Raw genomic sequence first — 281,430 nt, 5'->3', positions numbered from 1 at the left:
GAATGAGGGTGATAGATAGATAGAGGGAGGGCGATAGATAGAGTGAGGGCGATAGATAGATAGAGTGAGGGCGATAGAGTGAGGGCAATAGATAGATAGAGTGAGGGCGATAGCTAGATAGATAGAATGAGGGCGATAGATAGATAGATAGAGTGAGGGCAATAGATAGAGTGAGGGCGATAGATAGATAGAGTGAGGGCTATAGATAGATAGAGGGAGGGCGATAGATAGAGTGAGGGCGATAGATAGATAGAGTGAGGGCGATAGATAGAGTGAGGGCGATAGATAGATAGAGGGAGGGCGATAGATAGAGTGAGGGCGATAGATAGATAGAGTGAGGGCGATAGCTAGATAGATAGAATGAGGGCGATAGATAGATAGATAGAGTGAGGGCAATAGATAGAGTGAGGGCGATAGATAGATAGAGTGAGGGCGATAGATAGATAGAGTGAGGGCGATAGATAGATAGAGTGAGGGCGATAGATAGATAGAGTGAGGGCGATAGATAGATAGAGTGAGTGCGATAGATAGATAGAGTGAGGGCAATAGATAGAGGGAGGACGATAGATAGAGGGAGGGCGATAGATAGAGGGAGGGAGGGTGATAGATAGATAGATAGAGGGAGGGCGATAGATAGAGTGAGGGCGATAGATAGATAGAGTGAGGGCGATAGATAGAGTGAGGGCAATAGATAGAGTGAGGGCGATAGCTAGATAGATACAATGAGGGCGATAGATAGATAGAGTGAGGGCGATAGATAGAGTGAGGGCGATAGACAGAGGGAGGGTGATAGATAGATAGAGGGCTGTAGATAGATAGATAGAGGGCGATAGATAGAGTGAGGGCAATAGATAGATAGAGGGCTGTAGATAGATAGATAGAGGGCGATAGATAGAGTGAGGGCAATAGATAGAGTGAGGGCGATAGCTAGATAGATAGAATGAGGGCGATAGATAGATAGAGTGAGGGCAATAGATAGAGTGAGGGCGATAGATAGATAGAGTGAGGGCGATAGATAGAGTGAGTGCGATAGATAGATAGAGTGAGGGCAATAGATAGAGTGAGGGCGATAGATAGATAGAGTGAGGGCGATAGATAGATAGAGGGAGGGCGATAGATAGAGTGAGGGCGATAGATAGATAGAGTGAGGGCGATAGATAGATAGAGTGAGGGCGATAGATAGAGTGAGGGCAATAGATAGATAGAGTGAGGGCGATAGCTAGATAGATAGAATGAGGGCGATAGATAGATAGATAAAATGAGGGCAATAGATAGAGTGAGGGCGATAGATAGATAGAGTGAGGGCGATAGATAGATAGAGTGAGTGCGATAGATAGATAGAGTGAGGGCAATAGATAGAGGGAGGACGATAGATAGAGGGAGGGCGATAGATAGAGGGAGGGAGGGTGATTAGATAGATAGATAGAGGGAGGGCGATAGATAGAGTGAGGGCGATAGATAGATAGAGTGAGGGCGATAGATAGAGTGAGGGCAATAGATAGATAGAGTGAGGGCGATAGCTAGATAGATAGAATGAGGGCGATAGATAGATAGAGTGAGGGCGATAGATAGAGTGAGGGCGATAGACAGAGGGAGGGTGCTAGATAGATAGAGGGCTGTAGATAGATAGATAGAGAGCGATAGATAGAGTGAGGGCAATAGATAGATAGAGGGCTGTAGATAGATAGATAGAGGGCGATAGATAGAGTGAGGGCAATAGATAGATAGAGCGAGGGCGATAGCTAGATAGATAGAATGAGGGCGATAGATAGATAGAGGGAGGGCGATACATAGAGTGAGGGTGATAGATAGATAGAGTGAGGGCGATAGATAGAGTGAGGGCAATAGATAGATAGAGTGAGGGCGATAGCTAGATAGATAGAATGAGGGCGATAGATAGATAGATAGAGTGAGGGCAATAGATAGAGTGAGGGCGATAGATAGATAGAGTGAGGGCGATAGATAGATAGAGTGAGGGCGATAGATAGATAGAGTGAGTGCGATAGATAGATAGAGTGAGGGCAATAGATAGAGTGAGGACGATAGATAGATAGAGTGAGGGCGATAGATAGATAGAGGGAGGGCGATAGATAGAGTGAGGGCGATAGATAGAGTGAGGGCGATAGATAGATAGAGTGAGGGCGATAGATAGAGTGAGGGCAATAGATAGATAGAGTGAGGGCGATAGCTAGATAGATAGAATGAGGGCGATAGATATATAGATAAAATGAGGGCAATAGATAGAGTGAGGGCGATAGATAGATAGAGTGAGGGCGATAGATAGATAGATAGAGTGAGGGCGATAGATAGAGTGAGGGCGATAGATAGATAGAGTGAGGGCGATAGATAGAGTGAGGGCGATAGATAGATAGAGTGAGGGCGATAGATAGATAGAGTGAGTGCGAGAGATAGATAGAGTGAGGGCAATAGATAGATAGAGTGAGGGCGATAGCTAGATAGATAGAGTGAGGGCGATAGATAGAGTGAGGGCGATAGATAGATAGAGTGAGGGCGATAGATAGAGTGAGGGCGATAGATAGATAGAGTGAGGGCGATAGATAGATAGAGTGAGTGCGATAGATAGATAGAGTGAGGGCAATAGATAGAGGGAGGACGATAGATAGAGGGAGGGCAATAGATAGAGGGAGGGAGGGTGATAGATAGATACAGGGAGGGCGATAGATAGAGTGAGGGCGATAGATAGATCGAGTGAGGGCGATAGATAGAGTGAGGGCAATAGATAGATAGAGTGAGGGCGATAGCTAGATAGATAGAATGAGGGCGATAGATAGATAGATAGAGTGAGGGCAATAGATAGAGTGAGGGCGATAGATAGGTAGAGTGAGGGCGATAGATAGAGTGAGGGCGATAGATAGATAGAGTGAGTGCGATAGATATATAGAGTGAGGGCAATAGATAGAGGTAGGACGATAGATAGAGGGAGGGCGATAGATAGAGGGAGGGAGGGTGATAGATAGAAGGAGGGAGGGCGATAGATAGATAGATAGAGGGAGGGAGATAGATAGAGTGAGGGCGATAGATAGATAGAGTGAGGGCGATAGATAGAGGGAGGGTGATAGATAGATAGAGGGAGGGCGATAGATAGAGTGAGGGCGATAGATAGATAGAGTGAGGGTGATAGATAGATAGAGTGAGGGCGATAGATAGAGTGAGGGCGATAGATAGATAGAGTGAGGGCGATAGATAAAGTGAGGGCAATAGATAGATAGAGTGAGGGCGATAGCTAGATAGATAGAATGAGGGCGATAGATAGAGTGAGGGCGATAGATAGATTGAGGGCGATAGATAGAGTGAGGGCGATAGATAGAATGAGGGCGATAGATAGAATGAGGGCGATAGATAGAGTGAGGGCGATAGATAGAGGGCGATAGATAGATAGAGTAAGGGGGATAGATAGAGGGCGATAGATAGATAGATAGAGTGAGGGCAATAGATGGATAGATAGAGTGAGGGGGATAGTTAGAGTGAGGGCGATAGATAGATAGAGTGAGGGCGATAAATAGATAGCGTGAGGGGCGATAGATAGATAGATAGATAGAGTGGGGGCGTTCGATGGATAGATAGAGTGAGGGCGATAGATAGATAGAGTGCGGGCGATAGATAGATAGAGTGAGGGCGGTAAATAGATAGATATATAGATAGATAGATATATAGAGTGAGGTTGACCGGTAGATAGAGTGAGGGCGACAGAAAAATAGAGTGAGGGCGACAGATAGAGTTAGGGCGACGGATAGATAGAGTGAGGGTGACAGATAGATAGAGTGAGGGCGACAGATAGAGAGTGAGGGCAATAGATAGAAAGAGTGAGGTGGCCTCGTAGTGGACATGGTGGTGGCGGTGGTGGTGGACACGATGGTGGTGGCCGTGGTGGTGGTGGTGGACATGGTGGATGTGGTGGTGGTGGATGTGGTGGACGTGGTGGTGGACGTGGTGGATGTGGCGGTGATGGACATGGTGGTGGTGGAAGTGGTGGACATGGTGGACATGGTGGTGGTGGACGTGGTGGTGGATGTGGTGGTGGTGGTGAATGTGGTGGTGGTGCTGGTGGTGGTGGACGTGGTGGTGGTGGTAGTGGTGGTGGACGTGGTGGTGGTGGGTGTGGTGGTGGTGGTGGTAGTGGTGGTGGACATGGTGGTGGTGGACGTAGTGGTGGTGGACAAGGTGGTGGTGGACATGGTGGTGGATGTTGTGGTGGTGGATGTGGTGGTGGTGGTGGGTGGTTTACGTGGTGGTGGTGGACATGGTGGTGGTGGATGTGGTGTATGTGGTGGTGGTGGAGGTGGTGGAAGTGGTGATTGTGTACGTGGTGGTGGTGGACGTGGTAGTGGATGTGGTGGTGGAGGTGGGTGTGGTGGTGGTGGATGTGGTGGTGTTGGTGGTGGACATGGTGGTGGTGGACTTGGTGGTGGTAGTGGATGTGGTGGTGGTGGTGGAGGTAGACGTGTTGGTGGTGGACGTGGTAGTGGCCTCATGGTGGTGGTAGTGGACATGGTGGTGGTGGACATGGTGGTGGTGGACTTGGTGGTGGATGTGGTGGTTGTGGACATGATGGTGGAGGACATGGTGGTGGTGGACTTGGTGGTGGACGTGGTGGTTGTGGACATGGTGGTGGATATGGTGGTTGTGGACATGGTGGTTGTGGACATGGGGGTGGAGGACATGGTGGTGGTCGACATGGTGGTGGTGGACAGGGTGGACATGGTGGTGGTAGTAGTGGTGGTGGATGTGGTGGTGGTGGAGGACGGTGTGGTGGTGGTGGACGTGGTGGTGGTGGACATGGTGGTGGTGAAAGCAGTTGTGTTAGAGGTGGTGGTGGTGGGTGTGGTGGTGGTGGACATGGTGGTTGTGGACATGGTGGTGATCGACGTGGTGTTGGATGTGGTGGTGTGGAAGTGGTGGTGGTGGTCGTGGACATGGTGGTGGACGTGGTGGATGTGGTGGTGGATGTGATGGTGGTGGTAGTGTTGGTGGAAATGGTGGTGGTGGAGGTAGATGTGGTGGAAGTGGTGGTGGTGGTCGTGGACGTGGTGGTGGTGGATGTGGTGGTGGATGTGGTGGATGTGGTGGTGGATGTGGTGGTGGTGGTGAGTGGTGGACGTGGAGGTGGTGGAGGTGGGTGTGGTGGCGGTGGACGTGGTGGTGGACATGGTGGTGGTGGATGTAGTGGTGGTAGATGTAGTGGTGGTGGATGTGGTGGTTGTGGATGTGTTGGATGTGGTGGAGGTGGTGATTGTGGACATGGTGGTGGTGGACATGGTGGTGGTGGACGTGGTGGAGGTGGTGGAGGTGGTGGACTTGGTGGACGCAGTGGTGGTGGATGCGGTGGTGGTGGATGTGGTGGTGCCCAATGTTCAGAGGGACTGGCCCCTTCACGCAACAATAGTTATGTTTACACAACAGAGCTGCTGGTTGCTCTGTCAGTTGTTGTCATGGATTGTTTGGATTTAGAAACCGATTCTGCATTGGCATAGCCAATAGGTCTTGCTTTTGGGACCTTATAAGTTTTTAGTTATGCAGCACAATGTCCTTGGTGCAACATCAACCGTTGCATGGCTAAACACTTATAAGGTCTCAAAGTCGAGACGTTTTGGCTATGCCAATGCTTGTTGTGGCTTGGACTAGCTTGGATGCAGTGCGCCTGGTGCACCCCGAGAGCTGGGTAGGGATACACACTGCACTGGCTTGGGTGCTCTGCGTTCTGGTGCTGAAGAGAAACGCGGGGAATATTTATAGGCTCATATTGTGAATGTGGTAGCATGTGTGTGTGTTGACCTGTGTTTTGGTGCTGTTCTGTGTGTGTTTGTGTTGGCCTGAGTCTTGTATGCGTGCTTGTGAGTCCATATAGGTGCTTGTAAGTGTTCTTGCATACTTGTGTTTATTGTCTATATAAATATATTAAGTGCCATTGTGTGCCTGTGTATCTTTAGTGCTTGGGTATGTATGGTGTTTGTGTGTCTTCTATATTTGTTTCCATGAGTGGTTTTATATGTGAGTGTCTGTGCTTTCTGTGTGTTCCTAAGTATGTGTTAATCTGCGCGTCTGTGTTTGGTTACGTTCCTCACATATGTTAACTCCAGCTGTGGTGGACACAGAAACCCCCTTTGTTAGGCAAAATGTAGAAACATATATTAGGTCTCGGACTAGGCAGCGCATGCGCTGTCTCGTCAGAGAGATGCTGTATACACTATAGTGGGGGAAGCTCCACCCACTTTCTACCCATCTTTTTGATTGGCTTTATTCATAAAATCTGCACTCTGATTGGTGTTTGGCTTTTAAGTCCCGCCTCCTGACGCCTACCTCGTCATTGTGCTCCTTCTGAGGCTATTGGCCCCATTACTCAAACACTATTTTCTGTCCTTTGTCCTCCCCACGGCACCCTCGCGCAATTTGTCACTTTTCCGCCACACCCTCACCCCCCCCCACTCACATTCGTGCCTTTTTAAACTACTGCACTCCTATTTTTAATGCAATACGTCTGGCGTAATTGCGAGCCATATTGCATTGCAAATGCTTGTTTGAAAGTAGTGCGCAGTCATTTAGAGGCAGGCCGCAGGACCGGAAAAGAACCCTCGGTTGCTCCCAAAGTGTTTTTTTTACATGGAGCCTGAGGCAGCAATCTAGCGTTTCTTGTTGCCTTCGCCTCGGGCACCCTTCTCCACTCCACCTTTTTGTATTTCAAAGAGGATAGCTTTTCTCTTTTTTCTGGGATGCGCACTCTTTCAAGGCATCAGTGTTTGAATGCTGCAGCACTGAAGCTTTTAAGTTGCCTGTTGAGACTGAAGATGAACCCCAGGCTGAATAATGCCCCCCTTTGTTCGGGCAGCGGCAGCTTTCTGTTGGCCTGACAGATGTTCGGCCCCTGTGCGTGGGCACAGAAAAGCCCCCCTGAGCAGCAGCGCACCGTTCTGATCACAGGGTTATCGATTAGAGCGACGGGCGCTAGAAAATGCACCGCAGCGGGAAAGAAACCAAACCTGTACAAATACAGCACAGAGCCCTCCTGGAAACTGAGGCCAGATGGAGAGGCGGGGAGGTGGATTAGTGGACGTATTTTAATACATTGGTGGATGGCAAGGCTAACGGGTAAGCAAGCAGATGACATAGCTGGGACCGAGGGGCGGGGAAATAGGTTGGACGGACAGATGGTGGTTTGGGGGCATCCAGGCTGGCAACCATCCTGATGGAGGGGCAGGATGTGGGTCGAGGACAGGCGACTGCATAGACAGCGAGAGCGTTGTCTTTATGCATGGGTGGGCACGCGCTCACCCGAAGTCGAACGGCACCACCAAACCCATTTTGCAGAGTACCCCAAAAGCTGCCAGGCGGGCCCATTCAGGTGCCAACAGCCTTGGGCCGGTGACCTCGTGAAGTAAGGCGCTACTCAGCAGAACGCACCTGCCGCGGGTACAACGCATCTACCGGTTTCAAAGCGATTATGGTAGGTATTGTACCTCAGCTCCGGCACGGCGATGTAGGACAGAAAAGGAACAGAATGGTGCCCCCGCCAAGCTCTGGCGGCGTTGAAGGAAGTCTCAGTTACCCTCTGCCTAGGAGCAGGTAAGCAGGAGAGTAGCATTTATTTGGTGTAGTTGTGCGCAGTCATTTAGAGGCAGGCCCCGGCACCGGAAAAGAACCCTCGGTTGCTCCGGAAGTGTTTTTTACATGAAGCCTGGGCCAGCAATCTAACGCTGCTCATAGTTTCTTGTTGCCACCCTCCTCCCGTTGTCCAATAGAGAGTAACAGAACGTTAGCCAAATAGTATACATATTTTTACAGAAAGGTCAATTTATGTTTTACTTAAAAAATGAAAAAGGTTGGAGTACGTTAACATTTCGCATACTCTTCTATATCTTTTCCTCTGCAGTGCAATTGTAAGATGGCTGCTTGGCTAGCGATGGGGCGCAGACTGACTCGTCAACGAGTACATTCCCCCTTTTATGTTGGCAGTGCCCGTGACAGGACCGGCTGACGCTCACTTTTAGACCGCTGCTCGCGCCAACTTCGAATGCATTGTAAATGCTTGTTGTTGTCTGATGCCAGTGCTTTGACGCCATCAGGACATGAAATAGCACTATGCCAATGCTGTACTCTGTGTATCATTCTTTCCAGATTTATGTCACATTGTCAGGTGCGGTAGACTCAGTTTGTTAGTATTTTAACTAGAACTTGGGATAAGTGCAATTGTCCGTTGGGAGATTGAATTACAGAGTTCTGCACATCATTTTAATGAAATACCAATCGAGTGCAGATTCCACCAACTCTCCTCGCGTGCTCCTCTCGACATGCCGGCAGCTGGGTGCTGCACTCACTGCTCGATTATATAGCGGTGGTCCTGACAGTGTAGTTCCTCAAGCAAGTGACATCCACCAGCGCGCACACGAGTGTCTTTCCATGTAAATCCTTATGGGGAATCAAGTGTCGGGGTGATAGGAAGGGATGTATGATGTTACAATGCATACTTTTACAACGCATACTTTTACAACGCATACCTTTACAACGCATTTTTTACAACGCAACATCCATTACAACGCATTCCATTACAACGCATGCCATTACAACAAATTTTTTAAAACTACCTTTACAACGCATTCCATTACAACGCATACTACCTTTACATCGCATACCATTACAACGCATAACATTACATTGCATGTATGGTAAGTATTGGACAGTGTAGGGGTAAAAATTACTATTCTAACTCCACAGGGGTGCAACAGTAGGGTAAGTGTTGGATAGTGTAGGGGTAAAAATTACTATTCTAACTCCAGGGGGTGCAACAGTAGGGTAAGTGTTGGAAAGTGTAAGGGTACTATGCGTTGTAATGTTATGCGTTGTAATGACATGCGTTGTAGTGGTATGCGTTGTAGTGTCATGCGTTGTAATGGTTGCGTTGTAATGGTATGCGATGTAATGGATGTTGCATTGTAAAAGTTTTGTTGTAATGGTAGTGCGTTGTGAAAGTTGCGTTGTAAAGGTTGTTTCCTGATAGGAAGATGGCGGTGAAATGCAGACAAATGCTGTTGCCCTTTCAAAAGGAAAAAAAAACGCGATGACAAAATACTTACTTATTAGTATGTGTTTGTCTTTCTACATTTCCATGTCCCGTCCAAATGGTACTTATTAATTTAATTCCTCTGCTGAAACTGTGTTTAGTGGCTGTATAAATGCGTTTCCAGATTTACAGGGGCTTGTAAATGGGAATGCACTAAACACGCACTCCTTTATTTCTCCTCCTAACGTACTCTTTCTCTGTGTGCTGCTTTCTGTAGCACACATAGATAGAGTTCTATGCCTCCTGGTGACGCTTCCTGTGCAAAAAACATCCTGATTGCAACACAGGAACCCTTGCACCATGGTGAAAGGGTGCCTGAGTTGGCGCGAGCTGCCTACAGTGCACCAGTGCAGAGGAAAAGGCAGGAATGTACCACATTGCCCTAGATTTGACACATTCTTGCCCTTTTCATTCCCCTTTGCTGCAGGCCAGTGCAGCAAGATGATTTTCTGCGCTGCGCCAAAGTTTAATAACTATGCCCCTAAGTAAGAGCCAGCTAATGATGTTTCTAGAAAAGACCCAAGAATGATACTAGACCGCCCTTCTTAGCCACAAAGGTATTTAATCGCTATTTTAGTCCAACTGGATGGCACGTTTTCTTCAGTGCTCTGAGCATTACTCAGGATACAAATTATCCTATCCCAGGAAATCTAGGCTTCTCAAAGACAAAAAAACTGTCTGGTCACTGTAAAAATGTATTCAGGAATTGTTAATACTTCTACTCCAGGACCACCTGCAGTTCATGGCAGCTCATGTAATATGTTGCTCCTTACATGGCTGAGGCAGTCTGTTGGGCACCTGCCTGCAGCAGAAGAACCTCTTGTAGGTCTCGGACTAGGCAGCGCATGCGCTGTCTCGTCAGAGAGATGCTGTATACAGTATGGTGGGGGAAGCTCCGCCCACTTTCCAGCTAACTTTTTAATTCGCCGAAATTGTAAATACTGCATTCTCATTGGTGTTCGGCAAGTTAGTCCCACCTCCTCACGGCCATGACATCATTTGTATCCCTCCCTGGCTATCGGCCCCTTTACTTTCAAAACACTTTTGTCCCCCTGACTCCCCCCCGTTCCCTCCCGCAGTTCCTCGCTTCTCTGCCCACCACAACCCCCACCATCCACTCCCGTTCCTGTCTTCTTGTACAACTGCGGTTTTATTTACAATGCTATAGGACTCGCGTTAATACGAGTCCTATTGCATTTGTAAATGCTTGTCTTCTCTTCTCATTAGCTGACTGGATTTGCACTCTTTTTTGCCTGACCTGTCCCTCGTTCACGCTGCTGCTTGTGGGCCCGGGCGCTAGTGGCCTTCCACCAGGGCCGATACCCGGAGCTCTTCAGCCTGCTGGAGAGCCACCCCTTCCTGACCTATTTCTATTCTTTGTCTTTTTCTCAATGACGCTTTCTTTTACCCTCACTTTCTTTTGCCCTCGCTTTCTCATCTGCCCCACTACTCCCGGTCACATGCCATTATTTCCTAAACTTCTGCTGGAGAGCCACCCCTTCCTGACCGCCAGCCACTCGCCAGGGGCGTCCTTAGGCATGTGCAAGCTGTGCACCTGCACAGGGCCGCCGAACCCCAGGGGCCACCACGCCAATATATATCCTTAATATAATAATCCTCTGAGGATGGATACATATATGCGTGGCGGCCCCTGGCAGTGATTTGGCGGCCTCCTGCTCTGTTCCACTTCCAAACACCCTGACCCCCCCTTCTTCACTGGCCACCGCGCTCCGCCCTGCCCGGACCCCCTCTTACGGGGCCCCCTACCTACGCTCCCTGCCCAGGGCTGCCATGAGCCTAGAGCCGCCCCTGCACTCGTGGTACCCAGCGCGATACAATGAGGCGGAGCGGCGAGGGCAGACGCACACTGAAACTCACATATGTGCTTTCTCTCACACACATGCCTCTCTCTCCCGCACACACAAATACACGCTCCTACCACAAACACACTCCTACCACCACAAACACACTCCTACCACAAACACACTCCTACCACAAACACACTCCTACCACAAACACACTCCTACCACAAATGCAACGAGTTTGACCCAAAAGAGAGGGAACGGGGGCTGCCATTTCAATAGAGAAGAGTGGCGCGTGTGACTGCCTTCACGCCTACCTTTGTGATCAACTGGGCTACGTTTGCGAATTTTGGGCCACCAGTTGCAAATGGCTTTTATTAGGGCCAGATGCAGGAAATATGCTTTTGGACAACAATCTACTTATGTGGGGCAGTAGTAAACGATGTCGAGACTCAGCTTAGTCATTAAAAAAGTTTAGTTCTATCTAGCTGATGCCACCATGGCCCCAAAAAGTCACATTTCTCCATGTTGGTTTAGTAGATGTCAAAAACCGCAAGCAAGGGACTGAAGTCAAAAGAAATAAGTCGCAGGAAAGGCCTGAAATGTGGTGTGGTTTAAGGAAGTAGAAAACTGTAACACGACTCAAATTTATAATTGATTTAGTTATGTAATATCAAGTAGGCAATCTGTCATGGAGGGCAAGAAAAATACTCTTTCGCTCTTTCTTTCACTGTTTATTTCACTTCTTCTTCTTTTCTGTTTAGCTCTGTCTCGCTTTGCTTCCGTCATTGTTATCTCGCATCGTTTTAGATATAAATATATCCGAGTAAACACGTATTTCCATATATTTCTAATAACTCATGGGTGTGCTCCCTGCCAAAACAACCTTAATACAAGTATTGCAGCGCCCCCTAAAGCTCGGAAACGGAAGGGTCACGTATGTTCTACAAGGTAGTCACACAGGTAGCTCCAGGCATCACACTCGCAAATAAAGAACCACCATGCAAACATGCCTTTTTAAGGTTACACCTCTAACAGTTATATGCCGCCTACAAAAGTAACACAACCTGAAAAAAGTAACATAGCCTCCTAGAAAAAGCAAACACTCGAGTGATGCAAGATTAAGTAAAGCATGTGAAAAATAAGCCGGAACAACACATACACACACACTACCCCCACACACATAAATACCCACACACACACATTCACTCACCCCACCACAGACAAACACACCCTACACACACACACACACATTCACCCACACACACCTCACTCCACCACACACACACAAACACACCCTACCCACACACACACATACACTCACCCCACCACAGACAAACACACCCTACACACACACATTCACTCACCCCACTAGAGACAAACACACCCTACACACACACACACATTCACTCACCCCACCACAGACAAACGCACCCTACACACACACACACACACATTCACTCACCCCACTAGAGACAAACACACCCTACACACACACACACACACACACACACACATTCACTCACCCCACCACAGACAAACACACCCTACACACACACACACACACATTCACCCACACACACCTCACTCCACTCCACCACACACACACAAACACACCCTACCCACACATACACTCACCCCACCACAGACAAACACACCCTACACACACACACACACATTCACTCACCCCACCACAGACAAACACACCCTACACACACACATTCACTCACCCCACTAGAGACAAACACACCCTACACACACACACACATTCACTCACCCCACCACAGACAAACACACCCTACACACACACACACACACATTCACTCACCCCACTAGAGACAAACACACCCTACACACACACACACACACACACACACATTCACTCACCCCACCACAGACAAACACACCCTACACACACACACACACACATTCACCCACACACACCTCACTCCACTCCACCACACACACACAAACACACCCTACCCACACATACACTCACCCCACCACAGACAAACACACCCTACACACACACACACACATTCACTCACCCCACCACAGACAAACCCACCCTACTGTCATGGAGCTACTGAATATCTTTATACCGTGTTAAGTTAGCATAGGCTCATTAGAGGTTTAAACGCCATTTTTCCTTTTTGCAACTTCTGCACACGACACTTAATTGTTGATTTAGCTTTCAACCTAGTAGTTCGTTGTGGTTTACATGAGAATAATATGTTATTACTCTGATATCAGCTTTGCTTAATAAACTATGTCTGTACAGAGAGTGCTGAAGTTTCAGGAACAACACGATACAGATTTGTTATGAGGTCTGATCACCACGCCTTCATAGACATAACATAAGTGCAGCTTCTGCCAACTTTGGGCTCGGGGCTGGTTTTATATTGCTTCGTTTGAGGCACAATACACACTTGATGCGGTTCACATGCAGAGAGAGCTGGTGTATGCTGATGTGGTCTCTTCAATCTAGGATCCTGAGGTATGGGCCCGCCCTAATCCAACCCAAAGAGACCTTCTTAGCAAATAATATAATATGTGTGTTAGGGAGGGTGAGATATAAGTGTTGTTAACTCTTATTCATTTACAGCATGTTAACATGCTGTCACCATTCGCTTTTCATGGATTAGTAACTATGCTGGTAATTTTGCTACTGATAATATGTTTGCTTGTATTATCTAAGATACTGCGCCTGAGAAGACTGCATTAGTAAATAAACATTTCAAATGCACATGTGTTCTTCTTTACTCCATGTTCTGGTTTGTAATGATAGTAACGAAAGAGTGTTCATGAGTTCCACGTATCCTGAGGTACTGTAAGTTCATGTTCTGGTTTGTCTAAACATTGGGAGTTTGATATGACCAATGAGACACTGTAGCTAGCTCGGTAAGGGGTTTGTTGGGTACTAAGGTGAGTTTTGGGTCACCCTAATTCGCCGAGGTTCCAATCCTCTGTGCACAGTTCTGTGTGAGAACAGAAACCCTGCGACATGGCGCCCAACGTTTTCGGTGGTCTTATATCATGACACTCGAGTAGTATATCGTTCAAACCTTGACCCCTTCACTACCGTTTCCGGAAAACGTGGTGTCGGTAAAACCTACCTATTTTATGGAATAGGTCTTTTCAAGCTTGAATCTTTCTCAAACATTTTCTTTGAATTTCTACCCAGTTGTGCTACAAAGTTTGCTTTGTTTTTCTGTAGTTCCAGTGGAATCATGGCTGCGGCTGTGGCCATTGCGCAGCATAGTCGCATTGCGGTGCGCACCCATCTACAGACATACCAGGTCCCGTTGGAGGGCATGGCTGTGATTTTAGTGGTGTGTGCGGATCCGGCGTTCCCATTTGAATTGTTTTACTCTTGGGTTACGTTTCCGGCTGTGGACGCAAGTTCTGGTGTGTTCCACACTTACACACCCTCCCCTGTACCGGCTGAGTATACACCGTACAGGGCACTGGAAATACCTATTGATCATTGGCAGCATCGCGTTTGGTTTGATGGCGCCCTTCCCCACTCTTTATCAGCTGCGAGGTTAGGCCCTTTATCCATTCCAGGCACGAATTGGCCTGCATTGGGTGGCTTTACCCCGCACCCGAATCACGGCGCTTGTACCCTTGCAGAAATTCGCAGGCTTCATGTTGTCTCAATTGCCGTGATTCGTGCTTTAGTGCAATACATAGGTCGACATCTCCCGGGAGGTCCCCAGGGGGGTGCGGCCGTTCCTACGGATCGAGGCGGTTTACGGCTTAATCCGGTGATGGTAAATTCGGTTTTTGGTCAACGTCCAGTTGATAACGATGACTTCCCTTTCTGGCTAGCCGAGAAGTTTGACCAACTGGAGGCTGTGTTTCCGAATTCTACTCCTGCTGATAAACATAGGATGTTGACGATAACTTTACCGAAGGATTTAACTCCTGAGCTTGTTGACTGTGAAAGCTGGGGAAAAACTTTTGCGGCCGTTTATACGAGGTGTTTCGGCACCCCGTCTATGAACGCACTGCCTGAGATCGTTAAGCGTGTTCAGGATGATCACGGACCGGAGGCAGCGGTTGAATTGGGTATGCGCCTGTGTGGTTCTTTTGAGATTGTAAGCGATCTCATACTCTCCAATATCAAAGGAGATGCGGTGAACTTTCAGGTGTCGAATGCTTTGGCTGCTCTGCCCGATGCCGAAAAACCCCGACAGTTAGCAAAGATAGTTGTGGCCGCATATAAAACAATTGGCCGCACAAGTAGAGGTCTGAAATATTTTTCAGTCAAGGAGAAAAAACAACCACAAAGACAATCTGCTGTGTCAGATGTCCAGCCCAAGTCCAAAAAACAAAATTGGCCTAAGAAACAGACACAGGGGAAGCAAAATAAGCAGACTCAGGATTCTTATCCTGCATCACAAGTTCCTGCGCCGACTGAAAAAGTTTATGATTTGCGTGATCGCGCGATGATTAAATCACCTGATCGATTTCAGGTTTCTGATCAACGCTCTCCTCGTTCCTTTCAGGACTCATCGGACCCGAAAACCGGTGGAGGAGGAGGCGGTAGGGGACGTGGTGGCCAACAGGGACGTGGCCAGTCCCGCCAGACGGACGGCGCAGCGAAGCAGGAGGATTCTACGCCGAAAAAACCGCAGTTTGCGAAAAAGAAAGTCGCAGCCTTAACAGCGCATAGGTATGCCACAGATAGTGAGAACGCGGCTTCGGAATCTGACGTGGGCTCTGACCTTGCTGGACAGCGCGGCGGAGATTACCATAGTCAGAGAGGCGCTGCGTCCACTACTGAGGGTGACAGCGACTGATGTCTACGTTGTAATAGAAACAGCCGATACAAGACTTGCTCCCCCTGATAGACTTTATGAAATTGTCCTGTTGATTGAAGGTGACATACAGCGTACCATAAAAGGGGTATTTTGGGAGAATCTTTCTTCTACTTATGATATTTTGCTTTCGGAGGCTGACTGGCCCCCACCTTTTGTGCTCGCGGTGCCGCGAGGGGAGGAGGTGATCCTCCTCAGTTTCGCGAAAACTGTCTCGACAGAGCATGCGCAGCATTTTGCAGAAGAGTGGGCTCGGGCTCTTGCGCCCGCTCTGTACCGCAACCAATGTGGTTGGGATAAATTGTCACCCTGCCACGAAATACCGTTGCGGTCTCAGCCGCAGCCTCAACCTCAATATCCCATTCGGCGTGAGGCAAAAGCTTCCGTCGCAGAGATCCTTGAACAATTGGAATATCAGGGAGTTATTGAAACATGTGTGTCACCGATGAATAATCCTCTTTTTACTGTGACCAAGCCTGACGGATCATATCGTTTGGTATTGGATTACCGGCATTTAAACTCGCATTGCCGTAACTGTGCAGTACAGAATACTCACGGCTCTGCCCTAGTGGATAGTCTAGTGCGTAAGCGTTTCAAAACAACGCTTGACATTTCCAACGGTTTCTATGCCCACAGATTGGATAGCTTCAGCTCCCAATGGACAAGTTTTACGAGCGCTGGTGTGCAAAAACATTTCCGGCGTCTTCCGATGGGCGACAAGAATAGTCCTGGTGTTTTCACCTCCCGAATAGTCACTCTATTAGAGAGAGTCGACCCAGATGCTTGTTCGTATGTGGATGACATTTATCTCACAGACGACGAAATTTGGATGCATCTGTATCGAGTGAATTCGATTATTTGTAACTTTGCAGACATGGGTTACAAATTTAATTTTGCAAAATCGCACATTGCAGAACACACAGTGTTGTTCCTCGGCTATGAGCTGAACAATGAAGGTAGAGGTTTGGCTCCTCACTTCTTGGAGAAATGCGCACAGTTGCGCGCTCCTACGACACTGAAAAAATTACAGTCTTTACTGGGCTTATATAAATCAGCATTTCCCTAAATCAGCAGACACACAATTGAGTGGGTGTGTCTGCTGATTTTATATCACTCTGTCCTTTTGGTCACACTAATGAGTTATTGTTGTAAAACTCTTTGTTGAGCACCTTCTACACATATTTAATTTTATGTGTTGTATCAAATTTGTTTTTTTTGGAATTGGAATGGCAACCGATGATGAGAAAGGGGCATTGATTTGGTAACATCTGCCAAGATCCCCGAGGGTTGTTCGCCCGTGAGGTGCCTTCCGTTCCACCACACATTTTTTCTTAAGTTATGTGCACATGCGGTTGAGTGTGGGTGTTTCTACTGCCAGAGAAGAAGGCAGGCATCTTTGGACATTGTTGAGTTGAGAACTTACGTGCCTTTTTTTAGATCGGAACAGTATATTACAGGGGACAATAAGACATTAGAGAACTCACACCCCACTGCGAAATAGGGTAGGGGGTTTACTCTGGTATTTTTGAAAAAATACAACCAGATGTATGTGTACTCATGTCAGTTAAATATACTAACTGTCCCGGGTATAGGGATCTTGTTGTTAATTGCCTGAGCACTCAGCCATCTTGCAGTCCTTGCAGGCTGATCTGCTCGCTTCTAAATACTTACTGACTCGTGATAACCACACCAACCTGGTAATAAGAATCGTTCCTGGGACGGTGGGTTTCACGTACCTCACTTTTAATGAAGGAGACACAGTACCTATTGCTTACAAGTCACACTTGTACACTTCGGCTGAATTGCGGTTTCCCACTGTGGAGAAGGTTTTAACTGCTGTACAGATGGCGATTCCTAAGGAACGAGCTCTGTCACAGGGGAAACGCATGTTAGTGGTAACACCCTGTCCTCATTTGGAGGCAGTCACGAAAGCCAGTGTACCAAATTCAAAAGCTTTGCACCCTCGGTGGATTCAATGGGCTGCGTCCTTGACGTCTACGGATGTCACGTTTATTTTTGACGCCTCATTACGGTCGCAAGAGTACTTGCAGTATGAGTTCGTTCATCCTGCTCCTCTATCTATGCGGCCTTTGGAGGACTTCCATTGCATCATTTACACTGATGGTTCGGCGCAGGTTGCGCATGGCTCTAAACATGCGTAAGTTTCCGCATGCGCCATTGTGGTCGGTGCTATGTTGAACGATGAGTTCGTTTCCAGTGAGGTGCACACCTTGCCTCTGGGCGACTGCACCGCACAATTGGCAGAGCTTCGTGCTCTTTTACTAGCGTTGGAGTACGCTGTTCCAAGTGTTACTACTCTCATTGTGAGTGATTCATACTACTGTGTCCAGTCTTACAATGAAAACTTGTTCTTTTGGATTCAGAATGAATTTCGTGATTCCAAGGGTAGCACAATAAAACATAAGATGATCTGGGTTCGAGTGGCGGAACTTAAGGCTAAGTTGCCACTCGTTTATGTGATTCATACTCTTGGCCATCAGCGCGTGGGAGTTCACGCTGTCGGTAACTCGCTTGCAGATGAAGCGGCGAAATCAGCAGTATCTAAATACTTAGTTGCAGCAGTTACTAGATCCAAAACCAAGATTGATAGCGACATCTTGGCAGCAGTTGCTGCCTCTGAGAAGGGAGGTAAACATCCTTCGGGATTCCCTTCAAAGTACAAATACCACTTAAGTCCCGAAAAGGTTCCTTTTGTGACAATTCCTGATGTTGGGGAACGGCTGATTCCCAACTCGGATCGCAGGGCAGACTTGATTACAGCGGCACATGAAGGTGTGGCGTCTGCGCATGCGGGCGTCTCGGCCACTGTATCTCAATTACAACAACGTTTCTGGTGGCGGGGACTGTACAAACAGACGCGTGATTATGTTCTTCTTTGTGACATTTGCCAGCAGATTAAACCTTCAACTGCTACGTGTCCACCACAGACACAGTTGTACATTTCTAATAAACCACTTGGTTGTGTTTATCTAGATCACTGCGGTCCTTTTTCATCTGATACTGCATATAAGTACATCTTAGTAGCAGTTGACTCATGCACACGCTTTGTGTGGGTATGGCCCCATCGCAGCGCTGATTCACGGACTGTCATTAGAGATTTGCGTGTCTTTATAGGGATTTTTGCCTGTGGTACCTTCCATTCGGATCAGGGTCCTGCTTTCGCCTCTAAGGCGTATAAGGATGCCATGGCTTCGTTGGGGGTCCAAGTCAAGTTTTCGTCTCCCTACAGACCTGAGGGTAACAGTGTAGTGGAGCGAATGAACCGTGATTTAAAGCAATCTTTGACAGCTCGAGTTATAGGCACTGGCAGAAACTGGCTGGCCCACCTCAATGGCGTGCAGCGTGCTCTTAATAATCTCCCTAGAAGGTCTCTCGGTGGGCGGACCCCATACGAAATGCTCTTTGGCATCAAGATGTACGTCCCTGACCTTGACGGTCTAGACTGTGTGGTTCGCGCCACTTCCTTTGACGCAGATGAACATTGCAATGTTTTACAGAATCTACAAAAGACCAGAGACAGTCTTGCAAAGGAACATTTGCCCTCCACATCGGATGATGCGTTGCAGATCCCGGTAGTCGGCTGGCTACCCCAAGTTGGAGAACTGGTTCGAGAGAAGATCGATAACAAGAAAGAATTTGGTCCTTCCTATCGAGCTCCGGTTCCAGTCCTTGGAGTGAAGGGCACAAGAACAGTCATTTTACCACCACTTCCTGGTCGTAAGGAAAACAGGTTTATTTCAATTGACAATGTCAAGATACACAGAGTGGGCGATTCTTCTTAGCATGACTCCGGCTGTTTCCTGTCCTTCCATTGTGAGAAATTCAGTTATGCCCACTAATTCTAATATTGAACCTGAAGTGGCCATCGAATTACCTGCTGTTTCCAGTCCTTTATTAAATACTTTACCAGGGACTAACAATGATGAGTTAGACTATACCTACCCCACTGATTTGTCCATGCCTGACCTGCAAGCACGTTTAGCCACGGAATCCAGATTCTCATTTGACTCTGCTTCCCTTGCCTCGAAGAAACCCTCTCGTATTGCAGTTTGTGCCAGCCTGTTTAAAAAACATTTTCTGATTCCCCCTTGGACATACATTTGGCTGGTCCTTTTTTCAGTTTACCTCTTTATGTCAATTGGTTTTGTGTTTTATTTTTTTCGACTCAATGGACACTATGTCGAGGAAAGAACATGCATTACACATCTAAATGGAACTTTGGCACCGCTTTCCTCGTCACATTCTACACACCGGTTGAAAAGAGACTTGACTCTGGTTAACATCACAGCATGGCCTGTCCTTGATGGAATTGTGTGGGATGCGGTTCGATTTCAAATTCATGGCCCAACGGAAGTCGTTAATGTTCCTAATGTACTTAGAGTGAATATGGGGGATGTGGTGCAACAAAACATTCGTTCTGATGACTGGGATGTTAATGCAGTAGAAAGTTTGTTTTCTGATTTACAATACTATGCTGCCTTTGATGCTGAGGATTTATATTTAGAATCTGCTAATTATGGTGATTTATTTTGCTACCAACATTATGGCAATCACTTCTTACATAAAACTTCATCCCGGAGGGATACTGTTAATTTTACACAGTGGGAACATTGCCCAGCGCCTGCGCAAGGCAGTTCTGAAACATTTCTGAAAAAGTATACTTATTTCACTGACTTTAACCAATCCAATCCCGAGTCCTTTTATTTTAAGTTTATAAAAATGCCAATGTCCAAGGTTAGACTTACCGATACTAAATTGTTGTATTCGAAGGCCTTCCTTGATCAATTAGTTACTGGAGGCTACGAATTATGGAAGGAAACAATAGACCTTAAATCAGTTTGGGGTTCAAGAGCCTGGCAGGTACAAGGCATTGAGGCTTTGCACCGTGCATGTCTCATCCCGAACCACATGTTTTTTTTAAATGAAACAATTTCCCAGACCACATGCTTTGGATTGGCTACTTCTAAAAAATTGAACACCCCTACAATCCCGGATTTGGAGGAATATGATAGTTGGAGTAATTATACTCAGTTGTCCATTAGAGAATTACAGGCCCTACTCCTTAATTCTTCCTTTAACATTTCCAGTTTGGATCCAAAAGGTTGGCTGCTTTGGCACCGTGGTGCTGATTATTGCCAGCATCGATTCTTAGGTTTATCTGAGGGATTTACAAGTGTTAGATCGGATCCCCGTTTTGACTTAGTCCACACTGTCACAACTTATTCTGTGGGTAAATTATGTCAAAATTGGCTGAAACATTCAACTTTACCTGCAGTTAAAAGTCACCTTTCTAAACTGAATGCAGACGTGGATTTAAATGATTTCATTAAAGGCCCGGCTAGTGGTAGGTCAAAAAGGTGGATATATGCAGTTTACAATGAAATTTGGAAAACATCACAGATTGAGGCTGCTACACGCCTTAGGGCTATTGATCAGGCAAATCTTGAGAAAGTGCTTGCTGTGGTTGATAATAGTATTAACGTGCTTTCCTCCCGAATTTACACTTTAGATAATATTGTGTCATCCGTTGTGGATATTGTGCATGATGAAGTGTCAGTATTGTACCATGGTCAAAATCAGTTACGGTCAATCATGCAATTTGCATGGACCCTTCAGACTCTGAAAAATAATAAGGTTCCCTGGACGTACATGAACGTTTCTTCGCTCTTTGCCCCGTTTAATTTGACTGACAAACAACGCTTGCTTTCAATGCGTGATGCTACCTTTAGTATGTTACATATTGAGAGGTTAGAATCTTTGCCTTTTTCCGTGGCAGAGGCCACTGCTGCAACGTGGCTTATCCACGGTTTGATAACGCTGCCTTTTGCTTTATACAAATTTTCAAATTGTATGAGATATGTACCAATTGGTCGTTATGAACCATTGGGTAGTGGTTTTCTTCATGAAGTCTGGTCCCTTCCATACACATACAGGTGTTTCAAAGATGATCAGGAAGTTTATCTGAATGGGGAGGAGTGTACTGAGACACCAGATCATTCATTAATGTGTAGACACATACAATTACACGGTTCATGCAACCAACACCGACCAAATTTGGCTTGTGTTTTGCAAGGCACACCGGTTCCTGCTATCATCCCCACATTTACCTTATTAGGAAATGGTAGTTATTTACTTTTAAATAATGAAGACTGTTGCGGGTTAATAAAAGGGGTACCTTTTATAGTAACAGTAAGTGAACGTGTTGTTTGCTGCAGAAATGTTCTGTATCCTCCCACACATGAACATAGGGAGTATTCCATCTGGCCACAAATACCAACCTTGAGAGCAGAATTCAGCGGCATGGCGAGAATAAGGGCTCTTTTGTCCCAGAAAGAGGTGGCCTTGAGTTCGGCTCGTGAAACTTTCGTTCTTCACATAGCCAACACCCGTACAGAGGCTCGGGCCCTTTTGAATACTGATTTGCCTTTGCATTTCAGCGAGATGGTTCGTACTATCTTTGACGCGTCCTCCACAAAGGGCCTGTCACATTTTTTTAAAACTGTGAGCAGTGGTCTCTTGACTTCCTTTGAAAAGATTTTTGGAGTCGTCCCTGCTTTCTTTCATTCTATTTTTTCAGCTTTGTTTGGTGGATTCCCATTTTTACTTGCATTAGCAGCGGGCGCTCTAGTGGTTTTTTGTATCTTTAAATATGGATGTCCTTCCTGTGCAAGGCCCCGCCCAGCAGCTGCTGACGCTGTTCCGCAACCGCGTGCTTGAATATTATGGCACACTGCCATTAGGGATATTAAGCACGGCATATGGATTATCTTTTCGATTCTCCTACTTCACCTGTGTCCAGCCTGTATTTCACTGCCTGACCTGTGATTTCGATTGGGCCATTGATTTGTGTCTCTGCGGACCGGTTTCTCCTGACGTCGATTTTAATCAGCTGATGGGTCCTATCATTACTCACGAGTTGGTTTGTCCTGGCGAAAGGATTATGGCCTTAGCAGTGATGCATGGACTAATTGGTCCCTGGAATATACTGGCGGCAGCACAGGATTTCTTGGAACTGAGCTTTCTTGAAAACCCACCGAGCTGTCCTCTGATGGTGATAGAGGATCCGGTGCTGGGAGAGCACGTATGTTCTTTTCCGCTTTTAAATTGGATGGCTGAACTGTTTTCGGATGAAGACGGTGATTTCCTGTTGGAGGCTGTTGCTGCTTATTTTGCATACACAGTTCTGTCCTAGACACTTCCGTATACTGACATGCTGAGTACTAGCAGATAATTGACATTTATTGACTTATCTGTCAAGTTTTTTTTATTATTTCCTTGCCTATTGGCTTGAGCCACTATAGACTTTTTGGCTATTTTTTAGCATTATATTGTTTTACAAATTTAGCAATTTTTAAATGTTTAGTTTGAGAACCATGCTCATATAATGTTGCATTCTGCTCTCATGAGATGGCACTTCTGTTATCTTATTTAGTCCGTTCACGGATCATGGGGGGGTGTCATGGAGCTACTGAATATCTTTATACCGTGTTAAGTTAGCATAGGCTCATTAGAGGTTTAAACGCCATTTTTCCTTTTTGCAACTTCTGCACACGACACTTAATTGTTGATTTAGCTTTCAACCTAGTAGTTCGTTGTGGTTTACATGAGAATAATATGTTATTACTCTGATATCAGCTTTGCTTAATAAACTATGTCTGTACAGAGAGTGCTGAAGTTTCAGGAACAACACGATACAGATTTGTTATGAGGTCTGATCTTCACGGCTTCATAGACATAACATAAGTGCAGCTTCTGCCAACTCTGGGCTTGAGGCGGGATTTATATTGCTTCGCTTGGGGCACAAAAAACACACTTGATGCGGTTCGCATGCAGAGAGAGCTGGTGTATGCTGATGTGATTCCTTCATGCTAGGAAACTAAGGTATGGGCCCGCCCTAATCCAACCCAAAGAGACCTTCTTAGCAAATAATATAATATGTGTGTTAGGGAGGGTGAGATATAAGTGTTGTTAACTCTTATTCATTTACAGCATGTTAACATGCTGTCACCATTCGCTTTTTATGGATTAGTAACTATGCTGGTAATTTTGCTACTGATAATATGTTTACTTGTATTATCTAAGATACTGCGCCTGAGAAGACTGCATTAGTAAATAAACATTTCAAATGCACATGTGTTCTTCTTTACTCCATGTTCTGGTTTGTAATGATAGTAACGGAAGAGTGTTCATGAGTTCCACGTATCCTGAGGTACTGTAAGTTCATGTTCTGGTTTGTCTAAACATTGGGAGTTTGATATGACCAATGAGACACTGTAGCTAGCTCGGTAAGGGGTTTGTTGGGTACTAAGGTGAGTTTTGGGTCACCCTAATTCGCCGAGGTTCCAATCCTCTGTGCACAGTTCTGTGTGAGAACAGAAACCCTGCGACACTACACACACACATTCACTCACCCCACCACAGACAAACACACCCTACACACACACACACTCACTCACTCCACTAGAGACAAACACACCCTACACACACACACACACACACACACACACACATTCACTCACCCCACCACAGACAAACACACCCTACACACACACACATTCACTCACCCCACCACAGACAAACTCACCCTAAACACACACACACATTCACTCACCCCACCACAAACACACCCTACACACACACACACATTCACTCACCTCACCACAGACAAACACATCCTACACACACACACACAGTCACTCACCCCACCACAAACACACCCTACACACACACACACATTCACTCACCCCACCACAAACACACCCTACCCACACACACACATTCACTCACCTCACCACAGACAAACACACCCTACACACACACACACATTCACTCACCCCACCACAGACAAACACACCCTACACACACACACACATTCACTCACCCCACCACAGACAAACACACCCTACACACACACACACACATTCACTCACCCCACCACAGACAAACACACCCTACACACACACACACACACACACACACACACACATTCACTCACCTCACCACAGACAAACACACCCTACACACACACACACATTCACTCACCCCACCACAGACAAACACACCCTACACACACACACACACATTCACTCACCCCACCACAGACAAACACACCCTACACACACACACACACACACATTCACTCATCTCACCACAGACAAACACACCCTACACACACACACACATACACTAACCCTACCCCCCCCCACACACACACAAACACACCCTACCCCCCCACACACACACACACTCACATATACTTGCACCCAAATGTAAGCCTTTTCTTCAAAAAAGTACAGCCAAATGTTGGAAGTCGCTATTTTTTTTATTTTGGGAGAGCAAAGCGGTGGCCTTAGATACTTGATAATTGCACACAAACGTCTGCATTCTACTTCCCAATGATATCTTTATATCATACACCCTCTCCTCATGTTCTGTGTTTGGTAAAGTGTAAAATACGTCACAAACTACTTTTTGAGCAGCGTTGAAAGTGCGTTATTGATCGAGGTTATTGATCGAGTTGAACCGCTGCCGATCTTGTGCCTGCTGCTTGGTTTGGAGTTTATCACTGCTATCCTCCGAGCTCTGCAGTCACTGCTGTGATTACTCTGTTGCTTCTCATACTCCTGACATCAATGTTATGTTGCTGCTCTTACTACTTTTTTACAGATTATGCTGTTACTACTAATGTACTAATGCTGCTGTCACAAATCTACTCACGCCCCCATTACGGTTTTCCTGCTGCTATTCTGTTCTTCCCATTTATTACTGTTACCGCTCTCCTGTTAACTGCTAACACTCCTGTGAGTGCCGACTGCTGTCTTTGCTAATCCTGGCACTTCTGTTACTGCCGTCCTACTCACACTTCTGTTACTGCCGTCCTACTCACACTTCTGTTACTGCCGTCCTACTCACACTACTCACACTTCTGTTACTGCCGTCCTACTCACACTACTCACACTTCTGTTACTGCCGTCCTACTCACACTTCTGTTACTGCCGTCCTACTCACGCTTCTGTTACTGCCGTCCTACTCACACTTCTGTTACTGCTGTCCTACTCACACTACTCACACTTCTGTTACTGCCGTCCTACTCACACTTCTGTTACTGCCGTCCTACTCACACTTCTGTTACTGCCGTCCTACTCACACTACTCACACTTCTGTTACTGCCGTCCTACTCACACTACTCACACTTCTGTTACTGCCGTCCTACTCACACTTCTGTTACTGCCGTCCTACTCACGCTTCTGTTACTGCCGTCCTACTCACACTTCTGTTACTGCCGTCCTACTCGCACTTCTGTTACTGCCGTCCTACTCACACTTCTGTTACTGCCGTCCTACTCACGCTTCTGTTACTGCCGTCCTACTCACACTACTCACACTTCTGTTACTGCCGTCTTACTCGCACTTCTGTTACTGCCGTCCTACTCACACTTCTGTTACTGCCGTCCTACTCACACTACTCACACTTCTGTTACTGCCGTCCTACTCACACTTCTGTTACTGCCGTCCTACTCGCACTTCTGTTACTGCCGTCCTACTCACGCTTCTGTTACTGCCGTCCTACTCACACTTCTGTTACTGCCGTCCTACTCACACTTCTGTTACTGCCGTCCTACTCACACTTCTGTTACTGCTGTCCTACTCACGCTTCTGTTACTGCCGTCCTACTCACGCTTCTGTTACTGCCGTCCTACTCACGCTTCTGTTACTGCTGTCCTACTCACGCTTCTGTTACTGCCGTCCTACTCACGCTTCTGTTACTGCCGTCCTACTCACGCTTCTGTTACTGCCGTCCTACTCACACTTCTGTTACTGCCGTCCTACTCACACTTCTGTTACTGCCGTCCTACTCACACTTCTGTTACTGCCGTCCTACTCACGCTTCTTACTGCCGTCCTACTCACGCTTCTGTTGCTGCCGTCCTACTCACGCTTCTGTTACTGCCGTCCTACTCACACTTCTGTTACTGCCGTTCTACTCACACTTCTGTTACTGCCGTCCTACTCACACTTCTGTTACTGCCGTCCTACTCACGCTTCTGTTACTGCCGTCCTACTCACGCTTCTGTTACTGCCGTCCTACTCACGCTTCTGTTACTGCCGTCCTACTCACACTTCTGTTACTGCCGTCCTACTCACGCTTCTGTTACTGCCGTCCTACTCACGCTTCTGTTACTGCCGTCCTACTCACGCTTCTGTTACTGCCGTCCTACTCACGCTTCTGTTACTGCCGTCCTACTCACGCTTCTGTTACTGCCGTCCTACTCACGCTTCTGTTACTGCCGTCCTACTCACGCTTCTGTTACTGCCGTCCTACTCACGCTTCTGTTACTGCCGTCCTACTCACGCTTCTGTTACTGCCGTCCTACTCACACTTCTGTTACTGCTGTCCTACTCACACTTCTGTTACTGCCGTCCTACTCGCGCTTCTGTTACTGCCGTCCTACTCGCGCTTCTGTTACTGCCGTCCTACTCGCGCTTCTGTTACTGCCGTCCTACTCGCGCTTCTGTTACTGCCGTCCTACTCGCGCTTCTGTTACTGCCGTCCTACTCGCGCTTCTGTTACTGCCGTCCTACTCACGCTTCTGTTACAGCCGTCCTACTCACACTTCTGTTACTGCCGTCCTACTCACACTTCTGTTACTGCCGTCCTACTCACACTTCTGTTACTGCCGTCCTACTCACACTTCTGTTACTGCTGTCCTACTCACACTTCTGTTACTGCCGTCCTACTCACGCTTCTGTTACTGCCGTCCTACTCACGCTTCTGTTACTGCTGTCCTACTCACGCTTCTGTTACTGCCGTCCTACTCACGCTTCTGTTACTGCCGTCCTACTCACACTTCTGTTACTGCCGTCCTACTCACACTTCTGTTACTGCCGTCCTACTCACGCTTCTTACTGCCGTCTTACTCACGCTTCTGTTGCTGCTGTCCTACTCACGCTTCTGTTACTGCCGTCCTACTCACACTTCTGTTACTGCCGTTCTACTCACACTTCTGTTACTGCCGTCCTACTCACGCTTCTGTTACTGCCGTCCTACTCACGCTTCTGTTACTGCCGTCCTACTCACGCTTCTGTTACTGCCGTCCTACTCGCACTTCTGTTACTGTCGTCCTACTCACACTTCTGTCACTGTCGTCCTACTCACACTTCTGTCACTGTCGTCCTACTCACACTTCTGTTACTGCCGTCCTACTCACACTTCTGTTACTGTCGTCCTACTCACACTTCTGTTATTGCCGTCCTACTCACGCTTCTGTTGCTGCTGTCCTACTCACACTTCTGTTACTGCCGTCCTACTCACACTTCTGTTACTGCCGTTCTACTCACGCTTCTGTTACTGCCGTCCTACTCACGCTTCTGTTACTGCCGTCCTACTCACGCTTCTGTTACTGCCGTCCTACTCACGCTTCTGTTACTGCCGTCCTACTCACACTTCTGTTACTGTCGTCCTACTCACACTCTGTTACTTCCGTCCTACTCACGCTTCTGTTGCTGCTGTCCTACTCACGCTTCTGTTACTGCCGTCCTACTCACACTTCTGTTACTGCCGTCCTACTCGCACTTCTGTTACTGTCGTCCTACTCACACTTCTGTCACTGTCGTCCTACTCACACTTCTGTCACTGTCGTCCTACTCACACTTCTGTTACTGCCGTCCTACTCACACTTCTGTTACTGCCGTCCTACTCACGCTTCTGTTACTGCCGTCCTACTCACGCTTCTGTTACTGCCGTCCTACTCACGCTTCTGTTACTGCCGTCCTACTCACACTTCTGTTACTGCCGTCCTACTCACACTTCTGTTACTGTCGTCCTACTCACACTTCTGTTACTTCCGTCCTACTCACGCTTCTGTTGCTGCTGTCCTACTCACACTTCTGTTACTGCCGTCCTACTCACACTTCTGTTACTGCCGTTCTACTCACACTTCTGTTACTGCCGTCCTACTCACACTTCTGTTACTGCCGTCCTACTCACACTTCTGTTACTGCCGTCCTACTCACACTTCTGTTACTGCCGTCCTACTCACGCTTCTTACTGCCGTCCTACTCACGCTTCTGTTACTGCCGTCCTACTCACGCTTCTGTTACTGCCGTCCTACTCACGCTTCTGTTACTGCCGTCCTACTCACACTTCTGTTACTGCCGTCCTACTCGCACTTCTGTTACTGTCGTCCTACTCACACTTCTGTCACTGTCGTCCTACTCACACTTCTGTCACTGTCGTCCTACTCACACTTCTGTTACTGCCGTCCTACTCACGCTTCTGTCACTGTCGTCCTACTCACACTTCTGTTACTGCCGTCCTACTCACACTTCTGTTACTGCCGTCCTACTCACGCTTCTGTTACTGCCGTCCTACTCACACTTCTGTTACTGCCGTCCTACTCACACTTCTGTTACTGTCGTCCTACTCACACTTCTGTTACTTCCGTCCTACTCACGCTTCTGTTGCTGCTGTCCTACTCACACTTCTGTTACTGCCGTCCTACTCACACTTCTGTTACTGCCATCCTACTCACACTTCTGTTACTGTCGTCCTACTCACACTTCTGTTACTGCCGTCCTACTCACACTTCTGTTACTCCCATCCTACTCACACTTCTGTTACTGCCGTCCTACTCACACTTCGGTTACTGCCGTCCTACTCACACTTCTGTTACTACCGTCCTACTCACACTTCTGTTACTGCCGTCCTACTAACACTTCTGTTACTGCTGTCCTACTCACACTTCTGTTACTGCCGTCCTACTCACGCTTCTGTTACTGCCGTCCTACTCACGCTTCTGTTACTGCCGTCCTACTCACACTTCTGTTACTGCCGTCCTACTCACGCTTCTGTTACTGCCGTCCTACTCACACTTCTGTTACTGCCGTCCTACTCACACTTCTGTTACTGCCGTCCTACTCACACTTCTGTTACTGCCGTCCTACTCACACTACTCACACTTCTGTTACTGCTGTCCTACTCACACTTCTGTTACTGCCGTCCTACTCACACTTCTGTTACTGCTGTCCTACTCACACTTCTGTTACTGCCGTCCTACTCACGCTTCTGTTACTGCCGTCCTACTCACGCTTCTGTTACTGCCGTCCTACTCACACTTCTGTTACTGCCGTCCTACTCACGCTTCTTACTGCCGTCCTACTCACACTTCTGTTACTGCCGTCCTACTCACACTTCTGTTACTGCCGTCCTACTCACACTTCTGTTATTGTTGTACTCCTCACACTACTATCACTGCTGTTTTACTAACACTACTATTAATGCTCTCTTGCTCACTTTTATCACTGCTCTCCTGGTAACTTAACTGTGATCACTACTCTATTGCTCGTGCTTACTGCTTCACTACTACAACTGCTGCATTACTATTCTGCTACTTCTGAAGTCATTGCTAACCTGCTAACTTATTCATCTGATACTAAACACAGTATATTAATATATTCATAATAGCAACTACACCACTAAGATCATTAATATGCCGAGACCAATTGGCATTGCCAATGCTTGTTTTTTAACTTTCTCAAGCTAAAACAGCCCCATCAGTAGAGAGGTTAATATTATTATTCCTGCAACGACATATTTCTGAAACGTGCCGATAACTAGCACTATACCACAAACACTTAGCGTACCTTTGCCCATAAGAGTTAGGACTCCGTTTACCAGCATTGGAAGGATGAAAGGTCGGTCTACCCATTGGTAGCTAGTAACATAGTATGGAAAAAGAAGTCCTACGACTGTATAGAGTGGTATGTAAATAGGTTTATGTCGTGGATGGACGAAATTGAAACAAGTTTTCAGGATGTATAACAGCCCGGAGAAATGCGATGGGGTGGTGGGGGCTTGGAGGAGAGAAGATGACGGCGTATGCTAACGAGGGAGTGGACTTGAAGAGACGGGAAGATCCCGAGGACTGACTATGCGTTAATGATGGGGAAGGTGAGAGAGCAGAGTAACCGCTATATGTATCAAGCTATTTAGCATTCGCAAAGGCCGAAATTCTGCGAATTTCGGCCTTTGCGAATGCTAAATAGACAAATGGAATGTATCAAACAAGTTTGATGCAAAATAAGGATTAGCAAAATTTGCTAATCCTTATTTTGCGATTGCACTTAAGGAATTGCAAATTTTGCGATTCCTTAAATGCAATGTATCAAACAAATATTATGGAAAAAATGCCATTAAGGATTAGCAAATTACCACCAACTTCTAGTTGGTGGTAATTTGCGAATTCTTATCAAAAAGCTTTTTGGAAAAAATCCAAAGGTGCCATATGACGCCCAAACATGCCCTTAGGGCATGTATGTGCGCCATATGCCCCCAAATGTCTTTTTCAGGGGTGCAGCAGGGTGTTCTTGAGACACCCCTGCACCCTTGGTAAAATTCCTAATTTGCGATTAGCAAATTGCTAATCGCAAATTGCACTTTCATTCCTATGGGCCTCCTGGCCCATGGAAATGAATGGCTAATTTGCGATTAGCAATTTGCTAATCGCAAATTAGGAATGCTAAGGAATCGCTATTGGAAAGCGATTTTGTACATACATACCGTTTTGCATTTCCTAAATAGCGATTCCTTAAAATTCGCTATTTAGGAAATGCAAAATGGTTTGTTGATACATATAGCGGTAAGAGAGGAAACAGACAGAGAAATGAAGCAAGGAAATGTGGAGTGGGAGAGAAAGAGAGAACCGAGAAAAGTACCGAGAAGGGAGGCAGAGATGCGAGGAAAGAGACGGAAGATAGAATAGAGAGGTGAAAAGAAATAATAGATTGAGAGAAAAAGATAGAGAGGAATTTGCATTTGCACCAAATCTGCAATCAGCCGCAGGTTAGTAAGAAGGAAGTATAGCTTGAAAGAGGTGGCAATGCCTGGGAGTCCGGTAATTTCGATCAAAACTATTGATAAACAGAGTGGAACCTTTACCCCTCCTGAACGAGTCTTCCATCATGATCCCTAAACCACCACTGGCAGGCACGCTGGGGCCACTAGTGCCTGGTAAAATGAAGCAGTTTATCAGGGAAACGAATAAAGCTGTGGGAAGTGCCACAAAATGGCTTCTGCACTCAATGTAAATGTAAATGTAGTGTACTTGTATAGTGCACAAATCAACCCCCGCTGGGGTATCTCGGCGCTTGTACGAATACCGCTGTGGAACCCTTCCTGGCTGTTCCCTGTGAGGCGGCCACTCCTGGGCACCCCCAAGGTGAAGTCAGGCATCCTAGCGTTGTTGGGGCCGTTGTGGAGATTAAGCAAGCTCAAGGGAGGACCGCGTCATCTGTCCATTCAGAACAACCGTCGTGTCAAGAATGTCCTGGCAGTATCAATGCAACCCTAAGTGACTCTTTGATGCGCACGTGCCCCAGGAACGGAGACAACAAACGGGCAGCCGTGCGTCACCTACAACGACCCGGTACATGGACCTTATAGCTGTTCTATTACTCGCGCCGTGACACTAACAGAATGAAAACCACATCCATTAATCTTGCATCTCTGCTCGCCTTGAGTCTGCCAGCGACTGCATGGGCCAATCAGTTATGATTAGAGAACATTAATTAGCTTGATGGACATCTGGCATCTCGGCATCTGCTGGGTATGAGGAACACACATATTCAACTTGAAACTGCAGCTGCCAGGGACAGAGTTTGGGCAAACAAGGGAATCCTAAGTGGAAGCTCCTCGGTAACGCCTCCCTGACCGAGCCCACACACAGAACGGGGGCTGCAATAACAGGGCCAACTGGGGTGGGAGGTGGGGGAAGCGAAACCACGACAGCCACAACACACTGAGCAGGAGAGGGCAGGGATGCGAAGTGGCAGAAGGGACACACAGCATAAAAAGAGTCACGGGCTGAGCCGCCTTCGCTTCGACGTGCACACACTGCATGGGGCTGTAATGGCAGAGCCAAGGGCGGGCGTTGTAATTGGCAGAAGTGACACAGCTAGGGAGGAGCAGTGTAGCATGCACAAAAAGTCAGTGAGGGCGGGGCACATCTTTAGAAGTCGTGAAAAGTGCCCGTATGATAAATGGCAGTGCTTGTGAAAATCGCTTATAAAAAAATGCCAAAGTAGTCTCGAACTCTGCCATGGTGCCAGCATCGGCCCATACCCCAGCCCGCTCACAACAATTTCCCATAATAACAGACACCACACAATGTTTTGTTGTAGAAAGTTGTTGCAGGTTTATTTGCATAAACATTATGCCAACATGTTGGGTTATCTTACGGGTCGATCCAGGGTCAGGCAGCCCCTTGCCACCTGCCCACCTGATGAGCCCTGTGCTTGTGAAAATCGCGTATAAACAAATGCCAAAGTAGTCTCGAACTCTGCCAAAGTACTACGACGCCGTTGTCCACTTAAACACGGTGCCGTCTAGCAGAGCACGCTGCTTCTTGGATGCCCGCTTACAACAAAGGGCGTAAAAGTTTTATCAGCCAGTCAGGCAGTGTAATGGTCACGCAACAACCTGCTGACAGAGGCTGGCGACAATTGGGTGCACCATCTCATGGTCGGACGCGGTTCTCCACTTGTTCACACAGCCTTGTGGCAAAGATATGCACACACACCACTCTGCTTGAAGAGGAGGAAACTAACAGAACAAGTCATTCAAGAGCGGTGTCCGCAGCGTCAGGGACTGGGGGCGAGCATCGCGGCTCGGAACCCTGAGGGAGGCGGTATAATAGCAGGCGGGGGTAGGGGCTTCACGGAGGACAGCCGGTGGAGAGAATTCGGGATGGGGTGGGAGCAAAATTATCAGTAAAAGAGGGGAAGAGAAGGGGCAGAGTAAGCCTGATGTGACGAGGGGAGGGCACACGAGTCGGGTGGGGGAAGGGGAAGAGAGGTGAGCAGAAGGAGTGGGGACCGGAGGAGAGACATTGTTGGGTGAAGGAGAGATGGGACTGGCTGCAAAACGGTCTGAGACGGAAGAGACACAGAACGTAGGGGAAGAGTGGAGTGGATAGGAAGAGGAGCGCCCGAACAGGGAGATGACACGAGTGGTGACAGAGAGGACACAGTGATGAAAGGAGGTGGGGTGAAGAGCAAAGAGGGAGGAGGGAGACGGTAACATGAGGGTGCGAAACGGGAGTCAGTGGTGAAGCTGGAGAAAACAACCTCTCGGCATTGCGTGGCGCGGGGGGAGGGGAGCGGATTCCTTTTAAGTCTGATGGCGGGGGCGGGGGAGTAGATTCCTTTTAAGTTCGATGCCGAGGCTCAGACAAATGGTGCGCGATGTGGCTGGCGATGTGCACGCGCCCGGCTCACATGAACTGTACCCGATCCGCAGTTTTGGGTAGACTTTTGAAAGCGTTACTATAATCTCGACAAACAAGCATTGCTAAAGCAATGCTGTAGTCGAGACCTAAAAAGTGCATTTGCGTTTCAAATGTCCCCTCCTGCAGCCGCCACCAAAGCCCCTCCATGCAGTGACCCCACTCAAGGCCACATTCTCACGATGTTTTTTTTTAATCTCCCACTTTGATCTTCTGAAATGTTGACATGTATGCTAGTGAGCTGTGTGTGGTGAGTGTGTCTCGTGAGCTGTGTGTGGTGAGTGTGTCTCGTGAGCTGTGTGTGGTGAGTGTGCCTCGTGAGCTGTGTGTGGTGAGTGTGTCTCGTGAGCTGTGTGTGGTGAGTGTGTCTCGTGAGCTGTGTGTGGTGAGTGTGCCTCGTGAGCAGTGTGTGGTGAGTGTGTCTCGTGAGCTGTGTGTGGTGAGTGTGTCTCGTGAGCTGTGTGTGGTGAGTGTGTCTCATGAGCTGTGTGTGGTGAGTGTGCCTCGTGAGCAGTGTGTGGTGAGTGTGTCTCGTGAGCTGTGTGTGGTGAGTGTGTCTCGTGAGCTGTGTGTGGTGAGTGTGTCTCATGAGCTGTGTGTGGTGAGTGTGCCTCGTGAGCAGTGTGTGATGGGGTGAGCTGTGTGTGGTGAGTGTGTCTCATGAGCTGTGTGTGGTGAGTGTGTCTCATGAGCTGTGTGTGGTGAGTGTGTCTCATGAGCTGTGTGTGGTGAGTGTGTCTCGTGAGCTGTGTGTGGTGAGTGTGTCTCATGAGCTGTGTGTGGTGAGTGTGTCTCATGAGCTGTGTGTGGTGAGTGTGTCTCATGAGCTGTGTGTGGTGAGTGTGTCTCATGAGCTGTGTGTGGTGAGTGTGTCTCATGAGCTGTGTGTGGTGAGTGTGTCTCATGAGCTGTGTGTGGTGAGTGTGTCTCATGAGCTGTGTGTGGTGAGTGTGCCTCGTGAGCAGTGTGTGATGGGGTGAGCTGTGTGTGGTGAGTGTGTCTCATGAGCTGTGTGTGGTGAGTGTGTCTCATGAGCTGTGTGTGGTGAGTGTGTCTCATGAGCTGTGTGTGGTGAGTGTGTCTCATGAGCTGTGTGTGGTGAGTGTGCCTCGTGAGCTGTGTGTGGTGAGCTGTGTGTGGTGAGTGTGTCTCATGAGCTGTGTGTGGTGAGTGTGTCTCATGAGCTGTGTGTGGTGAGTGTGTCTCATGAGCTGTGTGTGGTGAGTGTGTCTCATGAGCTGTGTGTGGTGAGTGTGTCTCATGAGCTGTGTGTGGTGAGTGTGTCTCATGAGCTGTGTGTGGTGAGTGTGTCTCATGAGCTGTGTGTGGTGAGTGTGTCTCATGAGCTGTGTGTGGTGAGTGTGTCTCATGAGCTGTGTGTGGTGAGTGTGCCTCGTGAGCAGTGTGTGATGGGGTGAGCTGTGTGTGGTGAGTGTGTCTCATGAGCTGTGTGTGGTGAGTGTGTCTCATGAGCTGTGTGTGGTGAGTGTGTCTCATGAGCTGTGTGTGGTGAGTGTGTCTCATGAGCTGTGTGTGGTGAGTGTGCCTCGTGAGCTGTGTGTGGTGAGCTGTGTGTGGTGAGTGTGTCTCATGAGCTGTGTGTGGTGAGTGTGTCTCATGAGCTGTGTGTGGTGAGTGTGTCTCATGAGCTGTGTGTGGTGAGTGTGTCTCATGAGCTGTGTGTGGTGAGTGTGTCTCATGAGCTGTGTGTGGTGAGTGTGTCTCATGAGCTGTGTGTGGTGAGTGTGTCTCATGAGCTGTGTGTGGTGAGTGTGTCTCATGAGCTGTGTGTGGTGAGTGTGTCTCATGAGCTGTGTGTGGTGAGTGTGTCTCATGAGCTGTGTGTGGTGAGTGTGTCTCATGAGCTGTGTGTGGTGAGTGTGTCTCGTGAGCTGTGTGTGGTGAGTGTGTCTCATGAGCTGTGTGTGGTGAGTGTGTCTCATGAGCTGTGTGTGGTGAGTGTGCCTCGTGAGCAGTGTGTGATGGGGTGAGCTGTGTGTGGTGAGTGTGTCTCATGAGCTGTGTGTGGTGAGTGTGTCTCATGAGCTGTGTGTGGTGAGTGTGTCTCATGAGCTGTGTGTGGTGAGTGTGTCTCATGAGCTGTGTGTGGTGAGTGTGCCTCGTGAGCTGTGTGTGGTGAGCTGTGTGTGGTGAGTGTGTCTCATGAGCTGTGTGTGGTGAGTGTGTCTCATGAGCTGTGTGTGGTGAGTGTGTCTCATGAGCTGTGTGTGGTGAGTGTGTCTCATGAGCTGTGTGTGGTGAGTGTGTCTCATGAGCTGTGTGTGGTGAGTGTGTCTCATGAGCTGTGTGTGGTGAGTGTGTCTCATGAGCTGTGTGTGGTGAGTGTGTCTCATGAGCTGTGTGTGGTGAGTGTGTCTCATGAGCTGTGTGTGGTGAGTGTGCCTCGTGAGCAGTGTGTGATGGGGTGAGCTGTGTGTGGTGAGTGTGTCTCATGAGCTGTGTGTGGTGAGTGTGTCTCATGAGCTGTGTGTGGTGAGTGTGTCTCATGAGCTGTGTGTGGTGAGTGTGTCTCATGAGCTGTGTGTGGTGAGTGTGCCTCGTGAGCTGTGTGTGGTGAGCTGTGTGTGGTGAGTGTGTCTCATGAGCTGTGTGTGGTGAGTGTGTCTCATGAGCTGTGTGTGGTGAGTGTGTCTCATGAGCTGTGTGTGGTGAGTGTGTCTCATGAGCTGTGTGTGGTGAGTGTGTCTCATGAGCTGTGTGTGGTGAGTGTGTCTCATGAGCTGTGTGTGGTGAGTGTGTCTCATGAGCTGTGTGTGGTGAGTGTGTCTCATGAGCTGTGTGTGGTGAGTGTGCCTCGTGAGCAGTGTGTGATGGGGTGAGCTGTGTGTGGTGAGTGTGTCTCATGAGCTGTGTGTGGTGAGTGTGTCTCATGAGCTGTGTGTGGTGAGTGTGTCTCATGAGCTGTGTGTGGTGAGTGTGTCTCATGAGCTGTGTGTGGTGAGTGTGCCTCGTGAGCTGTGTGTGGTGAGCTGTGTGTGGTGAGTGTGTCTCATGAGCTGTGTGTGGTGAGTGTGTCTCATGAGCTGTGTGTGGTGAGTGTGTCTCATGAGCTGTGTGTGGTGAGTGTGTCTCATGAGCTGTGTGTGGTGAGTGTGTCTCATGAGCTGTGTGTGGTGAGTGTGTCTCATGAGCTGTGTGTGGTGAGTGTGTCTCATGAGCTGTGTGTGGTGAGTGTGTCTCATGAGCTGTGTGTGGTGAGTGTGTCTCATGAGCTGTGTGTGGTGAGCTGTGTGTGGTGAGTGTGTCTCATGAGCTGTGTGTGGTGAGTGTGTCTCATGAGCTGTGTGTGGTGAGTGTGTCTCATGAGCTGTGTGTGGTGAGTGTGTCTCATGAGCTGTGTGTGGTGAGTGTGTCTCGTGAGCTGTGTGTGGTGAGTGTGTCTCATGAGCTGTGTGTGGTGAGTGTGTCTCATGAGCTGTGTGTGGTGAGTGTGTCTCATGAGCTGTGTGTGGTGAGTGTGTCTCATGAGCTGTGTGTGGTGAGTGTGTCTCATGAGCTGTGTGTGGTGAGTGTGTCTCATGAGCTGTGTGTGGTGAGTGTGTCTCATGAGCTGTGTGTGGTGAGTGTGTCTCATGAGCTGTGTGTGGTGAGTGTGTCTCATGAGCTGTGTGTGGTGAGTGTGTCTCATGAGCTGTGTGTGGTGAGTGTGTCTCATGAGCTGTGTGTGGTGAGTGTGTCTCATGAGCTGTGTGTGGTGAGTGTGTCTCGTGAGCTGTGTGTGGTGAGTGTGTCTCGTGAGCTGTGTGTGGTGAGTGTGTCTCATGAGCTGTGTGTGGTGAGTGTGTCTCATGAGCTGTGTGTGGTGAGTGTGTCTCATGAGCTGTGTGTGGTGAGTGTGTCTCATGAGCTGTGTGTGGTGAGTGTGTCTCATGAGCTGTGTGTGGTGAGTGTGTCTCATGAGCTGTGTGTGGTGAGTGTGTCTCATGAGCTGTGTGTGGTGAGTGTGTCTCGTGAGCTGTGTGTGGTGAGTGTGCCTCGTGAGCTGTGTGTGGTGAGTGTGCCTCGTGAGCTGTGTGTGGTGGGTGTGTCTCATGAGCTGTGTGTGGTGAGTGTGTCTCATGAGCTGTGTGTGGTGAGTGTGTCTCATGAGCTGTGTGTGGTGAGTGTGTCTCATGAGCTGTGTGTGGTGAGTGTGTCTCATGAGCTGTGTGTGGTGAGTGTGTCTCATGAGCTGTGTGTGGTGAGTGTGTCTCGTGAGCTGTGTGTGGTGAGTGTGTCTCGTGAGCTGTGTGTGGTGAGTGTGTCTCATGAGCTGTGTGTGGTGAGTGTGTCTCGTGAGCTGTGTGTGGTGAGTGTGCCTCGTGAGCTGTGTGTGGTGAGTGTGCCTCGTGAGCTGTGTGTGGTGGGTGTGTCTCATGAGCTGTGTGTGGTGAGTGTGTCTCATGAGCTGTGTGTGGTGAGTGTGTCTCATGAGCTGTGTGTGGTGAGTGTGTCTCATGAGCTGTGTGTGGTGAGTGTGTCTCATGAGCTGTGTGTGGTGAGTGTGTCTCATGAGCTGTGTGTGGTGAGTGTGTCTCATGAGCTGTGTGTGGTGAGTGTGTCTCATGAGCTGTGTGTGGTGAGTGTGTCTCATGAGCTGTGTGTGGTGAGTGTGTCTCGTGAGCTGTGTGTGGTGAGTGTGCCTCGTGAGCTGTGTGTGGTGAGTGTGCCTCGTGAGCTGTGTGTGGTGGGTGTGTCTCATGAGCTGTGTGTGGTGAGTGTGTCTCATGAGCTGTGTGTGGTGAGTGTGTCTCATGAGCTGTGTGTGGTGAGTGTGTCTCGTGAGCTGTGTGTGGTGAGTGTGCCTCGTGAGCTGTGTGTGGTGATCAGTGTCTGTCCCCCGCGCTGCTCTGGTTTTGCCCCCGGTCGGATCCAGCGTTGTGCGCATGCGCAGTGCCGGCCGCCGCTGCCCCTCGGAGGCTCTTTCATTGTCTCGCATCTCTCCCCGGCTCCCCCTTTCATCCACCGGACCTCAGCCCAGTCACCGGAGACAGCTGGACCGTCATGGCGGGGACGGACCCTGCGGAGGTGAGGCGCCCTCTGCGGCTTTGCCACCCCCACCCCGCACCCCCCCTCCAGGGGCGGCGGGGCTCCTCCTTTCACCCTCAGACCCGCTCTGCCTTTCTGCAGGGCCCGGGGACGGACCCTGTGGAGGTGAGACGCCCTGTGCAGCTCTGCCATCTCCCGGGGCTCCTACTTTCACCCACGGACCCGCTCTGCCTTTCAGCAGGGCCCGGACCCTGCTGGGGTGAGGCGCCCTGTGCGGCTCTGCCATCCCCCGGGGGCGGCTGGGCTCCTCCTTTCACCCACGGACCCGCTCTGCCTTTCAGCAGGGCCCGGGGACGGATCTTGCGGGGGTGAGGGGCCCTGTGCAGCTCTGCCATTCTTCGGGGGCGGCGGGGCTCCTCCTTTCACCCACTGACCCCGCGGACGTGAGGCGCCCTGTGCAGCTCTGCCATTCCCCGGGGGTGTCGGGGCTCCTCTTTTCACCTGCGGACGCGAGGCGACTCTGCCATCCCCCGGGGGCGGCGGGGCTCCTCCTTTCACCCACGGACCCGCTCTGCCTTTCAGCAGGGCCCGGACCCTGCGGAGGTGAGGTGCCCTGTGCAGCTCTGCCATTTCCCGGGGGGAGGGGGGTTGTGCTCCTCCTTTCACCTTAGGACCCGCTCTTCCTTTCAGCCGGGCCCGACGTCACTGCCAACACATGGTGGTTTAAGGCGCTTCCCGCTGTTTCTTGGCAATGATAGTTGTGAACCTCAGCGCTGCCGCTTCTCGGCGCTCCAGAGACTCGTGCACTGACCAGGACCATGTGGAGGCAAGACTGACCCCCGAGGGCCCCGGGCCCCGGGTTCAGCTGTGGACAGCATCCCTCACTCTGCCTCATGGTGCCTCATTCTGCCTCATAGTCCCTCATTCCACCTCATGGTGCCTCATAGTCCCTCATTCCACCTCATAGTCCCTCATTCCACCTCATGGTGCCTCATTCCACCTCATGGTGCCTCATTCCGCCTCATGGTGCCTCATAGTCCCTCATTCCACCTCATAGTCCCTCATTCCGCCTCATGGTGCCTCATAGTCCCTCATTCCGCCTCATGGTGCCTCATTCCACCTCATGGTGCCTCATTCCGCCTCATAGTCCCTCATTCCACCTCATAGTCCCTCATTCCACCTCATGGTGCCTCATTCCGCCTCATAGTCCCTCATTCCACCTCATAGTCCCTCATTCCACCTCATGGTGCCTCATTCCACCTCATGGTGCCTCATTCCGCCTCATGGTGCCTCATTCCGCCTCATGGTGCCTCATTCCGCCTCATAGTCCCTCATTCCACCTCATAGTCCCTCATTCCACCTCATGGTGCCTCATTTATTTATTTATTCATTTTAAAGTTTTATATAGCGCAAACAAGATCCTTGCGGATATCGGAGCGCTTTACACAAACAGAGGTTATACATACAACAGAGATCATGTAACTTAACTTTTTGTGCTTCGTTGAGCAGAACGGTGTAAGACACTGCGGACCCATAGAGTCAAGGCGAAGGCCACAGGAGTTCCTGGTGGTCCGGCTGACCCTGGTCTTAAGAGCAGTGCTGGTGAAGAGGCCGTGACCTCGAGAGTCCCTCGGCTCATATTCATGTGAACTTTGCCAGGAGGATCGATGTGACTTCCTGTTTGAAGGATGCCGTGGATGAGATGAGTCTGGTTTCTGGGGGGGGGGGGGGGGGGGGGGGGGCGTTCCAGATCCGGGGCGCCGTCCCTGAGAAGGAGCGTTTGTGTGTTTTTTTTCTTGTTGAATCTTTGTGGTTTCAGTGGTAGATTTTCTGCGCTTCTTGTGGATCGAGAGCCACAAGAGATGGTCAGTTTCTGAGCGAGGTAACTGGGTGCGTTGTAATGTATAGCCTTATGTGTCTTCGTTTGGCAGCCGGTTCAAGGATTTCAAGTCTGGAGAGATGCGGGAGCTTCTTTTCGAGCCAGTGACGCGTCTCGCGGCTGCATTAACGGAGGCTCGGAGGGGAGCTGTTGTCGCTTTAGGGAGGCCACAGAGAGCGACACTTCCATAATCCACTCGAGGGATCACTAGAGCTTGGACCGCCATCTTGAAGTCATTGGCGGGCAGGAAGGGTTTCAGCTTCCTCACTCTATTAATCTGGAAGTTTGCTCCCTTCGTAGCATCACTGATATGTTTCTGCATATTGAGGTTGCAGTCGAGGGTCATACCCAATGATTTCACGGAGTCCACAATGGTTGGTTGAACGTTGAACGAAGTAAGATGTTTGAGCCAATCCTATACGATGGGGACTTTGGCGGGTGGAGCTATTAGGAGGGATTCTGTTTTTAGAGCGTTCAGTTTGAGATGATTTTCTGCCAGCCATGTCTGGGTGTTCCTAAGCGTTGTGTTGAGCAGTTTGATGTATCTTAAGGTAGAGTTGGGTATCGTCTGCGTACATGTGAAATTGCACGTCAGATGCTTGCAGCAGTGCGGTGAGTGGCTCCATGACTACATTGAAGAGTGTTGGGGACAGGGAGGATCCTTCAGGGACTCCTAGTGTTACTGGGACGGGTGTGGATAGGGTATTGTTGAGCTTGAATTTTTTGCGTCCGGTTATGAAGAAAGGAGGTGAACAACTCAAGCACTGTCCCTGACAGACCCATTCTGTGATTCAACAGATCTAATAAGTTCTCATGTATGACCGTATCAAAGGCTGAAGAGAGGTCAAGTAGGGTGAGGAGGCAGGTACCGTTCTGATCAAGTATTTGAAGCGCTTCATCAATTATGTGTGTCATAGCTGATTCCGTGCTGTGGCCTGCTCGGAAGCCTGATTGGTGCATGTTAAGAAGGTCAAAGTGCTCGATGTGTTTTGTCAATTGGTGGTGTAGACATTTTTCTAACAGTTTGGCCAAGGTAGGAATATTGGAGATAGGGCGATAGTTGTTTAGGTCCCTGGGGTCGGCTGTGGGCTGCTTTAGGATGGGTGATACTTGCCCTACTTTAAGGGAGTCCGGGATGCAGCCTTGTTGAAGTAAACTATCGATGATTTGGTCCAGCGAGGGAGAAGCAAAAGGGTAAAGGCCTTTACAGCGTTTGCGGGGAGAGGGTCAGTGAGGTGATTGGAAGGCTTCAGGGTGCTGAGAGTCTTGCCTATAGCTTCTTCCGTGTAAGTGTCAAAGGAAGACCATGAAGCGTTGTCTTTTAGGTCAAGGGATGTTTTGGTGTGGGGACCCGAGTGTAAGCTTAGGTCAATGAGGAGATCTTTCCTGATGTTGTCAGTCTTTAGATTAAAGAAGGTAGAGAATTCTTCACAAGTCGGTTGTGTACGAGTTGTATCTTGTAGTCGTTGAGGTTCATCCTTGGATTGAGTTTTGATTAACTCAAACAGTTTTTTTGGACGGTTTGTAATTTGGTCTAGCTGGTGGCTGAAGAAGTCTGCTTTTGAGCTCTTGATCTTTCTAAAGTATGCATTTCTTTTTTTCCTCAGAGTTTTGAGGTGCATAGCAGATGGGACTGATCTCCAATTGCGTTCCGTCATTCTCAAAGAACGTCTATCATCGTTAAGTAGCCACTCGTACCAGGGTTTTGAGTCTTTTGAGGAAACTCTCTTTAGTTGAAGGGGAGCAACTTCATTTATTAGGTCTCGGCTAGTAACGCGCAAAGCGCGTTCTCGCCAGAGAACTATAGCTGTCGTCTCTGCCGACAACGAGCTGGATTGTGGCTACAAGACCTGGCCGTGCGCGCAGCATTCTCTATGGCAGCGTCGGATTACGACGCGCGCTTTCGGATTGGGTCGCGCGCGTAAACTTGTAACGTAGACAGCTCACGCGCGCGACCCAATCCCAAGGCGCGCATCGGAATCCGACGAGGCCATGGTTCTGAATGCTGCGTGCCTTGTAGGTTTTGGTTTCTCCCCCATCCTGCCCCGCAGCACACTGTCGCCGTCCTCAGTGCGCAGATGCCTCAGCACATGCACCTCTGACCCGGCTTGCAGATCCCAGGGTTGCCCACAATGGTATTTCAATAAAATCGTTCGTTTTTATTTGCACACAAGACAGCGTTTGATTTCTCGCACTGTGGAACTGTTTCTTAAACGTATTGCTCTTCTTTTTATATTTTCTGCTTTATTGTTGCAATGGTTTAAATTAACTGCGCAAACAAATAAAACGTACTTACTCGCTCTCTGCTATGATGCAGGTTAAAAAAAAAGCTCAGCTGTTCGCGCTCGTCGGACAATCACTGGCTGGGAGGGAGGCTGACAAGGCGGCGCGAGGCTTGAATTAAGAGTGACCCCTCCTACAGTGGCCGAGTGCATTTGGCAGCCGTGGTTTTAGCATAATTACCCGGATTAGGCTCCGACGTTGGATAATAAAGTGCATTATTTTTTTTTGCTCTGTTAATTAGCAGCTGCAGTAGTTCTTCTCTCATTTTGTTGCCCTGGCGGCTTTTTGTGTCGAGGGTGTCGCACCTTCGTCACACTGCAGACGGAACGTTTCCCCTCGTACATCAAACTGGCGTGCATTACCGATGCATACATTAATTTCTGGAGAAAAAAACAATTTACATATTTCCTGCATTCTCTTAATCTCTTCCTGCAGCGCTATGACACTGCCAGCATTGACCGCATCATAGCACTTTTTTTCCTTTTTTTTCTTTTAACTGTGCCAATGCCCGCCCCCTCATGCTCTTCCCAGCACAGGCATCCCTGCCCACCCCGGGCATGCAGACAACAAACCCGTCTCCCAGGACAACAGCACTCTGTCCTCCGTGAATGTGATCTCCGGGAGCCCTGGGGGTCCGACCGGCAGGGTGCGGGGGTGGGGGGAGCCGGGGGTCAGTGACAGCAGGAAGGACAGGGACGGCAGACTAGACTGGAGGGCAGTGCCAGTACACAGAACAGGGAGGGGTGCCAGTGACGACCTGCAGGACAGTGGTAGTGACATCAGACAAGACTGTAACAAAAGGCAGGGTCGGGAGGGGCGCAGATAGGACTGGACGGGAATACAGACAGGAGGGAGGACGGAGGCCAGTGACAGTGGGCATGACTGAGGGGGCAGCGACAGGACCAAAGGCGCCAAGTTGGCGCTTTAAAACCCCCCAATAATTACCCACTCATTCATTTATGCCCCGAAGCGGGATGTCTGTCCACCCCTCTCCATTTCTCTTCCATCCGATAGGGCCATCACTCAGGCCGGGTTACAGACCCACGGGAAGCCCACTCTCCCCCTCCCCCATTAATGGTCACACATGTTATTGCTTCCAAGAACGCCCCCCCTCGCCGCCCCCATGTCTTCACTTCAGCACTACGTGCCTCACGGAGTTGTGGGTTTGTGCTTTTAAAAACTGCTTGAAATTTGTGTTTTTAAACTACATGCTCACCTGCTTTTGGCATCGCGCATTTCATTGGATTCCTGACACCCCTGCACGGCGGATTTAGCGCTGGTGCGGGCGAGGTGTTTGTGTTGACGTTTGCCGCCATTTCCGCACTTTCCTGGACATGCCCACCGGCGCTGGCCACGCCCCTTTCCCAACCTCACCTGTACATAGGATGTGCCCCTACCGGAAGCGCAGCGGACGAGCGCAGCGGGCGCGACGATTGCGCGCCGAAGGCGCGCCTAAGGCAAGCCCGTCTGGAATCCGCCAGCTCCCAAAAATTACAACAGCTTGGCGTCTACCAAGCCCGCACTTCTTTTCCCGAGATCGGGACCCTCCTATCCTCCCTCACCCCTGAACTCACAATCACCCCCCCCCCCCTTTCTAAACCCCTGATCGCTCAAGCACTTGCTAATATGGAACTAGCAATCACGTATCTCAACACCCGGTCGCTAGTCAGGCATCAACATGACATATACCACCTCCTGGACTCAGACCGACCTGATATTCTCCTTTTAACGGAGACTTGGCTGAATGACGACTCCCTCCCCGATATTTTGGCAGCCATTCCATCGGGTTATTACATCCTCCAAGCCAACCGGCCGGCTGGTAAACCTGGAGGCGGCGTAGCCGCCATTATCAAATTTCATCTCAGGTTCAGTTCCCTTTCTCTATTCAGCATCCCCCAGGTCGACTGCCTAGCAATTAGATTTTAATCCTCGGTGTCCTCTTTTATCTGTGTTTTGGTATACCGCCCCCCTCAACCCATGCCCAACTTTCAATCCCTTTTTGGTGATCTACTCTCTCAGCTCACTATTAATAACTCCAAAATCCTGGTCCTAGGTGATTTTAATTACTGGCCATCAGATGCAAATGACAGCCTTCATTCCTTGGCTTTCACTGACCTACTAAGTGGGCTCAATGGCTCTCTACATATTCATACAGCCACGCATTCTAAAGGCCACATCCTAGATCAGGTGTGGACCTATAATCTGGAAATCAAATCGCTCACGATATTACCTTGCCACTGGTCGGACCACTTTTTAATCTCTTTTTGTCTTCTGGTCCCTATATCGCCCCCCCACAGCCGAGGCCCTAGCCTTCTGACTCGTACTAGGTTGTCTTACTTAAAAATCTCTGGCCGGTATCGGCCCTTCCTTCATCTCTTCCCTCCTACATCGCTATGTCCCTTCCAGGCACCTCCGATCCTCTGACCATGCACTCCTCCAGGCACCCAGATTCAGGTGCAAAAAACACGGAGGTCTCAGATTTTCTTTTCTGGCCCCCTCATTTTGGAACTCTCTCCCACTGGAACTCAGGCTCACTTCCTCTTACTCTCAATTTAGGTCTCTCCTTAAAACCCATCTTTTCCGTAGTGTTTATACTTAAGCTCTTCTCCCTTCCCCCTCTGCCTCTCACCAAATAAGTTGAACAGCGCCAAGAAACCGTCCGGTGTATGCCACGCTTTATAAGTAATTTTTACATTACATTACATTACATTACATACCTACTTCTGCCACAGGAGCTGGCAGGGCAGTAACCACTCTCCACATACACAGAATATCACCGACATGTACATTTGCCTAGCGTGCACATGGGCATGATGGCTTGATGGCATGATGGTTTGCTCGAGCACCCCTGCCCTCCTCGGCGCTGCAGGCATGAGTGTTCTCTGCCTGTTGTGTGTACTGTACAGAAAGATGGGGTGCGGGTAGCGTTGGCAACAGACCACTCTCACAGTATATTTGGGGGCTCCATCCCCGTTCTCTCCTCTCCTGCTTGTAGCGAGACCCCCTTAATTTAAGCCTTCCCGGTCTGTTCGATGTTCTAAATATTTTGTCTACTTGGTTACCATCAAACACACAATCGTCATGCTAATCAGGACTAAATTGTTACTCGGGATTATTATTGTTAAATTGTATGTCTCGCCCCATGTACCCCAAATGTTTTGGTATTTATATGCCTAACCCATTATTTTATATCGTTTGTGTTCCACCCCGATGTTTTTATATTTTTTATGGCCTGCTGGGGTTTTCAGTATGGGATCATAGTGGGCAGCTCCATCCCTAGAAGGAGATGGTGAATGGTCTTTTCTTTTTGCACGGTATTTTTGGTCTGGTGGACGTGGTACAGGTAGGGTTTTTTTTAAATTTATTTATTAGTTTTCACTTTAATATGGCGCAAACCTTACCCACAGGTATCAGAGTGCTTTAAATCAGCATGCTTATAACAAGCAAGACTAGCACTCTATATCACTGCCAACTTTGCTTAGCATATGCAACAGCTAACCATTCACAAACAATGTTTATATACCAATTGCAAATTAAAGAAAAACAATTCATGCAGAGCATTGTCATTTACAATGCCAGTAACTCAAACTTTAATGCTGCAAGACCTATTGCATTGCAAATGCTTGTTATCGAGGTCATAGATTTGAGGTAGTGGTTGGTGAGATCCTGTACGTTGGAGGCGCCGGCAGGGGGTAGAAGTAGATTGTAGCTTGGAGAAGGTAATGTGTTGGGATTGAGTTTCTTTTCCAAATCTTTGGTTTGGTGGATTGAGCCGGATTAAGTTTCACTGATACATTGATAAATAAGGTGATAATATGGTGGTCAGACCAATCACAGTGCTGGATCGATTCAAGTTGAATGGAGTCACCTTTGGAGATTATTAGATCCAAGATTGAACCTTTGTTGTGTGTAGGACTGTTGCAGATTTGGGTGAGGTCTAGAACGCCGAGGAAGTTTTAGAGACTATTGACCACTGAGTCGTTGTGATCGTTCCAATGGAGATTGAAGTCGCCAAGAAATATTTGTGTGTTTTGTCGTCCAGTGTTGGTTGTTACCATGTCCATGAGGTGTTCCGTGAAGGTGAGGTTGTCACCTGGTGGGTGATAGATAATGTGTAAAGAGTATACTGGATTGCCGTTGCTGTTAATGTCGAGGCAGATGTGTTCAAAGGAGGGGAATACTGGGGATATGGCTCTATTTACGGAGAGGTTGCTACGGTGTATACATGGGATTCCTCCCCCTGTCTTGCCACTCTTGTCCAGTCTGATGATGTTGTAAGCAGGGGGTACTAGAATGTTGATGAGTGGCGAGGAGGATTCTGTTAACCAGGTTTCGGTGAGCATTATCAGGTCAAAGTCGTGCGCGATAATGAGGTCAGCTATGTCTGCCGCGTGTCTAGAGGCCGATCTACAGTTCAGGAGTGTGCATTTAAGACGGAGAGTGATGAGGGAAGAGATGGGATCCTGAGTGAGTGTGACTTTTCTAGGATTATTGTCGATGATACCTCTATTGTTATGTGTGGAGGACCGGTGAGGGTTGGGGTGGGTAGTGGGGATGGGCAGGTGTGTGGGGGTTATGTGGGTCGTAAGAGCGGGTTCGTAAGAGTGTAGAAGGGAGCATATGTCGTACTCCGAAAGTGGATTGATGCTTCACATTGGGCGGGTGGCAAAATTACAGGAGGGAATAGATTTCCAGTAGTGTAGATTATGTTTGGGGAAGAGTGGAAGGTGGGTAGGGGACTTGCTTGGTATTTAGGTTCTAGAGTGTCTGGAGCGTCTTGGTTGAGTCAAGATCAACTCTTTAAAAGCATGGAGTTCCTCTTTGATTTGGTGAAGTGTGGACATAATCTCATCCAGTCTGGTGTTTGGAACGGTTATGATTGGGGTAGGTGTCTGCGGTATGGGTTGTGGTGTCTTGGCCCGGTTAGATGTGTGAACTGGTGCAGGGGTGGGAAAATTAGGAGGGAGTGTTGCGTATGTGGTTGGGAGAGCCGTTGGTATAGCTGTCTGACTTGTAGGAGTGGTTGGTGGGTAAGGGGGTGTGGGAGGAGCTGTTGGGAGTGGAGGGTGCTCTGAGGGAGGATTTGGGGGAAAAATAGGAGAGGGTGTTGCGTGTGTGGTTGGGAGAATCGTTGAGGAAGCTATCTGAGTTGTAGGTGCGGTTGGTAGGTGAGGGGGTGTGGGAGGTGTAATTGGGAGTGGAATATGCTCTGAGGGTGGATTAGAGGGGGTTGGAATGTTTATTAGGTCTCGCCTGTCAATGCGCTTGCGCATTGAGCTTGCGAGAATATAGGGGTTTAACCAGAGCTTAACCATCGGGGCGATTTGATGCTGTGCCCGTGAAAAGCAAGCTCAATGCGCAAGCGCATTGACCTAAAAAGCACGTGCACATCAAAGCCACCAGCCTTCCTCCCACAGGCATCCCCCAGCGTGTGCTCTGCCTCAGGCATTTCTCCTCCCCTAATTTATTCACTGCCCACGGCCGGCCGTACTTTCACTTTGACGGACGCCAGGCCGTCTCTCGCGTTTCTCCTCCCCCCTCCCAGTGTACTTTTATTTCTTTTAACTTGTTTTTCTTGTTTTTTGGGCCACGTACTGTAACAGACTTGTTTCGTCATCGGTGTCAGTCAACTAGTTTCCAGCGCTTTTTGCAGTAGGGAACCATTTTTTTTCCTTACATTTTGATTTTCACTCTTTCTTTCTAAGCCCCGCGTTTTCTTCTGTCGTTCTATTTTATATGTCTCTTCCGCGTCTCTTTATTTCCCACTTTCCTCTTTCCTCTCTTTCCCCCTTTAATCTCTTTCTTTGCCTCTTTATTCTCTCTTCCCTTTACCTTTCTTTCCCTTTCACACATCGCATTCTCATTGAATTCCACGGCCTCCTCTCCCTCAGGCACATTCCTCTCCTGTTAATGGCGAGAGGGCTGCAGTCGTTGTGTTTTATGTGCATCAAGTGCTTTCAGGCAAGTATTCGGAATCCCCGCCTCTGCAGGCTGTTGTAATTGTTATGTTGTTAGGACAAGTGCTTTGCATACATACTCCGTCAAATCGATGCCTGTTGTCAAGAGTGGCCCACTTTGTGAAGAAAAGGGCCACTTTCTCTCTTCACAAAGCTTTAAGCTTCCTATTCTCCATGTGTCTCTTAGTTTAAAAAAAAAAATTCTACACCGCGAAGTTGCCCCGAGGACATTAGAATGCTTTTACAGGAGAACCTGACAGCGCTACAAATTGGGCCTTTTTGATAGGCGCGGGGAAATTAAGTGATGATTTGAGTCACAGGGCGTGAGCCAAGTGGGGGATTCAATCCGGATTGCCCAGTTGCAAGGTCGGCAGCTCTAGCCTCCAGGCCTCTTCTCCTCTCCCACTTGTTTAATGTTTCACACACAACTGTCTTAACCGTACTTTCACTTTCACGGCCGCCAGGCCGTGCGACAGAGTGCTTTTTACTTCCCACACAATGCACGTGTGCCCAGCCATCTGCAGTTCCTTGTAGCTTGTTGTCTGTAAGTCAATGTATGTTAAAACGTAACACAATCACCACTCGCGTTTATTATACTATTAAAGGCAGCTTCCCACATCAGCGTCTGTTTCGCCTTTCCACTTTACTATCACATTATATGTGGCATTTTATATAGCGCTAACTAGACTCCAATGTATGAGAGCGCTTTACACCAGCACTAGTTACGTTACATACACACGCATTCATTTTTGTTAGGCACAGGGGATATTAAGTGCATTTCTCCTCCCCCCCCCTCCCCACAGCAATGCCAAGAGCTTGTTTCAGCTCGCCTCTGTCCTGTCGTCTCCCAGCACTGCTGGAAGTTACCTCTCTGTGCTGACAAACATCAGTCCCACACTTTCGTTTGCTACACCTCCCCGATACTCAATTGTCACCTTTGCCTCATATAATGTAACGTTTGCTTTTAGAACATGCCCACTTGTAATTTTCCCCTCATGTAACGCTACCGTTCCTATGGTGAAGCGCTCTGACGCCTTCGGGTAAAGTCCGCGCTATATAAAAACGCATATAATAAAAAATAAAATAAACGCGGGACTCCCCGCCTCGCTCCACTTTCGATGCTATCTTCACACCTCTCGGGAACATTCCTCTTGTCACCCCAACCCCGCAGCTTCACTCCCGACAGCCAAGGCGCTAGCATTGACGCTGCTTACTGGTTGGTGTTTGCATTCCTAACAAAGAGGACAGAACCGTTCAATTAGGAAGGGCCTGTTGTTTAAAGGCACAAAAGTGTGGAAAACAGTACTTCCCTTTATATTAATTTTAAAGGCAACTTCCCACACAATGCACGTGTGTAGAGTCAGCTGCAGTTACTTGTTGTTTAGTGGTGACCTTTGTTGCCTTAACAACTTTAGCATTTTGATTTACACTGCACGCGTGTCTGCCGTCTGTGCGTGCGATTTACTCTTCATGAATACCCTTGTTGTGCATTTATATACATTACACAACACATTAGGAAATGTTGGTCTCTATAGGTACCTTATTACTCCTGTCTGTCTTACAACTCATACATCCATTATCTTCTACATGTACCTTTTATGCCCATCCATATGTACCCCCAATGCCCATATGTACTTTGTATATTCTTTTACATTTCCCTCTCAATGAGTGCTTTTTACTTCCCACACAAGGCACGTGTGACCAGCCATCTGCAGTTCCTTGTAGCTTGTTGTCTGTAAGTCAATGTGTTGGACTTGGCCCTTATGGCAGGTTCACCCTAGACTTTTTGCTTGCTATGGTGACCTGGTGATGGTGATTTTTGGGGTTCTGCGCACTTTCACTGTGTCCCAGTGGAAAGTGCGTGCGCACTGAGTGCGTGGAGTGAGGTTGGCCTGCCCTCCCATAGGAATGCATGGGGAATGTATGTGTCCCTGGTAGTTCCTGATGTGTGGGGAGTGCAGGCTCGAGCTTGGTATGTGTGAACTCGTGTGATTGAATGCTGCGAGATGGTGTATGCGGCATGTATATGTCTAGTGGGGAAGTGCCACTTCTAGACATGGCTATGTGTGTGCTGTGAAGGTGCTGCCGTGTGATTGGCTGGAGCTGGCTGGCGTGCCAGGCTCCAGGAAGTCTGGATGGGTCTGCCCGGTGGTGAGTGGGAGATTAGCATGAGTCATGTGTGGGAGGAGTGTACCTGTGTCCTGGATGAGGCTGGGTTTTCCCCCTGACAATGCTGGCTCCGCCCCCCTGTGGTGCGTCTAACGACCCTAGCCCTGCCAGTGAATAGAGAGGGTGGTTGGGCCATCAACAGTGCTCACAAACCAGCTGCAACTGGTTTCCCCCCACCCTGCACCCTGAGACAAAGGATTTACTGTATAAAAATGGGGCTGTGTCCCCACAGAAGTTGTTCTCTTCCAGGATCCTGAGGGGGCTGCTGCTGTTGCTGGGCCAGAGGACCGCCACTTGGGCTGTCTCCCTGCCTGGAGACCCAGTGAGCTGGCTCTGGGCCCAGCCTTGCCCCCCCCTGCCTTGCTGAAGGACTCTGCCTGGACTTTGGGGGCCTGAACCTTCCCCTAGCGCTTGGGAGCGCTTGATTTCGGCCCCCAGCGCTTAATAGCGCTTTATTTGCTACTTTTGCGCAGGAGGCGCTTTAAAAATTCATCTAGCGCTTGGGAGCGCTTTTTGGTCCTCAGCCGGTGCCCTCCTGGCATTTGCGCCGTTCTTTGCCGATATTTTGAAGCCCCTTGGCAGGTGCCCACCCTGCCAGGGACATTGCCTCCACAGCGAGTGCCACCTCGCTTTATTTTAATTATCGGGAGCTCACCCCGTGTTCAAATCACCGCCGCAGCCCAGGAACCCTGCCGGGCCGCCGCGCTGCCTACGGCGACCCGGAAGTCCCGCCTCCACATCTCCAGGGCCGCGCTGCCATTGGCGGCCCCCGAGGTCTGACCCAGAAGTCAGGCAAGCTGTGGAGGGACAACGTGACGCGGCCCCGGGAAGAAGGACCGGAAGTCCCGCCCCCGCAGCCGAGCAGCAAAGCAGAGACTCAGCCGGCCATGTTCGAGGAGCCCCGCGCTGCCCGGAGAGGTGAGCCAGCAGTGTTCCTGCCCCCGCAGCACCAGCGAGGACCCGGTGAGTGCAGGGACAGGGTCTTTTGAATTTAGAGTGGCCCCGGTTGGCAGCGGGCCACTCTGACAACCTGGGGCATTTGAGTTCATGAGTCCCCCGTGAGGGACTCCCACGACGCCCCCAGTTATTCTTCGAGCCCTGAGAGGCTCTTCAAGTGCATTTGAGTCCCCCATGGAGGGACTCCAACGAGACGGCCGCCTTTGGTGCTCGAGCCTGAAAGGCTCAGGGGGCATTTGTTTAGAGCCTGAGAGGCTCTACCTTGTCGGGGCAAATTGTCGGTGCCCGCGCCCCCCCCTCCGGTGTTCAGAGCCTGCGAGGCTCAGGGGCATTTTCTGTTTGCGAGCCACGAGGCTCTTGGGGGCATTGCTTGATGTTCTGAGCCCTGAGAGGCCCCACGTGGCCCATTTCGTGTGTGAGCCTGAAAGGCTCGAGGGGGCATTTATTTGTCGTGAGTCCAGGAGGGACTCCAACGAGGGGCGCATCCTTCCTTGAGCCCTGAGAGGCTCCCCCAAGGCGCCCCAGTGTCGAGAGCCCAGAGAGGCTCACAGCGCCATATTTATTTAAGAGCCCAGAGAGGCTCAGGGGACATTTTGTTTGTTTAGAGCCTGCAAGGCTCTCCCCATCGTGTTGGCCCCACCCTTGCTTGCAACAGCTGCCCAGCACTTTGTGGGCAGCTGCCACGTTTAGGACACTGGGACACAGGGCGTCCTAGCCCTAGAGAGGCCAGTTGGCCTAGGGACAGTCACAGGTGGTGACTTCTGTGAGTTTGGCGCAATTGTACTTTTCCTGCACCTCTGAATGTGTTTTTATGCGTCATGTGCCTTGTTTTTACACCTCTGAATGTATTGTTGATGCATTGCATCATGTGTTATGTTCTTACACCCCTACAGGTATTGTGGTTGTTTTTCTCCTAGTGCAGGTGGTGCTAGTGAGATCCTAATTACCAGTAGTTACTGGTTTTGTGCTACAGTAATTTTATATTCTAACTTCTAAGTGCTATTTCTAAAAAGTGTTACTTCTAAAAGTGCTGATTCCTGACAGTGGTCCAGGTGGCCCTGTCTTGTACATATCCCCTGTAAATTCTGCCCGTGCCTCTGGCACATTGTAAAGTGTGTGTTTTTTATCTAATGTGTTTTGGGTGTAATACAAAGGCTATTTTTATATAACCTTGTGTGGAGTTTCCTTTGTGGTGGGCCTTTGGGTGTTGTTGCTGGGGTGCGTGCGCAAATACTTAACTCACATCGCCTCTGAGTTTAGCCTTGCTGCTCGCGCCACGTTACCTAGAGGGTGAGCAGGGGTTATCTTGGCGTGTAACTCCCTTGCCCTGACTTAGGAGTGGTGGTCTCTGACTGACTTTGGCGAAAGCCCTGGCCAGCCAGGGATCCCATTTCTAACACAATGTATGTTAAAACGTAACACAATTACCCCAAAAACATAATCTTAATAATATTCACAAAATTAAATTACAAACGTTTAATCTAGTGCCATTATAAATTACTATTAGGTAAGTATTATTTACTTTTAACATTTAGGAGCCATTGTGATTATAAAAAACAAAAAAAAAGTAACTACTTTCAAAACGTCAACAAAAGTAAAAAAATTATTACATCTACAAAACAAATAGCTCCAACTTTTCTGATGCGAGACCTACTGCATTTCCAATGCTTGCTAACTGGTAGTGGTGGGGAGTCCTTTTATGTGCCACCAGATGATCAGAGGGGGGTTGGCTGGTATAGGGGGGTTCAATGTTAGAGGTGGAATGGTGGAATAGGGGTGATGCAGGGGGGGAGAATTAAAGTGGGGGTGCTGTCAGAGGGGGAGTGACCTCTGATCGAAGCCGAGGGGGGATCAGCTTCTATCGTTGGTGCGTGGGTTGTTTCAGTACAGGAATGGGGGAGTAAATGTTAGGAGTGTTGTTATGAGGCAAGGCTGAGATAGGGGAGGAATGGTGATGGGGGGAGAGGTTAGAGGAGGGGGGAGCTGTGGTCGTTCCGGGGGCGGGCGTTCAGATTCAGTAGGGGCTGCATTTGTTGTGTCAGTCGAGCAGGCTAGAAGTCTGTGAGGGTTAGGTTAAGTGAGGTGAAGTGCATTGGTGGAAGGGGTGGGAATGGTGGGGGAGCGTTAGGATCTGATATCCGCGGTGGCTGGGGAATGGGGGGGGGTGACAAAAGGGGTTGGGGCTGTGATATCATGAATGAAAGGTGTGGGGGTTGATTGGGTAGTAGTAAGGGGATTAGACACATGCTCTTTAATAATGGGGAAGATGTTATCCAGTAGATTTAAACGACGGTCCGTGGACTGAATGAGAATAGTTCCGTTATTGTAAATGGTGATGGTCGCTGTCGCTTGGAAGAGTTGTGATGGTGTAATAGAAATCACTAGACCATGAGCGGATTTCCTAGTGGAAGAGATCGAGAGTAAGGCTAGGAATGCTTTCCTCCATTGGGCTCTACGCTTGGTGTGGAGAATGATGTCAGCGGTCGCGATCCTGTTGTGTAGTGAGAAATAAGGACCAGCAAAGGGAGTTTCTGGCTGAGATTTAAAAAAATTATGTTTGAAGCGTTTGGCAGATTTTTTTGAGAGTTTGGGGGATACATGATATTGTACGTATGTGTGCCTGTGAGTTCCATGTTGTGCGCTGAGGTGTAGGTGAGGGGAGTAGGGTGTGAGCGTGTGTGCAATAGTGTAGGCTAGAGTGTCATAGCTGGCTGGGGTTAGAGTTAAATCAGGGCTAAAGTGTTATGGTTGTGGTAGTGGTTAAGGCAGTCTAAGATGGCCGACTCCTTAGTCGAGAGCTCACTAGAGAGTTATGAAGTCCTTTGTTTGTGTTCATGGGAGGACTGATAGGGAGAAGTGGTAGAGCAGAATAGTCCTGTTTCACTGACTATCCAACTGTGGTCCTATTTCAGTTGCAGTGAAAGTTGGCCCATAACAAAGAGTTGTAAAAGCCCCCTTGGAGGTGATCAGTGGGTGGGTGAGGGGGCCCCTTGTCCTAATTTTAAAGAAAGACAACCATTTTGGAGAAGATGAGAACCCATTCAGCCATTTTGAGACAAGAAAGAAACCAATGAACCAAGAGCCACTGACCTGCAACAGTATATATAGAGACTTGTCACGAAGAAAAAGTGAATTGAGCAAAGATAAAGTTACCTTGGTAGCGTTGTTGTGGCTGTAGTCTTATCCAAAGAGGATTGATTTACTCATTGTTGCTGGTCGCTTTATATTCCATACGATCGAGTACACTGTAGTAGTAGTGGCCGCTGCACAAGCAGTTTTCAACCTCAAGGGTCTGTTGTTAGACATAAGGTAAACGTGCAGTCAGCGTTGCTGTGTGTGAGTTGTTCAGGTGGGGTAGGGGCTGCACCTCGAGCTCTCTCGGAGGGCCAACAACTAAAGCTCCCAACTCAAGGCGATCGGTAGGGGCCATGCCCCCGCTGCTGTCGGGGATCCAGCTCCGGCGTATAGCGCGCTCTACGGGTATCCGCCGCTGGGGGGCAAGAGGGCAGGCGCGTCAGGACTGCATTGAGCAGGAGCTTGAAGAGCTCGAGGAAATCGGGGAAATTGAAGAGGCCCCGGAGGCTCCACCACAGCGCCGTGGGAGCTGCCACTGCCAGCGGTCCTGATGGTGGCGCCCACTGAGCCCGCTGTGCAGGGTCCGGCAGCCCCGCTCTAGGGGCTGCCGCTGCGGAGGCCGAGGTATCCACGGGCCTGTCTGTGCAGCATAGAAGATTTCACGGAGGGTAGAAGGCCGAGCGAGACCGGGGCTCCGCCGATGCCGCGGAGGAGGGACCACGCGGGTGTCGGTGTTGCTCTGCGGGGTGACAGGGGCCGCAACGGGCCACAGGTTCCTCTGGCGTTTCTCTCACGGTCACTCCAGATCGGCTGTCGGGCTCGGCGTCAGACTCACGCCTGGGTCCTACCGAGTGGGCGGCAGTGAGGGGCGCTGCCCCTAGAAGGATCCGGTCATCTTCAATGATCAGAGATATCCAGACGACATCACGGCGGCGGGCGGTCAGAAGTTCGCCAGACTCTGCTGAAAAAAAGGTATTTGCTGATAGTATGCTCAAGTTGAGGGCGATAGGCATGTAATTGGAACAATCTGATGCTGGCTTTCATCCTGTTACTTGTAAGGATTTGGTTCCGGTCGAATGGCTGACGCTAACAGGGATAATCTCCGGGGAGGGATCCCAAGCGTAGGAGCTTCTTTGAGCAGCTCCTACCTACTCTCGTGCACGGTGCCTCATTCCGCCTCACTCTGCCTCACTCTTCCTCATTCTGCCTCATTCCGCCTCACTCTGCCTCATTTCGCCTCACTCTGCCTCATTCCGCCTCACTCTGGCTCACTCTTCCTCCTTCTGCCTCATTCCGCCTCACTCTGCCTCATTTCGCCTCATTTCGCCTCACTCTGCCTCATTTCACCTCACTCTGCCTCATTTCGCCTCACTCTGCCTCATTCCGCCTCACTCTGCCTCATTTCGCCTCATTCTGCCTCATTCCGCCTCACTCTGCCTCATTTCGCCTCACTCTGCCTCATTGCGCCTCACTCTGCCTCATTGCGCCTCACTCTGCCTCATTTCGCCTCACTCTGCCTCACTCTGCCTCACTCTGCCTCACTCTGCCTCACTCTGCCTCACTCTGCCTCACTCTGCCTCACTCTGCCTCATTCCGCCTCACTCTGCCTCACTCTGCCTCACTCTGCCTCATTCCGCCTCACTCTGCCTCATTCCGCCTCACTCTGCCTCATTTCGCCTCACTCTGCCTCATTTCGCCTCACTCTGCCTCATTCCGCCTCACTCTGCCTCATTTCACCTCACTCTGCCTCATTCCGCCTTTTTGTGACTCACTCTGCCTCATTCCACCTCAGCATTCCTCACTCTGCCTCACTGTGACTCATGGTGCCTCGTTCTGCCTCACTGTACCTCACTGTGACAGCGCTCAGCATCCCTCACTCTGCTTCATGGGGCCTCATTGTGCATCATTCCACCTCACTGCGCCTGACTATGACTGACCCAGGCTCAGCTTTGTAACAGCATTCCTCACTCTGACTCACTGTGCCTCATTCCGCCTCACTCTGCCTCATGGTGCCTCGTTCTGCCTCATTCCGCCTCAATGTGCATCATTCCGCCTCATCGTGCCTCACTATGCCTCAGTCCACCTCGCTGTGCCTCACTATGCCTCATGGTGCCTTACTGTGACCCAGGCTCAGCTTTGTAACTGCATCCCTCACTCTGACTCACTGTCTTCATTGTGGCTCACTTTGCCTTATTCTGCCTCATTCTGCCTCATCTTTCCTCATTCTGCAAGCAGGAACCTGACCTGGGTAAAAGAGAGTCTTCTCTCAACACCCATCTGGCATCGTATCCACACTAATCCCTACACCTCACTGTGGCACCCCTCGCAAGCCTGCTACACCCCGACACCTCTGGGTCGTGTTCTCATAGTGGGCACTCGAAGCCTCAACACTACTCCCAGAGTCGCCCATCGGACATGTGTCCTGCCGGTTTGAGGCATTTCTTTTTTAAGGATCTTTTTATTGATTTTGATCTACTGCCCACCCCTCCGCGAACAGCAGTGTGAGCCGTGCCAACAGGACCACCGCCCCATGCCAGCAGGACCACCGCCCCGTGCCAGCAGGACCACCGTCCCGTGCCAGCAGGACCACCGTCCCGTGCCAGCAGGACCACCGTCCCGTGCCAGCAGGACCACCGTCCCGTGCCAGCAGGACCACCGTCCCGTGGCAGCAGGACCACCGTCCCGTGGCAGCAGGACCACAGCCCCGTGGCAGCAGGACCACCGTCCCGTGGCAGCAGGATCACCGCCCCGTGCCAGCAGGATCACCGCCCCGTGCCAGCAGGACCACCGCCCCGTGGCAGCAGGACCACAGTCCCGTGGCAGCAGGATCACCGCCCCGTGCCAGCAGGACCACCGTCCCGTGGCAGCAGGATCACCGCCCCGTGCCAGCAGGACCACAGGACCACCGTCCCGTGGCAGCAGGACCACCGTCCCATGCCAGCAGGACCACCGTCCCATGCCAGCAGGACCACCGTCCCATGCCAGCAGGACCACCGTCCCGTGCCAGCAGGACCACCGTCCCGTGGCAGCAGGACCACCGTCCCGTGCCAGCAGGACCACCGTCCCGTGCCAGCAGGACCACCGTCCCGTGGCAGCAGGACCACCGTCCCGTGCCAGCAGGACCACCGTCCCGTGCCAGCAGGACCACCGTCCCGTGGCAGCAGGATCACCGCCCCGTGCCAGCAGGACCACCGTCCCGTGGCAGCAGGATCACCGCCCCGTGCCAGCAGGACCACAGGACCACCGTCCCGTGGCAGCAGGACCACTGTCCCATGCCAGCAGGACCACAGGACCACCGTCCCGTGGCAGCAGGGCCACCGTCCCATGCCAGCAGGATCACCGTACCATGCCAGCAGGACCACCGTCCCATGCCAGCAGGACCACCGCCCCGTGCCAGCAGGAGCACCATCCCGTGCCAGCAGGGCCACCGTCCCGTGGCAGCAGGACCACCATCCCGTAGCAGCAGGACCACCATCCCGTGGCAGCAGGACCACCGCCCCATGCCAGCAGGACCACCGCCCCATGCCAGCAGAACCACCGCCCCATGCCAGCAGGACCACCGCCCCGTGCCAGCAGGACCACCGCCCCATGCCAGCAGGAACACTGTCCGATGCCAGCAGGTCCACCGCCCCGTGCCAGCAGGACCACCGTCCGATGCCAGCAGGGCCACCGTCCCGTGGCAGCAGGACCACCGCCCCATGCCAACAGGACCACCGCCCCATGGCAGCAGGAGCACCATCCCGTAGCAGCAGGACCACCGTCCCATGGCAGCAGGACCACCGTCCCGTGGCAGCAGGACCACCGTCCCGTGGCAGCAGTACCACCGTCCCGTGGCAGCAGGACCACCGTCCCCTGCCAGCAGGACCACCGTCCCATGCCAGCAGGACCACCGTCCCATGCCAGCAGGACCACCGTCCCGTGCCAGCAGGACCACCATCCCATGCCGCAGAACCACTGTCCAATGCCAGCAGGACCACCGTCCCGTGCCAGCAGGGCCACCGTCCCGTGCCCAGTAGCACCACCATCCCATGCCAGCAGGACCATAGGATCACTGTCCTTTGCCAGCAGGACCACCGCCCCGTGCCAGCAGGACCACAGTCCGTGCCTCCTAGGGCTAACCACCATCTTACGTATATGTTTAAGCAAACACTGATGTTACCCTCATCCATGATAAAATGCCCCTGTACCACCCGCGCCTTTCTTGGGGCTTTCACTTATGTCATCCATTAGGGGTCAGTTTCATCTACCCTCTTCCACTGTCCGCGGGTCCTAAATTCTCTCAAATTTTAGGCTCCAGTGTGAGAGGAAGGGTTCCATCAAGTTTAGCGCGGTTTCGGTCACTCCATCTCATTCTCGATTGTGTTGGGGTGTCTGGCAGTCCACCCTGCTGAACCCGTGGATTAGGCGGCTGGCAGATTTTCCGCAGATGCCTGTAAGTGCATTTTGATGCCTTGATCTCCAACGCTGATGGTTGATGCCTTGATCTCCAACGCTGATGGCTGATGCCTTCATCTCCAACGCTGATGGTTGATGCCTTCATCTCCAGCGCTGATGGCTGACCTTGGGGTCGGTTGATGTCTTGATTTCTAGCGCTGATGGCTGACCTTGGGATGGGTTCATGACTTGATCTCCAGCATCCAGCGCTGATGGCTGACCTTAGGATGGGTTGATGTCTTGTTCTCCTCTGCTGATGGCTGACCTTGGGTTGATGCCTTGATCTCCAGCGCTGACCTTGGGATCGGTTCATGACTTGATCTCCAGCATCCAGCGCTGATGGATGACCTTGAGATAGATTAATGCCTTGATCTCCAGCGCTGATGGCTGACCTTGTGATGGGTTGATTCCTTGATCTCCAGCAGTTATGATTGACCTTGGGATGGGTTAATCCTTTGATCTGAAAGAGACACGTTAGTGATAGATTCCTTAGCTTAGAATTACCCCCACGCGTCAGACTGGATCCGGAAAGTTTTCGTCAGCAGTATCCCTGCGCATCAGAAGGTGATGCTGTGCGGCTTCGCTTCTGTCGTAGGCATTGTGATTGCCGGGATGATGTTGCGGCAGGTACTTAGGCGCCGCCCTTGCGGCCTGACGTCAGTTCTTCTTGTTTCTCTGCTCTGTCTTTTTTTAGTCTAGCGACTTCTGGTGCTGTAGGGATGCCAGGTTTCAAATCTTGCAAAGTTTGTCCCCGTATGATGTCGGTGACGGACCCGCACCGCGAGTGTCTCTACTGCCTGGGGTGCGACCACGACCCCACGTCGTACCCCGACTACTGGGCCATGGCTCCGAAAACTTTGCGGGAGCGGTCCCGAAAGTTGCTTGAGGCCCGGGAGTCGGCTCCGCGTCGTTCAAGATCCCGGTCCCGTAGGAGGTCGAGGGACCGGTCGTGGAGACACCACCATCGTTAGACAAAGTCTTTGCACTCGGGGTCAGGTAAGCTGAAGCACAAGAAGACGAAGAAGCGCCGTCGCTCTTCGCCTTCCCCTAGCCTGATGCACAACAAGGCTGAGGGTGCGGGTGGTGCTGCCCCACGGCTCCGGAGGAGCCTATGCAGTTGCTGACGGCCTACCCGCCTTTCCCGGGTCAGTCTGCGACTCCGGCCCAGCTGCAGGACTTTCTGTCAGCTATTTCCCGCATATTTGGTCCGTCGGGCCCGGCCGGCGCGTCTTCGGGCCCGTGGGTTTGACTGGGGTCCTCGCCTCTCTTCGTCGATGGCTTAGACCCCGGCATCATCGACGGCTTTGGCCTCAGCGCAATGAGACCCCCATGGATTCATGCATGGATCCCAGCTGACGTTGGTTGACCTTGTATGACCTCCACCGATGTCTACGGCACCGCCACCGGCCGGCCCTCAGGCCGATGTCGTCCTCGGCTTCCACCCCGATGTGGAGACGGTGCCGGACCAGTGTTGATCGATGCCGATTCCGACGCCGATGGGGAATTTCTATCCCTTTCTCCATCCTCTCCTTCTTTCCCGCCTGCCCAGCAGGTTATGCAGGACGGGAGGACTGGGAGGGGTCTGAAGACCATCTAGCAGCCCAATGCGAGTTAGACCCGGACTGGGCAGAGGATTTGGAGGACGCAGGTGGACTGGATTTTTCTCCAGAACCTGGTGCACTGTCTCTACCGTGGATACGTTGGAGGGTGGTACTTATTCAGTGGTGTTGCGTAGGGCAGCCGAGGCTCTCAACCTCGAGCTCCCTATTGAGGCTGTCAAGAGTGAGTAACCTCCTGACAGAAGTGCTTCGGCCGGCGGCTTCCTCTGCGGAGCTGCTGCTGCTCTTTAATGACGCACTTTTGGATGTTCTTTTGGGCACCTGGTACAGGCCCAACACAGGGGCTCCTGTGGATAGGAACGTCGCCCGACCCCAGGTGACCCCATTTTCCTCTCCCAACACCCTACCCCTGAGAGCTTGGTTGTCCAAGCTTCTGCTTCCCGAGCGAATTCCCTTCCGCACCTCTGGACAGGAAATCCAAGAAACTGGAGCAGTTTGGGAAGAAGATTTCTCTTCCGCCAGTTCAGGGTTGCGGTCTGTGAACACCTCATGCCTCTTGAGCTGTTATTCCTACTTTGTGTGGGATACGGTGGCGCAGGTGCTGCCTCAGTGTCCGGAGGATGCCCGGACAGAGCTCTCCTAGGCTAATGCTGAAGGGAGGGATGCAGCCAAGTTCACGATTCGTTTTGGCCTTGACACCGCCCACTCGCTGGGCAGAGCAATTTCGACGACAGTGGCGCTACGCCGTCACGCCTGGCTGAGGACAACTGGCTTTTCAGGGGATGTCCAGAACACTCTGATGGACATGCCTTTTGATGGCACTTTTTATGACTTGCGGGCTACGGCCAAGTCCCTTGTCCTTTCGGCCATGCGCACTCCTTCGGCTTCTGCTTTTCGCTTCTTTCATGGCCATGGAAGGGGCGCCCAGACACGTTCGTTTCAGAGCCACAGGCCTGCACAGCAAGTCTCATCGCAGCCGCGGACGTGGGACCCGCTGAGGTGGGTCAAGGGGCAGCAGGCAGCTCAGTCCACCCCCACCCCTGCCACCACTGCCTCCAAACCTTTCTAGTCCGGTGTTTCAGGCCCATCAATCGCCAGTGGGCGGCAGGATTCGCCATCACCTCCCCCACTGGCGCACCATCACTTCCGACAGGTGGGTTTTACAGATAGTCTACCCCTCCAGCCATGCCACCTCAGTTCCACCGCATGTCGGGAGATCACTTGACACGTCTCCAGCAGGAAGTTGAAGCCCTCTTGGCCAAGGGGGCCATCGACCACGTTCCGACGCCAGAAGTAGGTTGTGGTTGTTATTCCCACAACTTCCTGGTTCCAAAGATGGACGAGGGCCTGCATCCTATCTTAGACCTTCGAAACGTCAATTGCTTCCTCCGGAAGTAGAAATTCAAGATCCCCACACTTGCTCAGGTCTTGTCTGCCCTAGACCCGCAAGACTGGATGGTAGCTTTGAACTTGCAGGATGCTTATTTTCATATCCCCGTCCTGCTGGCCCACCGGCATTACCTTCGGTTCACTGTAGGCCACAACCACTTTCAATTCACCGTGCTCCCTTTTGGCCTTACTAGCGCCCCTCGGGTGTTCACGAAAGTGATGACGGTGGTCGCTGCTCATCTGCCCATGTCAGGGGTTTCAGTCTTCCCCTATCTCGACGACTGGTTGTTGAAGGCGGGCTTGCCCTAGGCAGTCGTCTTCCACCTCTAGACTACGGCCGACCCTCTGCATGTGCTGGAGTTCTCCGTCAACGTGCCAAAGTCGCACCTGATTCCCTCTTAGAAGCTCCTCTTCATTGGAGCGGTTCTGGACATGGCGTAGTTTCAGGTTTATCCTCCTGAACAGCGAGTCCGGGACATTCGGGCTATGATTCCAATCTTTCGGCACTTGTCCTGGGTTTCAGTCAGGATGACCCTGAGCCTGCTGGGCCTCGTGGCGTCCTGCTGGTCGATCATGCCAGGTGGCATATGCGGGCTCTGCAATGGGACCTGAAGTTCCAGTGGGTGCAGCATCAGGGGAATCAGTCAGATTGCTTCCAGATCGCGGAGGGCACTGCATGACAATTGCAGTGGTGTCTAACGAACCAGGATTGGGTCAACGGCAGACCCCTCTCCCTTCCCCAACCAGAACACACAGTGGTGAAAGACGCATCCCTTCTGGGATTGGACGGCCACATGGGAGAGGCAGAGATCAGAGGCCTCTGGTCTCCGGCGGAGTGCGGGCTCCACATCAACCTTCTGGAGCTTCAGGCGATTCGTCTTGCACTCAAAGCATTCCTTCCCTCTGTCCGGGGAAGAGTAGGGTGGGTGTTCACGGACAACACCACTGCCATGTGGGACTGCAACAAACAGGGCGGAGTGGGGTCGTAGACCCTATGTCAAGAGGCCCTCCGCCTCTGAACATGGCTGGAACATCAAGGCATATCCCTGGTGGTTCACCACCTGTCAGGTTCACTGACTGCCAGGGCAGACGAACTCAGCCGCAGGTGCATGATTGATCCCAAAAGGTGGTGCAAGGTCTCTTTCAACATTGGGGAGAGACTTGGTTAGATCTATATGCCACCGAAGAGAACGTGCAATGTCAGTAATTCTGAGCGTTGGAACTTCCAAGGCGGCACTCGTTAGGCAACGCTTTTTGTCACGAGTGGAGTTGCGATCTTCTATATGCCTTTCCACCTATACCACTTCTGCCCAGAGTGCTGAGAACGATCAAGCACGACCAGGGCCAAGTCATTTTTGTGGCTCCGGATAGGGCACAAAGAGTATGGTATCCCGAGCTACTCAACATGGCCATCGAACCTCCGATCCAACTGCCTCTGCAGGAGGATCTTCTGTCGCAGCAGCAGGGGACGATCCTCCACCCAAACCTGTCCTGCCTCCACCTCCTTGCATGGAGACAGTTGACGTAGTTTGACCTGCTTCAGAAGTCTGTGATGTAATCTTGGCAGCCAGGCGCCCCTCCACTAAGATGGTATACGGCTGCAGAGGGGATACATTTGTGGAATGGTGCACAGCAAAGTCTGTGGATCCCCTTTTTGCCCCTATATCTTTAAAAAATATATATTTTTATTTGCATTTTCAACCAACAGTAGCATCACTGACAAGTCACCAGTGGTTAACCCCAAACCCAGGCGCTCCGCCCTCCCCCCACCCACCATCCACAGATGCGATAAAATAAGCATCAATTCCACAAGATCGAGCCATTTCTTACATTTCTGCCCCTATTTCTGAGGTTCCCTTGTTCCTCCTTTCTTTGGCCCAGCAGGGCTCTGCTCTGGGCACTCTTAAGGGCTACCTCTCTTCCATTTCAGCCTTCCTCAGGCTTCCCGATCAACCTTCTCTTTTCAAGTCCCCTGTTGTAAATAGATTCCTGAAGGGCATTACTCATCTGTTTCTTCCTGTTCCCTTAGTAATGCCTCAGTGGGACTTGAACGTGGTACAGACATATCTTATGTGCGCTCCCTTTGAGCCGCTACGTAACTGTGCTCTCAGACTTCCCACTCTGGAAATTGCCTTTCTGGTGGCCAGCACCTCTGCGCGCAGGGTGAGTGAGCTACAAGCTCTTTTTCTAAGCCTTCCTTTCTGGCTGTCCATCCGGACAAGGTCGACCTCAGAACCAGACCTTCCTTACCTCCTAAGGTGGTTACTTCTTTCCACATTGGCCAAACCATCACTTTGCCCACCTTCTTTCCACCTCCGCATCCTTCAAAAGAGGAAGAGAGGATCCACCGTCTGAATCCAAAACGTGCGCTTTCCTTCTACTTGGATTGCACCTAACAATTCCGGGTGGCCGACCAGCTCTTTGTTGTTACGTGGGCGCTAAGAAAGGTCAGACCGTTTACCAATGTACCATCTCCAGGTGGGTCGTTCTGTGCATCAAAGCCAGCTATTCTTTGGCAAAGAAGGAGCTTCCAGTGGGGCTGCGCCCCCATTCCACCAGGGCGACGGCAGTTACTACTGCTTTGGAACGAGGAGTCCCCCTCAATGACATCTGTCAGGCAACTACGTGGGCATCGCTGCACACGTTTGAGACACCACTGCCTGGACAGCCAAGTCCGGAGAGACGGCTACTTTGGCCGTTCTGTTCTCCAGGACTTTCTGGTGTGAACTTGGTTCGCAGACCCACCTCCGGGGTTGGTATTGATGGGCTATCTATTCTAAGGTAAGGAATCTATAACTAGCTGTTTCTTTCAGATGAACAAGTTACTTACCTTCAGTAACCATATATCTGTAAGAAATATAGGTTAGTTATAGATTCCTTACCGCCCCACCCATCCCCCCCATTCTGCGAACTGACTTCTAGGGTTAAGGACCGCCTTTCATGGCCCTAGTTTTGTGCACTAGTGGCCATTGTCTTGCGTGGCTCTGCGCTTCTGGCATGGAAAGTCGTGCACAGAACTGACGTCAGCACGTGAGGGCGGCTTCTATGTAGCTACCGCGAAGTAATACAGGCGACCAAGACGCCAATGACGGACGCGGAGTCGACCAACGCCACCTTCCGACGCGCAGGGGTATTGCTGACGAAAAACTTTCCGGATTCAGTCTGACGCCTGGGGTTAATTCTAAGGTAAGGAATCTATAATTAACCTATTTTTCTTACAGATATATCTTTACCGAAGGTAAGTAACTTGTTCTTTTAAATTGGTTAAACTTACAGAGTCCCAGCAAATGGTATCCAGCAGAAAAGAGCTGAAAGAGGACGGGCCCGGCCTGGCCTCTTGTGGATGATGATGGGCGTGGACGGGCCCGCCCTTGGCCCGGGCTTTGCTCGCCCGTGGCCAGCACATGTCCTGCACCATGGGAGGAGGCGAGGCACTTTGTAGTAAGCGGCAGCGGGATGAACAGTTTTCAGTCCCTCCTCTATGGAGACAATGCCTCCTGGGACCTTGAGTTTCCACCATCAGAACAGCAGCAGCATTTCAATTTTTAGGGCTCGGGCCTAGCCTGCACTGCGTCAGCAGTGGGCGTGGCCCAGAGTCCTTTTCTCAGGGCTCTTCAAAATGTACCTAGGAATTCCACGCATTTGTTGCGTGTTATTTCCTAGTTATATCTTACCTGCTTTTAGAACAAAGTTTTACCATGTACAGTACAAATTCTGTTGAACATACTTCAGTGTATCTTTCTAAGCAACTTAATGTGTAGGAGACTGTAGTCTGTATTTTTCTACTTTATATCCTACTAGTCACAAGAGCATTTGATTACTCTCTTTCAATATTCTATTTGGTATTTCCTTTTGCAAGTGCTTCTGGGAGCTGTGTAACAAGCCCTGCCTGGTGCAAGATCTTGGGTTGAAGGAGTCTCAAGAGAGATCTGTTCCCAGTCCCCGCAGTCCACCTTTATACCGCGTTTTACTAACAGAAGTTTCCCACCCGTCTAATAAACCTTTATTTTGTAGGAACAGGTTACGTTTCGGGATGTCGCCGCCTGTTTCTCTGAAGAGGATTGGAGGATTTTACACGAATGGCAGAAAGATTTCTACAAGAATGTGATGAAGGAGATCCACCAAGCCTTGATTCTGATGGGTAAATATCTCCTGCGTCAGACGCTGAGACGAGGAATGCAGGCCATGGTTTAAGTCTCAGGTTTCTTCAAGTTCATTTATCTCACTTGTGGAGAAGTGTGGCTCAATGGTTAGAGCGGCAGACCTCGATGCCGAGCTCTGGCCAGGGACCAGGGTTCGATTCCTGCCTCGGCGGGTCTCGGGCTCATTAATTGCCCTGACCAGATATTCTCGCCTCGGTGCCTGTTCTGATCATGGGTCCCACGCTGCAACTCTGGGCAATAGCGCGCTTAGTCTCCACAATGGCCCCCACAACGCGAGGGATGCCTGGTCTGCACCATGGGGGTGCCCAGGAGTGGACACTTCACAGGGAAAGCCAGGAAGGGTTCCCTTGCGGTATTCGTACAAGCGCCGGGAAACCCACTGCGGGTAGCTGTGCGCTATACAAGTACAAAAACATTTACATTTACATTTACATTAAGACAACTCATGACCCGCTAAAACAAGCTTGGCTAACTCACCATCGCTGCTGGTCACTCATGGCCGCAGACATTGCATGGGCTCAGCTACGCCCCGCTCCAGAGCTGGAGAAGGTTGGACAAATCACAGCGCAAGATAACAAGCCACATACTAAGCTGTATACAACAAGGGGTCTTGATTTCAGATGTTCTATGAGAGGGTCAGGGCTCCCTTTCTATAGAAGAACTGTTTCTTATTTTAAACCAGACACTGAAGGAAAACCAAACACAAATTGTTATGCACAGCTTAGTGCCAGCTCTCCCACTTCCTCCTCCCAGTTTTTCTGAGTTCTTTCTTCTGCTTTTGCCTCGTTTTTCACTGCTTTCCCCACAAAGCCGCTAGCAACTCCAGCGCCTTGAGACCCTCATGGGTGATTTGCTGTGCTTTATAAATCTTGTTTGATTGATTATGACACAGAAAACCTGTGCCGCGTCACAGCCCCTGCAGTGCGCATGGCATTAATACTTACAAGAGTGTTAAAGGATTGGTATGAGGGTCCCTGTGTGGACCGGGGAGGCCAGAGTGATGCCTGTGGGGTGAGTCCACACCTCTAGAGAGAATATTTGTGTCTTGGAAGAGATCAGCCATGCTTTCAAATCTCACAGCAGAGCATTTAGTGGAGTTTCCCAAAGGGTGGCGACGGCCCCCCCAGGGCCACATTCAGTGTAGTTTCTCTGGGGCAAAACTGGAACAAATTACATAAGCTCCATTTGGCGGGACACAGAATGTAGGGAACGGACGGTGTCCCAAGCTAAGCTGAAAACAGCAACATTCAGGCAAATAAACAAACCCCTCACATATATCCATGGGTGATGTTTCCAGGTTATCTCACAAGCACAGTATTGTCCAGCAATTTTTTGTTTTTCAAGCAGGTCACCTTTGTTATCGACACCTCTCTCACGACCACTAACGTGTCTGTTAAAGCAAATATCTGGGATGGAGACTTCTACCTCACTCTCTCTCTCTTTGTCCCATCCTTTGTTCCCACTTTACGTCATTCCTTTGCTTTATCTCTGTAGATCTTGCTCGCACTAACTTACTCTTACTATTTCAGTCTTTTTTCTTTCTCCCTCTCCCTTTCTTTGTCTTTCTCTCATTCTTCCTCGTGATCTGTCACTTTTCTTTCATTCACACACTCCACTTTCTGCTCTATCACTTTATTCTTCTTTACCAGACTTTTTCTTCTCTTCTCCATATCTTTATCTTCTCTGTCTCGCCCTGTTATCTCCCTCCCTTCTCCCTTTTTAAACCTCCTTGTATACATCACATTTTAACAGACCGCTCGTTTGTCTCTCATCACAGGCTACCAGATTGTAAACCCTGACACTCTGCTCCGGATCTACAAAGGGACAGAGGTGTTCATGCGGGATTGCCAGGCTGCGGAGAAACCAGACATGCACGACCCCTCCCTGTGTAAGTAGGACATTGTTTACATTGTCGTATTGAGGAGACGGTGAATCCGTTTTCAGTTACATTGTAAATGGGTCCATCGTGATGACCTGAACTGATCATTCGCAGAGACACAAAGCGCAGCTCAGATAAGTACCGTGAGTTCATTGCCTTGATTTGCTTTATTGATTTCCTCTAAAGTTCATGTGATTTTTTGTGGTGCGCGTGGATGCAGGACACAGACTTAGCTGCTCACATTCCTTCTTTCCCCTCACCCTACTCCTGCTTCTGTTCACCCTGTGACCTCCCTTCATTCTGGGATCTTATCCCAAGGCCCCTGTGCTCTCCATCCCGAGTCCCCCGTGATGGTGCTGAAGCGAGTCGCATTGCGTTGTCAAATCCAGCTGTTCGTTTGACAAAACTCCATACGGGGTGAAAAGGAAGTGGTTACAGATGCCCTGGATCTCATCCCACAGCCTGCACTCATTCATCTCACTCTCTGTACCTGAAGCTCAAACCCCTGCTTGTAACTCCAACGCTGTCATGGCACTCTCTGTAACTCCGTGCATGTCATGGCACTCTCTGTAACTCTGTGTATATCATGGCACTCTCTGTAACTCCATGACCTTCGTAGCACTCTCTGTCACTCCGTACATGTCGTGGCACTCTCTGTAACTCTGTGTATGTCACGGCACTCTCTGTAACTCTGTGCATGTCATGGCACTCTCTGTAACTCTGTACATGTCATGGCACTCTCTGTAACTCCGTGCATGTCATGGCACTCTCTGTAACTCTGTACATGTCATGGCACTCTCTGTAACTCTGTGCATGTCATGGCACTCTCTGTAACTCTGTGCATGTCATGGCACTCTCTGTAACTCTGTACATGTCATGGCACTCTCTGTAACTCTGTGTATGTCATGGCCCTCTCTGTAACTCAGTGCATGTCATGGCACTCTCTGTAACTCAGTGCATGTCATGGCACTCTCTGTAACTCAGTGCATGTCATGGCACTCTCTGTAACTCCGTACATGCCACGGCACTCTCTGTAACTCTGTGTATGTCATGGCACTCTCTGTAACTCTGTACATGTCATGGCACTCTCTGTAACTCTGTACATGTCATGGCACTCTCTGTAACTCTGTGCATGTCATGGCACTCTCTGTAACTCTGTGCATGTCATGGCACTCTCTGTAACTCTGTACATGTCATGGCACTCTCTGTAACTCTGTGCATGTCATGGCACTCTCTGTAACTCTGTGCATGTCATGGCACTCTCTGTAACTCTGTACATGTCATGGCACTCTCTGTAACTCCGTGCATGTCACGGCACTCTCTGTAACTCTGTACATGTCATGGCACTCTCTGTAACTCTGTGCATGTCATGGCACTCTCTGTCACTCCGTACATGTCGTGGCACTCTCTGTAACTCCATGACCTTCGTAGCACTCTCTGTAACTCAGTGCATGTCATGGCACTCTCTGTAACTCTGTACATGTCATGGCACTCTCTGTAACTCTGTGTATGTCACGGCACTCTCTGTAACTCTGTACATGTCATGGCACTCTCTGTAACTCCATGACCGTCATGGCACTCTCTGTAACTCTGTGCATGTCATGGCACTCTCTGTAACTCCGTGCATGTCATGGCACTCTCTGTAACTCCGTGCATGTCATGGCACTCTCTGTAACTCTGTGCATGTCGTGGCACTCTCTGTAACTCTGTGCATGTCATGGCACTCTCTATAACTCCATGACCGTCATGGCACTCTCTGTAACTCCATGACCGTCATGGCACTCTCTGTAACTCTGTGCATGTTGTGGCACTCTCTGTAACTCTGTGCATGTTGTGGCACTCTCTGTAATTCCATGACCGTCATGGCACTCTCTGTAACTCTGTGCATGTCATGGCACTCTCTGTAACTCTGTACATGTCGTGGCACTCTCTGTAACTCTGTACATGTCATGGCACTCTCTGTAACTCTGTACATGTCATGGCACTCTCTGTAACTCTGTGTATGTCACGGCACTCTCTGTAACTCTGTGCATGTCATGGCACTCTCTGTAACTCCGTGCATGTCACGGCACTCTCTGTAACTCCGTGCATGTCATGGCACTCTCTGTAACTCTGTACATGTCTTGGCACTCTCTGTAACTCCGTGCATGTCACGGCACTCTCTGTAACTCCGTGCATGTCATGGCACTCTCTGTAACTCTGTACATGTCATGGCACTCTCTGTAACTCTGTGCATGTCGTGGCACTCTCTGTAACTCCATGACCGTCATGACACTCTCTATAACTCCATGACCGTCATGGCACTCTCATGGCACTCTCTGTAACTCCATGACTGTCATGGCACTCTCTGTAACTCCATGACCGTCATGGCACTAACTGTAACTCCATGACCGTCATGGCACTCTCTGTAACTCCATGACTGTCATGGCACTAACTGTAACTCCATGACCGTCATGGCACTCTCTGTAACTCTGTGCTTGTCATGGCACTCTCTGTAACTCTGTACATGTCACGGCACTCTCTGTAACTCTGTACATGTCACGGCACTCTCTGTAACTCTGTACATGTCACGGCACTCTCTGTAACTCCGTGCATGTCATGGCACTCTCTGTAACTCTGTGCATGTCATGGCACTCTCTGTCACTCAGTGCATGTCATGGCACTCTCTGTAACTCTGTGCATGTCATGGCACTCTCTGTCACTCAGTGCATGTCATGGCACTCTCTGTAACTCTGTGCATGTCATGGCACTCTCTGTAACTCTGTGCATGTCGTGGCACTCTCTGCATCTCCTTGCCCGTTATGGCACTCTCTGTAACTCAGTGCATGTCATGGCACTCTCTGTAACTCTGTGCTTGTCATGGCACTCTCTGTAACTCTGTGCATGTCGTGGCACTCTCTGTAACTCTGTGCATGTCATGGCACTCTCTATAACTCCATGACCGTCATGGCACTCTCATGGCACTCTCTGTAACTCCATGACCGCCATGGCACTCTCTGTAACTCCATGACCGTCATGGCACTCTCTGTAACTCTGTGCATGTTGTGGCACTCTCTGTAACTCTGTGCATGTCATGGCACTCTCTATAACTCCATGACCGTCATGGCACTCTCTGTAACTCCATGACCGTCATGGCACTCTCTGTAACTCTGTGCATGTCACGGCACTCTCTGTAACTCTGTGCATGTCACGGCACTCTCTGTAACTCCATGACCGTCATGGCACTCTCTGTAACTCTGTGCATGTCATGGCACTCTCGGTAACTCTGTACATGTCATGGCACTCTCTGTAACTCAGTGCATGTCATGGCACTCTCTGTAACTCTGTACATGTCATGGCACTCTCTGTAACTCTGTGCATGTCACGGCACTCTCTGTAACTCCATGACCGTCATGGCACTCTCTGTAACTCTGTGCATGTCATGGCACTCTCGGTAACTCTGTACATGTCATGGCACTCTCTGTAACTCAGTGCATGTCATGGCACTCTCTGTAACTCTGTACATGTCGTGGCACTCTCTGTAACTCTGTGCATGTCATGGCACTCTCTGTAACTCCGTACATGTCATGGCACTCTCTGTAACTCTGTACATGTCACGGCACTCTCTGTAACTCCGTACATGTCACAGCACTCTCTGTAACTCCGTACATGTCATGGCACTCTCAGTAACTCTGTACATGTCATGGCACTCTCTGTAACCCCATGACCGTCATGGCACTCTCTGTAACTCAGTGCATGTCATGGCACTCTCTGTAACTCAGTGCATGTCATGGCACTCTCTGTAACTCCGTACATGTCATGGCACTCTCTGTAACTCCGTACATGTCACGGCACTCTCTGTAACTCTGTGTATGTCATGGCACTCTCTGTAACTCCGTGCATGTCATGGCACTCTCTGTAACTCCGTGCATGTCATGGCACTCTCTGTAACTCCGTGCATGTCATGGCACTCTCTGTAACTCCGTACATGTCATGGCACTCTCTGTAACTCTGTGTATGTCATGGCGCTCTCTGTAACTCCGTGCATGTCATGGCACTCTCTGTAACTCAGTGCATGTCACGGCACTCTCTGTAACTCCGTACATGTCACGGCACTCTCTGTAACTCCGTACATGTCATGGCACTCTCAGTAACTCTGTACATGTCATGGCACTCTCTGTAACCCCATGACCGTCATGGCACTCTCTGTAACTCAGTGCATGTCATGGCACTCTCTGTAACTCAGTGCATGTCATGGCACTCTCTGTAACTCCGTACATGTCATGGCACTCTCTGTAACTCCGTACATGTCACGGCACTCTCTGTAACTCTGTGTATGTCATGGCACTCTCTGTAACTCCGTGCATGTCATGGCACTCTCTGTAACTCAGTGCATGTCATGGCACTCTCTGTAACTCTGTGTATGTCATGGCACTCTCTGTAACTCCGTGCATGTCATGGCACTCTCTGTAACTCCGTGCATGTCATGGCACTCTCTGTAACTCCGTGCATGTCATGGCACTCTCTGTAACTCCGTGCATGTCATGGCACTCTCTGTAACTCTGTACATGTCATGGCACTCTCTGTAACTCCATGACCATCATGGCACTCTCTGTAACTCTGTGCGTGTCATGGCACTCTCTGTAACTCCGTGCATGTCACGGCACTCTCTGTAACTCCGTGCATGTCATGGCACTCTCTGTAACTCTGTACATGTCATGGCACTCTCTGTAACTCTGTACATGTCATGGCACTCTCTGTAACTCAGTGCATGTCATGGCACTCTCTGTAACTCTGTGCATGTCATGGCACTCTCTGTAGCTCCGTGCATGTCATGGCACTCTCTGTAACTCTGTACATGTCATGGCACTCTCTGTAACTCTGTACATGTCATGGCACTCTCTGTAACTCAGTGCATGTCATGGCACTCTCTGTAACTCTGTACATGTCATGGCACTCTCTGTAACTCAGTGCATGTCATGGCACTCTCTGTAACTCCGTGCATGTCATGGCACTCTCTGTAACTCCGTGCATGTCATGGCACTCTCTGTAACTCCGTACATGTCATGGCACTCTCTGTAACTCTGTACATGTCATGGCACTCTCTGTAACTCCATGACCATCATGGCACTCTCTGTAACTCTGTGCGTGTCATGGCACTCTCTGTAACTCCGTGCATGTCACGGCACTCTCTGTAACTCCGTTCATGTCATGGCACTCTCTGTAACTCTGTACATGTCATGGCACTCTCTGTAACTCTGTGCATGTCGTGGCTCTCTCTGTAAGTCCATGACCGTCATGACACTCTCTATAACTCCATGACCGTCATGGCACTCTCATGGCACTCTCTGTAACTCCATGACCGCCATGGCACTCTCTGTAACTCCATGACTGTCATGGCACTCTCTGTAACTCCATGACCGTCATGGCACTCTCTGTAACTCTGTGCATGTCATGGCACTAACTGTAACTCCATGACCGTCATGGCACTCTCTGTAACTCCATGACCGCCATGGCACTCTCTGTAACTCAGTGCATGTCATGGCACTCTCTGTAACTCCGTGCATGTCATGGCACTCTCTGTAACTCTGTGCTTGTCATGGCACTCTCTGTAACTCTGTGTATGTCGTGGCACTCTCTGTAACTCAGTGCATGTCATGGCACTCTCTGTAACTCTGTGCTTGTCATGGCACTCTCTGTAACTCTGTGCATGTCATGGCACTCTCTGTAACTCAGTGCATGTCATGGCACTCTCTGTAACTCTGTGTATGTCATGGCACTCTCTGTCACTCAGTGCATGTCATGGCACTCTCTGTAACTCTGTGTATGTCATGGCACTCTCTGTAACTCTGTGCATGTCATGACACTCTCTGTAACTCTGTACATGTCATGGCACTCTCTGTATCTCCTTGCATGTCATGGCACTCTCTGTAACTCTGTGTATGTCATGGCACTCTCTGTAACTCTGTGCATGTCATGACACTCTCTGTAACTCTGTACATGTCATGGCACTCGCTGTAACTCTGTGTATGTCATGGCACTCTCTGTAACTCTGTACATGTCATGGCACTCTCTGTATCTCCTTGCCCGTCATGGCACTCTCTGCATCTCCTTGCCCGTTATGGCACTCTCTGTAACTCAGTGTATGTCATGGCCCTCTCTGTAACTCTGTGCATGTCGTGGCACTCTCTGTAACTCTGTGCATGTCATGGCACTCTCTATAACTCCATGACCGTCATGGCACTCTCTGTAACTCCATGACCGTCATGGCACTCTCTGTAATTCTGTGCATGTTGTGGCACTCTCTGTAACTCTGTGCATGTTGTGGCACTCTCTGTAACTCCATGACCGTCATGGCACTCTCTGTAACTCTGTGCATGTCATGGCACTCTCTGTAACTCTGTACATGTCATGGCACTCTCTGTAACTCCGTACATGTCATGGCACTCTCTGTAACTCTGTGGATGTCATGGCACTCACTGTAACTCCATGACTGTCATGGCACTCTCTGTAACTCCATGACCGCCATGGCACTCTCTGAAACTCCATGACCGTCATGGCACTCTCTGTAACTCCATGACCGTCATGGCGCTGTTTGTAACTCAGTGCATGTCATGGCACTCTCTGTATCTCCTTGCCCGTCATGGCACTCTGTAACTCTGTGCATGTCATGGCACTCTCTGTAACTCTGTGCATGTCATGGCACTCTCTGTAACTCTGTACATGTCATGGCACTCTCTGTAACTCTGTGCATGTCATGGCACTCTCTGTAACTCTGTGCATGTCATGGCACTCTCTGTAACTCTGTGCATGTCATGGCACTCTCTGTAACTCTGTACATGTCATGGCACTCTCTGTAACTCTGTGCATGTCATGGCACTCTCTGTAACTCTGTGCATGTCATGGCACTCTCTGTAACTCCGTGCATGTCATGGCACTCTCTGTAACTCCGTACATGTCATGGCACTCTCTGTAACTCTGTACATGTCATGGCACTCTCTGTAACTCCATGACCATCATGGCACTCTCTGTAACTCTGTGCGTGTCATGGCACTCTCTGTAACTCCGTGCATGTCACGGCACTCTCTGTAACTCCGTGCATGTCATGGCACTCTCTGTAACTCTGTACATGTCATGGCACTCTCTGTAACTCTGTGCATGTCGTGGCTCTCTCTGTAACTCCATGACCGTCATGACACTCTCTATAACTCCATGACCGTCATGGCACTCTCATGGCACTCTCTGTTACTCCATGACCGCCATGGCACTCTCTGTAACTCCATGACTGTCATGGCACTCTCTGTAACTCCATGACCGTCATGGCACTCTCTGTAACTCTGTGCATGTCATGGCACTAACTGTAACTCCATGACCGTCATGGCACTCTCTGTAACTCCATGACCGCCATGGCACTCTCTGTAACTCAGTGCATGTCATGGCACTCTCTGTAACTCCGTGCATGTCATGGCACTCTCTGTAACTCTGTGCTTGTCATGGCACTCTCTGTAACTCTGTGTATGTCGTGGCACTCTCTGTAACTCAGTGCATGTCATGGCACTCTCTGTAACTCTGTGCTTGTCATGGCACTCTCTGTAACTCTGTGCATGTCATGGCACTCTCTGTAACTCAGTGCATGTCATGGCACTCTCTGTAACTCTGTGTATGTCATGGCACTCTCTGTCACTCAGTGCATGTCATGGCACTCTCTGTAACTCTGTGTATGTCATGGCACTCTCTGTAACTCTGTGCATGTCATGACACTCTCTGTAACCCTGTACATGTCATGGCACTCTCTGTATCTCCTTGCATGTCATGGCACTCTCTGTAACTCTGTGTATGTCATGGCACTCTCTGTAACTCTGTGCATGTCATGACACTCTCTGTAACTCTGTACATGTCATGGCACTCGCTGTAACTCTGTGTATGTCATGGCACTCTCTGTAACTCTGTACATGTCATGGCACTCTCTGTATCTCCTTGCCCGTCATGGCACTCTCTGCATCTCCTTGCCCGTTATGGCACTCTCTGTAACTCAGTGTATGTCATGGCACTCTCTGTAACTCTGTGCATGTCGTGGCACTCTCTGTAACTCTGTGCATGTCATGGCACTCTCTATAACTCCATGACCGTCATGGCACTCTCTGTAACTCCATGACCGTCATGGCACTCTCTGTAACTCTGTGCATGTTGTGGCACTCTCTGTAACTCTGTGCATGTTGTGGCACTCTCTGTAACTCCATGACCGTCATGGCACTCTCTGTAACTCTGTGCATGTCATGGCACTCTCTGTAACTCTGTACATGTCATGGCACTCTCTGTAACTCTGTACATGTCATGGCACTCTCTGTAACTCCGTACATGTCATGGCACTCTCTGTAACTCTGTGGATGTCATGGCACTCACTGTAACTCCATGACTGTCATGGCACTCTCTGTAACTCCATGACCGCCATGGCACTCTCTGTAACTCCATGACCGTCATGGCACTCTCTGTAACTCCATGACCGTCATGGCGCTGTTTGTAACTCAGTGCATGTCATGGCACTCTCTGTATCTCCTTGCCCGTCATGGCACTCTGTAACTCTGTGCATGTCATGGCACTCTCTGTAACTCTGTGCATGTCATGGCACTCTCTGTAACTCTGTACATGTCATGGCACTCTCTGTAACTCTGTGCATGTCATGGCACTCTCTGTAACTCTGTGCATGTCATGGCACTCTCTGTAACTCTGTGCATGTCATGGCACTCTCTGTAACTCTGTACATGTCATGGCACTCTCTGTAACTCCGTGCATGTCACGGCACTCTCTGTAACTCTGTACATGTCATGGCACTCTCTGTAACTCTGTGCATGTCATGGCACTCTCTGTCACTCCGTACATGTCGTGGCACTCTCTGTAACTCCATGACCTTCGTAGCACTCTCTGTAACTCAGTGCATGTCATGGCACTCTCTGTAACTCTGTACATGTCATGGCACTCTCTGTAACTCTGTGTATGTCACGGCACTCTCTGTAACTCTGTACATGTCATGGCACTCTCTGTAACTCCATGACCGTCATGGCACTCTCTGTAACTCTGTGCATGTCATGGCACTCTCTGTAACTCCGTGCATGTCATGGCACTCTCTGTAACTCCGTGCATGTCATGGCACTCTCTGTAACTCTGTGCATGTCGTGGCACTCTCTGTAACTCTGTGCATGTCATGGCACTCTCTATAACTCCATGACCGTCATGGCACTCTCTGTAACTCCATGACCGTCATGGCACTCTCTGTAACTCTGTGCATGTTGTGGCACTCTCTGTAACTCTGTGCATGTTGTGGCACTCTCTGTAATTCCATGACCGTCATGGCACTCTCTGTAACTCTGTGCATGTCATGGCACTCTCTGTAACTCTGTACATGTCGTGGCACTCTCTGTAACTCTGTACATGTCATGGCACTCTCTGTAACTCTGTACATGTCATGGCACTCTCTGTAACTCTGTGTATGTCACGGCACTCTCTGTAACTCTGTGCATGTCATGGCACTCTCTGTAACTCCGTGCATGTCACGGCACTCTCTGTAACTCCGTGCATGTCATGGCACTCTCTGTAACTCTGTACATGTCTTGGCACTCTCTGTAACTCCGTGCATGTCACGGCACTCTCTGTAACTCCGTGCATGTCATGGCACTCTCTGTAACTCTGTACATGTCATGGCACTCTCTGTAACTCTGTGCATGTCGTGGCACTCTCTGTAACTCCATGACCGTCATGACACTCTCTATAACTCCATGACCGTCATGGCACTCTCATGGCACTCTCTGTAACTCCATGACTGTCATGGCACTCTCTGTAACTCCATGACCGTCATGGCACTAACTGTAACTCCATGACCGTCATGGCACTCTCTGTAACTCCATGACTGTCATGGCACTAACTGTAACTCCATGACCGTCATGGCACTCTCTGTAACTCTGTGCTTGTCATGGCACTCTCTGTAACTCTGTACATGTCACGGCACTCTCTGTAACTCTGTACATGTCACGGCACTCTCTGTAACTCTGTACATGTCACGGCACTCTCTGTAACTCCGTGCATGTCATGGCACTCTCTGTAACTCTGTGCATGTCATGGCACTCTCTGTCACTCAGTGCATGTCATGGCACTCTCTGTAACTCTGTGCATGTCATGGCACTCTCTGTCACTCAGTGCATGTCATGGCACTCTCTGTAACTCTGTGCATGTCATGGCACTCTCTGTAACTCTGTGCATGTCGTGGCACTCTCTGCATCTCCTTGCCCGTTATGGCACTCTCTGTAACTCAGTGCATGTCATGGCACTCTCTGTAACTCTGTGCTTGTCATGGCACTCTCTGTAACTCTGTGCATGTCGTGGCACTCTCTGTAACTCTGTGCATGTCATGGCACTCTCTATAACTCCATGACCGTCATGGCACTCTCATGGCACTCTCTGTAACTCCATGACCGCCATGGCACTCTCTGTAACTCCATGACCGTCATGGCACTCTCTGTAACTCTGTGCATGTTGTGGCACTCTCTGTAACTCTGTGCATGTCATGGCACTCTCTATAACTCCATGACCGTCATGGCACTCTCTGTAACTCCATGACCGTCATGGCACTCTCTGTAACTCTGTGCATGTCACGGCACTCTCTGTAACTCTGTGCATGTCACGGCACTCTCTGTAACTCCATGACCGTCATGGCACTCTCTGTAACTCTGTGCATGTCATGGCACTCTCGGTAACTCTGTACATGTCATGGCACTCTCTGTAACTCAGTGCATGTCATGGCACTCTCTGTAACTCTGTACATGTCATGGCACTCTCTGTAACTCTGTGCATGTCACGGCACTCTCTGTAACTCCATGACCGTCATGGCACTCTCTGTAACTCTGTGCATGTCATGGCACTCTCGGTAACTCTGTACATGTCATGGCACTCTCTGTAACTCAGTGCATGTCATGGCACTCTCTGTAACTCTGTACATGTCGTGGCACTCTCTGTAACTCTGTGCATGTCATGGCACTCTCTGTAACTCCGTACATGTCATGGCACTCTCTGTAACTCTGTACATGTCACGGCACTCTCTGTAACTCCGTACATGTCACAGCACTCTCTGTAACTCCGTACATGTCATGGCACTCTCAGTAACTCTGTACATGTCATGGCACTCTCTGTAACCCCATGACCGTCATGGCACTCTCTGTAACTCAGTGCATGTCATGGCACTCTCTGTAACTCAGTGCATGTCATGGCACTCTCTGTAACTCCGTACATGTCATGGCACTCTCTGTAACTCCGTACATGTCACGGCACTCTCTGTAACTCTGTGTATGTCATGGCACTCTCTGTAACTCCGTGCATGTCATGGCACTCTCTGTAACTCCGTGCATGTCATGGCACTCTCTGTAACTCCGTGCATGTCATGGCACTCTCTGTAACTCCGTACATGTCATGGCACTCTCTGTAACTCTGTGTATGTCATGGCGCTCTCTGTAACTCCGTGCATGTCATGGCACTCTCTGTAACTCAGTGCATGTCACGGCACTCTCTGTAACTCCGTACATGTCACGGCACTCTCTGTAACTCCGTACATGTCATGGCACTCTCAGTAACTCTGTACATGTCATGGCACTCTCTGTAACCCCATGACCGTCATGGCACTCTCTGTAACTCAGTGCATGTCATGGCACTCTCTGTAACTCAGTGCATGTCATGGCACTCTCTGTAACTCCGTACATGTCATGGCACTCTCTGTAACTCCGTACATGTCACGGCACTCTCTGTAACTCTGTGTATGTCATGGCACTCTCTGTAACTCCGTGCATGTCATGGCACTCTCTGTAACTCAGTGCATGTCATGGCACTCTCTGTAACTCTGTGTATGTCATGGCACTCTCTGTAACTCCGTGCATGTCATGGCACTCTCTGTAACTCCGTGCATGTCATGGCACTCTCTGTAACTCCGTGCATGTCATGGCACTCTCTGTAACTCCGTGCATGTCATGGCACTCTCTGTAACTCTGTACATGTCATGGCACTCTCTGTAACTCCATGACCATCATGGCACTCTCTGTAACTCTGTGCGTGTCATGGCACTCTCTGTAACTCCGTGCATGTCACGGCACTCTCTGTAACTCCGTGCATGTCATGGCACTCTCTGTAACTCTGTACATGTCATGGCACTCTCTGTAACTCTGTACATGTCATGGCACTCTCTGTAACTCAGTGCATGTCATGGCACTCTCTGTAACTCTGTGCATGTCATGGCACTCTCTGTAGCTCCGTGCATGTCATGGCACTCTCTGTAACTCTGTACATGTCATGGCACTCTCTGTAACTCTGTACATGTCATGGCACTCTCTGTAACTCAGTGCATGTCATGGCACTCTCTGTAACTCTGTACATGTCATGGCACTCTCTGTAACTCAGTGCATGTCATGGCACTCTCTGTAACTCTGTACATGTCATGGCACTCTCTGTAACTCTGTGCATGTCATGGCACTCTCTGTAACTCCGTACATATCATGGCACTCTCTGTAACTCCGTGCATGTCATGGCACTCTCTGTAACTCTGTACATGTCATGGCACTCTCTGTAACTCAGTGCATGTCATGGCACTCTCTGTAACTCCGTGCATGTCATGGCACTCTCTGTAACTCCGTGCATGTCATGGCACTCTCTGTAACTCCGTACATGTCATGGCACTCTCTGTAACTCTGTACATGTCATGGCACTCTCTGTAACTCCATGACCATCATGGCACTCTCTGTAACTCTGTGCGTGTCATGGCACTCTCTGTAACTCCGTGCATGTCACGGCACTCTCTGTAACTCCGTTCATGTCATGGCACTCTCTGTAACTCTGTACATGTCATGGCACTCTCTGTAACTCTGTGCATGTCGTGGCTCTCTCTGTAAGTCCATGACCGTCATGACACTCTCTATAACTCCATGACCGTCATGGCACTCTCATGGCACTCTCTGTAACTCCATGACCGCCATGGCACTCTCTGTAACTCCATGACTGTCATGGCACTCTCTGTAACTCCATGACCGTCATGGCACTCTCTGTAACTCTGTGCATGTCATGGCACTAACTGTAACTCCATGACCGTCATGGCACTCTCTGTAACTCCATGACCGCCATGGCACTCTCTGTAACTCAGTGCATGTCATGGCACTCTCTGTAACTCCGTGCATGTCATGGCACTCTCTGTAACTCTGTGCTTGTCATGGCACTCTCTGTAACTCTGTGTATGTCGTGGCACTCTCTGTAACTCAGTGCATGTCATGGCACTCTCTGTAACTCTGTGCTTGTCATGGCACTCTCTGTAACTCTGTGCATGTCATGGCACTCTCTGTAACTCAGTGCATGTCATGGCACTCTCTGTAACTCTGTGTATGTCATGGCACTCTCTGTCACTCAGTGCATGTCATGGCACTCTCTGTAACTCTGTGTATGTCATGGCACTCTCTGTAACTCTGTGCATGTCATGACACTCTCTGTAACTCTGTACATGTCATGGCACTCTCTGTATCTCCTTGCATGTCATGGCACTCTCTGTAACTCTGTGTATGTCATGGCACTCTCTGTAACTCTGTGCATGTCATGACACTCTCTGTAACTCTGTACATGTCATGGCACTCGCTGTAACTCTGTGTATGTCATGGCACTCTCTGTAACTCTGTACATGTCATGGCACTCTCTGTATCTCCTTGCCCGTCATGGCACTCTCTGCATCTCCTTGCCCGTTATGGCACTCTCTGTAACTCAGTGTATGTCATGGCCCTCTCTGTAACTCTGTGCATGTCGTGGCACTCTCTGTAACTCTGTGCATGTCATGGCACTCTCTATAACTCCATGACCGTCATGGCACTCTCTGTAACTCCATGACCGTCATGGCACTCTCTGTAATTCTGTGCATGTTGTGGCACTCTCTGTAACTCTGTGCATGTTGTGGCACTCTCTGTAACTCCATGACCGTCATGGCACTCTCTGTAACTCTGTGCATGTCATGGCACTCTCTGTAACTCTGTACATGTCATGGCACTCTCTGTAACTCCGTACATGTCATGGCACTCTCTGTAACTCTGTGGATGTCATGGCACTCACTGTAACTCCATGACTGTCATGGCACTCTCTGTAACTCCATGACCGCCATGGCACTCTCTGAAACTCCATGACCGTCATGGCACTCTCTGTAACTCCATGACCGTCATGGCGCTGTTTGTAACTCAGTGCATGTCATGGCACTCTCTGTATCTCCTTGCCCGTCATGGCACTCTGTAACTCTGTGCATGTCATGGCACTCTCTGTAACTCTGTGCATGTCATGGCACTCTCTGTAACTCTGTACATGTCATGGCACTCTCTGTAACTCTGTGCATGTCATGGCACTCTCTGTAACTCTGTGCATGTCATGGCACTCTCTGTAACTCTGTGCATGTCATGGCACTCTCTGTAACTCTGTACATGTCATGGCACTCTCTGTAACTCTGTGCATGTCATGGCACTCTCTGTAACTCTGTGCATGACATGGCACTCTCTGTAACTCCGTGCATGTCATGGCACTCTCTGTAACTCCGTACATGTCATGGCACTCTCTGTAACTCTGTACATGTCATGGCACTCTCTGTAACTCCATGACCATCATGGCACTCTCTGTAACTCTGTGCGTGTCATGGCACTCTCTGTAACTCCGTGCATGTCACGGCACTCTCTGTAACTCCGTGCATGTCATGGCACTCTCTGTAACTCTGTACATGTCATGGCACTCTCTGTAACTCTGTGCATGTCGTGGCTCTCTCTGTAACTCCATGACCGTCATGACACTCTCTATAACTCCATGACCGTCATGGCACTCTCATGGCACTCTCTGTTACTCCATGACCGCCATGGCACTCTCTGTAACTCCATGACTGTCATGGCACTCTCTGTAACTCCATGACCGTCATGGCACTCTCTGTAACTCTGTGCATGTCATGGCACTAACTGTAACTCCATGACCGTCATGGCACTCTCTGTAACTCCATGACCGCCATGGCACTCTCTGTAACTCAGTGCATGTCATGGCACTCTCTGTAACTCCGTGCATGTCATGGCACTCTCTGTAACTCTGTGCTTGTCATGGCACTCTCTGTAACTCTGTGTATGTCGTGGCACTCTCTGTAACTCAGTGCATGTCATGGCACTCTCTGTAACTCTGTGCTTGTCATGGCACTCTCTGTAACTCTGTGCATGTCATGGCACTCTCTGTAACTCAGTGCATGTCATGGCACTCTCTGTAACTCTGTGTATGTCATGGCACTCTCTGTCACTCAGTGCATGTCATGGCACTCTCTGTAACTCTGTGTATGTCATGGCACTCTCTGTAACTCTGTGCATGTCATGACACTCTCTGTAACCCTGTACATGTCATGGCACTCTCTGTATCTCCTTGCATGTCATGGCACTCTCTGTAACTCTGTGTATGTCATGGCACTCTCTGTAACTCTGTGCATGTCATGACACTCTCTGTAACTCTGTACATGTCATGGCACTCGCTGTAACTCTGTGTATGTCATGGCACTCTCTGTAACTCTGTACATGTCATGGCACTCTCTGTATCTCCTTGCCCGTCATGGCACTCTCTGCATCTCCTTGCCCGTTATGGCACTCTCTGTAACTCAGTGTATGTCATGGCACTCTCTGTAACTCTGTGCATGTCGTGGCACTCTCTGTAACTCTGTGCATGTCATGGCACTCTCTATAACTCCATGACCGTCATGGCACTCTCTGTAACTCCATGACCGTCATGGCACTCTCTGTAACTCTGTGCATGTTGTGGCACTCTCTGTAACTCTGTGCATGTTGTGGCACTCTCTGTAACTCCATGACCGTCATGGCACTCTCTGTAACTCTGTGCATGTCATGGCACTCTCTGTAACTCTGTACATGTCATGGCACTCTCTGTAACTCTGTACATGTCATGGCACTCTCTGTAACTCCGTACATGTCATGGCACTCTCTGTAACTCTGTGGATGTCATGGCACTCACTGTAACTCCATGACTGTCATGGCACTCTCTGTAACTCCATGACCGCCATGGCACTCTCTGTAACTCCATGACCGTCATGGCACTCTCTGTAACTCCATGACCGTCATGGCGCTGTTTGTAACTCAGTGCATGTCATGGCACTCTCTGTATCTCCTTGCCCGTCATGGCACTCTGTAACTCTGTGCATGTCATGGCACTCTCTGTAACTCTGTGCATGTCATGGCACTCTCTGTAACTCTGTACATGTCATGGCACTCTCTGTAACTCTGTGCATGTCATGGCACTCTCTGTAACTCTGTGCATGTCATGGCACTCTCTGTAACTCTGTGCATGTCATGGCACTCTCTGTAACTCTGTACATGTCATGGCACTCTCTGTAACTCTGTGCATGTCATGGCACTCTCTGTAACTCTGTGCATGTCATGGCACTCTCTGTAACTCTGTACATGTCATGGCACTCTGTAACTCCGTGCATGTCACGGCACTCTCTGTAACTCTGTACATGTCATGGCACTCTCTGTAACTCTGTGCATGTCATGGCACTCTCTGTCACTCCGTACATGTCGTGGCACTCTCTGTAACTCCATGACCTTCGTAGCACTCTCTGTAACTCAGTGCATGTCATGGCACTCTCTGTAACTCTGTACATGTCATGGCACTCTCTGTAACTCTGTGTATGTCACGGCACTCTCTGTAACTCTGTACATGTCATGGCACTCTCTGTAACTCCATGACCGTCATGGCACTCTCTGTAACTCTGTGCATGTCATGGCACTCTCTGTAACTCCGTGCATGTCATGGCACTCTCTGTAACTCCGTGCATGTCATGGCACTCTCTGTAACTCTGTGCATGTCGTGGCACTCTCTGTAACTCTGTGCATGTCATGGCACTCTCTATAACTCCATGACCGTCATGGCACTCTCTGTAACTCCATGACCGTCATGGCACTCTCTGTAACTCTGTGCATGTTGTGGCACTCTCTGTAACTCTGTGCATGTTGTGGCACTCTCTGTAACTCCATGACCGTCATGGCACTCTCTGTAACTCTGTGCATGTCATGGCACTCTCTGTAACTCTGTACATGTCGTGGCACTCTCTGTAACTCTGTACATGTCATGGCACTCTCTGTAACTCTGTACATGTCATGGCACTCTCTGTAACTCTGTGTATGTCACGGCACTCTCTGTAACTCTGTGCATGTCATGGCACTCTCTGTAACTCCGTGCATGTCACGGCACTCTCTGTAACTCCGTGCATGTCATGGCACTCTCTGTATCTCTGTACATGTCTTGGCACTCTCTGTAACTCCGTGCATGTCACGGCACTCTCTGTAACTCCGTGCATGTCATGGCACTCTCTGTAACTCTGTACATGTCATGGCACTCTCTGTAACTCTGTGCATGTCGTGGCACTCTCTGTAACTCCATGACCGTCATGACACTCTCTATAACTCCATGACTGTCATGGCACTCTCATGGCACTCTCTGTAACTCCATGACTGTCATGGCACTCTCTGTAACTCCATGACCGTCATGGCACTAACTGTAACTCCATGACCGTCATGGCACTCTCTGTAACTCCATGACTGTCATGGCACTAACTGTAACTCCATGACCGTCATGGCACTCTCTGTAACTCTGTGCTTGTCATGGCACTCTCTGTAACTCTGTACATGTCACGGCACTCTCTGTAACTCTGTACATGTCACGGCACTCTCTGTAACTCTGTACATGTCACGGCACTCTCTGTAACTCCGTGCATGTCATGGCACTCTCTGTAACTCTGTGCATGTCATGGCACTCTCTGTCACTCAGTGCATGTCATGGCACTCTCTGTAACTCTGTGCATGTCATGGCACTCTCTGTCACTCAGTGCATGTCATGGCACTCTCTGTAACTCTGTGCATGTCATGGCACTCTCTGTAACTCTGTGCATGTCGTGGCACTCTCTGCATCTCCTTGCCCGTTATGGCACTCTCTGTGACTCAGTGCATGTCATGGCACTCTCTGTAACTCTGTGCTTGTCATGGCACTCTCTGTAACTCTGTGCATGTCGTGGCACTCTCTGTAACTCTGTGCATGTCATGGCACTCTCTATAACTCCATGACCGTCATGGCACTCTCATGGCACTCTCTGTAACTCCATGACCGCCATGGCACTCTCTGTAACTCCATGACCGTCATGGCACTCTCTGTAACTCTGTGCATGTTGTGGCACTCTCTGTAACTCTGTGCATGTCATGGCACTCTCTGTAACTCTGTGCATGTCGTGGCACTCTCTGTAACTCTGTGCATGTCATGGCACTCTCTATAACTCCATGACCGTCATGGCACTCTCTGTAACTCCATGACCGTCATGGCACTCTCTGTAACTCTGTGCATGTCACGGCACTCTCTGTAACTCTGTGCATGTCACGGCACTCTCTGTAACTCCATGACCGTCATGGCACTCTCTGTAACTCTGTGCATGTCATGGCACTCTCTATAACTCCATGACCGTCATGGCACTCTCATGGCACTCTCTGTAACTCCATGACCGCCATGGCACTCTCTGTAACTCCATGACCGTCATGGCACTCTCTGTAACTCTGTGCATGTTGTGGCACTCTCTGTAACTCTGTGCATGTCATGGCACTCTCTGTAACTCTGTGCATGTCGTGGCACTCTCTGTAACTCTGTGCATGTCATGGCACTCTCTATAACTCCATGACCGTCATGGCACTCTTTGTAACTCCATGACCGTCATGGCACTCTCTGTAACTCTGTGCATGTCACGGCACTCTCTGTAACTCTGTGCATGTCACGGCACTCTCTGTAACTCCATGACCGTCATGGCACTCTCTGTAACTCAGTGCATGTCATGGCACTCTCTGTAACTCTGTACATGTCATGGCACTCTCTGTAACTCTGTGCATGTCACGGCACTCTCTGTAACTCCATGACCGTCATGGCACTCTCTGTAACTTTGTGCATGTCATGGCACTCTCGGTAACTCTGTACATGTCATGGCACTCTCTGTAACTCAGTGCATGTCATGGCACTCTCTGTAACTCAGTGCATGTCGTGGCACTCTCTGTAACTCTGTGCATGTCATGGCACTCTCTGTAACTCTGTACATGTCATGGCACTCTCTGTAACTCTGTACATGTCATGGCACTCTCTGTAACTCTGTACATGTCATGGCACTCTCTGTAACTCCGTGCATGTCACGGCACTCTCTGTAACTCCGTACATGTCATGGCACTGTTTGTAACTCCGTGCATGTCATGGCACTCTCAGTAACTCTGTACATGTCATGGCACTCTCTGTAACCCCATGACCGTCATGGCACTCTCTGTAACTCTGTGCTTGTCATGGCACTCTCTGTAACTCTGTGCATGTCATGGCACTCTCTGTAACTCAGTGCATGTCATGGCACTCTCTGTAACTCCGTACATGTCATGGCACTCTCTGTAACTCTGTGCATGTCACGGCACTCTCTGTAACTCCGTACATGTCATGGCACTCTCTGTAACTCTGTACATGTCACGGCACTCTCTGTAACTCCGTACATGTCATGGCACTCTCAGTAACTCTGTACATGTCATGGCACTCTCTGTAACCCCATGACCGTCATGGCACTCTCTGTAACTCAGTGCATGTCATGGCACTCTCTGTAACTCAGTGCATGTCATGGCACTCTCTGTAACTCCGTACATGTCATGGCACTCTCTGTAACTCCGTACATGTCACGGCACTCTCTGTAACTCTGTGTATGTCATGGCACTCTCTGTAACTCCGTGCATGTCATGGCACTCTCTGTAACTCCGTGCATGTCATGGCACTCTCTGTAACTCCGTGCATGTCATGGCACTCTCTGTAACTCCGTACATGTCATGTCACTCTCTGTAACTCTGTGTATGTCATGGCGCTCTCTGTAACTCCGTGCATGTCATGGCACTCTCTGTAACTCAGTGCATGTCATGGCACTCTCTGTAACTCCGTACATGTCACGGCACTCTCTGTAACTCCGTACATGTCATGGCACTCTCAGTAACTCTGTACATGTCATGGCACTCTCTGTAACCCCATGACCGTCATGGCACTCTCTGTAACTCAGTGCATGTCATGGCACTCTCTGTAACTCAGTGCATGTCATGGCACTCTCTGTAACTCCGTACATGTCATGGCACTCTCTGTAACTCCGTACATGTCACGGCACTCTCTGTAACTCTGTGTATGTCATGGCACTCTCTGTAACTCCGTGCATGTCATGGCACTCTCTGTAACTCAGTGCATGTCATGACACTCTCTGTAACTCTGTGTATGTCATGGCACTCTCTGTAACTCCGTGCATGTCATGGCACTCTCTGTAACTCCGTGCATGTCATGGCACTCTCTGTAACTCCGTGCATGTCATGGCACTCTCTGTAACTCCGTGCATGTCATGGCACTCTCTGTAACTCCGTGCATGTCATGGCACTCTCTGTAACTCTGTACATGTCATGGCACTCTCTGTAACTCCATGACCATCATGGCACTCTCTGTAACTCTGTGCGTGTCATGGCACTCTCTGTAACTCCGTGCATGTCACGGCACTCTCTGTAACTCCGTGCATGTCATGGCACTCTCTGTAACTCTGTACATGTCATGGCACTCTCTGTAACTCTGTACATGTCATGGCACTCTCTGTAACTCAGTGCATGTCATGGCACTCTCTGTAACTCTGTGCATGTCATGGCACTCTCTGTAGCTCCGTGCATGTCATGGCACTCTCTGTAACTCTGTACATGTCATGGCACTCTCTGTAACTCTGTACATGTCATGGCACTCTCTGTAACTCAGTGCATGTCATGGCACTCTCTGTAACTCTGTACATGTCATGGCACTCTCTGTAACTCAGTGCATGTGATGGCACTCTCTGTAACTCTGTACATGTCATGGCACTCTCTGTAACTCTGTGCATGTCATGGCACTCTCTGTAACTCCGTACATATCATGGCACTCTCTGTAACTCCGTGCATGTCATGGCACTCTCTGTAACTCTGTACATGTCATGGCACTCTCTGTAACTCAGTGCATGTCATGGCACTCTCTGTAACTCCGTGCATGTCATGGCACTCTCTGTAACTCCGTGCATGTCATGGCACTCTCTGTAACTCCGTACATGTCATGGCACTCTCTGTAACTCTGTACATGTCATGGCACTCTCTGTAACTCCATGACCATCATGGCACTCTCTGTAACTCTGTGCGTGTCATGGCACTCTCTGTAACTCCGTGCATGTCACGGCACTCTCTGTAACTCCGTGCATGTCATGGCACTCTCTGTAACTCTGTACATGTCATGGCACTCTCTGTAACTCTGTGCATGTCGTGGCTCTCTCTGTAACTCCATGACCGTCATGACACTCTCTATAACTCCATGACCGTCATGGCACTCTCATGGCACTCTCTGTAACTCCATGACCGCCATGGCACTCTCTGTAACTCCATGACCGTCATGGCACTCTCTGTAACTCTGTGCATGTCATGGCACTAACTGTAACTCCATGACCGTCATGGCACTCTCTGTAACTCCATGACCGCCATGGCACTCTCTGTAACTCAGTGCATGTCATGGCACTCTCTGTAACTCCGTGCATGTCATGGCACTCTCTGTAACTCTGTGCTTGTCATGGCACTCTCTGTAACTCTGTGTATGTCGTGGCACTCTCTGTAACTCAGTGCATGTCATGGCACTCTCTGTAACTCTGTGCTTGTCATGGCACTCTCTGTAACTCTGTGCATGTCATGGCACTCTCTGTAACTCAGTGCATGTCATGGCACTCTGTAACTCTGTGTATGTCATGGCACTCTCTGTCACTCAGTGCATGTCATGGCACTCTCTGTAACTCTGTGTATGTCATGGCACTCTCTGTAACTCTGTGCATGTCATGACACTCTCTGTAACTCTGTACATGTCATGGCACTCTCTGTATCTCCTTGCATGTCATGGCACTCTCTGTAACTCTGTGTATGTCATGGCACTCTCTGTAACTCTGTGCATGTCATGACACTCTCTGTAACTCTGTACATGTCATGGCACTCGCTGTAACTCTGTGTATGTCATGGCACTCTCTGTAACTCTGTACATGTCATGGCACTCTCTGTATCTCCTTGCCCGTCATGGCACTCGCTGCATCTCCTTGCCCGTTATGGCACTCTCTGTAACTCAGTGTATGTCATGGCACTCTCTGTAACTCTGTGCATGTCGTGGCACTCTCTGTAACTCTGTGCATGTCATGGCACTCTCTATAACTCCATGACCGTCATGGCACTCTCTGTAACTCCATGACCGTCATGGCACTCTCTGTAACTCTGTGCATGTTGTGGCACTCTCTGTAACTCTGTGCATGTTGTGGCACTCTCTGTAACTCCATGACCGTCATGGCACTCTCTGTAACTCTGTGCATGTCATGGCACTCTCTGTAACTCTGTACATGTCATGGCACTCTCTGTAACTCCGTACATGTCATGGCACTCTCTGTAACTCTGTGGATGTCATGGCACTCACTGTAACTCCATGACCGCCATGGCACTCTCTGTAACTCCATGACGGCCATGGCACTCTCTGTAACTCCATGACCGTCATGGCACTCTCTGTAACTCCATGACCGTCATGGCGCTGTTTGTAACTCAGTGCATGTCATGGCACTCTCTGTATCTCCTTGCCCGTCATGGCACTCTGTAACTCTGTGCATGTCATGGCAATCTCTGTAACTCCATGACTGTCATGGCACTCACTGTAACTCCATGACCGTCATGGCACTCACTGTAACTCCATGACCGTCATGGCACTCTCTGTAACTCCATGACCGTCATGGCACTCTCTGTAACTCCATGACTGTCATGGCACTCTCTGTAACTCCATGACCGTCATGGCACTCTCTGTAACTCCTTGCCCGTCATGGCACTCTCTGTAACTCCTTGCCCGTCATGGCACTCTCTGTAACTCCATGACCGTCATGGCACTAACTGTAACTCCATGACTGTCATGGCACTAACTGTAACTCCATGACTGTCATGGCACTCTCTGTAACTCTGTGCATGTCACGGCACTCTCTGTAACTCCGTGCATGTCATGGCACTCTCTGTAGCTCCGTGCATGTCATGGCACTCTCTGTAACTCTGTACATGTCATGGCACTCTCTGTAACTCTGTACATGTCATGGCACTCTCTGTAACTCAGTGCATGTCATGGCACTCTCTGTAACTCTGTACATGTCATGGCACTCTCTGTAACTCTGTACATGTCATGGCACTCTCTGTAACTCAGTGCATGTCATGGCACTCTCTGTAACTCTGTGCATGTCACGGCACTCTCTGTAACTCCGTGCATGTCATGGCACTCTCTGTAACTCTGTGCATGTCATGGCACTCTCTGTCACTCAGTGCATGTCATGGCACTCTCTGTCACTCAGTGCATGTCATGGCACTCTCTGTAACTCTGTGCATGTCATGGCACTCTCTGTCACTCAGTGCATGTCATGGCACTCTCTGTAACTCTGTACATGTCATGGCACTCTCTGTAACTCAGTGCATGTCATGGCACTCTCTGTAACTCTGTACATGTCATGGCACTCTCTGTAACTCTGTACATGTCATGGCACTCTCTGTAACTCAGTGCATGTCATGGCACTCTCTGTAACTCTGTACATGTCATGGCACTCTCTGTAACTCAGTGCATGTCATGGCACTCTCTGTAACTCTGTACATGTCATGGCACTCTCTGTAACTCTGTACATGTCATGGCACTCTCTGTAACTCCGTACATGTCATGGCACTCTCTGTAACTCCATGACCATCATGGCACTAACTGTAACTCCATGACTGTCATGGCACTCTCTATAACTCCATGACCGCCATGGCACTCTCTGTAACCCCATGACCGTCAGGGCACTCTCTGTAACTCTGTGCTTGTCATGGCACTCTCTGTAACGCTGTACATGTTGTGGCACTCTCTGTAACGCTGTACATGTCATGGCACTCTCTGTAACTCCGTGCATGTCATGGCACTCTCTGTAACTCTGTGCATGTCACGGCACTCTCTGTAACTCCGTGCATGTCATGGCACTCTCTGTAACTCCGTACATGTCATGGCACTCTCTGTAACTCAGTACATGTCATGGCACTCTCTGTAACTCAGTACATGTCATGGCACTCTCTGTAACTCCGTGCATGTCATGGCACTCTCTGTAACTCTGTGCATGTCACGGCACTCTCTGTAACTCTGTGCATGTCATGGCACTCTCTGTAACTCCGTACATGTCATGGCACTCTCTGTAACTCTGTGCATGTCATGGCACTCTCTGTAACTCAGTGCATGTCACGGCACTCTCTGTAACTCTGTGCATGTCATGGCACTCTCTGTAACTCAGTGCATGTCATGGCACTCTCTGTAACTCTGTGTATGTCATGGCACTCTCTGTAACCCCATGACCGTCATGGCACTCTCTGTAACTCTGTGCTTGTCATGGCACTCTCTGTAACTCTGTGCATGTCATGGCACTCTCTGTAACTCTGTGCATGTCATGGGACTCTCTGTAACTCAGTGCATGTCATGGCACTCTCTGTAACTCTGTGCATGTCACGGCACTCTCTGTAACTCTGTGCATGTCACGGCACTCTCTGTAACTCCGTGCATGTCATGGCACTCTCTGTAACTCCGTGCATGTCATGGCACTCTCTGTAACTCCGTGCATGTCATGGCACTCTCTGTAACTCTGTACATGTCATGGCACTCTCTGTAACTCTGTGGATGTCATGGCACTCTCTGTGTCTCCTTGCCCGTCATGGCACTCTCTGTAACTCCATGACCGCCATGGCACTCTCTGTAACCCCATGACCGTCATGGCACTCTCTGTAACTCTGTGCTTGTCATGGCACTCTCTGTAACGCTGTACATGTTGTGGCACTCTCTGTAACTCCGTGCATGTCATGGCACTCTCTGTAACTCTGTACATGTCATGGCACTCTCTGTATCTCCTTGCATGTCATGGCACTCTCTGCAACTCCGTGCATGTCATGGCACTCTCTGTAACTCTGTGCATGTCGTGGCACTCTCTGTAACTCCGTGCATGTCATGGCACTCTCTGTAACTCTGTACATGTCATGGCACTCTCTGTAACTCTGTACATGTCACGGCACTCTCTGTAACTCTATGCTTGTCACGGCACTCTCTGTAACTCTGTGCATGTCATGGCACTCTCTGTAACTCCGTGCATGTCATGGCACTCTCTGTAACTCCATGACCGTCATGGCACTCTCTGTAACTCCATGACCGTCATGGCACTCTCTGTAACTCTGTGCATGTCACGGCACTCTCTGTAACGCTGTACATGTCATGGCACTCTCTGTAACTCCGTGCATGTCATGGCACTCTCTGTAACTCTGTGCATGTCACGGCACTCTCTGTAACTCTGTGCATGTCATGGCACTCTCTGTAACTCCGTACATGTCATGGCACTCTCTGTAACTCTGTGCATATCACGGCACTCTCTGTAACTCTGTGCATGTCGTGGCACTCTCTGTAACTCAGTGCATGTCATGGCACTCTCTGTAACTCCATGACCGTCATGGCACTCTCCGTAACTCTGTGCATGTTGTGGCACTCTCTGTAACTCTGTGCATGTTGTGGCACTCTCTGTAACTCCATGACCGTCATGGCACTCTCTGTAACTCTGTGCATGTCATGGCACTCTCTGTAACTCTGTACATGTCATGGCACTCTCTGTAACTCCGTACATGTCATGGCACTTTCTGTAACTCTGTGGATGTCATGGCACTCACTGTAACTCCATGACTGTCATGGCACTCTCTGTAACTCCATGACCGCCATGGCACTCTCTGTAACTCCATGACCGTCATGGCACTCTCTGTAACTCCATGACCGTCATGGCGCTGTTTGTAACTCAGTGCATGTCATGGCACTCTCTGTATCTCCTTGCCCGTTATGGCACTCTGTAACTCTGTGCATGTCATGGCAATCTCTGTAACTCCATGACTGTCATGGCACTCACTGTAACTCCATGACCGTCATGGCACTCACTGTAACTCCATGACCGTCATGGCACTCTCTGTAACTCCATGACCGTCATGGCACTCTCTGTAACTCCATGACTGTCATGGCACTCTCTGTAACTCCATGACCGTCATGGCACTCTCTGTAACTCCTTGCCCGTCATGGCACTCTCTGTAACTCCTTGCCCGTCATGGCACTCTCTGTAACTCCATGACCGTCATGGCACTAACTGTAACTCCATGACTGTCATGGCACTAACTGTAACTCCATGACTGTCATGGCACTCTCTGTAACTCCTTGACCGTCATGGCACTCTCTGTAACTCTGTGCATGTCACGGCACTCTCTGTAACTCCGTGCATGTCATGGCACTCTCTGTAGCTCCGTGCATGTCATGGCACTCTCTGTAACTCTGTACATGTCATGGCACTCTCTGTAACTCTGTACATGTCATGGCACTCTCTGTAACTCAGTGCATGTCATGGCACTCTCTGTAACTCTGTACATGTCATGGCACTCTCTGTAACTCAGTGCATGTCATGGCACTCTCTGTAACTCTGTACATGTCATGGCACTCTCTGTAACTCTGTGCATGTCATGGCACTCTCTGTAACTCCGTACATATCATGGCACTCTCTGTAACTCCGTGCATGTCATGGCACTCTCTGTAACTCTGTACATGTCATGGCACTCTCTGTAACTCAGTGCATGTCATGGCACTCTCTGTAACTCTGTACATGTCATGGCACTCTCTGTAACTCAGTGCATGTCATGGCACTCTCTGTAACTCTGTACATGTCATGGCACTCTCTGTAACTCTGTACATGTCATGGCACTCTCTGTAACTCAGTGCATGTCATGGCACTCTCTGTAACTCTGTACATGTCATGGCACTCTCTGTAACTCAGTGCATGTCATGGCACTCTCTGTAACTCTGTACATGTCATGGCACTCTCTGTAACTCTGTACATGTCATGGCACTCTCTGTAACTCCGTACATGTCATGGCACTCTCTGTAACTCCATGACCATCATGGCACTAACTGTAACTCCATGACTGTCATGGCACTCTCTATAACTCCATGACCGCCATGGCACTCTCTGTAACCCCATGACCGTCAGGGCACTCTCTGTAACTCTGTGCTTGTCATGGCACTCTCTGTAACGCTGTACATGTTGTGGCACTCTCTGTAACGCTGTACATGTCATGGCACTCTCTGTAACTCCGTGCATGTCATGGCACTCTCTGTAACTCTGTGTATGTCACGGCACTCTCTGTAACTCCGTGCATGTCATGGCACTCTCTGTACCTCCGTACATGTCATGGCACTCTCTGTAACTCAGTACATGTCATGGCACTCTCTGTAACTCAGTACATGTCATGGCACTCTCTGTAACTCCGTGCATGTCATGGCACTCTCTGTAACTCTGTGCATGTCACGGCACTCTCTGTAACTCTGTGCATGTCATGGCACTCTCTGTAACTCCGTACATGTCATGGCACTCTCTGTAACTCTGTGCATGTCACGGCACTCTCTGTAACTCTGTGCATGTCATGGCACTGTCTGTAACTCAGTGCATGTCATGGCACTCTCTGTAACTCTGTGTATGTCATGGCACTCTCTGTAACCCCATGACCGTCATGGCACTCTCTGTAACTCTGTGCTTGTCATGGCACTCTCTGTAACTCTGTGCATGTCATGGCACTCTCTGTAACTCTGTGCATGTCATGGCACTCTCTGTAACTCAGTGCATGTCATGGCACTCTCTGTAACTCTGTGCATGTCACGGCACTCTCTGTAACTCTGTGCATGTCATGGCACTCTCTGTAACTCCGTGCATGTCATGGCACTCTCTGTAACTCCGTGCATGTCATGGCACTCTCTGTAACTCCGTGCATGTCATGGCACTCTCTGTAACTCCGTGCATGTCATGGCACTCTCTGTAACTCTGTACATGTCATGGCACTCTCTGTAACTCTGTGGATGTCATGGCACTCTCTGTGTCTCCTTGCCCGTCATGGCACTCTCTGTAACTCCATGACCGTCATGGCACTCTCTGTAACTCCATGACCGCCATGGCACTCTCTGTAACCCCATGACCGTCATGGCACTCTCTGTAACTCTGTGCTTGTCATGGCACTCTCTGTAACGCTGTACATGTTGTGGCACTCTCTGTAACTCCGTGCATGTCATGGCACTCTCTGTAACTCTGTACATGTCATGGCACTCTCTGTATCTCCTTGCATGTCATGGCACTCTCTGTAACTCCGTGCATGTCATGGCACTCTCTGTAACTCTGTGCATGTCACGGCACTCTCTGTAACTCTGTGCATGTCATGGCACTCTCTGTAACTCCGTACATGTCATGGCACTCTCTGTAACTCTGTGCATATCACGGCACTCTCTGTAACTCTGTGCATGTCGTGGCACTCTCTGTAACTCAGTGCATGTCATGGCACTCTCTGTAACTCCGTGCATGTCATGGCACTCTCTGTAACTCCGTGCATGTCATGGCACTCTCTGTAACTCTGTGCATGTCGTGGCACTCTCTGTAACTCCGTGCATGTCATGGCACTCTCTGTAACTCTGTACATGTCATGGCACTCTCTGTAACTCTGTACATGTCACGGCACTCTCTGTAACTCTGTGCTTGTCACGGCACTCTCTGTAACTCTGTGCATGTCATGGCACTCTCTGTAACTCCGTGCATGTCATGGCACTCTCTGTAACTCCATGACCGTCATGGCACTCTCTGTAACTCCATGACCGTCATGGCACTCTCTGTAACTCTGTGCATGTCACGGCACTCTCTGTAACGCTGTACATGTCATGGCACTCTCTGTAACTCCGTGCATGTCATGGCACTCTCTGTAACTCTGTGCATGTCACGGCACTCTCTGTAACTCCGTGCATGTCATGGCACTCTCTGTAACTCAGTACATGTCATGGCACTCTCTGTAACTCCGTGCATGTCATGGCACTCTCTGTAACTCTGTGCATGTCACGGCACTCTCTGTAACTCTGAGCATGTCATGGCACTCTCTGTAACTCCGTACATGTCATGGCACTCTCTGTAACTCTGTGCATATCACGGCACTCTCTGTAACTCTGTGCATGTCGTGGCACTCTCTGTAACTCAGTGCATGTCATGGCACTCTCTGTAACTCCGTGCATGTCATGGCACTCTCTGTAACTCTGTGCATGTCATGGCACTCTCTGTAACTCTGTGCATGTCATGGTACTCTCTGTAACTCTGTACATGTCATGGCACTCTCTGTAACTCTGTGTATGTCATGGCACTCTCTGTAACTCTGTGCATGTCATGGCACTCTCTGTAACTCAGTGCATGTCATGGCACTCTCTGTAACTCAGTGCATGTCATGGCACTCTCTGTAACTCCGTGCATGTCATGGCACTCTCTGTAACTCAGTGCATGTCATGGCACTCTCTGTAACGCTGTACATGTCATGGCACTCTCTGTAACTCCGTGCATGTCATGGCACTCTCTGTAACTCTGTGCATGTCACGGCACTCTCTGTAACTCCGTGCATGTCATGGCACTCTCTGTAACTAAGTACATGTCATGGCACTCTCTGTAACTCCGTGCATGTCATGGCACTCTCTGTAACTCTGTGCATGTCACGGCACTCTCTGTAACTCTGTGCATGTCATGGCACTCTCTGTAACTCCGTGCATGTCATGGCACTCTCTGTAACTCTGTGCATATCACGGCACTCTCTGTAACTCTGTGCATGTCGTGGCACTCTCTGTAACTCAGTGCATGTCATGGCACTCTCTGTAACTCTGTGCATGTCATGGCACTCTCTGTAACTCTGTGCATGTCATGGCACTCTCTGTAACTCAGTGCATGTCATGGCACTCTCTGTAACGCTGTACATGTCATGGCACTCTCTGTAACTCCATGCATGTCATGGCACTCTCTGTAACTCTGTGCATGTCACGGCACTCTCTGTAACTCCGTGCATGTCATGGCACTCTCTGTAACTCAGTACATGTCATGGCACTCTCTGTAACTCCGTGCATGTCATGGCACTCTCTGTAACTCTGTGCATGTCACGGCACTCTCTGTAACTCTGTGCATGTCATGGCACTCTCTGTAACTCCGTACATGTCATGGCACTCTCTGTAACTCTGTGCATATCACAGCACTCTCTGTAACTCTGTGCATGTCGTGGCACTCTCTGTAACTCAGTGCATGTCATGGCACTCTCTGTAACTCTGTGCATGTCATGGCACTCTCTGTAACTCTGTGCATGTCATGGTACTCTCTGTAACTCTGTACATGTCATGGCACTCTCTGTAACTCTGTGTATGTCATGGCACTCTCTGTAACTCTGTGCATGTCATGGCACTCTCTGTAACTCAGTGCATGTCATGGCACTCTCTGTAACTCTGTACATGTCATGGCACTCTCTGTAACTCAGTGCATGTCATGGCACTCTCTGTAACTCTGTACATGTCATGGCACTCTCTGTAACTCAGTGGATGTCATGGCACTCTCTGTAACTCTGTACATGTCACGGCACTCTCTGTAACTCCGTACATGTCATGGCACTCTCTGTAACTCTGTGTATGTCATGGCACTCTCTGTAACTCTGTGCATGTCATGGCACTCTCTGTAACTCTGTGTATGTCATGGCACTCTCTGTAACTCTGTGTATGTCATGGCACTCTCTGTAACTCTGTGCATGTCATGGCACTCTCTGTAACTCAGTGCATGTCATGGCACTCTCTGTAACTCTGTGTATGACATGGCACTCTCTGTAACTCTGTACATGTCATGGCACTCTCTGTAACTCAGTGCATGTCATGGCACTCTCTGTAACTCTGTACATGTCACGGCACTCTCTGTAACTCCGTACATGTCATGGCACTCTCTGTAACTCTGTGTATGTCATGGCACTCTCTGTAACTCAGTGCATGTCATGGCACTCTCTGTAACTCTGTACATGTCATGGCACTCTCTGTAACTCAGTGCATGTCATGGCACTCTCTGTAACTCTGTACATGTCATGGCACTCTCTGTAACTCAGTGCATGTCATGGCACTCTCTGTAACTCTGTACATGTCACGGCACTCTCTGTAACTCTGTACATGTCATGGCACTCTCTGTAACTCAGTGCATGTCATGGCACTTTCTGTAACTCTGTGGATGTCATGGCACTCACTGTAACTCCATGACTGTCATGGCACTCTCTGTAACTCCATGACCACCATGGCACTCTCTGTAACTCCATGACCGTCATGGCACTCTCTGTAACTCCATGACCGTCATGGCGCTGTTTGTAACTCAGTGCATGTCATGGCACTCTCTGTATCTCCTTGCCCGTTATGGCACTCTGTAACTCTGTGCATGTCATGGCAATCTCTGTAACTCCATGACTGTCATGGCACTCACTGTAACTCCATGACCGTCATGGCACTCACTGTAACTCCATGACCGTCATGGCACTCTCTGTAACTCCATGACCGTCATGGCACTCTCTGTAACTCCATGACTGTCATGGCACTCTCTGTAACTCCATGACCGTCATGGCACTCTCTGTAACTCCTTGCCCGTCATGGCACTCTCTGTAACTCCTTGCCCGTCATGGCACTCTCTGTAACTCCATGACCGTCATGGCACTAACTGTAACTCCATGACTGTCATGGCACTAACTGTAACTCCATGACTGTCATGGCACTCTCTGTAACTCCTTGACCGTCATGGCACTCTCTGTAACTCTGTGCATGTCACGGCACTCTCTGTAACTCCGTGCATGTCATGGCACTCTCTGTAGCTCCGTGCATGTCATGGCACTCTCTGTAACTCTGTACATGTCATGGCACTCTCTGTAACTCTGTACATGTCATGGCACTCTCTGTAACTCAGTGCATGTCATGGCACTCTCTGTAACTCTGTACATGTCATGGCACTCTCTGTAACTCAGTGCATGTCATGGCACTCTCTGTAACTCTGTACATGTCATGGCACTCTCTGTAACTCTGTGCATGTCATGGCACTCTCTGTAACTCCGTACATATCATGGCACTCTCTGTAACTCCGTGCATGTCATGGCACTCTCTGTAACTCTGTACATGTCATGGCACTCTCTGTAACTCAGTGCATGTCATGGCACTCTCTGTAACTCTGTACATGTCACGGCACTCTCTGTAACTCAGTGCATGTCATGGCACTCTCTGTAACTCAGTGCATGTCATGGCACTCTCTGTAACTCTGTACATGTCACGGCACTCTCTGTAACTCCGTGCATGTCATGGCACTCTCTGTAACTCTGTGCATGTCATGGCACTCTCTGTCACTCAGTGCATGTCATGGCACTCTCTGTCACTCAGTGCATGTCATGGCACTCTCTGTAACTCTGTGCATGTCATGGCACTCTCTGTCACTCAGTGCATGTCATGGCACTCTCTGTAACTCTGTACATGTCATGGCACTCTCTGTAACTCAGTGCATGTCATGGCACTCTCTGTAACTCTGTACATGTCATGGCACTCTCTGTAACTCTGTACATGTCATGGCACTCTCTGTAACTCAGTGCATGTCATGGCACTCTCTGTAACTCTGTACATGTCATGGCACTCTCTGTAACTCAGTGCATGTCATGGCACTCTCTGTAACTCTGTACATGTCATGGCACTCTCTGTAACTCTGTACATGTCATGGCACTCTCTGTAACTCCGTACATGTCATGGCACTCTCTGTAACTCCATGACCATCATGGCACTAACTGTAACTCCATGACTGTCATGGCACTCTCTATAACTCCATGACCGCCATGGCACTCTCTGTAACCCCATGACCGTCAGGGCACTCTCTGTAACTCTGTGCTTGTCATGGCACTCTCTGTAACGCTGTACATGTTGTGGCACTCTCTGTAACGCTGTACATGTCATGGCACTCTCTGTAACTCCGTGCATGTCATGGCACTCTCTGTAACTCTGTGCATGTCACGGCACTCTCTGTAACTCCGTGCATGTCATGGCACTCTCTGTACCTCCGTACATGTCATGGCACTCTCTGTAACTCAGTACATGTCATGGCACTCTCTGTAACTCAGTACATGTCATGGCACTCTCTGTAACTCCGTGCATGTCATGGCACTCTCTGTAACTCTGTGCATGTCACGGCACTCTCTGTAACTCTGTGCATGTCATGGCACTCTCTGTAACTCCGTACATGTCATGGCACTCTCTGTAACTCTGTGCATGTCACGGCACTCTCTGTAACTCTGTGCATGTCATGGCACTCTCTGTAACTCAGTGCATGTCATGGCACTCTCTGTAACTCTGTGTATGTCATGGCACTCTCTGTAACCCCATGACCGTCATGGCACTCTCTGTAACTCTGTGCTTGTCATGGCACTCTCTGTAACTCTGTGCATGTCATGGCACTCTCTGTAACTCTGTGCATGTCATGGCACTCTCTGTAACTCAGTGCATGTCATGGCACTCTCTGTAACTCTGTGCATGTCACGGCACTCTCTGTAACTCTGTGCATGTCATGGCACTCTCTGTAACTCCGTGCATGTCATGGCACTCTCTGTAACTCCGTGCATGTCATGGCACTCTCTGTAACTCCGTGCATGTCATGGCACTCTCTGTAACTCCGTGCATGTCATGGCACTCTCTGTAACTCCGTGCATGTCATGGCACTCTCTGTAACTCTGTACATGTCATGGCACTCTCTGTAACTCTGTGGATGTCATGGCACTCTCTGTGTCTCCTTGCCCGTCATGGCACTCTCTGTAACTCCATGACCGTCATGGCACTCTCTGTAACTCCATGACCGCCATGGCACTCTCTGTAACCCCATGACCGTCATGGCACTCTCTGTAACTCTGTGCTTGTCATGGCACTCTCTGTAACGCTGTACATGTTGTGGCACTCTCTGTAACTCCGTGCATGTCATGGCACTCTCTGTAACTCTGTACATGTCATGGCACTCTCTGTATCTCCTTGCATGTCATGGCACTCTCTGTAACTCCGTGCATGTCATGGCACTCTCTGTAACTCTGTGCATGTCGTGGCACTCTCTGTAACTCCGTGCATGTCATGGCACTCTCTGTAACTCTGTACATGTCATGGCACTCTCTGTAACTCTGTACATGTCACGGCACTCTCTGTAACTCTGTGCTTGTCACGGCACTCTCTGTAACTCTGTGCATGTCATGGCACTCTCTGTAACTCCGTGCATGTCATGGCACTCTCTGTAACTCCATGACCGTCATGGCACTCTCTGTAACTCCATGACCGTCATGGCACTCTCTGTAACTCTGTGCATGTCACGGCACTCTCTGTAACGCTGTACATGTCATGGCACTCTCTGTAACTCCGTGCATGTCATGGCACTCTCTGTAACTCTGTGCATGTCACGGCACTCTCTGTAACTCCGTGCATGTCATGGCACTCTCTGTAACTCAGTACATGTCATGGCACTCTCTGTAACTCCGTGCATGTCATGGCACTCTCTGTAACTCTGTGCATGTCACGGCACTCTCTGTAACTCTGTGCATGTCATGGCACTCTCTGTAACTCTGTGCATGTCATGGCACTCTCTGTAACTCAGTACATGTCATGGCTCTCTCTGTAACTCTGTGCATATCACGGCACTCTCTGTAACTCTGTGCATGTCGTGGCACTCTCTGTAACTCAGTGCATGTCATGGCACTCTCTGTAACTCCGTGCATGTCATGGCACTCTCTGTAACTCTGTGCATGTCATGGCACTCTCTGTAACTCTGTGCATGTCATGGTACTCTCTGTAACTCTGTACATGTCATGGCACTCTCTGTAACTCTGTGTATGTCATGGCACTCTCTGTAACTCTGTGCATGTCATGGCACTCTCTGTAACTCAGTGCATGTCATGGCACTCTCTGTAACTCAGTGCATGTCATGGCACTCTCTGTAACTCAGTGCATGTCATGGCACTCTGTAACGCTGTACATGTCATGGCACTCTCTGTAACTCCGTGCATGTCATGGCACTCTCTGTAACTCTGTGCATGTCACGGCACTCTCTGTAACTCCGTGCATGTCATGGCACTCTCTGTAACTCAGTACATGTCATGGCACTCTCTGTAACTCCGTGCATGTCATGGCACTCTCTGTAACTCTGTGCATGTCACGGCACTCTCTGTAACTCTGTGCATGTCATGGCACTCTCTGTAACTCCGTACATGTCATGGCACTCTCTGTAACTCTGTGCATATCACGGCACTCTCTGTAACTCTGTGCATGTCGTGGCACTCTCTGTAACTCAGTGCATGTCATGGCACTCTCTGTAACTCTGTGCATGTCATGGCACTCTCTGTAACTCAGTGCATGTCATGGCACTCTCTGTAACGCTGTACATGTCATGGCACTCTCTGTAACTCCGTGCATGTCATGGCACTCTCTGTAACTCTGTGCATGTCACGGCACTCTCTGTAACTCCGTGCATGTCATGGCACTCTCTGTAACTCAGTACATGTCATGGCACTCTCTGTAACTCCGTGCATGTCATGGCACTCTCTGTAACTCTGTTCATGTCACGGCACTCTCTGTAACTCTGTGCATGTCATGGCACTCTCTGTAACTCCGTACATGTCATGGCACTCTCTGTAACTCTGTGCATATCACGGCACTCTCTGTAACTCTGTGCATGTCGTGGCACTCTCTGTAACTCAGTGCATGTCATGGCACTCTCTGTAACTCTGTGCATGTCATGGCACTCTCTGTAACTCTGTGCATGTCATGGTACTCTCTGTAACTCTGTACATGTCATGGCACTCTCTGTAACTCTGTGTATGTCATGGCACTCTCTGTAACTCTGTGCATGTCATGGCACTCTCTGTAACTCAGTGCATGTCATGGCACTCTCTGTAACTCTGTACATGTCATGGCACTCTCTGTAACTCAGTGCATGTCATGGCACTCTCTGTAACTCTGTACATGTCATGGCACTCTCTGTAACTCAGTGCATGTCATGGCACTCTCTGTAACTCTGTACATGTCACAGCACTCTCTGTAACTCCGTACATGTCATGGCACTCTCTGTAACTCTGTGTATGTCATGGCACTCTCTGTAACTCTGTGCATGTCATGGCACTCTCTGTACTCAGTGCATGTCATGGCACTCTCTGTAACTCTGTGTATGTCATGGCACTCTCTGTAACTCTGTGCATGTCATGGCACTCTCTGTAACTCAGTGCATGTCATGGCACTCTCTGTAACTCTGTGTATGACATGGCACTCTCTGTAACTCTGTACATGTCATGGCACTCTCTGTAACTCAGTGCATGTCATGGCACTCTCTGTAACTCTGTACATGTCACGGCACTCTCTGTAACTCCGTACATGTCATGGCACTCTCTGTAACTCTGTGTATGTCATGGCACTCTCTGTAACTCTGTGCATGTCATGGCACTCTCTGTAACTCAGTGCATGTCATGGCACTCTCTGTAACTCTGTGTATGTCATGGCACTCTCTGTAACTCTGTGCATGTCATGGCACTCTCTGTAACTCTGTGCATGTCATGGCACTCTCTGTAACTCAGTGCATGTCATGGCACTCTCTGTAACTCTGTGCATGTCATGGCACTCTCTGTAACTCAGTGCATGTCATGGCACTCTCTGTAACTCTGTACATGTCATGGCACTCTCTGTAACTCAGTGCATGTCATGGCACTCTCTGTAACTCTGTACATGTCATGGCACTCTCTGTAACTCAGTGCATGTCATGGCACTCTCTGTAACTCTGTACATGTCACGGCACTCTCTGTAACTCTGTACATGTCATGGCACTCTCTGTAACTCAGTGCATGTCATGGCACTCTCTGTAACTCTGTACATGTCATGGCACTCTCTGTAACTCAGTGCATGTAATGGCACTCTCTGTAACTCCGTGCATGTCATGGCACTCTCTGTAACTCAGTGCATGTCATGGCACTCTCTGTAACTCTGTACATGTCATGGCACTCTCTGTAACTCTGTGCATGTCATGGCACTCTCTGTAACTCTGTGTATGTCATGGCACTCTCTGTAACCCCATGACCGTCATGGCACTCTCTGTAACTCTGTGCTTGTCATGGCACTCTCTGTAACTCTGTGCATGTCACGGCACTCTCTGTAACTCTGTGCATGTCACGGCACTCTCTGTAACTCTGTGCATGTCATGGCACTCTCTGTAACTCCGTGCATGTCATGGCACTCTCTGTAACTCTGTGGATGTCATGGCACTCTCTGTGTCTCCTTGCCCGTCATGGCACTCTCTGTAACTCCATGACCGTCATGGCACTCACTGTAACTCTGTACATGTCATGGCATTCTCTGTAACTCCATGACCGTCATGGCACTCTCTGTAACTCTGTGCATGTCATGGCACTCTCTGTAACTCTGTGCATGTCATGGCACTCTCTGTAACTCTGTGCATATCATGGCACTCTCTGTAACTCTGTGTATGTCATGGCACTCTCTGTAACTCAGTACATGTCATGGCACTCTCTGTAACTCTGTGTATGTCATGGCACTCTCTGTAACTCTGTGCATGTCACGGCACTCTCTGTAACTCCATGACCGTCATGGCACTCTCTGTAAATCTGTGCATGTCATGGCACTCTCTGTAACTCTGTGCATGTCATGACACTCTCTGTAACTCCGTGACCTTCGTGGCACTCTCTGTAACTCCATGACCTTCATGGCACTCTCTGTAACTCCATGACCGTCATGGCACTCTCTGTAACTCTGTGCATGTCATGGCACTCTCTGTAACTCTGTGTATGTCATGGCACTCTCTGTAACTCTGTGCATGTCACGGCACTCTCTGTAACTCTGTGCATGTCATGGCACTCTCTGTAACTCTGTGCATGTCATGGCACTCACTGTAACTCTGTGCATGTCATGGCACTCTCTGTAACTCTGTACATGTCATGGCACTCTCTGTAACTCCGTGCATGTCATGGCACTCTCTGTAACTCCGTGCATGTCACGGCACTCTCTGTAACTCCATGACTGTCATGGCACTCTCTGTAACTCCGTACATGTCATGGCACTCTCTGTAACTCTGTGCATGTCATGGCACTCTCTGTAACTCTGTGCATGTCACAGCACTCTCTGTAACTCCATGACCGTCATGGCACTCTCTGTAACTCTGTACATGTCATGGCACTCTCTGTAACTCTGTTACCTTCGTGGCACTCTCTGTAACTCTGTGTATGTCATGGCACTCTCTGTAACTCTGTGCATGTCACGGCACTCTCTGTAACTCCATGACCGTCATGGCACTCTCTGTAACTCTGTGCATATCATGGCACTCTCTGTAACTCTGTGTATGTCATGGCACTCTCTGTAACTCTGTGCATGTCAAGGCACTCTCTGTAACTCTGTGCATATCATGGCACTCTCTGTCACTCTGTGTATGTCATGGCACTCTCTGTAACTCTGCACATGTCATGGCACTCTCTGTAACTCTGTGTATGTCATGGCACTCTCTGTAACTCTGTGCATGTCACGGCACTCTCTGTAACTCCATGACCGTCATGGCACTCTCTGTAACTCTGTGCATGTCATGGCACTCTCTGTAACTCTGTGCATGTCATGACACTCTCTGTAACTCCGTGACCTTCGTGGCACTCTCTGTAACTCCACCTCTTTCTCTTTGCAGCTCCACGACCCGCAGTGGTTCCTGACGTGTTATTCAGCATTAGATGCAAGGAAGACGTGTATTGCAAAGATCCACAGAGCTCGTTGGAAACAGGAGGTGGGCACAGTTCATTCAGTTCACAACAGGGGAAGTGCTAGGATGACATCTGTTCACACAAGCCCTCCATCCGTCTTATTCCTTGTAGAAGTCCCTGTCATCTTAGCGGCGTCCCGGTGCTGGTAGCAGGCGTTCCTGTGCTCGTAGCAGGCGTCCCTGTCCTCGTAGCAGGCGTCCCTGTCCTTGTAGCAGGCGTCCCTCTCATCGTAGCAGGCATCCCTGTGCTCGTAGCAGGCGCCCCTGTCCTTGTAGCTGGCGTCCCTGTCCTCGTAGCGGGCGTCCCTGTCCTCGTAACCGTTGTCTCTGTCATCGTAGCAGGCATCCCTGTCCTCATAGCGGGCGTCCCTTTCCTCGTAGCAGGCGTTCCTGTCATCATAGCAGGCGTCCCTGTGATCGTAGCTGGCGTCCCTGTCATCATAGCAGGCGTCCCTGTGCTCGTAGCGGGCGTCCCTGTGCTCGTAGCGGGCGTCCCTGTGCTCGTAGCTGGCGTCCCTGTCATCGTAGCAGGCGTCCCTGTGCTTGTAGCAGGCGTCCCTGTGCTCGTACCAGGCCTCCCTGTCCTCGTAGCAGGCGTCCCTGTGCTCGCAGCAGGCGTCCCTGTCCTCGTAGCTGGCGTCCCTGGCGTCCCTGTCATCGTAGCAGGCATCCCTGTGCTCGTAGCGGGCGTCCCTGTGCTCGTAGCAGGCGTCCCTGTCCTCTAGCTGGCGTCCCTGGCGTCCCTGTGCTCATAGCAGGTGTCCCTGTCCTCGTAGCTGGCGTCCCTGGCGTCCCTGTCATCGTAGCAGGCGTCCCTGTGCTCGTAGCGGGCGTCCCTGTGCTCGTAGCGGGCGTCCCTGTGCTCGTAGCTGGCGTCCCTGTCATCGTAGCAGGCGTCCCTGTGCTCGTAGCAGGCGTCCCTGTGCTCGTAGCAGGCGTCCCTGTCATCGTAGCAGGCGTCCCTGTGCTTGTAGCAGGCGTCCCTGTGCTCGTAGCAGGCGTCCCTGTCATCGTAGCAGGCGTCCCTGTGCTTGTAGCAGGCGTCCCTGTGCTCGTAGCTGGCGTCCCTGTCATCGTAGCAGGCGTCCCTGTGCTTGTAGCAGGCGTCCCTGTGCTTGTAGCAGGCGTCCCTGTCATCGTAGCAGGCGTCCCCTGTCATCGTAACAGGCGTCCCTGTGCTTGTAGCAGGCGTCCCTGTGCTCGTAGCTGGCGTCCCTGTCATCGTAGCAGGCGTCCCTGTGCTTGTAGCAGGCGTCCCTGTGCTCGTAGCAGGCGTCCCTGTCATCGTAGCAGGCGTCCCTGTGCTTGTAGCAGGCGTCCCTGTGCTCGTAGCAGGCGTCCCTGTGCTTGTAGCAGGCGTCCCTGTGCTTGTAGCAGGCGTCCCTGTGCTTGTAGCAGGCGTCCCTGTGCTCGTAGCTGGCGTCCCTGTCATCGTAGCAGGCGTCCCTGTGCTTGTAGCAGGCGTCCCTGTGCTCGTAGTAGGCGTCCCTGTCCTCATAGCGGGCGTCCCTGTGCTCGTCGCGGCGTCCCTGTGCTCGTAGCAGTCGTCCCTGTGCTCGTAGCAGTCGTTCCTGTGCTCGTAGAAGGCGTCCCTGTGCTCGTAGAAGGCGTCCCTGTGCTCGTAGAAGGCATCCCTGTGCTCGTAGCAGGCGTCCCTGTGCTCGTAGCAGGCGTCCCTGTGCTCGTAGCAGGCGTCCCTGTGCTTGTAGCAGGCGTCCCTGTGCTCGTAGCAGGCGTCCCTGTCCTCGTAGCTGGCGTCCCTGGCGTCCCTGTGCTCATAGCAGGCGTCCCTGTCCTTGTAGCAGGCGGGGGCCTCACTGCAGCTTAGCTACATTCTCTTGCCCCAGACTCATTCCTTCTGATCCTTATCACTAGTTACTCTTTTTAGGTCTCGCCTGTCGATGCGCATGCGCATCGAGCTTGCGAGACTATTGCGGCTTAACCACTCTTCAACTAACAAGCAAGGAATCGTGGCGATTCCTTGCAGTGCCCGTGACTTTTAAGCTCAATGCGCATGTGCATTGAGCTTAAAAGCGCGTGCACATCAGTTCCCTCAGCCGCAATCGCCGTCTGTTCGCTCAGCCGCATTCCTCCGACACCTTTTGAAGTGAAGCTTAGCTTCACTTCAAAGGCCCCGGCTTCTTCACACCCACATGCCTCTCTCCCCGCTCCGCCCCCTCCCCTGCCCGCCGTGTGCATTTCTCCTCCACCCCCTCCCCACAGCAATGCCCTCCGTCTTGTTTTTTTTTTTTTGCATTACCAGCTTTTCAGTCTTTTTCCTTTGGGGGGCCTGCAGTGTTGTGTTTAAAGGCCTATATGATTAAGGCACACTGGCTTGTCTTCAGTCTGTATGACAGGGCACCCCCTCCCTCCCTTACGTTTGTAGTAATAGACAGCATGTGGTGAAGGTCACACGGAGGTCAGCTAATGGGACGCCTGCCCACTTCTTGCTCTGTGCATGCTCCGGGTGTGTGATAGTAAGCTCGACTCCCCCACCCCTCCCGGCCCCGTGGTTCTCTCTGAATACAGTGGGTGGGATTCTGAAACTGTTTACGGTGTTCCCCACTTACCATAACACACCCCTAACCACAGTCTCTCCTAATGTCAGTTTTCCATGACTGTCTTCTGCCCCTACAAAAATCACTTTCTTTTCGTTAATCAGTACGGCTTTTAAATCAATTACAGCTTAATCTCTGCGCCACCAAACCACATGTAAGTCGTCACAGTAGAATTGAAGCAGTCATTTTCGGTGCTTTGGAGGTGTTGAAGCTGCGCAGCCGCAGTGCAACCTCTGCCAGCAGGGCCCGCGCCTTCCAGGTCTCTCGGCACCATTATATTGCATTAAACGGAGAGTGTGTGTTGGATTGTTGGGACCTGGAGTTCGAGGTCGCCTTTTTCTTACCGCCCCCTGTTAGACGGGGACCTGGAGGGTCGGCCGAGCACAAGGGAGAGGCCTCCAGTGAGGGCCGTCTCTAGCGATCGCACAGACAGGTAACTTCCCCCCCACAGATGGACACCACACGAAGATCAGGGTAACACCTTTTATAGGCAATTCTTTGAGTAGGGTGGTACGATACAAGGCGATCAGGACACGATGATCCTCTCAATTCTAGTCTCTAGTAAGGGAAGGGGGTAGCGGGACAGTCTTGGTACCCACAGGTACTGAGGTGTAACGGTGGTAGCTCACAATCCTCGAGCTTGGTGTTCGGACGGGTCAGACCGCGGCAGCGCCAGCAGGTCCCGAAGAGGTCGTAGGTGGCAACGGGCCGCGGCAGCGCCAGCAGGTCCCAACGAGGATGAAGGTCACGACGGGCCGCGGCAGCGCCAGCAGGTCCCACGAGAATGAGGGTTCCAACGGGCCGCGGCAGCGCCAGCAGGTCCCACGAGGATGAAGGTTGCAGAGGGCCGCGGCAGCGCCAGCAGGTCCCACGAGGTTGAAGGTTGCAGAGGGCCGCAGCAGCGCCAGCAGGTCCCACGAGGAAGGAGGTTGCAGAGGGCCGCGGCAGCGCCAGCAGGTCCCATGAGGAAGGAGGTTGCAGAGGGCCGCGGCAGCGCCAGCAGGCAGGACAATAGTTCACAAGGCAGGGCTGTGGCAGCGCCAGCAGTCCGTCAAGGATGAGTTTGTCGCGGTGTCTCTCGACTCCAGGATACAACTGCCTTCCTGTCCTGGGGCTGCCTCAGTTATAGGTCTGGCGCCCTTTGATGTCCGGACCCTCGCTCTTGGAGGTCGGGAGGTCTGGGATGAGGGAGTCCAGACACCCAGCAGGGGGGTGGAGCCAGCGCCCGAGGAGGCTGGGGGTGATCGGCACCTGGCGGGGGAGAGCCATCGACACTTCTTACTCCCATTGGCCTGCCAAGTGGTCCGTTCACCTCCTGGGTGGATGGTGGTGCCGGGATGTCGGGGCCTGGCCAGGCCCAGGGTCGGGGTCGGGCTGAGGCCGCGCGGCCGCGTGGTGCCGTGTCCAAGATGGCGGCTGGGCCGGGCAATGGTGCTGACGGTGGCCCGGGCCCGTGACACAGGGACATCCAGGAGCAGGCGTCCCATGGGGGACGGGTTGCGGGTTTGTTCTGTGGGTAGTACCTGGAAGGCCGGGACCCGGGCCCTGTCCTGCGGGGAGGGAGCGAGCCCTTCATGGGGCCTGTCCAACATGCGTCCCCCCCAGCTGAAGGCGGGGAGAGTCACCCATCTTCTTGGGGACTTTCCTCGTCGAGGCGGAAAAAGCGGGACAGGCCGTCCGCGTTGGCGTGGTCTTGACCAGGGCGATGCTCCACAGTGAAGTCCATCCCCTGCAGGGAGATGGACCATCGCAATAGTTTGGGGTTCTCCCCCCGCATCTGCATGAGCCATTGCAGGGGCCGATGATCCGTCTGCACCCGGAAATGGGTTCCGAAGAGGTATGGCCGGAGCTTCTTGAGGGCCCATACCACTGCGAAGGCCTCTCGCTCAATGGTGCTCCAGCGCTGTTCTCGGGGCAGTAGGCGTCTGCTGATGAAGGCCACTGGTTGGTCCACTCCTTCGGGGTTCAGTTGGGAGAGGACGGCCCCAATACCATGGTCGGAGGCATCGGTCTGCTCGATGAACTCGCGGCTGTAGTCGGGGGCCTGGAGCACAGGAGCGGTGCACATGGCGGCCTTCAGCGTCTCGAAGGCCGCTTGACAGTCGGGAGTCCAGTTGACTCTTTTTGGGTGGTTCTTAGACGTGAGTTCCGTGAGGGGCCCCACAATGCTGCCATAGTCCCTCACAAACCGCCGGTAGTATCCGGTGAGCCCCAGGAAGGCTCGGACCTCGGTTTGTGTTTCGGGGGGTTGCCAGGACTGGATGGCAGCTACCTTGAGTTGGAGGGGGGCCACCAGACCGCTCCCCACTTGGTGTCCGAGGTAGGTCATGGACCCCTGGCCGATTTGGCACTTGCTGGCCTTTATGGTGAGGCCGGCCTGTTGGAGGGCCTGCAGGACCTCTCTGAGGTGGTGGAGGTGGTCTGTCCAGTGGCGGCTGTATACTGCGATGTCGTCCAGGTAGGCGGCGCTGAATTCTTCGAGGCCCGCCAATACCTGGTTCACCAGTCTTTGAAAAGTGGCTGGAGCGTTCTTCATGCCGAAGGGCATCACTCTGAAATGGTAGTGCCCGTCCGGGGTGGAGAAAGCGGAACGTTCTTGGGCCCTGGGGGTGAGGCCGATCTGCCAGTAGCCCGCTGTCAGGTCGAAGATGCTTAGGTAGCGGGCTGCCCCCATGCGGTCGACTAGTTCATCTGCTCGGGGGATAGGGTGAGCGTCGGTTCGGGTGACCGCGTTCAGACCCCGATAGTCGATGCAGAATCGGAGCTCCGGTGTAGTGCCCGGGGCCGCGGCCTTGGGGACCAGGACGACCGGGCTGGCCCAGGGACTGTCCGAAGGTTCGATGACCCCGAGGGCGAGCATCTTGGAGACTTCTTCTTGGATGCATGTACGTACCCGATCCGGTACTCGGTACGCCCGGTGTCGGACAGGAGGACTGTCCCCCGTGTCCACGTCGTGCAGGCACCAGGAGGTGACTCCGGGTGCGAGGGAGAACAGGTTTGCGAACGGCAGCAGGAGGGCCCGGCAATCTTGACGCTGCTCTGGGGTCAGGGCCTCGGAGAGTCGGACCCCGTCCACCGAACCATCTCTCTCCCGGGTTCTCAGTAGGTCAGGGAGGGGCTCGGAGTCGCCTTCTGTGCCACTGTCGGTAGCCATCAGCAGGCTGAGCTCTGAGCGCACGAAGTGGGGTTTGAGTCTGTTGGCGTGGAGGACCCGGAGGGGGGTCCGGGGGGACTCCAGGTCGATGAGATAGGTGACGGGACTCTTGCGCTCGATCACCTTGAAGGGCCCCGTCCATTTGTCCTGCAAGGCACACGGTTCGATGGGGGACATCACCCATACCTGCTGACCCGGTTCAAACTCGATGGAGGAGGCATGTTGGTCGTACCACTTCTTCATGTCCTCTTGACTGGCCTCCAGATTGGCTTTAGCGATCTCCCTGAATTTCCGGGTCTGATTGCGGAGGGTCAGGAGGTATTTGTAGACGTCTGGAGGGGTCTTTAGGGGGGCCATTTCCCATTTCTCCTTCACTAGGCTGAGAGGCCCGCGAACGGGGTGTCCGTACAGGAGTTCGAAGGGGCTGAAGCCGAGGGACTTCTGGGGGACTTCTCGGTAGGCGAAGAGGAGGCACGGTAGTAGCACGTCCCACTGGCGGCGTAGGGGTTCTTCCAGCCCCATGATCATCCCCTTGAGGGTGCGGTTGAACCGCTCGACCAGTCCGTTCCCCTGGGGGTGATAGGGTGTTGTGAATCGGTAAGTGACTCCGCACTGCTGCCAGAGGGATTTCATATACTTTGAAATAAAGTTCGTACCCCTGTCGCTGACGACTTCCCGGGGGAAGCCCACTCGAGAGAAGATCCCCATTAAGGCTCGACCCACTACTGGGGCTGTTATAGTACGAAGGGGGACCGCCTCAGGATAGCGGGTAGCGTGATCCACCAGGACCAGGATGAAGCGATGCCCCTGTGCTGTTCGGGGGTCCAGGGGCCCCACAATGTCTATTCCCACCCTTTCGAACGGGGTGGTCACCACGGGGAATGGTTGCAGGGGTGCCTTGAGTTTGCGGCCGCTCTTCCCGCTGGCCTGGCAGGTCGGGCAGGACCGGCAGTGGTTGGAGACGTCATTTCTCATTTTGGGCCAAAAAAAGTGAGTCACCAGGCGGTGGTAGGTCTTGTCTTGCCCCAGGTGCCCAGCCAGGGGGACATCATGGGCCAGGTTCAACAGGAAGACTCTGAAGTGGAGGGGCACCACCAGCACTCGCCCGGCCCCCAGTTCTGCGATTCTCTGCTCGCTGTACAAGAGATCATTGTCCCAATAAACCCAGTGGGCCCCGGTGGTGTCTCCTTGGCCCTGGGCGAGCGCTTGCTGTCGCAATCCCTCGAGGGAGGGGCAGGTCTTTTGCTCCTGCCGGAATTGTTCTTGGGTGGGCCCCCCTTCTTGACGCCACTGAGCCAGGTCGGGAAGCTCGGGGGGCTGTGTGGACCCCTCTGTGGTGGGGCCTGGGTGGTCGGTCTGGAGGAAGTCTTCTTCTGGAGCGATCGAGGGCGGAGGTGCTGCCCATTCGGGTTCTTCTGGTCTAGGGATGGTGCGGGTGGCCATGGACCGGGTGGTCACGCACGCCCAGTCCGGGAGACCCAACATCCCCAGATGCTCTCTTCTTTCAACAGCGGCCCACGGGGAGCTCTCGAGATCGTTCCCCAGGAGGCAGTCCACGGGGGCATCGTCGCGGACAGTTACTTTCAGCATGCCGGACACTCCTCCCCATTCGAAGGGGACGCAGGCCATCCGACACAGGCTCTCCGAGTTATCTGCCGATCGGACGGGGCAAAGCACGTTTGGCAGGATTTGTTCTGGGGTCACCAGGTGACAACGGACGGCCGTCACACTGGCCCCGGTGTCACGCAGGGCCTCGGCCTTGCGCCCATTTATGCTCACCCATTGGCTGTACTTCCGAGTGTTGGCGGGCAGGGGAGTCCGCGGGACCAGGTCTCTTCCTCCTAGGCATGCCAGGGTCATGGCGGCGGGTTCCCACTCGAACTGCTCCGACTCGTAGGCCTCAGAGTCTTCGGAGACTTGTTCTTCTCCTAGGGCGGCGGCCGCCACCTGGCGGGGCCCGGGAACCTGGTTCTTCGGGCAGGTCGGGTCACTGGCATAGTGGCCGACTCGCTGTCATCGATGACACGTCACGTTGGCTCGGAACCCCGGGCGCATCGGGGGGTTTCCCCGGCCCGCTGGGGGCGGGGTGGCGTTAGCGGGAGCGGCCGGGACGGCGTCTCTGCCCCGGCCCGGGCCTCCTCCTCCTCCTCGGGGACGATGATGACCTTGGTTGGTTCTGTTCTGCTCATTCGGCCCACTCCGGGCCACTCAGGTGCTCTCCACCGGTCAGCCTCGGTGGCGAGCTGCCGTGGTTCAGTCAATTTACTGTCGAGGAGGTGCTGCCTGAGCTCGACGAAGCAGTTGTTGGAGAGGTGCTCCCACACAATGAGATTGAAGAGTTGTTCGTAAGTGGTTACGTTGTTACCCTTGATCCATCCCTCGAAGGCCCGGCTGAAATAGTTCACGTATTCCAACCACGTTGTACCTGTGATCCGGGTGCAGTTGCGGAACCTCTGGCGGTACATTTCGGGCGTAAGCCCATATCGACTGAGGAGGGCGGCCTTCATGTGGTCATAGGACGTCATTTGATGGTCCGGAAGCTGCAGCAGGGCATCACGGCCCTCGTTGACGAATCTCCCCCATAGACCGGCTCCCCAGTCACTTCGAGCGACCCGGTGGGCAGTCATGGCGATCTCATAGGCCTTGAACCACTGCTGTATGTCGTCGTTTCGGTGATATTCTCGGACCACATCCTTGGGGATGTGGACCTTCTGCTCGGTAGTACCCGGGGAGTGCGGTGGCTCGGGCACCCCTAGGTTTTTGTTCAGTTTGCGTATTTCTATCTCCGCTAGTTTGCACTCGTGCTCGTATGCCAGTCTTTTTTCTTCGAGATCCCTCTGTCTCTGTTTTTCCTCTCGCTCTTCTCTGAGTCGTAAGTGTTCTAAGTTTATTTTTTGTTCCGCCAGCTTCAATTCTCCGTCTAATTTGAGTCGTGCCAAGTCTAACTCGTGTAATCTATTTTTTTCCCGCTCCTGGATCTCTTCTCGGGAGGGGCCTGTTCTCCGTTCTTCCGTCAGGGTGGTGTTGACTTCCGGGGCTACGGGGTCCCGGGGGGTTGCGGTATTCGTCTCTGTCCAGGCCTCTAGGGCGTTTTTGAAGTCTTCTTTTGTGCTTAGCCCGGTGGTAGCAATGCCTAAGTCCATGCAAAATTGTTTGAGCTCTCGGTGGTTGTATTCTTCCAGCCTTTCCATCTGGAACTTCTCTGCCGATCCGCTCTCTTTGGTCGTCATTGTGGTTTTAGTCGTAGGGTGAGTTACTGTCTGTACGGTACGCGTTGGTTCGGATCGCGCCGCTGGCCACCAATGTTAGACGGGGACCTGGAGGGTCGGCCGAGCCCAAGGGAGAGGCCTCCAGTGAGGGCCGTCTCTAGCGATCGCACAGACAGGTAACTTCCCCCCCACAGATGGACACCACACGAAGATCAGGGTAACACCTTTTATAGGCAATTCTTTGAGTAGGGTGGTACGATACAAGGCGATCAGGACACGATGATCCTCTCAATTCTAGTCTCTAGTAAGGGAAGGGGGTAGCGGGACAGTCTTGGTACCCACAGGTACTGAGGTGTAACGGTGGTAGCTCACAATCCTCGAGCTTGGTGTTCGGACGGGTCAGACCGCGGCAGCGCCAGCAGGTCCCGAAGAGGTCGTAGGTGGCAACGGGCCGCGGCAGCGCCAGCAGGTCCCAACGAGGATGAAGGTCACGACGGGCCGCGGCAGCGCCAGCAGGTCCCACGAGGATGGGGGTTACAACGGGCCGCGGCAGCGCCAGCAGGTCCCACGAGGTTGAAGGTTGCAGAGGGCCGCGGCAGCGCCAGCAGGTCCCACGAGGTTGAAGGTTGCAGAGGGCCGCGGCAGCGCCAGCAGGTCCCACGAGGAAGGAGGTTGCAGAGGGCCGCGGCAGCGCCAGCAGGTCCCACGAGGAAGGAGGTTGCAGAGGGCCGCGGCAGCGCCAGCAGGCAGGACAATAGTTCACAAGGCAGGGCTGTGGCAGCGCCAGCAGTCCGTCAAGGATGAGTTTGTCGCGGTGTCTCTCGACTCCAGGATACAACTGCCTTCCTGTCCTGGGGCTGCCTCAGTTATAGGTCTGGCGCCCTTTGATGTCCGGACCCTCGCTCTTGGAGGTCGGGAGGTCTGGGATGAGGGAGTCCAGACACCCAGCAGGGGGGTGGAGCCAGCGCCCGAGGAGGCTGGGGGTGATCGGCACCTGGCGGGGGAGAGCCATCGACACTTCTTACTCCCATTGGCCTGCCAAGTGGTCCGTTCACCTCCTGGGTGGATGGTGGTGCCGGGATGTCGGGGCCTGGCCAGGCCCAGGGTCGGGGTCGGGCTGAGGCCGCGCGGCCGCGTGGTGCCGTGTCCAAGATGGCGGCTGGGCCGGGCAATGGTGCTGACGGTGGCCCGGGCCCGTGACACAGGGACATCCGGGAGCAGGCGTCCCATGGGGGACGGGTTGCGGGTTTGTTCTGTGGGTAGTACCTGGAAGGCCGGGACCCGGGCCCTGTCCTGCGGGGAGGGAGCGAGCCCTTCATGGGGCCTGTCCAACACCCCCCCTCCCCCACTACAACTTCGCAATTTAAGAATGCAAACGGTATTTCCTGCCTCTCGGAAGCCCGGCGAGGACCCACAGGCGGCCGTTGTACATTTGTACCCTAAAAACCATCGTGTGAGGGGCAGGGATCCACTTGTGTTTGCACTTCGGTTGCCTTTGAAAAGAAACGCTGTCACCCTCACTCACCCTCAACACCTCACCCTCACTCACCCTCAACCCCTCACCCTCAACCCCTCACCCTCAACCCCTCACCCTCACTCACCCTCACCCACCCTCACCCACCCTCACCCTCACTCACCCTCAACCCCTCACCCTCACCCACCCTCACCCACCCCCACCCACCCTCACCCTCACTCACCCTCAACCCCTCACCCGCACCCTCACTCACCCTCAACCCCTCACCCACCCTCACCCACCCCCACCCACCCTCACTCACCCTCAACCCCTCACCCTCACCCTCACCCTCACTCACCCTCAACCCCTCACCCTCACTCACCCTCAACCCCTCACCCTCACTCACCCTCACTCACCCTCACTCACCCTCAACCCCTCACCCTCACTCACCCTCACTCACCCTCACTCACCCTCACCCTCACTCACCCTCACTCACCCTCACCCTCACTCACCCTCACCCACACTCACCCTCACCCTCACTCACCCTCAATGCCTCACCCTCACTCACCCTCAACCCCTCAACCCCTCACCCTCACTCACCCTCAACCCCTCACCCTCACCCACCCTCAACCCTTCACCCTCAACCCCTCACTCACCCTCACTCTCACTCACCCTCACTCACCCTCATCCCCTCAGCCTCACCCTCACCCTCACTTACCCTCAACCCCTCACCCACCCTCACCCTCACTCACCCTCAACCCCTCACTCTCACTCACCCTCACCCTCACTCACCCTCAACCCCTCACCCTCACTCACCCTCAACCCCTCACCCTCACTCACCCTCACTCACCCTCACTCACCCTCAACCCCTCACCCTCACTCACCCTCACTCACCCTCACCCTCACTCACCCTCACCCACCCTCACCCTCACCCTCACTCACCCTCAACGCCTCACCCTCACTCACCCTCAACCCCTCACCCTCACTCACCCTCAACCCCTCACCCTCACCCACCCTCAACCCTTCACCCTCAACCCCTCACTCACCCTCACTCTCACTCACCCTCACTCACCCTCAACCCCTCAGCCTCACCCTCACCCTCACTCACCCTCAACCCCTCACCCTCACTCACCCTCACCCTCACTCACCCTCAACCCCTCACACTCACTCACCCTCACTCACCCTCAACCCCTCACCCTCACTCACCCTCAACACCTCACCCTCACTCACCCTCACCCACACTCACCCTCAACCCCTCACCCTCACTCACCCTCAACCCCTCACCCTCACCCACCCTCAACCCTTCACCCTCAACCCCTCACTCACCCTCACTCTCACTCACCCTCACTCACCCTCAACCCCTCAGCCTCACCCTCACACTCACTCACCCTCAACCCCTCACCCTCACTCACCCTCACCCTCACTCACCCTCAACCCCTCACACTCACTCACCCTCACCCTCACTCACCCTCAACCCCTCACCCTCACCCTCACTCACCCTCAACACCTCACCCTCACTCACCCTCAACACCTCACCCTCAACCCCTCACCCTCACTCACCCTCACCCTCACTCACCCTCAACCCCTCACCCTCAACCCCTCACCCTCAACCCCTCACCCTCACTCACCCTCACAACACATATTGTGTTACAATAGGTGTCACATTTGCGAAAGATAAAACTATCTAGAGATGTAGCATAACGACCAGAGCTGCCATATAAGTCACGTAAATACAAAACATGTTGCATTCCAAATGCTATAGGTGTCACTCATCCATTTGCAAAACGAAAAATGTCAAACTCTTCTATTGCGAGACCTATTGCATTTTCAATGCTTGTTTCCATTCCTCTCTCGTGTCCCAGGCTGTAGCCAGCAGTGACCTGCCTCATGTTTATCTGAGTCTATTTATGTCTTAAAGCAGGTTTTCCTGTTGTCCCTGCTGCCTTCACCGTACAACCTGAAGAAGACTCACCGTTGTACCCCGGTGACCAACAGCACTTGGAGCCACGAGCCCGCAGTCCTCAATCCCCAAGTGAGTGGACACAAGATATTCCACCTTTGACAAGTGGGTTGTGTGCTCTGGGGATGTGTCTGTTGTAGAAACACAAACTCAGAAAGGAGATGTGCTTAGGGGCAGACATGCCTATGTTGCAGGAGATGTGGTTGATGCAGACATGCACACGTGAGCAGGGATGTGGTGTGGTGTAGATACGCAGACATAGGCAGAACAAGTGTCCCTCTGTAGACAAGCACATGGGAGGAAATGTGTTCTGATGCAGATACATATGTGAGCAGGACAAATGGTCTGGTGCAGAAGTGCTCATGTGAGCAGGAGATGTATTATCGTGTAAGCAAGCCGATGTGGTCTGGTATAAACAAACACACCTGTGCAGGATATTTGATCTGGGGAAGACAAACACCCATGGGCTGGGAAAGTTGTCTGGTGTAGACACGTATGTGAGCAAGAGATGTGGTTTGGTGTAGATGAACATATGTAGACGGGGGATGTAATCTACAGAGACAAACATGTGGATGGGAGATGTGAGGTGTAGACCAAGGTGGGAGGAAGATGTGCTCAGGTGTAGACAAATGCAGTCAGCAGGAGAGGTGGCCTACAGAAGCCACGCACACTTGAGGAGGAGACGTGGGTTAGTGTTGGCACACGTGAGTAGAAGAGATGGTGTATTGTGAACATGCACAGAAGGGTAGGAGAAACAGTTTGGTATAGATAAGTACAAATTAGCTGTTTTATTTCATCATTAGACTGTCATCCTATATCTGAAAGAAACACGCTAGTTATAGATTCCTTACCTTAGAATTACCCCCAGGCATCAGCCTGGATCCGAAAAGTTTTTTTGTCAGCATTACCTCTGCGCTTCGGAAGGTGGCGTCGGTCGGCTCAGAGTCTGTCGTCGGCGTCGTGATCACCGGGATGACGTTGCGGCAGCTACTTAGACGCCGCCATCACATGCTGTTCTTTCTTTTTCCACGGCGGCCAGCGCAGATCCGGGAAGAGCGTAACTCAGTAATTTTTTGACTGTTTTTCTCGACTTTTGTCAACTTCTTTTTTCGAGTCTTCGACTCCGAGCAGGTGCACAAAGAATGCCCGGTTTTAAGGCCTGCGGTTCCTGTAACCGGCTGATGTCGGTGACGGGTTTGCACAGCGTGTGCTCTTTTGCCTGGAGTGCGACCATGATCCCAAGTCGTGCTCCCGCTGTCGATTGTTGACACCGAAGGCTTTGCGGGAGCGGTCCCGAAAGCTGCTTGAATGCCAACAGTCGACTGCGTGCCGTTTGAGGTCCTGGTCCAGAGGGAGGTCGAGGGACCAGTCGCAGAGCCATCAGAATCCAACAAATCATTGAAGTCTTCAAACTCTGGGTCGGGTAAGTCGAAGCACAAAAAGAAGTCGAGGAAGCACCGACGCTCTTCGACTTCTCCTTGTCGTTGGCTGATCCGACCCCGCCGGCGTGCCTTCCGGCCCGCGGACTTGGTAGGGGGCCTAGGTCTTTGCCACCACCGGCTCCGGCCTCGGTGCCGCAGGCCCCCCTTGGATCTAGGCCTCAATCCCGATTGGCGGCAGTTGACCTTGTTACACCTCCGCCGGCGCCGCTTCCTCTGGCACCACTACTGTGTTCGGCACTGGTTGGCTCCCCGGCCAGCGTCGACTCCAGCCTCCATCCTGACCTCAACACAGATCCGGCACCAATGGGTACTTTTGTCCCTGTTTTCCACCCCGCATGTCGGTGGATCATCTGGCCCTTCTCCAGCAGGAAGTTAGGGCTCTCTTGGCCAAGGGAACCATCGAGCGTGTTCCTGTCTCAGAAGTAGGCCACTACTTTCTGGTTCCCAAGAAGGACAAGGGCCTACGTCCTATCTTGGACCTCAGGGACGTCAATTGCTTCCTCCGGAAGGAGAAGTTCAAGTGTTGGCGCTTGCTCAGGTCTTGTCTGCCCTCGACCCGCAAGACTGGATGGTAGCGTTGGACTTGAAGGACGCTTATTTTCACATCCCCATCCTGCCGGCCCATCGGCGTTACCTGCGGTTCACGGTTGGCCACAAGCACTTTCAGTTCACCATGCTCCCCTTTGGCCTTACAGGTGCCCCTTGGGTGTTCACGAAAGTGATGGCGTAGATCGCAGCTCATCTGCGCAGACCAGGGGGTTTCATTCTTATCCTATCTCGACTACTGGCTGTTGAAGGCAGGCTCGCCCCAGGCAGTCGTCTCCCACCTCCAGACTACGGCCGACCTCCTGCATTTGCTGGGGTTCTCCATCAATGTGCTGAAGTCGCACCTGATTCCCTCTCAGAAGCTCCTCTTCATCTGAGTGGTTCTGGACACGATGTGGTTTTGGGTCTATCCTCCCGAACAGTGAATCCGGGATATTCGGGCTATGATTCCGATCTTTCAGCCTCTGTCCCGGGTTTCGGTCATTCTGACCCTGAGGCTTCTGGGCCTCATGGCCTCCTGCATCCTGCTGATCGATCATGCCAGATGGCATGTGCGGGCTCTGCAGTGGGACCTGAAGTTCCAGTGGGCACAGCATAAGGGGAATCTGTCCGATTGCGTCCAGATCTCGGAGGGCACTGCTCGACAACTGCAGTGGTGGCTTACGAACCAGGATTGGGTCAGTGGCAGATCCCTCTCCCTTCCCCAACCAGACCACACTATGGCAACAGATGCCTCCCTTCTGGGGTGGGGCGGCCACATGGGAGAGGCTGAGATCAGAGGCCTCTGGTCTCCGGCAGAGTACGGGCTTCACATCAACCTTCTGGAGCTCCGGGCGATTCATCTTGCTCTGAAGGCATTCCTTCCCTCTGTCCGGGAAAGAGTAGTGCAGGTGTTCACGGACAACACGACGCCATGTGGTACTGCAACAAACAGGGCGGGGTGGGGTCGTGGACCCTCTGCCAGGAGGCTCTGCGCCTCTGGCAATGGCTGGAACGCCAGGGCGTGACCCTGGTGGTTCAACACCTGGCAGGTTCTCTGAACGCCAGAGTGGACGACTCAGCCGCAGGTGCATGATGGATCATGAATGGCGGCTGCACTCGGAGGTGGTGCAAGGCCTCTTTCAACAGTGGGGAGAGCCTTGGTTAGATCTATTCGCCACCGAAGAGAACGCGCAATGTCAGCAATTCTGCACGTTGGAATTTCCAAGGCGGCACTCGCTCGGCGACGCTTTTCGTTGCGAGTGGAGTTGCGGTCTGTTGTACATCTTTCCGCCTATAACACTTCTGCCAGTACTGAAGAAGATCAGGCTTCATGGAGACGAGGTCAAAAGGCTGCACCGCTTAATGGTATGAAATTCTAAAACATATCAAAGCAGAAAAAACATCAGGAGCAAAAGCATCCTGAAGTTCACCAGAGCGTGCAAATAAAATCACCCACCGCAAGGTATGGGCAGCTGGAAGGACCTCTTGACAAGTAAGGTCAGTATTCTTATAATAGCTTCAAGCAAGAGTTTGGGGAAGAAAAGCAAATATTTCCCAATGATCCGGTGCCGAATGCTGAATTCAGCACATTCAGGTAAAAATGTAATTTCTAGTTTTAGGTGCTTCACACATATTCTGAACCTTGAAGTTGTCTGTCCACAGATAGAGGAGGGTGCGCCTGGTTGATAATTGTAGAGAGTCTTAAGTCTGGTCGCAGCACAGATGAGTCTTACGAAGTGTACGAAGAGACAGGATTGACAGCCATTAAAGCATACGTGCCGTGGAATGGTGCACAGGGGCTTGCCTTTCGCATGGAAAGATCAGCTGTACATAGGAATTTAAAGAAAGGCAAATCACAAGTGACATAAATCTAGGGAATGTATTTGCAAACAAGAAAGCACCCTCAAGGTCAGCAGTATCTAATGTGTCTGCCACAAAGCAAGTAGACCTCTGTTGTAGAACTAAGTGAAAACAATATTTAGCTGTTATCCTCCACCAATAATTTATATTTGAACTTTCTTTGGGCGGAACCATTACAATAGTGACACTTATGTATTGAAAAATTAAATTTCAAAAGGGTATCCCTTATGAGTGGACGAGGGCTTGCTTTGACAATCCCAAGGTGCTCTTTTTGTGGTAGTGTGGTCGAGAAGCCTTTGGCTTATCAGAGGAGGAGTGTTAGCATGTTGTTATATAGGGGGAACATCGTTTACAACTAAACTTTTACCACGCACTACCATTGCAACGCAGGAATTACAACGCAAGCGTTACAACGACTTTCGCTGAAGGGCGCTGTTGGATAGGGAATAATTTAATTTTCTGTCCAACACCTTCCCTACTATCCACGGGGACTGGAGTTGGAATAGAAAATTAAACTATTCCACTATCCAGCGCCCCCAACGCAAGTCGTTGTAACGACTTGCGTTGTAATACTTGCGTTGTAAAGGCATGCTTGGTAAAAGCATGCGTTGAAACGTCATACATCCGTTATATAGACACATAGTCAATAAATGATACACACACTCTCAATAAGGAGATCCACACCAATATAGAAAAATAGCACATATTTTTATAGAATTTTTGACACCAAGAACTTTGTTAACTTTTTAAAATAGCAGTTTTGAAGAAAGCAGGTAAAGACACTTGTACTGTCTCTAATGCGCCAATGATTTCCTGTGGAGAAAAACACACATACTGCATACAGGTACATAGCAGCGACTTACAGGACCAAACTTCTGGAGTTAAGTTAAGTATGGGGCAAGGTCCAAGGTAGCACCAACAAGTCACCTCGGTAGGCGTTGGGGCGTCCGGATGCAGAGGTGCTTTTCAGTGTCTGGTGCCCTGTTGGTTTCAACACATTCCTGGGAAAAAGAGGCAGCAAGCTGTGACGGGGGGCCAGCCCAGTTGAACCCATGGGGGCTCGTTCCTTTAGATGCTCGGGCGCATAGGTACACAGTCGTTCCACTTCACCTCAGGCTGTGGGGCTCAGGTGCAGTGGTGCTTTTAGGCATCCGGAGACACTCACAGTTGAAGCAGCCTGCACAAAGAGGCTGCAGACGACGACTAAGAGTTCAGTCTGGGCAAACCAGAGGTGGGGTTTGACTCTGGAGGGTCTCCTGACCTCATTGGCACCATTGCCCCACTTCGACTCGGGCTGGGAGGCCCTGGTGAAGTGTAGGGTTTTTGGCGGCCCGGAGTCCTCGCGGTTCTTTTTGGGTGCCTGCAGGGAAGCAGCTCTGCTACTTCACAGGGATGCTGGTTGCTCCTTGAAGTGCTGGCAGTCCTATCAGGCTTATGGAGGAAGGGAACCTACAGGACGAGTCGTCTTTGCGTAATTGTCGGGGACAGCAGACAGGCCTGACAGGGTTGGCACCAAGTCAATTGCTGCTCCTAAGTTCTTGCTTTTTGCGGCTGCTCGGTGTCTGCCTTCTTAGGTCAACAGAATCTGCTTTTCAGGTGCCAGGGGCTGCCCTAAGTGCTAGATTCAGGGGCATTAAGCAGAGTGAAGGGTGGTAGCCAATGGCTACTTACCCTTGGGGTCAGCAAACCCCTATATGACCACTTCCTATGGGAAATGGGCATAACCCTGTTCCCAGAGTTCCTGGTTCTGCCATCACCAAGATGGGGAAATTTTCCTAAAGGTGGGCCGCTCATGTTAGAGGCGTAACTGACCTGGTAGTGCCCCATGCCTCCCTGCATATCTAATTTCCCGCCTGCCCTGCTGCCTGCTGCTAAATGGGCACAGGGCAGGAAGTTGGAATTCCCCTAATGGAGAAGCTGTGGTCACATACCGAAGGCGGCCGAGGCCTTTGAAGCCTCCGGCATTGATATGCGGATTACTGAGCCATCCTGCTTGGAGGCGGTGACATGACCTCGGGCTGGAGCAGGCATTGTTTCTGCCCTCAGAGCTTAGGCTCTCCCCTGCAGGGGGTCAGAAACCTGGCTGTGGTGGCAGGCTCGTCAACCCCAGTCAGCCAGCCCACTAGAGGCTGGTAGGTTTCAGGGGGTACCTCTGGTACTCTCTGGGTGCATGTATTAATAAAGCCACCACTGGAGTCAGTGTGGGCTTATTAATTCAATGTGTTTCATACCAAGCACTATAGATTTCCGTGAAGCCGTCCTGTATCTGGGGAACTCGTTATTACCAGTGTCCAGCACATGTACTCGTTATGGCCTCCCTGTTCACTTGTCATATCTAAGAATTGACTCATACCTCACAGGAGCATATTGCCTCATGCAGGTATGCCGACACGGGTAGTATAATGCACCCTGCCCTAGGGCTTTAAGTCCTGCTGTAGGGGTGGGTTACCTACACTGCCTGCAGTGTGTGCAGGCATGGCTCACAGGCATGTGTGCCATGTCATGTCATTTCACATGTTATATGTCATTTTTCTCTGCACCAAGGCACGCAGCTTGCAGTCTGCATGAGTTGGGCGAGGGGTCCCTTAGGTGGGACAATACATGCTGCAGCCCTTAGGGACCCCCTTTAGTACCCATGCCAGGGTACTCGAGGTACCATTCACTAGAGGCGTATCGGGGTGCCAAAGGAATGGCCAATTGGGGACCACTTGTACAGTTTTTAGGGGAAGGGGTCTGGCACTGGGGCCCTGGATAGCAGGAACCCAGTGCACTTGTGTCAAAATTGCATCAGGTACCAGACAAACAGTGGGGGGTGCCCATGTCAACAAGCGGCGCTGTCCTACACTGTGCGATAGTGGTATTATTTCAGTAACAGCTTCACGAAATGTAGGGCGGAAGGGCTGAATGGTAGCAGAAATGGAAGGGGCTCAAAGAGAGCTGCTGTGGCTGATTATAGGGCAAGGAAGGATGCATGAGCAGGGTCTGTACCTTACACCGCGACGCAATCCAGAAATGAGGACCAGATGACCTCGTGAGAGTTACTTGATGCTACACCTTTCTCTTTTCTGCTCTGCACCTTCTGCTGTTAAAAACAAACCCTTGTAAAATGTGACTGACCCGATACATTGCATCCTCCTGTTGTGGAAAAGTAAATTTTGCCATGTTCTGTGTCCCTACGTGTCATCCATCATATGTTATGTGTGCATGATTAAATATGCATATGTATTCCCCATGTTCGATTCAAGACACAATTACAGTTGTGTCCACCTCTAGTATGCCAGTTTCCAGTTCTCGTGAATACTACGAATATCAGGCCTATGTAAAGCTACGTTGCCACGTTTCTCAGTGTGCACGTTATTCCATTGTAAAGTCCCCGTTTCTAGGCCTCAAAAGGGCCCGGACATCAGATTCAGCTCCTGTCTCCTGAAACTTCGCTGAGGAGCGATACAGCCCCCACCTGTATCCTCGACCCTTCACTTACTTCCTGCCTCACAGTGCCCGGTTCAGCCTGGCTCAGCCTCTGAGTCTGCCAAGAGTATGTTATGATTCTAGCTATCAGTCCAGTCCTCCTTCTCTGCATTCCTAAGCTACTGAACTGCATCAATAGTTTCCGTCATTGTCTAGCCTTCACGTCTCCACGTTAGAGAAATACTGCATTTAATGGTCATTTAATATTCTTCATCACGCACTACATGTAGAATAATGCATGGTCCAGTCTTAGAATCAAGTTAGCCTTTCCCCTCCTAACTTCTAGTTTATATCAACATGTTCTCTAAACATCAGATACTAGATACTGCTTAGGTACATGTCGCCCTGACTCTCCAGACTTCAGTCTCTGCTCCTAGCACAGAGTTCATAGCCCCCAGCTTCTCCTAGTGATACGTCATTGCTAGTTTGCGCGCACCATCAGGTTAGAGGTCCCGGCTCCTTAGGTAGCCCCCTCCATGGTTTCCGCCCCATTCATGACATATTCTGTTACGTTTGCATCACATGTCTATGTATACGCCCTGTTACACCCAGTTACACCTACTTTCGCCCTTATCTTTCGCGACTGCTACGCGTCACGCCTATTGCTCCACCCACTGCTACGCCTATTGCAATGTAATGTAATGCTATGTGTTTGCGTTATGTATATATGCTCATGCACTGTTATTACAAAAGCCATCCGTTCCCCTTGTCCCGATCCTGACACCAGCAGCGCTGCTGGGCCCTGCCATCCTATTCCTATGCAGGTTGTCCTGTTCCTGTCCTTTATGCTGTAATAAACCTGCGAAACTCCTACTACCTCGAATCTTGACTCTTATTTATGTGAGCTATCTGTTATTCATTTATTCATTCAAAAATAGGGTATTATTTATTTATTTACCACATAATGGCGCCCGAACAGGGACTTGCCCTTTCCCCACGCGTCGGTGAAGCCACGCCGACCCCCTGACCCTCTGCAGTCGTGACGGAACTCTTCTGCGCACCGGCAGATATTTCTGCTCCAAGTATCCCTCAGGCCCACGGAGGAGACGGAGGAGGCGGTCCAGCATCCAAACGAGACGGTGGAGGAACGCGGCGAGTCCCGACCAGAGCCCAAGCCAAGGGTCCAAGGTCCGAGGTATCCGGAGGCCCACCCGTAACTGAAGTCCGAAGTTCGCCCGTCCGGCGTCCAAGCAGTCCAGTCCAGTCCGAGGCCTTCCGTTCTTGCTGCCCGGTGAGTACCGTTACTGGGGTGGTATCTAGACAGGGTCAATCTAATTGACTCTGGTCCGTGGGTTGGTGGTACACAGACCCACAAACGAAGTGTCCACTTCGGTGGATGCGGGTCCTGACGTGTCTCTTTATGAGACCGGTAAGTTTCGTACTGTTTCAGCAGTGCATCTAGTTCCTGTTCTAGTCAGTTCTGTTCTCGAGAAAATTCATGTATTCTGTGTTCCGTATTCCAGGTAGTACTCTGTTCGAACTGTTATTTTTAAATGTTCTTCATGTATTTTAATGTCGTGGTATGAATGGGGAATAAGTATCGTGTTTATTGTGTATTGTATTGTGTCTAGATTATAGTTCAGTCATGCCGCTCTTTTCGAAATTACGTCAGTTAAAAACCAGAAAGGGTCTGCTGGAAGCAGCAGTTCCAGTTCCGCCTAGGGACAGTCCAGGTCATTTTATGTATCAGAAGCATGGCATAAGCGCCATATTGTATCTAGATTTATGGGTAGAGTATACCAAACAGTTAGAAGAAAAGTATAGATGGCCCGTATCGGGTACATGGGATGCCGAGTGCATCATGCGAGTAGAAGAGGCATTATGGAAAAAGAAAGCCAGACAGTCACAGAAAGATGCCATCGAGTTATGGCGCAAAGAAGCTCATAAAAGAACTGAAAAGGAAATCAGAAAGTCAGAATTAAGTAGAGAATCCTTAGAACGAGCACAAGAAAAAGAACTAATCGAGATAGGTGAACAAGTCAAAGCCGAACAGTCAGACAGACAGAGGCATGCCCTTAATAGGGGTATGTATCCTCTCTTTGCCGAGGGCTTGCCAAAAGCGACCCCAGAGGCATCCAGTAATTTCCCGCCACCATTAGTTCCGACCAAACTACGTCACAAACAGACCGCAGCTGATATTTTTATTTCGTCCTATTTGGACGACACAGTCCCAGAATATGCAAATCCTGTTCGCGCCCCGCCAGTCCCTGTAAATCAGGCACTTCCCGCTCCTCCAGACACCGGAGTACCTGTTACGGTACCCCCGGTCCAGCCCGCCATACAAGTCCAGCCTGCATTTCCATTTCCCACTCTGCCAGGACGAAGAGCCTCAGTAGACGACTCTAGTTTAGGGGCCGCAGGGGGAGGTACTCCTCAAACCCCGCCGCCACACAAGCGTTTAACGACAGCCGAATTACATGCACAAGCGTCCCAGCGTACGCCTAGACATCAGACTGTAGCAGAAATAAGAAAATCCCTTGCCGAATGCGGCTATGATCCAGTCCCAGGCGAGGATAATATGGTTTTATATTCATTCCGCGTAAGAAAGGTGGCCGAGTATCTAGTCACCTTACCGAATATGAAAGAAGATCTAGACAGAATATATCGTTTCATCCGTACAGGGGATGATCCAGAAAGTATTAGTGAGGCCATGTCTCAAAGGAAAGCCGAGATCCAGCTCATGATATTAAAGTTTCTGATCAATTGTCTAATAAGAGAACAAGATTACCCGTCTAAAGATCCGGCCGAAATGAAAACCCTGACAAGGTGGAGTGATAATATAGCCGAGGGTAAGCACAAGACCGTCGGTGCTATGGAGAGTATGTACAAGAAAATCCGTAGAGAAATAATAAAGATACACGAACAACGTAAAGCAGCACAAGTAAGCGAGAAAGAAAGTAACTCTGATACTGAAGAGATAGGCGACGAGAATCCCGCCAGAATAGCGTATGTAGGAAAATCTAGATTTCCAGATCGCCATTTACGCCTAGAACACAAGTCTACTTTTCATTCTCCAGCACCAGAACAAGGTTCACTAGAACAAGTGTTTCAAGCTACCGATCACATTTTGAAATCACGAATCGGTTACAGTGAGTTAAGTACCATGCATGAACAAGAACTAGCCCGATCAGCAGTCCGATGGATTACTGATTCTATCACTTTTCCAGACGAAATAGTGGCACAAATGTTTCTGAAAATGCCCCCAGCCGAACAACGACTGGTGGGTATGTATATGATTCAGCACCTCATTACTTTGTATGAGGGTCAACACTCTGATCCAGGTCCGTTACATGATGTCCTGAACGAGTTACTCCAGTATAGATGGAAAGGTTTAGGTACCGATTTAATTAGTGTCATTCTAGAACAGCGTCACAAATATAGAACGTTTCTGAACCCGCATTTTGTTCATGTCTCACCCCCAGAAAGTAAACCATTTTACATGGAGAGACAGAATCCGTTACGAGAAGTCCACCCAGTTAGAGGAACGGGTAGCGAACTAGAACGAGTGTTTGTTTACACTCCGATTACAAAGATGGAACTCCTTGAGATGAAGAAATTAATTCCCTGTCATGACAAAGATCCAGCAGGGTTCCATAGAGAATTAAAAGACATGCTCCGTATGGGAGAATACACGTATCCAGATATAATTAAAATGTTAAAAGTTCTGCTGCCCGCACGGGTGTATGAAAAGCTCAAGGAAAAAGAATGGGAGGTGGGAGAGAAAAAGATCGATTGGGCAGTCCTAGAAGCTGAAGATAAGATACGAGTACCAGGTACCGGTCTAGGAGATAAATGTAAAGAATTACCGGAATTATTAATACAAGTTTTACCCAGATTATTGACAACTAGAAAAGAAGACTGGGATGCAATCTCAGCCTGTAAACAGAAGCAAGATGAGGATATTAGTGATTTTTATTCTAGATTTGAAAAATGTTTCAGCATCAACAGTGGCCTCAAGACAAGTAGTGAGTCATACCCTCACCTTTTTGTTACTAAATTAGTCGAGAATTCAAGCCCACAAATTAAAAATCGAGTTTTGAAAGTCGAAAGTACCTGGCAAGCTAATACCCCGTCCCAGATGTTGCAGATGCTTCAATACCACCAGAATAGAATCAGGGAAGAACAAGAACACGAAAGAAAACGTATGAAAGACACGAAGATGAAAGTACTAGTTGCACAATCTGTTCCTCAAGACAGTCAGAAGAGGGGTCCGAATCAAGCCAGTCATCCTGCAGCTCCCGTTAAAGGGAATTGCAATTATTGTAAACAGCCAGGTCATTTTATAAATGAGTGTGCAGTTCTGAAACACAACATAGCTACTGGTAAGACTAAAGAAAGACCACGTCCGCCTAGACAAGAACAAGTTTCACAGATTCCTCAGCCACAGAATGCACCACAGACAGTTACAGCTCCGCAGCCTATCGCTGCAACACAGCATGTCACACAGCAGATGTACCAGTATGCACAGTCTGAGTATCCAGAGTACCAACAGTATTCATGAAACAGCCTAGAGAGGGAGGTAGGCTTGCCTCTCATCGAGATACCTGTAGATCAAGAAGGTCCCTATGTTCACAGTCAAGTATTAGGGAAAGACAGAAAGTTTTTGATTGATACAGGGGCAAGTAGGACCACAATTAGTCACGCCGAAGTTCCAGGGGCTCCGCTCTCAGGCTCAAGAAATGTTTCCCTTGGATTTTCAGGAAAACCTATCGTAAATGAGATTTCAAAGCCAGTTACTCTAGAAGTAGGTCCATTGTCCCGCACTACTGATCTGTTACTTACTAAGTCATGTCCAGAAAATCTATTAGGCATTAAGACACTGAAAGAGTTAGGTGCAGTTATATGCTGTTCCCCAGAGGGAATACGATTGTTCCTACGTGACTTTAAGGGTCACTATGTATTACGAGATTTTGATTCAAGACTGTCTAATGTTCCACAGCACTTATGGGCGCAAGGTCCAACTGATGTAGGTTACATGCAAATCACACCCTATCGTGTGACTCTCAAGCCAGGTGTAGTGTTACCACGAATCAGACAGTACAGATTGCCACCTGAGGCTGTAGCAGCCTTATCCAAAATTATTGACGAGCTCATGGCTCAAGGAGTGGTTGTAGAAACTGACTCCAATGTATGTAATTCTCCGATCATTCCAGTCATGAAACGTACTGATCCAAATGCACCCCCAGTATATCGATTAGTGATTGACCTACGAGAGCTTAATAAATGTATTATTCCGCAGTACCCAGTTGTCCCAGACATCTCTTCCCTATTGACAGCCATTGATTCCGAAGCCACGTTCTTCACTGTCATAGACCTCAAGAACGCGTTTTTCAGTGTCCCTATTCATTCAGACAGCCAGTTCCTTTTCGGATTTTGTTTAAATGGAAGGAGCTATATGTTCACACGAGCTCCTCAAGGTTTCACAGAAAGTCCTAGTATTTACAGTCAAGCACTCAAGAGACAACTAGACAACATTCACATGCCAACTGACACTGCTCTGCTCCAGTATGTCGATGATCTACTGATCACAGCCCGTTCTGAACGTGCTTGCGAGCGAGCATCCCTTACAGTCTTGTATTTCCTAGCCGAGATGGGGCACAAGGTGTCCCCTTCTAAGCTTCAATTCTGTGTCCAGCAAGTGGTCTACTTAGGACACTTGCTGTCCAAGAGGGGTAGGCAGTTGACACCAGACCGTATCCAGTTAATAGCGAGTCTTCCTCAGCCCAAGACCCAGAAGGAGGTACGTGCTTTTATTGGCCTTACTTCTTATTGCAGACAATGGATTCCCCAGTATGCATTTCTAGCCAAGCCACTGATACAGTTAACGACACAGGAGGCAGCCGTATCGACTGTCCTCCCTTGGACATCTGAACATACACTTAGTTTCAACGAGTTAAAGAAAGCCCTATGCCAAGCTCCAGTTCTAGCGACACCGAACTACAGTAAGCCTTTTACACTTTTCGTTACTGAACGCGAAGGTACAGCATTATCTGTTCTCACACAAGATCAAGCAGGACAATACAAGCCCTGTGCTTATTTTTCGAGCACATTAGATCCTGTAGCCCAGGCTCTGCCTGCGTGCCTCAAGTCAGTTGCAGCCACAGCACTAGCTATCAGACAAAGTGATTCCATAGTCTTAGGACACTCCTTGACAGTACAAGTTCCACATTCCGTGGAAGTTCTTTTAAACCGAACACAAACTCAGCACTTGACAATTGCACGTTTAACAGGTTATGAATTGACACTGTTCCAGCCACACATAGAAATCAGACGCTGCAACATTTTAAATCCTGCTACATTGTTACCATCAGTTACTTCGAATTCTGCCACACATGACTGTGTGGAAGTAGTTAACATTACGACAAAGCCAAGACAAGATCTGACAGATACTCCGTTACCAGATCCCGACCTGACACTTTATGTGGATGGTTCATGTATGAGAACAAGTACAGGAGAACTAGTCGCCGCGTATGCAGTGACTACTAACACCGAAGTTATTGAAACACACCGTATTGACACCCTGTCCGCTCAAGCAGCAGAGCTAGTTGCTCTGACACAAGCCTGCATACACGCCAAGAACTTGAAAGTTAATGTTTACACAGATTCACGCTACGCATTTGGAGTTGTACACGACTTCGGAGTGCTCTGGCAGGAGAGAGGTTTCATGACTTCTCATGGAACCAAGATTCAGCATGGTCTCCTTATTCAAGCTCTGTTAGATGCCATACATTTACCGACATCTATTGCTATCATGAAATGCAAAGCACATACGAAAGTTACTGACACCATTTCTCAAGGTAACGATCTAGCAGATCGCACAGCCAAGCTTACAGCACAGACTCTAGACATTCCAGTTAACATGACACACACTCCAGATCCGACTACATGTATGACAGTTAAGGACCCTACACAAGATGTCATAGATATCCAGTTACATGCTACTCCCGATGAAATCAAGAAATGGTCCGAACAAGGAGGGGTCCAGACAGATCAAGGATGGTTAACAAAGGGTAGAGCCACATGGTTCCTCCCCGACTCTATGGTTCAAGTCATTATTAATACCGCACATAGTCCAGCACATTTAGGAGAAAAAGCTATGTTAGACAGTATCCAGAACATTTGGTTCAACAAGCATTTACGAGCTGCAGCCAAGCAGAAAGTCCGTACCTGTATGATATGTTGTCAGTTTAATCCAGGTAAAAGTGTCCCGGTGGAACAAGGTGGATTCCAGCCCCCTGACCATCCTTTTGAAGTCCTCCAGATGGATTATATTCAGATGGAGCGATGTCGAGGTTTCAAGTATGTTCTTGTAGTTGTATGCGCTTTGTCCAGGTGGACAGAAGCATATCCAGTCCCAGATTACACAGCCGCGACCACGGCCAAGCAGTTGGTTCGTGAGTTCTTCCCTCGTTATGGACTCCCTAGAGTCGTATATTCTGACAACGGCCAGCCATTCTCATCTGAACTCATGAAGCATGTTTCCCTGTTGTTAGGGTACCAGTGGAAGTTTCATTGTGTACGCCATCCTGAAGCAGCCGGTCTCGTAGAGAGACATAACCAGACTCTGAAAATCCGAATTGCAAAAGTGTGTAAAGAGAAAGGTGTGGACTGGCTGATAGCTCTACCAGTCGCTTTATTTTATATGCGCATGGTCGCACATTCCAGATCAGGTCTGTCCCCGTATGAGGTCGTTTTCGGCCGCCCCCCTAATATGTGGGGTACTCCTAGACCCCGAAGTATTACCGATGTTTCAAGTAATATGCTGACAGATTACCTAGCTTCCTTGATGTCTGCCCTCAACTCATGTCGTTCACAGGTTGCCGCCGCATTTCCAGACAATACCGAGGTGGCACCGCATGAAATCGTTCCAGGATCCATGGTGATGGTGAGGAATTTTGACAGATCAAGTCCGCTGGAGCCTCGCTGGAAAGAGCCCCGACAGGTCCTCCTCACCACCCGTACAGCCGTGAAGTTGGAAGGTCGCAAAGGCTGGGTGCACCTTTCTCATGTAAAACAGTTTAATGGACTGAAACCCGTCTTAAAGAACATTTCCCAGGATTTGAAGGATTGCCAAAATATTGTTCTCAAGGACTGTCCCGCAAAAGACATTGCTACAAACCCTCCCCTGTTAGAGAAAACTCCGCAACAGGAGTACAAGCTAAAACTCCGGTCTAGTAAAATAAGTCAGTCAGTTTGATTGTCTAAGTCCTCCCCTAGGTGAAACGGTTAGACTGTTTCTGACATGTATAAAATAGACCCCCATAGTGAGAGAGTTAGTCAAAACTCAATCCGATGTATCATTTTTCTATGTTTCATATTATTTCTCAGCATTATGATTTCCTGCACCAGTTATGCATTTTTCTTGTATTTCCCAGTTCTTCATGTAAATATGTCTGCTAATGCTACAGTAGAGCATACGTTTAGTGATCTGCCTCCTCATGAACTCTCTTACCGCCTCGCTATGCGAAATAATTCCTTTGTCCGCATGTTACATTACTCACACCAGACCAGCAATGCCACTAATTGTTGGGTGTGTGGTCGACTCCCCCCTTTCCAGACACCGAAGGGAGTTCTGCCACTTTTTCCTTATCCATTCTCACATAATGGTTCGTGTGGAGCATGGTCCACGTTAACGCCATCCTCAACAGATATGTCTTTTCTTAACAGTACATGTTTTCCAGACAAGCAAGGTCTTCCCCACAGAACAGGGTTAGATCTAGAAAATGAAGTGTATAATTTAGGTAATTATTCTTCGAATTTCATGGTCTTGAATGTTCAGTCTGATACTACTCCAGACTTACCTGCTATTTCAGTACTACCAGTCAAAGGCGAATTATGTGTCCGAAATTATGGTTCTGTACATGTAGGACACAGTGATTGTACTACTATTGTCAAGTATAGTGACAGTGGGAAATCTATTTTTAAAGCTTCACGTCATTCTTATTTTATTTGTGGTCAAACCGCATATGTTCGTCTGCCCCTCGATTGGGAGGGAACCTGTTACATTGCCTTCCTACTGCCACCTGTTTTCCTAGCCCCACCTGATTATCATAGAAACACACATCTAGTACACGTTAGACATAGAAGGGAGTCCCCAATTGTCGATTATACTGAAACTGCTCTAGAACAGTATACAGATTTCAATAGAGGTTTCTTTTTCTTTATAGGACCTATCCAGAATAGTAAGCTAATCCGTAGGTTAACCAGAACCCTTGAAGCTGTAGTAAATGAGACTGCCTCTGCTCTAGGTAACTTAACTGAAGAGCAATCTGCTATGAGATTTGTCGTTTTACAGAATCGTCTCGTCCTTGACGTCATACTGGCCGATAGGGGCGGGGCCTGTAGAGTCATCGGATCTAGTTGCTGCATTTTCATTCCAAATAACGCGCCGTCTGTTTATTCAGCTATAACCAGACTCCATAAAATTGCCCATCTGTTACACCAAAATCCAGGCACCTGGACATGGTCCGGTTGGTTCTGGAATATAATTTCCGCCTGGGGATGGAAAGTCTTGTCCTTTCTAGGTATTGCAGTAGCGATCATATTCAGCTGCTGCCTCTGTATACAATGTGGCCCTGCGATTTGCGGCATTTGTGCTACCTCTTGTATTCCTAGTCCCAAGCCCCGTTCTAGATCCCGTTCCAGGATAATTCGAGACGAGCAAATGATACTGTATGAAATGATAGATGGTATCATGAAAATTGATGTTTCCTGATGGAAACGTAGTGACAAGGAGGGAATGTTGAAAAGTAAATTTTGCCATGTTCTGTGTCCCTACGTGTCATCCATCATATGTTATGTGTGCATGATTAAATATGCATATGTATTCCCCATGTTCGATTCAAGACACAATTACAGTTGTGTCCACCTCTAGTATGCCAGTTTCCAGTTCTCGTGAATACTACGAATATCAGGCCTATGTAAAGCTACGTTGCCACGTTTCTCAGTGTGCACGTTATTCCATTGTAAAGTCCCCGTTTCTAGGCCTCAAAAGGGCCCGGACATCAGATTCAGCTCCTGTCTCCTGAAACTTCGCTGAGGAGCGATACAGCCCCCACCTGTATCCTCGACCCTTCACTTACTTCCTGCCTCACAGTGCCCGGTTCAGCCTGGCTCAGCCTCTGAGTCTGCCAAGAGTATGTTATGATTCTAGCTATCAGTCCAGTCCTCCTTCTCTGCATTCCTAAGCTACTGAACTGCATCAATAGTTTCCGTCATTGTCTAGCCTTCACGTCTCCACGTTAGAGAAATACTGCATTTAATGGTCATTTAATATTCTTCATCACGCACTACATGTAGAATAATGCATGGTCCAGTCTTAGAATCAAGTTAGCCTTTCCCCTCCTAACTTCTAGTTTATATCAACATGTTCTCTAAACATCAGATACTAGATACTGCTTAGGTACATGTCGCCCTGACTCTCCAGACTTCAGTCTCTGCTCCTAGCACAGAGTTCATAGCCCCCAGCTTCTCCTAGTGATACGTCATTGCTAGTTTGCGCGCACCATCAGGTTAGAGGTCCCGGCTCCTTAGGTAGCCCCCTCCATGGTTTCCGCCCCATTCATGACATATTCTGTTACGTTTGCATCACATGTCTATGTATACGCCCTGTTACACCCAGTTACACCTACTTTCGCCCTTATCTTTCGCGACTGCTACGCGTCACGCCTATTGCTCCACCCACTGCTACGCCTATTGCAATGTAATGTAATGCTATGTGTTTGCGTTATGTATATATGCTCATGCACTGTTATTACAAAAGCCATCCGTTCCCCTTGTCCCGATCCTGACACCAGCAGCGCTGCTGGGCCCTGCCATCCTATTCCTATGCAGGTTGTCCTGTTCCTGTCCTTTATGCTGTAATAAACCTGCGAAACTCCTACTACCTCGAATCTTGACTCTTATTTATTTGAGCTATCTGTTATTCATTTATTCATTCAAAAATAGGGTATTATTTATTTATTTACCACACTGTCCTTACAGTAATCATCATCTCCTAGTTATTACTATTGTGTATGAAGTAGCTAATAACAGAAAGTATGAAAGCAGCAGGTGAAAGCTGTTCAAATGATAATAATAGGGACGTGAATTGTGATGTTCCAGATCCTCAAAGTCTGGCAAGTGGTCTGGAGGAGTTAGTGGTCCCCGCTTATATCAGCTGAGATCTACAGGTCACAGGCTCTAATCCTGGCAAGGCAGTGTCAGCCATGGAGTCAAAGTTTGGTAAATTGAGGACAATACATTAGTCAATAGCCACACACTTAATTTGAATACTTTGTGTGCTAGTGGTATATAAATCTCTGTAAAGGCAAGTAATTATATTCATATTATTATTAATAACCTCAAAAAATTGATCTGTGCCAGTGTAGGCCTTCACTTGGAAAAATAATAGTGTATTAGGCATGGCAGCAATTTGAAATAAACATTCTTAATACCTGTGCAAGTTCTCTTAAGAAAAATGATGAAAGTTGATCACCGTAAGGGTAGAAAGCCAAGATAGGAATAGTGATGGTATTCACAACCCATCACTTACAGAAACCTGCAACTACAGGGTATTTTGCTTATCAGCGATGGAGTCTGTCATTAAATGCACCTAGTCCCAGGCCACTGTTCTTATAAATGTAAGAAGCCATGGCTACCTTTGATCAGGACCTGCAATGACTTCCTGCAGGTGGTCGTAAACCAGGGATTATATGAAACTTGCTAAACTGAACAAATTCATAAAAGATGAAGATTTGAATGAGAGCAGCTACTGTTGTGACCCAGGCGTGCCCCTCCCTGAGTGATGCCCCTCGTAGGCAAATGTAAAAGACGAAACCAAAGACCAGTCCCATCTAGTTTGCGGCGGCATATTCTGCCTGACTATTGTGGAGGACAGTAGTCAAGTCTTCATCGAGCCTTGGCTGCTCACAGCTGACAGTAATTCTCCGTTATAATTACGTCAACATTGGACATAGAATTGACCGGTCGTTGTAAGTTGTTTGGTGCCTTTGATATTTTGGTGCTGGAAGGAAGGTACATGCTGATCCACTAGAACTAGTTATTTCTGCAATGGGTTTTGTGGTAGCAGGAAAATGGCGCTCATACAGGTAACCTTGCCCGATGTGGGCGTGCGGGGAATAGGAGTATGTAGTGCTGCCAGGTCAGAGGTAGACCCAAAACCCCTGAAACTGGAGAAATAGCAAAAGCTCTTAACTCAATACAAATTAACACAGTCCTGGGCACACATGTATGATCATAAGTTTTTGGTACATTTGTAGATAATGAAGTGGCCGACACCGGTGGTTTCTTATAGGGATGATTTTAATGAGGATTCTCATGTAAAAACAACAACACCAGCCGACACGTGTTTCGTCAGCAGGTCAATACCTGTGACTCTTCAGGGTTAAAGACCGGTGATACTTCCAATCCGGTACGTAGGTTCTCGTGGGCCGGTATGGCCGTCTGGTAGTAAAGTGTAGTAAATAAAATGGAATGTACGGGCGGGTTCATCCGTAGTAGAATGGAGCCTGATGGTTCAGGGTCCAGGTCGTTGCTCGTCTCTCGCAGGAGTAAGTAGGAGCACTAGAACTGATGCTGCAGTCTGCCCCAAGTCTAACATTTGTGAGAGTGTGTGGTAGATCGCTCTTTGTTAAACATTTCGGTCAGATAGTGCATGCAATCTTATTCTGTTTTTAAAGCACTATATTGGAAGACCTCATAAAGAAGGGTTGCTATCCCCTCGGCATAGACTCAGAGCCAGCATTATTGCACCATGTGTTGTAATAGAACATTTCAGTCTGTAAAATCCTAATTGCACATAATGCGGATTTATGTGAATGGAAGCTACGTGGACCGAAATGATGTGTTTGCGGCATGTGTGCTATAGATACACATGCTGTGCATACTCCTACCATCTGGTGTTGGGTCCGGATGTTTGCAAGTTGTTTTTCTTCGAAGAAGTCTTCTCCAGTCACGAGGTAAGGTGACTCCTTCTCTCGGAGATAGTACGCATGGGCATCGACTCGATTGTTAGATTGTTTTTTTCCACCATCGGGTTTGAACGTGTATTGCTGCGCTCCGCTTTGAAACCGTCAATCGGGATCCCTTTGGTTCGCAATTCACTCCACCCTCGTCGGTATTGTTTTTGATTGTGTTACTATCTTCTGCGGAAAGTTTCGCTATCGATAAAAAAACTCTACCCGTGACCTTCGGGCCTAGATCTTCTCCAGTTTTCACTCAAAGATCCTGCATCGAGTCTTCCGCCAATGTAACGGACGCCATTCCAATTCTGTCCTAGGTGCCATTCCAAATACCCGCATACCGATTTTTATAAGGTCTGTAACCTTTGTCTCACCCCTAAGCATAAAGAAGAAAACGGTGACGCGTGTCAGTCGTACCGTTTGAAAAAGACTCTCAGAGACCGTTGTGCTCGACGCAGAGACATGCAGCGACAGTCTATTGCAGAAACTACCGATATATTTGGCGAAGAGGCCGAACAAGAAGCGATGGAGGCGTCGGCGACAGAAGAGGAAGAGGCCTTTTCCTTTCAGGACTCCGATTCAGAGTTGGAGATTGAGCTCCCTCTGGACAGGGTGCTTTGACTAATCCCCCCTTTGCCCACGAAATCCACTCCGGCCAAGCCAAAGGCTACTGGGCCGCCACTGCCATCAGCCCATGGTAGGCACCGAGACTCTGATTCCAACGCCCCACCTTCTGGCTCGACACCGCAACAGAAAGTGAAGTCTTCCCGTCTGGGCTCAAACCGAGGTGAAAAGATAAAAAGGCCAAATCCAGCTCAGCGCCGAAAATGTCAGCACCGAAAGACAAAGATGCTCCTTTGAACCCACTGGACAAATACTGGAGAAAACGCAGCACAAGCTGGATCCTAAACAGAAGATAATCCACATTAATTCTCAAACTGGATACATTACCATTGAAACAGCGATACCACCTCCCAAAGGAAGCTAGTCACGGAGTACAGAATACCTCTGAATAAGAAAAAGACAGAGCCACTAGTCCTATTAATATTCCTCCAACCCCTCCATCCATCTCGCCAGTACCTGTCATACCAGCTTCAGACCCGTCACATATTACCCCTCCAGGGTCTCCAGACATACATCCAGATATAGCTGATAATCAAGACGATGATGATCAGATACCCGACCCGCGGGATCACCATAACATTGATCCACCAGGAGACAGAGATCCTGATCTGTATCCGCCCGAACTTTCCCCTCCTGATGATGATACATATCAAGAGTTCATTGCTAGAGAAGCCACTTATCATGGGTCCATTTTACATAAAGAAGACCTAGAAGAGGATTTCCTTTTCGAAACTTTAGGAAATACACACAGAACATCTCAGTCTTTGCCCATGTTAAAGGCCGTGTGGAGACACGCAGACCGCATTTTTAAATGTCCTGTTGGGTCACGTATCGTTGCACCTAGACTAAATAAAAAATACAAAGCTCCTCCACCTGACCCTATATTTATTAAGGGTCAGCTGCCTTCGGATTCCTTGGTGGTTTCAAACGCACGTAAAAGAGCAATTTCACAAAACTCAAGAGAAAGAGAGTAGCTGCCCAATCAGCCAATCATTGGAGAATAGCCAACACTCCAGGGCTGCTGGACAGGTATGAGAGGTCACTTTGGGATGAGATGGAAGAACTATTACAATACCTTCCTGAAGAACACAAGAAAAAAGGCCAAGAAATAGTAGAGGAAGGCAAGTTTATTTCTAATTCATCCATTAGATATGCTGCAGATACGGCAGCTAGAGAACTCAATACCAGCATTTTTCTAAGGAGGCATGCATGGTTTGGAATTTGTGTTTTTAATCCAGAGGTTCAACAAACTATTCTTAATGTACAATTTGACAAAGAACACCTTTTTGGACATCAGATAGACCAATTGCTAAAGAAGATGAAAAAGGACCCAGAAGTGGTGAAATCAATGGGTGCCCTTCAGTCTCCGTCCAATAGAGGTTACTTTCGTCGTGTCTTCCACAGAGCGGGTTCCAAAAATAATACCACAGATGCCTCCACATCTTCATATAAAGCACAGGCACAGTCTCCCTCCTCTAGAGGATCTTACAGAGGTGGATATAGAGGCAACAACTTCAAAGGAAGAGGTAGAGGTACGCCATCACGTACCCCACCCTCTATTAACAAACAGCGACTTGATATCAATTCCTCCCGAACATTCATCACCTGTCGGGGGAAGACTACATCAGTTTCTACCCATTTGACAGTCAATAACAACAGACACATGGGTGTTGGATAGTATCCAACATAGTTACTGCCTGGAACTCACAAGCAACCCTCCCAACATCCTCCCTCGTGTTCACAAACTGTCTTTAGAACACAAACATCTACTGAAACAAGAAGTACAAGTTCTTCTAACCAAAGGAGCTATAGCACTCGTCCCATTACAACAACACGGAGCAAGAGTATATTCACTATACTTCCTGATTCCCCAAAAAGACGGTTCGTTAAGACCAATATTGGATCTCAGATCTCTAGTCAAAGGCAATGTCCTATGGATGAACTGGTCAGGAATATTTGCCTATGCTTTTCCGCCTCCCCCTCTCCTTCCACTTCTAGTTTGGAAACCCAGGCAGCTTTCTCTCACAATGATTCTCGTAGCTCCCACATGGGCTCGTCAGCCGTGGTTAACCACATGGTTGGAACGGTCAGTGGTTCCACATCAGAAGCTTCACATAACGTCAAATGTTCTCACAGAACTGTGGAGAAATCATCCATTTGAATCCCAAAGTCCTGAATCTTGTGATTTGGCTCCTGAAGTCCAAGAGTTTGGTTATCTAAACCTACCACCAGACTATATGACCATTCTTAACCACTTCGGCGCTGATGACGAGCTCAGCTCATCATCAGTTGCGCCGCTCGCACGCTGATGACGAGCTGAGCTCGTCATGTAACGCGGCTTTTTGAAAAAAGACGCGCAGCACGCATGCGGTTAAAGAAACAGGAAAACCTAGTACTAGAGCACGTTATGCAGCAAAGTGGAAAAGATTTGTCATATATTGCAATAATAAGTCAATTGATCCGCTAGATGCATCTGTACAAAACATTATTTGTTATCTGTTGCATCTACAACACGCAGGTTTGGCCGACACATCTGTTTGACTACACCTTGCAGCAGTAGCTGCATATCTTCAGAACAGGCAACATTTATCTTTATTGAAAGTACCTGTGATTAAAGCTTTTATGGAGGGCCTTAAAAGAATAATACCGCCCAGAGTACCAGCTGCTCCTGTCTGGAACCTTAACATTGTTCTTACAAGACTTATGGGCCCACTGTTTGAACCATGACACAACTGTTCACTACAGTTTCTTTCATGGAAAGTCACCTTCTTAATAGCTATTACTTCACTAAGATGAGTTAGTGAGTTACACGCATTAACCTTAGAAGAACCCTTCTTTTAACTGCTTAAAGATAGGCTTATTCTTCGTACAAACCCAACATTTCTTCCAAAAGTTGTCTCTGCTTTTCGCATTAACAAATCAGTTGTTGCCTGTATTCTTTCCTCAACCTGATTCCGTAGCGGAGAGGGCTCTACACACACTTGATGAGCATTATTGTCCTAGAACGATAAGACAAAGATTTTCGCAAAACATCTTTTTGTTGCTTTTGCTCCACCTCATAAAGGGAAATCCATCTCAAAATCTGGCATTTCGAGATGGATTGTCTAATGTATTCACACTTGCAAGGTTAAAGCTAAAAGAACTTTAACAGTACCTCCTGGAGCACATTCTACTCACAAAATACGAGCATCTATGGCATTTTAGGTAACATTCTCATAGCTGACATACGTAAGGCAGCTACTTGGTCTACACCACACACATTTACAAAACATTGTGTAGATGTGTTAGCACGTCAACAGGCTAATGTCGGACAGGCAGTGCTAAAAACACTGTTTAAAACAACTGCAACACCCACTGGTTAGCCACTGCTTTGGGAGAATACTGCTATACTCTCTATGCAAAGCATGTGTATCTACAGCACACATGCCTCGAACGGATTATGTTACTTAACCAGTAAGCATCTGTTCTTGGAATGTTGAGCTGTAGATTCATATGCGCCCGCCCTCCTCCCTGAACAGCTATGGCTGGTGCAGTTTTTATTATTCACATTATATACGCGTGACATCTCTGTACGGCACTTACTGACTCCATTCTCACCCACTTGCGGGAAAACAATCTAACAATGGAGTCGATGCCCATGCGCACTATCACTGAAAGGACGAGTCACCTTACCTCGTGACTAGGAAAGACTTCTTCAAAGAAAAACAACTTGCAAATATCCGGAGACAGCACTAGATGGCAGGAGTATGCAAAGCATGTGAATCTACAGCTCTGCATGCCAAGTACAGACACTTACAGAGTAAGTTATGTTATGTTATATTGGTATTTATAGCGCGCACAACTACTCATGAGTATCCTGGCGCGAAGCAATAATACACATATGGCGAGAGAAATGCATTAATAGGCCTGGCCGAAGAGGTGGGTTTTGAGAAGTTTTTTAAAACATTTTATCTCCTGAGTGTGGCGTAAGACTGTAGGAAGGGCATTCCAAAGAATGGCTGCTTTTACAGAAAAAGATTGGCCGCCCAACCTGGCGCGACGGAAGTAAGGAATTACCATCAAGTGTTGGGACGCCGATCTTAAAGGACGTCGGGGCATGTAGACGGCCACTCTCTTCCTAATGTAGGAGGGGCCTGAGTCATGCAGGGCTCTGTGAGCTAGGACCAGGGCCTTGAATTGTATCCTCTGTGCCACTGGAAGCCAGTGCAGTGAGGACATTTGCGCTCTTATGCTGGTGCGTTTAGAGATGCCCAGGAGGAGTCTCGCCGCAGCATTCTAGATAAGTTGTAGCTTATTAACCAGGAATGCTGGTATGCCCAAATAGAGTGCGTTGGCATAGTCCAGGCGAGACAAGATGAGTGCTCGGGCAACCATCTCCTTGGCCTGTTGGGGGAGCAGGGGAAAAAAACGACCTAAGGACTTAAGGGTCCCAAAGCAGATGCCCGAGAGTCTTTTTATGTGTTCTGAAAACCTTAGATCTTCCCCAAACCAGATGCCTAGATTCTTGGCTAGTCCACTTTCCGAAAGGGGGCGGGGAAAATCTGAGGGCCACAGTGCTTCTGAGAACTGAGCGGGGAATTGGCCATAGAGGATGATTTCTGACTTTCCCTATTTACATTTTAGTTTGGCCTGGGCAAGCCAGGTAAATACGGTTGCCAGGCATTTTTTTGCTGCATCAACTTCTAAGTTCGAGTTTTCCCAGGTAAACAGCAGCTGGGTGTCGTCGGCATAGGCCATAATCTTAGCGCCCAGTTCTTCGGCCAGGAAGATCAGGGGGGGGTCATATATATGTTAAAATGAAGCGGGCTCAGCGTCGAGCCCTGCGGGACCCCTGTCTGAACTTCTCTGGCCGAGGACGAGTAGGGCGGCATCCAGACTTGCTGGGTGCGGGAGCCAAGAAAGGTTTCCAGCCATGACCACACGGCACCAGAGATGCCAATAGATGATAGGCGCGCTAGAAGAAGCTGGTGGGGTACCGTATCAAAGGCGGCAGAGAGGTCCAATAAAATCAGAGCCGCTCTGCCGCCCCTGTCCAGGCAATCCTTAATTGACTCTGCCACCTCGACCAGAGCCGTCTCAGTGCTAAAAGACGATCGGAAGCCAGACTGTGCTGGGTGGAGGGCCTCCGACTCCTCCACAAAAGCGTTCAGTTGGCGAAAGACAATCTTCTCACAGACTTTAGCCAAAGCCGGTAACAGTGAAATGGGTCGATAGTTAGCTGTTGTGAGTGGGTCAGCCGAGGGTTTCTTTAGTAGTGGAAGGAGCTTAGCTTGCTTTCATTGTCTTGGCACCGTGGCTGATTGCAGCGACCTATTTACCAGGCTTGTGACTCCGGCGCCTATAGTGTCAGCCACTCCAGCCAAAACCCTGGCGGGCAAGGATCAGAGGGTGAACCAGATTTTAAAGATTTAAGGATGGTCAAAATATCAGGTAGTTCTGCCATGTGTAACTGGGAAAGGTGCCTGCTAGGGGGGGGGGCAAAATGTGCAGTCAGGCGACAGGAGAGGTGGGGCGGTGAACAGTGCTTGTCCCTCTTCAATAAGTTTAATCTTATCGTTGAAGAAGGATGAAAGCTCCTCACACCAACCCGCCGAGACGGGGATGATCTTTTGCTCCGCTCGGGGGGACATGAAACTTTGAACAATGGCAAAGATCTCCTTGCTGTTATTATCAGCTTTCATGATTCTGGAAGTATATTACTCACTTTTTGCTTTTTTTACCGCAGTGTAGTATATTCTCTGAGAGGCGCGGAGGTTAGCTTTGGCTAGCGGACTATAGGCCACCCTCCAGAGTCGTTCGAACTTCTTACAGTTCCGCTTCAGGTCATTTAGCAGAGGCGAATACCATGGTTGGGAGGGCACCTAACGTTGATTTATTCTTGACACGGGTTTGCAGATGGCTTTTACCCCATTGCTGATCCAAGTGTTAAATTGGTCAACGTGTCCTTCAAGATCGTGTGCGGGGGCTACCTGCCGGTGAGATAAAGCCTCGGCAAGTCCTGGAATGCTAATTTTCCGGGTAAGGGCCCCAGAGGAGAGAGGAGATTGGCGAAGCGGCTTGGCCATGGCCCAAGAGAACATAATCACGGCATGGTCAGACCAGGATACTGGCCGGGGATCACTTATGTCTAGTGGGAAATTGGAGCACTCCAGATCTAACGTGTGACCTTGCGAGTGGGTGGGTTGAATAACCCACTGGGTCAGCTGGGTTATATTCAAGAGATCTACAAGGGCCAGAGTGTCTGGGTCCATGGGGGAATCTAAATGGATGTTAAAATCTCCAAGAAGGAGAAATTTTGGGAAGCGGAGAACACGTTCTGCCAGTGACTCGCCCAAGGAATTTAAAAATAATCCTGTCGGCCCAGGTGGTCGATAAATCAGTGTTCCCCCTAACGTGAAGTGGGGCGTCAGAATAAAGAAAAAATCCAACGCTTCTCCCTCCTGGATGCTCGTGGATTTTTCGCAGACAAAAACCCAAGATTCCCTGAACACCACAGCAGTGCCTCCACCTCTTGCCGAGCAACGATCAGCTCGCGCTAGGTGATAGCCACGGGGGACTGCCAACTCGACCACCGGAGCACAAGACTCCCTGAGCCAGGTTTCCGTAATAAACAGAATATCGAAATTATGGTCCGTTATAAGCTCATAGATGTTACCGGCATGTTTCATCATTGAGCGTGCATTAATCATGGCAGCCCGGATGGTCGGCGTATGCAGTCCCTTTAAGGGAGGATCCGACTGCAGGGGAGGGATGTGGAAATTACAGTCCGGGCGGGCCCAGACATTATCTGATGCCAAGTTGCAGCGTTTCTGCTCAGTATGCGAGCCCGAGTTTAAAGAAAGTAGGGCAGCTCGACTGTAAGGGCGCAGAGTGGGATGACCCTTAGCGAAACTGGCAGCATAACAGGCCCTTGGCCCGGTCCTGGTGCAGACGGGTTTGCCTTAGGCGCGCCATCGGCGCGCCCGCTGTGCTCGTCCGCTGCGCGTCAAGCCGAGTGTGGCTCTAAATAGTCGCGTCTAGTGCCTGGAGCACTAACCCCGCCGGAACAGGAATACCGGAAGTGGTGCAAGGTGAGGTCTTCCCTCCGCAGCAATCGGCAAAGCAGTGGCGGACCGGGGAAGCCTCGAGCAAGTGAGTGAGACAGATGAGTGCAGCACAAGTTAAAATGTATTCCCTCTTGTTAAAAACCTCAATCGTTTTTTAAAATCAATCGTGTAAATACATTTGTGCAAAATAACAACAGAGCCCACATATTTAAAAACCTATATCGTTTTTAAAACAGGCCTTGAGGAGGGTAGCTACGATAGGAGGTGACTTTTAAATCAGCTATAGCCTCGATTCCAATGCTCGCCAGCAGTGTACAAGTAACACAATCCTTCTGGGTGACATCCCTACACACAAATCCAATGGTTACAATGTATCCCCAGTATCCTGGGAAATAACTGCGAGGGCCCTTTCCTGGGCGATATTCCGCATGGAATATCCTATTCCAGGGGTTTAGCACTTTCTGGGCAGTCAGTAAATTAGATTGCGGGGCTGGTGCTGGTCAAGAGAATTGGGGAGGTGGGGTTTGGAGGGTGACAGAGGGAAGACGAGGATGTTTCAATACACTTTCACCCTATGCATTAGAAAGGGGTCTTGCAGCATTGCCCATTGCAGCCCAATCCCAAAGGTGGATTTTCCAGCCTGTAAAATTACATCCAGTGTTCCCACACCTGTGAAACCCGGGTGCGGGATTACCAGATTAGTTATTGTCCTGGGAGTTGGATCCCTCCTGGAGACACCTCTCCAGTCAATGTACAGTTGTGGCCCAGGTAGTAGAAGTTACTGGTTCTTAACACATTTTGATCTGGACGTTTCGGCGTGGGGCCTCCATGTCACATATTGCATTTTGTGGCTTAGGAACATATAGGCACGGTCGTATAATTTGCACTGTAGTATATATTATAGTGAACTCTACCTTGGTTTTATGTTAGTTGACTGTCTGGTCTATTTTTCAAACTAAGTTGGTTAATTGCAAAGAGAGAGGGGGCTGTGTGAGCCAATCAGAGTTTTATCAACAAGTGTGATATTGTCTGCATACATCAGATATTTGTAATGTAATGCCACAACTTTGGGCAGATGCCTTTTTAACATGAAACTCTTTTGACCAGATGGGCATATAGGAATAAAATAATAACGGGACTACACAGGTCCCTGATTAAAGTAAATATTTTGGAGAGCAATGCCCCCCTGTTGCCAATCTTAACTTTCACCCATGTGCCAACAGTGTCTCGATAAAGAAACGCTATTTCCACCTCAGGTTTGCTCCAAAAGAATATGCAGAGTAATCAAACTCAGCAGAGTTACAGCTTCATAGGGGATTTTTGACCGATATCAACGAAGCCACTTTATCCCCCACAGTGGAACTGCCCCACCTATCACTGTTTATTTTAAAATACTGACGCAATTGTTTTTTCCTCATCTCCATACAAATTTCCAACCAACATTTTCGCAAATGTGTTCACCTCCACACTCAACATGAATTTTTAGTTGGATCTTTGTTTTATTAATCGGTTGAGTGTTCCCTACTGGCACCAACTACTTTTTATTTATGGTTTATTTATTTATTAATCTTAAAAACACAATTGCTAATACTGGCCTTAGTAGAAAAACAACACACTTTACAAATCATGATCACACAACTGAGTTATTGTGATCACCATTTATTTTTTAGCATTATTTGTGCATGAACTTTTCATGTGATTTTTTTAAAAAACATCCATAATCAGTTGAGCGCAGAAAAAACTGAGCTAACATTACATCAGAATATTTATTTGAATGACTATAGCCCACGTATCAAACAATACAACATTGTACCAACACTTTACATTAAAACATGGCAATGAGACATTAGCAATTCATACAATACAACAGATGTTTGTCCCAGTTCTGCAATTTAACACCCAAAGGTGGCCTAGGACACTTCAGTATTATTGAACGCCCTTCTTTGTTGGACAGAAGCCAGAGGGTGCAAGCGTAGTACAAATTGAAAAACAATTCACAGGGATATGAACTCAACAAGCTTTGACTCAATCATTCCCTCTGCACCAATACTGTCTTTTCAAATGCACTCCCTGGCTCCTTTCGAACCCAAAATCAATTAACCAGGTTCTCATCAGGACTGAGAACTAGTGGACAAATCACTTCATGTGGGTTTCGATTGATTTGTCTCCTCATCGATATCGGCGCATTTCATGCAGTTAAGAATAGGAAAAGTTGCAGTTAACTTGTTAGTTGAAGACAAACACTTAATGATCTTTCTTTTCAGAACCTTTGTTTGACTTACCTGTCTGAATACTTTTCTTCTTCACTCCATTGTGCTTTTCCACACTGTGGCGTCGTCTGCGACTTTATGGCGTGCAAAAGCATAATGGAGTGAAGAAGAAAAACCTTTGTCTTCAACTATCGAGTCGACGCAACAGGGAATGTTTGAGTGAAAGTTTGTTGAAGTGTCCCGTTGAACGTTTAATTGCAGAATTGGGATACACATCTGTTGGATTGTTTGAATTGCTAATGTCTCGTAGTCATGTTTTAATGTAATGTGTTAGTGCGATATCATATTGTTTGATATGTGGGCTGTAATCATTCAAAAAAAAAATTCTGATGTAATGTCAGCTCAGTTTGTTCTGTGTACCCCTGTTTATGACTGTTTTTCAAAAAAACACCTGAAAAGGGAAAACATCCTTTACAACGCAACTAACACAATGCACTACCATTACAACAAAACTTTTACAACGCAGGATCCATTACAACGCTTGCCATTATAACGCATTCCATTACAACACAGCTGCTATTGCAACGCATGCCATTACAACGTAAGTATGGGTAAGTATTTAATTTAATTTTAACCCCTACACCATCCAACACTTACCCTACTATTACACCCCCCTGGAGTTAGAATAGTCATTTTAACCCCTACACTATCCAACACTACACTATAAATTACTTACCCATACTTACGTTGTAATGGCATGCGTTGTAATAGCAGCTATGTTGTAATGGCATGCGTTGTAATGGATCCTCCGTTGTAAAAGTTTCATTGTAATGGCATACATTGTGAAAGCATGTGCTGTAATGACATACATCCCCTGAAAAGCACCGACAGTCGAGTCAATGGAGACGTCAAAAGTGTTGATTCCTAAACACGTCACCATGGACCATTTCCCAGGAGTATATGACATCCAAGAAACGGGAGGTAGTAGGAGCGAGGGACGGGAATATTTCCTGTACCTTCTCTTTCTGCTGTTATCGTCCACGAGAAAGCAACTGGTTCTAGTCTTAATTTAAAAGTCTCACTTAGTGAAACACTGGCTTCTGACATCCTCTTGTGCAGCGGAAGAGTAGTCCAGTTATTACATTATTTCGGCTATCGCTGAATAAGATTAGTGGGTATATAGGTCATTACAAGCATTTTTGGAAAAATTCAATTAAAACGCAGATCAGTTAATGGGAAGCATGTTATTAAAGCCTGTTATTAGGGATAGTCATTTCGTATTGGATAATATCCTGTTTGTTAAAGATCAGTCCAACACTTTGATTACGCCATCAGCATAGTTCAATTCATCACGTGGATAGAGGAAGCGCTAGATTGGTCCAGGGATGTCATCATTCAATCCCGTTAGGCGAGTGCCCAGTCTGAAAATCCAACGTTGTTCCCTTACAAACAAGAAGTTTGAAAAATCTTATATGGACGGTGATGGTCTAAGTTTGAATTATTACGTTCTGCTGTGATATTAAAGTACTTTCTTTTATTAAAAGGACAAGCAGTGTCCTGGACAGTGATTTATTATGTCTGATGTGAGTCTGTTTGAAGTTTAAGGGCCAGATGTGGGAAGTCAATTTGTGATCACAAACGCTGAAATTCGCTGAATTTCAGCGTTAGCGATCGCAAATTAGCAGTGTGCAAAGTAGCACACAGAAACCCCCTTGCAAAATAAGGAATCGCAAAATTTACGATTCCCTATTTTGCTATTGCATTTAAGGAATGGCAAATTGCGATTCCTTAAATGCAATGTAAGAAGCACAAAAGAAAGTGTGATTTGGCCTTAAGGAATTGCAAATTACCACCAACTTCAAGTTGGTGGTAATTTGCGAATTCCTTTAAAAAAGCACTTTTTTGCTTTTTAAAAGTGCCATGTCACACATTCATGCCCTTAGGGCATGTATGTGCGCCACATGTGCACACATGCACATTTCAGGGGTGCAACAGGCTGTCCCTCTGGAACCCTTGCACCCTTGAAATTGCGCTCGCGATTTGCGAGTACCTATTGGGTACTCGCAAATTGCGTGCGCAATTCCCATTCATTCCTATGTGCCTCTAGGCCCATAGGAATGAATGGGAAGGAATTCCTTGATTGCGAATCACAATTTGCAATTTGCAATTTGCAATTAAGGAATATTAAAGAATCGCAAAAAATATTGCGATTCCTATCTACATGGCATTTTGCGAGTCCTTAATAGCGATTCCCTAAATATTCTATTAAGGACTCGCAAAACAGCTTTTACCTACATCTGGCCCTAAGTCTCTGCCCCCTCACTAGACGCCGTTGACTGCTCACCTTCGCCTCCATGAGACTCGGGTCCAGAAAGGGCACGCTTGGCCCTGACAACATCCCATGTAAACCGCTGTATTTACTTTCATTTTTCAAGGTCACGTGGGAGCTTAATTTTGCAATATTTGGCAACTTATGAAAAACATCACTAAATAATTACCACTAGTAACCTTTGCTAATCCAATGGAGCAAGCTGGGGAGCTAGTTTCAAATTTAGGACTGAGAAATATTTTTGAGTGGAATATCCACTCTGCTGGCAACAAGCGCAAAACCACAGCAGAATTATTAAAAGATCATTGCATTCATTTGTACAGAGCAGTTGGATCCCCTTCGCTCACAGGCACAATCCTATAGGCGAGCAGTGTGAGGTGTAGGTCTCAAGGTGGTCCCCCCTGTCTGTGATGGCTCCTTGATCCGAAAGCACAGAAGCACCTGGCACGTGCCAGTCCCAGTTGTGACCTTCTGAAGGAACCTGGATGGGTGACGGGGAGTGTCCCTTGTAATACCTTAAATATTGCATGTTGTGCTTTTTAATAATGTAAATTTTTTTCATAAACAGGCCATATAGGTCTCCCTGATGTTATCATAGTCAACGTAAAAGAAGAGGACGAGAACTGTTCCCCAGACCACCCGGACTGTGAAATAATTGAAAGCAGCCTCGACCCAGCAGGTAAAGTATTTATACCCGCCTGTTTACAATTAAATGGATACCCATAGACGTGGCCTCGTGCTTAGATGTGCTCCTGGCAAACTGGGTCCTGATCATGGCTTCGACTCTTGTCCAAAAGTATCATTTAATTCTATCAAGTAGATTTATCTGTCCTTAGAAAGTACCAATAGCAGGCAACAAACGGGATCAGTGTCCGGTTCCAAATCCATAGAATTCACGCCTGTTTATCTTTAATTTAAATATTATTAATGGTTAATTACAAGCGTATCTAAAAATGGTTTAGCAGTGGACAAAATCGTTTAAGGGTTTATGATGAAAGTTATGTGTACAACTCCTATGCCCCGCCCCCTTGATATTTGGCAGCCTTTCAAATCTTATCCGTCGCCCAAGCATCGGTGAGCTCGCAGACTGACCCGCGTCCACTCCGGAGCTGTGATGTGGTATTTGCTGTATTGATAATGTCCTGCATTGTAGGTACTCAGGGAAAATGATGGTGATGGTAATGGTTGACATGTATGAATGTGGCATTTCTGTGTCGACCAGTGCGCGGTCTGTTCAGTAGTTAAATCAGATGGTCCATGAGTCAGTGCCGCAGTAATGCTATCATTTCCTAGTGGTCCCATTAGAGGTCTTCGGTGTTCGCTGTCTTTAACCAATTCACAAATGGGCCCCAGATATCCCTGGGCGGGACCTTCCTGGCATCAATTCCCAGAAACTCTCCAGTTGAGTCTTACATTAACCCCTTGGCCGCGGCGGTAATTCTGCCGCGGCGCTAGGGGGCAGGGGGGCGTGCGGCGCCACCATGCTCGTGACGGAACCTCTCCGTCACGAGCCGCTGTGGCGCTGTGCTTGTGACGGAATGGTTCCATCATGGCCCCGCCTGCTCAATGGAACGCTCAGCGCAGGCGGGGCGGCCGGGCCGTGACGGAACCATTCTGTCACCAGCACAGCCCCACCGTGGCTCGTGACAGAATGGTTCCGTCACAAGCACGCAAGGGGTTAAGTGACACTGATGACCCATTGGAGGGCCCCCTGGCGCTTGGCCATGAGTAACAGCATGGCCGTTCATTTCCTCTTTATGAGTGGAACAACAGCAATGTCACCCAACAACGCCGCCAACGGCATGTAGGGCCGCTCCTGTCCAATTATGTCATGTATGAGTTGTAATGGATGCATCCAGAAGTTGGCTACCGGCCGATAGTGCCATGCTATGTGCAAGAATGTTGCTTCTGTGGCCCCGCATCTCCAGCAGTGGTTGTCAGGCCGTAGGCCCATTCGGTGCAGCTGCACCGGGGTCCAGTAGAGGCGGTGGATGTATTTTAAGTGAATTAATCTACGACAGCATTTGCAGCCGACCGCAGTGAGCTTCCATTGATCGTTCGTTTTGTCCACTCTCATGTCTTCTGCCCGTGCCCCTCGGGCCCCAGGAGTGGTGAGTCGGGCGTCTCGCTGCGTGATATTGTAAATATGGGTCATTAGCTTGCAGCCGTGGTCAATCGCAAGAACGTTTTCGAGTGCTGGTAATGTGGGGGGGGTTCGGGAATGTGTCAAACTTACTTCTACAAGAGGTGCGCAGTTGATAGTAGAGCAGCATGTCTGTGGCCAAAGGAGCTGCTGGGCCGCACATTTGCTTAAGTGCGTTAGCAAGAGGTACAGGTGCCGCTCTGTCTAATTCGATAGCCACATGTGGCTGAAAGGCAGTAGGGTGTACCCAGTTTTGTAGGAACTGCGCCTGCACACTGTAGGCATAAAGGACAAAGTCAGGAGCAGCAAGTCCCCCCTAGGACTGAGGAAGGGTGAGTTCCTCCCAGGATATTCTGGGTTGTCACCCAGCCCACAATCATGAGCGCAGTGTTTTGAAGAAGTGAGAGGGATGGGGGCGTTCATGAAGAGGTACAACAACTTGGGCAGGATAATCATTTTGACCACTGCTATACGTCCAATCAGGGATTGGGAGAGCGACTTCCAGCGGCACACCCTCTCTGTAATCCAGTCCACCACTCTACCATAGTTCTCGGCCCAGAGTTCGTTTATGTCATTGCTTATCCATAGCCCCAAATAGCACGGTGGCCCTGTCGCCCATGCAATAGGATAATCAGTTTCGAACGGCTGGGTGCCGGACATCAGGGGAATGATAAAAGATTTATCCCAGTTAATCCGTACGCCGGAGAGTTCACCATATCATACCAATTCCCTCGTCATGGGTGCCAAGTTTTCTTTAGGGTCTGTCATGTAGAGCGTAATGTCATCCGCATAGAGTGAGATGGTTAGTCCTCTAGTGGTGAACCCAATGTTACGGTGCATGTGGAATTGCCTGATCCGGGCTGCAAGCTGCTCTGTGGCTATAGCGAACAGTAATGGCGACAAGGGGCATCCCTGCCTCGTACCGCTCGTAATAGCGATGGGCTCAGAGATCAAGCTGTTCACCCTCAAGCGCGCTGTTGCATGTTGTAGAGCAGTTTTATCTGTTTAATGAAAACAGGGCTGAGGCCAATACTTTGGAGCAGCGGGAAGAGGAACCCCCACTCCAAGGAATCAAACGCCTTAGTGGCGTCCAGAAGCGCAGCGATCGCTGGGACATGCGGTGCGAGGTAGTGCATCAGGGCAAACAGCGTCCGGAGGTTATGGGACGTGGATCTGCCTGGTATAAAACTGGACTGGAATCGGAAGTATTATTAGGGGGAAGCAGTGGTTGTAATCGGACGGCCAGGAGTTTGGCGAAGATCTTCGCGTCTAAATTGATCAGGGAGGGTGGACGGTAAGAATCGCAGTTTGAGGGGTCCTTATCTGGTTTCAGAACTGTTATGATAATGGCCTCTCGCATTGAGGCAGGTAGGCTGCCCAGTTCCTTGGCCTCCTGGTAGACGGCCAGGAGTCGTGGTGCCAGGAGATCGGCATATTCTTTATAGAATTTGACCATCAGGCCATCAGCACCGGGGGCCTTGTCCACAGGGAGGCCGCCTATGATCTGTTTGATGTCCTCCACCGCAGAAGTGGGCCTCCATGTACTCACAGTGGGCTCTGCGGAACCATATGAGCTCGATGGAGTCAAAGTAATCCCGCAGTATTTCATCAGAAGGGTTTGACGTGGAGGTGTATAATTGTGCGTAAAAACTTCTCATTTTGGTCAGGATGTCTGGTGGGGAGCGGTAATCAGCTCTGTAATAAAGGGGGCCCCCCTAGGCTTCTGCAAGATATTGGCAAGCGCTTTACCCGGTCTGTCGCCCTCCCCGTACCTGCGCCTGAGGCATATTTGTGTAGGAATTTGGCCTCGCGCTCAGCTTCCTCTTGAAATGCTGTGCGTTTTGTGTGCATATTTGCCAAGATAGAGGGTGATGGTGCTGTGCAGTATTGTGCTTCTAGCTCGTGCAATTCCCTTTCTAATCTGCTCAGACTGCCCCGTATATCGCGGAGTACCCCGGACTGGCCAGCTATGCAATGTCCCCTTATTACTACCTTGAACGCCTCCCACAATGCGCACTCCGTTGACACCGACCCGGTGTTGTGCTCAAAATACTCCTGGATGTGCCTTCTGAGGCTTTCGCAGAAGGCGGTGTCCAGTAGGACGTTTTGGGGGAGGCGCCACGAGAACGGTTGTTGGTATGGCTTTGGGATCGAAAGGGTCAGGGCTACCCTACCGGAGCATGGTCCGAGCGTGTCTGTGTGTGATGAGTGACCTCTTGTATTCAAACCCGTAATTCTCTTGTCAGTAACCAGAAGTCGATCCTAGACCATGCTTGGCGGTGGTGTGTGATACAAGTCCCCTCACGGGCCATGGGGTGCGGTGCACTATGCGGCCACCTGGCTGTTCGGCTCGGCCACGCCCCCTTAAATAAAGATTTTTTTTTAAGTTATGTATACAATTTATTTACCTTTAACATAAGCAGCAATCACCTATAGATATTAAAAATAGGCATACCATAATTGAACTAACAATTTAATTTAGTTGCAAGCTTTCATGACCAATGGATTACTTTGTTATCCGGTGAGTGACAAGCCACATCTGTCTTCTAGTGTGAAATGTCTCTGATCTGCTTCTCTGGTCAGCTGTGATTTGTGTTGTTTCTTGGAGACATTCTATCCAGCTAGGCCTGCTCTAAAGCTGGTTTCATAATGTACATTAGTTCCATACATTCCCCATGCACCCTCCCCCCTCCTTTCAAGGGGGGGGGGGGGGTGCAGAGTCCCGATCATATATGCTAAATCCTAAAATAGAACCACCAATGTCGATACCATTAACCAAGTTTCCTTGTTCAGTGCACAGTTTTTCTCAACCCCTCGCAGTGCACAACTTCCAGGGGCTGTGAAAAAAACATCAGAACAGCACCTCAAAAATGTGAGCATATGTGGGTCTGTAGGGAGACCGTTTCTACATCTAACAAGTGCGTCTTGAACTTTGGTGAGGATTGTGTTGCTAGTTCCATCAGACTGGTGTTTCTGGGGCTTGCAGGCCTGGGCCCTCATCCCCTCATTCTGGTCGAATGTCTCTGGACGGTCAGAAGAGTTGGATGGAGTCAGTCACATGGCCAGTCTGTGTCTCTGCAAGACTGGTGGCTCTGGATGAAAGATGGCTGCATCCCATGTTCGTGTCTGTAGATCACCGTCCAGACTGGGGACCCTCTGTTCCCTGTGAGCGCGCTCTCCATGTGCCACACAAGTCTGTTCTCACCCGTTTATGCCCTCATTTCACCCGCCTTGTTGTGCGTCCCTCCCCCACTTTTCATTTCTAATGAGTATTTCCCACACCTCATCCTTCCTTGGATTCATCTGTGTTTCCTGTGTAAAGGAGGCTGCTGCTGGTTTTGGTGCAGTTATGTTATATAAAACTGTTCAAAGCTAGAACGTTGATTATCGCCCCCTGAGGGTCAGTGTGTCTGCAGTGTAACTGGCTCTCAGCCAACCTCTATCACTGACACATATTGGGGCACTGCCTGTGATAGGCTGGAAAGGCTCAAATCCAGTAATTTCTGTTTGACCCTGCTCCTTCTGGTAGGCCAAAGGGGCTGGGACTATTGCGGCATCTGCCCCTGAGGGGAGAGAGTGGAAGTTTATCTGTTGTGATGTGTACTGCAGACGCTGTGATAACTGCTCAGAACAGCTCTCCGCGTGTCATACGTTGCATGCGTATACTCACGAGTGTTCCTGTCTCGAAGGTACCTTTTTAATACTCCAAACTTTCGCTCCTGGAAGCTGTGGCTGGTTCGCGACAAATGTCCAGCTACAGAGCTGACCATGGGCTCCTTGAGGCAGTGGTGGTGATTCATAGGCTCTTGTAATTCCTGCCCATTTCCCCCTACATAATAACCACCCTTTGAGCCTTTCAGATCAGGATTCAGTGGAGCACATTGTTTGAGGCGCGTGTGACCCTCCCCTGTAGGTGTAAATCCCATGGGAAGCGAGATTGGATCTGAAGTGTGAATGCGCTGTCGGGTTAAACACCTCTTGTCTTTGTATGGCATAGGATCCATGATTTATGGCTCGGTTAGGAAATGTAATTACTACCATAAGTCCTTTGAGCTGGGACAGCTGTTGGAAGGCAAGAGGGCCATAGTTGAGAAAGCTTCCTAAAGTTACTTGGACGGCAGGAGAGATCGTAAATCCTTGGTAGGGACTATCTCGTGTCTGTTTGTATTTAACCCCTCCCATGCTGGTGACGGAACCGCTCCGTCAAGCCCCTCGGGTGGGCTGTGCTGGTGACGGAGCGGTTCCGTCACGGCCCGCTCGGCGCGCATGCGCGGTACTGATTTCGCACCTGCGTGGCGCGTTCTATTGAGTAGGCGGGCCGTGACGGAACCACTCCGTCACAAGCACAGCCCACCCAAGGGCCGTGACGGAGCGGTTCCGTCAGCAGCGTCGGAGCGCCGCGCGGCCCCCCGCCCCCTAGCACTCGGCGGAAGGGGTTAAAGACGTTGCTCACAGGACTCTGGTTGTCCTATTGATCTGAATGTCCACAATTCTTTGGGTCTATTCATGATTTTTAAAGCCGAATGCAAGGTTTTTTGTGTTTGTGTCCCACTTTGTTCTGTCTTGAGCATATCCACCTGCTCCATAGATCTTGGCCTAACATAATGGAACGTTCCAGGCATGATTTCTAGTACAGTCTATTTGCTATATACTGTGACTTGGAGCCAGTGTGTGATACTGGTGTCTGGAAAATGTACTCTTCTAGAGAGGAAACAAGTCTTAAGTTGAGGCTGGAACCATGTGAGACCCCTCCCCCAGTGGCACGAATCAAGAGGAAGATATCAGTAACGCGCATGGATCTCAGCTGTCTGTATTCTCAGTTGGCAAGGAACTACATTCCCTGTTATGCTATGAATATGATTGTTTCCTGTGTAACCATCCAGCAAAGTATATCAACAAATAAAAATATTGTGTAAAATGTAACATCATGTTTATGAAATGAAAATTACAAAAATATTTTTTATTGCCAGTTTCTTAGGATTAGAATGCTAATGACTACCTCTCATTTAAATCCAGTAGGTGATGATATTATGAACATTCAAAAGAGGCTTGGAGAGTCGCAAGATTACCCTAGAGAAACAATTATAGACTTATCAGAAGAAGAGAAAACTGCTGCATTCCAGAGCTCTGACGAGGGACCAAACTGCATAATCCAGCTACAGCCAGAAATGTGCCATGAAATGCATGGAGCGAACCACGGCTCTTATGAAAATGATGATTTAAGCAGCTTAAAACATTTAAATGAACATCAAGGAATGGCCGAAGTAAGGATATCACATTATAATGACCATGAGAGTAATTTGAACAATTTGCATTTTATTAATGGTGCTCGAAGGGGACCACCGAAGAAGTTCTCATACTCTTGTCCGGAGTGCGGTCAAAGCTACAGCAATAGGATAGAGCTCATTCGACACATGCCGACACACTCTGAAGCTCAGGCAGAGTTGAAGCCGTTTCCATGTACTGACTGTGAGAAAAGTTTCTTTCAGAAGTCGCGACTTATGGAGCACTATAGGACACATACAGGCGAAAAGCCGTATATATGCACTTTTTGTCGCAAAGGATTCAATAGGAAATATCATCTAAAAGAACACACCCGGATACACACTGGAGAGAAGCCATATAAATGTAGTGATTGTGAAAAAAGCTTTCCTTGTAAAAGTAATCTTAACCAACATCGAAAAAGAAACCATTAACCAGTGATGACACAAATTTAAGGATAAAGTTGAACCAAAGCATCAGCGAGATATCATTCCTGGACTCGCCGTCTAATGGAAGGATGCCCAGTACGAACAGCTACAAGTGATAGATACACATATAAGAGAAGTTTGTATTATGTCAATGAAGACAATGCGATGAAACCACAATTCCAATGATTAGACATCTATGAAGTCACACAAAACAACCAGAACTAGAGATTCAGTTTGCGGCAAGAAGAAGCAATCTTCTGCCTGAAACATCGAGGAAGAACACAGAATATTACTAGATTGCCTGATAATTAGAAACCACCTCAATACAAAAAACACAATTCCTGTGCCGAACTGTTGCTTTATACTCCTGGAACAGCATCTAAGGTAATTAACTTTACAGAATGTAGTACAAAAACTGGATCGGTTAGTACCCGTTAAATCCAAAAGACAAGATTTGTATCCGGGCATACATGTAGGCATTGGTGTCTCAGAAAAAGACCACCCTGTGAAGACTGCCATTATAGGCCTCAGATGACTTGTCAAGAGACCCTAAACACCAAATTCCAAACTAAACATATCATCCCACGGGGGACACCTTTCTTCCCTTACAGGTCTGATAACAAATGCTTAATGAACAAAAAAAGAAATGAAAGAAGCAGTAAAAACAACAATGTGAGACGCTGGACTAACAAAACAAATTAAAGTGAAGAAACTAATTTACAAAACATAAAGAAATGGTTTATACATTTCATACCATTGTGAATAAATTGAAATCTGTGTTCAATAAGAGAATTGAAAATATGTAATGCAAAGTTAATGCCAGTTGACATGAACAGTGGGTTGTGTAAGGAAGGAAACCATAAAGAACTGAGACAGATTCACTGATAATTCTGTAAACACAGATATATCAAAGTTTGGAAGATAATGGACACTGTGATGAGATTAGTTGTAGAAACAATGAACATGCCACATCTAACCGATGACTGATAAGACACAAAACTTTCAAAGAATTAGACTTGGTGGTGCATGAAAAATGCTTGTGGACAGGATGATTGCAGTGTTAGATCACCTTGAGAACTCTGGTTAAAAGTGAGAGAATATGATGAAATATCAGAGATAACACAATGAGCCTGTTAGATGAGCTGCTTGTAATAGTACAGAAAGAATGTTTGTCACACGATTTACTGATTATAAGGTAGAAGTAAGAATGGCACTTGCATCCGTCTCATAGACTTCCCGAACAGATTATCATTTTAACATTCACGTCTCTTTAAAGATGTTTAAATTGTTTAATTTGTTTAATTGCCAACAAGTAAAAAACTTCCACCTTGGATGCATTTACCCCGAGAAAGGAAACCTAGGTGCAGAATTGTCCGTGCTTCAGGGATACCTGGCTTGAATAAAAGAAATCAATATGATTTAAAGCGCCAAACAGAAGAGTTGTCTCTTGAATTCAAGAATATCTGCATCCTTACCCGTCCTGCCCAGCTACGGAAACGCAAGAAAGTACAGTGCAGGTGATCGGTCACAGAAAACAAAACAATGCAATGGTAAGTCAGATGACAGTGCGTCAGTAGGGTGGTTGCCCAGTGCATAAAAAAGAACAAAACATATAGTTTGAGGCATATGAGCCGCAGATTACACACTGTGCATAGATGGCCACCTAGTGTTGGGTCCGGATGTTTGCAATTTGTTTTGTTGTAGAAAAGTCTTTGGAAGTCACAGGATAGGTGACTCCTCCTTTGGGTGATACTTGCTAAGATTTGGGATAGTCCACCTTCTGTGTTTATGGATGGCGTCAGGTGACCAGCCAGGACAGGGATATAGGACAGTCCTACCTTCATGTCTTTGCTTGATATCGATAGTGATTGGGTTCCTGTTTCCCGGTGTTGGTTCCAGTGATTGCTGTTTTCCTTGACTTTTTTGATTCCTCACGGGCTCGTGAGGGAATTCAGGCCCCATTGAGAACTTAATCCTTCCCTTTCTCTGTGTATTCCCGTCACCAGTTGCCCGTTTGTCCAAGGGTCCCCTTCTGCCCCTTCCCTCCTAGCTTGTTTCAAGTACTCGTTTTCTAGAATTAGGGGAATCCCGGAGTCCTGTTTCCCCCTTCCGTCCCGAAAGCCTTTTGGTAGCAAAGCTCACCTTGTTTGTACTGTGGAGCGTGTTAACGCGCTTAGGAAACGAACGTTCGTATCGTTTCCTTTAACGTCTTTCTTTTTTACCTGTCCCTGTCGTTATTCGCGGAAATGACGTTTTGGGTCATTCCGCGAGTCTGCTCCTGAGTACACGGGTGTTGGGGATTCTGGCTTTCCTTGTCCCTTCTGTTTTGCCCCGACTTTCTAGAAACACGAGCAATAGCAGTTTTTTTTTTGGTATTTGCCAAAAGCTAAGGCATCCTTTTTTCCCCTGATAAAGAAAGAGACACCACTGGAAATATTGAGTCAGAGCTTCGTATTTCTCCTGACGCAAGAGGAGTTATCTTGCACTGGAGCAGTGTCTTTGGTTTTATGCTGCCCGAAGATCTCCCGAAGCAAACCCTGCATAGTCGAATGGTGCAGAAGCGTGGAGGAGGGAGCGGTGACCCTATTTCTCTAATTAGGGTGGAAGCTGACTTGGTGTCTCCTGATAGTCTTCCACCCCCTTTTCTGGCTCCTGTGCACACTCATAATTACATCGTGTGAGTGGTGCAGGGGTTGGGGAAGTGGATTGGTTCGTGCTTCGTTCCTGCAGTGTGCGGGCTGAGTGGAATCCAACAGAATATCAAGCCCACGAATTTTCACACTGCCTGGACGAGCATGAGGGATCCCTCAAGTGGGGCGGCTAGCATTCCTACCATGCAGGATGTGATGGGGGCCCTGGCAGCTTTGCAAGCTCAGGTACAGGATTTAAGACAAGAGAATGCGGGTTTAAAACAAGAACTAGGGGCTGTGAGAGCCAGGGAGCAGTCGCAACATAGAGGACAGGGATCTGTGTTACAACCTGCAACATTTCAATATGGAGGTGGGACAGGACCAAGTGCGGGAGGAGGTGGAGCTCCCATTGCAGTGACGGTTACTACCCCTGTTGCTGTGCCGTTGGCTCCCCGTGAAAGGTTCACTGGTGATAGCTAAAAGTTTGGTATGTTTATGAACCAGTGCCAGTTACATTTCATGTGTAAGCCATGTGCTTTTCCCGACGATTCAGCCAAAGTGGCCTTCACTATATCGTACTTGGCTGGCACAGCTGCTCAGTGGGCTATTCCTTTAGTTGATAGTGGTGATCGTGTACTCTATGACTATTCGGCATTTAAGGAGTTGATGCGAGGATTGTTCGCTAAGCATGCTTTTATGCAGGCTAGCGATGCTGAGCTTCTGAAACTCCGGCAGGGCAGGCAGGATTTGTTATCCTATATTGCCACATTTAATCGGTTGGTGTCCGAGACTCATTGGCCGAAGGACAAAAGGACCTCCTTGTTTTACCAGGGCTTATGTGAGGATCTTAAGGACGTGGTATCTCCGGTGGTGGATCCACCAGAGGATTGTGCTGCATTCATAGACCTCGTAGTCAAATTGAACCATTGATTATCGGAGAGGCGTGGGGAGCGTAATCGTTTCCAGACATCCCGGGGGAGTTATGTTAGATCTGATGCCAAACTCGTGGGGGAGAACAGAACAGTGCCTGAACCTATGGAGATAGGAGGGGTAAGAGGGCCTTTGACCGAGGAAGAGAAGAAGAGGAGGAGAGAATTGAAGCTATGTTTGTATTGTGGTCAGGGAGGCCATTTTGCCAGGGAATGTCCAGTGAAGCCTTCAGGAGTTGGGTATGGTAAGAAGGTAGCATTCATCCAAGTGGCTGGATGCTCGCCCATGAAGGAGGAATTGAGGGGACTGTATGATGTCTTAGGGGTGATAGACCAGGTACCTAGGCATTTCATTATTGCTGCCTATCTCTTGCTTTCCGTACATAATCGAGTGTCGGTGTCTGTTCTGCTGGATTCCGGTGCTACTGGAAATTTTATCGATATCTCTATGGCAGATAAGCTATCGATTCCCTGTCAATATAAAGAACAACCGGAACCAGTGAGAGCCATAGATGGGACGGAATTGACATCGGGTTCTATTACCTGTCAGACTGTCCCGTTACGGTTACTGTGTGAGAACGGCCATTCTGAGATGGTGGTTTTTGATTTGATTGATGCTCCTTCCTTCGGTTTGGTGTTGGGGGTTCCTTGGCTGCAGGAACGCAATCCTAAGATCGATTGGGTGCAGCGTTTGGTGACATTGGATTCTACTCATTGTCTTACGCATTGTTACAAGGAGGCCAGTGATGAGACTTCTCCTTTGTCCTGTGCGGTATCTGCGGTGGGCTCGGTTCCACTGCAGTATTCCGCTTACAAGGATGTATTTGACAAGGGTCAAGCCCAGAGTCTTCCTCCGCACCGGTCTTTTGACTGTAAAATCGAGTTGGTGCCCGGTATTCCTTTACCTTGTAGTCGCGTTTATGTGCTGTCAGAACCAGAGGAGTTACATCTTAAGGAATACCTGGATGAGATGTTAAAGTTGGGTTTCATCCGTCCCTCCTTCTCTCCTGTGTCATCGGCGATCTTCTTCATCCCAAAGAAGGAGGGTTCGTTGAGGGCTTGTGTGGACTATAGGGCCTTAAATAAGGCTACGGTGAAGAACAAGTACCCTCTTCCACTCATTCCCGTGTTGCTGGACCAGCTCCGCAAAGCCACTGTGTTTACCAAATTGGATATGCGGGGCGCTTACCATCTTATACGTGTTTGCCCCGGGGATGAGTGGAAGACGGCTTTTAAGACCAAGCACCGTTTATTTGAATACTGTGTGATGCCGTTTGGCTTATGTAATGTGCCAGCGGCATTTCAGTTCTTCATCAATGAGGTCCTTAGTGAGTATCTGGATAGAACTGTCATCGTCTATCTGGACGATATTCTTATCTTTTCTGAGTCAGGTGCCGACCATCATGAACATGTGACACAAGTGCTACAGAGATTACAAGAACATCACCTGTATGCCAAATTAGAAAAGTGTCAGTTCAGTACCTCGGAAGTGGAGTTCTTGGGCTTCATTATTTCGGCAGGAGGTATTCGGATGGACCCAAAAAAGAAACAGGCTATTGTGACCTGGCCCATACCATCTACTGTGAAGCACATTCAGGTGCTTCTAGGGTTTGCCAATTTTTATCGGCGTTTTATTTCTCATTTTTCCGATATAGTGGCGCCTATGACCCGTTTGTTGCGGAAAGGGGTTCCCTTTGTGTGGTCTACTGAGGCTCAGGATGCCTTCCAACTACTGCTCAGGAAATTTACATCTGCGCCTGTGTTGGTGCATCCGGATCCTGCCCTGCCGTATTTTGTGGAGACGGATGCTTCATTGTGTGCGGTGGGTGGAGTGTTATCCCAACGGGAGGAGGGGACTGGCCAAATGCACCCTATTGCCTATTTCTCCAAGACTCTGTTGCCGGCTGAACGTAACTACACTGTGGCAGAGAGGAAATTATTAGCAGTGAAGTTGTCTTTTGAGGAATGGGGCCATTATTTATGGGGCGCCCGTCCCACTATTACGATCTACACCGATCATAAGAACTTGGAGTTCTTTAGATCTGCTCGTGCTTTGACTCCACGGCAAATGCGGTGGGTCTTATCCTTTAATGAATACGACTTTGTCATAACGTATAGACCAGCAGCACAGCAGATCAAGTCTGACGCTCTTTTCCGGATTCATGTAGACCTTAGGGAATCCGGTTCCTTGCAGGAAGACAGGCCTATGATCAATGGTGAGAGGATCATAGGAGTCACAACGGCTGCTGATTTCCCTTTAATGGTAAAGGAGCGGTTACATCAGATGGATTTGGCTCCGTGGTTAGCATTGCCCAAGGTTGTGACTCAGGATGGGTTGCTGTATTATGAGAGTCGGTTGTTTGTTCCCCCAGTCTTGAGAGAGATGGTTCTGCAGTGGTGTCATTCTTCTGCATTAGTGGCACATCCGGGGATTCAGAAGACCAGGGAGTTGTGTTTGAGGTGGTTTTGGTGGGAGTCATTAGCAAGGGACATTCAGAGCTATGTGGCCGCGTGCCCCGTTTGTGCCACCAGTAAGCCCTCTCACTGTAAGCCCTCTGGTCTTTTGCAACCCTTAGAAGTCCCTCCCTCTCCTTGGCATACCATCAGTATGGATTTTGTGACTGACCTTCCGTCTGTGTCTGTTTTTTCCGCCATCCTTGTGGTGGTGGATTTATTTACCAAGATGGCGCATTTCATTCCGCTATCCAAGATCCCTACGGCCAAGGAGATGGCTTTGGTGTTTATGTCCTCGGTTGTGAGGATACATGACTTACCTACGGCAATCATATCCAACAGGGGGGCTCAGTTTGTGTCCCATTTCTGGAAGGAGCTTTGTTTGGTTTTCCAGATGGAAATACGGTTGTCCTCTGCAAATCATCCCCAATCTGATGGACAAACTGAACGCACCAACCAGAGCATGGAACAGTATTTGAGGTGCCTTGTTTCCTCTTTGTCGTGTGATTGGGTAACTGCTCTACCTATAGCGGAATTCGCCTATAACAACAGTCTGCACTCCGCCTTGGGTATGACTCCTTTCTATTGTTCATTGGGATACCACCCTAGGGCGTTAGCTATTCAGCCCACTGGGCATGTGCCAGCCATGGATGAGGTATGTAGGAGGTTGAGTGATATCTGGAGTGTGGCAAGGGAGCGTTTGCACGAAGCTAAGGCTGCTATGAAGTTACAGGCAGATAGGCATCGGGCCCCTGCCCCCTGTTATCGGGTGGGGGATCAAGTTTGGTTGGCGTCCCGCAATTTGAGAATGCAGGGGTCTCGTAAATTGCACCCTAGGTTTGTGGGCCCTTTCCCGGTTGTCCAGGTGATCAATCCGGTGGCTATGAAGCTCCAGCTACCAGAGGAGTATAAGGTCCATCCTGTGTTCCACACGTCTTTGTTGAAACCTTATGTGCCCTCTGATCAGGTGCTGCCCCCTCCTCCACCTTTGATAGTTGATGGGCAGGCTGAGTTCGAGGTCCAGGCTATTTTAGAGTCCAGACGTAGGAGGGGCCGTCTTTTTTTACCTGGTGGATTGGAAGGGATATGCCCCAGAGGAAAGGACATGGGAACCCGCTGGGGGGGTGCATGCCCCTCGTTTGGTCCGGTTGTTTCATAGGCGGCATCCTCTGAAGCCCCGCCCGGTGGGGAGGATTGTTGGGGGAGGGGGTACTGTTAGGTTTTGGGTTAGTCCACCTTCTGTGTTTATGGATGACGTCAGGTGACCAGCCAGGACAGGGATATAGGACAGTCCTACCTTCATGTCTTTGCTTGATATCGATAGTGATTGGGTTCCTGTTTCCTGGTGTTGGTTCCAGTGATTGCTGTTTTCCTTGACTTTTTTGATTCCTCACGGGCTCGTGAGGGAATTCAGGCCCCTTTGAGAACTTAATCCTTCCCTTTCTCTGTGTATTCCCGTCACCAGTTGCCCGTTTGTCCAAGGGTCCCCTTCTGCCCCTTCCCCCCTAGCTTGTTTCAAGTCCTCGTTTTCTAGAATTAGGGGAATCCCGGAGTCCTGTTTTCCCCTTTCGTCCCGAAAGCCTTTTGGTAGCAAAGCTCACCTTGTTTGTACTGTGGAGCTTGTTAACGTGCTTAGGAAACGAACGTTCGTATCGTTTCCTTTCGCGTCTTTCTTTTTTACCTGTCCCTGTCGTTATTCGCGGAAATGACGTTTTTAGTCATTCCGCGAGTCTGCTCCTGAGTACACGGGTGTTGGGGATTCTGGCTTTCCTTGTCCCTTCTGTTTTGCCTCGACTTTCTAGAAACACGAGCAATAGCAGGGTTTTTTTTTGGTATTTGCCAAACGCTAAGGCATCCTTTTTTCCCCTGATAAAGAAAGAGACACCACTGGAAATATTGAGTCAGAGCTTCGTATTTCTCCTGACGCAAGAGGAGTTATCTTGCACTGGAACAGTGTCTTTGGTTTTATGCTGCCCGAAGATCTCCCGAAGCAAACCCTGCATAGTCGAATGGTGCAGAAGCGTGGAGGAGGGAGCGGTGACCCTATTTCTCTAATTAGGGTGGAAGCTGACTTGGTGTCTCCTGATAGGCTTCCACCCCCTTTTCCGGCTCCTGTGCACACTCATAGTTACATTGTGTGAGTGGTGCAGGGGTTGGGGAAGTGGATTGGTTCGTGCTTCGTTCCTGCAGTGTGCGGGCTGAGTGGAATCCAACAATACTGCGCATGGGCATCGGCTCCATCCCCAGATTGTTTTTTTTCCGCCACCGGGCTTGGATGTGGTTCCTATTTTGAGAACTTGAACAACCCCCCAACACCCAGTATGGAGCAGGACAAGTAAGAAACGGGAGCAACTTTGGCAAAAGGAGCCCTGGAAATCAGTCCCTTGCCTGTGTCATTGGAAGACGTCTTTGAAGACCAAAACGTAAATCCTAACCGTAGATTTACAACCGTCCAGGAAGGACCAGCCACGACCTGTTTTGAAAAAACGACAAGCGATGTCTCCAAGAAGAAGCCTGAATATTAGAGACTGTCAATAAAGAGCAATGAAGCAAAGGGAATCTAATCTGAAGTTAAGGCACATTGTGATTTACTACAGAGTTGCAAGTGTTAGACTTGCTCCTGAGAGCCTCACCTGGGGAAAATGCCCCTCAAGCAGCTCAGCCAGCTGTGTCTTTAGGCCCTGGGAACAGCCCCGTATGCTCTAGCAGTACACAACGAAGGCAAGCTGAGAGGCCACCATTGCATGGCAAATACTTGTCTCCATTTTCACAAGAACATCCAGAGTAACTCGTGATTGCTAATGACGTTCAAGCTTGTTCCAGTGTCTTCGGATTGATGCCTGTGATACTGTGGTTAGAGGAGGAGCGCTAGGCTGCTGTTCCTATGGGTTCATCTCCTGCAGGGGATACAGAGGCTAGAACATGTTGAGGGGCCCCTTACAGCACCCAAGATAGAAGCTGAAGCGAGACTACGGAGGAGTATCTGAGGAGTACGTTTCGGGCACTGCGCAGAAATGCTACTCATCCCTCCCTCCCCTCCCACACTGACAGTGGAGACGTCTGTAAATGTGGTAGAGAAGCAAGATGAGCAAGCGTCAGTGAGTGTCCCTCCTGCCAGGACATCATAAATGCTTGTTCCAAAGTTCATAGACCTAAGAAGGTCGACAGACTATGTGACCACAAATTTTCCAAAAAAGTGCCATGTGACTGTCGGAAACAGACATTTGTAGGGTGGTATACAGAAACTCAGGCTGAAAACCAAGCTCAACAAAAGGTGAATGCTCTGAGGAGTCCTCAGCTGGCCCTGGGGAAAAGCAGAAGGTTCCTAGAGGAAACGGATGAAATATTTCCGGAAACCAAGGAGGTGTTGGGATTATCAAAGTGCAGGAAATTACTCCTGGCTCCTCAAATGATAAAGACCCAATGGGAACAGGGAGGCTGGAGTGTCCCTTAGTTCACCCAGTGGTGTATGAATGTTGTATCTGTGTCATCTTTGCCCAGGGAGCAGCAGTTTATTTTCTGTCTCCTCCTTACGTAGAGAGACGAGAAGATGTAAATGTAGCTGATAGAAAATGATTTCTGTTGCGCCGGTCGAGATTGGTTATTGACCATCTATAGAGCTAACCTGACCACAATGACAAGGTATTTATTTTTTTGTGCTTTCTGGTAACTGGATTTACCAAATGAATAAGCTGCAAATAACTAGAGAAGTTGGACACCTTTAGTTGTGCACAGAGAAAAGAACACCCCCGAACGGCACGTCACATGTGTACGTGGACACCGGGGGGATGGGCAGGCAGAACTATTAGGTAGTGTTAAAGCAATATCCCAAAGATGCTGTGTCTTTGCATGAGTCAAGGATAGTCTGATCTAAGATTGCAAGAATTCTGAAAGGTTATCTTCTTGAAAAGTCCTGAACCTTCATTTCCTAAAACATGTAAAACACACCATGTGCACCCACAAATGGAATCCATGGGCCTCTTGTCACCACATTGCCAACAGTCCTTGTCAATCAATCAGGATTTATATGGCACGGCAGACCACGCATGAGGGTCGTAAGGCCCTGGAGTTACTGCTGCTTCGCAGATAAAGCAGTGAAAAGTGAGGCAAAGGCAGGAGAAGGCACTCAGAAAAACGGGGGGAGGAAGGAGAAAGCAATAAAAAGTGAGGGAACAGCAGGAGAAATCATTCAGAAAAACAGGATAGGAAGGGGAAAGCAATAAAAAACGAGGCAAAAGCATGAGAAAGCACTCAGCCTTCCATCCTTTTGTACATCCTGAGGGTATCAGCTTTCCATCCACGTCCGCATTCCAAGGGTATCAGCCTTCCATCCTTGTGCTCATACTAAGGGGATCAGCCTTCCATCCTCATGCACATACAGAAGATATCAACCCTCCATCCTCATATGCGTTCCAAGAATATCAGCCTTCCATCCACGTGCACATTCCAAGGGTATTAGCCTTCCAACCTTGTGTACATAATGAGGGCATCAGCCTTCTATCCTCGTGCGCATACTGAGGGTTATAACTTTCCATCCTCATGTGCATACAGAGGGTATCAGCCTTCCATCGTCGTGTGCCTACAGAGGGTATCAGACTTCAATACACTATCAACCTTCCATCCTCGTGCACATACAGAGGGTATCAGCCTTCCATCCTCATGTGCATACAGAGGATATCAGCCTTCCATTCTCGTGCGCATACAGAGGGTATCACCCTATGTATGCGCATGAGGATAGAAGGCTATCAGCCTTCCAGCGTAGTGTACATACAGAGGGTATCCGCCTTCCTTCCTCGTCCACATACTGAGGGTATCAGCCTTCCATCCTCGTGTGCATACCGAACGTATCAGCCTTCCATCCTCGTGTGCATACCGAACGTATCAGCCTTCCATCCTTGAGCGCATACAGAGGGTATCAGCCTTCCAACCTTGTGCTCATACAGAGGGTATCAGCCTTCCATCCTTGTGCTGTCATACAGAGGGTATCAGCCTTCCATCCTGTAGGAACTGGGGTCACCAGTTCCCCGGGTGTAGCCTGGCACGAGCAGGTAGGCACCCGAAAGCTCTGGTGTTAAGTGACTACACAGCACACGCATCCACTGAGACAATAAGTGCACGCAAGGACTTAGACCACACCAGTGAATTGGATTAAAACATTAGCTTTTATCTAGAATAAAATGCAGGGTATTCAATAATCAAGGCATCAAGAATTCAATAGTGCATTTCATCACGACTTTAGTACATTTCAAGAACCATCTCATTGCAGTAATAAAGAGTGTAAGTCAACAATCAATATAGCATTTCTCCATAAACCTTTTATCAAAAGAGCAGCCTAGTAGAAAACTGGGAGCATTTAGGAAACCTGGCAGTACCACTTTCCATTAGGAAGCAGGCAACCTCTCACTAGGCAGGAATCAAACTTTTTATGCAAGAATAAAGCATTCTCTCCATCGGGATTAAACAGTGCATTAAAGGAAATCAAGGGTCATTACTACAGCATCAACCCTTTATGCGCTTCATGAGAAGGATAAACGCTGTCTTACTCAGCAGTAACATTTCCTAGCTGCTGGAATAACCAGTGCATGTAACATTTCCTAGCTGCTGGAATAACCAGTACATGGAATGAGGGTATCACACTTCTTACAATATCAAACATTTCATTAGATGTAAACCATCCTCTTTTAAATGTAAAAACTTTTCCTTAGCTAGCTGCCGCCCCCTCTGACTAGAAATTACTCAGCCTTCCATCAGGGCCTTGCCCAGTCCACAGTACTCGAATGGGCCTTTTAGGGGCCAACGGGGCCCAACAACAGTTTCCCCGAGGGGAGGGGCGGTTCCGGGGCCTCCTGTTCCCTCCTGGGAGGCCCCGTGTCTACTCGGGTCCTCCGCCCTCCCCCAGGGCTTTACCTTCTCTCTTCGGGCACACGGCCCCTTGTGGTGAGGTGCAGATGGTGAGGAGGCCTCCCGCGGCCTCCCGTTCGATTCCCGGCCCTTCGAGGGCCGGCGCTGACAGGTGGGGCCCTGGCTCTTTCTCCGAGCCCTCCCGGGGTCCCGACAGGCTGTTCCCGGGCCTCCCTTTCCCTCCTCGGGCTGGGGAACCATTCAGAGCCGAGACACAACGAAGGCGCGCCCGCAGCTGCCAATGGCAGCGCGGCCTGCGGGGCACGATGACCGGGACCAATGGGAGCACGGCGGGGGCCGGGTTGGTGACGACGCCCCCGTTACGTGAGCTGGGATGATGCCTTCAGGGCCTAGCGCAGCCTGCGGGGCGCTCGTGGCCTGACAGGAATTCCTGAAGCAGCGGCCCTCTCGTGGTGCCGGGGGTCGCCGGGGGGGACAACCAACAGCAAGACACTCGTGGGGGGAGCGCAGAGGCCCCGGGGATGACAGCGGCCCTTCGTTGGCGTGGCGCCTGGCCACAACGGTGAGTTCCTCGGCGGGGGCTCACTGGGACAGCAGCGCTCCATGAAGACCGGGCATTGTCAGGCGGGGAGGCGCTTGGCGAGGATAGCACCTCGGGTCTCTCCGCAGGCCCAAGGAATGCAGCGCTCAGCAGAGTTAGCGCTCGGGGCCAATGACACGGCGCTATGATGGCCTCACAGCTCTGAGATGGAGAAGGCAAGACCCACACGGTCCAGCACTCAGGACAGCGCTTGGGAGGGATAGCTTAGCAAGCAGTTCAGACAGTTCAGTCAGGAGGATGAGGCAGGACAGCGCTGGGGACACAGGTTGCAGCAAGGGGGCCCAGAGGTGGCACAGCCCAGTACCTGGTTGATCCCCAGTAGTCCTGGTTGTATAAGAAAGGGGTCTTCTTCTTGGCGCTTGATGGTTCCTGCGCCCTTTGTAGATAGCAGGTTCTTGAGGGGGGGATTTGAGTTGAGGGCTTGTCAGCAGGTCACTGTAGATGGTCCCTGGGTTCCCCTCCCGCCGGGCCAGATCAGTGGGCTAGCTCAGGGTTCCTCACTCTACTTGGAAGGCAGCACCTAAGCCCTGTCACTCCCAGTGGCATAGGCCCCTGACTAGGCCCTACCGCCTAAATCTCCTGCATGGGTCCCCCCGGTCAGTGATGCCCCAACTGACTGGAAAGTTTCCCGCCCTTCCTTAATTATGCCCAGGTCACGTGACCACTCTCTAAGGCGGCAAAAATAGGCTCCGCCTTTCTTCTGGAAGGTTCCAGGAGCTTCCCCACTCTATCTATGGGCAGGCGATGGCAGGCTGGCATTGCAACAATGTATGGGGTCCCAGCCAGCTCCTGGCAACTAGGGTGCTACTAGAAAAAGACCACGCTGCAGTAGCAGGGGCCAGTGGCAGCCATGTTTGGAGTAGAGAGCACCTGCACCTTAACATGGATTGGCCATGGAAAGGTGCCCAGAGACCTATGGGCCAACAAAAAAGAAGGTGGGAAAAATGAGGCAAGGGCGAAAAAAAATAGGGAAAGACCACCCTAGGGCTGACAGGTCTAACACATCCTCATGTGCATACTGACTTCCATCCTTTTGTACATCCCGAGGGTATCAGCTTTCCATCCTCGTGAGCATACAGAGGGTATCAGTCTTCGATCCTTGTGCGCATACAGAGGGTATAAGCCTTCCATCCGTATGTGCATGCTGAAGGGATCAGCCTTCCATCCTTGTGCACATACAGAAGGTATCAGCCTTCCATCCTAATGTGCATACTGAGGGTATCAGCCTTCCATCCTTGTGCGCATACTGAGGGTATCAGCCTTCCATCCTTGTGCGCATACTGAGGGTATCAGCCTTCCATCCGTGTGCGCATACAGAGGGTATCAGCCTTCCATCCTCATGTGCATAATGAGGGTATCAGCCTTCCATCCTTGTGCGCATACAGAGGTTATCAGCCTTCCATCCGTGTGCACATACAGAGGGTATCAGCCTTCCATCCTCATGTGCATAATGAGGGTATCAGCCTTCCATCATTGTGCGCATACTGAAGGTATCAGCCTTCCATCCTCATGTGAATACTGAGGGTATCAGCCTTCCATCCATGTGCACATTCCAAGGGTATTAGCCTTCCAACCTCGTGTACATAATGAGGGCATAAGCCTTCTATCCTTGTGTGCATACTGAGGGTAATAGCTTTCCATCCTCATGTGCATACAAAAGGGTATCAGCCTTCCATCTTCATGTGCATACCGAGAGTATCTTCCTTCCATCCTCATGTGCATACAGAAGGTATCAGCCTTCCATCCTCGTGCGCATATAGAGGGTATCAGCCTTCTATCCTTGTCTACATACAGAGGGTATCAGCCTTCCCTCCTTGTGTGCATACAGAGGGTATCAGCCTTACACCCTTGTGTGCATACAGAGGGTATCAGCCTTCCCTCCTTGTGTGCATACAGAGGGTATCAGTCTTCCATCTTTGTGCTCATACAGAGGGTATCAGCCTTCCATCCTTGTGCGCTCATACAGAGGGTATCAGCCTTCCATCCTCGTGCACATACTGAGGGTATCAGCGTTCCATCGTTGTGCACATGCAGTGGGTATCAGCCTTCCATCCTCATGAGCATACAGAGGGTATCAGTCTTCGATCCTTGTGCGCATACAGAGGGTATAACCTTTCCATCCTTGTGCACATAGAGAGGGTATCAGCCTTCCATCCTTGTGCGCATACAGAGGGTATCAGCCTTCCATCCTCATGTACATACTGAGGGTATCAGCCTTCCATCCTTGTGCGCATACAGAGGGTATCAGCCTTCCATCCTTGTGCGCATACTGAGGGTATCAGCCTTCCATCCTTGTGCGCATACAGAGGGTATCAGCCTTCCATCCTCATGTACATACTGAGGGTATCAGCCTTCCATCCTTGTGCGCATACAGAGGGTATCAGCCTTCCATCCTCATGTACATACTGAGGGTATCAGCCTTCCATCCTTGTGCGCATACTGAGGGTATCAGCCTTCCATCCTTGTGCGCATACTGAGGGTATCAGCCTTCCATCCTCATGTACATACTGAGGGTATCAGCCTTCCATCCTTGTGCGCATACAGAGGGTATCAGCCTTTCATCCTCGTGCGCATACTGAGGGTATCAGCCTTCCATCCTCGTGCACATACTGAGGATATCAGCCTTCCATCCTCATGCATATACAGAGGGTATCACCCTTTCATCCTTGTGCGCATCCTGAAGGTATTTGAGGAACTGATATTTGCCTTATTCCCTGTTAGTACCGTATTATTTAGAAATTAGCATGATGCACCTATTTAGTTTTGCATATGTGCTTGTGCGTTAGTAGTTCTAGCATACATAGTAACTTGGCTATCCTTACACATCCTATTCTGTTATGTTTTGATCCTTTGCGGGTATTATAAACTAACCCGACTAGCGCCATCTTTGTGGCCTAGCCTGCTTATAGCATTAACCGACTCCAATCGTTATAGTCAGTGAGGGTCGTTCTCTCGAGAGAAGCATGACAACCGTAGCAAATTGCTGCTCCTGCTTGTTATGCTCGCCAAGGTTATAGGTGGGGGTAGACTGGATAAGCACATTCCAGGAGGCACTGTGCGAACCCTCCTTGGACGGCCAGAAGGGAGTTACCCTCTCCGACCTTGCTATAACGAGCTGAGCTAAACTGAAGATGCTTTGTGTGCCATATATGGTCTTTCCCTTGCACCAACCTGTACCAACTTGTATTTTTCCTTCTTAGTAACGGTTTCGAAATGTAACAGTATATATGCGATCTATTGATAATGTGCCAGCAGTCTTCTCGGTGGACCTCGAGGGGTTAGGTCGCGAGAGGCTCCTCTGGCAGAGTTGTTTGTTTTAATAAACGATTGAACCTTCTTCACTGCCAACTGACTGATTATTGGTAATTGATATTGGGGCTATTAGTAAGTATAGCTCTATTTGGTCTTATTTATTTTTCAGTATTTCAGTTGGCGACTCCGCCGGGACTCCGCATTGGGGTCGTCCCTCTGTAATCGGAAAAGAACGAGACATTGGGAAGGGTAATCTTGGTCGGGGGGGAAGGACCGACCGAACGTAGGGGTTGCTCCGCTCTCCCGATCAGGAGAACCTCAGCTGCTAGTGGCCCCACGCCGGAGTCCTACGGGTGTAATCCAGAAGCAGACAGTGTTGGTCTTCAGGAGTGGGCAGTGGGGAAACTTGCAATCGAACCTGAGTGCGCCAGGTGAGTGATTTGTCTTGTTTTGTGTTGGATATCCTTTTGCTTTTGGTTTTCGGTGTTTGGTGGTTTGGAACCACGGAGAACTTGAAGGGGGTCTGACGGGGCAGTACTGAGACTGCACGGGCAGACGCTCCTGCTTTTGGCCACTTGGTGAATAATAGAGATATGATCCAGATGCCTAGGTGTGACTTGTGATAAGTTTGCACCGGGCCGGACTGCTCTCGGAAATGCTGGCGGTCACGATTGGGTAGCCCCTGGGCAGATCTGGAGCGATGCTTGAAAGCGGGCTAAGCCAGAATAGTCCGGGAGGTGAACCAGGAAGGCTGCCGGATGGTCCGTAGGTCGATCTGTGGTTTTGAGAACCTGTGTGGCCATCTCTAGGTAGTCTAAGGATAAGACTACTTGCTCTTGGATTTTTGTTAAAAGATTTGGAAAGTACATGAGTTCTCCATAGGCAGGAGTCGACGGGCTCAGCCTCTTGATTAGTTTGAATTTGTTTTGTCTTTCATGTCGTCCGAAGGTTGTTGTATGTTTCTTTGTATGTGCACAATTGAAGTTGCTTGAACATGGCCATGTGTATGAGAGTATTGTAAATAACATTTGTTTCCTTTTCAGTCACCAAAATTAGACTAAAGAAAGATAATGCCGTGCTTTAGTAAATTATGTTTCGTCTGTATTTGCCGGAAAGGCACGAGATTAGATGAAAGCCAACCGGCCCCTCCAGAGGGGAGCCCTAGTCATGATATGTATTGTAAACACGGGATTGCGCCACTTTTGTTTAACACCTTATGGAATAAGTATACTAGAGATAATATAGAATTGCAATGGCCGTTAACGGGGTCTTTTGATGAGAAAAAGATCCAATATTTACAAGATCGTCTGTTTGCTAAACGCCTCAGACAGGCTATGTTTGACACCCTTAATAAATGGCAGAAAGAAGCAAAGCGACGGCGCATTTGAGCAGAGAAACTGATAAAGATAAAGCAGGGACAGACGGTTACCCAGAAGGCTATTGCCTATGATAAAAATCAGACTGAACAGAACATCGATTGTTTGAATAGACAGTTTAGATTACAGGTAGATAAAAGTTATGTTACTCGAAATGAAGCTGAAGAGGAAATAGAGGAGTTATTGGATGTTTGACCTCCTCCACCGTATGCACCACAGCGGATATACCCTGCTGAACCCCTTTCGACAGCCACTGCCCCCGTGGCCTCAGCCCCAGAAGAAGCCGCGCCTCTAGCATCCGCGGGTCCATCTAGGGCCGCACCTACCTCATTGAGAGACACGGCTACCCTAATTCCTGATACACAACATCCCCTGGGGAGTTCTCATATAATTTTGGCAACTCCTAGCCCCATATGGACTTCTTAATCGGCTGGTTTAACACCTGAAACCGGGGATCATACTCAGTTAGGGTACGCAGGTGGGTTAAACGCCAGGCGATTATTCACAAGAGCAGCATTGGGATATAGTGAAAAGGAAGCCATAGCAGAACAGGAAAATAAATGGATGCGGAAAAATGTGTATACTGTGACTGACTTATGGAGTACTATAAGTAGGCTGTCCTGTTTTCAGTTTCTATTTTTGGTAAATTCTGGTGGGGTTTTTTCAGTGTTTGCAATATCTTAAAAACCAGTTGTTATCAGTGGTTACACATTTTCACGCCACTAAAAACAACAGAAAAAGTGTTTTTCCGGTGTTTGTGGAACGTTTTGCTTTTATCATTGCTTGCTTTCTGCACTGAAAGAACATGGTATATAGACAGTGTACGTTTAGTGTATATGAGGTCCAAAGAGATTTTTGCAAATTAATCTTATTGTAGTACACCATACAATACTTCTTCAGTGAGTCTTTGGTCATTTGCGCTCGCGCTTTCCTTCCCATGTAAACTTCTGTGAAAAGGCCCTCTCAGCATTCATAGCCCCTTGGGCTAAGAACCATCAGCTAAGGGGCACAGTTTGGATGACTCTTTGATGCCACATCAAGCACGAAATGATAAATATTTGCGTTTTACTTCCTGGGCATAAGAAAACAGTGCACCAGAATGGACTAAAAAGTCAATAGCATCCCTCATTAACTCTGAAGATTGTAAAGATGCTTTCAGCATACCATCTAATAAGTGGCAAGGTTCTCCTACAGGGAATCACTGCAGCTCGGGTATCAATTTTGACAGGTCATCACACACATTTTTTATATTCATAGCTGAATCACTACAAATACAAACAATATCCCTCCAATCTTTGTTGAACTTGGAAAGAACCTTTTTGCAGAGCATAACAAGTGACACTGCGTTCCATGTTTTCCAAAAGTCTGGTGTCACGTTTTCACCAGAGAAGTGTGGCTCAATGGTTAGAGCAGGCATACCTTGGTGAATGGTTAGAACAGGCAGACCTTGATGCAGAGCTCTGGCCAGATACCAGGGTTCGATTCCCGCCTCGGCGGGTCTCCGGCTCATTAATTCCCCTGACTGGATATTCTCGCCTCAGTGCCTGTTCTGATCATGGGTCCCACGCTGCAACTCTGGGCAATAGCTTGCTTAGTCTCCACAACGGCCCCAAAAGCACTGGGATGCCTGGCTGCACCTGGGGGGTGCCCAGGAGTGGACATTTCCCAGGAAAGCCAGGAAGGGTTCCTAAGCGGTATACGGACAGCGCCGGGAGGTAGCTGTGCGCTTTACAAATTCCGACATTTACATTTTACCACTATCCCAGATGCTTGGTGATATATAAACTTGTCACTATAGCTTAGATTTAATGTTTAAAGCCTGAGGTGTTGGCAATTCACCTACTATCAATACTGACCCACTAGAAACTATGTTCTGATGTATTAAGGGTTTTTACCCATTCTCTGTGGGCAAATGTGATGACACATTTTAGGAAAGATTGTTATGAAACTAGCCATTTTACCCATCAGTGAAATAATCAAATGCAGCCAAATTATCAAATGTGAGTTTGATATGTCCTGATTCTCTACACTTTATAAAATAATAAAACTAAACCTAAAACATGAAACTAAACCCTGCATCTTTAGACCAAAGGCCATAAAACTGAAAAAGTAAAAGGAAGAAGAAACAATATTTTAGTGGCATCCCTAAAGAACAAAACACCAAGCAGAATAATGTTAGCCAGTCTTTCTTACTGCTAGCTTGTATAACAAAGTTACATTTTATTGACCCCTTCAGTAAGAACAAAATGACTCTTTCACTTTCTTTTTCCTTTCTTTGAATGGCATTTAGTTTGTGGTTGTGCAGGTGTTTTTTCAGTGTTTATATGTTTTCACCGATGAGGGCTATTTTCTTTCAGTGGGGTTTTATCAGTTATTATAGGTTTAAACCTAAAACCCCACAGCCTAACTATAAGGGACCTTGAACCTGTTATGCAACAGCATGCTTTGCATCAAATGTCTCGTTACCTTATTGACATTTGGGAGAAATGTTTTCAAGATGGTTTGGCTCCTCAGATATTGTATGATATTTTAGATCGCGCTCGCAAGTTTGATTTAAGCCCAGGAGAAGTGTACAAGAACGTGGAGACATTGGTGAAATATCGGGGAAGAATGTTTTTAAAATGTCCTAATTGGGTTTCTCAACATCCCATGAGGGAAGTGCACCCCATTTATCATCCTGAAATACCTGAACTACGCAATGATCAATGTGGTAACGAGAGATAGAGTAGAGGCTCAGTTTCAGGAGCAGTGGGTATATACTCCATGGAAAAGAAGTGAAGTCCTAGCTCTCAAATCACAGCTTCCTTACCTCCGAAAGAACCCCACAGCTTACTATAAAGAATTAACTGAAGCGGCCGCCTCAGCGGTAATGACATTAGCCGATGTTGAATTGTTTTTCGGGCTGTTGGTTCCGGTGGATATATGGCGACAGGTTCATGACACTGATCATGCAGCTGAATTAGGGGGAACATGGGAACAACTGGAAGAATGGGATCAGGACCCTAAACCTGGGGATAAGCCAAGGAACGAAATTGTTGCTCTTCCAGCAAAAATCATTGCTTTCATGCACACCTTGTTTCCCCCTCGCAAGGTCGATTGGGATAAACTGACTGCTTGTAAACAAAAGAAAGATGAAAGTGTTTCTGACTTTTTCACTAGGTTTGAAGGTACCTTTATTGATTTTAGCGGACAGGACCTTGCTACGGAGGGTGGGATCCGGTTGTTTGTAAATCGTTTTGTGACCAACCTACTACCAGAAATATCTACCCGGCTACAAGCCCCCGAAAGCACTTGGACTACCTCCACTCCTTCGGTTATATTGAGTATGGCCCAGTACTATGAGCATAGGGAGAATGAAAGTAAAGATAAAATAGAAAAGAAGGCTAAGGACCTTAAGACTCGGGTGTTATTGCAGCAAGTAGTCGGGGGACGAGGAGGAGGGAGAGGCATCCGAGGGCCCGTGTCTAGAGGGGTGGGGACAGGAAGAGGTGGAGGCCCAGCCCCGTTGTTAGGGATAAATCAGTGTGAGTATTGTAAACAGGAAGGACATTGGAAAGCCCAGTGTCCGTTACTGCTAGCACAGAACGGAGCCGTCCGAGGGCGGGGTAGAGGCGGCCCTCACCGGAGTGATATGCGTAGAGTAGGAGCGGCGCAAGGACAACCCAAACGCAACCCTTTCGATAATCCTCAAGGTAGGCAATACTTTAATGAGGATTATGCGTTCAGAGATCAAGAAGGGTATGTTTATACATAGGACAGCCAAGGACAGAGTGGGGGCCAGGTGTCGATACCAGTCAATCAGCAAGGACCCTATGTGAATGGAGACTTGATGGGGACTTCTGAGAATTTTCTAATTGACACAGGGGCAATGAATAGTTCTGTTGCTCAATCACTGGTCTCAGGGGCTGCTCTGTCCGGGCAAAATATTGTTTCAGTGGGATTTTCAGGAGTTCCGGTGGTAAGCCCCATTGCTAGACCACTCCCATTCACCATCGGTCCAGTTACTATTGATTCCCCCTTTCTGTTGACTTCGCATTGTGGTGAGAATCTATTGGGTCTAGATATGTTGAAGAAGTTGAATGCGAAAATTCATTGCTCCCCGGATGGTGTTTACCTGGCAATACAACCTCTTAATGTAGATACGAAACAGTATTTTGCTAAAAATGAAGCTCTTCCACCCGAATTCGATACCGTCCCTTCTACTCTGTGGGCAAAAGGGGACGCGGATGTCGGTAAGCTAGACATCCCTCCCGTCCATATTACACTGAAACCTGGTGTAAAGCTGCCACGAATACCTCAGTATAAGATCTCACCGGCTGGTGAGCGAGCCTTACTTTCCATTATACAGGACTTGATTGATAAAGGCGTAGTTGAAGAGACAGCTGCAAATCTCTGTAACAGCCCTATTCTTCCGATCTTGAAAAAGGCTTCTGATTCTGGGAATTCCGAAAATGTCGATACGTCTCGTTTTGTAATAGACCAGCGGTAGGTTAACAAGATTGTAGTTCCTCAGTACCCAGTGGTATCGGACATAACTACCATACTTACTAGGATCCCTCCAACTGCAAAGTACTTTTCAGTAATTGATCTGAAGAATGCTTTCTTCAGTATCCCAATACATCCCGACAGCCGGCAGATCTTCGGCTTCTCGTTATCTGGCCAAAGCTTTAGATTTTGCCACGCACCTCAAGGCTATACCGAAAGTCCTTGTATCTATAGTCAAGTCCTTAAAGCAGTTCTAGACGATTTGGTTTTACCTTCAGGTAATGTACTTTTGCAGTATGTAGACGATTTGTTGATTGCGGCAGACACCGAAGAGCATTGTAAATATGCTACAGTCAAACTGTTGCACCATCTGGCGGTGAAAGGTAATAAGGTGTCCTTGTCCAAATTTCAATATTGTCGACAGGAGGTGACCTACTTAGGTCATCTACTATCGAAGGAGCGAAGGCGTTTGACTCCTGAACGTATTACTACTATTTCTAACATGTCTGTGCACCCAGCGTGATGTTCGTGCTTTCCTTGGCATTACTTCTTACTGTCGCCAATGGATACCTAACTTTTCTCTCCTCGCTAAACCTTTGTTACATTTAACCACTAAAGATGTGCATGAACCCCTTCCGTGGACTGATGAATGTCAACATTCCTTTGAATCTTTAAAATCTGCTCTTTGTTCTGCACCCGTCTTGGGTACCCCTGATTACCGTAAACCTTTTGTACTATATGTGCACAAGGTCGGCGGTTGTTCGCTTTCAGTGTTAACGCAAGGATTTGGTGGTAAGCAAAGACCTTGTGCTTACTTCTCGGCCACATTGGATAATGTTGCCAGAGCGCTTCCTAGCTGTCTGAGGGCCACTGCGGCTGTAGCGGTGGCCATCCGACAGTCGGAGGGGCTAGTTCTAAATCCCAGCCTGACTGTAATAGTACCGCACGCTGTGGATGCATTGCTAAATAAGACGAAAACACAGCATCTTACAAGTGCGCGCCTTACTGGTTATGAATTAACTTTGTTTGCCCCACATATTACGATTAAGCGATGTGCCACTTTAAATCTAGCAACATTGCTACCTCTCCCTTCAGGTGAAACTAAAAACGATGTTCATGATTGTATATTTCGGACAGAAGAAGAGACGAAGGGGAGAATTGACCTCACAGACATTCCTCTAGCTGACCCCCAAGGGGAATTGTATGTATATGGTTCTTGTTTCAAGCTAACAGATGGCACAACAACAGCTGCATATGCAATCACAACGCTAAAAACAGTAGTTGAGACTTCTCGAGTTCCCTATCGATCAGCTCAGGCTGCTGAGCTAGTAGCATTATTACGAGCTTGTGAATTAAGTGAGGGGTTAGAGGTTAACATTTATACTGACAGCCAGTAGTACGCCTTTGGCGTGGCCCATAGTTTTGGGCGGCTGTGGAGAGAACGAGGGTTTCTCACCTCTCATGGTCCAAAGATACAGAATGGTCCCTTGGTGTTACGATTGCTCACGGCCCTGACTTTACCCAAGAAAGTAGCAATAATAAAATGCAGTGCTCATAAGGCAGTGGTAAATGAAGTGGGTTGAGGCTTATCCGACTAAGGGGAACACTGCCTTAGCAACAGCAAAGGCTCTTATCAAGGAGTTTATACCTAGGTATGGATTGCCCCGCCTGATCTGGTCTGACAACGGGGGGCATTTCCACAGGGCCCTGGTTAAACATATTTGTAATGGACTGCAAATACAACAGAAATTCCATGCGACTCGACATCCCCAGTCAGCAGGATTAGTCGAGAAATATAATGGGATCTTGAAACTAAAAATGTCAAAAATCCAAAAGAGTACTAGCTTAAAATGGCCTGACACTCTACCCTTAGCCCTAATGTCATTATGAGTTACCCCCCATTCACGCACTGGCCTCTCACCTTATGAAGTAATTTTTGGACGACCCGCTAATGTATGGGGAGTGCCTAGGCCAAAATCATTTATAATATTGAATATCCTATGTTAATAGATTACTTGTACACTTTAACTAAAGACCTCCGTTCTATTCATCAGCAGGTAGCATCTGTGTTGCAGCCACTGCCAGAGGGCCCCGGACATCGATTGGAACCTGGCCAATGGGTATTGGTCAGGAAATACGAGCGAGACACCAGCCTGGCTCCGAGGTGGTCTAAGCCACATCAGATCCTCCTCGCGACACGGACGGCAGTAAAGGTGGACGGGAAGAGTCACTGGATCTATGTGTCTCACCTGAAGAAGCTGCCACTCCCGCTTCCTTATGATCAGCAACATCCCGATGGAATTTTGACACAGGAAAGTGAGAGAGCCACCAGATTTGTTCCTTTTTCCGACGCCTGTGAAATAGAGCAAAGGCAAGAAGAAGGAGTATTGATATCGGGTGAGGCGGCCTCAACGGAATCTGAAATTGCCTCCGATCCGGTCGCTGACACTTCTGTTAGCTGTGGCTCTGATGAAGGGAGCGTTCCTTCTCCTGTGTTATTTCCTGATCAGGAAGTCCCGGGTCATGTGTGCTACAACCTGCGGCCAAGATAACATCACGGCACCTCAGACGAACCAGCCAGGAGATAGGGAAAGACTTGAATAAAAAGGGTTTGCTAGATTCCTGTCTGAGGTGCTGAGCGAGACACTGGACTTAACTCGTTGAGAGCTGGAACTTTGATATTGTGCTCTGTTCAGAAAGAAAGACTCTTTTGCATAACAAAGGCCAGGTTGTACTTTTGATTTCTTCAAGGCATCACGAAGTGGAAGATCAATTAATGGATTGGTTTATTGAGAGGAACAATAGGAGTCTGCCTGTGAGACTCTAGACGGACACAGGGAAGAAGAACCCTCTGGCAGGAAGGTCTGCCTTGGGCCAGTGTAGTTTTGGACATTTAGCTAGGAATGTACTCTTTTGGCCGTATTGTACCTGAAGAAGAACCCCCTTTTGCTCCATGATATATTCCTTTTTATGAACCAATGTTTTCTGCTTGGACCATGCGTGTAAAAATAGCATTTGTAGTAGTGATAACAGTTATATTAGCAATTTTCATGAGTATATTCATATATCTAGAATGTAAGCATCCAATGCAAACTATGATGGGAACTACTGTTGCTCCTCCAGAGCATTTGCTGTTTTCCTTAGCCCCCCATAAGGAAAGACATCGTCAGACCCATGCTAAAAATGTATTTGTGGAAATGCTCCATCAGACACATAGCACCACCAACATAACAGACTGTTGGGTTTGCGGGCTCCTACCATCAGTTATGCATAAACATGATCTATTCCTCTCCTTGCCCCTATCATATCTAGGAAGCTGTGAGGCATGGTTCCAGATGCTGTCTGCCATGTACAACCATTATGTGGAAAACCCCAAGCAGTATACAGAGAAAGATTATAATATGATTTTAGCCTATATAGAGACTCAGCAGGGTTTCGATCCGGCTGGAAATAAGGGGGAGGGATCATTGGATCCAAATGCCTGCATGACCTAACACACTACTTATGAAAATAGTACCTGGTTGCAAAATGAACTTTATGACTTTGCTAAATTCAACCATTCACAGTATTTTCAGCAGTTTATTACCCGAAACGTCACTAGTGAACGAATTGTACCTATCCCTATTTTAAATACCTCCTCTGCTTTCTGTGTACAAGGAATTGGACATGTGCAGGTTGGGAACAGTATTTGTAATTATACATATAGAATTAAAATCTTCAGCAGCCCCCCACTATTAACTCCTCCAAATGTGTATTTTGTAGGTGGGGAGAATGCTTATACCTGGTTGCCACGAGGGTGGGCAGGCCAATGTTATGTGTCTTTTCTATACCCCCCTGTATATATAGCCCCTTCAGACTATCACAAATATCACTCATCAGCTATATGATACAAAGGGGGCTCCCCATAGACAACGGAGACAGCTCGGAATGACTGAGGTTGATCAGACTGATACCTCCTTACAACAGTTTACGGATTTTGCCAAAGGGTTAGTCCCATTCTGGGGCCCCATATTCACAAGTCAAGAAGTTAGACGATTGTCCAGGGTGGTGGAAAATGTCATTAATATCACTACTGATATTATGACAAACATAACAGAAGAGCTTCAGCCACGAGACTCGTTTCTCTCCAGAACAGAATGGTTTTAGACGTTATCTTAGCTGATCGAGGAGTAGCATGCCGTGTGATCGGCAGCTCCTACTGTGTTTACATCCCAGACTCCGCCCCCACGGTTCATTTAGCTATTCAGAAGCTACATCGCATTGCTGCGGAAATGCATGTTGACAATGGGTCTTGGTCACTTTCTAGCTGGTTCTGGGGTCTCCTATCTACATGGGGATGGAAACTATTGATGATAGTGGCTGGAGCTGCAGGCCTTTTCTTCACCTGTTGCCTTTGTGTGCAATGTGGTCCGGCCTGTTGCTCTTATTGTGCTACTAAATTGACATCTTCAATTGTCCCTTCTCCTACCACTTCCAAGACTCAGATGCTCCAACAAGAGTTCCGTGAGTTAATGGCCATCGATGAGGAGGTTTTCCAGGATTAGTTCCTAGATTAGTTAGCTAGATCACGCTAAAAGAAGGGTTTGAGGAACTGAAATTTGCCTTAGGCCCTGTTAGTACCGTATTATTTAGAAATGAGTGTGATGCACCTATTTAGTTTTGCATTTGTGCTTGTGCGTTAGTAGTTCTAGCATACATAGTAACTTGGGTATCCTTACACATCCTATTCTGTTATGTTTTGTTCCTTTGCGGGTATTATAAACTAACCCGACCAGCGCCATCTTTGTGGCCTAGCCTGCTTATAGCATTAACCGACTCCAATCGTTATAGTCAGTGAGGGTCGTTCTCTCGAGAGAAGCATGACAACCGTAGCAAATTGCTGCTCCTGCTTGTTAGGCTCGCCAAGGTTATAGGTGGGGGTAGACTGGATAAGCACATTCCAGGAGGCACTGTGCGAACCCTTCTTGGACGGCCAGAAGGGAGTTACCCTCTCCGACCTTGCTATAACGAGCTGAGCTAAACTGAAGATGCTTTGTGTGCCATATATGGTCTTTCCCTTGCACCAACCTGTACCAACTTGTATTTTCCCTTCTTAGGTAACGGTTTCGAAATGTAACAGTATAAATGTGATCTATTGATAATGTGCCAGCAGTCTTCTCGGTGGACCTCGAGGGGTTAGGTCGCGAGAGACTCCTCTGGCAGAGTTGTTTGTTTTAATAAACGATTGAACCTTCTTCACTGCCAACTGACTGATTATTGGTAATTGGTATTGGGGCTATTAGTAAGTATAGCTCTATATGGTCTTATTTTATTTTTCGGTACTTCAGATTAGCCTTTCATCCTTGTGCACATCCCAAATGTATCAGCTTTCCACGCTCATGCGAATGCAGAGGGTATCAGCCTTCCCATTTCATGCGCATCCAGAGGGTATCAACTTTCCACCCTCATATGCATTCCAAGGGTATCAGCCTTCCAACCTTGAGTGCATAATGAGGGTATCAGCCTTCCATCCTTGTGCACATAGAGAGGGTATCAGCCTTCCATCCTTGTGCGCATACCTAGGGTTTCAGTCTTTCATCCTCGTGAGCATACGGAGGGTATCAGCCTTCCATCCTTATGCGCATACTGAGAGTTTGTGCCTTCCATCCGTGTGTGCATACAGAGGGTATCACTCTTCAATCCTTCTGCTCATACAGAGGGTAACACCCATCTATCCTTGTGTGCATACTGAGGGGATCAGCCTTCCATCCTTGTGCACATAGAGAGGGTTTCAACATTCCATCCTTTTGCTCATACTGAGGGTACCAGCCTTCCATGCTTTTGTGCATACTGAGGTTATCACCCTTCTATCCTTGTGCGCATACAGAGCTTATCAACCTTCCATCTTCATATGCATTTCAAGTTTATCAGCCTTCCATGAAAGTGCGCATGCCAAGGGTATCAGCCTTCCATCCTCATGCGCATACAGAGGGTATCTGCCTTCTATCCACGTGAGCATACAGAGGGTATCAGCCTTACATCCTCGTGAGCATACAGAGGGTATCAGCCTTCCTTCCTTGTGCTCATACACAGGGTATCAGCCTTCCATCCTTGTGCTCATACAGAGGGTATCAGCCTTCCATCCTTGTGAGCTCATACACAGGGTATCAACCTTCCATCCTTGTGTGCATACAGAGGGTATAACCCTTCAATCCTTGTGCTCATACAGAGGGTATCAGCCTTCCATCCTTGTGAGCTCATACACAGGGTATCAACCTTCCATCCTTGTGCTCATACAGAGGGTATAACCCTTCCATCCTCGTGAGCATACAGAGGGTATCAGCCTTACATCCTCGTGAGCATACAGAGGGTATCAGCCTTACATCCTTGTGAGCTCATACACAGGGTATCAGCCTTCCATCCTCGTGAGCATACAGAGGGTATCAGCCTTACATCCTCGTAAGCATACAGAGGGTATCAGCCTTACATCCTTGTGAGCTCATACACAGGGTATCAGCCTTCCATCCTCGTGTGCATACAGAGGGTATAACCCTTCCATCCTTGTGCTCATACACAGGGTATCAGCCTTCCATCCTCGGGTGCATACAGAGGTTATCAACCTTCCATCCTCGTGAGCTCATACACAGGGTATCAACCTTCCATCCTTGTGAGCTCATACACAGGGTATCAACCTTCCATCCTTGTGAGCTCATACACAGGGTATCAACCTTCCATCCTCGGGTGCATACAGAGGGTATAACCCTTCCAACCTTGTGCTCATACAGAGGGTATCAGCCTTCCATCCTCAAGAGCATACAGAGGGTAGCAGCCTTCCATCCTCGTGAGCATACAGAGGGTATCAGCCTTCCATCCTCGGGTGAATACAGAGGCTATCAACCTTCCATCCTCGGGTGAATACAGAGGTTATCAGCCTTCCATCCTCGTGAGCATACAGAGGGTATAACCCTTCCATCCTTGTGAGCTCATACAGAGGGTATCAGCCTTCCATCCTTGTGAGCTCATACACAGGGTATCAGCCTTCCATCCTTGTGAGCTCATACACAGGGTATCAGCCTTCCATCCTTGTGAGCTCATACACAGGGTATCAACCTTCCATCCTCGGGTGCATATAGAGGGTATAACCCTTCCAACCTTGTGCTCATACAGAGGGTATCAGCCTTCCATCCTTGTGAGCTCATACAAAGGGTATCAACCTTCCATCCTCGGGTGCATACAGAGGTTATGAGCCTTCCAACCTTGTGCTCATACAGAGGGTATCAGCCTTCCATCCTCGTGAGCATACAGAGGGTATCACCCTTCCATCCTCGTGAGCATACAGAGGGTATCAGCCTTCCATCCTCGGGTGCATACAGAGGTTATGAGCCTTCCATCCTCGTGAGCATACAGAGGGTATCAGCCTTTTATCCTTGTGAGCTCATACACAGGGTATCAACCTTCCATTCTTGTGAGCTCATACACAGGGTATAACCCTTCCATCCTTGTGCTCATACAGAGGGTATCAGCCTTACATCCTTGTGAGCTCATACACAGGGTATCAGCCTTCCATCCTCGTGTGCATACAGAGGGTATCAGCCTTACATCCTTTGGAGCTCATACACAGGGTATCAGCCTTCCATCCTCGTGTGCATACAGAGGGTATCAGCCTTCCATCCTCGTGAGCATACAGAGGGTATAGCCCTTCCATCCTCGGGTGCATACAGAGGGTATAACCCTTCAATCCTTGTGCTCATACAGAGGGTATCAGCCTTCCATCCTTGTGAGCTCATACACAGGGTATCAACCTTCCATCCTCGGGTGCATACAGAGGTTATCAGCCTTCCATCCTTGTGCTCATACACAGGGTATCAGCCTTCCATCCTCGTGAGCATACAGAGGGTATCAGCCTTCCATCCTCGTGAGCTCATACAGAGGGTATCAGCCTTCCATCCTCGTGAGCTCATACACAGGGTTTCAGCCTTCCATCCTCGGGTGCATACAGAGGGTATCAGCCTTACATCCTTGTGAGCTCATACACAGGGTATCAGCCTTCAATCCTTGTGAGCTCATACACAGGGTATCAGCCTTCCATCCTCGTGAGCTCATACACAGGGTTTCAGCCTTCCATCCTCGGGTGCATACAGAGGGTATCAGCCTTACATCCTTGTGAGCTCATACACAGGGTATCAGCCTTCAATCCTTGTGAGCTCATACACAGGGTATCAGCCTTCCATCCTCGTGAGCATACAGAGGGTATCAGCCTTCCATCCTCGTGAGCTCATACACAGGGTTTCAGCCTTCCATCCTCGGGTGCATACAGAGGGTATCAGCCTTACATCCTTGTGAGCTCATACACAGGGTTTCAGCCTTCCATCCTCGTGAGCATACAGAGGGTGTCAGCCTTACATCCTCGTGAGCTCATACACAGGGTATCAGCCTTCCATCCTCGGGTGCATACAGAGGGTATCAGCCTTACATCCTTGTGAGCTCATACACAGGGTATCAGCCTTCCATCATCGGGTGCATACAGAGGTTATCAGCCTTCCATCCTTGTGAGCTCATACACAGGGTTTCAGCCTTCCATCCTCATGAGCATACAGAGGGTATCAGCCTTACATCCTCGTGAGCTCATACACAGGGTATCAACCTTCTATCCTCGGGTGCATTCAGAGGGTATCAGCCTTACATCCTTGTGAGCTCATACACAGGGTATCAGCCTTCCATCCTCGTGAGCTCATATACAGGGTTTCAGCCTTCCATCCTTGTGAGCATACAGAGGGTATCAGCCTTACATCCTCGTGAACTCATACACGGGGTATCAGCCTTCCATCCTTGTGAGCTCATACACAGGGTATCAACCTTCCATCCTCGGGTGCATACAGAGGCTATAACCCTTCCAACCTTGTGCTCATACAGAGGGTATCAGCCTTTCATCCTCGTGAGCTCATACACAGGCTATCAACCTTCCATCCTCGGGTGCATACAGAGGTTATCAGCCTTCCATCCTCGTGAGCATACAGAGGGTATCAGCCTTACATCCTCGTGAGCATACAGAGGGTATCAGCCTTACATCCTTGTGAGCTCATACACAGGGTATCAGCCTTCCATCCTTGTGAGCTCATACACAGGGTATCAACCTTCCATCCTCGGGTGCATACAGAGGTTATCAGCCTTCCATCCTCGTGAGCATACAGAGGTTATCAGCCTTCCATCCTCGTGAGCATACAGAGGGTATTAGCCTTACATCCTTGTGAGCTCATACACAGGGTTTCAGCCTTCCATCCTCGTGAGCATACAGAGGGTATCAGCCTTACATCCTCGTGAGCTCATACACAGGGTTTCAGCCTTCCATCCTCGGGTGCATACAGAGGGTATCAGCCTTCCATCCTCGTGAGCTCATATACAGGGTATCAGCCTTTTATCCTTGTGAGCTCATACACAGGGTATCAGCCTTCCATCCTCGTGAGCATACAGAGGGTATCAGCCTTCCATCCTCGTGAGCATACAGAGGGTATCAGCCTTCCATCCTCGGGTGCATACAGAGGTTATGAGCCTTCCATCCTCGTGAGCATACAGAGGGTATCAGCCTTACATCCTTGTGAGCTCATACACAGGGTATCAGCCTTCCATCCTCGTGTGCATACACAGGGTATCAGCCTTCCATCCTTGTGAGCTCATACACAGGGTATCAACCTTCCATCCTCGGGTGCATACAGAGGTTATCAGCCTTCCATCCTTGTGAGCATACAGAGGGTATCAGCCTTCCATCCTCGTGAGCATACAGAGGTTATCAGCCTTCCATCCTCGTGAGCATACAGAGGGTATTAGCCTTACATCCTTGTGAGCTCATACACAGGGTTTCAGCCTTCCATCCTCGTGAGCATACAGAGGGTATCAGCGTTACATCCTCGTGAGCTCATATACAGGGTATCAGCCTTTTATCCTTGTGAGCTCATACACAGGGTATCAGCCTTCCATCCTCGTGAGCATACAGAGGGTATCAGCCTTCCATCCTCGTGAGCATACAGAGGGTATCAGCCTTCCATCCTCGGGTGCATACAGAGGTTATGAGCCTTCCATCCTCGTGAGCATACAGAGGGTATCAGCCTTCCATCCTCATGAGCATACAGAGGGTATCAGCCTTACATCCTCGTGAGCTCATACACAGGGTATCAACCTTCTATCCTCGGGTGCATTCAGAGGGTATCAGCCTTACATCCTTGTGAGCTCATACACAGGGTATCAGCCTTCCATCCTCGTGAGCTCATATACAGGGTTTCAGCCTTCCATCCTTGTGAGCATACAGAGGGTATCAGCCTTACATCCTCGTGAACTCATACACGGGGTATCAGCCTTCCATCCTTGTGAGCTCATACACAGGGTATCAACCTTCCATCCTCGGGTGCATACAGAGGCTATAACCCTTCCAACCTTGTGCTCATACAGAGGGTATCAGCCTTCCATCCTCGTGAGCTCATACACAGGCTATCAACCTTCCATCCTCGGGTGCATACAGAGGTTATCAGCCTTCCATCCTCGTGAGCATACAGAGGGTATCAGCCTTACATCCTCGTGAGCATACAGAGGGTATCAGCCTTACATCCTTGTGAGCTCATACACAGGGTATCAGCCTTCCATCCTTGTGAGCTCATACACAGGGTATCAACCTTCCATCCTCGGGTGCATACAGAGGTTATCAGCCTTCCATCCTCGTGAGCATACAGAGGTTATCAGCCTTCCATCCTCGTGAGCATACAGAGGGTATTAGCCTTACATCCTTGTGAGCTCATACACAGGGTTTCAGCCTTCCATCCTCGTGAGCATACAGAGGGTATCAGCCTTACATCCTCGTGAGCTCATACACAGGGTTTCAGCCTTCCATCCTCGGGTGCATACAGAGGGTATCAGCCTTCCATCCTCGTGAGCTCATATACAGGGTATCAGCCTTTTATCCTTGTGAGCTCATACACAGGGTATCAGCCTTCCATCCTCGTGAGCATACAGAGGGTATCAGCCTTCCATCCTCGTGAGCATACAGAGGGTATCAGCCTTCCATCCTCGGGTGCATACAGAGGTTATGAGCCTTCCATCCTCGTGAGCATACAGAGGGTATCAGCCTTACATCCTTGTGAGCTCATACACAGGGTATCAGCCTTCCATCCTCGTGTGCATACACAGGGTATCAGCCTTCCATCCTTGTGAGCTCATACACAGGGTATCAACCTTCCATCCTCGGGTGCATACAGAGGTTATCAGCCTTCCATCCTTGTGAGCATACAGAGGGTATCAGCCTTCCATCCTCGTGAGCATACAGAGGTTATCAGCCTTCCATCCTCGTGAGCATACAGAGGGTATTAGCCTTACATCCTTGTGAGCTCATACACAGGGTTTCAGCCTTCCATCCTCGTGAGCATACAGAGGGTATCAGCCTTACATCCTCGTGAGCTCATATACAGGGTATCAGCCTTTTATCCTTGTGAGCTCATACACAGGGTATCAGCCTTCCATCCTCGTGAGCATACAGAGGGTATCAGCCTTCCATCCTCGTGAGCATACAGAGGGTATCAGCCTTCCATCCTCGGGTGCATACAGAGGTTATGAGCCTTCCATCCTCGTGAGCATACAGAGGGTATCAGCCTTACATCCTCGTGAGCATACAGAGGGTATCAGCCTTACATCCTTGTGAGCTCATACACAGGGTATCAGCCTTCCATCCTCGTGTGCATACAGAGGGTATCAGCCTTACATCCTCGTGAGCTCATACACAGGGTATAACCCTTCCATCCTCGGGTGCATACAGAGGGTATAACCCTTCAATCCTTGTGCTCATACAGAGGGTATCAGCCTTCCATCCTTGTGAGCTCATACACAGGGTATCAACCTTCCATCCTCGGGTGCATACAGAGCTTATCAGCCTTCCATCCTTGTGAGCTCATACACAGGGTATCAGCCTTCCATCCTCGTGAGCATACAGAGGGTATCAGCCTTCCATCCTCGTGAGCTCATACACAGGGTTTCAGCCTTCCATCCTCAGGTGCATACAGAGGGTATCAGCCTTACATCCTTGTGAGCTCATACACAGGGTTTCAGCCTTCCATCCTCGTGAGCATACAGAGGGTATCAGCCTTACATCCTCGTGAGCTCATACACAGGGTATCAGCCTTCCATCCTCGGGTGCATACAGAGGGTATCAGCCTTCCATCCTTGTGAGCTCATACACAGGGTATCAGCCTTCCATCCTCGGGTGCATACAGAGTTTATCAGCCTTCCATCCTTGTGAGCTCATACACAGGGTTTCAGCCTTCCATCCTCGTGAGCATACAGAGGGTATCAGCCTTATATCCTCGTGAGCTCATACACAGGGTATCAACCTTCCATCCTCGGGTGCATACAGAGGGTATCAGCCTTACATCCTTGTGAGCTCATACACAGGGTATCAGCCTTCCATCCTTGTGACCTCATACACAGGGTTTCAGCCTTCCATCCTCGTGAGCATACAGAGGGTATCAGCCTTACATCCTCGTGAGCTCATACACAGGGTATCAGCCTTCCATCCTCGTGAGCATACAGAGGGTATCAGCCTTCCATCCTCGTGAGCTCATACACAGGGTTTCAGCCTTCCATCCTCAGGTGCATACAGAGGGTATCAGCCTTACTTCCTTGTGAGCTCATACACAGGGTTTCAGCCTTCCATCCTCGTGAGCATACAGAGGGTATCAGCCTTACATCCTCGTGAGCTCATACACAGGGTATCAGCCTTCCATCCTCGGGTGCATACAGAGGGTATCAGCCTTCCATCCTTGTGAGCTCATACACAGGGTATCAGCCTTCCATCCTCGGGTGCATACAGAGGTTATCAGCCTTCCATCCTTGTGAGCTCATACACAGGGTTTCAGCCTTCCATCCTCGTGAGCATACAGAGGGTATCAGCCTTATATCCTCGTGAGCTCATACACAGGGTATCAACCTTCCATCCTCGGGTGCATACAGAGGGTATCAGCCTTACATCCTTGTGAGCTCATACACAGGGTATCAGCCTTCCATCCTCGTGAGCTCATACACAGGGTTTCAGCCTTCCATCCTCGTGAGCATACAGAGGGTATCAGCCTTACATCCTCGTGAGCTCATACACAGGGTATCAGCCTTCCATCCTTGTGAGCTCATACACAGGGTATCAACCTTCCATCCTCGGGTGCATACAGAGGCTATAACCCTTCCAACCTTGTGCTCATACAGAGGGTATCAGCCTTCCATCCTCGTGAGCTCATACACAGGCTATCAACCTTCCATCCTCGGGTGAATACAGAGGGTATCAGCCTTACATCCTCGTGAGCATACAGAGGGTATCAGCCTTACATCCTTGTGAGCTCATACACAGGGTATCAGCCTTCCATCCTTGTGAGCTCATACACAGGGTATCAACCTTCCATCCTCGGGTGCATACAGAGGTTATCAGCCTTCCATCCTTGTGCTCATACAGAGGGTTTCAGCATTCCATCCTCGTGAGCATACAGAGGGTATCAGCCTTCCATCCTCGTGAGCATACAGAGGGTATCAGCCTTCCATCCTCGTGAGCATACAGAGGTTATCAGCCTTCCATCCTCGTGAGCATACAGAGGGTATTAGCCTTACATCCTTGTGAGCTCATACACAGGGTTTCAGCCTTCCATCCTCGTGAGCATACAGAGGGTATCAGCCTTACATCCTCGTGAGCTCATACACAGGGTTTCAGCCTTCCATCCTCGGGTGCATACAGAGGGTATCAGCCTTCCATCCTCGGGTGCATACAGAGGTTATCAGCCTTCCATTCTTGTGCTCATACAGAGGGTATCAGCCTTCCATCCTCGTGAGCATACAGAGGGTATCAGCCTTCCATCCTCGTGAGCATACGGAGGTTATCAGCCTTCCATCCTCGTGAGCATACACAGGGTATCAACCTTCCATCCTCATGAGCATACAGAGGGTATAACCCTTCCATCCTTGTGCTCATACAGAGGGTATCAGCCTTCCATCCTCGTGAGCTCATACACAGGGTATCAGCCTTCCATCCTTGTGAGCTCATACACAGGGTATCAGCCTTCCATCCTTGTGAGCTCATACACAGGGTATCAGCCTTCCAACCTTGTGTTCATACACAGGGTATCAACATTCCATCCTCGGGTGCATACAGAGGTTTTCAGCCTTCCAACCTTGTGCTCATACACAGGGTATCAACCTTCCATCCTCGGGTGCATACAGAGGTTATCACCCTTCCATCCTTGTGCTCATACAGAGGGTATCAGCCTTCCATCCTCGTGAGCATACAGAGGGTATCAGCCTTCCATCCTCGTGAGCATACACAGGGTATCAACCTTCCATCCTCGGGTGCATACAGAGGGTATCAGCCTTACATCCTTGTGAGCTCATACACAGGGTTTCAGCCTTCCATCCTCGTGAGCATACAGAGGGTATCAGCCTTACATCCTCGTGAGCTCATACACAGGGTTTCAGCCTTCCATCCTCGGGTGCATACAAAGGTTATCAGCCTTCCATCCTCGTGAGCATACAGAGGGTATAACCCTTCCATCCTTGTGCTCATACAGAGGGTATCAGCCTTCCATCCTCGTGAGCTCATACAGAGGGTATCAGCCTTCCATCCTCGTGAGCCCATACACAGGGTATCAACCTTCCATTCTTGTGAGCTCATACACAGGGTATCAACCTTCCATCCTCGTTAGCATACAGAGGGTATCAGCCTTCCATCCTTGTGAGCTCATACACAGGGTATCAACCTTCCATCCTTGTGATCGCATACAGAGTGTATCAGCCTTCCATCCTTGTGAGCTCATACAGAGGGTATCAGCCTTCCATCCTCGTGAGCTCATACACAGGGTATCAGCCTTCCATCCTCGTGAGCTCATACACAGGGTATCAACCTCCCATTCTTGTGAGCTCATACACAGGGTATCAACCTTCCATCTTCGTGAGCTCATACACAGGGTATCAACCTTCCATCCTCGTGAGCTCATACAGAGGGTATCAACCTTCCATCCTTGTGAGCTCATACAGAGGGTATCAGCCTTCCATCCTCGTGAGCTCATACACAGGGTATCAACCTTCCATCCTTGTGAGCTCATGCAGAGGGTATCAACCTTCCATCCTTGTGAGCTCATACACAGGGTATCAACTTTCCATCCTCGTGAGCTCATACACAGGGTATCAATCTTCCATCCTTGTGAGCTCATACAGAGGGTATCAGCCTTCCATCCTTGTGAGCTCATACACAGGGTATCAACCTTCCATCCTTGTGCTCATACAGAGGGTATCAGCCTTCCATCCTCGTGAGCATACAGAGGGTATCAGCCTTCCATCCTCGTGAGCTCATACACAGGGTATCAACCTTCCATCCTTGAGCTCATACAAAGGGTATCAGCCTTCCATCCTCGTGAGCATACAAAGGGTATCAACCTTCCATCCTTGTGAGCTCATACACAGGGTATCAACCTTCCATCCTTGTGAGCTCATACAGAGGGAAACAACATTCCATCCTTAAGAGCTCATACACAGGGTATCAACCTTCCATCCTCGTGAGCTCATACACAGGGTATCAATCTTCCATCCTTGTGAGCTCATACAGAGGGTATCAACCTTCCATCCTTGTGAGCTCATACAGAGGGTATAACCCTTCCATCCTTGTTCTCATACAGAGGGTATCAGCCTTCCATCCTCGTGAGCATACAGAGGGTATCAGCCTTCCATCCTTGTGAGCTCATACACAGGGTATCAGCCTTCCATCCTCGTGAGCATACAGAGGGTATCAGCCTTCCATCCTTGTGAGCTCATACACAGGGTATCAGCCTTCCATCCTCGGGTGCATACAGAGGTTATCAGCCTTCCATCCTTGTGAGCTCATACACAGGGTTTCAGCCTTCCATCCTCATGAGCATACAGAGGGTATCAGCCTTACATCCTCGTGAGCTCATACACAGGGTATCAACCTTCTATCCTCGGGTGCATTCAGAGGGTATCAGCCTTACATCCTTGTGAGCTCATACACAGGGTATCAGCCTTCCATCCTCGTGAGCTCATATACAGGGTTTCAGCCTTCCATCCTTGTGAACTCATACACAGGGTATCAGCCTTCCATCCTCGGGTGCATACAGAGGTTATCAGCCTTCCATCCTTGTGAGCTCATACACAGGGTTTCAGCCTTCCATCCTCATGAGCATACAGAGGGTATCAGCCTTACATCCTCGTGAGCTCATACACAGGGTATCAGCCTTCCATCCTCGGGTGCATACAGAGGGTATCAGCCTTCCATCCTTGTGAGCTCATACACAGGGTATCAGCCTTCCATCCTCGGGTGCATACAGAGGTTATCAGCCTTCCATCCTTGTGAGCTCATACACAGGGTTTCAGCCTTCCATCCTCGTGAGCATACAGAGGGTATCAGCCTTACATCCTCGTGAGCTCATACACAGGGTATCAACCTTCCATCCTCGGGTGCATACAGAGGGTATCAGCCTTACATCCTTGTGAGCTCATACACAGGGTATCAGCCTTCCATCCTTGTGACCTCATACACAGGGTTTCAGCCTTCCATCCTCGTGAGCATATAGAGGGTATCAGCCTTACATCCTCGTGAGCTCATACACAGGGTATCAGCCTTCCATCCTTGTGAGCTCATACACAGGGTATCAACCTTCCATTCTCGGGTGCATACAGAGGCTATAACCCTTCCAACCTTGTGCTCATACAGAGGGTATCAGCCTTCCATCCTCGTGAGCTCATACACAGGCTATCAACCTTCCATCCTCGGGTGAATACAGAGGGTATCAGCCTTACATCCTCGTGAGCATACAGAGGGTATCAGCCTTACATCCTTGTGAGCTCATACACAGGGTATCAGCCTTCCATCCTTGTGAGCTCATACACAGGGTATCAACCTTCCATCCTCGGGTGCATACAGAGGTTATCAGCCTTCCATCCTTGTGCTCATACAGAGGGTTTCAGCATTCCATCCTCGTGAGCATACAGAGGGTATCAGCCTTCCATCCTCGTGAGCATACAGAGGGTATCAGCCTTCCATCCTCGTGAGCATACCGAGGTTATCAGCCTTCCATCCTCGTGAGCATACAGAGGGTATTAGCCTTACATCCTTGTGAGCTCATACACCGGGTTTCAGCCTTCCATCCTCGTGAGCATACAGAGGGAATCAGCCTTACATCCTCGTGAGCTCATACACAGGGTTTCAGCCTTCCATCCTCGGGTGCATACAGAGGGTATCAGCCTTCCATCCTCGGGTGCATACAGAGGTTATCAGCCTTCCATTCTTGTGCTCATACAGAGGGTATCAGCCTTCCATCCTCGTGAGCATACAGAGGGTATCAGCCTTCCATCCTCGTGAGCATACGGAGGTTATCAGCCTTCCATCCTCGTGAGCATACACAGGGTATCAACCTTCCATCCTCATGAGCATACAGAGGGTATAACCCTTCCATCCTTGTGCTCATACAGAGGGTATCAGCCTTCCATCCTCGTGAGCTCATACACAGGGTATCAGCCTTCCATCCTTGTGAGCTCATACACAGGGTATCAGCCTTCCATCCTTGTGAGCTCATACACAGGGTATCAGCCTTCCAACCTTGTGTTCATACACAGGGTATCAACATTCCATCCTCGGGTGCATACAGAGGTTTTCAGCCTTCCAACCTTGTGCTCATACACAGGGTATCAACCTTCCATCCTCGGGTGCATACAGAGGTTATCAGCCTTCCATCCTTGTGCTCATACAGAGGGTATCAGCCTTCCATCCTCGTGAGCATACAGAGGGTATCAGCCTTCCATCCTCGTGAGCATACACAGGGTATCAACCTTCCATCCTCGGGTGCATACAGAGGGTATCAGCCTTACATCCTTGTGAGCTCATACACAGGGTTTCAGCCTTCCATCCTCGTGAGCATACAGAGGGTATCAGCCTTCCATCCTTGTGAGCTCATACACAGGGTATCAACCTTCCATCCTCGGGTGCATACAGAGGTTATCAGCCTTCCATCCTTGTGAGCATACAGAGGGTATCAGCCTTCCATCCTCGTGAGCATACAGAGGTTATCAGCCTTCCATCCTCGTGAGCATACAGAGGGTATTAGCCTTACATCCTTGTGAGCTCATACACAGGGTTTCAGCCTTCCATCCTCGTGAGCATACAGAGGGTATCAGCCTTACATCCTCGTGAGCTCATATACAGGGTATCAGCCTTTTATCCTTGTGAGCTCATACACAGGGTATCAGCCTTCCATCCTCGTGAGCATACAGAGGGTATCAGCCTTCCATCCTCGTGAGCATACAGAGGGTATCAGCCTTCCATCCTCGGGTGCATACAGAGGTTATGAGCCTTCCATCCTCGTGAGCATACAGAGGGTATCAGCCTTACATCCTCGTGAGCATACAGAGGGTATCAGCCTTACATCCTTGTGAGCTCATACACAGGGTATCAGCCTTCCATCCTCGTGTGCATACAGAGGGTATCAGCCTTACATCCTCGTGAGCTCATACACAGGGTATAACCCTTCCATCCTCGGGTGCATACAGAGGGTATAACCCTTCAATCCTTGTGCTCATACAGAGGGTATCAGCCTTCCATCCTTGTGAGCTCATACACAGGGTATCAACCTTCCATCCTCGGGTGCATACAGAGCTTATCAGCCTTCCATCCTTGTGAGCTCATACACAGGGTATCAGCCTTCCATCCTCGTGAGCATACAGAGGGTATCAGCCTTCCATCCTCGTGAGCTCATACACAGGGTTTCAGCCTTCCATCCTCAGGTGCATACAGAGGGTATCAGCCTTACATCCTTGTGAGCTCATACACAGGGTTTCAGCCTTCCATCCTCGTGAGCATACAGAGGGTATCAGCCTTACATCCTCGTGAGCTCATACACAGGGTATCAGCCTTCCATCCTCGGGTGCATACAGAGGGTATCAGCCTTCCATCCTTGTGAGCTCATACACAGGGTATCAGCCTTCCATCCTCGGGTGCATACAGAGTTTATCAGCCTTCCATCCTTGTGAGCTCATACACAGGGTTTCAGCCTTCCATCCTCGTGAGCATACAGAGGGTATCAGCCTTATATCCTCGTGAGCTCATACACAGGGTATCAACCTTCCATCCTCGGGTGCATACAGAGGGTATCAGCCTTACATCCTTGTGAGCTCATACACAGGGTATCAGCCTTCCATCCTTGTGACCTCATACACAGGGTTTCAGCCTTCCATCCTCGTGAGCATACAGAGGGTATCAGCCTTACATCCTCGTGAGCTCATACACAGGGTATCAGCCTTCCATCCTCGTGAGCATACAGAGGGTATCAGCCTTCCATCCTCGTGAGCTCATACACAGGGTTTCAGCCTTCCATCCTCAGGTGCATACAGAGGGTATCAGCCTTACTTCCTTGTGAGCTCATACACAGGGTTTCAGCCTTCCATCCTCGTGAGCATACAGAGGGTATCAGCCTTACATCCTCGTGAGCTCATACACAGGGTATCAGCCTTCCATCCTCGGGTGCATACAGAGGGTATCAGCCTTCCATCCTTGTGAGCTCATACACAGGGTATCAGCCTTCCATCCTCGGGTGCATACAGAGGTTATCAGCCTTCCATCCTTGTGAGCTCATACACAGGGTTTCAGCCTTCCATCCTCGTGAGCATACAGAGGGTATCAGCCTTATATCCTCGTGAGCTCATACACAGGGTATCAACCTTCCATCCTCGGGTGCATACAGAGGGTATCAGCCTTACATCCTTGTGAGCTCATACACAGGGTATCAGCCTTCCATCCTCGTGAGCTCATACACAGGGTTTCAGCCTTCCATCCTCGTGAGCATACAGAGGGTATCAGCCTTACATCCTCGTGAGCTCATACACAGGGTATCAGCCTTCCATCCTTGTGAGCTCATACACAGGGTATCAACCTTCCATCCTCGGGTGCATACAGAGGCTATAACCCTTCCAACCTTGTGCTCATACAGAGGGTATCAGCCTTCCATCCTCGTGAGCTCATACACAGGCTATCAACCTTCCATCCTCGGGTGAATACAGAGGGTATCAGCCTTACATCCTCGTGAGCATACAGAGGGTATCAGCCTTACATCCTTGTGAGCTCATACACAGGGTATCAGCCTTCCATCCTTGTGAGCTCATACACAGGGTATCAACCTTCCATCCTCGGGTGCATACAGAGGTTATCAGCCTTCCATCCTTGTGCTCATACAGAGGGTTTCAGCATTCCATCCTCGTGAGCATACAGAGGGTATCAGCCTTCCATCCTCGTGAGCATACAGAGGGTATCAGCCTTCCATCCTCGTGAGCATACAGAGGTTATCAGCCTTCCATCCTCGTGAGCATACAGAGGGTATTAGCCTTACATCCTTGTGAGCTCATACACAGGGTTTCAGCCTTCCATCCTCGTGAGCATACAGAGGGTATCAGCCTTACATCCTCGTGAGCTCATACACAGGGTTTCAGCCTTCCATCCTCGGGTGCATACAGAGGGTATCAGCCTTCCATCCTCGGGTGCATACAGAGGTTATCAGCCTTCCATTCTTGTGCTCATACAGAGGGTATCAGCCTTCCATCCTCGTGAGCATACAGAGGGTATCAGCCTTCCATCCTCGTGAGCATACGGAGGTTATCAGCCTTCCATCCTCGTGAGCATACACAGGGTATCAACCTTCCATCCTCATGAGCATACAGAGGGTATAACCCTTCCATCCTTGTGCTCATACAGAGGGTATCAGCCTTCCATCCTCGTGAGCTCATACACAGGGTATCAGCCTTCCATCCTTGTGAGCTCATACACAGGGTATCAGCCTTCCATCCTTGTGAGCTCATACACAGGGTATCAGCCTTCCAACCTTGTGTTCATACACAGGGTATCAACATTCCATCCTCGGGTGCATACAGAGGTTTTCAGCCTTCCAACCTTGTGCTCATACACAGGGTATCAACCTTCCATCCTCGGGTGCATACAGAGGTTATCACCCTTCCATCCTTGTGCTCATACAGAGGGTATCAGCCTTCCATCCTCGTGAGCATACAGAGGGTATCAGCCTTCCATCCTCGTGAGCATACACAGGGTATCAACCTTCCATCCTCGGGTGCATACAGAGGGTATCAGCCTTACATCCTTGTGAGCTCATACACAGGGTTTCAGCCTTCCATCCTCGTGAGCATACAGAGGGTATCAGCCTTACATCCTCGTGAGCTCATACACAGGGTTTCAGCCTTCCATCCTCGGGTGCATACAAAGGTTATCAGCCTTCCATCCTCGTGAGCATACAGAGGGTATAACCCTTCCATCCTTGTGCTCATACAGAGGGTATCAGCCTTCCATCCTCGTGAGCTCATACAGAGGGTATCAGCCTTCCATCCTCGTGAGCCCATACACAGGGTATCAACCTTCCATTCTTGTGAGCTCATACACAGGGTATCAACCTTCCATCCTCGTTAGCATACAGAGGGTATCAGCCTTCCATCCTTGTGAGCTCATACACAGGGTATCAACCTTCCATCCTTGTGATCGCATACAGAGTGTATCAGCCTTCCATCCTTGTGAGCTCATACAGAGGGTATCAGCCTTCCATCCTCGTGAGCTCATACACAGGGTATCAGCCTTCCATCCTCGTGAGCTCATACACAGGGTATCAACCTCCCATTCTTGTGAGCTCATACACAGGGTATCAACCTTCCATCTTCGTGAGCTCATACACAGGGTATCAACCTTCCATCCTCGTGAGCTCATACAGAGGGTATCAACCTTCCATCCTTGTGAGCTCATACAGAGGGTATCAGCCTTCCATCCTCGTGAGCTCATACACAGGGTATCAACCTTCCATCCTTGTGAGCTCATGCAGAGGGTATCAACCTTCCATCCTTGTGAGCTCATACACAGGGTATCAACTTTCCATCCTCGTGAGCTCATACACAGGGTATCAATCTTCCATCCTTGTGAGCTCATACAGAGGGTATCAGCCTTCCATCCTTGTGAGCTCATACACAGGGTATCAACCTTCCATCCTTGTGCTCATACAGAGGGTATCAGCCTTCCATCCTCGTGAGCATACAGAGGGTATCAGCCTTCCATCCTCGTGAGCTCATACACAGGGTATCAACCTTCCATCCTTGAGCTCATACAAAGGGTATCAGCCTTCCATCCTCGTGAGCATACAAAGGGTATCAACCTTCCATCCTTGTGAGCTCATACACAGGGTATCAACCTTCCATCCTTGTGAGCTCATACAGAGGGAAACAACATTCCATCCTTAAGAGCTCATACACAGGGTATCAACCTTCCATCCTCGTGAGCTCATACACAGGGTATCAATCTTCCATCCTTGTGAGCTCATACAGAGGGTATCAACCTTCCATCCTTGTGAGCTCATACAGAGGGTATAACCCTTCCATCCTTGTTCTCATACAGAGGGTATCAGCCTTCCATCCTCGTGAGCATACAGAGGGTATCAGCCTTCCATCCTTGTGAGCTCATACACAGGGTATCAGCCTTCCATCCTCGTGAGCATACAGAGGGTATCAGCCTTCCATCCTTGTGAGCTCATACACAGGGTATCAGCCTTCCATCCTCGGGTGCATACAGAGGTTATCAGCCTTCCATCCTTGTGAGCTCATACACAGGGTTTCAGCCTTCCATCCTCATGAGCATACAGAGGGTATCAGCCTTACATCCTCGTGAGCTCATACACAGGGTATCAACCTTCTATCCTCGGGTGCATTCAGAGGGTATCAGCCTTACATCCTTGTGAGCTCATACACAGGGTATCAGCCTTCCATCCTCGTGAGCTCATATACAGGGTTTCAGCCTTCCATCCTTGTGAACTCATACACAGGGTATCAGCCTTCCATCCTCGGGTGCATACAGAGGTTATCAGCCTTCCATCCTTGTGAGCTCATACACAGGGTTTCAGCCTTCCATCCTCATGAGCATACAGAGGGTATCAGCCTTACATCCTCGTGAGCTCATACACAGGGTATCAGCCTTCCATCCTCGGGTGCATACAGAGGGTATCAGCCTTCCATCCTTGTGAGCTCATACACAGGGTATCAGCCTTCCATCCTCGGGTGCATACAGAGGTTATCAGCCTTCCATCCTTGTGAGCTCATACACAGGGTTTCAGCCTTCCATCCTCGTGAGCATACAGAGGGTATCAGCCTTACATCCTCGTGAGCTCATACACAGGGTATCAACCTTCCATCCTCGGGTGCATACAGAGGGTATCAGCCTTACATCCTTGTGAGCTCATACACAGGGTATCAGCCTTCCATCCTTGTGACCTCATACACAGGGTTTCAGCCTTCCATCCTCGTGAGCATATAGAGGGTATCAGCCTTACATCCTCGTGAGCTCATACACAGGGTATCAGCCTTCCATCCTTGTGAGCTCATACACAGGGTATCAACCTTCCATTCTCGGGTGCATACAGAGGCTATAACCCTTCCAACCTTGTGCTCATACAGAGGGTATCAGCCTTCCATCCTCGTGAGCTCATACACAGGCTATCAACCTTCCATCCTCGGGTGAATACAGAGGGTATCAGCCTTACATCCTCGTGAGCATACAGAGGGTATCAGCCTTACATCCTTGTGAGCTCATACACAGGGTATCAGCCTTCCATCCTTGTGAGCTCATACACAGGGTATCAACCTTCCATCCTCGGGTGCATACAGAGGTTATCAGCCTTCCATCCTTGTGCTCATACAGAGGGTTTCAGCATTCCATCCTCGTGAGCATACAGAGGGTATCAGCCTTCCATCCTCGTGAGCATACAGAGGGTATCAGCCTTCCATCCTCGTGAGCATACCGAGGTTATCAGCCTTCCATCCTCGTGAGCATACAGAGGGTATTAGCCTTACATCCTTGTGAGCTCATACACCGGGTTTCAGCCTTCCATCCTCGTGAGCATACAGAGGGAATCAGCCTTACATCCTCGTGAGCTCATACACAGGGTTTCAGCCTTCCATCCTCGGGTGCATACAGAGGGTATCAGCCTTCCATCCTCGGGTGCATACAGAGGTTATCAGCCTTCCATTCTTGTGCTCATACAGAGGGTATCAGCCTTCCATCCTCGTGAGCATACAGAGGGTATCAGCCTTCCATCCTCGTGAGCATACGGAGGTTATCAGCCTTCCATCCTCGTGAGCATACACAGGGTATCAACCTTCCATCCTCATGAGCATACAGAGGGTATAACCCTTCCATCCTTGTGCTCATACAGAGGGTATCAGCCTTCCATCCTCGTGAGCTCATACACAGGGTATCAGCCTTCCATCCTTGTGAGCTCATACACAGGGTATCAGCCTTCCATCCTTGTGAGCTCATACACAGGGTATCAGCCTTCCAACCTTGTGTTCATACACAGGGTATCAACATTCCATCCTCGGGTGCATACAGAGGTTTTCAGCCTTCCAACCTTGTGCTCATACACAGGGTATCAACCTTCCATCCTCGGGTGCATACAGAGGTTATCAGCCTTCCATCCTTGTGCTCATACAGAGGGTATCAGCCTTCCATCCTCGTGAGCATACAGAGGGTATCAGCCTTCCATCCTCGTGAGCATACACAGGGTATCAACCTTCCATCCTCGGGTGCATACAGAGGGTATCAGCCTTACATCCTTGTGAGCTCATACACAGGGTTTCAGCCTTCCATCCTCGTGAGCATACAGAGGGTATCAGCCTTCCATCCTTGTGAGCTCATACACAGGGTATCAACCTTCCATCCTCGGGTGCATACAGAGGTTATCAGCCTTCCATCCTTGTGAGCATACAGAGGGTATCAGCCTTCCATCCTCGTGAGCATACAGAGGTTATCAGCCTTCCATCCTCGTGAGCATACAGAGGGTATTAGCCTTACATCCTTGTGAGCTCATACACAGGGTTTCAGCCTTCCATCCTCGTGAGCATACAGAGGGTATCAGCCTTACATCCTCGTGAGCTCATATACAGGGTATCAGCCTTTTATCCTTGTGAGCTCATACACAGGGTATCAGCCTTCCATCCTCGTGAGCATACAGAGGGTATCAGCCTTCCATCCTCGTGAGCATACAGAGGGTATCAGCCTTCCATCCTCGGGTGCATACAGAGGTTATGAGCCTTCCATCCTCGTGAGCATACAGAGGGTATCAGCCTTACATCCTCGTGAGCATACAGAGGGTATCAGCCTTACATCCTTGTGAGCTCATACACAGGGTATCAGCCTTCCATCCTCGTGTGCATACAGAGGGTATCAGCCTTACATCCTCGTGAGCTCATACACAGGGTATAACCCTTCCATCCTCGGGTGCATACAGAGGGTATAACCCTTCAATCCTTGTGCTCATACAGAGGGTATCAGCCTTCCATCCTTGTGAGCTCATACACAGGGTATCAACCTTCCATCCTCGGGTGCATACAGAGCTTATCAGCCTTCCATCCTTGTGAGCTCATACACAGGGTATCAGCCTTCCATCCTCGTGAGCATACAGAGGGTATCAGCCTTCCATCCTCGTGAGCTCATACACAGGGTTTCAGCCTTCCATCCTCAGGTGCATACAGAGGGTATCAGCCTTACATCCTTGTGAGCTCATACACAGGGTTTCAGCCTTCCATCCTCGTGAGCATACAGAGGGTATCAGCCTTACATCCTCGTGAGCTCATACACAGGGTATCAGCCTTCCATCCTCGGGTGCATACAGAGGGTATCAGCCTTCCATCCTTGTGAGCTCATACACAGGGTATCAGCCTTCCATCCTCGGGTGCATACAGAGTTTATCAGCCTTCCATCCTTGTGAGCTCATACACAGGGTTTCAGCCTTCCATCCTCGTGAGCATACAGAGGGTATCAGCCTTATATCCTCGTGAGCTCATACACAGGGTATCAACCTTCCATCCTCGGGTGCATACAGAGGGTATCAGCCTTACATCCTTGTGAGCTCATACACAGGGTATCAGCCTTCCATCCTTGTGACCTCATACACAGGGTTTCAGCCTTCCATCCTCGTGAGCATACAGAGGGTATCAGCCTTACATCCTCGTGAGCTCATACACAGGGTATCAGCCTTCCATCCTCGTGAGCATACAGAGGGTATCAGCCTTCCATCCTCGTGAGCTCATACACAGGGTTTCAGCCTTCCATCCTCAGGTGCATACAGAGGGTATCAGCCTTACTTCCTTGTGAGCTCATACACAGGGTTTCAGCCTTCCATCCTCGTGAGCATACAGAGGGTATCAGCCTTACATCCTCGTGAGCTCATACACAGGGTATCAGCCTTCCATCCTCGGGTGCATACAGAGGGTATCAGCCTTCCATCCTTGTGAGCTCATACACAGGGTATCAGCCTTCCATCCTCGGGTGCATACAGAGGTTATCAGCCTTCCATCCTTGTGAGCTCATACACAGGGTTTCAGCCTTCCATCCTCGTGAGCATACAGAGGGTATCAGCCTTATATCCTCGTGAGCTCATACACAGGGTATCAACCTTCCATCCTCGGGTGCATACAGAGGGTATCAGCCTTACATCCTTGTGAGCTCATACACAGGGTATCAGCCTTCCATCCTCGTGAGCTCATACACAGGGTTTCAGCCTTCCATCCTCGTGAGCATACAGAGGGTATCAGCCTTACATCCTCGTGAGCTCATACACAGGGTATCAGCCTTCCATCCTTGTGAGCTCATACACAGGGTATCAACCTTCCATCCTCGGGTGCATACAGAGGCTATAACCCTTCCAACCTTGTGCTCATACAGAGGGTATCAGCCTTCCATCCTCGTGAGCTCATACACAGGCTATCAACCTTCCATCCTCGGGTGAATACAGAGGGTATCAGCCTTACATCCTCGTGAGCATACAGAGGGTATCAGCCTTACATCCTTGTGAGCTCATACACAGGGTATCAGCCTTCCATCCTTGTGAGCTCATACACAGGGTATCAACCTTCCATCCTCGGGTGCATACAGAGGTTATCAGCCTTCCATCCTTGTGCTCATACAGAGGGTTTCAGCATTCCATCCTCGTGAGCATACAGAGGGTATCAGCCTTCCATCCTCGTGAGCATACAGAGGGTATCAGCCTTCCATCCTCGTGAGCATACAGAGGTTATCAGCCTTCCATCCTCGTGAGCATACAGAGGGTATTAGCCTTACATCCTTGTGAGCTCATACACAGGGTTTCAGCCTTCCATCCTCGTGAGCATACAGAGGGTATCAGCCTTACATCCTCGTGAGCTCATACACAGGGTTTCAGCCTTCCATCCTCGGGTGCATACAGAGGGTATCAGCCTTCCATCCTCGGGTGCATACAGAGGTTATCAGCCTTCCATTCTTGTGCTCATACAGAGGGTATCAGCCTTCCATCCTCGTGAGCATAGAGAGGGTATCAGCCTTCCATCCTCGTGAGCATACGGAGGTTATCAGCCTTCCATCCTCGTGAGCATACACAGGGTATCAACCTTCCATCCTCATGAGCATACAGAGGGTATAACCCTTCCATCCTTGTGCTCATACAGAGGGTATCAGCCTTCCATCCTCGTGAGCTCATACACAGGGTATCAGCCTTCCATCCTTGTGAGCTCATACACAGGGTATCAGCCTTCCATCCTTGTGAGCTCATACACAGGGTATCAGCCTTCCAACCTTGTGTTCATACACAGGGTATCAACATTCCATCCTCGGGTGCATACAGAGGTTTTCAGCCTTCCAACCTTGTGCTCATACACAGGGTATCAACCTTCCATCCTCGGGTGCATACAGAGGTTATCACCCTTCCATCCTTGTGCTCATACAGAGGGTATCAGCCTTCCATCCTCGTGAGCATACAGAGGGTATCAGCCTTCCATCCTCGTGAGCATACACAGGGTATCAACCTTCCATCCTCGGGTGCATACAGAGGGTATCAGCCTTACATCCTTGTGAGCTCATACACAGGGTTTCAGCCTTCCATCCTCGTGAGCATACAGAGGGTATCAGCCTTACATCCTCGTGAGCTCATACACAGGGTTTCAGCCTTCCATCCTCGGGTGCATACAAAGGTTATCGGCCTTCCATCCTCGTGAGCATACAGAGGGTATAACCCTTCCATCCTTGTGCTCATACAGAAGGTATCAGCCTTCCATCCTCGTGAGCTCATACAGAGGGTATCAGCCTTCCATCCTCGTGAGCCCATACACAGGGTATCAACCTTCCATTCTTGTGAGCTCATACACAGGGTATCAACCTTCCATCCTCGTTAGCATACAGAGGGTATCAGCCTTCCATCCTTGTGAGCTCATACACAGGGTATCAACCTTCCATCCTTGTGATCGCATACAGAGTGTATCAGCCTTCCATCCTTGTGAGCTCATACAGAGGGTATCAGCCTTCCATCCTCGTGAGCTCATACACAGGGTATCAGCCTTCCATCCTCGTGAGCTCATACACAGGGTATCAACCTCCCATTCTTGTGAGCTCATACACAGGGTATCAACCTTCCATCTTCGTGAGCTCATACACAGGGTATCAACCTTCCATCCTCGTGAGCTCATACAGAGGGTATCAACCTTCCATCCTTGTGAGCTCATACAGAGGGTATCAGCCTTCCATCCTCGTGAGCTCATACACAGGGTATCAACCTTCCATCCTTGTGAGCTCATGCAGAGGGTATCAACCTTCCATCCTTGTGAGCTCATACACAGGGTATCAACTTTCCATCCTCGTGAGCTCATACACAGGGTATCAATCTTCCATCCTTGTGAGCTCATACAGAGGGTATCAGCCTTCCATCCTTGTGAGCTCATACACAGGGTATCAACCTTCCATCCTTGTGCTCATACAGAGGGTATCAGCCTTCCATCCTCGTGAGCATACAGAGGGTATCAGCCTTCCATCCTCGTGAGCTCATACACAGGGTATCAACCTTCCATCCTTGAGCTCATACAAAGGGTATCAGCCTTCCATCCTCGTGAGCATACAAAGGGTATCAACCTTCCATCCTTGTGAGCTCATACACAGGGTATCAACCTTCCATCCTTGTGAGCTCATACAGAGGGAAACAACATTCCATCCTTAAGAGCTCATACACAGGGTATCAACCTTCCATCCTCGTGAGCTCATACACAGGGTATCAATCTTCCATCCTTGTGAGCTCATACAGAGGGTATCAACCTTCCATCCTTGTGAGCTCATACAGAGGGTATAACCCTTCCATCCTTGTTCTCATACAGAGGGTATCAGCCTTCCATCCTCGTGAGCATACAGAGGGTATCAGCCTTCCATCCTTGTGAGCTCATACACAGGGTATCAGCCTTCCATCCTCGTGAGCATACAGAGGGTATCAGCCTTCCATCCTTGTGAGCTCATACACAGGGTATCAGCCTTCCATCCTCGGGTGCATACAGAGGTTATCAGCCTTCCATCCTTGTGAGCTCATACACAGGGTTTCAGCCTTCCATCCTCATGAGCATACAGAGGGTATCAGCCTTACATCCTCGTGAGCTCATACACAGGGTATCAACCTTCTATCCTCGGGTGCATTCAGAGGGTATCAGCCTTACATCCTTGTGAGCTCATACACAGGGTATCAGCCTTCCATCCTCGTGAGCTCATATACAGGGTTTCAGCCTTCCATCCTTGTGAACTCATACACAGGGTATCAGCCTTCCATCCTCGGGTGCATACAGAGGTTATCAGCCTTCCATCCTTGTGAGCTCATACACAGGGTTTCAGCCTTCCATCCTCATGAGCATACAGAGGGTATCAGCCTTACATCCTCGTGAGCTCATACACAGGGTATCAGCCTTCCATCCTCGGGTGCATACAGAGGGTATCAGCCTTCCATCCTTGTGAGCTCATACACAGGGTATCAGCCTTCCATCCTCGGGTGCATACAGAGGTTATCAGCCTTCCATCCTTGTGAGCTCATACACAGGGTTTCAGCCTTCCATCCTCGTGAGCATACAGAGGGTATCAGCCTTACATCCTCGTGAGCTCATACACAGGGTATCAACCTTCCATCCTCGGGTGCATACAGAGGGTATCAGCCTTACATCCTTGTGAGCTCATACACAGGGTATCAGCCTTCCATCCTTGTGACCTCATACACAGGGTTTCAGCCTTCCATCCTCGTGAGCATATAGAGGGTATCAGCCTTACATCCTCGTGAGCTCATACACAGGGTATCAGCCTTCCATCCTTGTGAGCTCATACACAGGGTATCAACCTTCCATTCTCGGGTGCATACAGAGGCTATAACCCTTCCAACCTTGTGCTCATACAGAGGGTATCAGCCTTCCATCCTCGTGAGCTCATACACAGGCTATCAACCTTCCATCCTCGGGTGAATACAGAGGGTATCAGCCTTACATCCTCGTGAGCATACAGAGGGTATCAGCCTTACATCCTTGTGAGCTCATACACAGGGTATCAGCCTTCCATCCTTGTGAGCTCATACACAGGGTATCAACCTTCCATCCTCGGGTGCATACAGAGGTTATCAGCCTTCCATCCTTGTGCTCATACAGAGGGTTTCAGCATTCCATCCTCGTGAGCATACAGAGGGTATCAGCCTTCCATCCTCGTGAGCATACAGAGGGTATCAGCCTTCCATCCTCGTGAGCATACCGAGGTTATCAGCCTTCCATCCTCGTGAGCATACAGAGGGTATTAGCCTTACATCCTTGTGAGCTCATACACCGGGTTTCAGCCTTCCATCCTCGTGAGCATACAGAGGGAATCAGCCTTACATCCTCGTGAGCTCATACACAGGGTTTCAGCCTTCCATCCTCGGGTGCATACAGAGGGTATCAGCCTTCCATCCTCGGGTGCATACAGAGGTTATCAGCCTTCCATTCTTGTGCTCATACAGAGGGTATCAGCCTTCCATCCTCGTGAGCATACAGAGGGTATCAGCCTTCCATCCTCGTGAGCATACGGAGGTTATCAGCCTTCCATCCTCGTGAGCATACACAGGGTATCAACCTTCCATCCTCATGAGCATACAGAGGGTATAACCCTTCCATCCTTGTGCTCATACAGAGGGTATCAGCCTTCCATCCTCGTGAGCTCATACACAGGGTATCAGCCTTCCATCCTTGTGAGCTCATACACAGGGTATCAGCCTTCCATCCTTGTGAGCTCATACACAGGGTATCAGCCTTCCAACCTTGTGTTCATACACAGGGTATCAACATTCCATCCTCGGGTGCATACAGAGGTTTTCAGCCTTCCAACCTTGTGCTCATACACAGGGTATCAACCTTCCATCCTCGGGTGCATACAGAGGTTATCAGCCTTCCATCCTTGTGCTCATACAGAGGGTATCAGCCTTCCATCCTCGTGAGCATACAGAGGGTATCAGCCTTCCATCCTCGTGAGCATACACAGGGTATCAACCTTCCATCCTCGGGTGCATACAGAGGGTATCAGCCTTACATCCTTGTGAGCTCATACACAGGGTTTCAGCCTTCCATCCTCGTGAGCATACAGAGGGTATCAGCCTTACATCCTCGTGAGCTCATACACAGGGTTTCAGCCTTCCATCCTCGGGTGCATACAAAGGTTATCAGCCTTCCATCCTCGTGAGCATACAGAGGGTATAACCCTTCCATCCTTGTGCTCATACAGAGGGTATCAGCCTTCCATCCTCGTGAGCTCATACAGAGGGTATCAGCCTTCCATCCTCGTGAGCCCATACACAGGGTATCAACCTTCCATTCTTGTGAGCTCATACACAGGGTATCAACCTTCCATCCTCGTTAGCATACAGAGGGTATCAGCCTTCCATCCTTGTGAGCTCATACACAGGGTATCAACCTTCCATCCTTGTGATCGCATACAGAGTGTATCAGCCTTCCATCCTTGTGAGCTCATACAGAGGGTATCAGCCTTCCATCCTCGTGAGCTCATACACAGGGTATCAGCCTTCCATCCTCGTGAGCTCATACACAGGGTATCAACCTCCCATTCTTGTGAGCTCATACACAGGGTATCAACCTTCCATCTTCGTGAGCTCATACACAGGGTATCAACCTTCCATCCTCGTGAGCTCATACAGAGGGTATCAACCTTCCATCCTTGTGAGCTCATACAGAGGGTATCAGCCTTCCATCCTCGTGAGCTCATACACAGGGTATCAACCTTCCATCCTTGTGAGCTCATGCAGAGGGTATCAACCTTCCATCCTTGTGAGCTCATACACAGGGTATCAACTTTCCATCCTCGTGAGCTCATACACAGGGTATCAATCTTCCATCCTTGTGAGCTCATACAGAGGGTATCAGCCTTCCATCCTCGTGAGCTCATACACAGGGTATCAACCTTCCATCCTTGTGCTCATACAGAGGGTATCAGCCTTCCATCCTCGTGAGCATACAGAGGGTATCAGCCTTCCATCCTCGTGAGCTCATACACAGGGTATCAACCTTCCATCCTTGAGCTCATACAAAGGGTATCAGCCTTCCATCCTCGTTAGCATACAAAGGGTATCAACCTTCCATCCTTGTGAGCTCATACACAGGGTATCAACCTTCCATCCTTGTGAGCTCATACAGAGGGAAACAACATTCCATCCTTAAGAGCTCATACACAGGGTATCAACCTTCCATCCTCGTGAGCTCATACACAGGGTATCAATCTTCCATCCTTGTGAGCTCATACAGAGGGTATCAACCTTCCATCCTTGTGAGCTCATACAGAGGGTATAACCCTTCCATCCTTGTTCTCATACAGAGGGTATCAGCCTTCCATCCTCGTGAGCATACAGAGGGTATCAGCCTTCCATCCTTGTGAGCTCATATGTCGTGTTTTGGCAGCTCCTGAGTTAGCGTTTAGCACAGCTACACGGTCTTTTCTGTTAACTTGACCAAAATGAACGGGGGCCATTTTGAATCCCTCTGACTTCCGTTTTCCTATGAACACGCTGCCTCGTGGTCAGTGTGCCCTTTTGTCCTTTCTCGATACCCATGGTCACTAGTCTGCTCGGCAACAGGCTATTTTTAGTACTGGTCAAGCGCACATGCGCATTACGCACCAATTGGTCACTCTTTAGGAATGTTCACACTAACTGACCAGTGCTGTTGACACTCCTCCCACATGTTGGCCGTGTTCCAAAAATGACCTTATATGTACCTAAAATGTGTAACTTGTAACCGCCTATCTTTTTATTGCTAATAAACTGTATAAAAGAGGTCGCGCACCGATGTTCGGTGTGCTACTTCTTACATTGCCGAAGGGTGCTGTAGGAATGTATCACCACCCCATGGGGTCCTAATAAACTTGTCTTTTACCTTTTCCAGTGTCCGTGCCAACTTCTATACTAAGGTGTTCGAGAGTTAGCAGAGTATGTAGGCCAGATTTGAACCCAACACCACAATTGGCGACCACGAAGGGACTCATCGGCGACTCGGATGCCCGAAGGAGAGGTCGTGACGAAGGTCAGGAAACTCGCCATGGACGCGTACGCTGCCACTGAGTGACCCGAGTCTCGGCACCCACGGTGTGTTTTCCCGTCCTTCCGATCTGACCTTCCAGGTGGCGCCGGTCTTCGACTGAGATTCTGATCTTGGATTGTCGTGATGTGCCGTTTTGGCTGATTTGACCACAGAACTTAGCAGTTGGACTTTGGACGTTTGAAAAGAAAATTGGTAAGCTTTTGATTGGTGAGGTAGTCTACTGACACTTACTGTGGCTTTTTGAAACTTTGAATTTGAATTTGAATTTGTTAGCTAACGTTTTGAATCTTTGAATTTGAATTTGAATATGTGAAGTGCACCTCACATAGGCAGGCATGTAGGGATATTTCTCTGATTTATTTGATTTGAACAGTGCACCGTGTTAGGTGGCATTTTTGTAGTATCGCGTTTTCGTGGTACTTTTTGAAACATGCCTGTTTTTAGCACACTCCGTAGGATGTGCTGTTCTGAAAATGGTACCAATTATCGGTTAAGTGCAAAACAGCCGGCTCCCCCAGAGGGGACTCCAAATCGTGAAATGTATGTCAAATTCGGTATTCCACCTATAATGTATAGTACATTATGGCATAAGTATACTAAAACTGATCATGAATTACAGTGGCCACTATATGGGTCGTTTGACCTTCGAAAGGTACAGTATGTAGAACAGTGTTTGTTTCAGCGAAGGTCTAGACAAGATATGTTTGATTGTGTGCGTATGTGGGAGAAAGAGGTGCGTGAACGAGCGAAGCGTGAGGAAGCCTTGGCGGAGAAAGTGCAGCGGAAGGCTGCACATGACAAAGCTTTACAGCTACAGGAGAAGGAATTACAGGAAAAGAAAGAGAGGGAGAGACGAGAACGCAATTTACAGGTTAATGGTCAATTCCCTATCAGGCGTCCTCTCTATCCAGTCCTTACTAATGAAACGGATGATTTTTCATTACTAGATCGTTGTCCGCCCCCGTACGTCGCACCAACGGCTCCGAGCGAGGGATCAGACGAGGATAGTGATCGAACACAGCGTACCAGGTTACATGCGGAACGAGCTGCGGAATTACGTTCATTTGCACGAAAACTAAATATTAATACTGTTACTGTTTCTGACGTTACTGAACAAATGAAACAGTGGCCTGATAAGGAACGACTGTATTTTTTAGATCAGTTTGGAGATGAAGTTGTTGAGCGGTATAGAAAATATTCTCTCGAGTTAGAACCAAAGGAGATATCCAAGGGTCGTGAGTATTTTCGTAAAGGTCTTTTTGTTCTTTCAGATGCGGACGACTTCTTCAAGCGTTTGATTGAACTGCGTAATGAGGCGACACGACTACGGGAGTTGGAAAAGTCGAAGAATTCGTCTCCGTCCGGAGCGACGGGGATATCCAAAGAATGCCCTATTTTTGAAACAGATAAGATCGCTGCGATTAATGTTAGACCTATGCGAGAAGCTGCGCCTTTATATGTCCCTCATAAAGGGGATGGCACAGATGATGATAAAAGATCCAAAGACGCGAAAGGGTATTTTGTATATAATTGGGTTTATACGCCTTGGAATAGAGCAGATGTCATGGCGCTTAAGAATGCTTTACCTGATCCCCGTAAAAACCCTGCGGCTTTTTATGAAAATGTTGAAAGTGCAATTTCTTCATGTATCATGACGTTAGTTGATATTGATCTATTTTTCGGGTTGATATTGCCCCCTGATATGTGGAGAGTAATTCGTAGGTTTGATGACCTCACGACTCTCGGGGCCACTTGGAAAGATCTTGTTCAGGCTGATTTAGATAGAGAACCAGCATGTAAGCCGTGTCAATTAATATTAGACCTTCCAGGGGCCATACTAACAAAACTAAAGACTCTTGCTCCCGCTAAAAAGATTGATTGGACTATATTAGCCTCTTGTAAGCAGAAAGCGGAAGAATCAGTTTCCGATTTTTTCTCTCGCTTCGAGGAAGCGTTCCATGATTACAGTGGTCAATTATTGACAGAAGATACTGGCAGGCATCTATTCGTTGATAAGTATGTAGCTAATCTCCTACCGGAGATTGCGAAACGATTAAAAGCGAGTGAAAGTTCATGGACCACAGCAACCCCTGCTTCTTTATTGACTATGGCTCAATATTATGAAAGACAGGAATTGGAGGCGAAAGAAAGTAGTGAAAAGAAGGCGAAGGAATTGAAAACGAAGGTAATGTTAGCTCAGGTTCAGGCTACGAGAGGGAACAATAGAGGGGGGCGAGGATCGTACAGTAATGCTCCTCCCCCTCGTTCTGACATTTCTGTGAATCAATGTGCATACTGCAAACAGTTTGGGCATTGGATTGCAGACTGTCCGGTGTTTCGAGAGCAGCGTAATTTGAGGGGACGAGGAAGTGGAAGGTCTAAGAATTATTATGGAGGGTCAAGAGGAGGTTATGGCACGAATGATCGAGGAGGCTATGGTACGAATGATCGTGGAGGATATGGAGCAAGGGGTCGTGGTCAGTCAGATTATAATACGTTTGATAATCGCAATCAATATCAGATCAATGAGGGTGGTCCTGCTGAACTACGGGATGAGCATTACGCATAGGATTGCGTAGGATGGGGTGTGGAATCGGTTGAGGTACCAGTTGATCAGAGGGGTCCATACATAGAAGCACATGTTCTGGGTTCCACTGATCAATTTCTGGTCGATACAGGAGCTACTCGTAGCGCTTTGTCCAAATACTTGGTTCCAAGGGCTCCCCTGTCTGGCGAGGTAATTACAGCAATAGGGTTCGATGGAACACCTACTTCTAGCCCACTGTCTCAACCAGTTACATTTCATGTTGATAAATTTGCTGCCCCTTGTCCCTTTTTGTTGTCTCCAAATACACCAGATAATATTATAGGACTTGATATGTTAAAACACTTTCGAGCTACTATTCGCTGTGCCCCAGAAGGAGTGCGAGTTGTGTTGAATGAGAATTACCCGGAATTAGAGCGAGTGTGTTTTGTCCATGAATCTGAAGTTCTGGCCTCCTTACCGAAAACGTTGTGGGCCACTTCCGATACGGATGTAGGGCAGATGATAATTCCTCCAGTGCGTATTACTGTAAAGGAGGGAGTATCTCTGCCACGTGTCCCACAATATAAGATTTCCAGAGAAGGTGAACTTGCTTTGATACACATTGTAGATGATTTAATTTCGGCAGGAGTAGTTGAGGAAGTCCCCTACAATGTTTGTAATAGCCCAATTTTACCGATCCTTAAAAGAGATACAGATGCTAAGGTTTACCGTTTCATTATTGATTTGAGGGAAATAAACAAGATAGTGGTGCCTCAGTACCCGGTGGTGTCTGACATCACCACATTGCTTACGTTGGTTCCACCGACGGCAACTACTTTTACAGTCATTGATTTGAAGAATGCCTTCTTTTCGATCCCTGTACATCCTGACAGTCGATATCTATTCGGCTTTACATTAAATAATAAATCGTACAGATTCTGTCGAGTTCCTCAAGGCTATACTGAAAGTCCTAGCATTTATAGTCAGGCATTAAAAAGACAGCTTGATTCCTTTGAATTACAAGATGGAGTGGTTCTCATTCAATATGTAGATGATATCTTACTTGCTGCAGACACGCCAGAACAATGTGAGAAGAGTACCTTTTCCTTGCTTTCCTTCCTGGCCAAACATAATCATAAAGTTTCGAAGAAAAAGCTGCAATATTGTAGACCAAAGGTGACCTACCTCGGTCATCTTTTGTCTAAGGAGGGCCGTGCATTGACACCAGATCGAATTCAAGCAATTCTAGATACTCCAGTTCCTCGCACTCAGAAGAATGTTCGCGCCTTTATAGGTTTGACGTCTTTTTGTAGGCAATGGATATTGGGTTTTTCGCATATTGTTAAACCATTGTTAGCATTGTTGTCTAAAGAGATACCGACTCCCATTGAATGGACGGATGAATGTCAGAATGCTTTTGAACAATTGAGACAAGCTCTTTGTTCTGCACCAGTGTTAGGTACACCTGACTACACGAAGGTTTTCACATTATATGTACACGAGAAGGATGGGTGTGCATTGTCAGTGTTAGTGCAGACACACGGAGACAAACAGAGGCCTTGTGCATACTTCTCGGCGGTACTCGACCCTGTGGCTCGAGGATTGCCTGGATGTTTTCGAGCAGTTGCAGCAATAGCAGTTGCGATACGACAAAGTGAGGGAATAGTTTTGTCACACAAATTGTTGGTGCTAGTTCCCCATGCGGTAGATGCGTTACTGAATCAAACGAAAACACAGCATCTAACCAGTGCCCGACTTACAGGATATGAGCTAACGTTGTTGGCGCCTCACATCACACTAAAGCGATGTGCGACACTGAATCCTGCTACTTTACTGCCGGATCCTGTTGCTGAGACCCAGAAGGAAGAACAACATGATTGTGTTTTTCTGACTGAGGAACAGACAAAGGGTCGTATCGACTTACAGGATACGCCATTTCCAGATGTAGATGGGGAACTGTGGGTTGATGGATCGTGCGTGAGGTTACCAGATGGTACGACTTCCGCAGCTTATGCGATCACGACACTTAAGACTGTGGTAGAAACAGCACGGATACCCCAAAAATCGGCTCAAGCGGCTGAGTTAATAGCCTTAACGAAGGCATGTGAGTTAAGTGCTGGACTATGTGTGAACATTTACACGGATAGTCGTTACGCTTTTGGAGTAGTGCATGATTTTGGCCTACTTTGGAAGGAACGAGGATTCCTGACTTCACACGGAGTACACATCATGCATGGAGAATTGGTACGCGATCTCCTGAATGCACTGTTATGCCCAAAGAAAGTTGCAATAGTCAAGTGCAGTGCACACAAAAAGGTGACGGACAAAATAGGACAAGGCAATGCTTTTGCAGACCGTATTGCAAGAGAGACCGCTATGCTGCAAAATAATTTCCCCATGTATGTGGTGAAGTCACAAGCTGAGCGGTGGCATGATGCTAGAGAAGAAATACTAGATATACAGAAGTCAGCATCTGAGGCAGAACTTGTGAAATGGGCCACTGAAGGAGTATTAGATGATGAGGGTTGCTGGCGTAGTAAAGATATGGAGAGATGGAAACTACCCATGGCCTATTTACAAACAATGGTGCAAATGACACACGGGCTGGCACACATTGGAGCTCTCGCAATTACTAAATTGCTTACACGAGTTTGGGAAAATGCTGACATTGCTAGCACGGCTAAGAGAGTAGTGCAGACCTGTCTGATATGTTTGCAGCACAATCCTGGACAAGGGACTCATACTCCTAAAGGTGGGTTTGTTCCACCTACTGCACCATTTGAAGTACTACAAATGGATTACATCCAGCTGGAGCGCTGTAATAATCTCAAGTATGTCCTAGTAGTGGTGTGTGCCTTTAGCAAATGGATTGAGGCTTACCCTACGAAAGACAATACAGCATTGACAACAGCTAAGGTGTTACTGAAAGAGTACTTCCCGCGCTACGGTGTTTGTAAACTTATGTGGAGTGATAATGGCCCTCATTTCATTGGAAAAGTAGTGGAATATGTCCTGAAAGGATTGGGAATCAAACAACGATTCCATGCTGTCTTTCATCCGCAATCCGCAGGTTTAGTAGAACGATACAATGCAACTCTGAAGCTGAAACTAGCAAAGATAGTGGCATCTACATCTCTGAAATGGCCGGATGCTTTGCCTTTGGCATTGCTGTCCATTCGATCAGTGCCACATTCTCGATCTGGCCTCACACCCTACGAAGTGGTGTTTGGAAGGCCTATGAATATTTGGGGAGTTCCAAAACCTCGTTTGATACATGATATGCCTTGTATAATGATGAACGATTATCTGGCACGATTAACAAATGATTTGCTTTCTATTCATCAACAGGTTCGAGAGGCGCTCCCTGATAACTCCACTGGTGAGGCTCACGATCTCCGCCCTGGGGACCACGTGATGGTCAAAGTCTTTGAGCGATCCAGCAGTTTGGAACCGAGATGGCATGGCCCTGAGCAAGTGCTGCTGGCTACGCGAACTGCTGTGAGAGTCACCAACAAGAAGCGGTGGATACATTCAACGCACTGCCGACGTGTCTCTCCGGATCTGGTGAGCCCTGTGGTGCTATCCGACTACAGAAAGATTTTGGATACAGAAAAGAGCCCAGCTGTCACGCCTGATGAATTGGAGGGAGCCTTCCCGGACCACGTTGTTTCTGATAAAGTGAAGTATAATCTACGCCCCAGGAAATAAGATTCTTTTTGTGTTTTTGAAACTGGTTGGTAACCGCTCTGAGGTTTGTGAAACGGAAGCCGGGAATATCAAGGGGGGGGGATCAGTTCTGCCCAGTGTAGCGACACCCGTCTTGAATTCCGGAGAACAAATCAACGGCAGCCTCGGTTCAGAACCATCGTTTTATTTTTCCCGCTTAGTGTTGTTTTTGAAGAGTATTGTTTTGTGAACTATGGCATCTCCTTTGACACGAAGAGGGAGAATTCTTGGTGCTGTTTTGTTTGTCTCGACCGTAGTGGTGATCGCAGTATTAGCCTGGACTATAGAACTGTTGTTTCCTGTACGAGAACATTTGCTGCCCACTACTCCAAGTCCATCTGAACATTTTCATTTCACTCTGCCTTTTCATGAAGAAAGACATAGGCAGACTTATTTGAACAACAGCTTTATTAAGATTCTGCATCATACTCATAATATGACCAACACGTCCAATTGTTGGGTATGTGGAATGTTGCCCGGACACCAGAAGAAGGGAGGAACACCACTCATTCCTCTCCCGTTTTCTCATAATGGTTCTTGTCATGCTTGGTACACTCTTCTTTTTACTCTGCGATGGCCAACGAAAGGTGGACTACTTTTTCGGTTGAATAAAATATGCTATAACGATAAAGATGGCTATCCACACGCTGAAGGAACTAAATTCGAATGGGAAGAGTACCGTCCGGACAATGTTTCTACACCTCGTGTATATACGAATCAAAGACTTATAAATGTGACGAGCATGCATATAATAACAGTCATTGATACAAAAGCAGATTTGTGTATTAGAAATAAAGGTACAATCCCTGTAGGCCGCAGTGAATGTAATATTACACTTACCTTTGATACACCAACTGGAATTGCATTTGTAGCTTCACGCAACACATATTTCATTTGTGGAAATAAGGGATACCACCGTCTACCATTGGGATGGTTAGGAACGTGTTATATAGCTTTTGTATTACCACCTGTATTTATTGCTCCTCCCATGTATCACAATGATTATGTTTTGTACCATGATTTCATATTGAATAGAGTGAAACGAACAATAGATCTTGATGAAATAGACCAGACTGATACCACATTACAACAATATGTAGATTTCAATTTGGGGTTATTTTCATTCGTAGGAGCTGCACTGAATAGCAGGAAGATAAGGCGGCTTACACGTGTGGTGGAAGCCGTCGCTAATGAAACTGCCTCTGCTTTAGGGAATATTACTGAGGAATTACAAATTACCAGAATTGTAGCGCTACAGAATCGAATGGTTCTAGATGTGATACTAGCTGATAGAGGTGGAGCATGCCGCGTCATCGGAAGTAGTTGTTGCGTGTACGTACCAGATAACTCACCTTCTGTATATGATTCGATTACAAAATTACACAAGATAGCTGCTGAGATCCACCCAGAAAATGGAACATGGACCTTTTCTGGTTGGTTCTGGACCCTGCTTAGTACTTGGGGTTGGAAATTATTAACGATTCTCTGTGTTTTTATTGGAGTACTATTTTTTCTTTGTCTATGTATTCAATGTGGCCCTACATTATGTTCTGTATGTATCACAGCCTGTATTCCGTCCAAACGAGCTATTGTCAAGCAAGAGAAACTGATCAATGATGAAGTATTGAAAATAATGGCTATTAACATTGAGGATGAACATTCTGACTACGTCCACTATGAGGTAGCTTTTGCTAAACGCTAAAAGGGCCGTCTGTCGTGTTTTGGCAGCTCCTGAGTTAGCGTTTAGCACAGCTACACGGTCTTTTCTGTTAACTTGACCAAAACGAACGGGGGCCATTTTGAATCCCTCTGACTTCCGTTTTCCTATGAACACGCTGCCTCGTGGTCAGTGTGCCCTTTTGTCCTTTCTCGATACCCATGGTCACTAGTCTGCTCGGCAACAGGCTATTTTTAGTACTGGTCAAGCGCACATGCGCATTACGCACCAATTGGTCACTCTTTAGGAATGTTCACACTAACTGACCAGTGCTGTTGACACTCCTCCCACATGTTGGCCGTGTTCCAAAAATGACCTTATATGTACCTAAAATGTGTAACTTGTAACCGCCTATCTTTTTATTGCTAATAAACTGTATAAAAGAGGTCGCGCACCGATGTTCGGTGTGCTACTTCTTACATTGCCGAAGGGTGCTGTAGGAATGTATCACCACCCCATGGGGTCCTAATAAACTTGTCTTTTACCTTTTCCAGTGTCCGTGCCAACTTCTATACTAAGGTGTTCGAGAGTTAGCAGAGTATGTAGGCCAGATTTGAACCCAACACCACACATACACAGGGTATCAGCCTTCCATCCTCGTGAGCATACAGAGGGTATCAGCCTTCCATCCTTGTGAGCTCATACACAGGGTATCAGCCTTCCATCCTCGTGAGCATACAGAGGGTATCAGCCTTCCATCCTCGTGAGAATACAGAGGGTATCAGCCTTCCATCCTTGTGAGCTCATACACAGGGTATCAGCCTTCCATCCTCGTGAGCATACAGAGGGTATCAGCCTTCCATCCTCGTGAGCATACAGAGGGTATCAGCCTTACATCCTTGTGAGCTCATACACAGGGTATCAGCCTTCCATCCTTGTGAGCTCATACACAGGGTATCAACCTTCCATCCTCGGGTGCATACAGAGGTTATCAGCCTTCCATCCTTGTGCTCATACAGAGGGTTTCAGCCTTCCATCCTCATGAGCATACAGAGGGTATCAGCCTTCCATCCTCGTGAGCATACAGAGGTTATCAGCCTTCCATCCTCGTGAGCATACAGAGGGTATTAGCCTTACATCCTTGTGAGCTCATACACAGGGTTTCAGCCTTCCATCCTCGTGAGCATACAGAGGGTATCAGCCTTACATCCTCGTGAGCTCATACACAGGGTTTCAGCCTTCCATCCTCGGGTGCATGCATACAGAGGGTATCAGCCTTCCATCCTCGGGTGCATACAGAGGTTTTCAGCCTTCCATTCTTGTGCTCATACAGAGGGTATCAGCCTTCCATCCTCGTGAGCATACGGAGGTTATCAGCCTTCCATCCTCGTGAGCATACACAGGGTATCAACCTTCCATCCTCATGAGCATACAGAGGGTATAACCCTTCCATCCTTGTGCTCATACAGAGGGTATCAGCCTTCCATCCTCGTGAGCTCATACACAGGGTATCAGCCTTCCATCCTTGTGAGCTCATACACAGGGTATCAGCCTTCCATCCTTGTGAGCTCATACACAGGGTATCAGCCTTCCAACCTTGTGCTCATACACAGGGTATCAACCTTCCATCCTCGGGTGCATACAGAGGTTATCAGCCTTCCAACCTTGTGCTCATACACAGGGTATCAACCTTCCATCCTCGGGTGCATACAGAGGTTATCAGCCTTCCATCCTTGTGCTCATACAGAGGGTATCAGCCTTCCATCCTCGTGAGCATACAGAGGGTATCAGCCTTCCATCCTCGTGAGCATACACAGGGTATCAACCTTCCAACCTCGGGTGCATACAGAGGGTATCAGCCTTACATCCTTGTGAGCTCATACACAGGGTTTCAGCCTTCCATCCTCGGGTGCATACAAAGGTTATCAGCCTTCCATCCTCGTGAGCTCATACACAGGGTATCAACCTTCCATTCTTGTGAGCTCATACACAGGGTATCAACCTTCCATCCTCGTTAGCATACAGAGGGTATCAGCCTTCCATCCTTGTGAGCTCATACACAGGGTATCAACCTTCCATCCTTGTGATCGCATACAGAGTGTATCAGCCTTCCATCCTTGTGAGCTCATACACAGGGTATCAACCTTCCATCCTTGTGATCGCATACAGAGTGTATCAACCTTCCATCCTCGTTAGCAAACAGAGGGTATCAGCCTTCCATCCTTGTGAGCTCATCCAGAGGGTATCAGCCATCCATCCTCGTGAGCTCATACACAGGGTATCTGCCTTCCATCCTCGTGAGCTCATACACAGGGTATCAACCTCCCATTCTTGTGAGCTCATACACAGGGTATCAACCTTCCATCTTCGTGAGCTCATACACAGGGTATCAACCTTCCATCCTCGTGAGCTCATACCGAGGGTATCAACCTTCCATCCTTGTGAGCTCATACAGAGGGTATCAGCCTTCCATCTGAGTGAGCTCATACACAGGGTATCAACCTTCCATCCTTGTGAGCTCATGCAGAGGGTATCAACCCTCCATCCTTGTGAGCTCATACACAGGGTATCAACTTTCCATCCTCGTGAGCTCATACACAGGGTATCAATCTTCCATCCTTGTGAGCTCATACAGAGGGTATCAGCCTTCCATCCTCGTGAGCATACAGAGGTTATCAGCCTTCCATCCTCGTGAGCATACAGAGGGTATTAGCCTTACATCCTTGTGAGCTCATACACAGGGTTTCAGCCTTCCATCCTCGTGAGCATACAGAGGGTATCAGCCTTACATCCTCGTGAGCTCATATACAGGGTATCAGCCTTTTATCCTTGTGAGCTCATACACTGGGTATCAGCCTTCCATCCTCGTGAGCATACAGAGGGTATCAGCCTTCCATCCTCGTGAGCATACAGAGGGTATCAGCCTTCCATCCTCGGGTGCATACAGAGGTTATGAGCCTTCCATCCTCGTGAGCATACAGAGGGTATCAGCCTTACATCCTCGTGAGCATACAGAGGGTATCAGCCTTACATCCTTGTGAGCTCATACACAGGGTATCAGCCTTCCATCCTCGTGAGCATACAGAGGGTATAACCCTTCCATCCTCGGGTGCATACAGAGGGTATAACCCTTCAATCCTTGTGCTCATACAGAGGGTATCAGCCTTCCATCCTTGTGAGCTCATACACAGGGTATCAACCTTCCATCCTCAGGTGCATACAGAGCTTATCAGCCTTCCATCCTTGTGCTCATACACAGGGTATCAGCCTTCCATCCTCGTGAGCATACACAGGGTTTCAGCCTTCCATCCTCGGGTGCATACAGAGGGTATCAGCCTTACATCCTTGTGAGCTCATACACAGGGTATCAGCCTTCCATCCTTGTGAGCTCATACACAGGGTATCAGCCTTCCATCCTCGTGAGCATACAGAGGGTATCAGCCTTCCATCCTCGTGAGCTCATACACAGGGTTTCAGCCTTCCATCCTCAGGTGCATACAGAGGGTATCAGCCTTACATCCTTGTGAGCTCATGCACAGGGTTTCAGCCTTCCATCCTCGTGAGCATACAGAGGGTATCAGCCTTACATCCTCGTGAGCTCATACACAGGGTATCAGCCTTCCATCCTCGGGGGCATACAGAGGGTATCAGCCTTCCATCCTTGTGAGCTCATACACAGGGTATCAGCCTTCCATCCTCGGGTGCATACAGAGGTTATCAGCCTTCCATCCTTGTGAGCTCATACACAGGGTTTCAGCCTTCCATCCTCGTGAGCATACAGAGGGTATCAGCCTTACATCCTCGTGAGCTCATACACAGGGTATCAACCTTCCATCCTCGGGTGCATACAGAGGGTATCAGCCTTACATCCTTGTGAGCTCATACACAGGGTATCAGCCTTCCATCCTTGTGACCTCATACACAGGGTTTCAGCCTTCCATCCTCGTGAGCATACAGAGGGTATCAGCCTTACATCCTCGTGAGCTCATACACAGGGTATCAGCCTTCCATCCTTGTGAGCTCATACACAGGGTATCAACCTTCCATCCTCGGGTGCATACAGAGGCTATAACCCTTCCAACCTTGTGCTCATACAGAGGGTATCAGCCTTCCATCCTCGTGAGCTCATACACAGGCTATCAACCTTCCATCCTCGGGTGAATACAGAGGGTATCAGCCTTACATCCTCGTGAGCATACAGAGGGTATCAGCCTTCCATCCTTGTGAGCTCATACACAGGGTATCAGCCTTCCATCCTTGTGAGCTCATACACAGGGTATCAACCTTCCATCCTCGGGTGCATACAGAGGGTATCAGCCTTCCATCCTTGTGCTCATACAGAGGGTTTCAGCATTCCATCCTCGTGAGCATACAGAGGGTATCAGCCTTCCATCCTCGTGAGCATACAGAGGGTATCAGCCTTCCATCCTCGTGAGCATACCGAGGTTATCAGCCTTCCATCCTCGTGAGCATACAGAGGGTATTAGCCTTACATCCTTGTGAGCTCATACACCGGGTTTCAGCCTTCCATCCTCGTGAGCATACAGAGGGTATCAGCCTTACATCCTCGTGAGCTCATACACAGGGTTTCAGCCTTCCATCCTCGGGTGCATACAGAGGGTATCAGCCTTCCATCCTCGGGTGCATACAGAGGTTATCAGCCTTCCATTCTTGTGCTCATACAGAGGGTATCAGCCTTCCATCCTCGTGAGCATACAGAGGGTATCAGCCTTCCATCCTCGTGAGCATACGGAGGTTATCAGCCTTCCATCCTCATGAGCATACACAGGGTATCAACCTTCCATCCTCATGAGCATACAGAGGGTATAACCCTTCCATCCTTGTGCTCATACAGAGGGTATCAGCCTTCCATCCTCGTGAGCTCATACACAGGGTATCAGCCTTCCATCCTTGTGAGCTCATACACAGGGTATCAGCCTTCCATCCTTGTGAGCTCATACACAGGGTATCAGCCTTCCAACCTTGTGTTCATACATAGGGTATCAACATTCCATCCTCGGGTGCATACAGAGGTTTTCAGCCTTCCAACCTTGTGCTCATACACAGGGTATCAACCTTCCATCCTCGGGTGCATACAGAGGTTATCAGCCTTCCATCCTTGTGCTCATACAGAGGGTATCAGCCTTCCATCCTCGTGAGCATACAGAGGGTATCAGCCTTCCATCCTCGTGAGCATACACAGGGTATCAACCTTCCATCCTCGGGTGCATACAGAGGGTATCAGCCTTACATCCTTATGAGCTCATACACAGGGTTTCAGCCTTCCATCCTCGTGAGCATACAGAGGGTATCAGCCTTACATCCTCGTGAGCTCATACACAGGGTTTCAGCCTTCCATCCTCGGGTGCATACAAAGGTTATCAGCCTTCCATCCTCGTGAGCATACAGAGGGTATAACCCTTCCATCCTTGTGCTCATACAGAGGGTATCAGCCTTCCATCCTCGTGAGCTCATACAGAGGGTATCAGCCTTCCATCCTCGTGAGCCCATACACAGGGTATCAACCTTCCATTCTTGTGAGCTCATACACAGGGTATCAACCTTCCATCCTCGTTAGCATACAGAGGGTATCAGCCTTCCATCCTTGTGAGCTCATACACAGGGTATCAACCTTCCATCCTTGTGATCGCATACAGAGTGTATCAGCCTTCCATCCTTGTGAGCTCATACAGAGGGTATCAGCCTTCCATCCTCGTGAGCTCATACACAGGGTATCAGCCTTCCATCCTCGTGAGCTCATACACAGGGTATCAACCTCCCATTCTTGTGAGCTCATACACAGGGTATCAACCTTCCATCTTCGTGAGCTCATACACAGGGTATCAATTTTCCATCCTCGTGAGCTCATACAGAGGGTATCAACCTTCCATCCTTGTGAGCTCATACAGAGGGTATCAGCCTTCCATCCTCGTGAGCTCATACACAGGGTATCAACCTTCCATCCTTGTGAGCTCATGCAGAGGGTATCAACCTTCCATCCTTGTGAGCTCATACACAGGGTATCAACTTTCCATCCTCGTGAGCTCATACACAGGGTATCAATCTTCCGTCCTTGTGAGCTCATACAGAGGGTATCAGCCTTCCATCCTCGTGAGCTCATACACAGGGTATCAACCTTCCATCCTTGTGCTCATACAGAGGGTATCAGCCTTCCATCCTCGTGAGCATACAGAGGGTATCAGCCTTCCATCCTCGTGAGCTCATACAAAGGGTATCAACCTTCCATCCTTGAGCTCATACAAAGGGTATCAGCCTTCCATCCTCGTGAGCATACAAAGGGTATCAACCTTCCATCCTTGTGAGCTCATACACAGGGTATCAACCTTCCATCCTTGTGAGCTCATACAGAGGGAAACAACATTCCATCCTTAAGAGCTCATACACAGGGTATCAACCTTCCATCCTCGTGAGCTCATACACAGGGTATCAATCTTCCATCCTTGTGAGCTCATACAGAGGTTATCAACCTTCCATCCTTGTGAGCTCATACAGAGGGTATAACCCTTCCATCCTTGTTCTCATACAGAGGGTATCAGCCTTCCATCCTCGTGAGCATACAGAGGGTATCAGCCTTCCATCCTTGTGAGCTCATACACAGGGTATCAGCCTTCCATCCTCGTGAGCATACAGAGGGTATCAGCCTTCCATCCTTGTGAGCTCATACACAGGGTATCAGCCTTCCATCCTCGGGTGCATACAGAGGTTATCAGCCTTCTATCCTTGTGAGCTCATACACAGGGTTTCAGCCTTCCATCCTCATGAGCATACAGAGGGTATCAGCCTTACATCCTCGTGAGCTCATACACAGGGTATCAACCTTCTATCCTCGGGTGCATTCAGAGGGTATCAGCCTTACATCCTTGTGAGCTCATACACAGGGTATCAGCCTTCCATCCTCGTGAGCTCATATACAGGGTTTCAGCCTTCCATCCTTGTGAACTCATACACAGGGTATCAGCCTTCCATCCTCGGGTGCATACAGAGGTTATCAGCCTTCCATACTTGTGAGCTCATACACAGGGTTTCAGCCTTCCATCCTCATGAGCATACAGAGGGTATCAGCCTTACATCCTCGTGAGCTCATACACAGGGTATCAGCCTTCCATCCTCGGGTGCATACAGAGGGTATCAGCCTTCCATCCTTGTGAGCTCATACACAGGGTATCAGCCTTCCATCCTCGGGTGCATACAGAGGTTATCAGCCTTCCATCCTTGTGAGCTCATACACAGGGTTTCAGCCTTCCATCCTCGTGAGCATACAGAGGGTATCAGCCTTACATCCTCGTGAGCTCATACACAGGGTATCAACCTTCCATCCTCGGGTGCATACAGAGGGTATCAGCCTTACATCCTTGTGAGCTCATACACAGGGTATCAGCCTTCCATCCTTGTGACCTCATACACAGGGTTTCAGCCTTCCATCCTCGTGAGCATACAGAGGGTATCAGCCTTACATCCTCGTGAGCTCATACACAGGGTATCAGCCTTCCATCCTTGTGAGCTCATACACAGGGTATCAACCTTCCATCCTCGGGTGCATACAGAGGCTATAACCCTTCCAACCTTGTGCTCATACAGAGGGTATCAGCCTTCCATCCTCGTGAGCTCATACACAGGCTATCAACCTTCCATCCTCGGGTGAATACAGAGGGTATCAGCCTTACATCCTCGTGAGCATACAGAGGGTATCAGCCTTACATCCTTGTGAGCTCATACACAGGGTATCAGCCTTCCATCCTTGTGAGCTCATACACAGGGTATCAACCTTCCATCCTCGGGTGCATACAGAGGTTATCAGCCTTCCATCCTTGTGCTCATACAGAGGGTTTCAGCATTCCATCCTCGTGAGCATACAGAGGGTATCAGCCTTCCATCCTCGTGAGCATACAGAGGGTATCAGCCTTCCATCCTCGTGAGCATACCGAGGTTATCAGCCTTCCATCCTCGTGAGCATACAGAGGGTATTAGCCTTACATCCTTGTGAGCTCATACACCGGGTTTCAGCCTTCCATCCTCGTGAGCATACAGAGGGTATCAGCCTTACATCCTCGTGAGCTCATACACAGGGTTTCAGCCTTCCATCCTCGGGTGCATACAGAGGGTATCAGCCTTCCATCCTCGGGTGCATACAGAGGTTATCAGCCTTCCATTCTTGTGCTCATACAGAGGGTATCAGCCTTCCATCCTCGTGAGCATACAGAGGGTATCAGCCTTCCATCCTCGTGAGCATACGGAGGTTATCAGCCTTCCATCCTCGTGAGCATACACAGGGTATCAACCTTCCATCCTCATGAGCATACAGAGGGTATAACCCTTCCATCCTTGTGCTCATACAGAGGGTATCAGCCTTCCATCCTCGTGAGCTCATACACAGGGTATCAGCCTTCCATCCTTGTGAGCTCATACACAGGGTATCAGCCTTCCATCCTTGTGAGCTCATACACAGGGTATCAGCCTTCCAACCTTGTGTTCATACACAGGGTATCAACATTCCATCCTCGGGTGCATACAGAGGTTTTCAGCCTTCCAACCTTGTGCTCATACACAGGGTATCAACCTTCCATCCTCGGGTGCATACAGAGGTTATCAGCCTTCCATCCTTGTGCTCATACAGAGGGTATCAGCCTTCCATCCTCGTGAGCATACAGAGGGTATCAGCCTTCCATCCTCGTGAGCATACACAGGGTATCAACCTTCCATCCTCGGGTGCATACAGAGGGTATCAGCCTTACATCCTTGTGAGCTCATACACAGGGTTTCAGCCTTCCATCCTCGTGAGCATACAGAGGGTATCAGCCTTACATCCTCGTGAGCTCATACACAGGGTTTCAGCCTTCCATCCTCGGGTGCATACAAAGGTTATCAGCCTTCCATCCTCGTGAGCATACAGAGGGTATAACCCTTCCATCCTTGTGCTCATACAGAGGGTATCAGCCTTCCATCCTCGTGAGCTCATACAGAGGGTATCAGCCTTCCATCCTCGTGAGCCCATACACAGGGTATCAACCTTCCATTCTTGTGAGCTCATACACAGGGTATCAACCTTCCATCCTCGTTAGCATACAGAGGGTATCAGCCTTCCATCCTTGTGAGCTCATACACAGGGTATCAACCTTCCATCCTTGTGATCGCATACAGAGTGTATCAGCCTTCCATCCTTGTGAGCTCATACAGAGGGTATCAGCCTTCCATCCTCGTGAGCTCATACACAGGGTATCAGCCTTCCATCCTCGTGAGCTCATACACAGGGTATCAACCTCCCATTCTTGTGAGCTCATACACAGGGTATCAACCTTCCATCTTCGTGAGCTCATACACAGGGTATCAACCTTCCATCCTCGTGAGCTCATACAGAGGGTATCAACCTTCCATCCTTGTGAGCTCATACAGAGGGTATCAGCCTTCCATCCTCGTGAGCTCATACACAGGGTATCAACCTTCCATCCTTGTGAGCTCATGCAGAGGGTATCAACCTTCCATCCTTGTGAGCTCATACACAGGGTATCAACTTTCCATCCTCGTGAGCTCATACACAGGGTATCAATCTTCCATCCTTGTGAGCTCATACAGAGGGTATCAGCCTTCCATCCTCGTGAGCTCATACACAGGGTATCAACCTTCCATCCTTGTGCTCATACAGAGGGTATCAGCCTTCCATCCTCGTGAGCATACAGAGGGTATCAGCCTTCCATCCTCGTGAGCTCATACACAGGGTATCAACCTTCCATCCTTGAGCTCATACAAAGGGTATCAGCCTTCCATCCTCGTGAGCATACAAAGGGTATCAACCTTCCATCCTTGTGAGCTCATACACAGGGTATCAACCTTCCATCCTTGTGAGCTCATACAGAGGGAAACAACATTCCATCCTTAAGAGCTCATACACAGGGTATCAACCTTCCATCCTCGTGAGCTCATACACAGGGTATCAATCTTCCATCCTTGTGAGCTCATACAGAGGGTATCAACCTTCCATCCTTGTGAGCTCATACAGAGGGTATAACCCTTCCATCCTTGTTCTCATACAGAGGGTATCAGCCTTCCATCCTCGTGAGCATACAGAGGGTATCAGCCTTCCATCCTTGTGAGCTCATACACAGGGTATCAGCCTTCCATCCTCGTGAGCATACAGAGGGTATCAGCCTTCCATCCTTGTGAGCTCATACACAGGGTATCAGCCTTCCATCCTCGTGAGCATACAGAGGGTATCAGCCTTCCATCCTCGTGAGAATACAGAGGGTATCAGCCTTCCATCCTTGTGAGCTCATACACAGGGTATCAGCCTTCCATCCTCGTGAGCATACAGAGGGTATAAGCCTTCCATCCTCGTGAGCATACAGAGGGTATCAGCCTTACATCCTTGTGAGCTCATACACAGGGTATCAGCCTTCCATCCTTGTGAGCTCATACACAGGGTATCAACCTTCCATCCTCGGGTGCATACAGAGGTTATCAGCCTTCCATCCTTGTGCTCATACAGAGGGTTTCAGCCTTCCATCCTCGTGAGCATACAGAGGGTATCAGCCTTACATCCTCGTGAGCATACAGAGGTTATCAGCCTTCCATCCTCGTGAGCATACAGAGGGTATTAGCCTTACATCCTTGTGAGCTCATACACAGGGTTTCAGCCTTCCATCCTCGTGAGCATACAGAGGGTATCAGCCTTACATCCTCGTGAGCTCATACACAGGGTTTCAGCCTTCCATCCTCGGGTGCATGCATACAGAGGGTATCAGCCTTCCATCCTCGGGTGCATACAGAGGTTTTCAGCCTTCCATTCTTGTGCTCATACAGAGGGTATCAGCCTTCCATCCTCGTGAGCATACGGAGGTTATCAGCCTTCCATCCTCGTGAGCATACACAGGGTATCAACCTTCCATCCTCATGAGCATACAGAGGGTATAACCCTTCCATCCTTGTGCTCATACAGAGGGTATCAGCCTTCCATCCTCGTGAGCTCATACACAGGGTATCAGCCTTCCATCCTTGTGAGCTCATACACAGGGTATCAGCCTTCCATCCTTGTGAGCTCATACACAGGGTATCAGCCTTCCAACCTTGTGCTCATACACAGGGTATCAACCTTCCATCCTTGGGTGCATACAGAGGTTATCAGCCTTCCAACCTTGTGCTCATACACAGGGTATCAACCTTCCATCCTCGGGTGCATACACAGGTTATCAGCCTTCCATCCTTGTGCTCATACAGAGGGTATCAGCCTTCCATCCTCGTGAGCATACAGAGGGTATCAGCCTTCCATCCTCGTGAGCATACACAGGGTATCAACCTTCCAACCTCGGGTGCATACAGAGGGTATCAGCCTTACATCCTTGTGAGCTCATACACAGGGTTTCAGCCTTCCATCCTCGGGTGCATACAAAGGTTATCAGCCTTCCATCCTCGTGAGCTCATACACAGGGTATCAACCTTCCATTCTTGTGAGCTCATACACAGGGTATCAACCTTCCATCCTCGTTAGCATACAGAGGGTATCAGCCTTCCATCCTTGTGAGCTCATACACAGGGTATCAACCTTCCATCCTTGTGATCGCATACAGAGTGTATCAGCCTTCCATCCTTGTGAGCTCATACACAGGGTATCAACCTTCCATCCTTGTGATCGCATACAGAGTGTATCAACCTTCCATCCTCGTTAGCATACAGAGGGTATCAGCCTTCCATCCTTGTGAGCTCATCCAGAGGGTATCAGCCATCCATCCTCGTGAGCTCATACACAGGGTATCTGCCTTCCATCCTCGTGAGCTCATACACAGGGTATCAACCTCCCATTCTTGTGAGCTCATACACAGGGTATCAACCTTCCATCTTCGTGAGCTCATACACAGGGTATCAACCTTCCATCCTCGTGAGCTCATACCGAGGGTATCAACCTTCCATCCTTGTGAGCTCATACAGAGGGTATCAGCCTTCCATCTGAGTGAGCTCATACACAGGGTATCAACCTTCCATCCTTGTGAGCTCATGCAGAGGGTATCAACCCTCCATCCTTGTGAGCTCATACACAGGGTATCAACTTTCCATCCTCGTGAGCTCATACACAGGGTATCAATCTTCCATCCTTGTGAGCTCATACAGAGGGTATCAGCCTTCCATCCTCGTGAGCTCATACACAAGGTATCAACCTTCCATCCTTGTGCTCATACAGAGGGTATCAGCCTTCCATCCTCGTGAGCATACAGAGGGTATCAGCCTTCCATCCTCGTGAGCTCATACACAGGGTATCAACCTTCCATCCTTGTGCTCATACAAAGGGTATCAACCTTCCATCCTTGTGAGCTCATACACAGGGTATCAACCTTCTATCCTTGTGAGCTCATACAGAGGGAAACAACATTCCATCCTTAAGAGCTCATACACAGGGTATCAACCTTCCATCCTCGGGTGCATACAGAGGTTATCAGCCTTCCAACCTTGTGTTCATACACAGGGTATCAACCTTCCATCCTCGGGTGCATACAGAGGTTATCAGCCTTCCATCCTTGTGCTCATACAGAGGGTATCAGCCTTCCATCCTCGTGAGCATACAGAGGGTATCAGCCTTCCATCCTCGTGAGCATACACAGGGTATCAACCTTCCATCCTCGGGTGCATACAGAGGGTATCAGCCTTACATCCTTGTGAGCTCATACACAGGGTTTCAGCCTTCCATCCTCGTGAGCATACAGAGGGTATCAGCTTTACATCCTCGTGAGCTCATACACAGGGTTTCAGCCTTCCATCCTCGGGTGCATACAAAGGTTATCAGCCTTCCATCCTCGTGAGCATACAGAGGGTATAACCCTTCCATCCTTGTGCTCATACAGAGGGTATCAGCCTTCCATCCTCGTGAGCTCATACAGAGGGTATCAGCCTTCCATCCTCGTGAGCTCATACACAGGGTATCAACCTTCCATCCTTGTGCTCATACAGAGGGTATCAGCCTTCCATCCTCGTGAGCATACAGAGGGTATCAGCCTTCCATCCTCGTGAGCTCATACACAGGGTATCAACCTTCCATCCTTGAGCTCATACAAAGGGTATCAGCCTTCCATCCTCGTGAGCATACAAAGGGTATCAACCTTCCATCCTTGTGAGCTCATACACAGGGTATCAACCTTCCATCCTTGTGAGCTCATACAGAGGGAAACAACATTCCATCCTTAAGAGCTCATACACAGGGTATCAACCTTCCATCCTCGTGAGCTCATACACTGGGTATCAATCTTCCATCCTTGTGAGCTCATACAGAGGGTATCAACCTTCCATCCTTGTGAGCTCATACAGAGGGTATAACCCTTCCATCCTTGTTCTCATACAGAGGGTATCAGCCTTCCATCCTCGTGAGCATACAGAGGGTATCAGCCTTCCATCCTTGTGAGCTCATACACAGGGTATCAGCCTTCCATCCTCGTGAGCATACAGAGGGCATCAGCCTTCCATCCTTGTGAGCTCATACACAGGGTATCAGCCTTCCATCCTCGTGAGCATACAGAGGGTATCAGCCTTCCATCCTCGTGAGAATACAGAGGGTATCAGCCTTCCATCCTTGTGAGCTCATACACAGGGTATCAGCCTTCCATCCTCGTGAGCATACAGAGGGTATCAGCCTTCCATCCTCGTGAGCATACAGAGGGTATCAGCCTTACATCCTTGTGAGCTCATACACAGGGTATCAGCCTTCCATCCTTGTGAGCTCATACACAGGGTATCAACCTTCCATCCTCGGGTGCATACAGAGGTTATCAGCCTTCCATCCTTGTGCTCATACAGAGGGTTTCAGCCTTCCATCCTCGTGAGCATACAGAGGGTATCAGCCTTCCATCCTCGTGAGCATACAGAGGTTATCAGCCTTCCATTCTCGTGAGCATACAGAGGGTATTAGCCTTACATCCTTGTGAGCTCATACACAGGATTTCAGCCTTCCATCCTCGTGAGCATACAGAGGGTATCAGCCTTACATCCTCGTGAGCTCATACACAGGGTTTCAGCCTTCCATCCTCGGGTGCATACAGAGGGTATCAGCCTTCCATCCTCGGGTGCATACAGAGGTTTTCAGCCTTCCATTCTTGTGCTCATACAGAGGGTATCAGCCTTCCATCCTCGTGAGCATACGGAGGTTATCAGCCTTCCATCCTCGTGAGCATACACAGGGTATCAACCTTCCATCCTCATGAGCATACAGAGGGTATAACCCTTCCATCCTTGTGCTCATACAGAGGGTATCAGCCTTCCATCCTCGTGAGCTCATACACAGGGTATCAGCCTTCCATCCTTGTGAGCTCATACACAGGGTATCAGCCTTCCATCCTTGTGAGCTCATACACAGGGTATCAGCCTTCCAACCTTGTGCTCATACACAGGGTATCAACCTTCCATCCTCGGGTGCATACAGAGGTTATCAGCCTCCCAACCTTGTGCTCATACACAGGGTATCAACCTTCCATCCTCGGGTGCATACAGAGGTTATCAGCCTTCCATCCTTGTGCTCATACAGAGGGTATCAGCCTTCCATCCTCGTGAGCATACAGAGGGTATCATCCTTCCATCCTCGTGAGCATACACAGGGTATCAACCTTCCAACCTCGGGTGCATGCAGAGGGTATCAGCCTTACATCCTTGTGAGCTCATACACAGGGTTTCAGCCTTCCATCCTCGGGTGCATACAAAGGTTATCAGCCTTCCATCCTCGTGAGCATACAGAGGGTATAACCCTTCCATCCTTGTGCTCATACAGAGGGTATCAGCCTTCCATCCTCGTGAGCTCATACAGAGGGTATCAGCCTTCCATCCTCGTGAGCTCATACACAGGGTATCAACCTTCCATTCTTGTGAGCTCATACACAGGGTATCAACCTTCCATCCTCGTTAGCATACAGAGGGTATCAGCCTTCCATCCTTGTGAGCTCATACACAGGGTATCAACCTTCCATCCTTGTGATCGCATACAGAGTGTATCAGCCTTCCATCCTTGTGAGCTCATACAGAGGGTATCAGCCTTCTATCCTCGTGAGCTCATACACAGGGTATCAGCCTTCCATCCTCGTGAGCTCATACACAGGGTATCAACCTCCCATTCTTGTGAGCTCATACACAGGGTATCAACCTTCCATCTTCGTGAGCTCATACACAGGGTATCAACCTTCCATCCTCGTGAGCTCATACAGAGGGTATCAACCTTCCATCCTTGTGAGCTCATACAGAGGGTATCAGCCTTCCATCCTCGTGAGCTCATACACAGGGTATCAACCTTCCATCCTTGTGAGCTCATGCAGAGGGTATCAACCTGCCATCCTTGTGAGCTCATACACAGGGTATCAACTTTCCATCCTCGTGAGCTCATACACAGGGTATCAATCTTCCATCCTTGTGAGCTCATACAGAGGGTATCAGCCTTCCATCCTCGTGAGCTCATACACAGGATATCAACACCCATCCTTGTGCTCATACAGAGGGTATCAGCCTTCCATCCTCGTGAGCATACAGATGGTATCAGCCTTCCATCCTCGTGAGCTCATACACAGGGTATGAACCTTCCATCCTTGTGCTCATACAAAGGGTATCAGCCTTCCATCCTCGTGAGCATACAGAGGGTATCAGCCTTCCATCCTCGTGAGCATACAGAGGTTATCAGCCTTCCATCCTCGTGAGCATACAGAGGGTATTAGCCTTACATCCTTGTGAGCTCATACACAGGGTTTCAGCCTTCCATCCTCGTGAGCATACAGAGGGTATCAGCCTTACATCCTCGTGAGCTCATACACAGGGTTTCAGCCTTCCATCCTCGGGTGCATACAGAGGGTATCAGCCTTCCATCCTCGGGTGCATACAGAGGTTATCAGCCTTCCATTCTTGTGCTCATACAGAGGGTATCAGCCTTCCATCCTCGTGAGCATACAGAGGGTATCAGCCTTCCATCCTCGTGAGCATACGGAGGTTATCAGCCTTCCATCCTCGTGAGCATACACAGGGTATCAACCTTCCATCCTCATGAGCATACAGAGGGTATAACCCTTCCATCCTTGTGCTCATACAGAGGGTATCAGCCTTCCATCCTCGTGAGCTCATACACAGGGTATCAGCCTTCCATCCTTGTGAGCTTATACACAGGGTATCAGCCTTCCATCCTTGTGAGCTCATACACAGGGTATCAGCCTTCCAACCTTGTGCTCATACACAGGGTATCAACCTTCCATCCTCGGGTGCATACAGAGGTTATCAGCCTTCCAACCTTGTGTTCATACACAGGGTATCAACCTTCCATCCTCGGGTGCATACAGAGGTTATCAGCCTTCCATCCTTGTGCTCATAAAGAGGGTATCAGCCTTCCATCCTCGTGAGCATACAGAGGGTATCAGCCTTCCATCCTCGTGAGCATACACAGGGTATCAACCTTCCATCCTCGGGTGCATACAGAGGGTATCAGCCTTACATCCTTGTGAGCTCATACACAGGGTTTCAGCCTTCCATCCTCGTGAGCATACAGAGGGTATCAGCCTTACATACTCGTGAGCTCATACACAGGGTTTCAGCCTTCCATCCTCGGGTGCATACAAAGGTTATCAGCCTTCCATCCTCGTGAGCATTCAGAGGGTATAACCCTTCCATCCTTGTGCTCATACAGAGGGTATCAGCCTTCCATCCTCGTGAGCTCATACAGAGGGTATCAGCCTTCCATCCTCGTGAGCTCATACACAGGGTATCAACCTTCCATTCTTGTGAGCTCATACACAGGGTATCAACCTTCCATCCTCGTTAGCATACAGAGGGTATCAGCCTTCCATCCTTGTGAGCTCATACACAGGGTATCAACCTTCCATCCTTGTGATCGCATACAGAGTGTATCAGCCTTCCATCCTTGTGAGCTCATACAGAGGGTATCAGCCTTCCATCCTCGTGAGCTCATACACAGGGTATCTGCCTTCCATCCTCGTGAGCTCATACACAGGGTATCAACCTCCCATTCTTGTGAGCTCATACACAGGGTATCAACCTTCCATCTTCGTGAGCTCATACACAGGGTATCAACCTTCCATCCTCGTGAGCTCATACCGAGGGTATCAACCTTCCATCCGTGTGAGCTCATACAGAGGGTATCAGCCTTCCATCCTCGTGAGCTCATACACAGGGTATCAACCTTCCATCCTTGTGAGCTCATGCAGAGGGTATCAACCCTCCATCCTTGTGAGCTCATACACAGGGTATCAACTTTCCATCCTCGTGAGCTCATACACAGGGTATCAATCTTCCATCCTTGTGAGCTCATACAGAGGGTATCAGCCTTCCATCCTCGTGAGCTCATACACAAGGTATCAACCTTCCATCCTTGTGCTCATACAGAGGATATCAGCCTTCCATCCTCGTGAGCATACAGAGGGTATCAGCCTTCCATCCTCGTGAGCTCATACACAGGGTATCAACCTTCCATCCTTGTGCTCATACAAAGGGTATCAGCCTTCCATCCTCGTGAGCATACAAAGGGTATCAACCTTCCATCCTTGTGAGCTCATACACAGGGTATCAACCTTCCATCCTTGTGAGCTCATACAGAGGGAAACAACATTCCATCCTTAAGAGCTCATACACAGGGTATCAACCTTCCATCCTCGTGAGCTCATACACAGGGTATCAATCTTCCATCCTTGTGAGCTCATACAGAGGGTATCAACCTTCCATCCTTGTGAGCTCATACAGAGGGTATAACCCTTCCATCCTTGTTCTCATACAGAGGGTATCAGCCTTCCATCCTCGTGAGCATACAGAGGGTATCAGCCTTCCATCCTTGTGAGCTCATACACAGGGTATCAGCCTTCCATCCTCGTGAGCATACAGAGGGTATCAGCCTTCCATCCTTGTGAGCTCATACACAGGGTATCAACCTTCCATGCTCGGGTGCATACAGAGGTCATCAGCCTTCCATCCTTGTGCTCATACAGAGGGTTTCAGCCTTCCATCCTCGTGAGCATACAGAGGGTATCAGCCTTCCATCCTCGTGAGCATACAGAGGTTATCAGCCTTCCATCCTCGTGAGCATACAGAGGGTATTAGCCTTACATCCTTGTGAGCTCATACACAGGGTTTCAGCCTTCCATCCTCGTGAGCATACAGAGGGTATCAGCCTTACATCCTCGTGAGCTCATACACAGGGTTTCAGCCTTCCATCCTCGGGTGCATACAGAGGGTATCAGCCTTCCATCCTCGGGTGCATACAGAGGTTATCAGCCTTCCATTCTTGTGCTCATACAGAGGGTATCAGCCTTCCATCCTCGTGAGCATACGGAGGTTATCAGCCTTCCATCCTCGTGAGCATACACAGGGTATCAACCTTCCATCCTCATGAGCATACAGAGGGTATAACCCTTCCATCCTTGTGCTCATACAGAGGGTATCAGCCTTCCATCCTCGTGAGCTCATACACAGGGTATCAGCCTTCCATCCTTGTGAGCTCATACACAGGGTATCAGCCTTCCATCCTTGTGAGCTCATACACAGGGTATCAGCCTTCCAACCTTGTGCTCATACACAGGGTATCAACCTTCCATCCTCGGGTGCATACAGAGGTTATCAGCCTTCCAACCTTGTGCTCATACACAGGGTATCAACCTTCCATCCTCGGGTGCATACAGAGGTTATCAGCCTTCCATCCTTGTGCTCATACAGAGGGTATCAGCCTTCCATCCTCGTGAGCATACAGAGGGTATCAGCCTTCCATCCTCGTGAGCATACACAGGGTATCAACCTTCCAACCTCGGGTGCATACAGAGGGTATCAGCCTTACATCCTTGTGAGCTCATACACAGGGTTTCAGCCTTCCATCCTCGGGTGCATACAAAGGTTATCAGCCTTCCATCCTCGTGAGCATACAGAGGGTATAACCCTTCCATCCTTGTGCTCATACAGAGGGTATCAGCCTTCCATCCTCGTGAGCTCATACAGAGGGTATCAGCCTTCCATCCTCGTGAGCTCATACACAGGGTATCAACCTTCCATTCTTGTGAGCTCATACACAGGGTATCAACCTTCCATCCTCGTTAGCATACAGAGGGTATCAGCCTTCCATCCTTGTGAGCTCATACACAGGGTATCAACCTTCCATCCTTGTGATCGCATACAGAGTGTATCAGCCTTCCATCCTTGTGAGCTCATACAGAGGGTATCAGCCTTCCATCCTCGTGAGCTCATACACAGGGTATCAGCCTTCCATCCTCGTGAGCTCATACACAGGGTATCAACCTCCCATTCTTGTGAGCTCATACACAGGGTATCAACGTTCCATCTTCGTGAGCTCATACACAGGGTATCAACCTTCCATCCTCGTGAGCTCATACAGAGGGTATCAACCTTCCATCCTTGTGAGCTCATACAGAGGGTATCAGCCTTCCATCCTCGTGAGCTCATACACAGGGTATCAACCTTCCATCCTTGTGAGCTCATGCAGAGGGTATCAACCTTCCATCCTTGTGAGCTCATACACAGGGTATCAACTTTCCATCCTCGTGAGCTCATACACAGGGTATCAATCTTCCATCCTTGTGAGCTCATACAGAGGGTATCAACCTTCCATCCTTGTGCTCATACAGAGGGTATCAGCCTTCCATCCTCGTGAGCATACAGAGGGTATCAGCCTTCCATCCTCGTGAGCTCATACACAGGGTATCAACCTTCCATCCTTGTGCTCATACAAAGGGTATCAGCCTTCCATCCTCGTGAGCATACAGAGTGTATCAGCCTTCCATCCTCGTGAGCATACAGAGGTTATCAGCCTTCCATCCTCGTGAGCATACAGAGGGTATTAGCCTTACATCCTTTTGAGCTCATACACAGGGTTTCAGCCTTCCATCCTCGTGAGCATACAGAGGGTATCAGCCTTACATCCTCGTGAGCTCATACACAGGGTTTCAGCCTTCCATCCTCGGGTGCATACAGAGGGTATCAGCCTTCCATCCTCGGGTGCATACAGAGGTTATCAGCCTTCCATTCTTGTGCTCATACAGAGGGTATCAGCCTTCCATCCTCGTGAGCATACAGAGGGTATCAGCCTTCCATCCTCGTGAGCATACGGAGGTTATCAGCCTTCCATCCTCGTGAGCATACACAGGGTATCAACCTTCCATCCTCATGAGCATACAGAGGGTATAACCCTTCCATCCTTGTGCTCATACAGAGGGTATCAGCCTTCCATCCTCGTGAGCTCATACACAGGGTATCAGCCTTCCATCCTTGTGAGCTCATACACAGGGTATCAGCCTTCCATCCTTGTGAGCTCATACACAGGGTATCAGCCTTCCAACCTTGTGCTCATACACAGGGTATCAACCTTCCATCCTCGGGTGCATACAGAGGTTATCAGCCTTCCAACCTTGTGTTCATACACAGGGTATCAACCTTCCATCCTCGGGTGCATACAGAGGTTATCAGCCTTCCATCCTTCTGCTCATAGAGAGGGTATCAGCCTTCCATCCTCGTGAGCATACAGAGGGTATCAGCCTTCCATCCTCGTGAGCATACACAGGGTATCAACCTTCCATCGTCGGGTGCATACAGAGGGTATCAGCCTTACATCCTTGTGAGCTCATACACAGGGTTTCAGCCTTCCATCCTCGTGAGGATACAGAGGGTATCAGCCTTACATCCTCATGAGCTCATACACAGGGTTTCAGCCTTCCATCCTCGGGTGCATACAAAGGTTATCAGCCTTCCATCCTCGTGAGCATACAGAGGGTATAACCCTTCCATCCTTGTGCTCATACAGAGGGTATCAGCCTTCCATCCTCACGAGCTCATACAGAGGGTATCAGCCTTCCATCCTCGTGAGCTCATACACAGGGTATCAACCTTCCATTCTTGTGAGCTCATACACAGGGTATCAACCTTCCATCCTCGTTAGCATACAGAGGGTATCAGCCTTCCATCCTTGTGAGCTCATACACAGGGTATCAACCTTCCATCCTTGTGAGCTCATACACAGGGTATCAGCCTTCCATCCTTGTGAGCTCATACACAGGGTATCAACCTTCCATCCTTATGATCGCATACAGAGTGTATCAACCTTCCATCCTCGTTAGCATACAGAGGGTATCAGCCTTCCATCCTTGTGAGCTCATACAGAGGGTATCAGCCTTCCATCCTCGTGAGCTCATACACAGGGTATCAGTTCCATCCTCGTGAGCTCATACACAGGGTATCAACCTCCCATTCTTGTGAGCTCATACACAGGGTATCAACCTTCCATCTTCGTGAGCTCATACACAGGGTATCAACCTTCCATCCTCGTGAGCTCATACACAGGGTATCAGCCTTTTATCCTTGTGAGCTCATACACAGGGTATCAGCCTTTTATCCTTGTGAGCTCATACATAGGGTATCAGCCTTTTATCCTTGTGAGCTCATACACATGGTATCAGCCTTTTATCCTTGTGAGCTCATACAGAGGGTATCAGCCATACATCCTTGTGAGCTCATACACAGGGTATCAACCTTCCATTCTTGTGAGCTCATACACAGGGTATCAACCTTCCATTCTTGTGAGCTCATACACAGGGTATCAACCTTCCATCCTCGTGAGCATACAGAGGGTATTAGCCTATCATCCTTGTGAGCTCATACACAGGGTATCAACCTTCCACCCTTGTGAGCTCATACAGAGGGTATCAGCCTTCCATCCTTGTGAGCTCATACAGAGGGTATCAGCCTTCCATCCTCGTGAGCTCATACACAGGGTATCAGCCTTCCATCCTACTGAGCTCATACACAGGGTATCAACCTTCCATTCTTGTGAGCTCATACACAGGGTATCAACCTTCCATCCTCGTGAGCTCATACACAGGGTATCAACCTTCCATCCTCGTAAGCTCATACAGAGGGTATCAACCTTCCATCCTTGTGAGCTCATACAGAGGGTATCAGCCTTCCATCCTCGTGAGCTCATACACAGGGTATCAACCTTCCATCCTTGTGAGCTCATAGAGAGGGTATCAACCTTCCATCCTTGTGAGCTCATACACAGGGTATCAACCTTCCATCCTCGTGAGCTCATACACAGGGTATCAACCTTCCATCCTTGTGAGCTCATACAGAGGATATCAGCCTTCCATCCTCGTGAGCTCATACACAGGGTATCAACCTTCCATCCTTGTGCTCATACAGAGGGTATCAGCCTTCCATCCTCGTGAGCATACAGAGGCTATCAGCCTTCCATCCTCGTGAGCTCATACACAGGGTATCAACCTTCCATCCTTGTGCTCATACAGAGGGTATCAGCCTTCCATCCTCGTGAGCATACAGAGGGTATCAACCTTCCATCCTTGTGAGCTCATACACAGGGTATCTACCTTCCATCCTTGTGCTCATACAGAGGGTATCAGCCTTCCATCCTTGTGAGCTCATACACAGGGTATCAACCTTCCATCCTCGTGAGCATACAGAGGGTATCAACCTTCCATCCTCGGGTGCATACAGAGGGTATAACCTTCCATCCTTGTGCTCATACAGAGGGTATCAGCCTTCCATCCTTGTGAGCTCATACACAGGGTATCAAACTTCCATCCTCGTGAGCATACAGAGGGTATCAGCCTTCCATCCTTGTGCGAATACTGAGGGTTTCAGCCTTCCATCCTCGTGAGCTCATACACAGGGTATCAGCCTTCCATCCTTGTGCTCATACAGAGGGTATCAGCCTTCCATCCTCGTGAGCTCATACACAGGGTATCAACCTTCCATCCTTGTGAGCTCATACAGAGGGTATAACCATTCCATCCTTGTGCTCATACAGAGGGTATCAGTCTACCATCCTTGTGAGCTCATACACAGGGTATCAGCCTTCCATCCTTGTGAGATCATACACAGGGTATCAGCCTTCCAACCTTGTGCTCATACACAGGGTATCAACCTTCCATCCTCGGGTGCATACAGAGGTTATCAGCCTTCCAACCTTGTGCTCATACACAGGGTATCAACCTTCCATCCTCGGGTGCATACAGAGGTTATCAGCCTTCCATCCTTGTGCTCATACAGAGGGTATCAGCCTTCCATCCTCGTGAGCATACAGAGGGTATCAGCCTTCCATCCTCGTGAGCATACACAGGGTATCAACCTTCCATCCTCGGGTGCATACAGAGGGTATCAGCCTTACTTCCTTGTGAGCTCATACACAGGGTTTCAGCCTTCCATCCTCGTGAGCATACAGAGGGTATCAGCCTTACATCCTCGTGAGCTCATACACAGGGTTTCAGCCTTCCATCCTCGGGTGCATACAAAGGTTATCAGCCTTCCATCCTCGTGAGCATACAGAGGGTATAACCCTTCCATCCTTGTGCTCATACAGAGGGTATCAGCCTTCCATCCTCGTGAGCATACAGAGGGTATCAGCCTTCCATCCTCGTGAGCATACACAGGGTATCAACCTTCCAACCTCGGGTGCATACAGAGGGTATCAGCCTTACATCCTTGTGAGCTCATACACAGGGTTTCAGCCTTCCATCCTCGGGTGCATACAAAGGTTATCAGCCTTCCATCCTCGTGAGCATACAGAGGGTATAACCCTTCCATCCTTGTGCTCATACAGAGGGTATCAGCCTTCCATCCTCGTGAGCTCATACAGAGGGTATCAGCCTTCCATCCTCGTGAGCTCATACACAGGGTATCAACCTTCCATTCTTGTGAGCTCATACACAGGGTATCAACCTTCCATCCTCGTTAGCATACAGAGGGTATCAGCCTTCCATCCTTGTGAGCTCATACACAGGGTATCAACCTTCCATCCTTGTGATCGCATACAGAGTGTATCAGCCTTCCATCCTTGTGAGCTCATACAGAGGGTATCAGCCTTCCATCCTCGTGAGCTCATACACAGGGTATCAGCCTTCCATCCTCGTGAGCTCATACACAGGGTATCAACCTCCCATTCTTGTGAGCTCATACACAGGGTATCAACGTTCCATCTTCGTGAGCTCATACACAGGGTATCAACCTTCCATCCTCGTGAGCTCATACAGAGGGTATCAACCTTCCATCCTTGTGAGCTCATACAGAGGGTATCAGCCTTCCATCCTCGTGAGCTCATACACAGGGTATCAACCTTCCATCCTTGTGAGCTCATGCAGAGGGTATCAACCTTCCATCCTTGTGAGCTCATACACAGGGTATCAACTTTCCATCCTCGTGAGCTCATACACAGGGTATCAATCTTCCATCCTTGTGAGCTCATACAGAGGGTATCAACCTTCCATCCTTGTGCTCATACAGAGGGTATCAGCCTTCCATCCTCGTGAGCATACAGAGGGTATCAGCCTTCCATCCTCGTGAGCTCATACACAGGGTATCAACCTTCCATCCTTGTGCTCATACAAAGGGTATCAGCCTTCCATCCTCGTGAGCATACAGAGGGTATCAGCCTTCCATCCTCGTGAGCATACAGAGGTTATCAGCCTTCCATCCTCGTGAGCATACAGAGGGTATTAGCCTTACATCCTTTTGAGCTCATACACAGGGTTTCAGCCTTCCATCCTCGTGAGCATACAGAGGGTATCAGCCTTACATCCTCGTGAGCTCATACACAGGGTTTCAGCCTTCCATCCTCGGGTGCATACAGAGGGTATCAGCCTTCCATCCTCGGGTGCATACAGAGGTTATCAGCCTTCCATTCTTGTGCTCATACAGAGGGTATCAGCCTTCCATCCTCGTGAGCATACAGAGGGTATCAGCCTTCCATCCTCGTGAGCATACGGAGGTTATCAGCCTTCCATCCTCGTGAGCATACACAGGGTATCAACCTTCCATCCTCATGAGCATACAGAGGGTATAACCCTTCCATCCTTGTGCTCATACAGAGGGTATCAGCCTTCCATCCTCGTGAGCTCATACACAGGGTATCAGCCTTCCATCCTTGTGAGCTCATACACAGGGTATCAGCCTTCCATCCTTGTGAGCTCATACACAGGGTATCAGCCTTCCAACCTTGTGCTCATACACAGGGTATCAACCTTCCATCCTCGGGTGCATACAGAGGTTATCAGCCTTCCAACCTTGTGTTCATACACAGGGTATCAACCTTCCATCCTCGGGTGCATACAGAGGTTATCAGCCTTCCATCCTTCTGCTCATAGAGAGGGTATCAGCCTTCCATCCTCGTGAGCATACAGAGGGTATCAGCCTTCCATCCTCGTGAGCATACACAGGGTATCAACCTTCCATCGTCGGGTGCATACAGAGGGTATCAGCCTTACATCCTTGTGAGCTCATACACAGGGTTTCAGCCTTCCATCCTCGTGAGGATACAGAGGGTATCAGCCTTACATCCTCATGAGCTCATACACAGGGTTTCAGCCTTCCATCCTCGGGTGCATACAAAGGTTATCAGCCTTCCATCCTCGTGAGCATACAGAGGGTATAACCTTTCCATCCTTGTGCTCATACAGAGGGTATCAGCCTTCCATCCTCACGAGCTCATACAGAGGGTATCAGCCTTCCATCCTCGTGAGCTCATACACAGGGTATCAACCTTCCATTCTTGTGAGCTCATACACAGGGTATCAACCTTCCATCCTCGTTAGCATACAGAGGGTATCAGCCTTCCATCCTTGTGAGCTCATACACAGGGTATCAACCTTCCATCCTTGTGAGCTCATACACAGGGTATCAGCCTTCCATCCTTGTGAGCTCATACACAGGGTATCAACCTTCCATCCTTATGATCGCATACAGAGTGTATCAACCTTCCATCCTCGTTAGCATACAGAGGGTATCAGCCTTCCATCCTTGTGAGCTCATACAGAGGGTATCAGCCTTCCATCCTCGTGAGCTCATACACAGGGTATCAGCCTTCCATCCTCGTGAGCTCATACACAGGGTATCAACCTCCCATTCTTGTGAGCTCATACACAGGGTATCAACCTTCCATCTTCGTGAGCTCATACACAGGGTATCAACCTTCCATCCTCGTGAGCTCATACACAGGGTATCAGCCTTTTATCCTTGTGAGCTCATACACAGGGTATCAGCCTTTTATCCTTGTGAGCTCATACATAGGGTATCAGCCTTTTATCCTTGTGAGCTCATACACATGGTATCAGCCTTTTATCCTTGTGAGCTCATACAGAGGGTATCAGCCATACATCCTTGTGAGCTCATACACAGGGTATCAACCTTCCATTCTTGTGAGCTCATACACAGGGTATCAACCTTCCATTCTTGTGAGCTCATACACAGGGTATCAACCTTCCATCCTCGTGAGCATACAGAGGGTATTAGCCTATCATCCTTGTGAGCTCATACACAGGGTATCAACCTTCCACCCTTGTGAGCTCATACAGAGGGTATCAGCCTTCCATCCTTGTGAGCTCATACAGAGGGTATCAGCCTTCCATCCTCGTGAGCTCATACACAGGGTATCAGCCTTCCATCCTACTGAGCTCATACACAGGGTATCAACCTTCCATTCTTGTGAGCTCATACACAGGGTATCAACCTTCCATCCTCGTGAGCTCATACACAGGGTATCAACCTTCCATCCTCGTAAGCTCATACAGAGGGTATCAACCTTCCATCCTTGTGAGCTCATACAGAGGGTATCAGCCTTCCATCCTCGTGAGCTCATACACAGGGTATCAACCTTCCATCCTTGTGAGCTCATAGAGAGGGTATCAACCTTCCATCCTTGTGAGCTCATACACAGGGTATCAACCTTCCATCCTCGTGAGCTCATACACAGGGTATCAACCTTCCATCCTTGTGAGCTCATACAGAGGATATCAGCCTTCCATCCTCGTGAGCTCATACACAGGGTATCAACCTTCCATCCTTGTGCTCATACAGAGGGTATCAGCCTTCCATCCTCGTGAGCATACAGAGGCTATCAGCCTTCCATCCTCGTGAGCTCATACACAGGGTATCAACCTTCCATCCTTGTGCTCATACAGAGGGTATCAGCCTTCCATCCTCGTGAGCATACAGAGGGTATCAACCTTCCATCCTTGTGAGCTCATACACAGGGTATCTACCTTCCATCCTTGTGCTCATACAGAGGGTATCAGCCTTCCATCCTTGTGAGCTCATACACAGGGTATCAACCTTCCATCCTCGTGAGCATACAGAGGGTATCAACCTTCCATCCTCGGGTGCATACAGAGGGTATAACCTTCCATCCTTGTGCTCATACAGAGGGTATCAGCCTTCCATCCTTGTGAGCTCATACACAGGGTATCAAACTTCCATCCTCGTGAGCATACAGAGGGTATCAGCCTTCCATCCTTGTGCGAATACTGAGGGTTTCAGCCTTCCATCCTCGTGAGCTCATACACAGGGTATCAGCCTTCCATCCTTGTGCTCATACAGAGGGTATCAGCCTTCCATCCTCGTGAGCTCATACACAGGGTATCAACCTTCCATCCTTGTGAGCTCATACAGAGGGTATAACCATTCCATCCTTGTGCTCATACAGAGGGTATCAGTCTACCATCCTTGTGAGCTCATACACAGGGTATCAGCCTTCCATCCTTGTGAGATCATACACAGGGTATCAGCCTTCCAACCTTGTGCTCATACACAGGGTATCAACCTTCCATCCTCGGGTGCATACAGAGGTTATCAGCCTTCCAACCTTGTGCTCATACACAGGGTATCAACCTTCCATCCTCGGGTGCATACAGAGGTTATCAGCCTTCCATCCTTGTGCTCATACAGAGGGTATCAGCCTTCCATCCTCGTGAGCATACAGAGGGTATCAGCCTTCCATCCTCGTGAGCATACACAGGGTATCAACCTTCCATCCTCGGGTGCATACAGAGGGTATCAGCCTTACTTCCTTGTGAGCTCATACACAGGGTTTCAGCCTTCCATCCTCGTGAGCATACAGAGGGTATCAGCCTTACATCCTCGTGAGCTCATACACAGGGTTTCAGCCTTCCATCCTCGGGTGCATACAAAGGTTATCAGCCTTCCATCCTCGTGAGCATACAGAGGGTATAACCCTTCCATCCTTGTGCTCATACAGAGGGTATCAGCCTTCCATCCTCGTGAGCTCATACAGAGGGTATCAGCCTTCCATCCTCGTGAGCTCATACACAGGGTATCAACCTTCCATTCTTGTGAGCTCATACACAGGGTATCAACCTTCCATCCTCGTTAGCATACAGAGGGTATCAGCCTTCCATCCTTGTGAGCTCATACACAGGGTATCAACCTTCCATCCTTGTGATCGCATACAGAGTGTATCAGCCTTCCATCCTTGTGAGCTCATACAGAGGGTATCAGCCTTCCATCCTCGTGAGCTCATACACAGGGTATCAGCCTTCCATCCTCGTGAGCTCATACACAGGGTATCAACCTCCCATTCTTGTGAGCTCATACACAGGGTATCAACCTTCCATCTTCGTGAGCTCATACACAGGGTATCAACCTTCCATCCTCGTGAGCTCATACAGAGGGTATCAACCTTCCATCCTTGTGAGCTCATACAGAGGGTATCAGCCTTCCATCCTCGTGAGCTCATACACAGGGTATCAACCTTCCATCCTTGTGAGCTCATGCAGAGGGTATCAACCTTCCATCCTTGTGAGCTCATACACAGGGTATCAACTTTCCATCCTCGTGAGCTCATACACAGGGTATCAATCTTCCATCCTTGTGAGCTCATACAGAGGGTATCAGCCTTCCATCCTCGTGAGCTCATACACAGGGTATCAACCTTCCATCCTTGTGCTCATACATAGGGTATCAGCCTTCCATCCTCGTGAGCATACAGAGGGTATCAGCCTTCCATCCTCGTGAGCTCATACACAGGGTATCAACCTTCCATCCTTGTGCTCATACAAAGGGTATCAGCCTTCCATCCTCGTGAGCTCATACACAGGGTATCAACCTTCCATCCTTGTGAGCTCATACAAAGGGTATCAGCCTTCCATCCTCGTGAGCTCATACACAGGGTATCAACCTTCCATCCTTGTGAGCTCATACACAGGGTATCAACCTTCCATCCTTGTGCTCATACAAAGGGTATCAACCTTCCATCCTTGTGAGCTCATACACAGGGTATCAACCTTCCATCCTTGTGAGCTCATACAGAGGGAAACAACATTCCATCCTTAAGAGCTCATACACAGGGTATCAACCTTCCATCCTTGTGAGCTCATACAGAGGGTATCAACCTTCCATCCTTGTGAGCTCATACAGAGGGTATAACCCTTCCATCCTTGTTCTCATACAGAGGGTATCAGCCTTCCATCCTCGTGAGCATACAGAGGGTATCAGCCTTCCATCCTTGTGAGCTCATACACAGGGAATCAGCCTTCCATCCTCGTGAGCATACAGAGGGTATCAGCCTTCCATCCTTGTGTGCTCATACACAGGGTATCAGCCTTCCATCCTCGTGAGCATACAGAGGGTATCAGCCTTCCATCCTCGTGAGAATACAGAGGGTATCAGCCTTCCATCCTTGTGAGCTCATACACAGGGTATCAGCCTTCCATCCTCGTGAGCATACAGAGGGTATCAGCCTTCCATCCTCGTGAGCATACAGAGGGTATCAGCCTTCCATCCTTGTGAGCTCATACACAGGGTATCAACCTTCCATCCTCGGGTGCATACAGAGGTTATCAGCCTTCCATCCTTGTGCTCATACAGAGGGTATCAGCCTTCCATCCTCGTGAGCATACAGAGGGTATCAGCCTTCCATCCTCGTGAGCATACACAGGGTATCAACCTTCCATCCTCGGGTGCATACAGAGGGTATCAGCCTTACATTCTTGTGAGCTCATACACAGGGTTTCAGCCTTCCATCCTCGTGAGCATACAGAGGGTATCAGCCTTACATCCTCGTGAGCTCATACACAGGGTTTCAGCCTTCCATCCTCAGGTGCATACAGAGGTTATCAGCCTTCCATCCTCGTGAGCATACAGAGGGTATAACCCTTCCATCCTTGTGCTCATACAGAGGGTATCAGCCTTCTATCCTCGTGAGCTCATACACAGGGTATCAGCCTTTTATCCTTGTGAGCTCATACACAGGGTATCAGCCTTCCATCCTCGTGAGCTCATACACAGGGTATCAGCCTTTTATCCTTGTGAGCTCATACACAGGGTATCAGCCTTTTATCCTTGTGAGCTCATACACAGGGTATCAGCCTTCCATCCTTGTGAGCTCATACACAGGGTATCAGCCTTTTATCCTTGTGAGCTCATACACAGGGTATCAGCCTTTTATCCTTGTGAGCTCATACATAGGGTATCAGCCTTTTATCCTTGTGAGCTCATACACATGGTATCAGCCTTTTATCCTTGTGAGCTCATACAGAGGGTATCAGCCATACATCCTTGTGAGCTCATACACAGGGTATCAACCTTCCATTCTTATGAGCTCATACACAGGGTATCAACCTTCCATTCTTGTGAGCTCATACACAGGGTATCAACCTTCCATCCTCGTGAGCATACAGAGGGTATTAGCCTATCATCCTTGTGAGCTCATACACAGGGTATCAACCTTCCACCCTTGTGAGCTCATACAGAGGGTATCAGCCTTCCATCCTTGTGAGCTCATACAGAGGGTATCAGCCTTCCATCCTCGTGAGCTCATACACAGGGTATCAGCCTTCCATCCTCCTGAGCTCATACACAGGGTATCAACCTTCCATTCTTGTGAGCTCATACACAGGGTATCAACCTTCCATCCTCGTGAGCTCATACACAGGGTATCAACCTTCCATCCTCGTGAGCTCATACAGAGGGTATCAACCTTCCATCCTTGTGAGCTCATACAGAGGGTATCTGCCTTCCATCCTCGTGAGCTCATACACAGGGTATCAACCTTCCATCCTTGTGAGCTCATAGAGAGGGTATCAACCTTCCATCCTTGTGAGCTCATACACAGGGTATCAACCTTCCATCCTCGTGAGCTCATACACAGGGTATCAACCTTCCATCCTTGTGAGCTCATACAGAGGGTATAACCATTCCATCCTTGTGCTCATACAGAGGGTATCAGTCTACCATCCTTGTGAGCTCATACACAGGGTATCAGCCTTCCATCCTTGTGAGATCATACACAGGGTATCAGCCTTCCAACCTTGTGCTCATACACAGGGTATCAACCTTCCATCCTCGGGTGCATACAGAGGTTATCAGCCTTCCAACCTTGTGCTCATACACAGGGTATCAACCTTCCATCCTCGGGTGCATACAGAGGTTATCAGCCTTCCATCCTTGTGCTCATACAGAGGGTATCAGCCTTCCATCCTCGTGAGCATACAGAGGGTATCAGCCTTCCATCCTCGTGAGCATACACAGGGTATCAACCTTCCATCCTCGGGTGCATACAGAGGGTATCAGCCTTACTTCCTTGTGAGCTCATACACAGGGTTTCAGCCTTCCATCCTCGTGAGCATACAGAGGGTATCAGCCTTACATCCTCGTGAGCTCATACACAGGGTTTCAGCCTTCCATCCTCGGGTGCATACAAAGGTTATCAGCCTTCCATCCTCGTGAGCATACAGAGGGTATAACCCTTCCATCCTTGTGCTCATACAGAGGGTATCAGCCTTCCATCCTCGTGAGCTCATACAGAGGGTATCAGCCTTCCATCCTCGTGAGCTCATACACAGGGTATCAACCTTCCATTCTTGTGAGCTCATACACAGGGTATCAACCTTCCATCCTCGTTAGCATACAGAGGGTATCAGCCTTCCATCCTTGTGAGCTCATACACAGGGTATCAACCTTCCATCCTTGTGATCGCATACAGAGTGTATCAGCCTTCCATCCTTGTGAGCTCATACAGAGGGTATCAGCCTTCCATCCTCGTGAGCTCATACACAGGGTATCAGCCTTCCATCCTCGTGAGCTCATACACAGGGTATCAACCTCCCATTCTTGTGAGCTCATACACAGGGTATCAACCTTCCATCTTCGTGAGCTCATACACAGGGTATCAACCTTCCATCCTCGTGAGCTCATACAGAGGGTATCAACCTTCCATCCTTGTGAGCTCATACAGAGGGTATCAGCCTTCCATCCTCGTGAGCTCATACACAGGGTATCAACCTTCCATCCTTGTGAGCTCATGCAGAGGGTATCAACCTTCCATCCTTGTGAGCTCATACACAGGGTATCAACTTTCCATCCTCGTGAGCTCATACACAGGGTATCAATCTTCCATCCTTGTGAGCTCATACAGAGGGTATCAGCCTTCCATCCTCGTGAGCTCATACACAGGGTATCAACCTTCCATCCTTGTGCTCATACATAGGGTATCAGCCTTCCATCCTCGTGAGCATACAGAGGGTATCAGCCTTCCATCCTCGTGAGCTCATACACAGGGTATCAACCTTCCATCCTTGTGCTCATACAAAGGGTATCAGCCTTCCATCCTCGTGAGCTCATACACAGGGTATCAACCTTCCATCCTTGTGAGCTCATACAAAGGGTATCAGCCTTCCATCCTCGTGAGCTCATACACAGGGTATCAACCTTCCATCCTTGTGAGCTCATACACAGGGTATCAACCTTCCATCCTTGTGCTCATACAAAGGGTATCAACCTTCCATCCTTGTGAGCTCATACACAGGGTATCAACCTTCCATCCTTGTGAGCTCATACAGAGGGAAACAACATTCCATCCTTAAGAGCTCATACACAGGGTATCAACCTTCCATCCTTGTGAGCTCATACAGAGGGTATCAACCTTCCATCCTTGTGAGCTCATACAGAGGGTATAACCCTTCCATCCTTGTTCTCATACAGAGGGTATCAGCCTTCCATCCTCGTGAGCATACAGAGGGTATCAGCCTTCCATCCTTGTGAGCTCATACACAGGGAATCAGCCTTCCATCCTCGTGAGCATACAGAGGGTATCAGCCTTCCATCCTTGTGTGCTCATACACAGGGTATCAGCCTTCCATCCTCGTGAGCATACAGAGGGTATCAGCCTTCCATCCTCGTGAGAATACAGAGAGTATCAGCCTTCCATCCTTGTGAGCTCATACACAGGGTATCAGCCTTCCATCCTCGTGAGCATACAGAGGGTATCAGCCTTCCATCCTCGTGAGCATACAGAGGGTATCAGCCTTCCATCCTTGTGAGCTCATACACAGGGTATCAACCTTCCATCCTCGGGTGCATACAGAGGTTATCAGCCTTCCATCCTTGTGCTCATACAGAGGGTATCAGCCTTCCATCCTCGTGAGCATACAGAGGGTATCAGCCTTCCATCCTCGTGAGCATACACAGGGTATCAACCTTCCATCCTCGGGTGCATACAGAGGGTATCAGCCTTACATTCTTGTGAGCTCATACACAGGGTTTCAGCCTTCCATCCTCGTGAGCATACAGAGGGTATCAGCCTTACATCCTCGTGAGCTCATACACAGGGTTTCAGCCTTCCATCCTCAGGTGCATACAGAGGTTATCAGCCTTCCATCCTCGTGAGCATACAGAGGGTATAACCCTTCCATCCTTGTGCTCATACAGAGGGTATCAGCCTTCTATCCTCGTGAGCTCATACACAGGGTATCAGCCTTTTATCCTTGTGAGCTCATACACAGGGTATCAGCCTTCCATCCTCGTGAGCTCATACACAGGGTATCAGCCTTTTATCCTTGTGAGCTCATACACAGGGTATCAGCCTTTTATCCTTGTGAGCTCATACACAGGGTATCAGCCTTCCATCCTTGTGAGCTCATACACAGGGTATCAGCCTTTTATCCTTGTGAGCTCATACACAGGGTATCAGCCTTTTATCCTTGTGAGCTCATACATAGGGTATCAGCCTTTTATCCTTGTGAGCTCATACACATGGTATCAGCCTTTTATCCTTGTGAGCTCATACAGAGGGTATCAGCCATACATCCTTGTGAGCTCATACACAGGGTATCAACCTTCCATTCTTATGAGCTCATACACAGGGTATCAACCTTCCATTCTTGTGAGCTCATACACAGGGTATCAACCTTCCATCCTCGTGAGCATACAGAGGGTATTAGCCTATCATCCTTGTGAGCTCATACACAGGGTATCAACCTTCCACCCTTGTGAGCTCATACAGAGGGTATCAGCCTTCCATCCTTGTGAGCTCATACAGAGGGTATCAGCCTTCCATCCTCGTGAGCTCATACACAGGGTATCAGCCTTCCATCCTCCTGAGCTCATACACAGGGTATCAACCTTCCATTCTTGTGAGCTCATACACAGGGTATCAACCTTCCATCCTCGTGAGCTCATACACAGGGTATCAACCTTCCATCCTCGTGAGCTCATACAGAGGGTATCAACCTTCCATCCTTGTGAGCTCATACAGAGGGTATCTGCCTTCCATCCTCGTGAGCTCATACACAGGGTATCAACCTTCCATCCTTGTGAGCTCATAGAGAGGGTATCAACCTTCCATCCTTGTGAGCTCATACACAGGGTATCAACCTTCCATCCTCGTGAGCTCATACACAGGGTATCAACCTTCCATCCTTGTGAGCTCATACAGAGGATATCAGCCTTCCATCCTCGTGAGCTCATACACAGGGTATCAACCTTCCATCCTTGTGCTCATACAGAGGCTATCAGCCTTCCATCCTCGTGAGCATACAGAGGGTATCAACCTTCCATCCTTGTGAGCTCATACACAGGGTATCTACCTTCCATCCTTGTGCTCATACAGAGGGTATCAGCCTTCCATCCTCGTGAGCTCATACACAGGGTATCAACCTTCCATCCTTGTGAGCTCATACAGAGGGTATCAGCCTTCCATCCTTGTGAGCTCATACACAGGTTATCAACCTTCCATCCTCGTGAGCATACAGAGGGTATCAACCTTCCATCCTCGGGTGCATACAGAGGGTATAACCCTTCCATCCTTGTGCTCATACAGAGGGTATCAGCCTTCCATCCTTGTGAGCTCATACACAGGGTATCAAACTTTCATCCTCGTGAGCATACAGAGGGTATCAGCCTTCCATCCTTGTGCGAATACTGAGGGTTTCAGCCTTCCATCCTCGTGAGCTCATACACAGGGTATCAGCCTTCCATCCTTGTGCTCATACAGAGGGTATCAGCCTTCCATCCTCGTGAGCTCATACACAGGGTATCAACCTTCCATCCTTGTGAGCTCATACAGAGGGTATAACCATTCCATCCTTGTGCTCATACAGAGGGTATCAGCCTACCATCCTTGTGAGCTCATACACAGGGTATCAGCCTTCCATCCTCGTGAGCATACAGAGGGTATAACCCTTCCATCCTTGTGAGCTCATACAGAGGGTATCAGCCTTCCATCCTCGTGAGCTCATACACAGGGTATCAGCCATCCATCCTTGTGAGCTCATACACAGGGTATCAACCTTCCATCCTCGTGAGCATACAGAGGGTATCAGCCTTCCATCCTTGTGAGCTCATACACAGGGTATCAACCTTCCATCCTCGTGAGCTCATACACAGGGTATCAGCCTTCCATCCTTGTGAGCTCATACACAGGGTATCAGCCTTCCATCCTTGTGAGCTCATACACAGGGTATCAGCCTACCATCCTCGTGTGCATACAGAGGGTATCAGCCTTCCATCCTTGTGAGCTCATACGCAGGGTATCAACCTTTCATCCTCGTGAGCATACAGAGGGTATCAGCCTTCCATCCTCGTGAGCTCATACACAGGGTATCAACCTTCCATCCTTGTGCTCATACAGAGGGTATCAGCCTTCCATCCTCGTGAGCTCATGCACAGGGTATCAACCTTCCATCCTTGTGAGCTCATACAGAGGGTATAACCCTTCCATCCTTGTGCTCATACAGAGGGTATCAGCCTTCCATCCTTGTGAGCTCATACACAGGGTATCAACCTTCCATCCTCGTGAGCATAAAGAGGTTATCAGCCTTCCATCCTTGTGCGAATACTGAGGGTTTCAGCCTTCCATCCTCGTGAGCTCATACACAGGGTATCAGCCTTCCATCCTTGTGCTCATACAGAGGGTATCAGCCTTCCATCCTCGTGAGCTCATACACAGGGTATCAACCTTCCATCCTTGTGCTCATACAGAAGGTATCAGCCTTCCATCCTTGTGAGCTCATACACAGGGTATCAACCTTCCATCCTCGTGAGCATAAAGAGGGTATCAGCCTTCCATCCTTGTGCGAATACTGAGGGTTTCAGCCTTCCATCCTCGTGAGCTCATACACAGAGTATCAGCCTTCCATCCTCGTGAGCTCATACACAGGGTATCAACCTTCCATTCTTGTGAGCTCATACACAGCGTATCAACCTTCCATCCTCGTGAGCTCATACACAGGGTATCAACCTTCCATCCTCGTGAGCTCATACAGAGGGTATCAACCTTCCATCCTTGTGAGCTCATACAGAGGGTATCAGCCTTCCATCCTCGTGAGCTCATACACAGGGTATCAACCTTCCATCCTTGTGAGCTCATAGAGAGGGTATCAACCTTCCATCCTTGTGAGCTCATACACAGGGTATCAACCTTCCATCCTCGTGAGCTCATACACAGGGTATCGACCTTCCATCCTTGTGAGCTCATACAGAGGGTATCAGCCTTCCATCCTCGTGAGCTCATATACAGGGTATCAACCTTCCATCCTTGTGCTCATACAGAGGGTATCAGCCTTGCATCCCCGTGAGCATACAGAGGCTATCAGCCTTCCATCCTCGTGAGCTCATACACAGGGTATCAACCTTCCATCCTTGTGAGCTCATAGAGAGGGTATCAACCTTCCATCCTTGTGAGCTCATACACAGGGTATCAACCTTCCATCCTCGTGAGCTCATACACAGGGTATCAACCTTCCATCCTTGTGAGCTCATACAGAGGGTATAACCATTCCATCCTTGTGCTCATACAGAGGGTATCAGTCTACCATCCTTGTGAGCTCATACACAGGGTATCAGCCTTCCATCCTTGTGAGATCATACACAGGGTATCAGCCTTCCAACCTTGTGCTCATACACAGGGTATCAACCTTCCATCCTCGGGTGCATACAGAGGTTATCAGCCTTCCAACCTTGTGCTCATACACAGGGTATCAACCTTCCATCCTCGGGTGCATACAGAGGTTATCAGCCTTCCATCCTTGTGCTCATACAGAGGGTATCAGCCTTCCATCCTCGTGAGCATACAGAGGGTATCAGCCTTCCATCCTCGTGAGCATACACAGGGTATCAACCTTCCATCCTCGGGTGCATACAGAGGGTATCAGCCTTACTTCCTTGTGAGCTCATACACAGGGTTTCAGCCTTCCATCCTCGTGAGCATACAGAGGGTATCAGCCTTACATCCTCGTGAGCTCATACACAGGGTTTCAGCCTTCCATCCTCGGGTGCATACAAAGGTTATCAGCCTTCCATCCTCGTGAGCATACAGAGGGTATAACCCTTCCATCCTTGTGCTCATACAGAGGGTATCAGCCTTCCATCCTCGTGAGCTCATACAGAGGGTATCAGCCTTCCATCCTCGTGAGCTCATACACAGGGTATCAACCTTCCATTCTTGTGAGCTCATACACAGGGTATCAACCTTCCATCCTCGTTAGCATACAGAGGGTATCAGCCTTCCATCCTTGTGAGCTCATACACAGGGTATCAACCTTCCATCCTTGTGATCGCATACAGAGTGTATCAGCCTTCCATCCTTGTGAGCTCATACAGAGGGTATCAGCCTTCCATCCTCGTGAGCTCATACACAGGGTATCAGCCTTCCATCCTCGTGAGCTCATACACAGGGTATCAACCTCCCATTCTTGTGAGCTCATACACAGGGTATCAACCTTCCATCTTCGTGAGCTCATACACAGGGTATCAACCTTCCATCCTCGTGAGCTCATACAGAGGGTATCAACCTTCCATCCTTGTGAGCTCATACAGAGGGTATCAGCCTTCCATCCTCGTGAGCTCATACACAGGGTATCAACCTTCCATCCTTGTGAGCTCATGCAGAGGGTATCAACCTTCCATCCTTGTGAGCTCATACACAGGGTATCAACTTTCCATCCTCGTGAGCTCATACACAGGGTATCAATCTTCCATCCTTGTGAGCTCATACAGAGGGTATCAGCCTTCCATCCTCGTGAGCTCATACACAGGGTATCAACCTTCCATCCTTGTGCTCATACATAGGGTATCAGCCTTCCATCCTCGTGAGCATACAGAGGGTATCAGCCTTCCATCCTCGTGAGCTCATACACAGGGTATCAACCTTCCATCCTTGTGCTCATACAAAGGGTATCAGCCTTCCATCCTCGTGAGCTCATACACAGGGTATCAACCTTCCATCCTTGTGAGCTCATACAAAGGGTATCAGCCTTCCATCCTCGTGAGCTCATACACAGGGTATCAACCTTCCATCCTTGTGAGCTCATACAAAGGGTATCAACCTTCCATCCTTGTGAGCTCATACACAGGGTATCAACCTTCCATCCTTGTGAGCTCATACAGAGGGAAACAACATTCCATCCTTAAGAGCTCATACACAGGGTATCAACCTTCCATCCTTGTGAGCTCATACAGAGGGTATCAACCTTCCATCCTTGTGAGCTCATACAGAGGGTATAACCCTTCCATCCTTGTTCTCATACAGAGGGTATCAGCCTTCCATCCTCGTGAGCATACAGCCCCTGACAGGAAACCCTTTGTCCTTGCCTCCTGCTCTGGGAGGACTCCCAGCAGCAGGAGGGCAGACTTGTGTCTCGGTGGCAGCATCCATTTTGTGGAGCTGAGGCTCTGTTTGACTTTAACCGGGGTTAGGGGTTACATACATGTCGTGTCCCTCTAGAAGGGTGGAATGCTAACCCAGTCGCCAGAATTGGCGAGGGGTTAGTATTCCAATTCGTATGACACCTTACTCGACATGTTTTGATAAAGCGATACCAGAGTTGGCATATAACCGCGAGGATTATAATGCACTTAAGAGTATATGGTATGCGATATCATGGAAACGGCTAAGGGATGGATCCCGAAAGCCGCAGACAGGCACAGCTCATGCCAGAGCACCATCTCACACGATTTCAAGCACTCTGCCTTCAGGATTGTTAAGGCCTGCCATAGGAGTGACTGATAGGAGATCTGTGTGTCCATTTTAGGGTTAGATATAGGTATACTATATCTAAAGCAAAGGGTGATTACACCACCTTGCCCCAGCTGTCAAGCAGCCAGTTGTGTCAGATTTGGATGGCCAGCCAGGGGTGGCATAATACATGCTGCAGCCCCTGGTAGGCCCTGGGTACACCTATGCCCTGGGTACCTAAGGTACACTGTACAGGGACTGATAAGGTGACTCAGTATCCTATTTAGATATGTACCTAGGGTACATGGAATCCATTTTACAGAGAGAGCAGTAGGCCTGGGGTCCTAGCAGGGCCCCAGGTCAACTAAGTCAGAAAACCAGCAAAACACCAGGCAAAAAGTTGGGGGCAACCATAGTCAGGGATCTACCTTCCTACACAGGGTATCAGCCTTCCATCCTCGTGTGCATACAGAGGGTATCAGCCTTCCATCCTTGTGAGCTCATACACAGGGTATCAGCCTTCCATCCTTGTGAGCTCATACACAGGGTATCAGCCTTCCATCCTTGTGAGCTCATACACAGGGTATCAGCCTTCCATCCTCATGTGCATACAGAGGGTATCAGCCTTCCATCCTTGTGAGCTCACACACAGGGTATCAGCCTTCCATCCTTGTGACCTCATACACAGGGTATCAACCTTCCATCCTCGTGAGCATACAGAGGGTATCAGCCTTCCATCCTTGTGAACTCATACACAGGGTATCAACCTTCCATCCTCGCGAGCATACAGAGTGTATCAGCCTTCCATCCTCGTGAGCTCATACACAGGGTATCAGCCTTCCATCCTTGTGAGCTCATACACAGGGTATCAGCCTTCCATCCTCGTGAGCATACAGAAGGTATCTGCCTTCCATCCTCGTGTGCATACAGAGGGTATCAGCCTTCCATCCTTGTGAGCATACAGAGGGTATCAGCCTTCCATCCTCGTGTGCATACACAGGGTATCAGCCTTCCATCCTCGTGAGCTCATACACAGGGTATCAGCCTTCCATCCTCGTGAGCATACAGAGGGTATCAGCCTTCCATCCTTGTGAGCTCATACAGAGGGTATCGGCCTTCTATCCTCGGGTGCATACAGAGGTTATCAGCCTTCCATCCTTGTGAGCTCATACACAGGGTATCGGCCTTCCATCCTCGGGTGCATACAGAGGTTATCAGCCTTCCATCCTTTTGAGCATACAGAGGGTATCAGCCTTACATCCTCGTGAGCTCATACACAGGGTATCAGCCTTCCATCCTCGTGAGCATACAGAGGGTATCAGCCTTCCATCCTCGTGAGCATACAGAGGGTATCAACCTTCCATCCTCGGGTGCATACAGAGGGTATCAGCCTTCCATCCTTATGAGCTCATACACAGGGTATCGGCCTTCCATCCTCGGGTGCATACAGAGGGTATCAGCCTTCCATCCTTGTGAGCTCATACACAGGGTATCGGCCTTCCATCCTCGGGTGCATACAGAGGGTATCAGCCTTCCATCCTCGTGAGCATACAGAGGGTATCAGCCTTCCATCCTTGTGAGCTCATACAGAGGGTATCGGCCTTCTATCCTCGGGTGCATACAGAGGTTATCAGCCTTCCATCCTTGTGAGCTCATACACAGGGTATCGGCCTTCCATCCTCGGGTGCATACAGAGGTTATCAGCCTTCCATCCTTTTGAGCATACAGAGGGTATCAGCCTTACATCCTCGTGAGCTCATACACAGGGTATCAGCCTTCCATCCTCGTGAGCATACAGAGGGTATCAGCCTTCCATCCTCGTGAGCATACAGAGGGTATCAACCTTCCATCCTCGGGTGCATACAGAGGGTATCAGCCTTCCATCCTTATGAGCTCATACACAGGGTATCGGCCTTCCATCCTCGGGTGCATACAGAGGGTATCAGCCTTCCATCCTTGTGAGCTCATACACAGGGTATCGGCCTTCCATCCTCGGGTGCATACAGAGGGTATCAGCCTTCCATCCTTGTGAGCTCATACACAGGGTGTCAGCCTTCCATCCTCGTGAGCATACAGAGGGTATAACCCTTCCATCCTTGGGTGCATACAGAGGGTATAACCCTTCCATCCTCGTGAGCTCATACACCGGGTTTCAGCCTTCCATCCTCGTGAGCATACAGAGGGTATCAGCCTTAAATCCTCGGGTGCATACAGAGGGTATCAGCCTTCCATCCTCGTGAGCTCATACACAGGGTATCAGCCTTTTATCTTTGTGAGCTCATACACAGGGTATCAGCCTTTTATCCTTGTGAGCTCATACACAGGGTATCAGCCTTTTATCCTTGTGAGCTCATACATAGGGTATCAGCCTTTTATCCTTGTGAGCTCATACACAGGGTATCAGCCTTTTATCCTTGTGAGCTCATACACAGGGTATCAGCCTTTTATCCTTGTGAGCTCATACACAGGGTATCAGCCTTTTATCCTTGTGAGCTCATACATAGGGTATCAGCCTTTTATCCTTGTGAGCTCATACACAGGGTATCAGCCTTTTATCCTTGTGAGCTCATACACAGGGTATCAGCCTTCCATCCTTGTGAGCTCATACACAGGGTATCAGCCTTTTATCCTTGTGAGCTCATACACAGGGTATCAGCCTTTTATCCTTGTGAGCTCATACACAGGGTATCAGCCTTTTATCCTTGTGAGCTCATACATAGGGTATCAGCCTTTTATCCTTGTGAGCTCATACACAGGGTATCAGCCTTTTATCCTTGTGAGCTCATACACAGGGTATCAGCCTTTTATCCTTGTGAGCTCATACACAGGGTATCAGCCTTTTATCCTTGTGAGCTCATACAGAGGGTATCAGCCTTCCATCCTTGTGCTCATACAGAGGGTATCAGCCTTCCATCCACGTGAGCTCATACACAGGGTATCAGCCTTCCATCCTTGTGAGCTCATACACAGGGTATCAACCTTCCATTCTTGTGAGCTCATACACAGGGTATCAACCTTCCATCCTCGTGTGCATACAGAGGGTATCAGCCTTCCATCCTTGTGAGCTCATACACAGGGTATCAGCCTTCCATCCTTGTGAGCTCATACACAGGGTATCAGCCTTCCATCCTTGTGAGCTCATACACAGGGTATCAGCCTTCCATCCTCATGTGCATACAGAGGGTATCAGCCTTCCATCCTTGTGAGCTCACACACAGGGTATCAGCCTTCCATCCTTGTGACCTCATACACAGGGTATCAACCTTCCATCCCCGTGAGCATACAGAGGGTATCAGCCTTCCATCCTTGTGAACTCATACACAGGGTATCAACCTTCCATCCTCGCGAGCATACAGAGTGTATCAGCCTTCCATCCTCGTGAGCTCATACACAGGGTATCAGCCTTCCATCCTTGTGAGCTCATACACAGGGTATCAGCCTTCCATCCTCGTGAGCATACAGAAGGTATCTGCCTTCCATCCTCGTGTGCATACAGAGGGTATCAGCCTTCCATCCTTGTGAGCATACAGAGGGTATCAGCCTTCCATCCTCGTGTGCATACACAGGGTATCAGCCTTCCATCCTCGTGAGCTCATACACAGGGTATCAGCCTTCCATCCTCGTGAGCATACAGAGGGTATCAGCCTTCCATCCTTGTGAGCTCATACAGAGGGTATCGGCCTTCTATCCTCGGGTGCATACAGAGGTTATCAGCCTTCCATCCTTGTGAGCTCATACACAGGGTATCGGCCTTCCATCCTCGGGTGCATACAGAGGTTATCAGCCTTCCATCCTTTTGAGCATACAGAGGGTATCAGCCTTACATCCTCGTGAGCTCATACACAGGGTATCAGCCTTCCATCCTCGTGAGCATACAGAGGGTATCAGCCTTCCATCCTCGTGAGCATACAGAGGGTATCAACCTTCCATCCTCGGGTGCATACAGAGGGTATCAGCCTTCCATCCTTGTGAGCTCATACACAGGGTATCGGCCTTCCATCCTCGGGTGCATACAGAGGGTATCAGCCTTCCATCCTTGTGAGCTCATACACAGGGTATCGGCCTTCCATCCTCGGGTGCATACAGAGGGTATCAGCCTTCCATCCTTGTGAGCTCATACACAGGGTATCAGCCTTCCATCCTCGTGAGCATACAGAGGGTATAACCCTTCCATCCTTGGGTGCATACAGAGGGTATAACCCTTCCATCCTCGTGAGCTCATACACCGGGTTTCAGCCTTCCATCCTCGTGAGCATACAGAGGGTATCAGCCTTAAATCTTCGGGTGCATACAGAGGGTATCAGCCTTCCATCCTCGTGAGCTCATACACAGGGTATCAGCCTTTTATCCTTGTGAGCTCATACACAGGGTATCAGCCTTTTATCCTTGTGAGCTCATACACAGGGTATCAGCCTTTTATCCTTGTGAGCTCATACATAGGGTATCAGCCTTTTATCCTTGTGAGCTCATACACAGGGTATCAGCCTTTTATCCTTGTGAGCTCATACACAGGGTATCAGCCTTTTATCCTTGTGAGCTCATACACAGGGTATCAGCCTTTTATCCTTGTGAGCTCATACATTTTATCCTTGTGAGCTCATACACAGGGTATCAGCCTTTTATCCTTGTGAGCTCATACACAGGGTATCAGCCTTCCATCCTTGTGAGCTCATACACAGGGTATCAGCCTTTTATCCTTGTGAGCTCATACACAGGGTATCAGCCTTTTATCCTTGTGAGCTCATACACAGGGTATCAGCCTTTTTTCCTTGTGAGCTCATACATAGGGTATCAGCCTTTTATCCTTGTGAGCTCATACACAGGGTATCAGCCTTTTATCCTTGTGAGCTCATACACAGGGTATCAGCCTTTTATCCTTGTGAGCTCATACGCAGGGTATCAGCCTTTTATCCTTGTGAGCTCATACAGAGGGTATCAGCCTTCCATCCTTGTGCTCATACAGAGGGTATCAGCCTTCCATCCACGTGAGCTCATACACAGGGTATCAGCCTTCCATCCTCGTGAGCTCATACACAGGGTATCAACCTTCCATTCTTGTGAGCTCATACACAGGGTGTCAACCTTCCATCCTCGGGTGCATACAGAAGTTATCAGCCTTCCATCCTTGTGCTCATACAGAGGGTATCAGCCTTACATCCTCGTTAGCTCATACACAGGGTTTCAGCCTTCCATCCTCGGGTGCATACAGAGGTTATCAGCCTTCCATCCTCGTGAGCATACAGAGGGTATCAGCCTTTTATCCTTGTGAGCTCATACACAGGGTATCTGCCTTCCATCCTTGTGAGCTCATACACAGGGTATCAGCCTTTTATCCTTGTGAGCTCATACACAGGGTATCAGCCTTTTATCCTTGTGAGCTCATACACAGGGTATCAGCCTTTTATCCTTGTGAGCTCATACATAGGGTATCAGCCTTTTATCCTTGTGAGCTCATACACAGGGTATCAGCCTTTTATCCTTGTGAGCTCATACAGAGGGTATAACCCTTCCATCCTCGTGAGCATACAGAGGGTATCAGCCTTTTATCCTTGTGAGCTCATACACAGGGTATCAGCCTTACATCCTTGTGCTCTTACAGCGGGTATCAGCCTTCTATCCTCGTGAGCTCATACACAGGGTATCAGCCTTCCATCCTCGTGAGCTCATACACAGAGTATCAACCTTCCATTCTTGTGAGCTCATACACAGGGTATCAAACTTCGATCCTCGTGAGCATACAGAGGGTATTAGCCTATCATCCTTGTGAGCTCATACACAGGGTATCAACCTTCCATCCTTGTGAGCTCATGCAGAGGGTATCAGCCTTCCATCCTTGTGAGCTCATACACAGGGTATCAGCCTTCCATCCTCGTGAGCTCATACACAGGGTATCAACCTTCCATTCTTGTGAGCTCATACACAGGGTATCAACCTTCCATCCTCGTGAGCTCATACACAGGGTATCAACCTTCCATCCTCGTGAGCTCATACAGAGGGTATCAACCTTCCATCCTTGTGAGCTCATACAGAGGGTATCAGCCTTCCATCCTCGTGAGCTCATACACAGGATATCAACCTTCCATCCTTGTGAGCTCATACAGAGGGTATCAACCTTCCATCCTTGTGAGCTCATACACAGGGTATCAACCTTCCATCCTCGTGACCTCATACACAGGGTATCAACCTTCCATCCTTGTGTGCTCATACAGAGGGTATCAGCCTTTTATCCTTGTGAGCTCATACACAGGGTATCAGCCTTTTATCCTTGTGAGCTAATACACAGGGTATCAGCCTTTTATCCTTGTGAGCTCATACATAGGGTATCAGCCTTTTATCCTTGTGAGCTCATACAGAGGGTATAACCCTTCCATCCTCGTGAGCATACAGAGGGTATAACCCTTCCATCCTTGTGCTCATACAGAGGGTATCAGCCTTCTATCCTCGTGAGCTCATACACAGGGTATCAGCCGTCCATCCTTGTGAGCTCATACACAGGGTATCAGCCTTCCATCCTCGTGAGCTCATACACAGGGTATCAGCCTTTTATCCTTGTGAGCTCATACAGAGGTGTTGGACCCGGCCTCATGGCGTGGTCCTACCCCTCCCGCATGGCGGGCCCAGGACGATATCCGCCCTCCACCAGACCTCGGGCGGCCCCTTCGGCCCGATCCTGCACGCCCCAACCCCACAGGGCTGGCTACCATCCCGGTCCACCTGCGCAGGCCTGACCCCAGCGTAGGCCCATCACGGCCTCAGCACGAGGCCGTGCCCGACTCCATCTTGGACCCGCCACGTCACAACCACGTGGCCTCGGCCCCAGCCCAGGCCCCAGCGAAGCCCCGACATCGAGGCACCCAGATCCATCCAGGTGGTCGAGTAGCCACTCGACAGATCCCGGAGGAAGGGGAGTTTCGATGGGCCTCCAGCCGTCCCCGGACGCCTGGTATCGATCGCCCTCCGGCCTCCCTGGGCGCTGGCTCCACCCCCCTGCTGGGTGTCTGGACACCATCATCCCGGCCCCTCTGACCCCCAGGCGCGAGGGTCCGGACTTCAAAGACCTCCAGACCTATATCTGGGGCAACCCTGGATTAAGACTTCAGTCGTATCCTGGACTGGAAGCCCTGCTGACGCTGTCACGGCCGACACCAGATTAACTCATCCGTAACCCAACGACCTTCTGAGAGCCTGCTGGCGCTGCCGCGGCCTATCTTGCTGAACCATCTGAGAGCCTGCTGGCGCTGCCGCGGCCTACCTTGCTGAACCTTCCGAGAGCCTGCTGGCGCTGCCGCGGCCTATATTGCTGAACCATCTGAGAGCCTGCTGGCGCTGCCGCGGCCTACCTTGCTGAACCTTCCGAGAGCCTGCTGGCGCTGCCGCGGCCTATCCTGTCGAACCATCTGAGAGCCTGCTGGCGCTGCCGCGGCTCGAGCATCTCGGAACCCCCCAGCTCGAGGATTGAGAGCTGTGCGTAGGGTATCCCTTCCTCCGCCCAGAGTAAGACTGTCCCGCTACCTTACCCCCCTTTAAGAGACTTTCCAGATCCCTCGATCTGCTTGTACATACTGCCGAGAACCAGCAACCGTTTATTCCCTATAAAAGCTTGAGAACGTAACTTCTTGTGTGGTGTCCATCTGTAGTGTTGTGATTACTCTGCTGTACGATCCTAGGAGAGGACCCTCATTCAGGAGGCCTCTCAGCAACCGCTCGGCTACTCCTCGACGGAGAGGTGGACCTAGGGGTGGTCAGTCAGACATCTTCTGCCTCCCCCGGGGAGGCCTTTCTAACAAGAGGGTATAACCCTTCCATCCTCGTGAGCATACAGAGGGTATAACGCTTCCATCCTTGTGCTCATACAGAGGGTATAAGCCTTCTATCCTCGTGAGCTCATACACAGGGTATCAGCCTTCCATCCTCGTGAGCTCATACACAGGGTATCAACCTTCCGTTCTTGTGAGCTCATACACAGGGTATCAACCTTCCATTCTCGTGAGCATACAGAGGGTATTAGCCTATCATCCTTGTGAGCTCATACAGAGGGTATCAGCCTTCCATCCTTGTGAGCTCATACAGAGGGTATCAACCTTCCGTTCTTGTGAGCTCATACACAGGGTATCAACATTCCATCCTCGTGAGCTCATACACAGGGTATCAACCTTCCATCCTCGTGAGCTCATACAGAGGGTATCAACCTTCCATCCTTGTGAGCTCATACAGAGGGTATCAGCCTTCCATCCTCGTGAGCTCATACAGAGGGTATCAACCTTCCATCCTTGTGAGCTCATACACAGAGTATCAACCTTCCATCCTCGTGAGCTCATACACAGGGTATCAACCTTCCATCCTTGTGAGCTCATACAGAGGGTATCAGCCTTCCATCCTCGTGAGTTCATACACAGGGTATCAACCTTCCATCCTTGTGCTCATACAGAGGGTATCAGCCTTCCATCCTCGTGAGCATACAGAGGGTATCAGCCTTCCATCCTCGTGAGCTCATACACAGGGTATCAACCTTCCATCCTTGTGCTCATACAGAGGGTATCAGCCTTCCATCCTCGTGAGCATACAGAGGGTATCAACCTTCCATCTTAGGAGCTTATACACAGGGTATCAACCTTCCATCCTTGTGCTCATACAGAGGGAATCAGCCTTCCATCCTCGTGAGCTCATACACAGGGTATCAACCTTCCATCCTTGTGAGCTCATACAGAGGGTATAACCCTTCCATCCTTTTGAGCTCATACACAGGGTATCAACCTTCCTTCCATCCTCGTGAGCATACAGAGGGTATTAGCGTTCCATCCTTGTGCGAATACTGAGGGTTTCAGCCTTCCATCCTCGTGAGCTCATACACAGGGTATCAGCCTTCCATCCTTGTGCTCATATAGAGGGTATCGGCCTTCCATCCTCGTGAGCTCATACACAGGGTATCAACCTTCCATCCTTGCGAGCTCATACAGAGGGTATAACCCTTCCATCCTTGTGCTCATACAGAGGGTATCAGCCTTCCATCCTTGTGAGCTCATACACAGGGTATCAGCCTTCCATCCTCGTGAGCATACAGAGGGTATAACCCTTTCATCCTTGTGATCTCATACAGAGGGTATCAGCCTTCCATCCTCATGAGCTCATACACAGGGTATCAGCCTTAAATCCTTGTGAGCTCATACACAGGGTATCAGCCTTCCATCCTCGGGTGCATACAGAGGTTATCAGCCTTCCATCCTTGTGAGCTCATACACAGGGTTTCAGCCTTCCATCCTCGTGAGCATACAGAGGGTATCAGCCTTACATCCTCGTGAGCTCATACACAGGGTATCAACCTTCCATCCTCGGGTGCATACAGAGGGTATCAGCCTTACATCCTTGTGAGCTCATACACAGGGTATCAGCCTTCCATCCTCGTGAGCTCATACACAGGGTTTCAGCCTTCCATCCTCGTGAGCATACAGAGGGTATCAGCCTTACATCCTCGTGAGCTCATACACAGGGTATCAGCCTTCCATCCTTGTGAGCTCATACACAGGGTATCAACCTTCCATCTTCGAGAGCTCATACACAAGGTATCAGCCTTCCATCCTTGTGAGCTCATACACAGGGTATCAGCCTTCCATCCTTGTGAGCTCATACACAGGGTATCAGCCTTCCATCCTCGTGTGCATACAGAGGGTATCAGCCTTCCATCCTTGTGAGCTCATACACAGGGTATCAACCTTCCATCCTCGTGAGCATACAGAGGGTATCAGCCTTCCATCCTCGTGAGCTCATACACAGGGTATCAACCTTCCATCCTTGTGCTCATACAAAGGGTATCAGCCTTCCATCCTTGTGAGCATACAGAGGGTATCAGCCTTCCATCCTCGTGAGCTCATACACAGGGTATCAATCTTCCATCCTTGTGAGCTCATACAGAGGGTATAACCCTTCCATCCTTGTGCTCATACAGAGGGTATCAGCCTTCCATCCTTGTGAGCTCATACACAGGGTATCAACCTTCCATCCTCGTGAGCATAAAGAGGGTATCAGCCTTCCATCCTCGTGAGCTCATACACAGGGTATGAACCTTCCATCCTTGTGCGAATACTGAGGGTTTTAGCCTTCCATCCTCGTGAGCTCATACACAGGGTAGCAGCCTTCCATCCTTGTGCTCATACAGAGGGTATCAGCCTTCCATCCTCATGAGCTCTTACACAGGGTATCAACCTTCCATCCTTGTGCTCATACAGAGGGTATCAGCCTTCCATCCTTGTGAGCTCATACACAGGGTATCAGCCTTCCATCCTCGTGAGCATACAGAGGGTATAACCCTTCCATCCTTGTGAGCTCATACACAGGGTATGAACCTTCCATCCTCGTGAGCATAAAGAGGGTATCAGCCTTCCATCCTCGTGAGCTCATACACAGGGTATAAATCTTCCATCCTTGTGAGCTCATACAGAGGGTATAATCCTTCCATCCTTGTGCTCATAGAGAGGGTATCAGCCTTCCATCCTTGTGAGCTCATACACAGGATATCAACCTTCCATCCTCGTGAGCATAAAAAGGGTATCAGCCTTCCATCCTTGTGCGAATACACAGGGTATCAATCTTCCATCCTTGTGAGCTCATACAGAGGGTATAATCCTTCCATCCTTGTGCTCATACAGAGGGTATCAGCCTTCCATCCTCGTGAGCTCATACACAGGGTATCGACCTTCCATCCTCGTGAGCATAAAGAGGGTATCAGCCTTCCATCCTCGTGAGCTCATACACAGGGTATCAGCCTTCCATCCTTGTGCTCATACAGAGGGTATCAGCCTTCCATCCTCGTGAGCTCATACACAGGGTATCAACCTTCCATCCTTGTGAGCTCATACACAGGGTATCAGCCTTCCATCCTCGTGAGCTCATACAGAGGGTATCAGCCTTACATCCTCGTGAGCATACAGAGGGTATCAGCCTTACATCCTTGTGAGCTCATACACAGGGTATCAGCCTTCCATCCTCGTGAGCTCATACAGAGGGTATCAACCTTCCATCCTCGTGAGCATACAGAGGGTATCAGCCTTCCATCCTCGTGAGCTCATACACAGGTTATCAGCCTTACATCCTCGTGAGCATACAGAGGGGATTAGTCTTCCATTCTTGTGAGCTCATACACAGGGTATCAGCCTTCCATCCTCGTGAGCTCATACAGAGGGTATCAACCTTCCATCCTCGTGAGCATACAGAGGGTATCAGCCTTCCATCCTCGTGAGCTCATACACAGGGTATCAATCTTCCATCCTTGTGAGCTCATACAGAGGGTATAATCCTTCCATCCTTCTGCTCATACAGAGGGTATCAGCCTTCCATCCTCGTGAGCTCATACACAGGGTATCAACCTTCCATCCTCGTGCCATAAAGAGGGTATCAGCCTTCCATCCTCGTGAGCTCATACTCAGGGTATCAGCCTTCCATCCTTGTGCTCATACAGAGGGTATCAGCCTTCCATCCTCGTGAGCTCATACACAGGGTACCAGCCTTCCATCCTCGTGAGCTCATACAGAGGGTATCAGCCTTACATCCTCGTGAGCATACAGAGGGTATCAGCCTTCCATCCTCGTGGGCTCATACACAGGGTATCAGCCTTACATCCTTGTGAGCTCATGCACAGGGTATCAGCCTTCCATCCTTGTGAGCTCATACACAGGGTATCAGCCTTCCATCCTCGTGAGCTCATACAGAGGGTATCAACCTTTCATCCTCGTGAGCATACAGAGGGTATCAGCCTTCCATCCTCGTGAGCTCATACACAGGGTATCAATCTTCCATCCTTGTGAGCTCATACAGAGGGTATAATCCTTCCATCCTTGTGCTCATACAGAGGGTATCAGCCTTCCATCCTCGTGAGCTCATACACAGGGTATCAACCTTCCATCCTCGTGAGCTCATACACAGGGTATCAGCCTTCCATCCTTGTGCTCATACAGAGGGTATCAGCCTTCCATCCTCGTGAGCTCATACACAGGGTATCAGCCTTCCATCCTCGTGAGCTCATACAGAGGGTATCAGCCTTACATCCTCGTGAGCATAGAGAGGGTATCAGCCTTCCATCCTCGTGAGCTCATACACAGGGTATCAGCCTTACATCCTTGTGAGCTCATACACAGGGTATCAGCCTTCCATCCTTGTGAGCTCATACACTGGGTATCAGCTTTCCATCCTCGTGAGCTCATACAGAGGGTATCAACCTTCCATCCTCGTGAGCATACAGAGGGTATCAGCCTTCCATCCTCGTGAGCTCATACAGAGTGTATCAACCTTCCATCCTCGTGAGCATACAGAGGGTATCAGCCTTCCATCCTCGTGAGCATACACAGGGTATCAACCGTCCATCCTCATGACCATACAGAGGGTATAACCCTTCCATCCTTGTGCTCATACAGAGGGTATCAGCCTTCCATCCTCGTGAGCTCATTGACAGGGTATCAATCTTCCATCCTCGTGAGCATAAAGAGGGTATCAGCCTTCCATCCTCGTGAGCTCATACACAGGGTATCAGCCTTCCATCCTTGTGCTCATACAGAGGGTATCAGCCTTCCATCCTCGTGAGCTCATACACAGGGTATCAGCCTTACATCCTCGTGAGCATACAGAGGGTATCAGCCTTACATCCTTGTGAGCTCATACACAGGGTATCAGCCTTCCATCCTCGTGAGCTCATACACAGGGTATCAATCTTCCATCCTTGTGAGCTCATACAGAGGGTATAATCCTTCCATCCTTGTGCTCATACAGAGGGTATCAGCCTTCCATCCTCGTGAGCTCATACACAGGGTATCAACCTTCCATCCTCGTGAGCTCATACACAGGGTATCAGCCTTCCATCCTTGTGCTCATACAGAGGGTATCAGCCTTCCATCCTCGTGAGCTCATACACAGGGTATCAGCCTTCCATCCTCGTGAGCTCATACAGAGGGTATCAGCCTTACATCCTCGTGAGCATAGAGAGGGTATCAGCCTTCCATCCTCGTGAGCTCATACACAGGGTATCAGCCTTACATCCTTGTGAGCTCATACACAGGGTATCAGCCTTCCATCCTTGTGAGCTCATACACAGGGTATCAGCTTTCCATCCTCGTGAGCTCATACAGAGGGTATCAACCTTCCATCCTCGTGAGCATACAGAGGGTATCAGCCTTCCATCCTCGTGAGCTCATACAGAGTGTATCAACCTTCCATCCTCGTGAGCATACAGAGGGATCAGCCTTCCATCCTCGTGAGCATACACAGGGTATCAACCGTCCATCCTCATGACCATACAGAGGGTATAACCCTTCCATCCTTGTGCTCATACAGAGGGTATCAGCCTTCCATCCTCGTGAGCTCATTGACAGGGTATCAATCTTCCATCCTCGTGAGCATAAAGAGGGTATCAGCCTTCCATCCTCGTGAGCTCATACACAGGGTATCAGCCTTCCATCCTTGTGCTCATACAGAGGGTATCAGCCTTCCATCCTCGTGAGCTCATACACAGGGTATCAGCCTTACATCCTCGTGAGCATACAGAGGGTATCAGCCTTACATCCTCGTGAGCTCATACACAGGGTATCAGCCTTACATCCTTGTGAGCTCATACACAGGGTATCAGCCTTCCATCCTTGTGAGCTCATACACAGGGTATCAGCCTTCCATCCTCGTGAGCTCATACAGAGGGTATCAACCTTCCATCCTCGTGAGCATACAGAGGGTATCAGCCTTCCATCCTCGTGAGCTCATACAGAGGGTATCAACCTTCCATCCTCGTGAGCATACAGAGGGTATCAGCCTTCCATCCTCGTGAGCATACACAGGGTATCAACATTCCATCCTCATGAGCATACAGAGGGTATAACCCTTCCATCCTTGTGCTCATACAGAGGGTATCAGCCTTCCATCCTCATGAGCTCATACACAGGGTATCAATCTTCCATCCTCGTGTGCATACAGAGGGTATCAGCCTACCATCCTTGTGAGCTCATACACAGGGTATCAGCCTTCCATCCTCGTGAGCATACAGAGGGTATAAACCTTCCATCCTTGTGAGCTCATACAGAGGGTATCAGCCTTCCATCCTCGTGAGCTCATACACAGGGTATCAGCCATCCATCCTTGTGAGCTCATACACAGGGTATCAACCTTCCATCCGCGTGAGCATACAGAAGGTATCAGCCTTCCATCCTTGTGAGCTCATACACAGGGTATCAACCTTCCATCCTCGTGAGCTCATACACAGGGTATCAGCCTTCCATCCTTGTGAGCTCATACACAGGGTATCAGCCTTCCATCCTTGTGAGCTCATACACAGGGTATCAGCCTACCATCCTCGTGTGCATACAGAGGGTATCAGCCTTCCATCCTTGTGAGCTCATACGCAGGGTATCAACCTTCCATCCTCGTGAGCATACAGAGGGTATCAGCCTTCCATCCTCGTGAGCTCATACACAGGGTATCAACCTTCCATCCTTGTGCTCATACAGAGGGTATCAGCCTTCCATCCTCGTGAGCTCATACAGGGGGTATCAACCTTCCATCCTTGTGAGCTCATACAGAGGGTATAACCCTTCCATCCTTGTGCTCATACAGAGGGTATCAGCCTTCCATCCTTGTGAGCTCATACACAGGGTATCAACCTTCCATCCTCGTGAGCATAAAGAGGGTATCAGCCTTCCATCCTTGTGCGAATACTGAGGGTTTCAGCCTTCCATCCTCGTGAGCTCATACACAGGGTATCAGCCTTCCATCCTCGTGAGCTCATACACAGGGTATCAACCTTTCATTCTTGTGAGCTCATACACAGGGTATCAACCTTCCATCCTCGTGAGCTCATACACAGGGTATCAACCTTCCATCCTCGTGAGCTCATACAGAGGGTATCAACCTTCCATCCTTGTGAGCTCATACACAGGGTATCAACCTTCCATCCTCGTGAGCTCATACACAGGGTATCAACCTTCCATCCCTGTGAGCTCATAGAGAGGGTATCAACCTTCCATCCTTGTGAGCTCATACACAGGGTATCAACCTTCCATCCTCGTGAGCTCATACACAGGGTATCAACCTTCCATCCTTGTGAGCTCATACAGAGGGTATCAGCCTTCCATCCTCGTGAGCTCATACACAGGGTATCAACCTTCCATCCTTGTGCTCATACAGAGGGTATCAGCCTTCCATCCTCGTGAGCATACAGAGGCTATCAGCCTTCCATCCTCGTGAGCTCATACACAGGGTATCAACCTTCCATCCTTGTGCTCATACAGAGGGTATCAGCCTTCCATCCTCGTGAGCATACAGAGGGTATCAACCTTCCATCCTTGTGAGCTCATACATAGGGTATCAACCTTCCATCCTTGTGCTCATACAGAGGGTATCAGCCTTCCATCCTCGTGAGCTCATACACAGGGTATCAACCTTCCATCCTTGTGAGCTCATACAGAGGGTATCAGCCTTCCATCCTTGTGAGCTCATACACAGGGTATCAACCTTCCATCCTCGTGAGCATACAGAGGGTATCAACCTTCCATCCTCGGGTGCATACAGAGGGTATAACCCTTCCATCCTTGTGCTCATACAGAGGGTATCAGCCTTCCATCCTTGTGAGCTCATACACAGGGTATCAAACTTCCATCCTCGTGAGCATACAGAGGGTATCAGCCTTCCATCCTTGTGCGAATACTGAGGGTTTCAGCCTTCCATCCTCGTGAGCTCATACACAGGGTATCAGCCTTCCATCCTTGTGCTCATACAGAGGGTATCAGCCTTCCATCCTCGTGAGCTCATACACAGGGTATCAACCTTCTATCCTTGTGAGCTCATACAGAGGGTATAACCCTTCCATCCTTGTGCTCATACAGAGGGTATCAGCCTTCCATCCTTGTGAGCTCATACAGAGGGTATCAGCCTTCCATCCTCATGAGCTCATACACAGGGTATCAGCCATCCATCCTTGTGAGCTCATACACAGGGTATCAACCTTCCATCCTCGTGAGCATACAGAGGGTATCAGCCTTCCATCCTTGTGAGCTCATACACAGGGTATCAACCTTCCATCCTCGTGAGCTCACACACAGGGTATCAGCCTTCCATTCTTGTGAGCTCATACACAGGGTATCAGCCTTCCATCCTTGTGAGCTCATACACAGGGTATCAGCCTTCCATCCTCGTGTGCATACAGAGGGTATCAGCCTTCCATCCTTTGAACTCATACACAGGGTATCAACCTTCCATCCTCGTGAGCATACAGAGGGTATCAGCCTTCCATCCTCGTGAGCTTATACACAGGGTATCAACCTTCCATCCTTGTGCTCATACAGAGGGTATCAGCCTTCCATCCTCGTGAGCTCATACACAGGGTATCAACCTTCCATCCTTGTGAGCTCATACAGAGGGTATAACCCTTCCATCCTTGTGCGAATACTGAGGGTTTCAGCCTTCCATCCCCGTGAGCTCATACACAGGGTATCAGCCTTCCATCCTTGTGCTCATACAGAGGGTATCAGCCTTCCATCCACGTGAGCTCATACACAGGGTATCAACCTTCCATCCTTGTGCTCATACAGAGGGTATCAGCCTTCCATCCTCGTGAGCTTATACACAGGGTATCAACCTTCCATCCTTGTGCTCATACAGAGGGTATCAGCCTTCCATCCTCGTGAGCTCATACACAGGGTATCAACCTTCCATCCTTGTGAGCTCATACAGAGGGTATAACCCTTCCATCCTTGTGCGAATACTGAGGGTTTCAGCCTTCCATACCCGTGAGCTCATACACAGGGTATCAGCCTTCCATCCTTGTGCTCATACAGAGGGTATCAGCCTTCCATCCACGTGAGCTCATACACAGGGTATCAACCTTCCATCCTTGTGCTCATACAGAGGGTATCAGCCTTCCATCCTCGTGAGCATACAGAGGGTATAACCCTTGCATCCTTGTGAGTTCATACACAGGGTATCAGCCTTCAATCCTTGTGAGCTCATACACAGAGTATCATCCTTCCATCCTCGGGTGCATACAGAGGTTATCAGCCTTACATCCTTGTGAGCTCATACACAGGGTATCAGCCTTCCATCCTCGTGGGCATACAGAGGGTATCAGCCTTCCATCCTTGTGGGCTCATACACAGGGTATCAGCCTTCCATCCTTGTGAGCTCATACACAGGGTATCAGCCTTCCATCCTTGTGAGCTCATACACACGGTATCAGCCTTCCATCCTCATGTGCATACAGAGGGTATCAGCCTTCCATCCTTGTGAGCTCATACACAGGGTATCAGCCTTCCATCCTTGTGAGCTCATACACAGGGTATCATCCTTCCATCCTTGTGAGCTCATACACAGGGTATCAACCTTCCATCCTCGTGAGCATACAGAGGGTATCAGCCTTCCATCCTTGTGAGCTCATACACAGGGTATCAACCTTCCATCCTCGTGAGCTCACACACAGGGTATCAGCCTTCCATCCTTGTGAGCTCATACACAGGGTATCAGCCTTCCATCCTTGTGAGCTCATACACAGGGTATCAGCCTTCCATCCTCGTGTGCATACAGAGGGTATCAGCCTTCCATCCTTTGAACTCATACACAGGGTATCAACCTTCCATCCTCGTGAGCATACAGAGGGTATCAGCCTTCCATCCTCGTGAGCTTATACACAGGGTATCAACCTTCCATCCTTGTGCTCATACAGAGGGTATCAGCCTTCCATCCTCGTGAGCTCATACACAGGGTATCAACCTTCCATCCTTGTGAGCTCATACAGAGGGTATAACCCTTCCATCCTTGTGCGAATACTGAGGGTTTCAGCCTTCCATCCCCGTGAGCTCATACACAGGGTATCAGCCTTCCATCCTTGTGCTCATACAGAGGGTATCAGCCTTCCATCCACGTGAGCTCATACACAGGGTATCAACCTTCCATCCTTGTGCTCATACAGAGGGTATCAGCCTTCCATCCTCGTGAGCATACAGAGGGTATAACCCTTGCATCCTTGTGAGCTCATACAGAGGGTATCAGCCTTCCATCCTCGTGAGCTCATACACAGGGTATCAGCCTTCAATCCTTGTGAGCTCATACACAGAGTATCATCCTTCCATCCTCGGGTGCATACAGAGGTTATCAGCCTTACATCCTTGTGAGCTCATACACAGGGTATCAGCCTTCCATCCTCGTGGGCATACAGAGGGTACCAGCCTTCCATCCTTGTGGGCTCATACACAGGGTATCAGCCTTCCATCCTTGTGAGCTCATACACAGGGTATCAGCCTTCCATCCTTGTGAGCTCATACACAGGGTATCAGCCTTCCATCCTCATGTGCATACAGAGGGTATCAGCCTTCCATCCTTGTGAGCTCATACACAGGGTATCAGCCTTCCATCCTTGTGAGCTCATACACAGGGTATCATCCTTCCATCCTTGTGAGCTCATACACAGGGTATCAACCTTCCATCCTCGTGAGCATACAGAGGGTATCAGCCTTCCATCCTTCTGAGCTCATACACAGGGTATCAACCTTCCATCCTCGTGAGCATACAAAGGGTATCAGCCTTCCATCCTCGTGAGCTCATACACAGGGTATCAGCTTTCCATCCTTGTGAGCTCATACACATGGTATCAGCCTTCCATCCTTGTGAGCATACAGAGAGTATCAGCCTTCCATCCTCGGGTGCATACAGAGGGTATCAGCCTTCCATCCTCGTGAGCTCATACACAGGCTATCAGCCTTCCATCCTCGTGAGCATACAGAGGGTATCAGCCTTCCATCCTCATGTGCATACAGAGGGTATCAGCCTTCCATCCTCGGGTGCATACAGAGGGTATCAGCCTTACATCCTTGTGAGCTCATACACAGGGTATCGGCCTTCAGTCCTCGTGAGCATACAGAGGGTATCAGCCTTCCATCCTCGGGTGCATACAGAGGTTATCAGCCTTCCATCCTCGTGAGCATACAGAGGGTATAACCCTTCCATCCTCGGGTGCATACAGAGGGTATCAGCCTTACATCCTCGTGAGCTCATACACCGGGCTTCAGCCTTCCATCCTCGTGAGCATACAGAGGGTATCAGCCTTACATCCTCGTGAGCTCATACACAGGGTTTCAGCCTTCCATCCTAGTGCGCATACAGAGGGTATCAGCCTTAAATCCTCGGGTGCATACAGAGGTTATCAGCCTTCCATCCTCGTGAGCATACAGAGGGTATCAGCCTTACATCCTTGTGCGCTCATACACAGGGTATCAGCCTTTTATCCTTGTGAGCTCATACACAGGGTATCAGCCTTTTATCCTTGTGAGCTCATACACAGGGTATCAGCCTTCCATCCTTGTGCTCATACAGAGGGTATCAGCCTT

The 281,430-nt window shown here is 49.3% G+C and overlaps 1 protein-coding gene across 5 annotated transcripts; it reads left to right on the top strand.

Annotated features, from left to right (window-relative positions):
• Positions 1 to 38,899: 38,899 nt before the first annotated feature.
• Positions 38,900 to 161,587, top strand: LOC144799881 (zinc finger protein 10-like). Of its 5 annotated transcripts, none has more exons than XM_078671488.1 (7): positions 38,900 to 39,026; positions 66,704 to 66,830; positions 68,630 to 68,740; positions 107,457 to 107,552; positions 119,824 to 119,934; positions 152,900 to 153,010; positions 159,491 to 161,587. In XM_078671488.1, exons 1-7 carry the CDS (start codon positions 39,003 to 39,005, stop codon positions 160,168 to 160,170), a joined length of 1,260 nt encoding a protein of 419 aa, XP_078527614.1. In that variant the 5' UTR covers positions 38,900 to 39,002; the 3' UTR covers positions 160,171 to 161,587. The 5 variants fall into 5 exon arrangements, with proteins under 5 accessions (XP_078527614.1, XP_078527613.1, XP_078527612.1 ...); XM_078671487.1 differs by having other exon boundaries at positions 119,821 to 119,934; positions 159,494 to 161,587; XM_078671486.1 differs by having other exon boundaries at positions 119,821 to 119,934.
• The last annotated feature ends 119,843 nt before the right edge of the window (positions 161,588 to 281,430 follow it).

This window comes from Lissotriton helveticus, chromosome 12 (assembly GCF_964261635.1).
Source record: "Lissotriton helveticus chromosome 12, aLisHel1.1, whole genome shotgun sequence".
NCBI classification, from domain to species: domain Eukaryota; kingdom Metazoa; phylum Chordata; class Amphibia; order Caudata; family Salamandridae; genus Lissotriton; species Lissotriton helveticus.
Note: the sequence above shows the minus strand (reverse complement) of the source record. Positions and strands in the feature narration are given on the sequence as shown.

Coding starts and splice junctions, on each gene's coding strand:
- LOC144799881 (XM_078671486.1), top strand. CDS start 39,003: ATGGCGGGGACGGACCCTGCGGAG. Junction 39,027..66,703: donor CGGGGACGGACCCTGCGGAG/GTGAGGCGCCCT, acceptor TTTATTTTGTAG/GAACAGGTTACGTTTCGGGA. Junction 119,935..152,899: donor CCGCAGTCCTCAATCCCCAA/GTGAGTGGACAC, acceptor TTTCATAAACAG/GCCATATAGGTCTCCCTGAT.